This window comes from Giraffa tippelskirchi, chromosome X, assembly GCF_054371585.1.
Source record: "Giraffa tippelskirchi isolate mGirTip1 chromosome X, T2T-mGirTip1v1.2.pri, whole genome shotgun sequence".
NCBI lineage: Eukaryota > Metazoa > Chordata > Mammalia > Artiodactyla > Giraffidae > Giraffa > Giraffa tippelskirchi.
The window spans coordinates 54,468,883-54,757,240 of NC_137289.1; the positions used below are offsets into that span (position 1 = coordinate 54,468,883).

Genomic DNA, 288,358 nt, shown 5'->3' on the forward strand with positions numbered 1-288,358 from the left:
TTATTTTCAATATCTAATTTTATGTAATCCACAATTTTCCAAATGAGGAAATGATATTGCCCCCAAACAAAGTGACTTGTCCAAGATAACCCAGCATGTTAGTAGCAGAGCCATAAAAAGAACTCAAACATCTGTTTTTGGTCTGGGTGCTTTAGTGTGTCGTTGGTTTTATGTCTGTTTATTTTATCTTCTCACGTGGACTCTAAACTTATGGAGGATAAGGAGTGCTTCATATTTAATTTTTTCTTTGTGCTTCATATTTAAATTTCAGAGGAATTACCACTTTGTTAGGCATATAATTGATGCTCATTAAGCTCTTGTTGATTGACTCTACCAGAAAAGTCTTATTGAGTACTCTCTCTGACAGGCACTGTTCTAGTCGCCAGGTTACTAAAGTAAACAAAACAAATACAAGTGCCCGCCCCCATAGCACATACATTTTAAATGGAAGGCCAATAAACTCCCAGAAAAGGAGGATTTGTTGAAACAATCTGACTTGCCCTTTTATAAAACTTCCTTGCATGCATGCTCAGTCATGTCTGACTCTTTACGAGCCCATGTCATATAGCCTGCCAGGCTCCTCTGTCTATGGGATTCTCCAGGCAAGAATATTGGAGTAGGTTGCCACGTCTTCCTCCAGGGGATCTTCCAAACTAAGGGATTGAACTCCGATATCCTGCGTTTCTGGCACCACAGGTGGATTCTTTACCACTGAGCCACTGGGGAAGCCCAATAAAACTTTACACACTGCCAAATGTTGACTTGAACTAAACAACACATATCTTACCATTTGGAACAATTTTGAAAACTGAATTCTTCTCCCTGTATTTTAATGCACCTATTAGAAGGGCCATCTGTCATGCTTGTGTAAATGAAAGTAAGTCCTAGAAGCTTCCAGTTTTGTCCCGTATATCCTTTATATCCAATATAACTAGATCCAAACCAAACTGACCACCACTAAGAAAAGAATGCTTGAATTTAGCTGTCCAAAGTCACATTTGTCCAGTGATTTCTGTTTTTAGATTTTATACCTTTAAATGAAAAGCCCAATCTCTAGGAGTCAGAGATATCATTTTATGTAACTAAAGTTCAGAAATTACTAGTCAGCATGAAAATTGAAGTCAATCAGTAGATATCGAGTGTTATATGCTGAACATTGTGCACATAAAGTTTAAATCATTGTCCCTGCTTTTTTTCATGCTAGACAAGAAATAAAATGTGCCAAGTACGGAATATAAGCACTTCATGTGTAACCCTGCCCCACCTCACCAAGGCAAACATATACATAATGTACAGTATTGGGGAAGGGGATAATTTAAGGGCAGAAATTAGAGATCCAAGGTGACAAAATCTGAAAGTGCCCTAATTCTGATATTGTGCATCAATGGATGAAACTATTTCTGAGAGAGTAGCCTAATAAGTTGAAGAAACTTTTTCTCCCCACTTTTTACTTCCCCCACAGACCAATGCAGACTATGGAATGCAAGTCCACAAACCGCCACATCTCCACTCTTTACCTTGTGAGGAGGCCAAAAATGTTTAGCTATGTCAGTGGGTCCAATAGCCAAACCTCATATTTTTATGCATAAATAATTGGGAGTATGTGTAACACTCTGTCCTCAGGGTTTTCAGGGACTGGGAGGGTGTAAATCATCTTAGAGTGCTGAATAAATGCAGATTGATAAAGAAATGTACACAGGTTTACACATATAAATTCAGATATTAATATGCTGGAACATTTTCCTCAGCAACCTACAAATAACAGCTGGACCTCAAATATTTGAAAAAGATTTATAAGTCCAGTAACAGTTCCTTTGCTGTTTCTCCTTTAGCTACAACTGGTGATTTTTATGTGACTTCTAACAAGTCAGCTAGTAGTCTGTAAGTTCCAGCAGCTTGAACAAGGAGACTCAATCTCTAGGTACAGAATCGCAAAAATGGTTGTTTTACAATCCAGAAAGTTCTGGTCTCATCTCATGAGAACTCCTAAAAGAAAGAGAAAGCTCCTCTTGAGAAGAAACTCCTTTTCGGCCAGAGACACTTATTTTATTCTCTGAAGAAGTCTCTCAAGGCAGATCTGTCTAGCTTTGTGTGCATTGATAGTTCTGAACATATTTTTGACTCATAGACCATGTTGAGAATCTGGTGAAATTTATGGATCGTATTCCTCAAAAAAAAAAAAATGCACGCATATACAAATATACATAATTTTGCTCAGCTCACAAATCTGAGAGGATTGGCATGTTTCCAGAAGCCCATCTATGTGTGCCATTCAGGGCCAGTGGTCTCCCAAATAAGACTGTCTTCATCCAGAAGTTGAAAATTAAACATGGGAAGGCTGAGATGCATAATAAGAGAAAAGATAGGGGATATAGCATAACACTTTCAAATAAAGCAAAAATGCAAAAAATATAAGCAGTCTAGAGTTGGAGCTATGATAGTCCCATCCCAGGAAGAAAACAAAAAAGAATGCAATTTGTTGTCACAAAAATTGAACATTTTTCCTTTACGAAAATAAAAGGAGAATAAGCTTAAAGATATTCTTGCAGAATGTAGAAACTGTGACCCTTGGCTGCTATCATTTTTTTCTATTTTTCTTGCCAAATAACTGTTATGAAAGAATATCTCCAGGCATTTGCTCTACCCTGAGGGTTAAAAGCGTGTACAGGATGGAAACTGGCAGAGTGCTGAGGTTGGCAGACTCATCTGCCTCGCTAAAGCTTCTAGAGACCTTCAAGGGCTCTAGGGATGAGGGAGTTGTCTTTTTTTTTTTAGAGAAAATCAGGTCACAAAAGAAGTGTCCAAGTCTTCAGAACAATTGAGCCATGGCAGCAGATACAAGTAGAAAAAAAATTCTTCAGTGTAGATCCCATGATCTCAGAACGCTGTATTTTACATTAAGAGCATCTACAGGAAATACTCTTGCCAGTACAAATAATCAGGAACCTTTCTGAACTGGAGAAGCTGGGAAGAAAACAGCAGAGACATTATATCTTGGGAGAAGATAGATGATTGAGGCTTTGAGACAGGATTTCTTGAAGCTAAAATTCTCAAAAAATAATTCTGTAGCAGCTGAGATCACTCTCAGATGTTACTAGATTTCCAAGGATCTTTTCATTTTTTTCTTGCCTCCAAGGAAAGCAATATCATACTGTTTTTTGCATAATTAAATGACTTTTAACATATGTTTATGAATTCCTCTTACAGGCCCTGCAATTTACCAGGCAGAAAGAACATAGAGAGCATAATGGATAAGATTCCTGTCCTTAAGGAGCTCAGTCTAGTGGGGAAAGTTAGAAACTCAAGCATGTAATTATAATTACCTGTCCTAAGTAGACTAGTAGAAGTATGTACAACATACTAGTTTTCCCTTCTGCTATTCCACTAAGTCTTCTTGAGGAGGTGATACTTTGACTTAGGTTTCAAAAGAGTAAATGTTTACAGGTAACCAAGGAGAAGAAGAGCATTCCAAAGAAAATGTACAGAAAAAACAAAGAGAAAAGCAAATGAAATAACATTCATATCTGGAGAAGTACAAACAGGAATTGTTACTGGAGAATAATATGCAACAAGTTAATTGATTTCCCATGGCCATGATCTATGACACCCAAAAGATATATAATCAGGAATTAGGTTGACCCAGATGAGTTTAAGAGCCATTTAACTGGACAATGGGACTCTCAACTGGCTAATACTGTTTTTTAAAAAAATATTTATCCTTACCTCAAAGAGGTCTTTTTCTGAATCTTCTGCCCTCTAAAACCTAATTCACTTCAGACTGGAAAATGTGAACCTCACTGCTGTAACACACATTTCCACGAAAGCAACATGAATGTGGCAGCTTACTGTCTTCTAAAGAAGCCAGTAAAGTTCCTTCATTAACCCAATAAGATAAAAATTTTTAAAAACATTTTTGTGGTGAAATTCATGCAACATAAAATTAACCATTTAAAATGTACAATTAAAGCGGCATTTAGTACATTTACAATGTTATATGTGTGACCAATACCTCTATTTAGCTCCAAAACATTTTCGTCACACCAAAAGAAAACTCCATACTCATTAAGCAATCACTATTTCTTCCCTCCTCCCCTCAGCTCTTGACAACTACCAATCTACTTCCTGACTCTGTATTTTCCTATTCTAGATATTTAATATAAATGGAATCATGCAATATGTGATTTTTTGTGTCTGGCATAATTTACTTTGTATTACATATTTGAGGTTCATTAATATTGAACCACATACCAGTACTTCAGTTCATTTGACAGTTGTATAATATTCCGTTATGTAGAATATACTGATATACATTTTGTTTAGCTCCTCATAAGCTGATGGGCATTTGCTTTGGGTTGTTTCCACATTTTGGTTATTGTGAATAGTGCAGCTATGTACATTCAAGTAGTCTTTTATTTTCTTTAATATGCATTTTCAATTCTTTCGGATATAAACCTAGGAATGGAACTGCTGCGATATATATTCTTTCTAAGATTAACTTTTTGATGAACTGCTAAACTGTTTTCCTGAAGCCTCCTCACTTTGTATTCCTAACAGCAATGTGTAAAGGTTCCATTTTCACCATATCCTCACTAACATTTATTATTTTCAGGTTTTTTTCTAAGTTGTGACCATCCAAGCGGGTGTGAATAAGGTAGATTTGCCACAATAAAATCAGGGAGAAAGAAACTGATTTTGAATGCACTCAGGCAGGCTATCACATCAACTAGTGGAAAATCAATTAGGCTTTCGACTAGGGCATTAAAACATGTGGACAGTTAGCATCATTGGTTAAAAAACATGATCATCAATAAGTCACATGTATTATGTTCTTTTAAAAAAAAAAAAAATCTCTGTTACTTCATTCTGGAGATAAAGAGTTTTGCCAAGACAACACACTGGTCATAGCAAACACCCTCTTCCAACAACACAAGAGAAGACTGTACACATGGACATCATCCAATGGTCAATACCGAAATCAGATTAATTATATTCTTTGCAGCCAAAGATGGAGAAGCTCTATACAGTCAGCAAAAACAAGACCAGGAGCTGACTGTGGCTCAGATCATGAACTCCTTATTGCCAAATTCAGACTGAAATTGAAGAAAGTAGGGAAAACCACTAGACCATTCACGTATGACCTAAATAAAATCCCTTATGACTATACAGTGGAAGTGAAAAATAGATTTAAGGGACTAGATCTGATAGACAGAATGCCTGATGAACTATGGATGAGGTTCATGACACTGAACAGGAGACAGGATTCAACACCATCCCCATGAAAAAGAAATGCAAAGAAGCAAAATGGCTGTTTGAGGAGGCCTTAAAAATAGCTTTGAAAAGAAGAGAAGTGAAAAACAAAGGAGAAAAGGAAAGATATACCCATTTGAATGCAGAGTTCCAAAGAATAGCAAAGAGAGATAAGAAAGTCTTCCTCAGTGGTCAGTGCAAAGAAATAGAGGAAAGCAATAGAATGGGAAAGACTAGAAATCTCTTCAAGAAATTAGAGATGCCAAGGGAATATTTCATGCAAAGATGGGCTCAATAAAGGACAGAAATGGTATGGACCTAACAGAAGCAGAAGATATTAAGAAGAGGTGGCAAGAACACACAGAAGAACTGTACAAAAAAGATCTTCACAATCCAGATAATCACGATGGTGTGATCACTCACCTAGAGCCAGACATCCTGGAATGTGATGTCAAGTGGACCTTAGGAAGCATCACTACGAACAAAGCTAGTGGAGGAGATGGAATTCCAGTTGCGCTTTTTCAAATCCTAAAAGATGATGCTGTGAAAGTGCTGCACTCAATATGCCAGCCTATTTGGAAAGCTCAGCAGTGGCCACAGGACTGGAAAAGGTCAGCTTTCATTCCAGTTGCTAAGAAAGGCAATGCCAAAGAATGATCAAACTACCACACAATTGCACTCATCTCACATGCTAGTAAAGTAATGCTCAAAATTCTCCAAGCCAGGCTTCAACAATACGTGAACTGTGAACGTCCAGATGTTCAAGCTGGTTTTAGAAAAGGCAGAGGAACCAGAGATCAAATTGCCAGCATCTGCTAGATCATCAAAAAAGCAAGAGAGTTCCAGAAAAACATCTATTTCTGCTTTTTTGACTATGCCAAAGCCTTTAACTGTGTGGATCACAATAAACTGTGGAAAATTCTGAAAGAGATGGGAATACCAGACCACCTGACCTGCCTCTTGAGAAATCTGTATGCAGGTCAGGAAGCAACAGTTAGAAATGGACATGGAACAACAGACTGGGTGCAAATAGGAAAAGGAGTACCTCAAGGCTGTATATTGTCACTCTGCTTATTTAACTTATATGCAGAGTACATCATGAGAAATGCTGGGCTGGATGAAGCACAAGCTGGAATCAAGATTGCCGGGAGAAATATCAATAACCTCAGATATTCAGATGACATCACCCTTATGGCATAAAGTGAAGAACTAAAGAGCTTCTTGATGAAAGTGAAAAGAGTGAAAAATTTGGCTTAAAACTCAACATTCAGAAAACTAAGATCATGGCATCTGGTCCTATCACTTCATGGCAAATAGATGGGGAAACAGTGGAAACAGTAAGAGGCTTTATTTTTCGGGCTCCAAAATCACTGCAAATGGTGACTGCAGCCCTGAAATTAAGATGCTTGCTCCTTGGAAGAAAAGTTATGACCAACCTAGACAGCATATTTAAAAGCAGAGACATTACTTTGCCAACAAAGGTCCGTCTAGTCAAGGCTATGGTTTTTCCAGTAGTCATGTAAGGATCTGAGAGTTGGACTATAAAGAAAGCTGAGTGCCAAAGAATTGATGCTTTTGAACTGTGGTGTTGGAGAAGACTGTTGAGAGTCCCTTGGACTGCAAGGAGATCCAACCAGTCCATCCTAAAGGAGATCAGTCCTGGGTGTTCATTGGAAGGACTGATGTTGAAGCTGAAACTCCAATACTTTGGCCACCTGATGTGACAAGCTGGCTCATTTGAAAAGACCCTGATGGTAGGAAAGATTGAAGGCGAGAGGAGAAGGGGACAACAGAGGATGAGATGGCATCACCAACTCAATGGACATGAATTTGAGTTAACTCCAGCAGTTGGTGATGGACAGGGAGGCCTGGCATGCAGCAGTCAATAGGGTCACAAAGAGTCGGACATGACTGAGCAACTGAACTGGAGATAAAGCGATACATATATTACATACGTATATAGGTATACACACACATTCTTAACCCAAACACTCAAAAGGAGAATAGATAAATTGTATAAACATGTGTAAATACACAACTAGAAAAAGAAAAATAAACACAAAAATCTCATGATGAAAAATAAACACAAAAATCTCATGATGACAAGTTAGAACATGTTTATCCTCTATGAAGAATATACTTCTTCATTAACTTTAAAGCCTGTAGATGCTATTTGCTCTATCAAAATCTCATTTTTATAAAATATCTGAGCCTGTTAAACTCTGGGGCCAACTCAGGATTTCTTTATCATCAATTGGAGCTACAATAATTTTCCAGTGATTTCAATTCTGAGCACACTCCTGAGGGAAATAAGCTGCTTGGGTGGGGTGGAGAGCAAAGAACTTTGTATAAAAATTTTAGTATTGAGGAGTCTCTGGCAAGCCAAACAGCTGGATGAGCAGCATGGAGAAATTCACAAGGACTTGGGACCAGATTATATGAAAAACTCTTACTTCCAGAAAACCAGGCCAGCAAATACTTGCCAAAATTAATTATCCCACAGATAAGCCCCACAGCCACAAGCACATAAAATCCAGAGAGACCAACATTTGAGCACCATTTTGTCCTTAAACATTGTACAAGTTGTAAATGATACCAAAGGTCAGCTACTGAAGAAACTTCTAGGTATTTAGGTCTTTTCATAAGTCCAGGTATACAAATCCATTTTATTAGTCTGCCTTAGTACCTGAGTATCTCAACATCCAACTCATTCTTTCAGGTTTAGGCACTGTCTCCAGAGGACCCTAGAGCCAATATATTAATTTTAAAAGGCCATGATCAACTCAAAAATTTTGCCCTAGAGAAATGTATTTATAATAACATTTTAAGTAACATACTTGAATTTATATAGTATTTACTTGTGTGGAACACTATGATAAATATTTTAGGTGTGTTTTCTCATTTAATTTATACTATGAGGAGGGTAATATAATTATTTCTCTCCCCAATGGGGAGACTGAGCCTCCAAGATGGTAAGGCACTTGGGTAAGTTAATACATTTTGCCAGTGATAAAATCAAAACTCATTATATATGTAAAGATTCTTATTTAAGTAAGAAGAAACATATAGAAATCTCCATTTTTAAAACCAATGGCTAGAATTAGGGGTGAATATTGCTATGACAAAATTAATTTTTCCCATTACAACAAAGATTCAATATTCTTTAGAGAACCCAGTATATTTAAATGTTAAGAGGTAGAGTGCTGGGAATAGAGTTTAGTTGAGAAAAAAAATCAGCTAAACCAAAAAAATTTAGCTAAACCATTAAAATCTTTTTGAAATTAGACTGTATATTCCTAAAGAACTTCATCACAAGTTATATCATACTCATTCTTCCTTGACACTTGGAGTAGAAAGAAAACTAAAATTTCTTTTCCTAAATTATTGAGGTATAATTGTCATGTAACATTTTATTAGTTTCAGGTGTACATGATTTGATATTTATATATGTTGTGAAATGATCACCAGAAGTCTAATAAACATCTGTCACTATACGTAGTTTCATTATTTTTATTGTGATGAGAACTTTGAGAATCTATTCTCTTAGCAACTTTAAAATACGCAATACCATGTTTTTAACTATAGTCACCCTGTTGTTGTTTAGTCATATCCAGCTCTTTTGTGATCCCATGGACTATAGCCCACCTGGATTTTCTGTCCATAGGATTTCCCAGGCAAGAATACCGGAGTGGGTTACCATCTCCTTCTCCAGGGGATCTTCATGACCCAGGGATCAAACCTGCATCCCCTGCTTGGCAGGTGGATTCTTTATCACTGTGCCACCAGGTATACATTAAATCCACAAGAGTTGCTTATTTTTAACTGGAAATTTGCACCTTTTGACCCTCTTTATCCATTTAACACATGCCAGGCCTCTAGCAACCACCAATCTGTTCTCTGTATCTTTGAAATTTCTTTTCTAAGGTTCCACATATAAGTGAGATTATATGGTATTTGTCTTCCTCCATCTGACTTATTTTGCTTAGCATAACGACCTTAAGATCCATCCATGTTGATACTAATGGCAAGATTTCGTTCTTTTTTGGCTTAATAGTATTTCTTTGTGTATGTGTGTAGGATTTTCTTTATCCATTCTTCTATCCATGGACATTTAAGCTGCTTTTCTGTGTCTTTATCATTGTAAATAATGCTTCAGTGAACATGAGGATGAAAATATCTTTGAGTTAATGTTTTCATTTTCTTCTGATAAATACCCAGATGTGCAATTTCTGGATCATATGGTAGACTACCATATGATACTTTCTGGAATTCACATATGCCACTCACAATTTATCCCTGTCTCAATTACCTATTGCTGCACTTTTGGGGAATGTCCATACTGCTCTCCATAATGGCTCCACAAATTTACATTCCATTCTCCAGTGTACCTAGATGTGAAATTGAGCAAACTTCAGGAAATGGGAGGGACAGGGAAGCCTGGCATGCTGCAGTCCATGGGGTTGTGAAGAGTTGGACAAGAATGGCAAGTAAACAACTTCAGTGCACAAGGGTTCTCCACATTATTGCCAACATGTTATTTGTTGTCTTTTTGTTGATAGCCATTGTGACAGATGTAAGGAAATATCTCATTGTGGTTTCAATTTGCATTTCTCTGATGAGTTATGAAGAGCATCTTTTCATGTACCTGTTAGCCATCTGAAAGTATTCTTTGGTAAAATGTTCATTTGGATCCTCTGCCCATTTTAAAATCAGTTTTGTTTTTTTTTTTTTTTCTGTTGAGTTGTGTGACTTCTTCGTATATTTTGGATATTAACCCCTTATCAGACTTACAGATATTTTCTACTTAGATTGCCTTTCTGTTGATTATTCCTTTGTTGTTCAAAAGCTTTTTAGTTTGATGTCTTACCTATTTATTTTTACTTTTGTTCCCTTTGCTTTTGTTGTCAGTTTCAAAAAATCATCACCAAGACTGATGTCAAGGAGCTTACTGCCTATACTTTCTTCTAGGAGTTTAAAGGTGTAAGGTCTTACATTCAAGTCTTCAGTCCATTTCAAGTTGGTTTTTATATATGGTGCCAGGTAGTGATCTACTTTTATTCTTTTTCCTGTGGCTCTCCAGTTTTCCCATTTATTTAAGAGACTGCCCTTTTCCCACTGTATATTCCTGGATCCTTTATCATAACTTAATCGTATATATGTGGGTTTTTGTTTTCTTATCACTCTGTTCCATGCCACTGATTTATGTCTGTTTTTATGCCCAAACCATATTGTTTTAATTACTATAGCTTGTAGTATAGTTGAAATCAGGGTGTGTGTGCCTCTAGCTCTGTTCTTCTTTCCTAAGAGTGCTTTAGATATCTGGGGCCTTCTGTGGTGCCATACAATTTTTAGAATTTTTTTTTCCATTTCTGTGAAAAAGGCCACTGGGGTTTTGATAGGAATTGCATTGAATCTGTAGATCCCTTTGGGTAGTATAGATATTTTAACAATATTAATTCTTTCAATCCATGGGCATAGAATTTATTTCCATTTATTTTTATCTTCTTAAATTTCCTTCATTAATATCTTATAGTTTAAATTGTACAGGTCTTTTGCCTCATTGGTTATATATTCATAGGTATTTTATTCTTTTTGATCCAAAGAAAAATCTAATACTATTTATTTAATATTTATCAGATGTTAAGAGTAGTATCAGGCACCACTGTTAGGACTAGATTTGTCTTCAAGTGACAGAAGACCGAAGAATAAACTCAAAATAAACAGAAAAATATCAATGTTTATTTTCTGTTGTTTACATTGATATAGATGATCTAGAGTAGTATTTTATATAATAATCTCAGGAATCCAGGTTCCTATTTATTTGTTGCTCTGATCTGTTCTCACTTCATTGTTTAAAATAGCTTCTGTAGTTCCAGTCATCATATACTTCTTCCAAATATCAAGACAAAGAAATAGAAGAAGGGCACAATCTTCCTCTTTAAAGACACTTTCTGGAATTCACATATTCCACTCACAATTTATCCCTGTCTCAATTGCCTATTGCTGCATTATGAACTAAACCAACATCTAGCAACTTAAAATGACTCAGTTCTGTGGATCAAGAATCTGGTTGTGGCTTAGTTGCAACTTCTGTTACACATTCTCTCACAAGGATGCAAATAAGGTGTTGGCTGAGGCTGTGTTTCACGTGAAGTCTTGACTGGGGAAAAATCCGATTCCAAACTTAGTCGAAGTTGGCAGGATTCAATTCTTTGCTGGCAGTTGGCTGGAGGTTGCTCCCTGTTCCTTGCCAGTTCCTTCTTCTCCAACCTGACACCTTTGGTGAGAGCTTAGTCACATGGCCACACCCAGATTCAAAAGAGATTGGAAATGAAGTCTTTATTCGAGGTGTGCATGTGGCAAAATAAAATTACCCATTCTGCTATTAAGAAAAAAGGATAATACAGAATTTGGGGAAACAAGTCATCATTTCTACCATAGACACTTTATGTATTGTACCTCATTGATTCTCATAATTACCCTATAAGGTAAACAATATCACACCCCCCTCCCCTTATACAGCTGAGGACTTTAAGGCTCAGTCTCCGTTAAGTAACTTTTGTAGAGTTACAAAACCACTTAGGTTGGGTGGAAAAAAGAAAAAATTATGGAAAAATCCTGCTCAAAGAGTGTCAATCACCCTAAACTTTCGATCTGTAATGAGGGCCAGTACCTCCTATTTTCTATATATTTCACAATCTCTTAATAAGAATCATGCTTCCACGCAGATGAGTGTCAAATCCCGCTCAAATGTCAGCCATTTTTAAGCATTGTGATCTTGGCATATTATTATGGCTTAACCTAGCCAATAAGAATTGAAATATCAAGGGGATTCCACAAGCTGCTAAACTACTTGGAGAAAACCAGCTGGATTGTAAACTTCTTGAGGATAACATACATTACTCTTTTTTTTTATTTCCAAAAGTACAGGATTGGTAACAACCCCAATTTTTGTTGGGTGCAATGGGGCTTATCCGCTTTAAGCTGATAAAGATGTAATTGACACATTGATAATCTGCATAGATAAGTATAATACAAAAGGAATAAATGTTTAACAGTGAAAAGTATAACCTTTATTATGCAAATGGTTAACAGTGAAAATTCTGACCTTGATTATGCAAATGATGCTTCAATAAACTCAGTTGAGTGGATACCAGAAATGAGAAAATTATTTTAATGGGTGAGTCCAGTCCTATATAAAGTTGGAGTCAATTTTAGAACCAAAACACAAAAGACTTAAATTTGTTTTTCACAAAGAAAATAGAATTCTAGTTCTCATATGAGCTCAGATTCCTAGAACCTTCCTTAAGCTAACCAACCCTTTGTCAACTAGACCCTTAAGACCATTCTAGTCTTTTGGAGTTTCTGGTTCCAACTTTCATTTCCTTTTGCTGCCCAAATCACAGTGCAACAGCCTGATTAGTTTTATCTTGACATTTTCTCCATTTTTGCTTCTTGATTTCACACACGTTTCCGTTACTTTATCTCTCTCTCACTTTTTCCCTCTGTGTGACCCTCCTATGAGAGTGGGGAACACACATATCTGTGTGATAGAAGGAAAGGAAAATGGACAAAACCTACTCATTCCTTTTACCCCCATATCAATTCCAGTCTCAACCTGGAACATGTCCATTGTTGTACCCACTGAGCTGGGGCCCAAATAATTCTTTGGGTTTGGTTAAACTTGACAGGATCCTTTTTAGGGATTAAGAGTTTCTGAATTCCTTGGGATATTTAAGGGGAAATATTCAAAAGACCTCATAATCAATCTTTCTGTATACTTCTGCATGTTAAGTTTACTGCTTCCATATAGTTGCTTTCCAGAAGCCCTTGGATCTATGTTTAAAAGGTGGGTAGAAGCGTAAGTCACTAATGTTTATAGGCATCACAGAAAAATGTTTACAACTGGAGCTGCAACGTAGGAAGGCTCAGCTTTGGCTACAACATCTATGATATGTTCTTTACCCTTTGCCCTACATCAGTAATTAAACCGTGCTTGTAATAAAACTTTGACAGTCTCTTAATTCTGGCAGGGCTTCCACGAGTGTCTTAAAAGACAAAAGAAATCTACAGCATATGGAATACTGGAATATAATGCCTAGTTTGAAAATCAAGAATATAATTGAGAAATGAAAGCATCATTTTTCAATTATAATGACAGATGAGGTTGATATCAGTAAATTTATGTGTCTGTCAAGCATTCTAAAAGCACACTTTGGAAGATAATTAATATATTAAGGATCACATATGGAAACCACCAGGCTCTGTTGTAGCTAAGTCCTACTGTGCTAGGAAATGGCCTATTAATTTTGCCTAAACATATTAAAATATTAAGGACTTATTCAAAAGTAACAGAAATGTCAACACAGAGAGAAAAGGTTATCAGAAGTGCCAATGCATTTATTTGGAGCCTTTTCACAGGAGTGCACAACTATTACTGTAACCTTAACCTTAACATACTCCTCTCTCTCTGAAGGTTAGCTTCTTCCAACGAGTGTGGGTCTCTCATGGAACTCCACAAAGAGGACTGAGCAAAGCTGTAGACTTATTATTCCATATTTCACTTTAAACCTGCCTTGGTAATCATCATCTTATGATTCTTAACAAAACCACAAATACAGAAGAAGGTATTTAGGGGTTCTTGCCATTTTGAAAATGTAGGATTCAACAAGTAATAGAGGTTCTACTTTGACAAAATTTTCTTCATGATTATAATGGTTACCTACAATGGTACCAGTGGGAAGGGACCTATAATGTATTAAGTACTTACTGTGTTCTAAGCACTGTGCATGTACTTTTCATATCATATTTAATACTCTCAATACTTATATTAAGTAGATATTATCTTTGTTTTATAAAATCAAGACCCATAGAAGTTAAATGACTGGTACAATGAAAACATAGCTAAAAAGTGACAGAAAATAGAAGCAAGATAGCCTGATTCTAGGATTAATACTCATTCAGAGATCATCAAAGGAAAGAGAACCATAAAGGATTTTTCTGGCTTCTTTTGAGGTAGGGTGGTGAGAGTGAGGAAGACTGTGAAGATTTTACTACTGGAATTGTGATTATCTAATAACACAAATCTGTGGTTACAAAATGCTTTCAATATGTTATCTTCTTTAATTCCCACAATAACCCCATGAGGCAGGTGATAGTATTCCCAATAATAAACATCCAGTCTAAATGTAAAATCCTTTGGAAGATATTTCTGGAATATCCATCTTTGCCTCTTTCTGTTATACTATCTTCTATTTGTTGTGAAAAGTACCCATCCCAATTAACACTCTGTTTCAATTTGCTTCTCCTTTCTCTTTTGAATACTTATTTTCGTTCCTTAACTATCATTAAAAGTGCTACCCTAAAAGCTCTGGTGGCTGAAAGGTGAAAAATTGGAAACTACAATGTAAGCCTGCATTGTGAATTCTATTGATTGGAGAAAGAAGAGCAAAAGGAGTGGGCAGCTATTATTAGTGGGCAGCTTCCAGGTCAAAGACCAGACCTAATGTCACCAAATACAGGAATAATATTCTTCCTGTTCTACTTTTGTCAACCTATACTCACTACAAACCCTTGAAGGTACAGATCTCCCTATCACTGAAAATATAGCATGAGTTTCTTGTTTAAAAATACAAAAAAGTAAACATGATGTTTCTTCATAATAGGGCAAGATATTGAATTAAGGATGAATCAATCAGGGAGTACTGAGAATTAAGGCAACTCTTTTGCCCAAGAGGAGCAGGGTGTTAAACAGAATGTAGCAAACACATAATAACTATTTGCATAAAGCTATCACCTTTAAATGGGTATTTCCAGTGACATTAAATACAGAGTTAAGCCTCTCATTTTACCTTCTAAGCCCATCTAGCTAAGGACGTGCAGGTACCCACTTGATGGGAATCAGCAGGACTCTTCCTTTCCTCTAAAAATGCAGTCATCACTGCTGACAGACAAATAACCCAATAGTTCGTGTAGAAATTGACACCGGCAGCAAAAAAGTCAAATAAAATGAAGACGTTAAAAGCCTTTCAATTTAAGTTGAAAATAAAAGCAAAATAGAATGACCTTTTTTTTTCCCAACAGAATTTCCGTAAACAGACACCAGGTTGATGTATTCCAAGTATGTTTAGAGAAAAACAAAGACATAATTAGGAAGCGTGTTTCTTTCACTGCAACCTAGTTTATCCTGATCCTATAATATGTACATCCTACGATAATACAAACAATTCTATATCAGAGTGAAACTGCATTAAAACCTGAAAGTACTTTTCTGTCCTTTGGAAATCAATATAGTATTTGTATTGATGACCTTGAGGATTTCTTCTTAACAAAGTAGTTTGTTTTAAAGACAGTTTGAAAAATAAGTAATATTACTTAAAATTTTAGTCTGTAAATTTAAAATATTTAATATTTGAAGAATATTCATCCCAAACAAAAAAGCTTTCATTAGCTGGGCTCCTCATTTACATAGATGAAATTACATTCCAAGCCAAGGGCATAGACCCAAGGAAGCCAAATCCTAGCCCAGTAAGCAAAAATAAATAAATAAATAAATGGAATTTGGTAGCCAGACAGGCCTGTGCAAATACTATTGAAAATTTCCCCAAAGGAAAATTTACTGTGTCAGTGTGTGTTGGTAAAAGTAAACAGAAAGCTTCTAAAAACCAGTTACTTGAGAAATAGTGTCATTATATTATAGGACAGATTTGAGCATAGAAGCCAATATAGTGAAGAAAAAAATAAAACGTAGTTGTGTATATGTGTGTTCTCAGTCATGTGTGACTCTTTTGTGACCTCATGGACTGGAGCCCACCAGGTTCCTCTGGTCCACGGAATTTTCCAGGCAAGAATACTGGGGTGGTTTACCACTTCCTCCTCCAGGGATTCTTCCTAAGCCAGGGATTGAACTGATGTCTCTCACATCTTCTGAATTTGCAGATGGATTCTTTACCACTGAACCACCTGGGAAGCCATATATAAAGTATACAATAACATAATATATAACCATCCTGAGCACCAAAAATTGATGCTTTCAAACTGTGGTGCTGGTGAAGACCCTTGAGAGTCCCTTGGACAGCAAAGAGATCAAACCAGTCAATCCTAAAGGAAATCAACCCCGACTATTCATTGGAAGGACTGCTGCTGATGCTCTAACACTTTGGCTACCTGATGCGAAGAACTGACTCATTGAGGGAAATATTGAGGGTAGAAGGAGAAGGGGTGGCATCATTGACTCAATGGTCATGCGTTTGAACCAACTCTGGGAGATAGTGAAGGACAGGGAAGCCTGGCATGCTGTGGTTCATGGGATCACAAAGAGTCGGGCACAACTTAGCAACTGAAAAAATACATATACATCCATCCTGAGAAACCAGAAACATTACTGAAATGCTACTTTGCACAAATTTAATGGGTGGTATTTTTTTTAAAATAAAGGCCAAGGAGTAGCTTCAAGTGACTAAAGGATGGTGAGACTCTCACAGAGTGAGAAATAGTGATCCTAGAATATATACATCCTACGATAATACAAACAATTCTATATCAGAGTGAAACTGCATTAAAACCTGAAAGTACTTTTCTGTCCTTTGGAAATCAATAGAGTATTTGCTGTGTGAGAGTCAGTGTGACTCTCACAGGAGTGAGACTTGGGGCTCAACTCTGGCTAAGGAGATTAAGGGTACAACATGATTAACATACTAAGGCCTTCCTCCAACTTGCCTCCTTCAATAGGAAATACTTGGGGGAGGGAGAAACAGAACTTTTGAAACTGGGGGACAATAGGGAATCCATTGAAATAAACTCAGGAGTTTGAGAGAAATAAATGTTGTTTAAAATTACCATACACTAAAGTAAGGATATTAAATGACACATATATTAGCAACATTTTTCTGTTAGTAGATGCATAAAGATTAAAAACAACAATTGTCTTTTCGCCTTACTAATAATGCAAGACCAATATAATTTAAGATCTCCAGATTAATGGCTGTACCACCCACTCAGAAGTCAATATATTCTTCTGGGAATTGGGACTATTTGATTTACCAGTAAACAGATCATGGCACAATGGTCAAACTTGGTAGAACCCACAAGTCAAGAAGAATAAACTTTAGCACACTTTTGGATTCTGTCATACCAACTGAGCATTGTTTATTCATTTCAAAGGGTGCTAACAAATCAAAGGTTAGTATCAAGTAGTATACAGATTTAAATCCCTTGGGACATATGCTAACAATTCTCCAGAGAAAAATTTATTTTTTCCAAAAGGGTTTGATTTAGTATTAGAACCAGCAGGCATTGTTCATCCATAGGATCAAAAAATAACATTTTCACCCATTCAGTAATGATATAGACTGAGAGACACTGGGCTTAGAAGAGCTGTTCTTCATCACTATGAGTAATGAATGGAACAGGCAGCCTAATTCATGGCGTGATTATAAGGGTATCATGAAGACACCTTCTATCTCCTTCCCTTTTCCTCATTACCCTACAAATACCTCCCTTATGTATATTGCTGACACCTAAATTTCACTTACTGCTTTATCTTTTTGACTTAAGGCACTTTAGTATTGGTTAAAAACACAGACTTAAGATTCAATCAGACTTCTATTTCAAGCATACCTGTACTAATTATTAGCTGGGTGGCCTTGGGAAAATTATTCAATCCGAGCCCATTTTAGCAAATTTATAAAAGGAGGGTGGTGCTAATAATAACAATACCTACCTTATTGGATTATCATAGATTAAACTTAAATTTATTCAATTTAATATTTAGCACAGTGTCAAGAATAAAGTTTATAATACATGTTAAATTATTAAAATTCAACCACTCTCCTTAGAAAGAGAAAATGTTTAGCTTTATCAATCACTTGCTGATTAATGTATCAGCTCCTTTCCTCAGAGAGGAGGTAAAACTGCTGAGAGGATACCAGGTTATAGAGGAAGCTATATATGATGGGGATGGCATCTTCACTCTAGGTGAGGGAAAGAGATGCATGAAAAGCAAAGCAGAACCTGAGATATACTCTCAAATTCACAAGTTGGGTCCAGTCCCTCTCCCTCCACTTCAGGTATTTTCCAGCAGCTTGGCCAAATCAGGTTTGTGAGCATTTTTTTTTTTAGTAGAACAAAATGCCTGTTCTCATAATGAAAATGTTCAAACATGTAAAATAGTAGTAATGTACTGAAAACTACATTTGAAGGAAGGGATGCTCACAGGTAAGGATTTCACTTCTGGCAGTAGGCTGAATTCATTCTCTTGCTGAACCTTCCTTGTGACTTCTGGCTTTTATAGATTTGCTAATGGAAATGGCATTGTCTTTGGCAAAGGAAAATACCAACAGTATCCCGTTTTATTCCACTGACTTGGCATTTGAAGAGTGACCTTGTTTTATACCTTGCTTTGGTCCCAATCTGGACCTGGGCTGAAGAAATGTGAGGACCCAGCTGAATGATTAGCATTACCTTCAACCCGACTTTAAGACAGATCCCCTCTGGGAACATCAAACCCGGTCCAGTCATATGTCTAAAGCTTGATAAGCAGAGCAACTTCTGAAAAATTATGTGCTGATGGTAGGTATCTGTAGTTGACTAGCTATGTGATTTGAGCAAATTGCTTAAGCCTCCTATGCCTTGCTTGATTTCTTCATATATAGTACGTTAGTAGTTCCTGCAGGAGCTAATTGGGAGTCAAGTGAAACAATGTCCCTAAAGCTGTTAATGCAGTGTGTGTGCATGCTAAGTCCCTTCAGTCGTGTCCGACTCTTTGCAATCCTATGGACTGTAGCCCGCCAGGCTCCTCTGTCCATGGAATTCTCCAGAAAAGGATATTGGAGTGAGTTATCAGGCCCTCCTCCAGGGGATCTTCCAGACCCAGGGATCGAACTCACATCCCTCCTCTCCTACTTTGGTAGGCGGGTTCTTTACCTTTAGCACCACCTGGGAAGTCCCCTTCCCCCAGTTGGTAGCAATTAGTATTATTGGTGAATTAACTCACACTGCTGGGTAGCATGATAGTATAATGACAAGGAACATGGATTTCAGAGGCATAGAAATCTTAATATATGTGAGGAGTCTGGTTCAGGGCAAATGCTCAAAAAATGTGTTAGTTCCCTTCCTTTCTGCACAGAATCTAAAAAGTTGCTCTCTAGTGTCTACAGATTATTTTAGTGGAAAAGTTCTTATTTAGAAAATATTCTCAGCAGTTCCCTGGCAGTCCAGTGGTTAGAACTCCATTGTTTTTACTACCAAGGGCAAAGCTTTGATCCCTGGTCAGGGAACAAAGATCACACCAGCTGCATGGCACAGCAAAAAAAAGAAAATATTCTTCCCAACCCAACAAAACAGTTGGACTTAGGGGAAAATGAGGCATGAAACATAACAGGTAGCATTCTCAGCTAACTGTCATCTCTTCATTGAGGCTTTAATTTTACTACCTTAGATAAGGACCTTCTCCTTATTATTCTTTCTCCTATCCTTTGTATCATTTTCCTAGCAATTGTTAAAAGACAGTTTTGTCTATTTGACACAAAGTACCCCCAAATATTCCTCAGATGAATGAATCCCACTTCTTTCCAATATAGTCAGTGCCTAGAGATATGGCAGATAGTTTCTCTGTTTTTGCACACTAAAATGATAATCTTCCATCACTCCCCACTTACTTTTATTTCCTTTTGGAAATCTTTTCCAGGGTTACAGACACTTCTAATCCACGACCACTAGTAAGTCATAAGCTATGAACTCATTTTAAGGTAGTGGAAGGAGGTTTTGTATTGAGCTATTCACATACAAACTGTGCCCATCTCATGATGAAAGCCAGAAGTTACAGCACAGAATTGACAATCGTTAGTGTTGGGGTCTGCAGTTCTGGAACACAGCAAAAACTAAAAGGCCCATGTGAAAACTACACCCACAATTTTGGTTTTATTAACCACTTTTTCCTCACATTAATTCAGATAACAGAGAATACAAATCTTAAAGCCAAGCCTACAGGCACCAAGAATTAACTTCGCATTTCCCCTTATTTGTATTAGTCACTCAGTTGTGTTCAACTCTCTTGCGACCCCATGGACTGTAGCCCACCAGGCTCCTCTGTCCATGGAATTCTCCAGGCAAGAATACTGGAATGGGTAGCCATTCCCTTCTCCAGGGATCAAATCTGGGTCTTCTGCATCACAGGCAGACTTTACCATCTGAGCCACCAGGAAGTCCTCACAATTCCCCTTGCCAGACAGTAATTCTGCCCTAAATGAAGTTCTTCAAGGTATAGAATAGGGAGCTCCCTGGAGGTTAGGACTCAGTGCTTTCACTGCTGTGGCCCCAGTTTCAACCGTTGGTCAGGAAAACTAAGATCCCACAAGCTGCATGGTGCAGCCAAAGGGAAAAAAAAGATATAGAATATCTTGGGGGATTCTCCATCCCAATCACTAGAAGTTGTGGAAGAGAAGGCAGTACCATTCTAAAGTATTTAGTTTTCTCGCCTACCAAGGAATCCTCTGACCAAAAAAATAAAAAATAAAAAAACCTCAAAAACATCTTCTGTCTGCCAGTATTTGGGGGACCAATAAGCCCATTTGAAGAGACCCAACTACCTTATTCTGTGTCTCATCAAAATCATCAAGGTGCATGATCTGATTGGTGTGGGAATTTTTCAGCTAACCTGGGATGCTTATTGAGTCAGTCATTTAACAAATGAGCACCTACTATGTGACAGGCACTGTGCTTGGCTTTGGTAAGCAAGCCATTTGAAGTCATTATCTCTCAGTATTGAGGGATAAAGTGCAAGACAGTGATGTTTAAAGGAATCAGGAAATAAAAATAGGCATTTCTTGGAATGTACTGCAATGTCTAAGCACTTTTTAGTAAGGCTGCCTTTTGTTGAAATCATTGACAATAGTATAATTCTTCAATCACTCTTAATACTTAAAAGTTACATATTTGTTATTTTTATGAGAGTCATTAATTGTTGTGTAGAAGATGCCCTGAAGGTGTTGGAGGATGAATATGTTATAGAACAAATGTTGGCATGGTGGGCAAACCTTTGGCATGGTACGCAAAATAAAGAAGAGCCAGTTTAAAAAAAATAATCCAATAAATACAGGCTTGTTCAGTGAATGCTAAAAGAGTTGAAAAGATCCTTAGAAGAGGATTACTTTGTACCAGATAAAAATCAGTACATATATGGTACTGAATAGACAAACATCTCCAAAAAAGGCTTAGATGTGGGCATGAATGACTGACTCATATTGAGCTATTAAGAGAAAGTTAATGGCTGATGAAGTCTTTCAATTACATGCTCAATAAACTTTGCAACCTTAGAGATGCCATAGATTAGGGATCAGCAAACATGGTTCCACAAGCCAAATCTGGACTGCCACCTGTTTTTAGATGCCCTATGATCTAAGGATGTTTTTTACAGTTTAAATGGTTGAAAGAAAAAGGAAAAATGACCATTTCATAACACATGAAAATTAGATGACATTCAAACTTCAGTATATGGAAATGATTCAATGTAACACAGCCACATTTATTTATTTATACATTTATATGCTTTTCTATTGCTGCTTTCATGCAACAATGGCAGATTGAATTAATTGCAGAGACTATATTGTCTACAAAGCCAGAAATATTTACTATATGACCACTTATAGAAGAAGTTTGCTGACCCTAGACATAGACAATAGTAGCTTTCAAGTTTCACAAAACTTGGTTCAAGTTCTCACTTTGCCTTGAACAAATAACTTCAATGAGCCTCAATGGTCTTATGCAAAAGTGGAGATATTAATAGCATGTTTATAGAACTCCTATGAGATGACTAATGTAAAACATTAGCACTGTGCTTTTCATGATGTAAGCATTCATTAAATCAAAGGTGTGACATAGTTTTCTCTGGGTATAAGACAAAATGCTGGGTTGTACAGACCATAAAAGAGCCCTAGGTGGTGTTTCTGATGTTTTTACTGAGATATCTGACCAAGGAGCTCTAAGTTGCAATCTGGAAAACCAATATTTGCTATTCTTTTTCTTACCCCAAATTAAGCATCAGAACCTTCTTTTCAGAAAGTTGCTCAGGTTCAGGTCAGTTGCTCAGCCATGTCCGACTCTTTGTGACCCCATGGACTGCAGTATGCCAGGCCTCCCTATTCATCACCAACTCCCAGAGCTTGCTCAAACTCATGTCCATTGAGTCAGTGATGCCATCTAACCATCTCATCCTCTGGTCCCCTTCTCCTCCTGCCTTCACTATTTCCCAGCATGAGAGTCTTTTCCAGTGAGTTGTTTCTTCACATCAGGTGGCCAAAATATTGGGGTTTCAGCTTCAGCATCAGTCCTTCCAATGAATATTCAGGACTGATTTCCTTTAGGATGGACAGGTTGGATCTCCTTGCAGTCCAAGGGACTCTCAAGAGTCTTCTGCAACACCACAGTTCAAAAGCATCAATTCTTTGGCATTCAGCTTTCTTTATAGTCCAACTCTCACATCCATATACGACTACTGGAAAAACCATAGCTTTGACTAGACAGACCTTTGTTGGCAAAGTAATGTCTCTGCTTTTTAATATGCTGTCTAGGTTGGTCATAGCTTTTCTTCAACAGAGCAAGTGCCTTTTAATTTCATGGCTGCAGTCACCACCTGCAGTGATTTTGGAGCCCAAGAAAATAAAGTCTCTGTTTCCATTGTCCCCCCATCTATTTGCCATGAAGTGAAGGAACCAGATGTCGTGATCTTCGTTTTTTGAATGTTGAGTTTTAAGCCAACTTTTTCACTCTCCTCTTTCACTTTCATCAAGAGGCACTTTAGTTCCTCTTCACTTTCTGCCATAAGGAATGGAGTTATCTGCATATCTGAGGTTATTGATATTTCTCCCGACAATCTTGATTCCAGCTTGTGCTTCATCCAGCCAAGCGTTTTGCATGATGTACTCTGCATGTAAGTTAAATAAGCAAGTTTCTTATTGAATTAATAAGAAAGTTGCTAATCTCCTATATAACCTCCATAAAAACGTACTACTACAATGGTAATTCTTCAGTGAAAGGATTTCGAACATAATGCTCTTCTGGCCAGGAGGTGTGCAAAAATATTGACTCTAAATGTTAGTTGGCACATTGGCAGTGTTAGTTGAAAGTCTCCTCATCAGTCTACCAGGTAGGCTAAGGTCATACACCAAAGAACAAGCTGAGAGTTCTACAGAGTCAGATAAAATGAAATAAATGATAGGCCTCAATGTAATAATACTTTGTTATATTAAAACAGTTTTCTCCACCTTTATCACCCACTGCCACAAACTCATACCCTTGAAAGAGAAAGATCAATAGATTCTAGGTTGTTCTATATGCAAGGCATTGGAAATCACCACTGTAAGAAACAAGTAAAAAGTCAAACAGACCTAAAAAAGAAATCAACAGCCATAAGAGTGGGGAGGACACAGGTCAAAACACTGCCCCCAAAATTGGAGAGACAGGGAAATAGAGATTTTTCAGTTTATAGGAAGAGAAACTCATAAGCAGAAACTGCTGTGGGAACCAGTGCCTGGGTAGAAAAACCTGAACTGTAAATGAGGAATGGCTGGAGGGAGGCTCAGTGTGGACAAGTCTGAGAGTTAAAACTCCAGGGGGACCCAGTCAGAGGGGCCTTTGTGATATTGTGAAACTTATCTCTGGAAGTTGAGCAGGTTCTCACAGTAAATACTAGAGAAAAATCCTCTTGTGCTTCCAACAGGGGAAAAGGTAAAGGAACCATTTTGAAAAACATCAGAATACTCTCCTCTTAATGCCCACCCTTAAGGGAAACTTGTTTATCTAATCTTACAGATATAATCAGAACTTAATTGACCCAGGGAAGTGAAATGTCCAATTCCAGCCCACTCTAACCATTTTATCCCAACTAACAGGGAAAGAAAAAAAAAAAACAGGCAAAAAAAGTTATGTGAAGATATTAATAGATACAAAAAACACTGTAATCTAAAAAGCCTTCATAATTCATAAAATCCAACATCTGTTTGTGATAAAACTCAGAAAGTAGGAATAAATGGGAACTTTCTCACCTTGATAAAGAATATCTACAACAAACGTACAGCTAACATCACACTTCATAACGGGAAATTAGAAGCTTTCCCACTAAGATCAGGAACAAGGCAAGGGTGCCTCTCTTACCATTCTGTTGCACTGCAAGCCTTGTAGTTGCCCAGCATTGAGACTGAGGAGAGAACTCGGAGACAGAGACATCAACGGCTTACTGGACGTGGCATCTTACACAGTCAAAACAAAAGCCTTGGAGCTACACTCCACTGCAAATGGCGGGCAGGATATAACAGCCATCTTTGCTACTCAGGGGAGAAGGAAGCTACCATTTATAAGGGGAATTGATATCAGGTTGGCTCATCAGTTACCAGAGAAACCAGCAGCTGGGGCAAGGGGCAGGTACATAGGCATTCCTAATTAAACTCTATGATTAACAGGATTGGATAGTCATGTGAGAGAATCAGGTGCTGGTCGAGTACAAGGATGTACAGAGAGCAAGAGAACAGCTATCTTGAGTGGCCTGATCATACACTCCACCCCTACACACCATGCATGAGCCTTACAGTCTTGGTCCACCCCTCTTTCCACAATATCCCAAGATCAGGTATGTAGAGGTGCACTGCAACTGAATACCACGAGTGCAATAAAGATAGCAGTTAAAGAATATCAAGAGTCCTGGAGGGAGGCAAACTTTGGAGCCAGGCTTTGTTGGCTCACTTTTTCATTGAAGTCCAGAGGAGGACAACAATGGCATCTCACTCTAGACCTAACAATAAAATATTTCACAGTGAGGCCCCCATTTTTGCCCAGTCCATGAACAGATTCCCTCCACTCAGACTAGGGACAAAAGTGAGATGTATAACAGGCACAATACAGAGAATATTGTGACCATTAAGCAAAACACAGGCGGCAGCAACAGCATTCTGAGATAATGCCACCCCTGATTTTGGTTTTTTGTCCTGGCCTGCAGTACCATACTATCAATCCACCCTCAGTCTGCATAGCAAGTGCCAAATACTGAAGAGGCAGTATAACAGACCACAAAGTTAATATAGTGGTGCCTTTCTTCAGTAGATGGCCGGGATTAATTACCTTAAAGTAGTCTTTAGGTGGGGCTGGGTAGAACACAGGTGAAATCTGTAAGTCCCTTTCCTAATCCTATTTCCCATGGGATGCAAACCCAAACCATCTGGACTTACCTACTTGCCCTATGACCATTTGATAATGTGTTCCTCTGGAGGTACATCCTTTTCAGTTCAGTTCAGTCGCTCAGTAGTGTCTGACTCTTTGTGACCCCATGGAATGCAACATGCCAGGCTTCCCTGTCTATCACCAACTCCCAGAGCTTGCTCAAACTCATGTCCATCAAGATGGTGATGCCACCCAACCATCTCTTCCTCTGTCGTCCCCTTCTCCTCCTGTAGCATCCTGTAGCAAGGGCAAAAGTAAGTTATTGTCCTGATTAATAGTTAGCAAATGTCCTTTGGTGGTCAACAGTTGAACTTGGATGATGTTGACTAGTTGCTTCTGGGTTAACATAGCATAAGCACTAGGATGGTTACTCCTGGCATGTTCAGTTATAGTCATAGGGCTTGAGTTAGCCTCTAGTCAACATGTTGAGAGCATGTTTCCAGTCTCAACTGCTGCTCATCTACCTTTCCAGTTAGTGTGCAGCAGAGGTGTTATAGGGCAGGTGGAAACACCAGTGGTATGTCATTTTTATTGGCCCAGTTCTGAACTTCATGGCTGGTAAAGTGGATTTCTTGGTCACTATCAATGTACATGGAGAGCCTCTATGTCATACACAGCTGTTTTAGATCCCCAATAGTAGTATTTTGCATAGCTAGATGACTTGGGTAGATCTTTTGTAATATCTGAACCCCTACAAGAGACTGAGCCAGGCCTGCCTTTGAGTGTTTAAGTGTCTCCTGCAGAGGCACAGGTCAGCAGTGGCCTGCCACGGGGACAGGGTCTCTGACTACAGCAGACCTGGGAGGTGTGGCGTGTGGCATAAGTCCCCTTGGAGGAGGTCACCTTCAGCCCCACTACAGGGCTGCCAAGCAGAAGTTCTTGCTCTTTTGCAAAAGTTCTAGGGCCCACAACAGATTTCCCAACCTGAAGATCCAGCAAAGGGACTGAGAAACCCCAGGGAATTTGATTTTGAAGGCCAGTGGGATTTGATTACGGAACTTCCACCTGACTAGGGAAATAGACTCTTGGAGGGAACAAACAAAACCTCGTGTTCACCCAGGAGAAAGGAGCAGTGACCCCACAAGAGACTGAGCCAGACATGCCTGTGAGTGTACAGGAGTCTCTGGTGAAGGCATAGGTCGACAGTCAGGGGCATGGAATACAACAGTCCTGGGAGCCATGGAATGCTGGCATAAATCCTTTTGAAGAAGGTAGCCATTACCACAGTCTGACCTCAGGCCAAACTACAGGGAGGGAACACAGCCCCACCCATCAGCAGAAAATTGGATTAGATTTACTGAGCATAGCCCCACCCACCAGAGCAAGACCCAGTTTACCCCACAGCCAGTCATTCCCATCAGGAAGTTTCCACAAGCCTCTGATTCTCATCCATTAGAGGGCAGACAGAATGAAAAACACAATCACAGAAAACTAGCCAAATTGATCACATGGATCACAGCCTGTCTAACTCAATGAAACTATGAGCCATGCTGTGTAGGACCACTCAAGATGGATGGATCATGGTGGAGAGTTCTGACAAAACGTGGTCCACTGGAGAAGGGAATGGCAAAAAGATTGAAGGCAGGAGGTGAAGGGGATGACAGAGGACGAGATGGTTGGATGGCATCAACGACTCAATGGACAAGAGTTTGAGCAAGCCTTAGGAGTTGGTGAAGGACATGGAAGCCTGGCATGCTGCAGTATATGGAGTCACAAACAGTTGGACATGACTAAGCAACTGAACAACAACAACAAAATGTCTTAACCAGTTTGATGCATTGTAGACTGCACATAGCTGTTCTGTTCACACTATATCGTTGCTCTGTCTCTTCCATATCTGGGACTAGAAACTAATGGGTACTGTTTTATTATTTTGCCATTGCCATAGGCCCCAACCAAACCCTTCCAGGTAACTGGCTACATCCAATTCACAAGCCTGTCCCTAAGTTAATATTTCCTAAATCCTGTATCTGTATGGTTTATGGGTGGTGGGTCAGGGGTATGCTTGAATTTTATAAATAATCCAGGTCCTTGTGTTTCTCTGTAGTCCCCAGCCATCCACATGTAGTCAGAGGAACTATAAGCAAATGGCTGCTACATTTAAACTGGAAAGTGACTCTGAGGTCAATAGGATATCAATATAATGGAAGAGAAAGACCTCTCTCATGGTAGTCAGCTGCCACAGGGACCAACATGCTAGTTGACAGATACCTCAGGATTTTCCCCAGAACTTTCCATTCCTTGTCCTTAATTCCTGACATCTCAGCACTCACAGGAGATTCCTTGGTCTCCTGGCTTCTATGTCAATTGTTGGGCTACACCTTGTGGACCTGTAAACCTTGTAGTTTGCCAGCCTTGAGACTGAAGAAAGAGCCCAAAGACAGTGACAGAGACATCAAGGATTTATTGGACAGGAGATCTTACCTGTCTGAAACAAAGATACTGGAGCAACACCCTACTGTGAATGGCAGACGGCAAGCAGAACACAGCAGTCATCTTCACTACTCGGGAAAGAAGGAGGCCACCATTGATAGGAGGGATTGACATTAGGTTGGCTCATCAATTACCAGGGAAACCAGCAGCTAGGGCAGGGGGCAAGTTTGTAGGTAGTTACTAATTAAGCCCTATAATTAACAGAATTGGACAGTCATGTGAGATAAGCAGGTACTGGTTTAGTACATGGATGCATGGACGGCAAGAGAACAACCATCTTGAATGGCCTAACCATCCACACTCCTTTTCAACATCATACTGAAAGTCCTAACCAATGCAATAAGACAGAAAAGGAAATAAAAGGTATACAGATTGAGAAAGAAAAATTAAAACTGCATTTGCCTGCAGAAGACATAATTGCCTAAGCAGAAAATCAAAAAGAATCAACAGAGAAAGTCCTAGAGCTAATAAGCAATTACAGCCAGGATGGAGAACACAAAGTTAATACACACAGTCAATCACTTTCCTATATACCAGCAATGAATGGGTGGAATTTGAAATTTAAAACACAGTATCATTTATATTAGGACTCACCAAAATGAAATCTGTTGTTGTTGTTCAGTCACTCAGTCATGTCTGACTCTTTGAGACCCCAAAATTAAATACTTAGGTATAAATCTTAAAAAAATATGCATAAGATCTACATGCAGAAAACTTCATGAATCTGATAAATGAAATCAAAGAATTAAATAAATGGAGAAAGATAGGAAGACAATATTGTCAAGCTGTCAGTTCTTCCCAACTTGATCTACAAATTCCATGCAATGCCAATCAAAACCTCATCAAGTTATTATGTGGACATAAATGAAGATGTTCCAATGTGTGATGTGCTCTGCTTAGCTGCTCAGTTGTGTCCAACTCTTTGCAATCCCATGGACTGTAGCCCACCAGGCTCTTCTGTCCATGGGGATTCTCCAGGCAAAAATACTGGAGTGGGTTGCCATGCTTTCCTCCAGGGGATCTTCCCAACTCAGTGATCAAACCCAGGTCTCCCACATTGCAGGCAGATTCTTTATCATCTAGCCATGAGGGAAGTCCAAGAATATTGGAGTAGGTAGCCTATCCCTTCTCCAGGGGATCTTCCTGATTCAGGAATTGAACTGGGGCCTCCTGCATTACAGGTGGATTCTCTACCAGCTGAGCCCTCCAAAATTTATGTGGAGAGGCAAAAAAAAAAAAAAAAAAACAGAAAAAACTCAGACACCTAATTGTAAAAGACCAAAACTACAAAACTCCTAGAACATAACATAGGAAAATGCCTAGAAAGCCTTGTGTATGTTGATGACTTTATAGATACAACAGCAAAGGCATACCCCATGAAAGAAATAATTGATAAGATAGACTTCATTAAAATTAAGAACTTCTGCTCTATGGAAGACAGTGTCAAGAGAATAAGACACGTCACAGAATGGAAGAAAATGTTTACGAAAGACACATCTGAGAAAAAACTCTTTATATAAATATACAAAAAACTCTTAAAACTCAGCAACAAGGAAACAAATCCAATTTTAAAATGGACCAAAAATGTTAATGGACATATCACCAAAGAAGATATCTGTTGTTGTTGTTTAGTCTCCAAGTCGTGCCCAACTCTTTTGTGACTCCATGGACTGCAGCCTGCCAGGCTCTTCTGTCGATGGGATTTCCCAAGCAAAAATACTGGAGTGGGTTGCCATTGCCTTCTCCAGGGAATCTTTCTGACCCAGGGATCAAACCCATGTCTCCTGCATTGGCAGGCAGATTCTTTACCACTAAGCCACCAGGGAAGCCCAAAGAAGCTATATTGATGGCAAATAAACTTATGAAAAGATGATTATATGTCATCAGGGAAATGCAAATTAAAATAACAATGAGATACCACCACACATTTATTAGAATGGCCAAAATACAGAACGCTGGAAGCACAATGCTGGCAGGGATATGGAGCAACAGAAACTTTCATTCATTACTGCAGAGAATGCAAAATGGTATAAACATTTTGGAAGATAGTTTGGTTTCTTAGAAAACTAAACCTATTCTTAACAAATAATCCAGCAATCACGCTCCTTGGTATTTTGTTGTTGTTCAGTTACTAAGTCATGTCTGATTCTTTGCAACCCCATGGACTGCAGCACTCTAGACTCCTCTGTCCTCCACTCTCTCTCAGAGTTTGCTCAAATTCATGTCACTGAGTCAGTATTTGCCTTATGTCTACACAGAAACCTGCACATACACAGATGTTTTTGTCAACTTTATTCACATCTGCTAAAACATGAAAGCAACTGAGATTTCCTTGAGCAGGTGAATGAGCAAATAAACTGTGGTACATCCAGACAATGGAACAGTATGCAACACTAAAACAATGAGATACCACACTGTGAAAAGACATAGAGGAAACTTAAGTGCATATTACTAAGTGGAAAATGCAATCTCAAAAGACTTTATACTGTATAATTCCAACTATATGTCTTAACCTTTACTAGAGAAGGTAAAATTTTGGAATCCTTGGGGGCTCAGTGGTAAAGAATCCACCTGCACTGCAGGAGACCACCTGCAATGCAGGAGATGCAGGTTCTACCCCTGGGTGGGGAAGATACCCTGGAGAAGGAAATGGCAGCCCACTCCAGTATTCTTGCCTGGGAAGTCCCATGGACAGAGGAACCTGGTGGCCTACAGTTCAGGGGGTTGCAAGAGTCAGACATGACTTAGCAATTAGACAACCAACCATGACACCAACAACCAAGATAAGTGTTTTACAGCAGTTGGGGAGGGAGGAATAAATGGGTGGAGCATAGAGGATTTTCAGGGAAGTGAAAATACTCTGTATGATACCATAATTATACATATATGTTATTATACATTTGTACAAATCCATAGAATTTACAACACCAAGAGTAAACCCTAATAAAAACTATAGACTTTGGCTATTACGATATGTTAGTGTAGGTTCATCAGTTGTAACAAGTATACCAGTATTATGGGATATGTTGATAATGGGGGAGACTATGCATATATGGGGATGGGGTATCTGGAAAAACTCTGTACCTTCCCCTCAGTTTTTCTGTGAACCTAAAACTGCTCAAACATATAAAGTTTTAATTTAAAAAAAAAAATCAAAGGCCCACAAAATAATCTAGGCACAGAGAGTTGAATAGCATATATGTTTTATTTTATATGAAGTATATGTATATGCATTACATTTGTTTAAAAATTAGAAGAATTATTGATATGCATGAACATGTGTAGGCTTATATTTTGTCATGAATGGATAAACCATTGTTATTAATACAAAGAAAAAGAAAAAATGCTGGAATCTTCTATTGGATCATAGCTGTAGAAATATGAGAACCCTTGTAAACTGCTGACAGGAAGGAATGTGTTTGCCATCAAACATTTGGAAAGTAATGTAACAGTATTATTAAAAATTTAAAATTCACATAACCTTTGAGACAGAAATTTCAGTTTTGGAAATCTGTAACAGATAATATAAGCATCAGTACATAAGATATATCTATAAGGATATTTATTGAAGGATTATTTATAAAGGAATAAAATCTGGAAACTACTTGAAAGTCCACCAATAGGTTGAATCAATTGTGATAGATCTAACCTATGGAATATCATGTAACTATTTAAAACAATGGGCTGAGTTTTTGCACATTGACTAGGGAGATGTCCATGGAAATTGTTAAATGAAAAGAACAGGATTCAAGGTAATATACTTAGGAGATCACAATTTTGTTTAAAATGTCTTTTGTTGATCTGGATCAAAATGGGGTAGTAGGAAGATCCTGAGCTCATCTCCTTCTATGGTTGCACCAAGACTACAGCTACTTAGAGAACAACATCTCCAAGAATGACATGAATACCACAGAATAGATTTTCTACAACAAAGGATATAAACAAAAGGCCACATTGAGGTAGGTAGGAGAGGCAGAGATGCATCTCATCTGAATCCACACTTCTGATGCAGCAACCCACAAGCAGGAGGAATATCAAAACTACAAAGTTCTGCTCTAAGTAATAAAGTGTTCTACTCCTATGTCAGACTCCCCAGCTCAGAGGACTACAAGGTAAGTCCTCATGATGTGTGGCTTTGAAAACCAGCCAGGCTTATGTCCAGAAGTGCCAGAGGGCTATGGGAGACAGAAGTTATACTCTTGATGGTTTCATGTATATAGTCATTTACTCCAATGCCCAATAGCAGCTTAAAGAGTCCCTGTGTCATATGAGAAAGAGATAAATTGACCAATTTTAGGGCACATGATAGAGGGGAATCTGGTGAAACTTTCTCTAAGGATGGAATTGCCAATAGATGCCATTAAAACAAAAAATCTTCCACCTAGCTGACTTGACATTTTTGGGTACCATTTCTGTCACTCTCCACCAACCTAACTAACACCACGACCCCACCACTTTGGCCCTTCCAAAGCTTCTCTGCCCTGCCCCACTCAGTGGGCCACTTAGGCCAACACCAGTGCCCCTCCAAAAGTGCTCTCACCCCAGAGGGCCAACATGCCAAAAGCAGTCATAGCCAAGCTTCATAGTCAGCAGGGCCAGGGACAAGCCAAACTCACCAGGTAGGTGTCCATAGCAGTCATGACCAACCCACATAATCAGCAGTGCCAGGAACCAGCCCTATACATCAGCACACCCACGGAAGTATCAGCCAAGTTTCACAGCAGCTAGTCTGGGGACCAACCCTGCCCACCATTGCATCCACAGCAATCACAGCCAACCACAACACATCTAGAACACCTGGCTTTGGTAACTGGAGAGATTGCAGCACTGGACCCCACAGGACATCCCACAAAAAGTGAAATAGCTGACATAGCTAACATACAAACAAACACAGAGAGTTAAGTAAAATAAAGTGACAAAGGAATACCTTTCAAACAAAAGTATAAGACAAAAACCTCACAACGCAGAACTAGAGGAATGGCAGATAAGCAGTTTACCATAAAAAGAGTTCAAAGCAATAGTCATAAACATGCTCACCAAACTTAAGAGAAGAATGGATGAACTCAATGAGAGCTTCAACAAAGAGAATGAAATATAATAAAAGAACCAATGAGAACTGAAGAATAGACTAACTGGAATGAAAAATACAATAAAAGGGACCAACAGCATATTAGACTATGCAGAAGAATGGATCAGTGATATGGAAGACAAAATAGTGAAAATCACCCAACTGGAACAGCAAAGAGAAAAAAAGAAAATGCTTAAAAATGAAGATAGTTTAAGAGGCCCCTGGAATAATATTAAGCATGCTAACATTCACATGGGATTCCATGGTAGTTCAGGGGCAAAGAATCCACCTGCCAATGCAGGAAGTGCTTGTTCAATCCCTGGGTCAGGAAGATCCCCTGGAGGAAGAATGGCAACTCAGACACAACTGAGCACACACACACATACACAACATTCACTACTAGAAAAAGAGAGAAAAGGGCAAAAAACTATTTGAAGAAGTAATGGCTGAAAAATTCCCTAACATGGTGAAGGAAACAGACATCTAAGTCCAGGAATCACAGAGAGTCCCAAACAAGATTAACTCAAAGAGACCCACATCAAGAAAAATTATAATTAAAATGTCAAAAGTTAAATATAATTATAGATCTTAAAAACAGCAAGAGAAAAACAATTGGTTATATACAATGGAAGCAATAGAAGGTTGCCAACTGATTTTTCAGCAGAAACTTTAGAGACAAGAAGGGACTAGCATGGTATATTCAAAGTGCTGAACATATACACAATGGAATATTACTCACCTATTAAAAAGAATGCATTTGAATCAGTTCTAATGAGGTGGATGAAATTGGAGCCTGTTATACAGAGTGAAGTAAGTCAGAAAGAAAAACACCAATACAGTATATTAATGCATATATATGGAATTTAGAAAGATGATAATGATGACCCTACATGTGAGACAGCAAAAGAGACACAGATGTAAAGAACAGACTGTTGGACTCTGAGGGAGAAGGCGAGGGTGGGATGATTTAAGAGAATAGCATTGAAACGTGCATATTATCATACGTGAAATAGATCGCCATTCCAGGTTCGATGCATGAGGCAGAGTGCTCAGGGCTGGTGCACTGGGATGACCCTGAGGGATGGGATGGGGAGGGAGGTGGGAGGGAGGGTCAGGATGGGGAACACGTGTACACCCATGGCTGATTCATGTGAATGTATGGCAAAAACCACCACAATATTGTAAAGTAATTAGCCTCCAATTAAAACAAAAAAAAAAGAAAATGAAAATTTACAATCAAAAATACTCTACTCAGCAAAATTGTTCAGAATTGAAGGAGAGATCAGGGGTTTCCAAGATAAGCAAAAGCTAAAGGAGTTCATCACCACTAAACTGGCCTTACAAAAAAAAAAAAAAAACATTATAGGGACTTCTTTAAACAGAAAAGAAAAGGCCATATCTAGAAATAAGAAATTATGAAAGAAAAACTCTCACTGGTAAAGACAAATATGTAATAAAAGTGGTGTAACAAATACATATAAAGCTAGTATGAAAGTTGAAAGACAAAAATAGTAAAATCATATATATCTAGTATTAAAATATGCAAAGTATAATGTCAAAAACTTAAAACTTGAGGGAGAGAGTAAAAATGTAGTGCTTTTAAAATGTGCTAGAATTTAAGCAACCACAAAATTAAATTATACTGCTATGTACATAGGTTTTTATATATAAACTTCATGGTAACCACAAATCAAAAACCGTGACAGATACACAAACAATAAAAAGAAAGGAATACACATGTAACACTAAGGATAGTCACCAAATCACAGGGGAAAGATGAAAGAAGAAAAAACAGAACAGATTTACAGGCATAGAGAATGAACTTATGGTTGCCATGGGGGAAAATGGGGGAAAGAGATACTTAGGGAGTTCGGCGTGGATATGTACATGCCACTGTGTTTGAAATGGATAGCCAACAAGGATTTTCTGTATAGCGCAGGGAGCTCTGCTCAAGGTTATATGGCAGCCTGGTTGGGAGGGGAGTCTGGGGAGAATTAATACATGTGTATGTATGGCTGAGTCACTTTGCTGTCCATATAAAGCTATCACAACATTACTAATTGGCTATATTCCAATACAAAATAAAAAGTTTTTAAAAATTGCAAAAAAATAAATAAGAGAAGAACTACAAAAAAGAAATATATAAACACATAGGAAATAGTTAACAAAATGGCAATAACTACCTAGCTATCAATGATCACTATAAATGTAAATGGACTAAATGCTCCAATTAAAAGACATAAGGTGGCTTGAATGGATTAAAAAACAACACACACACACACACACACACACACACACACACACACACACACACACACACATATATACATATGCTGCCAACAAGAGGCTCACTTCAGACACCATAGACTGAAAATGAGGGGATGGAGAAAGATATTCCATGCAAATAGAAACAAACAAAGAAGCTGGAGTAGCAATATCAGAAAAAAATAATCTTTGAAACAAAGACTACAACAAGAGACAAAGCCATTACATAATGATAAAGGTATTAATGCAACAAGAGGATATATCACTTGTAAATATCTATAAACTCAATATAGGTACACTGAAATACATAAAGCAAATATTTTAACACCTTACTTAAAAAAAAATCAAGTCATGTCCAACTCTTTGCGACCCCATGAACTGTAGCCCACCGGGCTCCTGTGTCCATGGGGATTCTCCAGGGGTGAATACTGGAGTGGGTTTCCATGCCCATCTCCAGGATATCTTCCCAAACCAGGGATCGAACCCAAGTCTCCCACATTGCAGGTGGATTCTTTACCATTTGAGCCACCAGGACAGCCCAAGCATATTGGAGTGGGTAGCCTATCTCTTCTCCAGGGGATCTTCCCAACCCAAGATTCGAACCAGTGTCTCCTGCATTGCAGGGGGATTTTTGAACAACTGAGCTACCAGGGAAGCCCATAGATTGTCAAGACCAAAAACATCAACAAGAAAACATTGGCCTTAAATGATACATTAGACTGGATAAACTTAATAGATACATATACAATGTTTCACCCCAAAATGGAAGAGTACACATTTTGTTTCATGTGTACATGGAACATTCTCCAGGATAGATCACATGTGAAGCCACAAAACAAGTCTCAACAAGTTTGAGAAGACTGAAATCAAATCAACCATTTTTTTTCTGATCACAACAATGTAAGACTAAAAATCAATTACAAGAAAATACAAAACACTGCAAAAACCCCCCAAACACTTGGAGTCTAAATATAATGCTACTAAATGACCAATGTGTCATTGAAAAGATCAAAGAGAAAACCAATAAATATCTACAGACAAATGAAAATGGAAATGTTCCAAAAGCTATGGGACAGAGCAAAAGCAGTTCTAAGAGGGAAGTTTACAGTGATATAGGCCTACCTCAGGAAAAATCTCAAATAAACAATCTAAGTTTACATTTAAAGGAACTAGAAAAAGAAGAACAAACAATGCCCATAGCTAGTAGAAGGAAAGAAATGACAAAGATCATAGTGTAAATAAAATAGTGTATTAAAAAAAGCAATAGAAAATTTCGGGCTGCTTCTTCAAAAAAGATTAGCAAATTTGATAAACCTTTAGCTGGACTTATTAAGAAAAAAATAGAAACAGCCCAAGTAAATGAAATAAAAAATGAAAAAGGAGAAGTTACTACATATACCACAGAAAAACCAAGTATCATGAGATCACTACAAACAACTATGCACCAACAAATCAACAAAGAATAAATGGATAAAGCCCTATAATCATAAAATCTTCCAAGACTGAATCAGGAAGAAGTAGAACATATGAATAGATGGATTACTCATAATGCAATTGAATCAGTAATCCAAAAACTCCTAACAAGCAAAAGTCCAGAGCCAGATGGCATCACAGGTTAATTCTACCAGATATTTAAGGAGTTAATACCTGTCATCAAATTATTCCAAAAAAAAATAAACAGGAATAAATGTTTCCAAACATATTTCATGAGGCTAGGATTACCCTGAAACAAAAGCCAGATAAAGACATTACAAAGAAGGAAATTACAGGCCAGTATCCCTGATGAACATAAATGCAAAAGTTCTCAACAAATTATTAGCAAACCAAATTCAACAATACGTTAAAAGGATCATATACCAGTGGGATTTATTTTAGGGATACAAGAATGTTTCAACATTCGTAAATCAGTGAACATGATACACTATGTTAACACTGTGTAAAAATCAAATGATTTTCTTCATAGATGTAGAAAAAGCATTTGATAAAATTCGACATCCATTTACGTTAAAAACTTCCAACAAAATGAGTATAGAGGGAACATCCCTCAGCATAATAAAGGCCATATATGGAAAATCCACAGCTCACATAATTCTCAACCATGACACGCTGAAAATTTTTCCTCTAAAATCAGCAACAAGTCAAGGATTCACACTTTTGCCACTTTTATTCAATATTGTATAGGATGCTCTAATCATAGTAATCAGACAAGAAAAAGATATAAGGCCATCCAAATTGGAAATGAAGAAGTAAAACTGTCACTACTTGTACAGACAAATACTATATAAGAAAACTCTAATGACTCCACCAAAAACTATTAGATCCTATAAATAAATACAGTAAAGTTGTAGTTACAGAGTCAATACACAGAAACTTTTTGCATTTCTATACACTAATAGCAAACTATTAGAAAAAAAGTAATAAAATAATCCCATTTACAATTGAATCAAAAAGAATAAAATACTTAGGAATAAATTTAATCTAGGAAGTGAAAGACCTGTACTCAGGAAACTATAAGGTACTGATGAAAGGAATAGAAGATGATACAAATAAATGGAAATATACACCCTGTATGGGGCTCCTTCCCTGGTGGCTCAGACGGTAAAGCATCTGCCTGCAATGAAGGAGACCCGGGTTTGATCCCTGGGTCAGGAAGATCCCCTGGAGAATAAAATAGCAACCGACTCCAGTACTCTTGCCTGGAAAATCCCATGGACGGAGGATCCTGGTAGGCTACAGTCCATGGGGTCACAAAGAGTCAGACACGACTGAACGACTTCACTTTCTTTCTATACCCTGTGCTTATGGATTTTAAGGATTAATATTGTTTAAAATGTTCATACGATGCAAAGCAATCCACAGATTCAATGGAATCTCTATCAAAATCCCAGTGACATTTTTCACAGAACTAGAACAGACAAATCTTAAAATCTGTATGGAGCCACGGGGTGGGGGTGGACAAATAGTGCAATCTTAAGAAGAAGAACAAAGCTGGAGATTTTACATTCCCTTATTTCAAACTTTACTACAAAGGTATAGTTATCAAAACTATATGGTACTGGCACCAAAACAAAATCAAATACGCAAATTGATGGAACAGAATAGAGAGCCCAAAAACAAACCTATGCCTACATGGCCAATTAATTTATTATAAAGTGGCTATGAATATACAGTGGCAAAAAGACAGTCTCTTCAATAAATGATGCTAGGAAAACTGGACAACTACATGCACAAGAATGAAAGTGGACCACTTTTTCAGGGGTGGGGGGACCACTTTCTTATTCCCTAAACAAACAAGCAAGCAAAGGAAAAGCACCCCCAAAATGGATTAAAGATAAATATAAGACCCGAAACTGGACACCTGTACACCCATGGCTGGTTCATGTCAATATATGGCAAAAACAACTACAATATTGTAAAGTAATTAGCCTCAAATTAAAATAAATATTTTTTTAAAAAACTCCATAAATAAAACATAGGCAATATGCTCTTTGACAACTACCTTAGCAATAATTTTTTGAATCTGTCTCCTTAGACAAAGGAACAAAAACAAAAATAAAGAAATGGGGCTATATAAAACTAAAACTGGGGCTATATAAAACTACTTTGCATGGCAAAGTAAACAATCAACAAAATTTAAAGGCAACCTATGGCATGGGAGAAAATATTTGCAAATCATTTATCTGGTAAGGTGATAATATCCCAAACATACAAAGAACTCATACAACTCAATATAAAAAACTCTGATTGAAAATTGGCAGATCTATATTTTTCCAAAGAAGACATACAAATGGCCGCCAGGTACATGAAAAGATGCTGAATATCACAAATTACCAGGAAAACACAAATCAAAACCACCATGAGATATCTATTACCTCACACCTGTCAGAATGGCTATTATCAAAAAGGCTAGAACTAGCAAGTGTTGCTAAGAATGGGGGAATCCATGTGCACTCTTGGTAAGAATGAAAACTGGTGCAACTGCTATGGAAAAGAGCATGAAGTTTCCTCCTAAAATTAAAAATATAACTACCAGCAATTCCACTCCTGGAAAATTATCAGAAGAAAATTAAAAAGATAATTAGAAAAAACATAGATATATACCCCATGTTCATTTCAGCATTAATTACAATAGTCAAGATATGGAAGCAAATTAAATGACAATCAACAGATGAAAGGATAAAGAATATCTGATATATATGTGTACATATGTATACATATATAATATAGTGAAATATTTTCAGCCATAAAAAGGATGAAATTGTGCCATTTACATACAATATGGATTAGAGGGTGTTATGCTAAGTTAAATAAGTCAGTAAGAAAAGGAAAATACTATAATGCTTCACTTATATGTGGAATCTAAAAAACAAATCAAATGAACAAACAAAATAAACCAGAAATAGATCCACAGAAATAGAGGGAAAAATTGATGGTCCTTGAGAGGTTGGGTGAAATAGATGAAAAGATTAATAAGTACAAACTTCCACTTGTAAAATAAATAAGTCTCTGGGATGTAATGTACAGCATAGGAAATACAGTCAATAATATTGTAATTACTTTGTGTGGTGACAGTTATTAGACATTGTGGTGATCATTTTGTCTTGTATATAAATGTCTAATTACTATGTTGTATACATGAAACTGAAATAATATTTAAGTCAATTATTTAAAAAGTTAGGAAAAATAATGTAAAAGAATATCCTTTGTTATGGGTTTGCTTAGGTTTGTAAGAGCATGGTGAATTGTGTCGTAAATATAAATACTTCTAACTCATGGAAAGTGAGACTACAAAGGTGAAGATGGAACTATTATGCTTTACTCTTCAGTTCAGTCACTCAGTCATGTCCTACTCTTTTTGTGACCCCGTGGACTGCAGCACGCCAGGCTTCCCTGTCCATCACCAATCCCCAGAGCTTACTCAAACTCACGTCCATCGAGTCGGTGATGCCATCCAACCATCTCATCCTTTGTAATCCCCTTCTCTTCCTGCCTTCAATCTTTCCCAGCATCAGGGTCTTTTCCAATGAGTCAGTTCTTCACATCAGGTGGCCAAAGCGTTGGAGTTTCAGCTTCAGCATCAGTCCTTCCAATGAATATTCAGGATTGACTTCCTTTAGGATTGACTGGTTGAATCTCCTTGAAGTACAAGAGACTCTCAAGAGTCTTCTCCAACACCACAGTTCAAAAGCATCAATTCTTCTGCATTCAGCTTTCTTTATATTACAACTCTCACATCCATACATGACTACTGGAAAAACCATAGCTTTGAGTAGATGGACCCTTGTCAGCAAAGTAATGTCTCTGCTTTTTAATATGCTCTCCAGGTTGGTCACAGCTTTTCTTCCAAGGAGCAAGCATCTTTTTAAATTTCGTGGCTGCAGTCACCACCTGCAGTGATTTTGGAGCCCAGAAAAATAAATTCTCTCACTGTTTCCATTGTTTCCCCATCTATTTGCCATGAAGTGATGGGACCAGATGCCATGATCTTAGTTTTCTGAATGTTGAGTTTTAAGCCAACTTTTTCACTCTCCTCTTTCACTTTCATCAAGAGGCTCTTTAGTTCTTCTTCACTTTCTGCCATAAGGATGGTGTCATCTGCATATCTGAGGCTATTGATATTTCTCCTGGCAATCTTGATTCCAGCTTGTGTTTCATCCAGCCTGGCATTTCACATGATGTACTCTGCATATAAGTTAAATAATCAGGGTGACAATATACAGCCTTGATGTACTCCTTTCCCAATGTGGAACCAATCTGTTGCTCCATGTCCTGTTCTAACTGTTGCTTCTTGACCTGCATACAGGTTTTTCAAGAGGCAGGTCAGGTGGTCTGGTATTCTCATCTCTTTAAGAATTTTCCAGAGTTTGTTGTGATCCACACAGTCAAAGGCTTTGGCATAATCAATAAAGCAGAAATAGATGTTTTTTCTGGAACTCTCTTGCTTGTTTGATGATCCAATGGATGTTGGCAATGCTTTACTCTATATACCACTATTTCATAGTTTTACCGTTACCCTCTTTTCACAGTAAAGATTTTTAGTTTCATAATTTTAATGAAATATGTTTTTCCTCTAGATTTACATTTTCCTGTCTTCTATAATGTTGAGCAAGTTTTTAAATATTTATTGGTTACTTGTATTTCTTCTTCTGTGAGCTTCCTATTCCTAACTTTTCCCCATTTTTCCATAAGGGAGATTTTTTTCCTCTATCAATTCTCAGTAGCTTCTTGTCTATTAGTGAAGTTAAGAATTTGTTGGTTACATATACTGCAAACATTTTTCCAGGTCCGTTGACTTATTTTAGTTTTTATGTGGTCAAAGCTCTAAGTATTTTCCTGAAGCTCTTGAGATGGTAAGTTAAAACTATAAGCTTTGATGTATATAAATTATTAAGTGAAATAAAGCAAGGTGCTGAGTTATATGTACAGTATAATCTTCCCTTCTCATTTAAAAAATAGAGGAAAATATATTATGTTTGCATATATTTTTATGAGCAAAGATGAAAGCATGAAAATATAAAACCCAGACTGTTAACACTGATTATCTCAGTGGTGTGAGATGGGAGGAGAAGTGATTATTAACTTCTCCTTTACACATCTCTATATGACTTGACTTGTTACAGCAAGTATGCATGGTTATTGAAAAGGAAAAAATACTACAGAATACTGTCATTGTACTTTCAGTATCCTCCTTGGATGAGAATGCGTATCATGCAGGTCATGTACACTCTCACAGATTCCTCTTGGAATCTCTACAAGAGGAATAATTGGTTGGATTTGTTCCCTAAATTATGGTTGGGAAAGTAGCATAGTCGCACATTTCCAGAGGTAACACACTACCCCTCCAAGACACACACACACACACACACATCCTGACCTTAAAGACCATCCTTAATGTTTGAACACCACAAAGAGAAAAACAGAAGAAATGGAAATAGATATTTGCAGATTGTGATGAGAGTGCACTTGGTGTGGTATCCCCTAGGATCAGAAGGATGCTAAAGGGAGAGGGAAGGAGTGGTGGCAATGTTTGCATTGCTTGGCACTTGTTCCACATATAAAAATAGCTAGTTATGTCTTTGCATTCTAACCAAGTGTAGCATTTGTTCTGTGACTTTATATATATAATGTAGTTTCATGGGTGTGACTTAAGGATAGTACGTGTCCCTAAGTTGGAAACAGACTAGCAATGTCTTCTGAGTGAATAGCCAGAGACCACAACATATAGAGGAAAAGAACTGTAGTTGCAGTTTCTCCAAATTGAAAAGGATTTAGAGTTGCTTTAGTTCAATCTATCTTCTAATCCATGAGTTCTTTGTACAAATCCAGGGCAGATGATCATGTAGTCTCCACTTAAAATATTTCCAGTTAGAGAGATTACTTTCCTTTATAAAGCAGCTAAGTCTTTACAGTGATAACTATTAGAATGTTCTTCTTTAAATTGCTATGTGTTTTACCTTTTGGAACATATCCATTGATTCTTCTTTATTATGACTTCCCATTAAAAATATGTAAAGATAGCTACTCCATCCCCCGAGTCTTCTCAAAAGGCTGTACATCACCAGTCCCTCAACCTTTCCAAATGTCATAATTTCTAAATTATTCACCATTATTCACTTTCCATAGCTTGGAGACTATTTAATTTGTTTAACGTGTAATATTCTGAAATAATCAGCCTTCATCAGGTGCATTTACCTGGGTACTATTAAGAAAACTGTCCTTGATTTGGTTATCTTACTGGTCTTTCTGGTATCGCTGCAATCCTAGATTAACATTACCTTTTAAGGTTTAGTTTCACTCCTTCTTCTTATGGAATTGTTTGCTTTTCAAACCAAGATGTAAAAATTCACACTTATATCTGTAAAATGTCATATGGTTGGTTTAGACTAATTCTAGGCTCTTGAACAGTCTGATTCTCTTTAGAATTGATATTATGCTCTAGCCCATGCCCAGAGGGAATGCCATAAGGAAAATCAAGAGAAACAAGGCAGCCAAAAGCCTGTAGGAACTGGCCTTCATTTGAATGTATTCTTCGCTCCACTTTAGTTTACCCCCTGCCTCCCTTTCCTAACCCCCTGCTCATTCATCATTCTAGCTTCCTGGCAGCTCCAGTCTCATCTCTAGTTTTATCTTCTCAGCTTGTCTGCTTCATTGCCTCCCAAACCTATGCCCAATTTATTGCTGTCTTCTCTACCCTATTCTGGCCTTGGAACCCTTTCCTTTGAACTAAACCTAAAGACTACCTTATGTCTCAGCCCAATCACTGCCTTTACTCAACTCCCTCCTTACTCAACCTTGGAGTAGCAAGCCTAAGAAAAATGCTAGCAACGTATAGATTAATAATTCTTCACAGTTTGGGGTCATCAACAAAAGTTACATGCATGTTTTTCATGTTGTCACCTACAGCATTGATAAATAAGTTGAGAACAAAGACAAGGACAGAAAATCTGTATCACGTTCTTTTAGAGTTTCTGCCCTTAAGATTCTATTTATTTTTCCACTAAATTTTAACAAACCTTATTTCTTAAATCATAGAGATCTGCACTGTCCAGTATAGTGGCCTTTAGCAACTGTATAATTTTAACTTATTCGCTGTATAAATTATGCACTGTGTAAACAAATTTAAAGTTACCTTAATTAAAACTAAGTAAAATTAAGAATCCCGTTCCTAAGTTGTAACAGCCACATTTCAAGTAATTGGCCACATGTTTCTAGAGGCTATCATATGTAACAGTGCAAATATAGAACATTTTACCACCACAGAAGTTCTATGGGATAGTGCTGCTCTGGAATGTATATTTAATTATGCTCAGCATAACCTTATATGAGTATCACAAGTTCTCTTCAGTTTGCTATTGATTTATCAGTCAACTGTTTTGTTCATCTAATAATGCCTTTCTGTGCTTTTCCCAGCCCACATTTGTCTATCTTGTGTAAGAGGCTATTATAAGATTCTTTGCTGACATAAAGACACACTGACTATAGGAGCAACCTTGTCTACTTGGTGAGCAACTCATTTGATCAGTTATTTACTGATGTACAACAATTCATCCCCAAATTTAGTGGTGTAAAAATATAACCTTTTCTTATCTCTCATGTTTTCTCTGGGTCATGCATTTAGGAGTGGCTTAGCTCAGGGTCTGTCATGAATTTGCAATCAGATGTTACCCATGAGTGCTATCATCTTAAGGCTTGAATGGGGCTACAAAATTCACTTCCAAAGTGACTCATTACACAGGTGACAGTTCAGTTCAGTTGCTCAGACATGTCCGACTCTTTGCAACCCCATGAACTGCAGCACATCAGGCCTCCATGTCCATCACCAACTCCTGGAGTTCACCCAAACCCATGTCCATTGAGTCGGTGATGCCATCTAACCATCTCATCTTGTCCTCCCCTTCTCCTCCTGCCTTTGATCTTTCCAAATATCAGGGTCTTTTCAAATGAGTCAGCTCTTCGCATCGATGGCCAAAATATTGGAGTTTTCACTTTCAACATCAGTCCTTCCAATGAACACCCAGAACTGATTTCCCTTAGGATGGACTGGTTTGATCTCCTTGCAGTCCAAGGGAATCTCAAGAGTCTTCTCCAACACCACAGTTCAAAAGCATCAATTCTTCTGCGCTCAGCTTTCTTCACAGTCCAACTCTCACATCCATACATGACTACTGGAAAAACCATAGCCTTGACTAGATGGACCTTTGTTGGCAAAGTAATGTCTCTACTTTTTAATATGCTATCTAGGTTGGTCATAACTTTTCTTCCAAGGAGTAAGTATCTTTTAATTTCATGGCTGCAATCACCGTCTGCAGTGATTTTGGAGCCCCCCAAAATAAAGTCGGACACTGTTTCCACTGTTTCCCCATCTATTTCCCATGAAGTGATGGGACCAGATGCCATAATCTTAGTTTTCTGAATGTTGAGCTTTAAGCCAACTTTTTCACTCTCCTCTTTCACTTTCATCAAGAGGCTCTTTAGTTCTTCTTAACTTCCTGCCATAAGGGTGGTGTCATCTGCATATCTGAGGTTATTGATACTTCTGCTGGCAATCTTGATTCCAGCTTGTGCTTCCTCCAGCCCAGCGTTTCTCATGATGTATTCTGCATAGAAGTTAAATGAGCAGGGTGACAATATTCAGCCATGACATACTCCTTTTCCTATTTGGAACCAGTCTGTTGTTCCATGTCCTGTTCCAACTGTTGCTTCCTGACCTGCATACAGGTTTCTCAAGTGGCAAGATGGTATTAAATGTTGTCCCAGTTTTTCTCCTTGTAGGTCTTACCACAGAGCTGCTTCAATGTCTTCAAATCCTGACAAATGGCTTCCACCAGATCAAGCAATCTGAGAGACCTAGATAGAAGCTTCAATGTCTTTTATGACCTAGCTTTATAAAGCATATATTATCACCTCATCCATATTCTATTGGCCACACAGGCCAGCAGCCCTCATCATGTCATGAATGACAAGATGCCTGGTTCACTGAGGAGTACCTAGAAGGTTGATGTCACATCATTCAAAATAGAATATGAACTGGTTTGTCACGGAGCCTTATCAATGTATCCCTGCTCCTGGGGACTACCTCTTAGGAGCCATCTATATAATATTCTGTGAGAATTCCCCTAGAACCAACATCAAGTTATCTTGCCGTGGAAATCCCATGGACAGAAGAGCCTGGCAGGCTACAATCCATGGGGTCACAAAGAGTTGGACAAAACTTAGTGGCTAAACAACAACAACAATAGTCTCTAAAACCTATGTTTTTGTTCTGTTTTGAAAATTGAAATTTTGCCTGTTTTCAAATTTGCAACACTTCTTTTGTATTCCAAAGATCACCACAACCACATATGCAGGGTTTTTAAAATTTTTTTAGTTTTTCATTTTTCTGAGCCTAGAGCCTTGTCCCTAAGTGCAACTGGTCAATGCTCTCCATCAGTTTTCTCTCTTATCCTACACTATTGTATAGTGTATCACAATATTTTTTGTTGAAGTAATATTCTCTCAGAACATTCTTGATTCTGTGTGTATTTTTACATGTATGTGTTGCTCTCTATAAGACAGAACCATGAACAAGAATCCCACTTCTCGAGATGTAAATTAAAAAATAAAGAACAAAAGAATGAGAGAGAATCGTGTGTGCAAGTGTTTTCTTAAAGCTTATCAGTATAGAAAATGGTGTACATCAAACTGTTAACAACTAGAGGGAGGGGATTGTGGTGGTAGAATGTGATGCGACAGAGAAGGAAGACACTGTTATCTTTTTTTGCATTCAACTTTGAGTTGTTTGACATTCCAATGCGTTAATATTTTTTAATACTATAAAACATTAAAAATATGCTCACTATCATTATTATTTCTTTCCCTAGTGGCAGTGCTGTGATCTAGATTCAGGAAAATAGTACCCATTTATTTCCAGTCATTTCTGTAGCATACTCTCATAATGATACCATTTCCGTTTTCTCTTTCCTTTTAGTTCAGTTCAGTTCAGTCGCTCAGTGGTGTCCGACTCTTTGCGACCCCATGAACCGCAGCACACCAGGCCTCCCTGTCCATCACCAACTCCCCGAGTCCACCCAAACCCATGGCCATCGAGTCGATGATGCCATCCAACCATCTCATCCTCCATCATCCCCTTCTCCTCCTGCCCTCAATCTTTCCCAGGATCAGGATCTTTTCCAATGAGTCAGCTCTTCGCATGAGGTGGCCAAAATATTGAAGTTTCAGCTTCAACATCAGTCCTTCCAAAGAACACCCAGGACTGATCTCCTTTAGGATGGACTGGTTGGATCTCCTTGCAGTTCAAGGGACTCTCAAGGGTCTTCTCCAACACCAAAGTTCAAAAGCATCAATTCTTCTGCGCTCAGCTTTCTTTATAGTCCAACTCTCACATCCATATATGACCGCTGGAAAAACCATAGCCTTAACTAGACGGACCTTTGTTGGCAAAGTAATGTCTCTGCTTTTCAATATGTTGTCTAGGTTGGTCATAACTTTCCTTCCAAGGAGTAAGCGTCTTTTAATTTCATGGCTGCAGTCACCATCTGCAGTGATTTTGGAGCCCAGAAAAATAAAGTCAGCCACTGTTTCCACTGTTTCTCCATCTATCTTCCATGAAGAGATGGGATCGGATGCCATGATCTTAGTTTTCTGAATGTTGAGCTTTAAGCCAACTTTTTTCACTCACCTCTTTCACTTTCATCAAGAGGCTCTTTAGTTCTTCTTAACTTCCTGCCATAAGGGTGGTGTCATCTGCATATCTGAGGTTATTGATACTTCTGCTGGCAATCTTGATTCCAGCTTGTGCTCCCTCCAGCCCAGCATTTCTCATGATGTACTCTGCATATAAGTTAAATAAGCAGGGTGACAATAGACAGCCTTGACGTACTCCTTTTCCTATTTGGAACCAGTCTGTTATTCCATATTCAGTTCTAACTGTTGCTTCCTGACCTGCATACAGGTTTTTCAAGAAGCAGGTCAGGTGGTCTGGTATTCCTATCTCTTTCAGAATTTTCCACGGTTTATTGTGATCCACACAGTCAAAGGCTTTGGCATAGTCCATAAAGCAGAAATAGATGTTTTTCTGGAACTCTCTTGCTTTTTCGATGATCCAACAGATGTTGGCAAATTGATCTCTGGTCCCTCTACCTTTTCTAAAACCAGCTTCAACATCTGGAAGTTCACGGTTCACATATTGCTGAAGCCTGGCCTGGAGAATTTTAAGCATTATTTTACTAGCGTGTGAGATGAGTGCAATTGTGTGGTAGTTCGAGCATTCTTTGGCATTGCCTTTCTTTGGGATTGGAATGAAAACTGACCTTTTCCAGTCTTGTGGCCACTGCTGAGTTTTCCAAATTTGCTGGCATATTGAATGCAGCACTTTCACAGCATCATCTTTTAGGATTTGAATTAGCTCTACTGGAATTCCGTCATCTCCACTAGCTTTGTTCGTAGTGATGCTTCCTAAGGCCCACTTGACTTCACATTCCAGGATGTCTGGCTCTAGGTGAGTGATCACACCATCGTGGTTATCTGGGTTGTGAAGATCTTTTTTGTACAATTCTTCTGTGTATTCTTGCCACCTCTTTTTAATATCTTCTGCTTCTGTTAGGTCCCTACCATTTTTGTCCTTTTTGAGCCCATCTTTTCATGAAATGTTCCCTTGGTATCTCTAATTTTCTTTACGAGATCTCTAGTCTTTCCCATTCTATTATTTTCCTCTATTTCTTTGCATCTTCAATCAAAAGGTTATCCATTCTACTCATGTAATGTATTCCTTTTTATATAGATGTTTAAATTCTTAAACTTCAGTGTTATTTCTCTTTTCTTTCATTTTTCTCTCTTTTCAAAATGCACACTCTAGTTGTGGATTGCTAGTTCCAACTCATTTTGTAAGTCTCAGTAATATTATCGAGATTTTCACACACACACACACATACACACACGCATGAATATACTTCAACTTTACTATGCTCTCTATACATTATGCATTCAGGGCCAAATCCAAGTTCTGTTGGATCTGAAGCTCTTATAATTTGGGGCGCCCACTTCAAAACAGAATATAAAATTGCCAGTACAGAATTACTAGTACCACTCCCAGGTCCACAGAAGTGCAAGTGAGGTGTCTTGAAGCATAAGCCTCATTACCATCACAGTAAATGTGTTCCTCTGTGTTTCTGCTGAGTGAGGCAAGCTGGCTAGCCTGAAGCTGCTGGGCTGGGAATTCCAGGACTAGAATGGTATGGCCTTCATGGGCAAAAAGAACGGGGGAAAAGGAAGTCCCATGGCTAACTTCAGAAATTCATATGACTTTTGGTTTTAATTTCCCTGTTTTAGTTCTCTTTATAAAACAATTGTCTTTTTTTAGAGTAGCATTCCAGTTTTCAATAGCGACAAGACCCATGTTCAGCCAGGATCAGATTTCCAGGGCCCCATTTTAGAAACAAGCATAGCTCAAATCATGCCGAGCTTAAGAGCATTCCACGACAAGTAACAGAAGCTTTGCAAACTATGGTCAGAAGGCACATTTCATGACCTTTAGCCTGAGAAACATCAGGTTTTTTTTTTTTTTTTTTTTTTTTTTTGCTTTGTCCTCAGAGGAGTGAGACATAGGAAAAATCCAAAGAATCAGTGGCAAGATTGTTGGGGACTATAGAAGAAATCCTACAGCTTCAAAATTGTCTCCAAAGAAAAGAAAACCTTAAGCAGGTTCTTTAGCCCAATGGTTCCCAAAGGAGGTTCCTCCTTCAGAAAGGAATCCCTCAGACTCTTAAAAGGTAGGCTACCCCAGCCGGCTCACAAGTATACCGGGAAATATTGGACCTTGAGTATTTACAATCACAAATGTACAAAGTATCTTTTCAAGAAGATTGCTGTGTAACCTTATTTGTAGGCAGCAAACTTGTCCTAACAGAAGTTTACAAGATATATGTTTGCATACCCAAGGTGTCAAAGTAGAAGAAAAACAATAAATGGCAGACTGTTTTGGGTGCTTAAATGCTTAATAAATTTCATTTTAAAGTGTCAACTAAGATATATATTGCCAATTATAAATGTATAAATGAAAAAAAGAAGGAAAAGCAGCCTAGACTCTTTTGGATCTGTATTTTTCATAACACACACATGCTCCTCAGTGTAATTTCTCCAGCTTATGGTAGTTAGCAATTTACATGAAAAAAATGAATATGCAATTCTTTGTATACAAAGATGAAAGCAATGATACTGGAGTTTTCTTTTCTTTTTTTTTCTAAAATGGCATCGCTGGCTGCCCCGAGGTGAGGTGCTATCAAGGGCCAAAGAGTAGAGAGATGCACACTGGCCCTCTGGAGGATCAAACCCATACCCTTGGCACCATGTCTGCAGTACTCTTACCAACTGAGCTAACTGGCTGTAACCTTGCCATTTAGCATCTCAGGTCAGCTAAGTACGATTGCTCACAAACACAGCCTCCTACAAGTCTCCACTGAATAAGGTTTGTTCTCGGCCAAAAATCTCTCTGGAAGGAATAAGAATGGATTTTGCAAACATTGAAAATTGCTAGATTTTTTTTTCCTCTGAAAGTTTCTTAAGCTTGAAATCCATGGTTTTTCCCTATGAGGTGATCCACTTGGTAATCCCTGCTCAGGCAGGTCACTTGGGCTATAGCTGGGTTCCATTTCTTTTTATAAAGCCCTTGTTATTTCTGTTAGGAGGGCTTGAAGGCTGAAAAGGGGGAAAGGGGAACTGGATAGCTCAGGGGCCTAACTAATGTCATCTGATCTCACTTACCCTGAAGCTTTTTTGAATTTGGCTCCTCTTCACACAGTCTCAAAATATGCACTGACCCTTCAACAGTCATTGACAAGTGGGTTCTGGAGTCAGACGGCCTGAATTGGAAGCCAGATTCCTCCAATTACTAGCTGTGAGGCTTTAGGAACATTACTCCATCTCTCTGTGCCTCAACTTCCCTGCCTATGAGACAGAGATCATTTAAAAGCTGGAAGAATTTTTAACAAAATTAAATGAGATAACATACACAAAACACTTATTCCAGAACACTTATTACAGAACATTCCAGAATACTTATTCCAAAACACTTATTCCAGTATATAACATACACTCAATAAATTTTGGCTATTAAAAAACAACAACCAAAAGTTACAAAATGCACAGGGCTTTAAGATAACAGAATGGATTGGAGGAGAAAAGGATGGAATATATACGGGAAATAATGTATTGGCAGACAAATTATTTCTGGGTAGAAGACAATCTGACAAGTTTCTAGACTCTGGATTGACTGGGGTTATTTTTATGCAGTTTGAGGTCAGGAAAGAAAGAGAATAAAAAAAAAACACTTTGGAAGGGAGAAGGGGAAGTGATGGTTGTGGGGTGAGGGGAAAAGAAACCCTGAAGGTGGAAAACAAGTGCCCTACTTCAGTGTTTGTCTCAGCCTCGTGCTCAGGGGCCATCTATTTGCCTTCTGGTCAGCTAGCCAGGCTGACCTTCCCCAAGCTGGCCACAAAAATCCCCATAATGCCAGCTTACAAGGCAAAGTTTCCAAGGTCTTCCATGACTCCTTTTTCCTTGAAAATAATAATAACTTTAAAAAATGTGTAGATTCTCTGTCAAGTTCTGGTCAAACACCTAGCTTCCCCTCCCCCCACCACGGGGGTCCCACCAGGCGATGTGGCTAATCCCTATGGAGTCTTGAAGCTGCTAGCCTCCCACGGAGCCCAATGATCTAGCCTGGATTCTTTTGCCTGGTCTGGACTTGTCCCCATAGACAGGCTAAAACAGTCTCTGCCATCGGGGGCTACAGGGCATTTCCCCACACCCTACCGTCAGCAAACCACATTGTTTAAAAAAAAAGTCTCAACACTTCTTCCCTTTAGCAAAGATTCTCTTTAGATATCCTTTAAATGTTATATTTCTTGACTCTGTGTCTTGATTTCTAAAAACTAGGTATGTATTAAAAAGTGTAACTTTCTTAACTAGCTCACTTGCCCAGCTCTAGTTATGAAATTACTAGTTATTTTCAGATTAATATTCAGAGAGATCTAGAAGAGTTTTACCGATCCTACAGGAATTCTTAAACTGTGTTTAAAAAAGCAAGAGTTTGTGCGGTGGAGTTGTAAGATTTGAATACTTGGAAAATATAATTTGCTTGGTTTACATCATATTTGAATTAACACGAAAATTCGATCCAGAACAACCGAATCTCTTTTGGGGGGAAAGCAGTAGTTGGTTTTCCCCGCACCCGTTCACAGAGAATTTTCTTTATTTAGCGAGACCGGGTTCCTCAGATAGACTGGCGATTACAGAACTCACTGAGGCTCGGAGGTTAAGGAATGTAAAGGGGTCAAACTCGGAAATTGAAACAGACACGAAATAAACAAAATCCACCAATATATAAAGAAAATAATAACAAAAGTGAAAGGCGTGGGTCAGAAATAGTGAGCTCCAGGTCTATGGGAAAAATTATTCCTTAAATCCTTCTAGAGGAGGTAGAATTTTTTGTTTCTTTTTTTTGCTTAAAAAAGAAAGAAACCGGAAACAAACCCCCTACATCACGTTCGGAGCGAGGGTGCTCAACGTGGTCGATGAGCTCCAGGGGAAGTAAACAGCTTTGGGACATTTTCTCAAGTGTTCTTCGCAGTGCAAGAGCTTAGAATGCGGTTAGTTTTAGACACCGACTCCCTTTCCCAAAAACTCTTCAAGAGGTGTCTTACTTCTCAAAGTTAAAGCGCCTTTGTCAGATTCTTTTAAACCGTGTATCGGACCTCCTGCGCTTTCTGGGGAAACGGAGGCGAACAGCCTGAGCGCCCGGAAATGTTTTGCAAAGAAGGAGCGAATGAATGAAACCCGGCCAGAGAGCTGAAGACAGGGAAGGACGCAGGAACTTTCTCTGAGCTTTGCGAACGCGGCGAACTGCAAGCTTAAGACCCGGGTTAACCAAAGCTTCAGAGACTCAGACTCTTTTAACTCCCAGCACCTGTGAACAGGTGCGGTTCCGACTGAACAGCCCGGGCCTGGTACCAACTACTCCAGGGCTAGAAGAGATGTAATCCGCCTCGAGGGGACTTCGCAGCGGTCCAGTACACGCTGCCCTGCCTTCGGCTACTGGCCTCGAAGGCCAAGCTGCGGTAGCCCTGCGGCGCACTTGGATGTTCTCTATCGGCCCCGCCCGCACCCGGGACTCGCCTAGGTCGGATCCTTAACCCAGTGGTAAGTTATTTCCTTATCTCGCTTGATGGGTCTTTGCAATAAAATGGAGCAATAGAATCAGACCAGAAAGAGAAGGCAGACAACTAGAAAAGTCACAAGTGTTTCGTGGAGAGTTGAGGGCGCGGGCTGTTTGGACTGTGGTAGGGCTGTGGGGCCCAGACTGGGAGCGGCGCGGAGCGGGACCAGTTTTCCGGGGCTGGCAGCTGCCTCGAAAAAGTTTCCTGTGGAACACCCGCCGGCGGGGGCGGCGGGCGCAGCGGCGGACTTAGGAGGGGGTGGGAGGGGGCTGCAGGGCAGGGGACGGGCGCCAGGGCCGGCTAGCAAACCGTTATAGTCCTTCAGCACCTCCCTCGGTCACTGGCCCCCTCGCCCGCCTCCCCGGCGCTCGGTTGCCCACCTGGCGACGTGACGCTGCACCAATCCCCTTCGAGCTGCTCCCCGCCCCCCCTCTTGCACCGCCCCCCTCCCCACCCTGAAAGAGGCGCACCCTGCCCCGGGCAGACGCTGCGCTCTCGCCCGCGGAGCACCCTTCTCGCTCTGTGGTCTCCGGGACGGACGCTCGGACTCTTCTCTCGCCTTAGCCAGACTCGCTTTCCCGCCTCTCAAACTCCAGCTTCCCTCCACTCCTCGCTCTTTTCCGTCCACTTTCCCCTCCTCTTTCTCCCACGCCGCCAACCCTGATTCCCCGTTCCTTTCCCCGGCCCTCTCCCTTCCCCTCTCCTCGTTGAACTTCTGTACGCTTCCACCTCGGACTCCCGCGAGGGTGCCTGACCTAGTCGCCCGCTCTGGTTCCCCCTCGAAGCCATGGCGGGACCTGGCGGTTGGAGGGACAAGGAAGTCACGGATCTAGGCCACTTGCCGGTGAGTAGAGGACGCCCGTCGACCCCCCTCCCCCCCACCAAGGGCTGTCTTCTGCGAGCTCTGAGCATCCAGGGAGGGGACCGATGTCCTGGAGCCTGGCTTGGCCAGAACTTCCAGGAGACCGCGAGTGCGGGAGAGGACCCCCAAGAACGGGCTTTGGGAAGGGCGCCCCTCTGGGCACCCGAGTCGCTCCAAACTCATGGAAAGTCGAAGGGCCAGGCTTAGAGGGGGGTGGTGGAGAGAGGTGGCAGTGGGATGGTGCGAGCCACAAACAGCGGGACCTTTTCCCAGTGTGGCCTCTTTGGTCTAGTGGTGCTCGGGTACTTGTCCTAGCGGGGGCCCAAGGAGAGCGACGACGCGTGGCTTCCTGAGAGCACTCCTCCGTCACCTCGCTGCCCCGTCGTTTGCTGCTTCTTTTGCCAGAAGGGATGCCCACTCTTGGCTTGACCTTTCCTTCTAGGTGACAGCGGGCCAGAAAATCAAACCGTTGCCATCTCGCTTTCGAATAGTACTTTCCAAAACCTTATTCTGCCAGGGCACTAATTCTGTTTTAGTATTGCGGGAGCTAAAGAACTCGACGGCTTGGGGAAGAAGTGAATTCTTCACACCCCAATTTGTGTTTAAATGGTATTGCGCTCAGTTGCTAACCACTTGCTAACTTTTTCTCGTGGTTTTCGTTTGTGGGTTCTCCTTTTCTCAAGTTGCCCAGCTTTCCCCGGGAGTTGTAGTTGATTGGTGAGCTATTATCACTGTCGTTATTAGTAGACTTATTATTATTATTATTTTTTTTTTAGCAGCGCCGTTTATTTCATTGGCATCTGGTTTCTGGCAGATATTGGATCCCACCCAAATCCGTTTTTCAAGTTCCTTTTTAGTCTGGCATTTCACTCGCACCCTCTCTTGAATGTAAAGGGTCCCTGGACTCTCTGAAAGGGAGTAAGCGTGCACCCATGTCGGAAAAATGGCGAAACAACTGTACAGTTCAGGGCAGTGGCCTGCTTGCTTTGGGAAAAGCTAAATATTAACCTTGAGGTTATAGAACTATTCAAAGTATCGGTGCCTTAATTGTATACATATTTACGTTTAAATATTGTCTTATTGATAATGGCAGACTCCCCTTCCCCTCAAACACTGGGCATTAACCAAGCCTCACCTATACAATTTGACACTAAAACAATGTGGAGAAGGAGATGATGCACATGGGTAACATTTTAGCAAATTGTTCTCAGCCTTTTTTTAAAGGGAGCCTCAATATAAACATGTGGAATTACAGATAATCAGCATTGTGGTTATTGGTGCAGCTTCATAAAATAAACTCACAGAATTTTAAAAAGTATTCTCCCACTTGGTGTATACATGAGATTTCTGGAATATGGAGGCCTCAATTGGTGGTTTCCTTTCTGAACAGCACTTTCATATTCTGACTAGATTTGCTACCAAGTGTAAAACCAACAAATGAAATGTTACCCTCCTCCAACACTATCTGTGTATTGTGGGGGAAAGCGGAAAAAAAAAAAAAGCAAACTAGGGTAAATAAGGAAACCACACATAGATAGGCAAGCTGAAATAAACTCTTTTGAAAAGTGACTAAAGGCAGGAATGGGAAAGACCTCCTGAAAATGACAGAGCAAGGAATCCCAAAAGCAAGGAGGAAAAGGAGAAGGGGTTTGATTGCCGCAAAAAATGGGGGAAAATGGCTCAGACTAACTGACCCAGTCATGGCCTGGGACATAAGAACTTGGTGAGACCCAAGATGATAAAGGGAAAGGCTGCAGTTCAGTGAAATATTAGTTTTCTGGGTGTTGGTGGAGGGGAGAAAGATGAGGGTATTTTTTAATACAGGAGTAGGGAGAAGATACAAAACCTCAGGGCATTGATGTTTGGCTCATTTTACAGACTTTATGCAAGTCTCATAAAGTCCTCAGCTTCTAACAGTTTCTAAATTTCTATTATATAGGAGCCATTTTATATCATGGAGATCTTCACCATGTGAGCAAATTATGCCTAAGTCTCCCTCTGAATATCCATCCAGGTCTAAACCCTAAGAAATCAAGTGGAAGAAGAGCACCCCCTTTAGAATTTCTTTTTTTTTTTGCATCAAATTTTTAGAGATGTGAAAAGTTCACTGTTGCTTTGGTCACTGAGGTATAGATTAGTGATTTCTTTGCATTTGACTTATATCCTAAAGTTGGTGAAGAAATAAGAGTAAATAAAGAGGTCAAGAGATATCTAAGTTACCTGTTTGGAGGTTTGCATTTTGGTGCAAAACAGAGATGATAAAGCAAGCAAAGAAAACTGCGTACACTGAGATCCCTTGTGATAATTATCCTCAATAGGATGTATATGAGATCAAAAAGTTGGCATTTGTCAACACTAAGTATACCAACATGGCAAAAGCCAGATAATGAGGGGGGATTCAGATGTTGGAGTTTCATATTGAGCAAAAAAAGAATCTTGCTGAGTATAGAATATTTAAATACAGGTGTAGTTTAAAATTGATATATTATGTCCGTTTCAGGGGTGGCCAGCTAAATGACCACAAGGCAAGGACCTTTGAGAGAAGTCAGGCTGGCTGTGCCAATTGTGATTTAAAGAAAGCGGTAGAAGGTTATTTGACACTTTTGCTATTAGATATTTTTTAAAACCTAAAATAGTAAGCAACGATGAAAGCTGTGGAAACAGGGAGAGAGGAGGGGAACTGTACATTGTTTTGCATAATTCCATAAAGTTAAAGACATAAAATGAGAGAGTGAACATAATCATCAGAGAACGAGAGGTGGGTAAACTATATCTTCTTTGTTAATTAATGGGTTACTATCATTTTTCCATTTTTGCTGACTAACTATTGAATAAATATTTCCTACAGGTGAAAAACAGAAAAGAAAATACAGAGATTTGTGGTTTGTGCTTCCTTTTTTGAAAAAAGAATTGCAAAAGCCTTATGTTTTCTATATATAAAACATTATATGTAGGTGTGCGTTTGTGTGTGTATATATATATATATATGTATGTAATCTGTGTGTGTTTCATATTGCCTGCCAACAGCAATACCTGGGGATATACATATATATATGTGTGTGTGTGTGTGTGTATACATATATATGTATATATATATACATATACATACATATATATACATATACATGCATATATATATATATATATATGCATGTATATGTATATAAGTTTTTTCCCTAGTATACATGTGTCACTCCATCCTTGGAACTGGAAACTATTTCTTCATCTCCAAATCTGGCATGTCTTTCACTCTGATAGTCCCTTTGCCTTCTGTGCCCAGTATGGTAATGTCATTCCTCACGACTGTAGCCTTGGTATTTGACACTGCCATGTGTAGTCCTAATCTATATTGGGGTCAGGATTAGACAGGCCTGGAGGACAGTAGTGGCAGAGGTGATCTGAAATAGTACATGATCCAAAAAACTATATTTGAATTACATTAGGTTTATATTTAAATATAAACTGCTAGCTCTCCCAGTCTTCCGCCACCCTGGGTGGAAGACCAAGCCAGCCTTCCACACTCAGTCATGAGAACCTTTCACTTTCTCAAATCCCTTAGCCTCCTATTTGGAATCAGTTTTACCTTCTTGTCCACAAGGATTGAAATATTCAGCATATCCTCCATTAGGTATTCTAGAGCACCACCTCAACACAGCGTTGTACTTCAGCCAGTTTTCTCAGTCCCCTGCCCCAATATCTAGAGCAGTAGGTTTTATGTTAGTGCACCAGAACAGTTCTCAAGAATGAGCTTGGAGCACATCCACAGAAACACTGTTTTCATATTTCCATGGATGGGACAAGGAATCTGTATTTTAAACAAGAATCCCCAGATGAGTCTCATGTTGGGCGAGTCTGTGCCGTCCACAATTTGAGAAACACTGGTCTAGAGAAAGAAATTGTCCTTTTTAAATTTCCACATGAATTGTGAAGCCCACTCGTCCAAATATGTCTGAAACTTACTCTAACACTTATTTTGTTATATCTGCCATTTTCAGTTTCTCTATCCATAAACTATTTTCATAAAGTCACTATTTCTAATATTTGAAACAAAAGAACAATGGCCTCTGCTATTCCTTCTAGGTACTTGCAATCTCTTTTCTTTCTTTAGCTAACTACTAGAATATGTTCTGTACTTTCCTGTTACTGCTCTAAATCTGAAATGCATTTGCTACCTATGTTGACCGTTTATCATTTCCCCTTTGTTCTTAATTTCCGCTGTACTTGGTTCTGTAGATCTGTCTCAGCGTCTCTTCCATGACCAGCAAACACTGCCTTCTAGTGGTTCTTTTTCTTCCTGTTACCCTTAACCCCAGCCCTTAATAAAAGTACCCATCAATGTGATCATTTTCTTACCTCTTCTTGAATTCAGAAGACAGAAATATCTCCCTAAAATTCTAGATTTCAGGGGGCAAACAGACTAGGACTTTTAAATTGTAGGAGTTTTTTAGACATGTAGAAAAATATAACAAAGTATAGAGTATTTGCCCAACATTTTACGATTCAAAATGTTTTAAAAATTAGCCTTTCTTCAGTACTATCTTTTGAGGAAAACTTTCACAAATTAAGATTTCTTGTTAACTATTTTTTTAACCAAATGGAACACCGAAGTATGTACTGAACCACCAAATATTCTCCAAATTAATATAACAGTCATAAATATAAAGATCTTTCCTCTTCTGGTTTTCTTTTCTGTAAATAGCAGGGCAGAGGAGAGGATCAAGTAATCATAAAGACCTAGTGAGAATCTTTCAATTTCACAGTCACCAAAAAAAAAAAAAAAGTTGACTTCTCAGTACTTCCTCCCTTGGGAGCCTAGAATAAACTTTCTCTGACTATAATTCAGTGGAAAATTTGATATAAGAAATTATGTAATGTTATCCTAGTAATTAGCATAGACCCCTCCTCTTTTTGCCCAGTTTGACAGTCATTCAGTTTTGAAAGATTAATGTGGAGACAGAAACAAAAAATCTTGTATAAAACTAATGAAAAAAATACTTAGAATAAATGAATACTAGATTTAGCTGCCATGAAGAACAGAAGAAAAAGTTTTTAAGACCTTCTTTAATTAAGTATGAGCATGAGGAGAGTGAATTTAAGATGTTTCAGTCATTTGCGAGCAGGAAGAAATTTCTAAACAATATATAGATAAAATAAGGCTTCCAAGAATTGCACAGGCATTTTATTCTCCCTTTTGTTTCCTTGGTGTCTTTTTTGAGTAAACAGATACTTGAGTTCAAGTATGAGTACAGTACTTACATTATTGAGGGCTAGAAAAGGAATTAAAGAAATTAAAGACTGTGTTCAAAGATTTATAAATAAACATGTTCAGATAATGCAGTAATTCTCTGATATATGGTATCTTTTCTTTTTTTTAAGCTAAAATGCAGCCTCTACTATATAAAGAATGGTTTACCAATAAGAACCAGATAACATAGTTGATTCTTTTGACCAATGACTAGAGGCTATTTCTCCAGAATTAATAATGTCTCATATAAATTCCACAAAGATCGCCTTTAAACAAATAAGTTAAATTGATAAGCTCTTCAAGCCGAACCTTAGGAAATTCTTTGTTGGCTAACTTTTTCCTATAATTTTTTCAGTGAATTATAACAACAATGATATGGTTATTATCAAAACCCACTATAGCTCTCTTTTTACTTTTATTATATTCTCAAAATTATAATTTAAAAAAATTGTATTTTCATTGGGAATATTTCCCAGAACTGTTTTCCTACAACGATATTGTGCATATTGTGGCACTGATTTTAATGAGAATTTTAAGAAAGTAGCCTGCTAGCAATTGTCATATCAGTGCATTGGAAGCATCTGGATTTTTGAATGTCAGAATCTGATTTTTTTTTCCAGAGAATTTTAGAGCTAGGAAATCACTTAACACAGCACCTTTATTTTATATATGTTAATACTGAGTCCCAGAGAGAGTAAGTAACTTACACAAAGTCATATAGCTAATTAAAGGCCGAACTGGCGCTAAACCTTCAGTCTCCTGACTCTGTCCAGGTGAATACCTGTTGATTAAAGTAATCTCAGAGCTGTGTCATTTTCCTATGACAGTTTTGCTAGATTACACAAATATCACACCAGTTTAAAGGAGTCTATAATTTCAGTCATATACATTACATTTGCTCAATAGTTTTTCTGTTTAGCTCATATTTGTCACAGTGGTTAAAAAATATTTTCAAACAAGGTTACATGAAGTTTGTGTATATAAAATGTGCTTTCTATAAGGCATGTGAATTTCCAAGAATTTGCCGATGCTCCTGTTACTTTGTGTATAAACTGGCATCTACTCATACCTCATACATGTTTTGCCAAAATAACATAATAAGCTGCTAGGATAAAAGTTTAAGTAGTGATAAAATTCAAGAAACCATGTTTTGTGGTGAACAGGAAATGAATATCAATATTTTAAGGTAAGAAAATAATGTTTAAGGATGAATGTGGAAACCTCAGGAATCTGTTGATAAACATGTCATATTTTGTCTTCTATGATGTCACATTTAAGGTTAAGACACAGACTGTATCACCAGTGAATTTGTGCCATGAAAACATATTCAGCTGATGTAAAGATTAACTTAAAAACAAACAAAAGCAACTCTGTCTTTTTTTTTAAAATGATACTCTTATTGCCATGATCTTGTTTCATTATTCATATTTAGAAGCAATGTTCTTAAGAATTGTGTGTGTGTGTGTGTTAGTTGCCCAGTTATGTCCATCTCTTTGCAACCCCATGGACTGTAGCCTGCCAGGCTCCTCTGTCCACAGGCAAGAATACTGGAGTGGGTTGCCATTTCCTTCTCCAAGGGATCTTCCCGACCCAGGGATCCAACCCCAGTCTCCCGCATTACAGATAGATTCTTTACTGACTGAGTCACCAGGGAAATTGCTATTATATAAATAAACAATTTAGACTTTATAGCCAATATCTACTTATTGTTATATATCTACTCAATATTACCATTACTGTATGGTAAACTTTCTGCCTTTCTGGTTAGCACTCAAAAGATGGATATGAAAAGAGTTTTGCAAGTAAATGAATTTCTTTCTACTTCTAATAGTATTTCTAATTAAATTATGAATATGCCTCACCTACACATGATTGTACCAATTTCACAGTTTTATGATAATTAATTGTACAACTATTTAATGTTTACACAATTGATTTTTTTAAAAAATAGTACACTCAGTCCAGGGAGATTGTGATAACTGTATTCTTTTTGTAAATAACACTTAGGTTCTTCCCATGGAAATTCTAAGGGAACAAGGCAGACTGAAAATACCATTCTATATAGTTTAATGCTTAGCTGTTTTTCCAAGAAAATTCAGAAGTTTTATTGTACATTTTTGCAGGATCCAACTGGAATATTCTCACTGGATAAAACCATTGGCCTTGGTACTTATGGCAGAATCTATTTGGTAAGTGGAGTTACATTATGTTTTCATTCTGCATTTTCTAATGACAACAATGATTGCAAGTCAAAACCATACACTGCAAATCAAATAATGCTAAAGCATATTTACTTTAAGAGAACAATCAAATTAAGATAGCTCAGTGACAACTGTGAGAATTATTATGAAAGTAATGGATTAGAAAGCTAAAGTGAGCCAACCAACAAAAACTAAGATCTAAACATTATTAGCAGAAAGTTAATAAAATTGCCAGGAAAAGAGAACTAATTAAAATAATATGTAAATTAAATAAAAATAAAAATATCACTTGTTTTATATTGCATATCCATACCATTCTAGTTACTCGCATTCAACTTTTAAGCTGAATGTTGCACAAGTTTCCATAGCATTCTATATCATCCTGTGTACATGAATGTGCACATGTATGTGATAGTTTCCCAAATAATCTAACAAGAAAATCTCTGCATTTGTTCAATGATTTTTATATACCACAAAGTATATGACAGACACTGTGATAGACTTTGGAGATCAACTGGTGAACAAAGCAGATAGTTCCTGCTCTTCTAGAGTTCATGGACTAGAAATGTATAAGTGATTAAATGTGTGTATGTGTGTGCCTGGGGGGTTGGAGGAGGCAAATATATAAAAGTAAACACATAAATAATTATATAATTGCAATTGTAATATACCTCTGTAAGAAAATTCCTAGTGATATAAAAGTAAAGAACAAGGGGGCTTATTTTAGATTGAAGGGTCAGCCTCCCTGGGGAAATCACTGGTAAACTGACAGCAGGAGAACAAATATGAGATAACCAAGCAAAGGTATGATTGTAGAGGATGATGTTGATTCATTCCAGGTAGAGCAGGGGCAGTGTAAAGGGTTCTATTGGAGATGACGGTGCTTTAGTGGCCCTATCATTTATCAGGTGCCCTTCCCCAACTCTCTAATATGGTGAATAGACATTTTCTCAATCCTGTATAATGATATGTACAAATGCAGAATTCCTCTTCCCTAGGCATATCCCTCAAATACCAAATCACTATCCTTGGACTGATCCTTACTGTCAGCTGACCACAGGTCCTCTCCATATGGGTTGTGTAGAAAGTATCCTGAAATGGGTCCAGTGGAAGGGGCTTCCTTCTAATTCAGACAAAGGTGCCCTCTGCTTGCCAAGTCTTGTACCCTTAGGGCTGCATCTGCCCAGGAGTTTCTTTTTAAAATTCATCTACCCAGGTAGGGTGGAGAGATCTTTAAAATTTGTACAAAGGTACCTATAGCACAGACACTGAGTAGTAGAAATAGAATTGTGAAGGAGTCCTAAAAGTAGAAAGAAACTTGGTGAGTATAAGGAACAGAGAATGTCAATATTCATGGTAAAAGTTTTCTTAAGTCATTTTGACCTAACCTATTAACAGAAACAATAAGCTTTAGACAGTGATGTGATACAGATGCAAATGTATTGTTTATGTTATCCCAGTTGCATCCAGACTGAATGATTAGTTAACATTTGTGTGATCTAAGCAAATTTTGCCACCTTGTGCATAGATTCCTATACCTTATGCATGCAAGTTTCTCTTCTTTATGGCACATTTGTCATATTCATGGCTCTACACATATTTTAATTCCTCAGGGGTGTGTATTTAAGTGTGTGTGTATTTGTGTACTTTCTTTCATTTGAAGGTATATAGCTCTCTTCACCATCAGATATTAGGAATAAAACCCTCAGTTTTATAAGGCAAAAAGCAAAGGTAAGGCTAGATAACACGAAAAGATGGTTTTTCATCAGCAGTCATCAGAATTGTGATGCCATAAAAAGAAGAAAAGTCAAGAGGGTAAAAGGTGAGTTGTGCATAATAATAATTCTTTCTTTTAAACTAGGGCTTATTGAGGTATAGTTTACACTTGGAAAATTTATCCTTGTAAGTGTGCAATTTTATGAGTTTGGAAAAATATGTCCAATCATGTAACTACCACCATAATCAAGATTTTTCAATATCCATCTTAAATTACACAGTATACCTTCAAGTAATATTCCACCACTTCACTGTTTGGTATCCCAGCTTGTGTACTATGCTTATGGTTGTTACATATTTTGTCATTATATATAATATAAACCCACCCACACTACCACTACTCTGTTCCCTCTACTCAATACTACTACTTTTTATTCAGTTGTCTTTTAGAGCAATTTAAAAGGAAGAAAAATTTATATTTATACTCATTCGAGCTATTTCTGGTATCATCATTTATTTGGTTAAATACAAGTTTCTGTGTATGATATCCTTAAGCCTGAAGAACTTCCTCTATCATTTCTTATAGTGCAGGGCTTCTGGTAATTAAGTCTCTGCCTTTGTGTGAAAAAATCTCTCCATTTTCAAAAGATATTTACGTTGGATATAGAATTTTGAGGTGACAGTTACTGTTTTTCCTTTCAGCACTTTAATGATAACACTCTATTGTCTTCTGGTTTGCATGGTTTCTGAAGTCTGCTCTCATTCTCATCTTTGTTCCTTTGTGTTTTTCTTCTGGCTGCCTTTAAAATTTTTCTTGTTTTTCAGCAGTTTAACTATGAAATGTATAGGGGTTTTGTTTTTATTTTTGTTTTGTGTGCACGTGCATGTGCCTCTGTGTGTGTGTGTGTATTTTGTGGGAGTATTTACCATTTCAGGGGACTGAGTTTCTGGGATATGAGTTTTAGTTTTTCCTTGTGCTCTGTGCTTCAAAGATACTCACTCAGTGTTCTCGCGCCTCCCCTAGAGGTATGTATATTGCTATCCCTTCTTACTAGGGTCAGGAAGATCCCCTGGAGAAGGGAATGGCAACCCACTCCAATATTCTTGCCTGGAAAATCCCATGGATTGGCAAGCTACAGTCCGTGGGGTTGCAAAAAGTCAGACATAACTGAGCGACTAAGCACCTAGTAGGGCAGGGAAGAGTTCTCTGTTTTCCTGATTCAACCCCTGTCTTAGGCAGATCCTGTGCCTCTAGGTCATGAGAGTGGGACCTTCTTACTTAACCTGCTCTTCTATTGCTAGTAAGACACCTCTAAATGGCTTGGATCCAGGAATGATTCCTGCGCTTCCCCCAGAAGTAGAGGACTGGGTATGTTTTTACATTTCCCCCAGCTATATCAGGTCTTCATCTTTACCCTGGCAGGAACAGCATTTGGTGCCCTTCCCCTAAAGCTTAGGGCTTTTACTGAATGGGCGAGGGGGAGAGAAATTGCATATGGTTTCACATTTTTCCTACTGCAAGGGCTTCTGTCTACCAGGTCAGGACCATAAATATGTGGAGAAAAGCTTTTGACTGTGTTTTAAGAGTACTGCACTCTAATGCTAGCCCATACTTGGCATTTAGCAGTTCATTAAAAATCTTTTTAATCTTTATTTTGTGTTGGAGCACAGTTGATCAACATTTTTGTGTTTCAGATGTACAGCAAAATGATTCAGTTATACATGTATCTATTCTTTTTCAAATTCTTTCCCATTTCAGTTGTTACATAATACTGAGCAGAGTTCCCTGTGCTATACAGTAGGTCCTTGTTGTTTATCCATTTTAAATATAGCCGTGTGTACATGTCAAGCTCAAATTCCCAATCTATCTCCCCCACCCTTTGTTGACCATTTATCATTTCCCCTTTGTAAATTATCTTAACTCAGTTAATATCTCATTGCTCTGAAAAGCGATGTTTATGAAGCTATCTAGCAGCACAGAACTAGGTTTATAATGTTACCTATTGCATATTATTTGTATATTCTGATTACAGTTATGTTAAAAATTTTCACATTAAAAATAGTGAATTAAATTAATAGAGTAGTGAGATAGTGGATGTACTTTTCTGTATTTTAAATTGTATATTTCTAATGATTGCAATGTTATTTGTTCTTTACCTAAATTATATGTATATATGTGCATATGTGTATATATATGTGTGTATACATGTGAGTATATATATATATATATGTATATAAGATGATGTATAAATACCTTGTACAACAAAATGGAAGCATGATACCATTCAAAATTAATGTTGAAGTGACTCATAGAGTCCTTTGCTTTTTCAGCTCTGCCAACCACATCCCCTGCTGGTGTTTGTTTTGGTTAAAGTCTCTCCAATGTCTTCCAGCTTGTTTCCAAGGCCTCGTTCTCTGGCAGGTTTCCAGCTGTCTGCTGAGGTCTGTGCGTGTTGAAATGAAGGCTGAGTTGCACACTCCACATTGTAACCCTTTTCCTTTCCTTCTTTTTCTTCTAATTAAATACCTGTCTTTCTACCCTCTCCCGCCGCCTGCCAGTATAAACCTCACTTAAAATCATGGGTTTTACTTCTCTCTCTCTTTTTGGGAGAAAGTGCAGTTCTTTCTTTTTTTGCTTTGCTAGAGTTATAAAATGTAGTTTCCTTTCACCTTTAGATTCTGGTCTCATAGCTTCAGAATTGTCATTCAAATTGGAAGAATACTTAGAATTTGCCCATGTGAGACCATATTAACAAAAAGAAATTGTTTTAAACTTTTTTAAATGGTACTATTAAAAAATAAACAGTTTCCCAAAGAGCAGTATACCCAGAGAGACTGTAGTTATTCTATGGAATATGGAATATTAAGAGAGAGACCAAGACCTTTTAGGATAGCTCAGTGGGTGGCAACCTGACCCTCCCATTAACTGACACAAAACTTGTAAATTGACTTTTCTGGGCCTATTTCCTCAAGTATAAAATAAATGTATTTGGCTAGATAATCTCCAGCGGGTTTTTTTTTTTTTTCCTTTGGCTCTTCAACAGTACACCTAGCACAGTGCCTGGAACTCAATAAAATGGAAAGTTATTCTTAGTGTTATGAGCATAGTAATAACTATCCTATAGTTCTTTCACCAGCTTGCAAAATAGAAGCTGATTATTGGCTGTTAGGTGGAGAAGTTACTCACTGCACCAAATAAAATGATTATCATCATGTGTTTCCATTCTTTCCTCCACTTTACTACCTGATAGCAAGACCTAATATTTAGCTCAGTAACTACTGTGATACCCAATGCAAAGGTAAAACTGCGTTCAGTCAGTTCAGTCGCTCAGTCATGTCTGACTCTTTGCGACCCCATGGACTGCAGCACGATAGGCTTCCCTGTCCATCACCAACTCCCGAAGTGTACTTAAACTCACGTCCATCGAGTTGGTGATGCCATCCAACCATCTCATCCTCTGTTGTCCCTTTCTCCTCCCGCCTTCAATCTTTCCCAGCATCAGGGTCTTTCCAAATGAGTCAGCTCTTCACATCAGGTGGCCAAAGTATTGGAGTTTCAGCTTCAGCATCAGTCCTTCCAATGAATATTCAGGACTGATTTTCTTTAGGATGGACTGGTTGGATCTCCTTGCAGTCCAAGGGACTCTCAAGAGTCTTCTGCAACACCACAGTTCAAAAGCATCAATTCTTCAGTGCTCAGCTTTCTTTATAGTCCAACTCTCACATCCATACATGACCACTGGAAAAACCATAGCCTTGACTAGACGGACCTTTGTCGGCAAAGTAATGTCTCTGCTTTTTAATGTCTCTGTATAGGTTGGTCATAACTTTTCTTCCAAGGAGCAAGCGTCTTTTAATTTCATGGCTGCAGTCACCATCTGCAATGATTTTGGAGCCCCCCAAAATAAAGCCTGTCACTGTTTCCATTGTTTCCCCGTCTATTTGCCATGAAGTGATGGGACTGGATGCCATGTTCTTCGTTTTTTGAATGTTGAGTTTTAAGCCAGCTTTTTCACTCTCTTCTTTCACTTTCATCAAGAGGCTCTTTAGTTCCGTGTTAACGTTACCTAACAGCATTTTGTTACGCAGACTACTACTGGGGTAAGACAATGAACTGAATCGCCAGAGTGAACCAGTTTGCCTTGATCTTCATGAAGTCTTGACTATACTTCTAACCTTAATCATCTGTTCCCATGTTGCCATTTGCAGGTGATGAAGGCAGGAAAAGGAGTGGGGAAAGGTTCAAGGTAGTTATTTCAGCCAAAGGAATAATTCACCTGAGATAGGGTGAAACTTTACAGTTGGTTCTAGAGCTTAATTTTCACTTGTCCCTGATGCCTAGTTGGAACTCAGTTACTGTTGGTGGAATGAATAGACTGTGTCAAATATCTTATTGTTCTAAAACTTAAAAACATAATGGGCATAAGCAAGTATCCATCCTTGAGAGATCTTACAGCAGTCACCTGTCCCTTGGTACTCAGTTGATTAAGTCAGATACAGAAGGTGTGGGTGGCATTACAATGATGAGCAAATTCCCAAATCACTTGCTCTCTGGAAATGCACTGTTGAATATGGCAATTTCTTTTTAAAACACTGTCCAAGTCATCCCTGTTAAATTTGATTTTTTAAAATCACTGCTTGACACACTGCTTTTACTTGGAAATCTCACCAGACAGGTAATATTTAGGTTTACTAGTTACATTTTCTGGATTTGAAGTCGGGACAGGGAGTGGGAACAGAAAGGCAGGAAAGAAATGTCCTCAAAGTGGATGACATACAATTTATCATATTTTAAATTAAGTTTCAGAAACATGGTGCTGACATTTGGGTTGCCTAGCCACTAGACCTATTGGATAGGGGTTTGAGTATTTTTCCTTTTAGGCTGAAATTATACTGTTTATTTGCCTACCAAATGTCTAGCACTGTGAATGCTTTCTTTTTAGGTAGGAAAGTTTTCTCACATCCTTGCCATTTTACAAATATAGCTCAATTAAGTCAGCCAACAAATATTGCTTGAGCGACTATAAAGTGCATAACACTGTGCATTTCATTATACATTGCAAGACTCACAAGCAGAAACTGAAGCTGAAGCTGAGTTAAGGCCACAGGCTTACTAGACTGTTGTGCCTTCCTGCTGCAGCATCTTGAGTCCAGAGCCTTCTCTTTGTTCCTCCTTTTTCCTATGACATCGCCCCCTGGTGATTATATGCCTCAAAAGTAGGGATTGGTCTTTAAGTAACCCTCAGGCTTCTCTTGCATAGGAAGCATAAATTTATCCATTAAATCAAAACATTGTTTTGAATGTTTAATTTTCCATAATACAATTAAAAATATTTATCGAATGTTCACTGTGTCCCAAGCCCTGTGTTAGGTACTAGGTGCTGGTTAGAATTATCAGAAGACATTTGGTTGGGAGAGATGGTCATTTTTATTGATTTAGTGTTCGTGGACCTAAAGAAGGAGGCTATTTTCCCTATGACTGTAGCTCTATATTAAGGATGGAGTCATGAAATAAAGAAAGGAAAGGGAATGTGAGGGTGAAAGTGGCAAAAGGAGGAAGGAAATAGGGATCTTCTTTTTTTTCTCCCCTGGATGTGGAAAGTCTAATGAACCTTCTAACTCAGACTGCAGGACAAAGGTTTTCCTTAATAAGAGAACTGAGGTTGAATATTTGCAATGAGGGTGAATGAACCAACATACACTAAATAAATTGAGACTCAGGGGACCAAATTAGTGGAAAGTGCTGAGGCCTAAAGGCCTTGGAGAACATGGAGTATTTCTGTGTTGGCCATGACATCTCTCCAACTGTGGAATATAACTCAGTCTCTGAGTTTTAGGCTTGTGTTTTTCCCTTTTGTGTTATACCTAAATGTACTTCTGCCTCCTGATAAAATTTGAGGGAGGAAAAAGCAATAGCATGAAAGGTGATAATAACAGTCATATGTAAAATATGAGCCCTAAAGAGACCACAATTAAAAATTTTCACAACAACTCTTATCTGTTTAATGAGTTCATAGATATGTATGGAGAGAAAATGAAATTCTGTGTTTGGTGTGTTGGGGTAATGCCAAAAAGTATGGTCTCATGTCTTCATATACTTAATTCAGCTGATTTTCTAAATGAGTTCTACAAGCAGAAAAGACAAATGAATGGAGACAAATATAGATTTTTCAACAAAAGCTAAGACTAATAAACTATAGCATAGTGATTTTGTTCAATCAGATAAAAACATCCCAATTATAAAATGTAAATAAAATATAAATCTCTGTGTGCAGGGGGAAAATAGTACAGTTACTTAGAAACTGATGTATAAAATTTCATGACTGGTGGGAGTACTGCTAAAAACATTAATGTACTCTTTGTCAAATATATTGAAAATCAAGTTTATTTTCCATATGTATGCATGTATATTTATATATACTATAAATGTACATATATTTATAGGACTATACATTTAAACATATACATTTGTATATACATACATATATAAAATGCATATATATGACTATATATAGCATATGTTTATATATAATTATACTATACAGGGGCTACCCTTGTGGCTCAACTGGTAGAGAATCTATGCCTGCAATGTGGGAGACCTGGGTTCAATCCCTGGGTTGAGAAGATCCCCTGGAGAAGGTAAAGGCTACCCACTCCAGTATTCTGGCCTAGAGAATTCCATGGACTGTATAGTCCATGGGATTGCAAAGAGTTGGACATGACTGAGTGACTTTCACACACACACATACTATATAGAATATTATATATATATATATATATACATATATATGTGTGTGTGTATATATATATATATATATATATATATATATATATATATGACACTGTGGTCAGATTCTCAGTAAATTCAGTGAAGGTGATTGAAGTATCAACAATTCTTTCTTTTGTCGTTGATCCTCTAACAGTTGACAACTAGAAACTAGTTAATCAGGTCCTCACCACACTTCATGAAACAGATACTTTGGAAGATAGCATTTAGGCAGTTCTAACTCTTGAAAATAACAATGAACCCTAACTTGGTTTTAGGGCTTTTCAACATTCATGCCATATTTGTGTATCTGTAGTTAAGGTAGTTTTGTGGGTGATGCAAAAGTAGCATTTAGAAATTAATGTGCTACTGTAGCTCTCTGGAGATGACACAGCAAAAGTTATTTAGTGACTCAGTTGTGTCCGACTCCTTAGCGACCCTAGGGGGTCTACCGCCAGGGTCCTCTGTGCATGGGATTTCCCAGGAAAAAGTACTGGAATGAGTTGCTATTTCCTTCTCCAGGTGATCTTTCCGACCCAGGGATTGAACCCACATTGCTTGCATTGCAGGAGGATGGTGAGCCACCAGCAAAGCCCTCAAACTAAAAGTAGAAGCTCTTAAACTTTTACATTCCTGGGGCTACATTAAAGGCAGTCTCTTATAAAGAGGCCTGTGAGTAAAATACTACTAAAATATTGAAGAATATCAGAATACTAAGTAGTTATTTAAACTGTACTCTTATTTTCTCTGCTCAGCTACACTCAGGAATTTGTATTCTTCCTCTATCAGAGCATGGAGAAAGAGAGGAACAATGAGGCATAAACTGTGTCTTTTCAATTGGAGAAATAATAACATGGAGGTGGTTTATGTGTAATTCATGCTGAAGAAATAATAAAGCTCCTTTTAGGTATGTCATTTGTAGACAGAGTTGCATTATCACTAGGAAAAGGAGGTTGGATTATTCAGGTTCCCCTAAGGGAAAAGAAGATTGATTATATTCTAAGCACTGCCACTAATGTTTTATATAAATCATTAACTCTGAAGAGAAACAAAACAAAAACACCACCTCAATCAAAAAGGACACATCTGAGAGTCCTCATGGAAGGACAGCTTTTCCTAACCCTGAAAAAAAATAAAATTAAAAAAAATTATTTGGTACACAAATTGAGTGAGTAAAAAAGATGGAGAATAAAATGTTAGTCACTTTAGAGATAGTGAGCTTTGTGTCCTAAAAATTGGTACCATTTTAAAAAAAGGGTTACATTCACTGTGTTACATTATGCCTAGTGTTTAATTTACACTGTATTATTTATATCTCATAAGAGTGTTTTGAAGTAGGTATAATTGTTATCTTTAACCTCCTCCATCTCATAAAGAAGAAATTAAGGATCCAAAATTTGAGTTACTGAACAAAGCTAGTCAGTTGCAATGCCAGGAGTCAACCCAAAATTTGCCTGGCCACTAAATCTGTGTTCTTTACTATATTCTGTTCAGCTCAACAGGTACAAGCCAGAGTAAAAAGCAGCAAAGTAGATTGGCCAATTGAAAAAAAAATATCTGCCCAAATATAAAAGTTTACAGGAAATTGGTGAGCTGAGGTCAGTAATGAAGATTATTTATGATATGTCCCTCCATCATAGCTGTTTGCATCATGATGGGCACTGAGGCATACTCTAGTCTGAGTGAATTAGTAGAATTCCAGAAGTAGACTGGGACAAACAGATGGGCTTTATAGGACACTTGAAGCTCATGACTAAATCCCTACTCAAACCCTTAGAAGCCCTAGGAAGGCAAATAAGTGCTTGCTAATGCTTTACTCTCGTCCAGTGAGCAGGCCAAAGGTATTTTGCTTCAGTTACTGCTCCTACTGGGAGTCCCAGGGAAGAGGGAGGCAGCAAATGATCATTTAAAATTAGTGTCTCCCAAAGATGAAACAGAACCTCAGGATCTCCTCTGTGGATGATTAGTTTCTGATTGGTGGGGATTTTTTAAATAAAATAAATAAAAATTTGTGTATTTTCTAATAGATTAATTTCTAGGAATATTGATGAAATTATATATATGTGTGTATATAAATATGTGTGTGTGTGTATTATATAGATACATATATATATATATATATAGGCTTCCCTGGTGGCTTAGCTATAAAGAATCCACCTGCAATGCAGGAGCTGCAGTAAATAGGAGGGCATGGCAACCCGCTCCAGTATTCTTGCCTGGAGAAACCCATGGACAGAGGAGCTTGGCAGGCTATAGTCCATAGGGTTGCAAAGTCAGACACAACTGAAGCAACTTAGCATCTATATATATATATATATATATATATATATATATATATATATATATATAAAATTTGTTTGCTGCTCAAGAACACAACTTCTCCCAATCTGGCCTGGAATAAATTTCATGTAGTGGCTAAGTGGCTATAGCTTGGAAGGTTAGAGGCTGGCAGAGGAAGACAGTTGAACAGGTAGATGGAGTCAGATTTGGCATTGAGATGAGGTGAATACCAAGTGTACTGCTTAAGTAAGATTCTTATATTATCCCTTCAGATGGAGATGCGGGTTTCAATAGAACTTACAACTTGAGGCTTTCCTGGTGGTTAATTTCTACAAGAATTGTGCAAGCAGCCAGTTCCTCCTTGTTCCTCCAAGTTCCACCTTGTCACAAAATAATGTGTTGCAATGACAGTGGAAAACCAGCTACGAAAGCTTGGAGTGGATGCCTAGGAATTCATTAATCTTTAAAACTAGTTTACAGATTTCTTCAGGGGCAGAGACCGGGACATTCTCATTTTGGCTATACTTCCAGAGCACCTCGTAAAGTACCTTGCAGATATTAGGCACAAAGAGCATCAGGGATATATGCCAAGCAAAAAATTCAATGTAAATGTCTTAGTATGTTTTCTGTTGCCTACATTCATTTTCTCCTTTTATTATCACTGTTGTCATTCTACAAGTAGGTACTATGAGACAATTAGGTGTGTCCAGAAAATCTTTTTGCATCACCTTTATAATCTCTTTGAGACTAGCAGAATACCTTCTATACGTGGGTACTTGCCACGATTTTTTGTGGGACTAAAAAGATGTGTACAAAAGTGACCCGTTACCAAATAACATGTTTTAATGGGGGCTCTCTTCAGATGTGCCTTGATGGAAAGGATTGTCTAATGACACCCTGTTAAGCCAGTGCTGGGGACAGGTTGGCCTTTAAAAATTATGCCACCTAAGTAACTTTCTACTCTTGACTATATATATATATAAAAAAAAGGTGACACTGTGTAGAGATAAATATTTCCAAAGGATGGAAATATTAACCTTACTTATTTTTTATTACTCTAGGCTGAATGAGTCATTTAGGAAGCCTGAAAGAGTATTTTTTTCTTGGGGTACTGTAGTTTGCTGTAGTGTTTTTGGCACAGCCAAGTGTAAGGATGGTTTCAAGAGAGCCTCATACCTTCAGGAAGATGTCTAGAACATGTGCAAATATTTCCTGACTTGGAAGACTGGCAGCCATTAGAAAGAAAAACACATAAATAAGAGCTTACAAATGTCTTTGCTTCTCTCAGCCTTCTACCTATGCTTGCCAGTTGCTGTAATGGGGTTTTAAACTACCTTAAATTCTAGTGAGTTTCAAAAAATTAAATGCCCCCAAAATATTAAACTCTAAAAATGTTAGTGATGTGGATTTTGCAGGCCCTACACTGATATATAGGCTTTCCTGGTGGCTCAGTGGTAAAGAATCTGCCTTCCAATGCAGGAGACGCAAGTTCAATCCCTGGATGGGGAAGATCTCCTGGAGTAGGAAATACAACCCACTCCAGTATTCATGCCTGGGAAATCCCATGAACAGAGGAGCTTGGTGCGCTACAGTCCGTAGGATCACAAAAGAGTTGGACATGACTGAGTGAGCACACACACGCACACTGATATAGGTATATATGTATATATACACACACATACCTTTGTTGTTGGGTTATATTTCTAGTCCCTAGTCCCATGCCTTGGGAAACTCCCATAAGTCAGGGACACCATATGTATATGCTGGATTCATTCCTTTTTAACTTGAGCAGCATATGGTACCGAATCAGAGGTAGTTGTATCCTCCCCTCAGTTGTACTCAGGGCAGAACTAACAAATGGGAATAGAAAGGTGCAAAGTAGTTGCAAAGAAGTGAAAAACAGAGTGGTGATATTTTTAGGGAGCATCCATGTTTACCCCAACCAGCGCAATGTGAAAATTGGTTTGACTGATTTCTTCCCCACCACCACCATTCCCCTCCAAAAATACACTGACAGAATTAGTTGACTGATTATTTAACAGAAATTACCGAAATGTTTGTCGGCATCTAGTATGCATAACCTTACTAAAATTGAAAAGAGATGTTTTACATTGTGTCCAAGATGGTTTTTAGAAGGGACTTCTCGGACAGATCTTGATGCTTGGACATCAAGGGATGTAGATTGGAGAAGCATAACTTACTGTCAACCTACCTCCCTGAGGTCCTTCAGATAAGATGTTCCCATATGAGACCAGAACTTTCCAAATTAACCTCTCCCCATTTACTTTACCTTCTTGGATCTGGCAGTGGCATGAAAGCTGAGTTGGGTTGGGAGAGGGTTTACGTAAATAAATGAGAATATGACCAATTAATTTATAAAGGATAATTCATTTAAAGAAATAAATATCAAAGTAACCATTTACATGATACCATTGAAATTGAATTGTAAAGCCTTCTTACTCTCTACAAATCAAGAGAGTTTGTATTTTTTAAAAAAGGCAAATGATCCACCTTTCAACAATATCGGTAAATATAGTAATGTGCTCTCAACTCCTTTATACTTATTTCTTCTATATTTTCTGGTTTTCTTTATTCAAATGTTATATTCCAGTGCCCTGATGATCAGATGGGGGACTGGGGGAAATGGAGAGTAAAAATTAACATATACACACTACTGTATATAAAATATATAAAATCAACTAAAATATATAATCAACAGGGACCTGCTGTATAGCACAGGGAACTCTACTCAATACTCTGTAATAACCTACATCGGAAAAGAATCTGAAAAAGAATAGATATATGTAGATTTATAACTAAATCACTTTGTTGTACGCCTGAAATAACACAACATAGTAAATCAACTATACCCCAATATAAAATTTTAAAAAGTTATTAAAAATAGAAGGGTAAGACAGAACTTAGAATAAGGTCTGCCAGATTTTATGAGTAAGAATATAGGATGCCCAGTTAAATTTGAATTTTGATAAGGAACAATTTTTTTTTTAGTGTCAATGTATCCCAAACGTATATACTTATGCTAAAAATATTTGTTTATTTGAAGGTCAAATTTTACTGGGCCTAACCTATAGTTTATCTGCCAACCCTATCTAGAACAGCTTTTCCCTGGGTCACAGATTTACCACCCACCAACTCTATGTTAAGAAATAAGAGAGAGATTGTCTCGCCCACCTGCTGTAGTATGGCAGAGAATGCCAGTTCAGCCTACCTAAGAAGCTGCCAAAGGGTGGATAGGAGTGGTCTTCTGGTCCCAAAATAGCTGCTACTCCTCCCTGCTTCTTCTAGCAAATGTTTGGTGCCGCCTTCAAGTTCCATAGCAAAGCTGCTTTGCTGGTTGCTGTAGGGGCCACAGGGCGCAAGTGTGTAATTTTCTCTTTACTGAGGGTCTGAGTAGAGGAAAGAAGAGATTTCTCTTTGATGTGCCAAGGAGAACATTTTGCCTGCTCAGTCCCCTGAGCTAGAAAAGAGAATCAATATAGCTTTTTTTTTTCTTACTCTAAAAGTGGAAGGGTACCAGGCTGGTAACTTGATCAGTCACTCTCGAGTTTTATTGTGCCTAGTATGGACCCAAACACCTAGTGTTATTGCAGCCAATATCGGTCAATGTTTGTTTGTTTTGTTTTTAGGTGAACAATCTTATGTTATTCTGTTTCACAGGCCAGGGTATCACTGGTTCCAATTCAGAGTTGTCTCTTCATAGAAGGACCATTTGTGTTGTTTAGAGCCGCATTGCATGTGGTCTATTTCTTTTTAGAGTTGTGAGTTAAATCATTTTGCCTGTGATAGTGAGAGGTTGACCTGAAAGAAGGATACATAGGGCATGACTGATTGACAGTGCAAAATAGAGACAGATTGCCAGCAGAACTGTTTAAATCCAACCGTCATATCTTGCTGCCCCTAATTCCCTCAGGATGACCCAGAGAATGTTCTCAAGGACAACTGATACTTGCAAAGGAAGAATCTTTCTGTAGATTTTTTAAGATTCCCAAAGGGGAATATATGGAAAGTCTCTAGTTCATGTGGCATTGTTAATGATGCCCTCTCTGGATTTGCTAAGAGGCCACAGTAGACAGAGAAATAGAGCTTGAAGCAATGTCACCGTCTCCCAGCTCTCTCAGTGACTTCATTTGTTGGAACTTCTGCCATCATCAACTTTTTTTTGCTAGTGCTTCAGGAAGATGCAGTTCCTAAATAGTAAGTGGGGAATGCCATGCAGTGTAATGTATAGATATAAAGTAAAATCCGTCTTGAACCCTAGCCCCAAATAGTTCAAGTTACCATTAAGTGCGTAATGTATACCAGACACCATCCTATATTCCTTGTAGGCATTAACTGATTTGAGCCTTAGAGAAATCACATGAAGTAGATTTTATGAATCTTATTTTGTATGTGAAACTGAGGCATAGAGTAATTAAATAACCTATCTGAAGTCATGCAGTAAGTAGACAAGCCAGGTTTGAAACCAGATCACTCTGGCCTGCAAAGCCCTCACTTTTAACTATGCTGTTGAAAACTACAAGAGAATTGGTAAGCACAAAAGTAACATCTTTCTACATGATATAGTTGGATCAATGAGAACTTGGAAGGTGGTTCCACCAAGCCCTGAAGGAGTGTATAAGATGAGGTTCCAGTGACTCTAGTGTATATTGTTCTCCGTTTCAAGCATTATTATTTTCCTCCATTCAATCTCAGAGAGACTTTCTAATGAAGACAGAGCCAATTAGAGAATTACCTTTTCAGTCAATTGACAAAGCCAAATTGCATGGTATATTTTATGGGGAACATTAGAAGCTACATGAGAAATTAATTAGCCATTCATGAAGTGCCTGTTCTGAATAGTAAATATTTAAGAAGGATTCAATTAAATTTTATCACTGAGAACTGGCTTTTATTTTTAAGAATAAATTTTATGTAAAATCTTTCAATAGCAAAGTGGTGCACAATATAAGTTTTGGAACCAACCAGAACAGAGACATGCTATCAGTATTGTGCTATACCATTTCAAGAGGAAAAGCTCTTGGCTCAAAACAAAACCAAAAAAATCTAGACAGCAGACACATACTCCTTAAAAGACTAATCCCTTTGATGAGAGTCCTGGCCAGGAAGGTTTCAGTATAGGTTCATAGAATAGATTCTAAGTAGTCAGCTAAAAATTCATGTAGGGGCTTATTTTGACACAAGCTTGAAGTATGCAGCTTCCATCCTTGGATAATCAAGTCTGTCTACTCCCCTGCCATGCCACAGTGGGAGCATGTGTTTTCGTGTCACACAGATCTGAATTTAACTCCATGAGGTGAGTGACCAGGAGGTGGGTCACTTATCATCTCTAAGCCACAGCAGTTTCACAAAAATAATGGAGATAATAAACCCATTATGCAGTGCATTTGCTATTATCCCCAGGAAAGAATAGGCAAAAAGGCTTTCATCAAGACTGGAAGCATTATAAAAATGTTATCACCTCTGAGAATGCAGGAGTTGATGGAGGAATGCCTTTCTCATATAAAAGTTACTTTAATATTCTCTGGTTAGAAAGCAGAGGCAAACGGGGAAGAATCAAACCTAACTGCAGGGACAGAGCTGGAAGGACTCCCTAGAGATCAGATTATTTACAGATGACAAAACTCAAGCCCTGAGAGGAGATGTGACTTGCTTAAGGTCAAATATCTAAAGGTGTAAAGCCTTGCTTTGTTTTAGAAATACCACGTTCTATCCCTTGCTAACTCGTACTCCGTTGTTCAAGGCTTCTCAAATATTAGCAAATGCTCTAAGTCCCAGATAGTCATCCCCAGAGTATGCTACTTCTTCATAGGGAACTGAGATGAAATGCCTCATTTTCTCTCATAGCAGATTATGACTAATTAAAACTGTGATAATTCCACATTTTTAGTTATAACTCTTGTCCTATTATACCGGTGAAACTACATGTTTTGAAATCAGAATGATGATTCAAATGTTCAAATGTATTCCTTCACACTCTTCTGAGTGACAGCTAGGAGTAAAGGATATTATTCAATTTACATTAAGGAGGCCCTTCGGTATCTATCAAAATGCAAGGATAAAAAAATATTTCATAAATCAGGCTTTAGTTACTCCCAGCCTCTGAAAAATGAATCCTCTACTTTCAGCTCACATAGCCCCACATTACATTTCTTTGTCTTGACAGGTTCTTTTATTTTTTTTATATCCCCTCTTATTTTTTCTTTAGTTACTGACAATTCAAAGTGTGGTAAATGACCTTGACTGCTATAAGTCTCTTTAATTTTTATGGACAGAATCTGGAGGAATGTAAAAGTAACTTATTAGTTGACTTTCCAGAGTCACTTTACACCATGTTTATCTCCATATGGTTTGTATTATTATGTAAAATTTCGAGTAGTTTGTCCCAGATACATTTGATGGCAATGAACACTTGAAAGCAGTGGATTCAAGTGAAGTCCTGGCCTGCCTCATCTTTAAAATGTCTCTGTGTTATCCTTTATGGCCCTGTAGCCAGTCGAATAATCACTGATAATAGATAATAGGGGTGAGAGGCAATGAGGGAAAGAGAATGAATGATTTCATGGATTTGTGTTGCATTATTTCAGGAGCAGTCCATAATTTGACATGAGTTGAGAAATTCTGTTTAAGCAGCATTGTGAGCAAAGACAATATCAGGCCTGGGTTTGATGCCTTCTGTTGGAGCAGAATGCCCTTACTTCTGTATTTCCATGGTTCTTAAGCAGTAGTGCATATTAAAATCCTTGGGAGGAATCACTTAAAAATGTGAATGTTCAAGACCCACGCTAAGAGATTCTGATTGGGAACCACTGCCTAGATGAACTTGCGATTCTACGTGTAAACTAGAAATCTCAAGAGAGGGTTTGTTACTTTTTTCATAAGTGGAAAAAATTAAGCATATGTGCCAGGAGGGCAGAGATTTAACTCAGTATGGTATGAGTTTCAGGAAAGCTATCCCAAACCAAATATATATCCCAAAGACAAACCTACCACATTCTTTGAAATCCCCATTATTAAAAAGTAATTTCTTTGGACATCTTACCAGAAATGACCTGTGTACACGCATATTCTAAATTAAGTAATGCATTAAACTACTAATTAACACTTTAGTGCAGATGAGATTAGCGCTCACCCTAATCCCAAGGGAAGTGAGGCACAAGGCAGGTAAATTATTTCTGATGGCTGTGAGAGAAGGGAGAGGGAAAGTTTTGTAACAAGGGGAGTTGTTCCCAAGGAAAGTGAAGCCAGATGTAGCACCTGGATAAAAGAAAGCCTTAGGGCGGCATGGGAGGAGTCAGTGAATGAGGGGGCTGGGATGTTGGCAAAATACACTTTGCCAGAGGTTATCCATTTGCCCTTAATGGAGGAAGCCTGTTTCTCTCACTCTCACAAGTTCAAGTCTTCTTTGCTTAGAATGACCCTCCACTGACCCTTCTTTAATGCAAAGGGTTCATTTAAATGCAAAGCAAGGAAAGGAGAAAGACTGGAGGGACTTAACCCTACCATTTAGTTACATAGTATTTAACAGCTGACTGATTTGGCCTGTTCAGTGAAGAGAAACACACACACACCCAGGCATGCATGCACACAGGCACACGCAAATGCATATTCAAAGCAACTTTGTCAGTTCAGGGGAATTAGTTAAACTATGTTAGATCAATGGAAAAACAACTTTCTCAATCATTTTGAAATGCCATTTTCTTCTTGCTCATATGAACCTCAGTCAGAGTTGTGGGTCCTACTACATCCTCTGGCAGAGAGGAGAACTGACTTGGGTGAAAGAAACCTTTCAGAAGACGTGTGAGAACCTTTCAGTATGCTGAAAATGCAAGCACAAGGATCCTGGCTGAAGGCTAGATAGGAGGGATAGGGAAAATGGTCATGCAGATTTGACTGTTTTAAGTTAAATGAAAAATAGTGAATTGGTGAAAGTTCTGGCTTGGTTAAAAAGCAATTCAGGGACATTGGTAATCATGAAATCTACTATGATTTTATCTTTCTTTCCAGATACCAGTAAAGCCCACTTGTCCAGATGTCCTGAGCAGCACATAGTTAAAAGACTATGTTCCCTTAAAAATGTGGTTTTGATTCATCTGCTCTTGGATCATCCCGTTGCTCTTTGGTCAGATGACTTGAGACTTGGACTTTTTGTTATTTTTTTTTCTTTTTAATATTTGGCCATGTAAAAGAGGGATTAAAGCACATATCAAATCTAAGCAGCAGGATTTAAACCGAGCCAAACACATGAACTCTCTTTTTTACTTCCCCTGCTCCCAAGTTAGCATCTAGTCCCTAAAGCAGCACCAATGTTTTTAATTAAGGAAGCCAGCTGAAGTGGCATGATTGGGGACCACTTTCTAAAGAGGAGCCCAGAATCTGGTCCTAAAGTCTTGGCAGATCATATAGTGGAATTAAAATCTAGTCAATGTGGATTTACTGGAAATATGCTCAACTGCTCCAAACCCTCAAGACCTTAACAGTCTTAGTAGCAAAAGAAGGTGGGATATAGTGATTAAAATAAATTTTTGAATACCCTGTTATACCCTGATGAACTTCACATCTATCAATTGAGTAATGAAATTGTTTGTTTGTTTTTTTTTTTTTATTTTCCTCCTCTGGTTTACCAGTTTCTTCCTGTAAGGTTCAGTGCAGTGTCTTAGTGGTCCTTGGAGTGACTCTTTAGTTTGTTTTTATTTTTATGACTTTTTAGAGCAGTTGATGCACTGATTCTACTTTCACATGTTAATACCCTTATACAGTGGTTCCTAAAGTTTGTCATCTGGACTGGAAGCATTAGTATCACTCAGGAACTTGTTAGAGGTACAAATTCTTGGTTGCCACAGTCTATGAAGGTGCTCTTTTGTCCCTCTATGGCACATGCTATGATATATATCTATATATCCCCATGTCAGGCACATGCATTTATATAGGTTATCCTTCAGATTAGGTTCTCAGAGGATATAGGCTTGAGAAAGGTAATTAAGACTCTCTTCCACAGTAAAAATAAACTATAAACTATGAAAGCATGTCCTTGGGCATTGATAAAAGGAAATGTCCTGACTCCTCTACTCCCACACCACAAATCCCTAAAAGTTTAGAAATACATGTAGCCCTGGTTTTGATTATAGAATTAGTTACTTTTCCTTGCTTTGCATATGTATCCTGTTAGTGAATTGGAAACTTAAGCAATTTGTTCCTTACATCTTAATACACAGTCGAGTAGCATTTGGGGGCTGTCTTCGCAAAGTTCTTTCTTGGCAAGTCAGGGGTGGCAGCTTAGTGCCATGGTTTGGAGTACTATAACAGCATACTGCAGTAAATTTTCCTGTGATGATGGGCTAGAATTCACTAAATGTTTCTGCAGAACTTTCAGGATCTGGAAACCTGGGCAAGATTCCTCAGAAAGGGCAGAAGTTAAGGATGGTAATGGAGAGAGCTGTATGATCCCCTCTCCTGGTAAGATTTACAGAATGAGATACTTTGAAGATGATTTTAGGACTGTTTTTTGTTTTTCCACCAAACAGATTGTTCTATCCCAGCCTACTTAGTCAATCAATTTAATAATAAAAAAGAAACATTGTCAAACCAGTTGTTTGACTTAATTAATTCCTGATTAACTGTGTGGGTGGCTATTTCATTCAAGACACAATAACCTCAAGACACAGCCTAAGTTCGGTACATTCCCAGAAAGAAACTGAGGAAACACTAACATCTGCAAGCTACATGAATATAATTTTATATTTCATTAATGGGCTTCACATGAAACTTAATCATTTGAGTCACAGGAAGCACCAAACCTTTTATGGTCAAGTACACTTCACCTGTGTTTCTTTTAACCTGCACCCAAGTTTACTAAACCCAGGTTCACTGTGGTCTTATACATAACATCCTAAGTGCAAATGTCAGATGATAAATGTTCTTCTGCTCTCTCTGAGGTTGAGTTTCAGTATGCACAAGGGAATTCTCAGTTGTATCAACTGTCTTTAGTCTTATTTTAAATAAATAAAACCTGGATTGCCTTCGGGAGCTGCTTAAGGTATTGCAGAAAGCATGAACTTTAAAGTCACTCAGACCTGGGTTTTAACCATAACTCTGCCACTTTCTGTGTGATCTTAGGAAAATTCCTTCACCTATCTGAGCCTCCTCATCTGTAAAATTGAGGATTATAATACTTATTTCGTAGGATACAGTACCTGATACTTAAAAAGAGCTCAGTAAAGGTTAGTTACAAACGAGTCTACACTTGAGAAACTAATCTTAATTAAGAGGTATAAACACTGAGATGTCCTAGTGACCTGAAGGGAATATGCTGTTTGTCTTCCTGACAAGCAATCATGAACTGTGCACATTTTAATATATAAGCTGTTGCACAGAGGGGAAAAGAAGAAGAAAGGGATTGAGGTTGGCACCTCTGTGCTTTGATTCAATAACAAGGGTACAAAATGAGTTTTGATTCAGTGAAAGAAGCAATATCAAATGGTAAAATGGAAGCATGGAATTCTCTGGAAAGAAGCAAAACCTAGAATTAGGGGGAAGGAGGAAAGTAATATCTTCATAATTGAATTAGGAGAACATTCAGAAATAATTGTAATACAGTGCTTATTGTAGTAAGTGCTATAATGGGAGCTATGAATGAGTAGGGGTTTGTGGGAGAGAAGGAAAAGACACTGAAAGTATTCTCATTGAGACGATTGAAAGTGGGTCGAGTTTCTGGAAGCTTTCTCCTGAAGCCCTCTCACCTCCTCTAACTGAAAGACAAGTCTGCATTTGCAGCATACATGCATACAGTCTCCTCAGGTGACTGTCTCCTAAATTATGATCTTTATCTTATAAAACAAAAGAAGGAAAGGAAAATTATTGGCAGTAGAGACCTTTAGATATTCATGCCTCACTTTTTATTGAGACAGTAATATTTCTTAATTGTATTCTGATTCTGACAGAAAGATAATATGAAATCCTGCTAAACCATGTTTTTTTATTTTTTTGTGGAAGATAAAATATGTAATTAAGATATTAACTCGGGTCTCACATCTTTCTTCATGCCTCACTTTTTGACACCTCTGTAATGTACCTAACACTAAGGGAACAACAAATTTAATAAATAACCTAAAGCATATTAGTATAAATAGTCATTCTATAACTATTAGTCAATCAGTAATCATTATAGCTTTCCTCTGAGCCATTTGATTCATGAAAATAATTACTATTTTTTTTTTTACCATTTTTCTTCAAGTTTCATGTTTATCAACCACACTCAAAAGGATAATTTGGATTAGTAACTTTTTTGTTGCTTCTACTGATCTATTTCCTGTAATCATTCCACCTTTAAAAAGGACTCTTTGGGGACAGTTTCACAAAGCCTTGAATTTATACCTTATGAAATATAGCTAGTTATTTTATGTTGATACATTAATAGTTGCTTACAAAAATATTGAAAATCAAGAAATTTATGAGGAAACTGCTGAGAAGATAACCTAGGTATCTAACAACTCTCCTAGAATTCTAGTTCTTAAAGGAATTCCAAATTCTGTGACTGTGTTTATTTTCCATTTTTGCCATTTGATCTTCGATGGTATGTAAACAATCTGTAATAAAGTAACACTAATGCTCCTGGAATGCCATGAGAAATCCCATTGTAGTCCACTATGTTACAGGGTTAGTGCTCATGTACATAAGATGCTAAACATCTGGATGTTTGATGATGGCATCACATCAGTATTGCCTATCTGCGTGCTCCTTATTTAAGACTCTTCATGGATGCAACAGCAGTAGAAGACAACATCAGTGCTTATTATGCTTGTAGGCAATTGCAAGTAGAGAAAAATGATGTATCAAACTAAGGATACCACCACCACAGGGTCACTGATTATTTAGGGACAGAAATAGGTACCTCAGGATAAAAGGGCCTGGTTTTCTTAGCTATATGTGTGCATGCTAAGTCGGTTCAGTTGTGTCCAACTCTTTGCAACCCTATGGACTGTAGCCTGCAAGGGTCCTCTGTCCATGAGGATTCTCCAGGCAAGAAGACTGAAGTGAGTTGCCATGCCCTCCTCCAGGGGATCTTCCAGTCATAGGATTGAGCCCAGGTCTCATCTCCTGCATTGGTGGGTGGTTTCTTTACCATTAGCCCTACCTGGGAAGCCCTTCTTAGCTACAGCAGTATCTAAACTATCCCTGTATGTGAAGCTGTTTCAAATAGATGCTGAATCAAATAAGTTTGATCAGTAAGTGGGTTGTTGGGTTCAGTTAAGTAAATTATATGACTCAACAAATAGTGAAAGGCAGTAGTGTATAATCATTCAAAACATAGGATCTGGATTTTTGAATTTGTTTCTTGGCTCTGCCACTTAAGTACCTATGTGATTTGGGGCATGTGACCTCTTAATTTTTCATCTGCACAGTGGGTATAATACTACTACTTATTCCATAAGGTAGTAGTAAATTAACTGAGTTTATATATGTAACAATTGTTAGAACCTGGTACATAGAAAGCCATCTAAAATTTTAATTTTTATCATTGTCATTAGTTATTTGAGTCTAATGGTTCTTTGTCCTGCAGTAGTAGTGAAAAAATAACCAGCATACTGAAGGAATTGAGATTGATTTATTTCCTTTTAAAGCAATCCTTATTTTTTATTGCTCTAATCTACTATTAAGAAAATAGTACTGCTTTGTAATCTTTGATTAGAGTCACACTCCTCATAAAATATGGGCTATCAGTTAAGAAGTGAAAGGTTGGTACTGATTCAGTTTCCTCATTACTCTTTTTAGCCAGTTACCAAGCAACTAGATGTAAATAATTTATAAATTAAACCTTGACTTTTTCAGATAATTTGAGGTAATTTATAATGTTAATATGCATTTGTTAAGATCAAGATGAGAGATCAGAAACCAATTTGGAAAAGAATAAAGATAATTATCCTGGTAATCTAACATAAGATAATACATTCAGATGAATAATAAAGATCTAAATTTCTGGGCATATGAGGCAAAAAAAGGGGGGGAATCCTTATGGGATTTATATCAATTTGTTGGAAAACTATATTTTTTAAAAGAAATAAAACTAATTTTTCTTCAAGTCCTATGTTGATTGGTTAAGCCCAACCTAAGGGAGCATTAATTGGGGTTTTGTTACATAAATAAGGGAGCATTTATTGGGGTTTTGTTACATAAATAACTTGTAGGACAAGGAAGAAAATAACAAAGCAAGCATGAAAAGCTATTTCCAGGCATTTGCTGGCAGGCGAGCACAAATTCCCCAGAGTTTTACAAATCTTCTGTCCATATCAACCTTTAAGACTGACTGCAAAATATATTAAGCAAAATTTCCTTTGCCATCTCACCTTCCTCTTTTGTTGTTCCTTCTTTCCCTCTTCCCTTCCTCCCTCCCATTTGGTAGAATTCCTCCCAGGCTTGTCACCTGAGGAACCCTACTTGATCTAGTAAACTTGTCTATATCTCCTGCCTTTCTCTTTTTACTTAATAAGGCAGCAAATTGACCCTGGCATTTTAGAAAGCTTTTCAGCAAAAGTGGAACCAAACATATTTTTGATTACCTCACAGTAAAGCTAAACATTTAGTCAAACAGAACTTTCCAGTAACTGCTAAATTCATTACCAGCACTGTCAATATATTAATAGTAAGAATAAAGTGCTCCCCATAAGGGAATTTTCCAGGATAATTAGACTATTCTATATCTTGATTGTGATGATAGTTACATGACTGTATTTTTCAAAACACATAGAAATATACTCTAAAACAGGTAAAGTTTACTAATATAAATTATACCTTGATAAATCCGACCTCCCAAAATGTGCTCCACCTCCAATTTTGTTTTGCTTCTTGAAATTTGAAAGGGAGGGATTTAAAAGATATGTGGCTGGATGAATGGATAGATTTCCAAAATGCTATAGAGAGAAAATTATGTAGCTATAGAAGAGCATTGAGACTGAAACCCCAGAGGCATAATTTCAGGCTCAGCCACACCACTGGCTATACCCCTCCTCCAAGTGACACCACTGTTTACTTAAAACTTTCTGAAGGTTGTTTCTGCCTCTTATAAGCTTGAGAGGTTGGACTAGAACCTCATTAAGGTCAGGCAGTTCTCTGTTGAGGTGACCTGATTTGGGGGGAGGGTGGGAGGAGCAGTTAGGGAGATTTAAGTGTCAGAAAGTAAATTATCTGTCACAGAAACAGGTGGAATGGATAATGTCACGTGAAATTTGAGAAACATCTGTTAGCCTATAGCAGTGTCTGGGTCAAGATGGAGCCACCTGGGTTGAAGTGATGTATTAATATCGGGTTGCCAAAATCAGAATCTAGTTGATTCAAGACATTTTGGTCAGTGTGAAAAAAAAGACTATTACAGTTTTATAGTTTTTAGGATTGTTTTCACTTTCATTGGGAATTGTCTTTTTTTTTTTTTTTTTTTTTGAGCTAGTGGCAGAAGAGAGGAAAATGAATTAATCAACAGTTATTTTCAGTGCAAGAGAATTATACTCATCTTAAAGAATAAAGATTGCCTCTAAGAGGAGTGGGTATTATTTTAAGAATGTTTTACTGTCTTGCTTTCCTGTAATTGCTCGCTCAAAAAGATCTCTTTCAGTTAGAGAAATGAGAAAAACCTGTATCATTGATTGTATCAGTATTGAATGTGAAAGAGTAATACATTGAGCAGTATTGATATATGCTTTTAATATAACCTGATTATGTTTAGGAGACATGATTTCTATTTCCAGGCACAAATAGATCCGTTAAAATAATAAACATGACAAGATGATGATTTTGAAAAAGGCCAGGGCAAACTATGTTCTCTGGTTGAACTTGGTTATCTTCAACCTGTAAAGAGCATCTGTAAATGAAACCTGCTGGATAAGATTCCCTAGTGATAAATTAGAGTATTTTTATGTCAGTGACTTGTCAAACAATTATATATAGCCAGCATCAGCATGATTTTAGCTACTCATAACCCAGCAAGGGTGTGGTTAAGATAAAATGTGGCTTGAACCTAGAGAACAGCAGCAACTGAGAAGTCTTTATATATCTCAGAAACACACTGGAATGTGTTCCTCAACAGAGTGCATGGAAGTCAGGCTTCAGTTAATTGTAAAATACTTTAAAATATATAATATAGATATCCCCAGTGAGAAGTAACTGCTTTATAGTGTTCACTTAATAACAACATGCACAAGGAGAATTCTTCACACTAGCTTACTTGATGTTTCCATAATCATATGTGTAATAGTGCAAGGGTGGGAGAGTACAGAAATCTTCTGAGGGGATAAATGGGTAGCTGAGTCGCCCTTGCTACACAGAAAGCTTGGAAAGAATAACAAACCTGGTTTATGGTCATTTTTAATAGCCTAATTGACCCTGAACTTCTTGAAGGTGAAGTCCTTGACTTAATTTGTTTTTAAAGCTCAAGCCCAGCACCTTGCATTGAATGAATTAGTTCTCTTTGGTTTCTTTCTTTTTTTGCGGGGGCTTACTTTGTGTCAGGAACTGTGCTACTTCTTCCATGTATGTTATTTCTTTTGATCTCCAAAACATTCCTGTGAGAAAAATATCGTCATTCCAGCTTTACAGATGAGGAAACAGATTCAGAGAAGTCAAGCAACTTCCCTAATGATTGATCACATAATTATGTTATGGTAAACATCTGAGATTCAAAGGCCAACATACTCTATCATACCAGAGCTTGCTTCACTGTCCAACGAGATTAAACATATATGTGTGTGTACTCTAATAATATATTAGCAATTACTATTATTAGGCTGTTTCTTTTGACAAATTATTCTGTTAAGACTAGAGGAGATTCAGGGGACTTCCCTGGTGGTCCAGTGGCTAAGACTCCATGCTCCCAATGCAGGGGGCCTGGGTTCAATCCCTGGTCAGGGAACTAGATCCCACATGCTACAACTAGGAGTTCACATGCCACAATTAAAAGATCACACATGCTGCAACTAAGACCTAGCACAGCCAAATAAATAAAGAGTAGAGGAGATTCATGCTTAATATGCCCACTGTCGTTATTTAACTTTCATTTTTAAATAACAGCTTTATTGAGGTAAAGTTAACATAATTTTCACCTCTTAAAAGTATGTAATTCAGTGTTTTTTTTTTAGTATATTCACCAATTGGTACAACCATGACTTTTCTGATTTCACAATCTTTTCATCACCCACAAAAGAAACCCTGTACCCACTATGCAATCGTTCATCATTCCCTGTTTTCTCAGCCACTGGCATTCACTAATATACTGTCTCAAAATATTTGTATATTCTATAAATTTTACATAAATAGAATCCTACAATATGTGACCCTTTGTGACCAGATAACTTTCACTTAGCATACTATTTTCAGGGTTCATTATGTTATAGTGTGAATTAGTGCATCGTTCTTTTTAAATAGCTGAATAATATTTTATTGTATGAATATAGCACACTTTATCCATTCTTCACTTCTTATGGAGACTTGGGATGTTTCAGCGTTTTTGACTATTATGATAATGTTGCTATGATGATTCATGTACAAGTTTTTGCATGGTTTTATGCCTTCTATCCTATTGGGTATACACCTTGGAATGAAATTGCTGAATCGTGATAAGAATGTGACTTTTTGAGGAAGCATAAGACTTTTCCACAATGCCTGGACCATTTTACATTCTCACTGAAAGTATATGAAATTTCTGACTTTTTCCATCCTCACCAACACTCTTTTTCATTAAAAAAAATTATAACCATCCTTGTGGCTATAATATGGAGTGGTATATGGAGTGGTAGCTCATTGTGGCTTTGATTTGCATTACCATAATAACTATTGGCGTTGGGTATATTTTAATGTACTTATTGACCACTTGTGCTTCTTCCTTGGCTAAATGTCTAGTCAAATCTTTTGCTAATGTAAGTCCCTAATCAGATATGTGATTTGCAAATATTTTCTCCCATTCTGTGGGTTTTCTTTTCATTCAATTTTCATGAAATCCAATTTATTTGTATTTTCTTCAGTTATTCTATGAAACCATTACCAGATTCATTGTCCCAAAGATTTACTCCCATGTTTTCTTCTAAGGGTTTTTTTAGTTTTGACTCTTATATGTAGGTAACTGATCAATTTCAAGTTAATTTTTGTGTATGGTGTAAGGGAGGGGCACAACTTCATTCTTTTGCAGGTTATCCAAATACCATTTGTTGAAGAAAACTTATTCTCCACAAATGTCTTAACACTCTTGTCAACATCCATTTGATCATAAATATAGATGTGAGTTTGTTTAATTTGTTTTAATATTAAAATGTTATCAATTTTTATGATGTCTGATACGCATTTAATTTAGATATTTGAGCTTCACACAAAAAGAAACAGTCATAAGATACAAACTTACTTGCTTTAAAATAGTTATTAAAAGAATTTTATCATCAAGGAAGAAAAAGTGAATGATTTCTAATTTTGAAAATAATTATATTTGGGTCTTTGTTATAGTAAATTATTCTCTACTGTAGTTTCACCTTAACTGTAAAGTGGATTACCCAAGAGCTAGTTTTGAATACAGTGATATATAAATGTCATTATTGACTGCCGTCTATTAAATACAAGGAGAACATTTACTGGTTAGCCACTAAAATTACAAAGGTGATAAGAAAAAAAAAAAACAGCCAGATAATTATCCTGTACAAATGAAATATAATCACAAGACACTAACTATGTCAGAATAAAAGGAAACTTGTTACACATCTCCAAAATGAAGAAATATATTTTATAGTTTCCGAATTGCTTTCCTTAGAACTTTCTTTGGCTGAGATTATTCATAGATTTATTTCAGAGAATAACAATGGATGACAGAATATTTTGGTAGTGTCATATGGATCATTTGTTGTACAAGCAAACTATACAGAGAAAAAGTTAGTTTTTTTAAAAATGAATGTGTTTCTGGCTATAACTTTCCTAAGTCAGCATTTATGATGGATACAGTTAGTGGCAGATGCTAAAACCAGGGTAGAGGAGCTTGTGCTTTTTGTGCTCTTAATGTATTGCAGCAAATTGATTAAATTTGTTTCCAGTGGCAATACATTTGTGTTAGAGAGGCCTTACATAGTACTAAACAAATTCATGCTTTAACTGTCCTTAAACCTTCTAAATGGTGAGTGACTGATTTGAGAATTGGGAATTTTAATCACTAAAAAATTAGAAAGTAGCAGGACAGTTTATATTGCATTTATCCGATATGATAGACCTGGAAAAAACAAAGGCAATAATATCTAAATGGAGGACAAGGAATAATAGTTAAGCTATGGGATGGTATGATACATGATTTTTATGAAACCTTAGTCCACTCTTGTGTGCTACATTGATGATGTTTCCTGAAAAGCAAGAAGGAAGGTCACTGTGAAAACACTAGGAATGATTCAAAGGATCCTGAAGTCGCAAAAGGTAAGAAAGCAGTGTATTATTGAATACTGTTAATATCAGGGAATAGTAAGTTTTGTTCCAACACCAACACTCTCCGTTTAGACTGGCCAAACTTCAAACTTTCAAGTTAGTTACACACACACAGTTTTTAAAAGGCTCTGTGAGAAGTAACCCATTCCCATTCGTTATCCTTGTAATTGTCAAAGAATTCTTGCTGCTGTTTAGTCAAAATCTTTCCTGCTTTAATTAAAGCCTGTTTCCTTTTTATCACTTTTCTGTAGTCACAGGGTGTGTGTGTGTGTGTGTGTGTGTGTGTGTGTGTGTGTGTGTGTGTGTGTGTGTGTGTGTGTGTGTGTATTTGAAGACAGTCTTCCAGCTTACCACCGAACCTTTTCTCTCAGCTTTACAACCTAATACCTCTAAACTTTCCTGGAAAGATTCAGTTTCCTTCACATTGGTGATTTCTGTTATTCTTTCTAAAAGAGTATCCTCCTTAAAAAATGATAATGCTCAAATTGGCTTAAGTAGAGTCTCTTTGTGGAAGTGGGGGGGTCTATATTTTTTGTACCTTTTCAAATGAAAAAGGGAGCCTAACAATCTCAGAATTCTATTTAGAAGAGTTTCATTTCTCATCTTGACATTTCTCAAACTGTTGTTTCTCACCAAAACATCTCTCAAAAGTTTCTGCTGCCATTGGAGTCAATTTGGTCATTAATGCAGGAGAACAATGTGTTGAAACCAAATTGAGTCATTTTTTTTTTTTTTTGCAAAAGGATGATCTTCTAAGCTTTCCTGTATCTATGGTCATTCAGTGCCATGCATAGCAATATAAAGTGGTAATTTGAATGGAAAGTTTTAAAAAGGGGTTTTGAAAGTTTCTCTCTGTTATTATTACTATATTTAGAATGTATACTGCAAGGACATGCTGAGTTTATATATCTGAAGGTGCAGTGCATAGAGTTATAAATCCCTATAGGAAGGATCTCATAGTTCTCAGCTCTGCTTAATTTCAAAAATCAAATTGGGACACAGACAAAAGACAGATATTTAGTCTGTAATGTTATATAGTACATCTCATTACCTTGTAAGTATAGGGGAGATCCTAAAATATCTATGGGCCACTGCCCAGCTATATCTGGCCAATGTTGCAAATTTATTCACCCTATTTATTAGAAAAACTTCTCCATATTTTTGGGCTGAAGGTTTCTAAAACTTTTAAAGTTAAAAGGAATGAGATAAGTATTAGTTGAAAAACTCTGAAACCATCAAATGTCCCAGGTAGAGGAATATATCTGTCTTTATAGAAAATTATCATTTATTTTAGCTGATGGCAAATGTACCAAACCATCCAAATTTTAATGTATATATATATCTATTAAGTGAAACACATATGCACATGCACCCATATATATGTGTTCTCAATACCTGAATAATCTAATTGATATAATTTGGTAGTTAAACGTGTCAGGGTAGGAAAACTAGTTTCCATTTGACTTTCTATAAGGCAAGACTTGGTTGAAAGTGAATGTTGCTCAGTCTTGTCTGACTCTTTGTGACCCCATGGACTATACAGTCCATGAAATTCTCTAGGCCAAAATACTAGGGTGGGTAGCCTTTTCCTTCTCCAGGGGATCTTCCCAACCTAGGCATCGAACCCAGGTCTCCCGCATTGCAGGCAGATTCTTTACCAGCTGAGCCACAAGGGAAGCCCAAGAATACTGGAGTGGGTAGCCTATCCCTTCTCCAGGGGATCTTCCCAACCCAGGAATCAAGCTGGGGTCTCCTGCATTGCAGGTGGATTCTTTACCAACTGAGCTACCAGGGAAGACTTGGTTAGGGCAGAGTTAATTTGGGAGAATAAACCTAGCTCATTTAGAGTGTCTGAATTTTGTTGTGAGACTAGTAAACTTTACAGACACTAAACAGAAAGGACTAGTAAAATGAGTTGCTTTGGGTGCACACTTTGCCCACTCTCATAGAGTCAGTCTTCTCATCCTCTTCCCTCTTTTCCTTATCTTCCCCTCCTCTTCCTCCTGCTTCAGCTCCTCTTTCTCCTCCTGCACCTCTTTCTCTTCCTTCTTTCATCTTCTTCCTCCCCCTCTTCTTCCCCTTTTCCTCCTCCTCCCGCTGCTGCTTCTCTCTCTCCTTCCTTCCTTCCTTCCCTTCCTTGCTTCTCCCAGTCTCCAACTTCACCCAGTCAAAGTGGATTGGTCTACTCCATTCTACTACACGGCTCTTCTTCAGGGTCATTTTCAGGAATGCTTTTCCCCTTCATGATTGCCTCCGGTGTTTGTTTTAATTTGTGAATGTCCCCTGAACTTCAGTGTTGTTGCACTCCTTAACAGCTGCTGAAGCATATTACAAGGATTCCATTTCAGCCAGACAATTATAAAACACACTCACTATTTTTCTAAGCTTATGCCTAGACTGGTAGGTTGGGGAGGATAGGAGGAGAGGTAGTGGAGGATAGCAATTTATTCCTTGGAGGGAAGGTTCAGTTTTCACAAGTACAGTATCCTCCCTGAGGGGGCCCCTGAGTTCACATTCTTTCAGGTACTACCCCACATAGATAAGGAATTTTCTGACTTCTCATAGTTCACAGTTGAATAAAGGTGTAGTATAGAATAAATAAAAACAATAACTTCTGTATTACCTCTCTGACAGTGACTTATGACCATACCATCAAACACCCTTGAAACCAGAATACTTTGGTTTTGTGAAATCCTAGTTGTGGACTTAGAGAGATAGTGGAATCTTTTGTTAAATAATTGTCTTGTGGAAACCCTGCAATATGTTTTAACCTCTGTTATGAGGTACAGCAAACATTTAAACCCACACAAGTGGTGAAGGCTGTTGAGCTACTAGTTATGTAAATACTGTAATTTGGACCTGAAAGGAATTGGATTTGTGTATTCATAAAATTGGAATAAAGAAAAAAATCTGCCATTGCTCCCTTTCTTTGCACGTACCTAATTCTATTTCTGTATCTGTTAAACACTTGTTTAGGAATAAGGTATTCATCTTACAGCTTTTTAAGCATTACTATGGCAAGATAATCTTTTCTTCTTTTAGATTCTGTCAACAGAGCCATTTGTATGTCAGTTCAGGGGAAACCAGTCAGTCAGTTATGTTGCTTTCAAAGTTTGGCCTAAGGAACACTGCTTAACCTGGGGAGTACTCTAGGTGGCATAGCTCTCAAAAAATGTAAGTCAACTGCTTAAAACAAAGGAAAACAAAAAGTAATAAAAAGAAGTTCATTCATGATAGGTTTTAATATGTGTTACAAACTCTAATAAATTTTTCCTGGCTTATGTGTATTTTTATTAAAAGAAGCTTATTGTATAATTATGAAATTTAAAATATATTGGTAAAATATTAAAGTATCAGAAGTGAAGAAAAACTGATAGAATGACAAGGATAAATTGGTCTCTTCCCAATCACAATGGAAGGTTTTGACACCTGTCTCAGAATTTAAAGACCAAGTTGACAAAAATAAAATTAATGAAAATATAATTAGCAAGTTGCTTTCTTAGAAATGAGTAGAATTCTGCAACCAACTATTAGGGAACAAACATTGTTTCCCAGCACATAAGCGACATTTTGGAAAATTGATTATATGTTTGGCTATGAAGAAAATCTTAAAATATATCTTACAGAACATAGTCTCTGACCAAAATTCAGTACAATTTAGAAAGCAACAACAAAACAGTAACAACAACCTCATGTATTTTAAAATAAAAAACTTACATATATAAATAATTCATAGAGAAATTAGTATTTTAATATGCATTCAAAAATATTTATGTACTCAGATATTTATACAATCCAGCAATAATTTTGATTATATAGGAAAGGGCTATTTTGAACTTGCCAGGCATTTCAAATAATAGTAGTAAACACATAGCATAATAATTCTTAATACTTGGTTGATTGGGGAAGAGTGTTAAGCAAATTATAGATAGTTATAAGATTATTTAATCTATTTAGAATAACAATTTTTTCAAATCCTTTGATAGCACTAGATTTTCACATACTTCCTAAAAAAATGCTTTGGAAACAGGCAGTCTGTTCATTTTTGTTGGATTGTATGCAGTAAAAAAATAGTGAAAAACTATCCTTGCTATAGTCTTTATGAGCTAATTGAAAATCATTGTTACCCAGTCATTAAAGCAGATTCACTAAGGTTGTCTATTTGATAACCTGAATCGATATAATGAAGTTAGATTTTGGAATAATTCAGATGGGCTTTTCTGAAAATTCTTCTAAATTAATGAATCATAATATACATATTTAATCTCTTGAAAAGGCAAAATGACAACCAAAGCTACATCATACAGATGCTCTTTTGCCCAAGACAGGTATGAGTGAAGTGTCTTCTCTGGAATCCATACTCTGATCCTAAGCCAGGTGTGATATATATTTTTGAAAGATCTGATGATTAGCCAAACTGAGCTTGCTGCAGTTATAGATAGACCAGCTAAACATAGTGGCCTAATTCCAGAATTAGGCCACAGTCCCTGACTTACACAAGCCCACCCTGAAAATAAATTTCATCATATATATTTCTATTACTTAATAAGTCTCAGCATTGTCAGAGAAACACTTAGCTGGTTAAAATAATATTTAAACAGCACATTTGTGCCTGCATTTGAATTCACAGAGCTGTTTATGTATGAAACTCTTTCTTCCATTATAAATAAAAATGGAAACATTAAAAGTGAAATAGTCTGTGATATTGGCTGTTTTCCTTATATGCTCTAAATATTAGCAGTTTACCTCATTGGATTTTATAATGACTCCATCCTGAAGCTTATGATTTTAACAGAAATATGCGGCATTGCCATCAGTATGAGACCACATGGAACCTATGGCCTAAGAAAATGTAACTGTTATGTAGGATTGCATTATATTCTAGGAATTTGAAAGAAGTCAGACATATAAGATCTAACAGATTTAGAGGAATGCTGGTCTGGATTTGTAAAATATTTTCAATAGGAAAATCTTATATATAATTCTGATAGTTTCAAGGACTCATTTGCACCCTTATAATAGTTGCCAAAGCCTTTGACTGTGTGGATCACAATAAACTGTGGAAAATTCTGAAAGAGATGGGAATACCAGACCACTTGACCTGTCTCTTGAGAAACCTGTATGCAGGTCAAGAAGCAACAGTTAGAACTGGACATGGAACAACAGACTGGTTCCAAATAGGAAAAGGAGTACGTCAAGGCTGTATATTGTCACCCTGCTTATTTAACTTGTATGCAGAGTACATCATGAGAAATGCTGGGCTGGAAGAAGCACAAGCTGGAGTCAAGATTGCTGGGAGAAATATCAATAACCTCAGATATGCAGATGACAGCACCCTTATGGCAGAAAGTGAAGAGGAACTAAAGAGCCTCTTGATGAAAGTGAAAGAGGAGAGTGAAAAAGTTGGCTTAAAGCTCAACCTTCAGAAAACTAAGATTATGGCATCTGGTCCCATCACTTCATGGGAAATAGATGGGGAAACAGTGGAAACAGTGTCAGACTTTATTTGGGGGGCTCCAAAATCACTGCAGACGGTGATTGCAGCCATGAAATTAAAAGATACTTACTCCTTGGAAGAAAAGTTATGACCAACCTAGATAGCATATTAAAAAGTAGAGACATTACTTTGCCAACAAAGGTCCGTCTAGTCAAGGCTATGGTTTTTCCAGTAGTCATGTATGGATGTGAGAGTTGGACTGTGAAGAAAGCTGAGTGCAGAAGAATTGATGCTTTTGAACTGTGGTGTTGGAGAAGACTCTTGAGAGTCCCTTGGACTGCAAGGAGATCCAACCAGTCCATCCTAACGGAGATCAGTCCTGGGTATTCATTGGAAGGACTGATGTTGAAGCTGAAACTCCAATACTTGGGCCACCTCATGCGAAGAGTTGACTCATTGGAAAAGACCCTAATGCTGGGAAGGATTGGGGGCAGGAGGAGAAGGGGACAACAGAGGATGAGATGGTTGGATGGCATCACCGACTCAATGGACATGAGTTTGGGTAGACTCCGGGAATTGGTGAAGGACAGAGAGGCCTGGCGTGCTGCGATTCATGGGGTCACAAAGAGTCGGACACGACTGAGCAACTGAACTGAACTGAATAGTTGTCACCTTGTCTCCTGCATTTTGGTAGTTTGTGTACCTTTATTACTATATAAAATTCCTTAAAAGTAGAAACTGTAACTAATTTTTATGTCTTTCCTGGTATCCAGGATATAGGTAAGATTTAATAAATATTTCTTAAATATGGAGGTTGTGTGAAGGAGTGAAAGAAACACCAGATTGGGAAAGGAATCTCGGACTTAATTGTGGCTCTGCTGCTAACGTTAGTGGTGGAGAAAATAGCAGGGAAAAAATGGCAAAAGTATTTGAAGGAGACAAGAAAAAAGTCGAAATTGTGAAGAAGGCAAAGTTGATTTCCACGTGCCCCCGTAGTCCTTTGGATTTCTCTTGTTTTTTCCTCCAAATCTGGAAACTGTCACTGATACACACACACATACCATTCCCCACTAATGCTCCTCCCTCATGTATGTGTGTGTGAACACGCACAGAGATTTTATTGAAATAGCAAGGTATTTGATATCAACCTATGTTTTTAGCCTTATTATTGCCTTAGTCTCTTAGTCTTCCATTGCTTCCTTGCTAGATTTGACTTGCCTCAGTGCCTTCCCTCTTTTGATTAGCTGTAACTAAGATCTTCCTGTACTTTTATTTCCCTGTGTACTAGCATCATTCTCCTTTTATCATGTTACAGTTTTCAACTCAGCATTTTTGGGAGGCTATATCCCACTATCATTTCTCCCCACCCACTTCTGTCTGCTACGCAACTGTGAGGGATACACTGAGGGGTTTAACTTTGAGCCTTTTAGTTAATTTCACACTCTTCAGATTTCATTTCTGCAGACTTGATGTAAACAGCATGTTTTTGGCAAATCCAGCACTATAGTTGCCAAGATGTGCTGAAATTCCCTTTGCCTAGATAATTCCTTAGAGTTAAAAAAAAAAAAAAGCCCTCCAATAAGCAGACGACTCTAGGTAAAATGCACGTGTGGTTCCTTGATGAGAAGGAAGGTCACTAGACAAGACTTTCCCAGTACATCAGTAAGAGAAGATTAGTTATTGCTTTGACTTTGAAAAGGCCAGAGCAGGATCATGAAGGAATGCAGTAGCAGAGTGGAGTGTTAAGGGAGTAGACATTTAGGGCATGGAGCATTGCCCACAAAGGTCAATTCAAGGTCAGTTTAAGGGTTTAAGTCATCTTAGTCATTTTTAAGAATGGAGTCTCCCAAAATTTTAAGGTTGGCAGGGACTGGGAGTTAGTGGTAAACTACCAAATTAATATTGGTGGAAAGTGTCCTTTAATTTCTTCACACTTATGCTTTGGAGCATTGATTAGACCCTGAAAGCTGTTGGTGTTTCTTGGCCTCTTCTGTGGAAGCCAGTTTTTTCTCTCTTCATCTCCTTTCTCAATCTTTCATATGTGCTGCCTGTCCTCTCACTTCCCCTACTACTCCTTCTTTTTCCATTTTCCCTTCTCCTTGGCATTTCCCTAAGTATTAGTGTCCATCCCAGTCAAATAGAGGGGCTTCAAAGGTGCCTTTGAGAACTGATAATCACTTCTGTAGATCATGGAGACAATTTAGTTTTTAAGGACTTTTCTCTTTAAGGCATCAACATCCTGTCCACCTTAGCTTCATACTGAAGGTGTTGTGTTTGTACCTCTGTCGACAGACCTGGGAAAGTTGAGGATTCTGTTTTGATTGGGTAGATTTTGAGCCAAAGCTGCTGCATTTGGTTGAGTCTCTTTCCTTACCCATCTGTCTTTTTCTTTCAACTAGTTGTGCTATTTGATAGAAGTGAAAACACTGCAGCTTACATCTGTCTGGGCAGATGGAATGCATTTTGCATGAGTGTTAACTGATTCATGCGTTGCATAAAGAAAGCAGTCTGTGTGTATGCTGAAGACTATTGGCTTATAGAGGGTTTGATTCTTTGCCTTTGCCCATGCTCTCACCAACTACCCCATGGTCAAGCCCAGACAAACCTTAAAGAAAAAGAGAAAAAAGGATACCATCAATGATAATGGAAGAAAGTGGGAACTTTGAGGGAAAAAAGTCTGAACACAAAAGTGTCTTCTGGTAGCTGAGTTCCTTTTATATTTCTCTAGTGTATGAACCTTCACAGGGGAGAAGCTTATTGTGGGGAAGCTTCACACGTGAAGAAGTAATTCGTCATCTCTCATTTAATCATTATTTCACCATATATTATAGACAAAGCTGTTTGGAAATGTTTTCAGAGCATTTGGCATAGTGTGGTCCCTAGTCCCACAGAGTTCCTACACAGTTTCCTTAGCATGAACATAGTTACAGACTGTGACTTTAAACCTGAGTTTGTGATCAGCATCAAAGTTTTTATGACGCCACCTATTTGTAGCACAAACACTCAGTGGCTGTGTACTTTTGTCCCCCGTGGATGCTGACGTGTGTGTCCCATAGCAGTGCGTTGAAATCTCCCCTTAGTTGGCTACTAGTAGCTATCCATGTATTTCCAGCAAATGTTGTGTGTATCCTGAAGCCAAGAACGTTGAACTTTATTGTCCATTTTGTGCAATTTGCTCTTTGAATGCTGTAGCGCGACAGAGAGCAGCTTCATTTGCAGATGATGTTACTACATATTTTGACCTAATTTTCCCTGCAGGAGTAATGACAAGGGTAATAAAACGCAGTTGAAGCTGCTGTATAAGCACACATAACTGCCTCAAATTACAGGACAGTTTCTAAGCTACATAGCCACTGAAACCACGAAGGCCCTCTTCTGACTCTTTTCACAGTTCTAATAAGCATGACCATGACTGTCCCAAATTTCTGGATGAGGAAAAACATTATTCTGTTGGATTATGCTGGTGGTTAGAAGCTTTTTAGCTACAAAATTTGTGTTTCAGTATATATTCTTTGGCTCCATCTAGCCAGGGTTTGGGTAATTTGGGGGTTTGCTAGGGGAAAAAAAAAGAGGTGAGGAACTTGGAGTGCTCATCATCTCATGTACTTGTAGTAGATATAACCACAAGAGGTGTAAACAGCAGATCTTTAATGAAGAAACTTTGGAAGTAGTAGCCATGGTTAAGGAAAGCAAGGCTAACAATTAGGCATTTTCACCTGACAAATCAAACGTACCAACTGGGTAAGAGCCTTGGCACTTCCATTACTTATGCAGGCTCATGCCCTCTGAGTAGCACATATCGTCTCCTGGATGGTCTCTGACTGAAGAGAATTTTGAGGAACTTTGAGTGGCTTCAGAATGGAACCCAAAGATGATTATAGAGTCAAAAAATGAAATTTACCTATGGACAAATAATGATCTTTGAGTTCCTGGAGTACCCTGGTGCAGTGCAGCATTTCAGTCTTTGTCAGAAAGCCCCAGTATATCATAGGCACATTGGACACTGAACTCCCTCCAAATCTTCTCACACATAACTTGGCATAAAAATTATTTTTGTACACCGCCCTTCTACCATTTCTACATACACACCTTTGCCCATGTATGTCCTCCCTTATTTAGAGCTCCATATGGAGATTGACTTGGTTTAGTTTAATGCATACTTGCAGAGTGATGGTGACATGCCAGGCTTTGTGCTAGACTATAAAGAACTTAAAGAACTGCCAGTCTAATAGCAGAGATGGACAAGTAAATAGACTAATTAGGTAAAAGGAATTTATGAAGCCTCAGGAATATAAAGTACCAACTTAAAATATATTTCATTTATGTTGCTGAAATAACATGAATGCCAGTTAAATCTCCTAATATATTTATAAAGATATGGTACTTCTTCATAGGGACCTAAATGTGACAACTGTGTCATTAAAAAATATAAAGTTGAGCAACAATCTCTTTGTTACTGTTCTTGAAGGAAATGTAGCTCCTGTTTCTGCCCAATTACAATTTCTGAAAGTTGTATCAACTTGATTATAGAAGCCTGCGATCCTAAGGTGTCAAGGTTAAAATAGTATTTATTCAACTCCAAGCTCCATCTTCTCAAAGCCAGAAATATCCGCTCCTGATTATTCTGAATTCGCTCCAAAAGGAGAAAGTCACACCCAAAAGGAATTTTCAAACTTTGGTACATTTGGTTGAATCAAGACTTTTGTGATGACGGGATGCTCATGTAAATATCAAATTAGAGACTCTCCTTAGTGCCTCTTCTCAGTTATGGCCCCTCAATAAATTTAATGAACACAATTTTTATGGCCCTGTACTGTACATACTAGACTTTGAGGGAGTTATAAAAATTGTGTCTTAATAATCTTAATGATCAAATAGCACTTATCAAACATGTACCCATCTGTGAGTTCCTTACAGCATTTAAAAGCAAATCTAAAGTCTATGGAATTCCTTTAAGGAGCTCCCCAAACAGGCTGCATCTCTTCCTTTGGCAATTTTTAGAATAAATAAATCTTCCTGATGGATAAGTGGTGGGGTGTAGGGTGATTGACATGTTCCCTTATACATTCCCCAACTCGACCCCTTTCATCATCTGTGCTAGATCCTCTTCAGTCTTGGCCACACCTGTAAACTCTGACTGCTCCAAATTCATCTGTCCCTTTGGTGTTCTTGAGCTTGTTGGTAGTGATGAAGACTAAAAGGGGAAGCAAAGGAAAAGACTTTCGAATAACCAAACCACCATTACTTCCCATCTCAAACACTGATTAAGGAAAGTCCCTGCTTGGAGGCAGGATTATGGGTGTGCTAACCTTTGAAAGTTCTCTTGAACCCCATGCCCTTGTTTTTCTGTATAGAAACAGTGATGATGAAAACTATCCTGTTATCCACGTTATCCACAGCACAGCATGAAGTACGCGGTCGATGCCATTTAGGGCTGCGCTCTTGGTGACCTTGAAGCATCACTTGGTTTGTTTGCTAGGAGAAAGCTAGAATACAAACAAATGACTAGAAGGACAAAACTGTGTGAATGAAAAGCAAGGTTACCAAATGGATATGAGTGCAGTGAGTACCTTGTGGCCTTCCGCCACCACAAAACCAAATGAAAAGAAAGAAAGAATGCCCTGGGGATTATGTGGTTTAGATTTGCCAACAGAAGGCAAAGCAAATAACTAGAAGGACTATGTAGGAGTTGCTGAATAGTTGGCAGTCTTTCCACAGCAGTTTCCTTTAACTGCATTATTAAAAATAAAGTTTTCAGCCTAATCAAAATTACAAGGCCATCAAGGACTGTCTTGTGTTCTTTCTGGGGAAAAAACATGGTAATTAACTGCTGCAGGATGATGGATTTTTCCAACACAGCTGTCACAACTGCTATTTTAAATCATTTGTTATGGTTTAAAATGTGTAATCCCCAAGAAATTGATCATTACTGTGATTCAGTGCTGGTGTTTCAGTGCCTTAACCACTCTGAGCTTTACATTAGACCATTAACTAACAAAAGCCAGTCATGAAGTGCTAACTACTAATGACTGATTTGTCAATGATCACTTCTGTCTTCTTTTAAACAAGGTTTTATTTTTTAAAAAATTTTACACTGAAATTTCTGGCAAGACAAAAACAGATGCACTCTCATATTCTTTTGTTCTTTCTTGTCTGTATGGCCACTGCCACTTTTTTCTTTTCTTCTTCGCTGGCGGTGCCTTCCTAATCAGCATTACTTCATAGCCTTTGTTCATGGTGTGTCACTCACTGGGTCCACCCTGCCCTTCAAAATCTGTTCAAATGCTGTGACATCTTCATGATGCAGTTGATATTGTACCTCTTCCAGGAAGCCTTCCCAGTTACTGTATTCATCATTCCTTCAATTAGTATTCATTAAAAGGGTACCAGCCATTGTGCTAGGCATTAGCGATACCAAAATGCAAGATATATATTCCCAGATTTCAAGAACTTTTTATTTTTTCATCCGAGTTTATTGTAGGAGTGACTAAATCCTTGATATGATTATATGCTTGAGACCTAGACTTTATTGCCTTTATTTTTCCATTGTAATTGTCTGCATGTAATTAATTTACCCATATATCTTGCTTATCATCATCAAGACTCTTTGCGACACCATGGACTGTAGCCCACCAGGCTCCTCTGTCCATGGAATTTTCCAGGTAAGAATAGTGGAGTTGGTAGCCATTCCCTTCTCCATGGGATCTTCCCAACCCAGAGATTGAATCCGGGTTTCCTGCATTGCAGGCAGATGCTATACTGTCTCTGCTACCAGGGAAGCCCCAATGTGGTTCTGTATACTTACAAAGGATTTGAGAATATTGGGCCCTGCCTGGGGACATCACCTGTTCCCTGTTCTACTACTATCCTTCTTCCTACCCTTCCTTCCACTTCTATATTATTATACTAGACTTCCTAACAGTAATCACAATGAATAACTGGAATAGCTATTTATCTCCATCTGAATAGGTCCAAAGGCAGAGGACAGTCTATCAAACAAAAATGGAAATCTTGAGATGCCATGACCAAAAGGAAATATGATGGACAGGCTGAAAAAAAAGCCCAATGGATTGGCTGGTCCACTAGAAATAAGTAAGGCTAAGTTTCAAGTGACCAGGATACTGACAGTTTGTAATTTGTTGTTGTTTAGTGGCTCAGTCATGTCCAACTCTTTGCGACCCCATGTACTATAGCCCACCAGGCTCCTCTCTCCATGGGATTTCCCAGGCAAGAATACTGGAGTGGGTTGCCATTCCCTTCTCCAGGGATCTTCCCAACCCAGGGTTCAAACCTAGGTCTCTTGCATTGCAGATGGATTCTTAACCATCTGAGCCACAAGTGAAGCCACCAATTTTCTTCTGTAATCATTGGCTAATCTATAGTTTGATTCTGGATTACCAATCTGCAAGTTGACCTTGCATTATTACTTCTGATATATTTCCTCAAATTGGAAGTAATCTTAAATATGGTAATTCCACTTTCTGAAAATAAATTTGAAGAGTTTGGTGTTTAATGAAAGCTAGTGTAAGTCCATTTGTAAACCAGAGTTCTTTTATGGTCATCCCTTCATTTATTTTGTTATGTAAGTAAAGATTGTCCTACATTTTTTTTTGAAGAAGAAGACACATATACCTTTTAACAATGGTTTATATGTAACTAGTGTCCTAAATTCAGAGACATATCACATTTTCTGTTCAAAGGACAGATTCACAATGTTTAAATTCAACGTGGAGCCATTGAAGAGCAATAGCACAGTAGTAAACTTTTGTTTTTTCCTATGAAGAAGACTAACACTGCTTATTTGATTATCTGAATTAATTAATAAGAACAGGAATCATTGCTAAATTGAAATCAACACATTGAGGAATTTATGTTCTTTCCTGTATAATTTCAAATGGTCCTGGAAAAAGAACACATTTGTCCTAATTACTATATTTTAGAGTATAATCCTAGCAAATAGTTGTGAGATCATAAATTAGAGAAATTTCTTAGGACTTTATTTAAGACCTTCATGTGGTATCACATGTTTATCCTCTCAAACCCTTTAAACTGTATTTAGACTGTATTTGGGACCCAAGAATTCATGTTATTAAGTAGTCTTTTGTATTTGGTTTCATTCTGTAATTGTTTCAAATATATACATCTTAAACACTGTAAATTCCTCCAGTAAAATTGTGACTTGGCACATTTTGTCTCTTTACCTGTCCACTCCACCCCCTCTTTTTTTTTCTCCCTCCACACTTTTAGAGTCTCTTCTCAGACACCTTTACCTTGCTCCACATTCTAGACACTTGCTACCTTCATTATGGTTGAGGAGCAATCTCTCCTGGAACTCCTCAGACTCTAGCACTTTCCTTCCTCCATCAACACTTAACTATTTATTACCATTCCTGCAGTTATCTAATCTGATCCTCTAACTCATGCTAAAGTGTTAATGACAAATGAAGAATGATAAATTAGTTTTTTCAGTTAACATTTGAATAATAAGAGAGTTTCATTTTTTAATATAATTGAGGCCATAATATTGATTTTTATACTTTGAAGTGAATTGTAGGTTGGAGTGGAAGGGGGATTTTTTGAGTAGTTGACCTTCTTTTGCCCCTAAAATTCGTATCATATGAGCTGCATCTATAAATAATGAAATTTAAGTTAAATGAGCTTGGTGACAAGACAGACAGTTGCCTAAGGTGAAAATATAGATGATTTGACTCCAGATGTTAATAGGTTTGAGCTTAGAGTAGTGAAATTGCTACAAAACATTGTTATTACATATCTTCTATTACTCAAATATGAGAGGGCCTGTGAACGTATGCAAAAGATTTAAGCAGAAGTTTCTTTTCTTATGGTAGGAATGAAAGCTAGGAGAATTTTCTTCTTCTTGCTCTGTGATGCTTGAGAATTAAAAATTCTTAGCTTGCAAACCCTATTTAAGGGAGCATTGTACTGTAATCCAGTTAGTAGCTCCTATATGATAGTATTGAAATTACTGATGGTAGGAAACTCAGACCAAAAAACCCCACATTTATAATTTAAGGTTTTCTTTGTGATTTTCCTGTATAATATTCACAAAGACCAGTGGGAAATGCGAGATTATTTAACGTTCAATCTAGAATTCAAAACCAGACTCCTTTCTTAGCATTCTCTATGTATGTTTTAAACAAATGGTGTTTTAAATTGATTTTTCATAAAGCGTATGTTGTAACTGAAAAAAGGCACATCCTAGAAATAGAATTTGCTGGTCCTGGTTCAACATCTCATTTGATAGGCAATCTGCTTATGACAACATGACCTTCAGCTAAAATCAAGATCATATAACAACTTCTATGTAGTCAATGAGCCACAAGATGGCACCACTAAACAAATAGTTTATCTCAAGATGACGTCTAGGTTCTCTAGATAAATGCTCAAGAATAGTGTTATCCTTCTTCAAAACCAACATCAATCACTTCTGATTGATAGAATGAATAGAATATGAGAGGGGGAAATAGGGAAAAAAGAAACCTAGCAGACATCACTTAAACCAAGTGATCTAGGTTAATATCACCAATGATCAGTTATGGTCATCCCATGTACTTGTGACATGATGTGATGAGAAGGGCATTTCACTCCCATGGTGTTCTTTCCTCAAACCTGTGACCTCAGTCTAGTCATGAGAAAACATCAGACAAACCCAAAGTGAGGGACGTTCTAGAGAATACTTGACCAGTACTTCTGAAAAGTGTCCAGCTCATGAAAAACAGAAAAGACTGAGGATTATCACAGATTACAAGAGCCTTACGAGACATGACAACTAAATAGAAGGCAGGATCCCAATTTGGGTCTGACAAAGGACGTTAGTGGGGGGACTGAGGAAATCCTAATAAAGGTTATAATGTAGTTAAGAGTATTAGACTAATATTAATTTCTTAGTTTTGACAGTTGTGCCATGGTCATTAAAATGTTAACATTTAAAAGAAGCAGTGTAAAGGATATAGAGAAACACTCTGTACTATCTTTAAAACTTTTCTCTAAGTCTGAAATTACTATTTAAAATAAAAATATTTTAAACGTCAAGATACAGAAAGTAGTCTCTGATATACTGAGTTAACAGGCAGCAATTTTCCATTTATTGCCTAGATATTCTAGACTTCTACGAAAACTTGCATAATGGTTAGGCATGTTAACCCCGTGCTTGGTTCCACAATCTGGGGTTTAATTCCTCTATAGACATAGTGAGCATGTTTTGTTAAGGCTCCACATTAGAATACCTTGTCTCATCAGAAAAAAAAAATTGCAGTTTTCAGTTGAGAAAATAAAACCCAGATAATAAAGATGGAGCCAAGTTGATTTTCTCTGTTCTATGGCAATCGGTGGTACCTTTTAAAGACATTATCTCACTAATATATGTCATGAGTATTATGGCTGTGTATTCCATATGTTTAACATTTTTGTGGTTTACTCACTATAGATCTTGCCACATGCCAGGATTCCCTGTCCTTCTCTTTGCTAACATGCCAAATATTTGTGTTGCACAGGATAGTAGTTTGGCTCACAAAAACCTCTTAGAATCAAGGGGTAAACATTTTAACTCCTCTAAAGGCTGTGTGAGAACCAGTTTCCAGCATGTTATATTTGTGCATACAGATGTGAGTAAAATTTGACTAGAAAGTGTTTATGTAAATAATTAGAAAAACAGTAGTTTCTATTTCATGATAAGGGCTACATAGATAAAAGTTTTAATATATATTTTCTCCAAAATCTGTAAATTAATGTGGGAGTTTCCAACATATTTAAATTTCCATATGCAAGAGATTAAAATTGGACCCATATCTTACCCCACTTCAAAAGTTAACACAAAATGGGTTAAAGACTTAACCTGAATTTGTAAAGCTCCTGAGAAGAGAACATAGTGGGAAAAACTTCTTGACATCAGTCTTCAAAAGGATTTTTTGGATATGACACCAAAAGCACAAGCAACAAAAGCAAAAATAATTAGGTGGGACTACATCAAGCAAAAAACTTTCTGCATAGCAAAAGAAACCATCAGCACAGTGAAAAGGCAACCTACAGAATGGGAGAAAATATTTGCAAATCATCTATCTGATAAGGCATTAATATCTAAAATATTAATTACTTTTCTCTGATCAAAAACCTACAACATTTTCCTTTCCTTTAAAACTTCTAGTCTTTGGTAGCTGTCATGCTCCACCCAAAACTACTAACCTGATCCTAGATATTTCCTTATACTTTGATCATTAATTTCTGAACACTATCCCAAGTCCAGCCCCATTCCCTTGCTTAGTTTCCATCAGGATAGCCTTGTGTACTAGTTTTCGAGGTCTGCTATAACAAATTAACCACAAACTGGATGGCTTAAAAGAAAGGGAATTTATTCCCTCGCAATTCGAGAGGCTAGAATTCCAAAATTGAAGTGTCTATAGGGCCATTCTCCCTCTGGAGGGACTAGGAAGGGAAGATTCCTTGCCTCTTCTAGCTTTAGGTGATTGCCAACAATCCTTGTAGACACACCAGTCAAATCTCTGCCTCTGTCATCATATGGCATTCTCCCTGGGTATCTGTGTCCAAAATTTCCCCTTCTTATAAGGTCACTAGTTATTGGTTTTAGGGCCATCCCTGATTCAGTATGATGTTATCTTAAGTTGCTTATATCTGCAAAGGCCCTGTTTCCAAAAAAAGGTCACATTCAGGGGTACCAATAGTTAGAACTTCAGCATTTTTTTTTTTTTTTGGGAACACAGTTGAACAAAAACTGCCTTGACCTGACTCACAGGCCTGACTACATAAACTGAAACCAACAATCCATGCCCCTTCTTATCAGTGCTTCAACCATTTAACCGGTATAGCTGCTTAATGCCTAGTTCAATTCAAAGTCCTGGTGTTTCTAGAGTTACCTTATTTCTTTGAAAGCCTCCTGATCTATTTGTGACATGTGGTTTCATTTGCAAACCTTCATTTACAGACAGTGGCTTGTTCAATAGGACTGAAGTAACCTTGAATGTACAGGATTAAATCCAACCGATCATATCATGGAAAAAAGTTTTGACACTCATGTAACATTGATGGTAATGGTAGAGTGAGCTTCTTTTCTTTCAGGCTTCTTTGATCAGTTGGCTTTATTTTGATGAGAAAACTTGTAGGAGTCATCTAAAGTATATGAAAACTTATACTTTGTTTTCATATACTTCAAAGCACATATTTTTATAAGAGAGGTGTGACAACAGACAAGCAATATGTTTAAGGATAACTGTCCTGAATTTAAGGAATCTTGATCTCTTGCATAGCTACTCACTTGGCACATTACCCAAGATATTAAAAATACTGTCCAGAAACACCACCCCCGCTACTGATCATTCTATATGTTTAAAAATGTGGCTGTATTTCACCTGAGATCTGTGACTATTGACAGTTCTATGTTTTGCCCCCATATTATTTCACTACATTTGCAGTAATAAATTCACAAATTCAGTTCAGTTCAGTCGCTCAGTCGTGTCCGACTCTTTGCGACCCCATGAATTGCAGCACGCCAGGCCTCCCTGTCCATCACCAACTCCCGGAGTCTACCCAAACCCATGTCCATCGAGTCGGTGATGCCATCCAACCATCTCACCCTCTGTCGTCCCCTTCTCCTCCTGCCCCCAATCCTACCCAACATCAGGGTATTTTCCAATGAGAGTTAGGTGCCTTTAAATATCAGAAATTTATTCTCTCATAGTTCTCAAGGCTATAAGTCTGCAGAGCCATTCTCCCTCTAAAGGCTCTAGGGAAGAATACTTCCTTCCCTCTTCCTAGCTTCTAGTGGTTGCCAGCAATCCTTGGTGTCCTTTGGCTTGTAGCTGTATCACTCCACTTTCTTCCTGTCTTCATATGGCCATCCTCTGTTTCTGTGTGTGTCCAAATATCCCTCACCTTTCTCTTATAAACATACCAGTCATTGACCATGGTAATCAAATACAACCTCATTTAACTTGACTACATCTGCAAAGACCCTGTTTTTGAGAAAAGTCACACTCTGAAGTTATGGGTGAACCTCAATTCTGGGGAAATATTGTCTAACCCAGTCCAGCCAAAGAATGCTGTCTCCTAGGGGAAAAAAAAATCTGTTTCAAGCCTTACTCATATCAATATCAGACTGATTTTTCTCTATGAGTACAGCTTGAAATATTTTAAAAGGCATTATTTACAAAGTAAGTCTTATTCCCAACCTCTGTGCTCATTTTTGAAATTATAAATCTATAACTTGTACTTGCATTTTGTATAAATACAAGTTCTTAGAACTCAGAGGGTTTTCAATAAGAAAGAATCTTTTAGAACTTCTGTTCATAAATATCTATGGTTCATATGATTGAGGCACACTAAATGGTTTACAGGCCATTGAATTAATTATGTGTCACGCTTATCTGTGATAATTATGGAAAAAACTTTTTTTAGTGTATGAAAAGGAGTTCGATAGAAATATCTGTCCGCATAGTACCACATAATCAGTTGCAAAATGTTCAGTAAAAACATTTCCTTTTTCCCTTTCTCCAGCATGAAATTTTTACTTTTCATCAGGCTGCTTTGGTTTATATAATGCATTATAGTTCATCTCTCTATAATACTTTATATTTCATAATAGACTACAGTATTTAACCTTATTTAATTTTAATATTTTTTTACTTTGCTTCTTGATTGCTGGATTATATAGCTAGCATTCAGTGTTTATTACTATCTTATGTTTCAGGGACTCCATGAAAAGACTGGTGCATTTACAGCTGTGAAAGTGATGAATGCTCGTAAGGTAATATTACATCCTGTCTGTATTCTGTTGCTTAGTGGACTGTGGTCTTGGGATAAACAGTTCAGAAAATATTGTATTTGTTTTTTGCATCATTGTTATATATAATTATCTTAATTTTCATTTATTACATTTATCATTTAATATTATTTCTCTCACTAGTATATTATTTTTATTATTGACTTATTACATTTACACATAAAAATTGTAATCACAGCAAAAGTCCTATATATTCTCGTATTTTATAAAAATGAAAAAATCCATATTCCTGTCTATTTCTAGTTGATTATCTATTTCCAGGCATAGTAAACAGTAAATTTCCTCTAATATTGTGTTACTCCTCTGGGTTTTATCATATTTCTTTCCCTCCCCAACAATTCCTTTTGAAAACTCAGGTCATTAGGTTTTCAGTGACAGGTAGAAGGAAAAGAACTTGTCTGAGATGCACTTTTTTTTCATGTATTTTTTAACAGATGCACAAGAGAGAGTCTAATTGGCAGTATTCTGACTAACATTCATAAAGCTGTGTCATGGGTCATAATATATTGTCATAGATTATGCTAAGCCCTGATTTCTGTCCTCTTTCTTTAGCATGAGTGCCTCACTTTCTCAGGATAATATTAGCACGAGCATAGCAAAGGTCAAAATATTTTCACTTCACTGTAACCTAAAAGAAAATTCTAAAATATCATATTTGAAAAACTGTACATAGTCGCTGAATTGTTATCAGTGCCATAAACTATTCTTTTCCAATTTGTGCAGGAAGTGAATTGCTGAAGCTGTTTAAAGAGTTGCATGTTTTTTGTTTCATCAGTAAATGTCAAATGAATTTTGAGGTGTTGTGGATTTATTTTACCCTATAAACCATGACTTCCAAATAATCAGCCTGGTACTCTTTGAGTGAGACTCTCTAAAATACGTAGTCCCTTTTTATCAACTTAATAGACTTTGACTCACATTTAATCTATGTTTTAGATACTCTGACTTGAAACAGTTAAAAATTATGTTCAGCCCATAGATAGTGTCAATTACCTTGTTTGTTAGAGGAAATACTACTTTACAATCATCAAATTGTAATATTCCATAAATTGCAGTTAAATCTGTTACTATGAATTTTTTGCCAAATTTCTGTGCATATAAGAATCTGATTTTTTTAATTAAAACTGTTAGTGAAAATTGAGAGAGGAATTATGTTACTCTTTCATTTAGTACTTAAACACAAAGTACTCAAGAATAAATCATTTTCAGAGTGTACCAATGCATATAATAAAGTTTTGTTCTTGGCTTTGCAGACCCCTTTACCTGAAATAGGAAGGCGAGTGAGAGTGAATAAATATCAAAAGTCTGTTGGCTGGAGATACAGTGTGAGTATTGAAAGTCTTCATTAGCGTCCAAGCCATCTTTCCTTTAATTTTCAACTTTAAACTAATCCCTTTGTATTGTATCATTATCTGTAGAAGGCCACCACTAAACTCTTCTTTCCTAAAAGTGGTATTTATGTTTTTAATGTATTGACATAGATTCATTCATCATATTTGAGCACTAGCATCTTTCGGAAAGTAGGGCCTAGAAGAAATGGTACCCTGAACAGGTAAGTGTTGACTGCAGATGAAGGACTAAGTAAGTTCACAGCACATATAGCCCGCTAGCTGAATAATAACAAAAGAGATGATGGGAACAAGAGTGAATTTTGTCTAAAATTGGCCTTATGTGCTTAGTCACTCAATCATGTCTGACTCTTTGTGACCCCATGGACTGTAGCCCGCCAGGTTCCTCTGTCCGTGAGATTATCTAGACAAGAATACTGGAGTGGGTTGCCATGCCATTCTCCAGGGGTTCTTCCTGACCTGGGGATCGAACCCAGGTCTCCCACATTACAGGCAGATTCCCTACTGACTGAGCCACCAGGGAAGTCTAAAATTGGCCTTGGCAAGGTTCTTTCATACCTTTTACGTGATAATTCTGGACTGACTGGCTTTTCCCCCATCAAAATTCTTAGAGACATTGCCATCATGTATGAGCCCAATGAAGAGTACTTTTTTCGTGTATGAGAGAACAGTCATAGACAGAAAACCAACAGGCTGCCTAGCCTGAGTGTTCAGACATCTGGCACAGTACTTGAATACATGAAGGAGTGGGAAGGTGATTTCTACCTGAAGCTTTTTAACTGCCTTACAAAGCAGTCTCTATTACTCTGATAATTTGCTGGCTCTAGAGTAAGCTCTGGCAAAGGAAATTCTTTTTCAGTAGATCTTGATAATCCAGATGTTAGTGATCTATCGAAATATTCTGTGGGCCTAAATATGGAGTTTTGCTCTAACAATATAACTGATATTTTTTTTTCTTGATTTTCTCCCTTGCAGTTAGCTATCTAGTATTCAAATATTTTCAACCTTTTGTATCTTAATAAATATGCTTCCAGACTCATTTAAAAATAAGCTTTTCCATTAATAATCACATCCAGAAGAACTTTCTAGTTATATTAAGAAGGTATTGGTAAACAGTTTCATGATTGGTTTAGAAGTACTGGGCTCCTGTTTTGTTTACAGTGTTTCTTGGGAGACAAAGCATATCTAAATGTAAGAGGTAATGCTTATGTTAATCAAGAAGCTGTGAAAGGTAAGGTATGAAAATTATAATTGTTTCACTAATTCTGGTTTTATCAAATATTTGTGTTAATTCATTTGAAGATCATCTCCAAACTCTCTATGAATTCTTTCTATAGGGAAAAACACTTAGATTTTAGAGTTGGGTGAAATTGCAATGCAAGCTTTGGCATCCTTGAGCTGCCTCTTCTTGACAAAAAGCAGGATATTCAGGCCACTCTGGGATCAACTGGCCTTGAGCCAAGAAATGCTATAGCATCATATTACCGGGATATGTGTGAGAGTTTTAAATTACCCACTTGGACTGATGGATATAATGTACTTATGTGTTTCTCACAAGCTCAACTTCCTGTTAATTGAGAATGGCAAACATACTAATGCTTTCCAAACATATCTGATCTTGGTTTATTGGTTTTGGGGGAGTTTACATTTATGTGGGAGACCCACTCTTAGAAGTTTTTCTAGTTGGGAGCTTTGAGTTCTCTGATTATATATTTTAGTAAGAAAAATAATTGATTGGCCAGTTAGCATCTCTAAATCATCCTGAATCCTTTGGGGTAAGAAGTTTGTGACTTGCACACATATCTCATTAATCAGGGGTTTACGAAAATAGCAGTAGTGTGGAAGTCAAGAAACATGAGTTCCAATGCCAAATCTACTGCTAAATAGCTGAGAAGTACTAGGAAAGATGGTCTTACCTCTCTAGTCGTCAGGTTTCTCATAGGTAAAATGGCACCAGAATATTTAGCCTACCTATAACAAGAATAAAAGTATAGTTAAATACAACTACATAGTTGCCAGGAGCCCAGCTGTTCTCTTCCTGCTTGAGGACATGAGGTTTCTAACTGAGAAAGAAAAGGAAGTTCTTTGATATAAAACTACCAAACAAGTTGAAGGACTCAATCTGGCCTGCGCTTCTCTTTAACCTGTTCTTTGTGTTCTTATCCTCACACTATCATCTCATTCTTATTTATTGCAGTCTTTATGAGTTCATATTTCTCTCAGCAGAACCTTGGTGCTTTGCTAGAAACTGAGAGTACCCCTTTACATTTAGAATTGCTAGTTTCTAAGCTTTATTTCTATATGATGGCAGATATTGTTATCATTTCAAAGAATAACAACATCACAAGGGAAGCAGAAAGTTTAAGGGTCCTATGTGGCAAGAATGAAAGCCACGAGGATCAGCCTTTAGCTAAACAGGTTAAGGAATGTGAAGGCAACTTATCAAGCTTCTTTGGGAGGCTAGGGTGAAACTGGAGCCTGAACTTCTATATAATTCTCATGCTACAGGTGATTGTTTTAATTGTTCATGCTTTTATTACAATAAATGCAAATCCTGTTGTTGGGGTTTCCAACTGGAGAAATAAGGCTCCATCCCCTCTCCCAAAGACATTCATGTGTCTAGATTTGTTTTATAGTTGTTGAATGTTTATGAATAAATCCACTGGAAAATCCTAGGGAAATGCTAAAAAAATGTTCTATAGATGTATTTTCCACTACCTCAAGGTTCTCAAGTCAGGTTAATTGAGGGAGATACTGGGGATAACTAAAGATAGTTAGAGGTTCACCTATTAATTACTTTTAATGCCAGTGGGCCCTGTTCTAATTCATTGCCCAGAATAAGTCAAAGGTATCCTTTTTCACTGGATTTCAGAACAGGAGTTTAACTTTATCTTTAAAAGTCTTCTTTCCTTCACATACTACAAATATATCTCACTCTGTACAGTGAGAGTATTCCTGAAAAGGTTGTATAAATTGAAATTTTATAGATGCTGTAGGAGAGCTTTTTTAATTTACAATGAAATGAAATTTATAGCTACTAGGAATTCAGACCACTGGATAGATAGATAGCTTTTTAACATATTTACCGCCGTAGTGATTAGGAAAATAATTTAAGCATATCTTTTAAAATTGTAATACAAATCAAACTAGAAACTTTAAGATTCAATTAATCAAGGCAACGTGGTACAAGCATAAGGATAGACATATAAATCAGTTCAGTTCAGTCACTCAGTCATGTCCGACACTTTGTGACCCCATGAACTGCAGCACGCCGGGCATCCTTGTCCATCACCAACTCCCGGAGCCTACCCAAACTCATATCCATTGAGACGGTGATGCCATCCAACCATCTCATCCTCTATCATCCCCTTCTCCTCCTGCCCTCAATCTTTCTCAGCGTCAGGGTATTTTCAAATGAGTCAGCTCTTCGCATCAGGTGGCCAAAGTATTGGAGTTTCAGCTTCAACATCAGTCCTTCCAATGAACTCCCAGGACTGATCTCCTTTAGGATGGACTGGTTGGATCTCCTTGCAGTCCAAGGGACTCTCAAGAGTCTTCTCCAACACCACAGTTCAAAAGCATCAATTCTTCTGTGCTCATCTTTCTTTATAGTCAAACTCTCACATCTATACATAACTACTGGAAAAACCGTAGCCTTGACTAGATGGACCTTTGTTGGCAGAGTAATGTCTATGCTGTCTAGGTTGGTCACAACTGTCCTTGCAAGGAGTAAGCATCTTTTAATTTCATGGCTGCAATCACCATCAGAAGTGATTTTGGAGCCTCCAAAAATAAAGTCAGACACTGTTTCCACTGTTTCCCCATCTATTTCCCATGAAGTGATGGGACCAGATGCCATGATCTTAGTTTTCTGAATGTTGAGCTTTAAGCCAACTTTTTCACTCTCCTCTTTCACTTTCATCAAGAGGCTCTTTAGTTCTTCTTCACCTTCTGCCATAAGGGTGGTGTCATCTGCATATCTGGGGTTATTGATATTTCTCCCGGCAATCTTGATTCCGGCTTGTGCTTCTTCCAGCCCAGCGTTTCTGAAGATGTACTCTGCATACAAGTTAAATAAGCAGGGTGACAATATACAGCCTTGACGTACTCCTTTTCCTATTGGGAACCAATCTGTTGTTCCATGTCCAGTTCTAAATGTTGCTTCCTGACCTGCATACAGGTTTCTCAAGAGACAGGTCAAGTGGTCTGGTATTCCCATCTCTTGAAGAATTTTCCACAGTTTATTGTGATCCACACAGTCAAAGGCTTTGGCATAGTCAATAAAGCAGAAATAGATGTTTTTCTGGAACTCTCTTGCTTTTTTGATATAGATCAGTGAAATAGAATTATTTCTATATATCTATGGTCAACTAATTTTCAACATGAATGAAAACATGATTTATAGGGAAAGACTAGACTTTTCAACAAATAATGCTGAGGTAACTATATATCCACAGTAAAAGAATGAAATTGATCCCTTGCTTTTTATGAAAATTAACTCAAAATGGATAAAAAACCTAATTGTAAGAGCTAAAACTATAAAATGTTTGGAAGAAAAGATTGGAGTTCATTTGGTGACCTTAGGTTTGACAAGAGATCCTTAGAAATGACACCAAAAGTACAAACAATAAAACAAGAAATCGATAAATTTGACTTCATCAAAATTTAACATTTTGTGCCTCAAAAGACACTATCATGAAAGTAAAATGACTACCCACAGAATGGGAGAAAATAATTGCAAATCATATATCTTATCAAGTATTTATATATAGAATATATAAATAAATCTTACAATTCAATAATAAAAAGACAAGTGACCCAAGTTAAAAATAAGGGCAAAGATATTTTATTAGACATGCCTCTGATGATCATAAAATGGCTAGTAAGCCCATGAAAAGATTCTTAACTCCATCAGTCTTCAGGGAATTGCAAATCAAAACTACAATGAGATAATCACTTTACACCCACTATGATGCTATAATAATTAAACAAAATAATGAGTGTGAGGTGAGGATATAGAGAAATGAGAACCATCATTCATTTGGGAATGTAAAATGGTATAGCCACTATGGAAAACAGTTTGACATTTCATCAAAATGTTAAATATAGCATTACCATTTGACCCAACAATTTTACTCCTAGGTATATACCAAAGGGAAATGAAAGTATATATCTACACTAAAGTTGAAATGAATGTTCATAGCAGAATTATTCATACTGGATAAAAGGTAGAAATAACTCATTCAGTTGATGAATGCTAAAAAAAAAGAATGAAATACTGATATGTATTACAACATGGATGAACCTTGCGGGGAAAACAAACTAGTCATAAAAGTTTATATACTATATTATTTTCATTTATATAAAATGTTAAGGATAGATAAATGTATAGAGATAGAAACAATATTTGTGGTTGCTTGAAGCTGGGATGTGGTGGCAGAATTTGGGGGTGATAGCTAAAGAATGTGAGATTTCCTTTTAGGGTGATAAACATGTTCTAATGGTTGAATAATTTTATTAATATACTAAAACCATTGAATTTTGCAGTTTAATTGGGTGATTCGATTTAGTGCAGACTTCATACAGTGGTCACTGCTGGTCCAGGGATCATTCTTTAAGAACCATTGAATTAAAAGATACTCAGTTGACCTTTATTTTCTCCCAAATTCCCAGTTAACCCCACATCTCCATTCTGAGAATTCTAGTTGAGATTGTATTATACATTGTTGTGGGGTATAAAGGGTTGCCATAAGATTCTCCTTCTTTGATCTACTATAGCTTAGGATACCATAGTCATTGAGTGGCATAGCTTAGAAATTTTACTATCCTTATTCTATAGGATGAAGAAGAGGATCTCAGGACTGAACTCAACCTTTTGAAGAAGTACTCTTTCCACAAGAACATTGTGTCCTTCTACGGTGCATTTTTCAAGCTGAGTCCCCCTGGCCAGAGGCATCAACTTTGGGTGTGTATTTAGTTACCTTGATCTTATTGCATAAGACTAAGTCTCACTTTAGAACATATACTTTCATAAATTAAGATGTCATTTTTGTGCACCTACAGTAGAACTTAAGCATGCAACTGCTCAAAGTAGTATGAAAAAAAATGTGCTCTAATTCCTGGAAATGGGAGTGATAAAATATGGAAAAATAAATTAAGTGACTGGCAAGGGGTTCGGAGGTAGGATGTGAGAAGACTCAAATGAATACTGGAAATATCTAACATATTTCTTTTCAAATTGAGTTTTGCTGCTTTTAACTTTATGTAGCTAATGCATTTGCTTATAAATTAAAGGTATAGCTAAGAAGATTACCTGATGGATTTGGGCCCAATGACTGAATAATAAATATCTATTCTAAGTCACACTTGGAATGAGTGTATGAGTGCAATTTAAGTGTTTGCTAAGTGCAATTATCTTTAAACATAATTCCTAGAAACTGTTTTTCTAAATGGTTAGTTGACTTATCCTTTTCTTAGGCTTCATGCCTATAGTATCATGAATTACAAATCAATGAGCTATAAATTTTAAAGGCTAACTGAAACCCATGCTACAGTTACCAGAATTGTTGCTGCCCTCTCCTATAGGAGATATAATCAAACCACAAGAGAATGAGCTTCAATCAAGTATATTTTTATTTAAAAAGGAATATTTAGAACATCTTCTGGGGTCATTGTACATTCTCTTGCATTTCTAGTCCAAGTTAAGAGTAGTATTTTTTTAAATAATACCTGAGACTTTTCAGAATTTTTAAGAGTCAAAGAAAGATTCTGTTACATTTTATATGTGAACTTGAGGAAGCAGGATAGTGGGCAATATAGGAAGGTTTCAACAAGGGATTGAATTGAAGCCGCAGTTCTCAAACTTGAGCCTGCAACAGAATTTCATGGAGATCCTAATAAAAACAGGTTGTTGGGCCCCACCCACAGAGTTATTAATTCAGTTAGTCTGGGGTAGGGAGTCCACACATTTGCACTTTTTAATAAGTTTACAAGTGATGTTGATGATACTCCTCTGGGTACCACATTTTGAGAACCCTCAAATTTAAAGATCTTCAGTTTAAACCTATTTTCTTCCAAATGTCCAGTTAACTAAATCCTCTATTCTCTGACAATGCCAGTTCAAATTTTGTTAAATACCACTGTGCGTTTTTCATGGCTACTGTTTTTTTTTTTTCTTTTGGAGGGGCATACAGCATTTGTCTTTAAATGTATTTTTACAAGTTTTTTTTTTTCTCTTGACAGTATGGCAGTCTACTTATTAGATATGTTTCTCAGTGCTCAGTTAATTCAGTCATATAACATCTATTCATTCAAAAGCTATCTGTTTCCAGGCTTTCTCCTAGATGCTGAGGATAAAATCATAAGCTGAATTTACATGGCTCTGGCCCACTGGAGCTTACAGTCTATTTGTGAAGACAAATATCAATCAAATAATCACACAAATAAATGTATAATTGGTCAGAAGGGAAATAACATGCTTTTGTGTGGGCAAATAACAAAGGAATCTAAGTTAGGGAAAGGAAAACTCTTCCTTGAGAAACTTTTTCTTACACTGATAGATGAAGGATAAATAGGCACTGCATGCAAAAGTTATTTGTTGAGGTAAGAGTTTTCCTGGGACCATTCACACTTTCTTTGCTATGTCAATCTGAACACATAGGAAGCAAATAACAAAATAATTACCATTTATAAAGTATAGCCAGGCACTGTGCATACAAATTTGGGAAAATGAGAATGTCTTGCATTCTTTTCATAGTAGAACTCTTCTGACTCAGGTAATACTGGCAAGATTTTCCAGTGTTCACCTTAGTGAATGACTTTAATTCATGTTTGTCATGGTTCAAAATGAGCCCCTTTTCTTCCATTACCACAGTGTATATGTTGTAACCATTCGATATAGTAGACATGAAAATTAACCTTTTTGTGCTTTATCTGTACTATCTAGTTTGTTAGGCTGTTTTTCTTCGTTTATTGGAATAGTGTACTCAGGTAAAAGACTCTATGTTGTATCAGTTGTGAACAAATATAAAATAAGGAAGTAATTTCCTGAAAGGAAAATCTTAGCATTTCGAAAGGAAATAATGTATACCTTTTAAGTATTCATGATTTGGGGCCTGTCCTTTTACTTCCTTTCATTTATGGCAATAATTAACTTACCTACAGTTTTTTTTTTAAAAAGGCATGTCTTGTTCTACTAACAAAGTAGTATTGACATTTGACATTGGCACTAGTGCATAAATCTGTACTTAAAGAAAAGTTTGTGAAATTGATTATAATAGTCAGATTCTCCTTCACATTGGTCAGTCCTCTAGTTAGCTACTATATGAAAGCAAATTTACTAGTTGGGTACCTGATTCATTGGTGGCAAAAACAAATTTCCTGAGAAATTGGATTTGTTAATAAAGTAAAATCTGAATGAGACACTGTCAGAATATCAGCCTTTTAAAATAGACTTTCCTTAGCAGTTTATTCGGAAAAAAATTGCCCTACAGTAATGGAACTGACAGTTTCCCCCTTCAGGTTGTATTTTGCCAGTATCTTGGGGAAAATATTCTAAAACTTGAAAATAAAACAACAATAAAAACAAATCTAGTCAATGTTTAAGTGTAAATTGTTTTGAGATCCCCTCCATATCCTGTTTTTCCACCCGCAAACTATTCCCTCAACTGTCTATTTGTTCTACTCCAGTCATCACGCAGGCTTAGCCCTGTGCAAGCTTCTTTCTTAAGGCATGTGCTCATTCTGGTCTCAATAAGCTGAATGTTCTTCTTTCTCAGCATATCCAAACACAACCTATCCTTCAAGGCTTAGCTCAAATCCCATCTCCTGGTTTATAAATCCCTGGTGTGGTACCTCCTTTCTCTCCCTCCAGAGATCTTTGGATTTTTTTTCAGTTCTTTCTAATTCTACTAGCTTCCTACCAGACAATTGAGCCAGTATTTGCAGTATCTTATGTTTAAACATAACATATACATGTAAGCCATATGAACTAAAACTCTCCAGATATTTTCAGAAAACTACTTTCTAAGTCTTGATACTTTCTTTGCTGGCTTCCCTGCAGATGGTGATGGAGTTATGTGCAGCAGGCTCAGTCACTGATGTAGTGAGAATGACCAGAAATCAGAGTTTGAAGGAAGATTGGATCGCTTATATCTGCCGAGAAATCCTCCAGGTGAGCATTCATATAGTCATTTGCCCCTGACCTTGAAAAAACCTGGGGGTAATATATACAGTGTATCTTATACTTGCTCATATAGGATGGTTTAAAAATTCTAAACTTCTGAATCAGGATACTGAAAAAGACCAAAAGGCTTTAGAGAAAGCAGCTTTCACGTAATGTCATTCCAATCATGGCTTGTAATGGCTCTTTCAGAGTCAGACTACAGTGTTTGGTGGATCGTGGGTATAATAACTTAGAGTGTTAAGCTGTTGTGATTTTTAGAGTTCTTTTTTTTTTTTTTTTTTAAGCATAGCACTATCATTGGAGATTAAGATAGGTTGAGAAGTTCATGTTTTACTCAATGGCTCCAAATCATCTACAACTCTTTTGCAGACAGATATCCTCTCTGAATAATGTCTTAACTTTTAAAACATTCCTTATTTTGAACATCACATTGGATGAAAATGACAGTCTTCTTGATCTACCAAACTCAAATTTTTCTTTGTGTCTTAAGTGCTTAGAGTCACCCAAGAAGGATATTAACAGAACTGAACAGCATCACTGATAAAATATTAGAATGCTGTCTTAACTGGATTCACTCATGGTAATAGTGTACATAGTTAAGAGTGCAAACTCTGGACTGAGTTTAAATTCTGGTTCATCATATGTTAGCTGTGTGTCCCTGAGTCAATTACTTAATTTCTCCAAATCTCATTTTCCTCACCTGTAATTTGGGGTGGAATTAGCAACTTCCTTAAAAGGTTGCTGTAAGGATTTAAGAGTTGACTCCATGTAAAGTGCTTAGCACAGTGCTTGGCAAAGAATAAGAACTCAATTGATATTAGCTGTTTTTACTGTTATTTCTATTATTAATCTCCTGTTAGTATGTAGAGCAATCTCACTGAAGCCAGGGCATGGGTTAGTTTTAGTGGTGAATGGTCTGGAGACAGCATGGTAAACCAATACAAATGGCAAGTACTTTAAAGTGAATTTCCATATTCCTCCAAATTCTCAGCCTACAAGGTTGACTTGAAAATATTTTGGACTAAACAAATGGTTGGATGAGTAGAGTAAAACAATGGCTGAGCTACGATAGTTCGTATATCCAGGTCTTTACTCATGTGGTTAGTTGGAAAAATGGAGACTAGAAAGGAAGGTAAATGGCCCAATATATACAAGTATTAATTTTTGGTGTTCTTTCTCTTTCATGGGTGTCCTGATTTATTTTCCTTTCCTTATAGCCGAAAGTAGTATTTCTGGGAACTGGTTGTAGTAATTCCAGCCTAAAGAAGAATTTTGTCTGAAAAATGCAAATCTGGGCCATTTTTCTTACCAAAAGTCTTTCCAAAAATGCTAAGAACAGTACCAGAAAAAAAGAAAAACTATATATTGATCTTGCTTTTTTATATAAATGTATATATGTATGTATATGCAGGGCTTAGCTCATCTTCATTCACACCGTGTAATTCACCGGGACATCAAAGGTCAAAATGTGCTACTGACTCATAATGCTGAAGTAAAACTAGGTAAGTTTGTTCTTGTAATACTTTAAATGAACCCCAAAATATCTTAATAGAGAAAAATCCTTTAAGATTACTGTTTTCTCTCATGTCACTAATATCCCCCTCTGCTTATTTAGGCTATGTCATCCCTGCCTGCAAAATGAATCAAAATTTGAAAATTTTGGGGGGAAGGGATGTGGGACAAGCAAAAGATGCACCTAACTGTTTCTCAGAAATCATTTTGAGAACAACAACTTTGAAATGGGAGTTTTACATATTGGTCATTGCTTTACCTTCTATTGGGCTTACCAGGTGGCTCAGTGGTAAAGATTCCGCCTGCCAATGCAGGAGATACAGGTGATGCGGGTTTGATCCCTGGGGTCAGGAAAATCCTCTGGAGGAGGGCATGGCAACCCACTCCAGCACCTTAATGGGATCTGCTATTAATTATTTCAACAATTTAATTGAGTGTTTGCCATGTGCACGTTTCTGTGTCACAGACAAGGATTAAACAAAAAGACAATTCTTCCACATCACAGAGCCATATTTTCCAAAGAATATCTAAGAACTTTTAAATTGACTTAAGCACAAATTGCTTCATTGGAATTTTCCCTCAAATATTTAAAGACCTGATATCAGTTAGAAATGATGCTCCAGTAATATCCAAATCAAATTCAGAATTAGAAATCTAAAATCCAGAAAGTTGTTCCAGGGTTCAGAATGGCATAATTTATTGAAAATAATTATTATATTGTCTCACAGGCACACAGGGAACAATATGTTGTGCTTTTTAATGTTTAAAATAAATATTGTTGGTTGATTTCTAAATAATATCATATAAATAATGTCAGTACTATGCAATGGCAGATGACCTCATTGATACAGAACATAAAATCACTGGCATCAAATCCTGTATTTAATCATATCAATTCTTGCCTACCCTATCTGTGTGTGTGTGTGTGTGTGTGTGTGTATTAGTCACTCAGCTGTGTCCGACTCTTTGCAACCCTATGGGGTGCAGCCCACCAGGCTCCTCTGTCCTTGGGATTCTCCAGGCAAGAATACTGGAACAGGTTGCCATTTCCTTCTGCAGGGAATTTGCCTGACCCAGGGATCAAACCCGGGTCTTCTGCATTGCAGGCAGACTCTACCATCTGAGCCACCAGGGGCTTCCCTACCATATCTCTGGCATGATCTTAAGATCATTCCCATTTTTCCTGCCAAATAAATATAACCAGAATAGAGTTTTTGTTCATTCACTAAGAATGCTTTTCACTGAATATTTGTGGAAGAAGCATGTGGTAATAATTGTTCCTGCAGTAAGTTAAAAGTAATTTCAAGAAAATGTATTGTTCTTTTGTGTCTAAAAGCTAGAAACAGAATTTTAAGACACTGTGTTAAAATACACGAGGGTCATTTGGATCTCACAGTGAAATGTGCAGCATGGATATAGTATGTCACACAGCTACACTCTGTGTTCACATGTGGCAGTGCTCCCATATATTTGGGTCAAGTTGCTAGCCAACCCTATCATCTGCATCACAGAAGAGAAATTGTAATTAAGTGAAAAGCCTCTGAAAAATCTGTCACAAAGTCCCCACACTAAAGATCATGTACTTGATTCTGTAGGAGAGACCTTTTAGCACTGGATTAAAATTTATTCAGGCTTCTTATCTATATATAATCCTTATACATTGGTTTTTAGATTTCTTAGATCCCACAATATTTTTAAATGACAAGTTGTAAGGAGAAGGTTGAAGAAGCCAAACCCAAAGGGAGTAACAGAAAGGAGAGAGACTGGACAATGACTATATTGCAGTTGCAACTGATCAATAATCCTCATATTCTGGTCCCTAAATCAGTAAGGAAAAGATAAATGATGCCACTGTTGGGATCTCATCCCTACTTTTAATTTCAGCTTTTCTTTTTTCCTTTTTCTTCCATTTATCACTCGTTTCTTCCAGTCTTTTCTCATTTCCTTTTCTTCTTTGAATGTCATATATAAGTTTATGGCCTTCATAGATATTTCTTGGCCCTTAAAGTTGGCCCTCAGGGATAGTGAGAATGCTGAACTCTGATGTAACCTATTCTCAAAAAAAAAGCATCTAGATAATGAGATTATGCAATACCCAATGATGATTTTCATGTATTATGGACATTGTGTTGATATTGTTCTTATTAGTCCTTCCTTTAACACTGCCTTAAACTCTTAACTTTTTAATTTTTCTTTTCTTTTCCTAAGTTCTTTAAACTACTTTTCAGTCAAGGTTGTTAGCCATCCTCTAGATTCCTGGAAACCATTCTAAATTAGAAAATCTACTTCATTTTTCATCCATGTCTTATTTTTTCTGGACCAAATAACCCCAGTCTACTTTAGCCTTTTTTTCTGTCTGTTTCTGAGGATACCATACTAAATATTTTCATATAATATATCCCACAGATGAATAGAAGACTGAACTTTAATAGTATAAGCTGAGATATGGATACCACACTAAATATTTGCATCTGATTCAGAAGATCTGTAGAAGAACTTAAACTAAATTTTAGCATAAATTTATTTTTCTTTATTAGTGTAGTAGAACTTTCTAATATCATGAGTGAGACTTCCTAATAAAGTACTAATAAGTTTTTGATTTTTTAGATGTTGCTTATAGTGCTGGTCTTCTTCCAGCTTGGTGGCAGGTCCAAACACTACATATGTTATCACTTCAGAGGTTTAGGGTATACTGATGGAACTTTATTTTTAATATTCATGGTAAACATTCAGCCAAACCTACTGTAGATTTATAATAGCACTGCTGAATCTCTTTCCAACATAAATATCAGCAAAAGCCTGTTTCCCAGTGTTACTGGAGTAGACTTCATGGTAAAGTTTGCTGGGCTGGAATGAAAATCTGTTATCCATTGTGGCTTTTGTATTGGCTTTCCAAGTTAAAGCAATAACTTATTGAGCTTTTTGTTACTCATTAATTATTTTGACAAATGAATTTTGCAGTGGATTTTGGAGTGAGTGCCCAGGTGAGCAGAACTAATGGGAGGAGAAATAGCTTCATTGGGACACCATACTGGATGGCACCTGAGGTGATCGACTGTGATGAGGACCCCAGACGCTCCTATGATTACAGAGTAAGTGTAAGGATTCAGATAGTAGGAAACAAAATTTGTATAGGACTTTTGACTTTTTATTTGAAATTATGAAATAAAAGAATAAAAACCACTACTTGAATAGGAAGTACTAGCCACTATTACTATATGTGGTTTGATGATGTGTGTAAAAATAATATTTTCTAAGAATGTAGGCAAAGTACACCATTGGGAGTTATCCATATTTGAGGAAGAATGTCTAGTTCATTTTGCTTACAGCTTCTTGGTAAAGAATATTATATTATGTGGCTTTATATGGAAATTTAACTTCCAGGGACAGAGTGCTTTATAAACTTAAAACTGAATAAATGTAAAGCCAATTATTAATCCCCGCAGTAACTTAGCTCCAAAGAGAAAAAAATAATAATTTGATTACTCAGGGTAATGGAGAAAGTCCTTGGCATGGTTCACCTCCAAACCACAGAAAATCAGTGGAATAGACAAATTAAGTAACAATTTATGCTATTTATTAAAATTTCCACTGAAGCTGCAATTTGGACAATATACATCTATGTACACATTTCAAAAAGCTGATATGGAAAGAAAACATTCCATTAGCTATAGACTGGAAAAACCACACTCACTCTCCACATCATAAGTCATCCAAACAATTCATTGTGGTTTTGTTGTGTGGAACCTAGGACTCAATACTTGAAGTTGATTAATTCAAATTTCATCTCTTTTCCTTTTCCCTTAAATGCCCTCTGCTTGATTTGCAAGCAGGTCTGTTGAGAGCCAATACTATTAGGAGCTATGGTGGAGACAATGAAAGCATAATGTTCTTTTAAGTGACTTGCTGTAACAATAATGCTTTATAGCTGTACAGTTTTTGGCAGTCTTCCAAGGACTTTCACCCATATTAATTCTCTATTTTTAATTTTCAGTCCCACATAACTTAAAGAAAGCTTAAACTTATATCATCACAACAACTCTTTGAAGCTAAGACATCTATAAATAGGTATTTTAAGAATTCAGTTAACTTGTTTAGGAGTCATTAAGCCAAACAGTGCACTTCTAGCTCTGTGCCCTTTCTACATTCTGAAAAACAAAGTGCAGTTAACAGTAGTGAAGGTCATTTCCTAGAGCCTCCTAAAATGTATAATTTCCTAGAATTATAATAATTCTGTCCTCAGTTTCCTGTATTCAAGGGACTCCTGAAAGTGCTTACGTATACAGTATTTCATTTAATATTTATGCTAGTTCTATAACATGGATCCTATTATTATCATCTTTATTTTGAAAGTGAAATAAAGAAAGTGTTAGTCACTCAGTCATGTCTGACTCTTTGCAACCCCATGGACTGTAGCCTGCCAGGCTCCTCTGTCCATGGAATTCTCCAGGTAAGAATACTTGAGTGAGTAGCCGTTCCCTTCTCCAGGGGATCTTCCTGACCCAGGGATCAAACCCATGTCACCTGTGTTTCTTGTATTGCAGGCAGATTCTTTACTGTCTGAGCCACCAGGGAAGTCCTAATTTACATAGGGTAAAATTGAGGTACAGAGTGTTAAATCATTTACCTAAGATCTGACTTCTTTAGTGCTAGTAGTATGTGAATGGACTTCTTCACAACAAATTCCTTTTGGTATTTCAGTTAAGGTAACAATAGCAATTCATCCAAGATGAATTTTCCTTTCACTGAATCCCCACCCATATCAACTTGTTGTGTAGTACAGTACTGGCTGGTCACAAGGTCAGATAACATCTTCCTATAACATCAGTCTATAATGAAGAAAATCCATAAAATGGCTGTGGCATTGGTACCTCCCCTCAGCCAAAGATTGTTTAAAGATTCTAAATACTATCTGTTTCCCACTGTTAAGTGACATTTTTTTTTTGTCATCTTTTCCTTTGCAGAGTGATGTGTGGTCCGTGGGAATCACTGCTATTGAAATGGCCGAAGGGGCTCCACGTGAGTAGTAATATTTGATGTTGGTTAAAAGTTATGGAAACATGCTGTACAAATCTGCCACTTGTACCAGTCAGCTTGTACTGATCACACAGGTGCCACACCACATGCCAAACTATAAATGGTGGTCTTTCCCAAATTATGAAATGCCATAGTCAGAATGGCCAGATATGTCTGTAAGACGAGTTTGTATTTTTCTCTGTTGAGATATCTTATTTTAGGCTGACTGAGTATTGACTCAATTTAGCCTCAATAACATTTGGTCATGACAGTAATAACCAAACAGAATCTAAAGGTGTTCCAGTACATATTCAGTGATGGGATATTTAGGTTCCTGAACACTTACACTCATACACTTCAGACTGAGCCAGTTGAGAAAATCCTCCAGTAGTTCCTTTTAATTGAGCCAATCCTCAACAATATTGAGAAGAAAGCTTTTTGCTTCCCCTTTGGAGTCAGTCCAGCTATGATTTGTGCCTTCCATGCTCCTATCAGCCCCTCCATTGCCCCTCATTGTTCAGTAGGCTCCATTTTCTCTTGTTTCCCCCTCCTTCTCTTCATTGAGGTGACCTGTCAGCAGTCTGTTCTCTCAGGTTACTGCTTTCTGGTAGGAAAGTAAAAGTGGAATGTGAACTTGGGTATAAATGATTAATAACCATCAAATGTATAATCCCATAAACAGAGCATATTTGCTGTTCTCAATACCTAAATCCAAGAATATAAATGATAAACACATTCATAGTATTGATGAGAAGTGAGAGAAATGCCTGAAGTGTTTATGTCAGGGGGCATGGCTTGCAACTGCTTTGTTTTTCCCTCTCCAGCCAGATCCTGTAGGTTCTCATGTTCCTACATGCTTCATCTGTACAGTATCTACTGTTTTAGCACTGTGTTTCATGGCTAATGGGAGTAATTTCAAGGAATAGAAATAATGGTAACATAATTGTTTAGAATCTCTGCTGTCCCTTGGAATATCAAGAATTTCTGGTATCCCTTGGAATACCACATACCACAGAATGGGCATGAATTAAAGCTGGGTCAGATATGGAGATAAGGTCACTGGACCTTCTATTAATTTATATAAAGCTTGACCTTTGAACAATTGCCTTTATATTACTCTAATGAAATTACCCTGGGGACTTTCTTTATACTACTATGAGAGGCCAGTTTGGCACTGGAGTTGGGTTTTTTTTTTTTTTTTTTTTGAGATGTATTTTGGGAGAGGAAGGATTCCTCTAAAGAGTTATTAATATCAAATTGTCCTCACATGAATGACACACTTTTAGTATTAGGTGAAATTTACCCTATGGCTCTCCTTTGGGGAGTTATTGCACTGCCAGTTTTCTTTAATCAAAACACAAGAGGAAATAAGTAAAGTGAGACACATATTTAAACACTTATTGAAAAGCCCAGAATTCCCAAGCCAATGAGGTAATGAATTTATATACCACATATTGGAATAGGCTTTTCTTTGTATGGTTGTGTTTCTGAAAAATAGAATGAAAGTCTAGTAATTTGGCACAGAATTGAGGTGCCAGATACTTAAAATCTTTCTTATAATATCAATAACTAATATTTATTAAGTGCTTACTCCGTGCCAGACACTTTTATAGGTACGTTGCCATTTAATCCTCATAGCAACTCTTTGAAGGAATTCTTGATGTATTTCCTGTTTTTAAGATGAATTAACCAAGGCACAGAGAGGTAAGTAATTTGCCCAAGGTCACAAAGGTAGAATTAGGATTTTAACACAGGTGATCTAATCTAGAGGGTGTGTTCTTAATAGTTGTGCATGCATGCTAAGTTGCTTCAGTCATGTCCGACTCTTTGCAATGCTATGGACTGTAGCCCAACAGGGTCCTCTGTCCATGAGAATTCTCCAGGCAAGAATACTTGAGTGGGTTGCCATGCCCTCATCTAGGAGATGTTCCAGACCCAGGGATCGAACCCATGTCTCTTATGTCTCCTGCATTGGCAGGCGGCTTCTTTACCACTCACTAGTGCCACCTAGGAAGCCCCTTCTTAATAGTTATATTGTATCTACTTCTTTTCCTAGGATGATTAGCTTCCAAAACAGATTATTCTCATCTTTTTAGACTACTAAATCATTATTTGCGTATTACTGTGCATAGTTACTAGTATGGTTGACTTTTCAGCCTATAATTACATATTCCAGTTTTACAACTGTGGAGGATACCAGCAGTACACAAACACAGAAGAGTGCTTGTCTCCACCTGTATTGTTGACTTCTCTAGATATAATCATCAATCACACATTTCAAAAATTTGACCTGGTGTAATTTATTATTTTTTGTCACACTTGGAGATAGTGAAGCTTTAGTATCTTATATAATGGACAGCTTGTATTAAAGTCACCTTTTCCTCTAACTACCTTCTTTCATATCTGTTCTTCAGTGTCTATTCAACATGATATGTAAAAGAACACTAAGAATCCCCTCTGGAATTAGGAGTTTGTTCTGTAGTTACCTTTCTTACTCATTCTAAATTTATCTATTTTCCTTTGCAGCCCTGTGTAACCTTCAACCTTTGGAAGCCTTATTCGTTATTTTGCGAGAATCTGCTCCCAAAGTCAAATCCAGTGGATGGTAAAGATGAATGACTTAATCTCTTAAACACATTAACTTGACATTTTTATATAGCAAAGAAGTTTTAATTTATTTAAGTCCTATTTCAACATCCTTGTTGGACAATATTTCCTAAAAACAGATGCCTTAAAGGGTCTAAATGAGTACTGTTCATTAAAAGCTAGCTATCCAATTAGAAATAATACTCTCCATGGTATATTATGATGACAGTACTGTCCTGGCATTAGTGACAAATTCAGTTTTGTCTCCTGTAATGGGCTGGACCAATAGAAGCCATTTGTGAAGTTTCTCACTGAGCTTACATAGGCAGTCAGTGATTGTGATGTATAGCCTAGTCGTTTGACCCATAAAACTAAACATCCAGAGAACCTAAAGAGGACTTGTTCTCTCAGAGTGCTATAGCCAGACTAAACTTGGGAATCTTTCTTCCTGAAGTTTTTGGAACTAGTAGGTGAAGTTCTTGCTTATTCTCAGTATATATTACTTGCCCTGGTAAAAGTGGTTACTGTGATTCAGTTGCTGACATTCTTCCTTGTGATTAAATTTAACCCTTCCCACAGATTCAGGCTTTCTGGTCACATCTGTTTCCATGGGCCATTTTATAAGATTAATCAGTCCTGGTGCTATTAACACCCTTTTCTGGATCATTACATCGACAGCTTTAGAGCTCAAAGTGCATATAGTCAAGCAAAACACTCAGGCTTCAAAATATGACTACTGTGGGATGACCAGTCTGGTCTCATGGTCTGTATAAATCACATCAACTACTTAATTGCCATCTCACCACTCAACTTTTTTGCAACATACATTCTTCTGAACTCACTGAAGTTTCTACTATTATTTGGGTAGAAAATATCATTGACTCTGGCCTCTTCTGAGGCTTGAATAGCATTGCTGTGTAATGTACATTGTCAAGCTATAGGATATCTGGCTATTGAAAAGACTGTTACAGCTAAGACAACTCTCTCCAAAAATATGACCTTCAGAGTGGCATGTGGATGGAGTTGGGAGGTGTGGCATACGTGAGAATGCTCTTTTACCTCTTTGATTCATTTCTTTTAGGTCCCGCAAGTTCCATGATTTCATGGAAAAGTGCATGATAAAAAATTTCCTATTTCGTCCTACTTCTGCAAACATGCTTCATCACCCATTTGTTCGGAATATAAAAAATGAAGGACATGTTGTTGAGTCATTAAAGAAGCATCTTACTGGAATCATTAAAAAGAGACAGAAAAAAGGTAGGATATGTAAATCTTCATTTTACTGGAATAAATATTCAAATGAGAGAAATTTTTGTTATTTTTTTAGGAAAAATAATATTTAAGAATTAAGTTGAAATTAAAGTCTGAGGCCTTTTGACATTTAGCTTTTCCACAAATACGCCATGTGCATTTAATTCATTATCTCTTACCTGATCATATATATATATATACATACACACATAAGATTATAAATTTTTGCCAGTTCAACTAGCATGTGTTCCTATTTACAAAGGCCTTTGAAGGCCTCAAGAAGAATTTATGATGTGCTAATTTTATTTTAAGAAAACTAACTGAAGAAATAAACAGAAGATAGCAAAATCTATATCTTATTGTTCTTTCTCATCTAATATGTTAACTCTGATTAGATAAATGGATTTATAATTAATCACTTATTGACCACTACTTTTGATGTAGTATCAGTGAACTGTACATAGTTGATTTTATGTATGAATCTCCAATTTTAAGATGTTATTAACAAAGCACATTTATGCAAATAAAATTAAGCTTCTCAATATTAATGCCAAAAATGACAGAATGGTTATTCATCAAATCCAGAGGAAGCTACTTAGGAAGTTCCAACTATATAGGTTATATGCCATATTTTTGCATTTAATTTAGGGCACCATATGCAGAGTTGAGTGATAGTGAAATGGAAAGTGGGGAGCCTGAAAAAGATAGCAGGCATTCTCTGATGCACTATAGGATTGATTGCAGCCAATCTTCTTCCATCTGCATAACTATACATATCTTATTATGGAGTGAGAAGCAGAAGGAATTAATGTATTTAATCATGGTAGAGAATTTATTGGACCAGCATCATCATAAAAGTCGACCAATCTCAAATGCATACAGAAAGGTACCACATCTAGTTGAGAATTCACTAATTCCAGAGTTGCAAAATTTCCAAAATGTAATCTGCAGGAAAAGTCACATTTATATAGAAATTGATGGGAGATGTCAATATAGTTGTCCTAAACTTTTTAATATAGGAAATTCAAAAGAAAACTCTTTGGTTTATAAGTGTCTATATTTCAGTACAGCACAGGTGACAGGAAAGATTTCACATGTTTTCAGTGTGTTAGTTGTAAAAACCAGAATTTAGATTTTTGCCTTCTCATTGAAAGGACCAAAGATCTTGATCCCAATTTTCAAGATCCTTGTTGAGAGGGCCAAAGATAGGTGTGGGCCCAAACCATAAAGTCCTTCCATCCATAGTACACACCTGTAAGCCATGCTCACCAACCATCTAGAGTTTCTCTTTGTCCCTTTACCTTTTTCAATTTTTTCTCTTTAGAATTGCAGCAACCAGATTGCTATTTTTTTTTTCCTATGCAGAGAGAAATTAGTCTCTGTGGAAATAACTGTGCTGCAAAAGGAGGCCTAGGAAGAAGGATGTTTTCTACACCACCAGTAGATGTGATGTGAAGGGTTACAGCCCTCTTGTCCTTGTAAATTCACTCAGCATCCTGAGCAGTAAAGGGTGCAAATTGACTAAGGTGGATTTATTAATCTCTGTTGATTATTATGCATTATTTTTTTTCTATTTCATAAAAGGAATACCTCTGATCTTTGAAAGAGAAGAAGCTATTAAGGAGCAGTATACCATGAGAAGATTCAGGTGCGTTAGATAACTTACATATATAATTTGATGTTAGCAAGTCATGTAAGACAGTTGATTCCATATTGTTGTGTTTAACTCAAAGAAACTTAATCCTTTCTGATCAAATAAAACAGATTTCTATTTTCAAGAGATATTTGAATGGAAATGTTGAGGAAAAAATTTTATTACTACTTAAAGAGTCCTTAATTTCTGACAATAGAATGATCAAGTAGATTATCAGACCATTAATATTGAATATATTGCTAATGTAAAGACTCTCAGACATTACAGGAATGATTTAAGAAAGATGTAGTGCAAGTATCTTTATTGCAGAAAAATGTTCATCTTTTAAAAATAAAAGCATCTCCCCTGAATGACATCACTCTACTGACAACACTAATTGTATGGCAACCATTTGTACATTTATTTCTAGGGGACCTTCTTGTACTCATGAACTTCTGAGACTGCCTACCAGCAGTAGATGCAGACCACTTAGAGTCCTGCATGGAGAACCCTCTCAACCAAGGTGGTTACCTGACCGAGAAGAGCCACAGGTTCAGGCCCTTCAGCATCTCCAGGGAGCCGCCAGGGTGTTCATGCCACTACAGGCTCAGAATGGTACACCTAGGCCTCTACAGGGGCAAGCCCAGGCACCTCAGCAACTACAAGGGGCTGCACAGATGTTCATGCCACTTCAGGCTCAGGTGAAGGCTAAGGCATCTATGCCCCTTCAGATGCAGATGAAGGCACCTCCACGACCACAGAGGACAGCCTGGATGTTTATGCCACTACAGGCTCAGGTGAAGGCCCCTAGGCCTCAACAGGTACAGGCCCAGGTATCCAAAAAGCAGCAGGCTCAGGGCCAACCCCAGGCATCAGGAGAGCCCCAGGATCTGGATCAGGTACCAGAGGAATTTCAGAGGCAAGATCACGTGCCTGAACAACAGCAAAGACATGGCCAGGTCCCTGAACAACAGCAGAGGCAGAACCACATACCTGAACAGCCGCTGCAGCGGAATGGGGCACCCGAGCAGCCAGAGGTACAGGAACAGGCTGCAGAGCCTGCACAGGCAGAGATGGAGGCAGAGGAACCTGAGTCATTACGAGTCCATGCCCAGGTGTTCCTGCCCCTACTGTCACAGAACCACCACGTGCTGTTGCCACTCCATTTGGATACTCAGGTGCTCGTTCCGGTAGAGGGACCAACCGAAGGGTCACCTCAAGCACAAGCCTGGGCACTAGACCCCACACAGGCAGTTGGCTCGGTTCAAGCACTCATAGAGGGACTATCAAGAGACTTACTTCGAGCACCAAATGCACATAACTCAAAGCCGCTTGGTCCACTGCAAACCCTGATGGAAAACCTGTCATCAGATGTGTTTTACTCTCAACCAGAACAAGCACGGAAGAAAAAATCAAAAGTTTCTAGTCTAAGGCAGGCATTGGCAAAAAGACTATCACCAAAGAGGTTCCGGGCAAAGTTGTCACGGAGACCTGAAGTGTTTGAGCTCTCAGATTTAGAAGCCCATAGGCAAAGGCGCCAAAGCAGATGGGAGGATATCTTTAACCAGCATGAGGAAGAACTGAGACAAGTTGCAAATGTAAGAGTTTCTGATATTTTTTCCTAAGTCAAATATGCAGGGAAAATATGCTAGTTCATACCCAGGTGTTCCCTCTGTAAAAGCAAATGAAATAAATGTTCATTGTGTCTCAGAGAAGATTAGATAATTTGGGCTTCAAGTAAATTATCCTGAAATTTCCAAATAATTGTGACTAAATTTGAGAAAGAAAGATTTGTTTAAATGATCCAGTTATTTGCTTAATATATTTGTAGTGATATAGCTTTCATTATTAGTTAATTTTCTACCTATTATTTCCTTAACCAACATCATATACACACTTAAAGTTACTATTTTGGATCTTTAAAAATCACTTTCATAGGTCAAAATTAAAAATATAACTCATTAAAATAAACACAAAAACAAATTTAGTTTTGTTCTTCTAGTCTCTAAGTAAGTTTATTTTGCTCTTTCCTCCCGTAGAATGCTGAACATACTATTTAAGAGAATTGCACTAGTTTTTGTACTTTAGGATGTTAAAGGTTAAACTGAGAAGGGAAAGCATTTTCTAAAACATTTTGTACATGCTTACCATAAGTACGACTTGTCTCACTTATTTTCCATCCATTTTACATCAATGACGTACCTGCATAGAACATGGCACAAGTTACAAATTCAAGTTAATAAAACTTCATTCTTCAAAATTCCCTAATATAAATAGATATATAGATAATTTGGCTGCAGTTGATGGATTCAATATGGCAAATCTGATCTGATACTGAAGGGTTTATGGGCTTCATACGCAAATTAAAGAGGTCAAAAAGACCATGAGAGCAGTCGTTTTCTAATACTTCATAGCATCTGTTTATATAAAAGGAATCATTGTAAAGATCCTAAATTAAACCCTGGTATCAACATCCATTTATCTAATAATAATTAATGTAGTTATTACAAATCAACCTTGTCTGAATGTCTCAATAAGGGAGTGTTTGGTTTGTGTCCATTGAGTTAATTGAGCAAATGCTGTTTCCCAGACATGTTTAACATGAGAAAAGGTAAAAGCAACAAGAGAAGCAAGACCCAAAAGGGGAAATGATTGTCTAGTCCCCCAAATCTGACAGATAAGAAACCAAATAGAGAAGGGATTGCAAGACAGCAAAGTGCTAATATTTGCCAGACATTAAGCGATCTAAAATGCTAACAACTATTCCCAATGAGCCCTAGTAACAATTGGATATAATGGTTTTTGCATTTTTTAAAGACTTTTATGCATTCCTGCAAGACTCTTGGTATTAGTAGCATAACACATTGCTTATTGTCTTCAGTGTTTTAAATATTTATGTAAGAAGCCATTCTAAAATGGAAGAAAAAGTCACTAAATAACAGCTACTAAACCCATGAACCTAGGATCTTGTATAGGCATTCCTGCCTTTATGTGTAACTGTCAAGGGAAATACAAAGAAAAAGAAAATTCTTGATGTTGTAATCAAGTCATAGGTCTTTCAAAATACCTGAAAATTTATTAGAATTTAAAGATGTATGTGTGTATTTCAACTCACTGGAAGGAAAGAAAACACATTTCCATTATTCTCTTTGTGTTGAAGAAATGTCGGTTCGCTTAAATGGGAAAACAGAAACTTTCCTAAACTCCTAGGACTCAAAGAGAAATATTTGCACTGCTGTACTGCAGATCTTCCATTGCTCAGGAGGACCAAACTTTGTAATTATAACCATTCATTAAATGTTAGAGTTTTGGGTTCATGAGTTAAGCTTTAGACCAGAGATTTTTAACCTGGGTCTAATAAGTGAGCTGCACGTAGTCAATGACCCCCCTAAAATATATGCAGAGACATGTGTCTTTCTATATACACTTTTCTACAGAGAATCTGTAGCATTACTCAGATGCTGAAAGGGATGCAGAACCAAAAACTACTGGAAACTACAGACTTAAATCAGTTTGAATATTGAGAAATTGTTTTTTAATTGAACAGTAAGATGATGATAATTGCTCCTATAATTTACAGTTTAACAGCAAGTAAGATATTTATTTTCCTTTTTGTATCAAGGACAAAGAAGATGAATCATCAGATAATGATGAAGCATTTCATTCGATTCAGGCTGAAGTCCAAATAGAACCATTGCAGCCATACATTCCAGATCCTAAAGAAAATGAGGTAAGTCTCTCAATATGAGTTACTGTGACACTAATAAGTGCATGGAACAATGGTTCTTAACTTTTTCATCTCAAAATCTCTTTTACTCTTAAACACTAAAGACCCCAAAAAGCTTTTGTTTACTCAGATCATGCCATTGAATATATAATGTATTATAAATTAAAACCGAAAATTTAAAATACCTATTACTTTATTTAAAAAGTAATAATAAGAAGCAAATTTTAGTGAAATAACAGTTCTCCATCTTGCTTAGTAGAAAACAGCTGGATTCTCATATCTGCTTCTGCATTCAATCTGTTACCATATGTTGTTTGAAAAGAAAATGTGAAAGTGTTAGTCACTCAGTTGTGTTTGACTCTTTGTGACTCCACGGACTGTAGCCTGTTAGGCTACTCTGTCCATGGGATTCTTCAGGCAAGAATGCTGAGGTGGGTAGCCATTCCCTTCTCCAGGGGATCTTCCCAACACAGGGATCAAACCCAGGTCTCCCACACTGAAGGCAGGTTTTTTACACTCTGGGCCACCAGGGAAACCCAAAAGATAGACTAACACCTGAATAGGGACATGAACCCTGGACCATCAGATTAAATGTCTGATGCTCTACTGACTTAGCCATCCAGTCCAACTGCTGAAGTATATGTGTAAAAGCTAGCTTCTCACATATTTGTGATTGAACAGGGAGAATTTCCATAGATTTTTCAGATAATTGTGGATATTCTTTGATAATACACCACAACTAGAGAAGTGGAGTCTAAAACCATATCAGTGAGATTTTGGATATTCAGTAATATTACAATCCATCTAATCAGCTATGAATAGATGTTTTGCTCATACACAATTTTATATCTTCATGCATTGGTCAGTTGGAAAATATTGGTTCACTGTGTATGTGGATCTTTCCAAATATACATTTGATTTCACAACACTAAAAATGGCATTAGTTAATATCATCAATTTCATCATAAAATTATTGAGTATTAATAAGCTGTCAAGTGCACAGTGATAGATGAGTCTAAAATTTTAATTTATTATTGAAAACTCAGTTTTATCATTGTTAAGAAATAACATCAATTGTTTTTCCTTGATTTGACAGGCTTACTTCATTGATTTTTAAATAAACTGCCTGCCAGATATCCAAGTTGAATAATCAGTTTGTCTCCTCAGTCATTCTTTTAAGTAAAAATATTGCCCATTAAAAATTCAGTAGTTTAGCTTATAAGACAATTGCACATACCTTTTCCCTTGATCAACTCTTTCTGAGATGTAGATTATGACAGGGTCTGACTCATTTTAACCTATTGTTTATTTTAGATTTATGGGAATAATCATGTCAGTCCTGGTATCTAGGTTGACTTTTGTCTTCACGAGTTTTTTAATAGCTATTTGCCACATGGTATTGGTGAAGAGTGTGGACAAGGTCCTGTCATTATAGACAGCATTCCTTACAGCTATTAATAGCTATCTAAAACTTTTTTGGTCACCGAGGGCAGATAGGTGGATTGGTGAAGAACTCAGACATTCTTGTTTTATTAATAGTGAGTCATTGCTACTCTTAATCAGGACAAGCACCCAAGATCACTATCTACTTCTTTCAAGATACTTCACAGTAGTCTATTATGATGTATGCCATGGACAGTTATCCTTTTTAAATATGTTCTTTCTGATAATAACAGTCTCTTGAAATGAATAACAGAGCACTGCTTTATCAATACTAGTTAGTGGCAGAAGGAACATATGCTGGATTGTATTATTTAATTACAAGAGACAATATGTCCCTCTCTCTGCCTTATTAAATGATGACTTTACTCATACCCAAGATGTTAATTATTACATAAGCATGATACCTTAAGCCCAAACTATAATGAGCTGTATCTCATTGGTTTGGAATACATCATTTGCCTTAATATATGCTATTCTTACTAATCATTTTCTTCTCCTCAATTTTCAAAAAAAAATATAGTCTATTCATATTAGTCATTAGCCTTTCTTATTATTGACCTTTATCTCTAATTTTGGCCTCTGGTTAACTAGTTTCAATAAACTTTCAAAGATTAGCTTCATGAACCAAGAGGCCTGGACTGAGTCAATACGATGCCAGTTATCTGAATCAAAAGTGGAAACAGTCAGTCAGATGTTTATAGTGCATACTACCAAACATCTGGTTGTATTGGAAAACATTCATTAGCAAAACATGTGAACGAGTGACAACATTTTTCATTTCTAGTCTATCTGTTGGAGTATAAAGAAAACCTCGATAGGTTGCTACATAAAAGGAAAAAATAGCATAGTAAGGTTAATATTGGAGAAGGCAATGGCACCCCACTCCAGTACTCTTGCCTGGAAAATCCCATGGACGGAGGAGCCAGGTAGGCTACAGTCCATGGGGTTGCTAAGAGTCGGGCACGACTGAGCGACTTCACTTTCACTTTTCCCTTTCATGCACTGGAGAAGGAAATGGCAACCCACTCCAGTATTCTTGCCTGGAGAATCCCAGGGACGGCAGAGCCTGGTGGGCTGCCATCTATGGGGTCGCACAGAGTCAGACACGACTGAAGCGACTTAGCAGCAGCAGCAGCAGCAAGGTTAATATGGTTTCTAGAAATTATAGAATGATTTTATCAGCATGAAAATACTAAATTTATTTTTCATTGTAACATTGAATTTTCCTTTCTAAAGAATCTAGTGTGACTGCCTTGCTGAATGTCAGAATGACCTATGGGGGGGTAGTTAAAAACTATTTTGAGTAGAAACCTAGAGATATAAAATTAAATGAGGCAAGGCAACACTTCGTGGCCCTATATACTAATATTGGCAGAAAGTAAATCTGTACCACAGATGGAAGTGGGCTCATTATATGTGCTCTTTCTCAAGTCTTTTGCTGTATTAGATGAATGAATAATTGATAAAATAAAATTAATTTATTTAGAATTGGAAAGTGTTTCAAACACTGATTATGATATGATAAAAGGGCATACTTCCTTAAAAATTAAACACTTTAGACTCTTGAGACATTTGAATAATGTATGTGTGTATGTTACAACTTTTGAAAATTTAGTATTATTTTAGAAGGGTAAGTGGGTGAAAAGTTTGAATTTCAAGTCTGGGCAAGAATTTTGAACTTGATATAAAAAGTAATATGATAATATAAAAGGAACATTAAATTATCAGATGGGAGGCCTACAGTCTGATTAAAGATATCCTTTGACTTGATGTAAATATTTAGAGAAATCATTTTCCATCTCCAGGATATAGATTCCTAAATAATAAAATGAGGGTGTTTGATTATATGATCTCCAGAATTGGTTGTTATACTAAAATTCAAGGCTATATTCAAAGATTTTGGTTAAGCAGTTCTAATGCCATACTATAAGTAATTAGGAAAATATGATTTATTTATGAAAATCAGATTTTATAAGTTGGGTTTTTAAGAAAATATCTCTATGTGAAGAATGACATTTTCCCATAAATTAGTAACTCAAAAAAAATTATGATCAAGAATTCTACTGAAGTTTTGCATTTTATCTCAAGGTTCAAGAGAGATCTGCTTCTATGCCTCACAACCAGGAGCGTGTACATCGTGTCAAATTCTCTTCAAGGTATGTATCTCTGATTTCTATATTCAGATTGCTCTGATTTACTATCATATGGAATATTAATGCTTATTTATTTGACGCTAAGTTCTATGAAAATTCAAAATTAAAATATTAGTGACAACATAGTCATCAATGATATCACTGACCCTTGTTTAAAACCCCAAAACTGCAACAATCCGTTAACTAGATCTTTCATATTTGGACGTACTGCAATCTCAGTGTTATTTAGTTTGATGATTAGCTGGTAAGATTCACAATTTAATAGAAGGAACAACAGTGAGTTCTTGAAAAGCCTTCAATTAGTAATTTACAATAAAAAGATGTGATATTTTAGTATATCAGGTACACTTCAATTACATATTTTATCATGTAGTACATCATGAACATCATGTACTACATGATGAAACACTCATACAATTGATAACCTCAGCAGCTAATGCCACAGAATGGGCAAACCTGAAATGACCTATAAGGAAAATCAAATCTAAAACTCAATATTATATCATTATTTTATACAAATCACTGTAATTTTTAACTCTATACTATTGATAATCATCACTAATTTTCAAAGATCATGTTTCATATTTTAGATGTTGTATGTCATGTGTTATGTTTGACTGCTAAATTTTAATATAGGTATTCCTTGAAAATCATACCCCCTCCAACTCCCAAATCATACTGAAGAGAACTTAGCCTATATTCATTCACTCAGTCATTCAGTGAATACTCACTGTATTCAAGATTCTGCACAGTATAGTCAGATGACGTAGAGCTGGTAGTATTTAGTATGTATATTCCTATCTTATTATTTTTTAAAACACCCATGAATTTATGTCATTTAGATTTAACTGGTAGGCAGAAATCTTGGAAAATTTTAAAGCAAAGTTGAGAACTTTCCCTTACTATGCATTCAGTGAATGAGTTGTCATGATCCTTCTGACAACAAGGAGGAGAAATCAGTTTAGTTTTTGTGTATCTGTTTTGGTATCATGGGTATAATATAAAATCAGTATGACTATTAAATTGTTAAACATGGGGTATATAAAAATTCAGTATTGCTTTTAAACTGAATTTGGTTGTTTTTTATCACAAAAAGGTTTTTGAATTTATGTATAGCAATTATATTTACTTTAGATATGGTTACATTTATGAAACAAATTTGACTGAACCTTGAGTCTTTTCTGAAATTCAGGGTCATAGAAAAGACTCTTGTCTGTTCCAGGCCTAAATCAGTAATCAAAGTACTTCCTATATAGAAATTTCAAAGCAACTGTAAAATTTAGCAGTGCTTGTCCAGAGAAACTTTCTAAATATTGCTTGAATTTGAATCCTGAAGACTAAAGTGTCCTATCTATCTATTTATTCATGTGTCTAATGCAGGATGACATTAAAAATCACAAATGTCAAGCATTTGAAATAAGGATGGTAATAGTAGAATATTTAAAATAACAATAACTTAGCTTTTTATCATGTTAAAATCCTCACATACACTATAAATTTATGATTATTGCTGTTTTACCTAGGTAATAATAATGTCTGAATATTAGTTTAAAGAAACTTTATAGAAATTTTTAGAAATAAACATGATATGTGAAGGAAACATATACTTGTATAGGGACAGTTTTTTTATATTTTAGAAATTGTTTCTCTTTTCTAGATAAAATAATAGATTTGCAGAAATTGGAAAATATTACTTAAGTTCTACTTCTTTCAGTTTGATATATACCCATATACTTAAAACTGTTGGTCTTGATGTTGAGTTATACATTCCCTTTTTGAATGTTAGGACATGGCACATGCTTTTCTGTCTTTTCATTAGTGTTCCTCAGCGGTCTCTTTTGGAACAAGCTCAGAAGCCCATTGACATCAGACAAAGGAGTTCGCAAAATCCTCAAAATTGCCCAGCAGCATCAGGTGATTCAAAGCACAAAGTTTAAACAGTCAAAACGGAGTTAATGTTTAACAGTTTATTTTGCAAAAGTCAAGAAAGAATTTCAAGAAGGAATGAATCAATAGTGTCAGGGAGGCCAAGTAGGATTAAGACCAGGAGGTCATTGGATTTGGCAGTCAGTGATGACCTTTGAAAAATGGAGAGTAATTTTTCTGAAGTTTCTTTTTTCAGTTGGGTAATAGTTAAGAATGTGTCTAGGGAGATGGAGGGTTGGAGTTCAGCTTTAGTTTCTATACCATGTGTGAAAAATATGGGAAGGGAACTTGAGAGAGGCCTCTCCAACAGATTAAAATTTATAGACAATCTTAAGAATATTGACATACTGGATGGACTAGTTGTGGGCATGTGTTTTATTTATCAGTTTGTTTTTTTACCTTCTCAAAGTAAAACATATACAGTATCTCATAAATGTTAAAAATTAATATAGTTACTCAAAAAGAAAAAAATTAACAAAATCATACCAAATAGCTTCACAAATTGTGATATGAATTTCAAATAAGTATTTTATTTTATGATGTACTTTTGAGAGAGTTTAAATGAATTACAGATTTATGAAATATCAGGATAAACAAAGTCAAAATTATGCCTTGGAACATAAAATCTGGCACTATCTACTTTTAAGCAATTCAATTAAGTTAAGCATGGGGAAAATGTCTGACTGAGTCCCCAGGTCACCTGTAAAAATATAGCATATAGATTTTATTAAAATGTTAATACTTAAATGAATATATAGGTGTACTGTATGAAAATCAGATATTCAAAGACCTGAATTTTTAAAGGTCATTCTTCTTCTTAGGAAACTCAGATAGTGATGTACTTCCTTTAAATAAGAGTGTCCCCTCGTACAGAAATATTATATTGTGAGAAATAATACAAGCCTATGTGAAGAGAAACTTCAGCAATTTTTTCCCTCAGAATCTTTCTGGTTTGACCAGGGTTAATTTGCTAATACTAAAGAAGCAACTAAAAATTGAAGATTTATTCATGTTGTTTATTTTGAAATAAGGAAATTCTGGACTAGGCCCCAAAGCAGTTATGAACAGTGTTGGGAGAGAGAAAGGGAGAGTATCTATGTAGATAATAACTAAAGTTCTTTTCAGCTCTAAAATTCTATTATTTTATTGTGTGTGCTATATAGATGATTTGAAGTTCCCATGACATTACATACCTCATGATACAGGAAATCAGAAAACCTTACTACAAATTTGCCTCAAAATTTCAAACATTCACCCAAACTTCTTACTTAGCCTAATGGCACACCAAAACACTTACAAGAAAATAGTTTTCTGCAGAAATGTAATGAACTGCAAAGGTACAACAGTGTCAGAAGGCGTGAACACAAATTGTAAGATGTGTTCAGTATAATATCCTCAAAAGTTAGTAATATTTTCAAATACATGCTTTTTGGAGTTGTAGTGTCAATATTTTGGCTATATAAATATCAAGGCTGCAAATAAAAGAGAGAGAATACTATTTATCTTCAAAATCCAAGCACCCAAAAATAATAAATAGGGACTTGAAGGTCCTCTTAGTGAAGCTTTTTCTAAGTAAACTCACCCAGATCTACTGATCTTTGAACCTAAATATTCTCACCCTGTTTTAACCACAGATGTTATTTACTATACCACAAACCTTAATATAAAAAATCCAGACTTCTAATCTGGACAGATTTGCATTTTAAAAGAGAGAAAATATTTACACTATAAAATTGAACTGTGTGTTGTGATACAGCTAGCAAAATGTGACTGTTAAAATTAAAACTAAAATATAGAAAATGAAGTTAAATTTAAAATTCAGCCCCCCAGACACAAAGGCCATATTTCAAATGCTCAAAAGCTATCTGTGGATAGTGGCTAATGTATTTGACAGTGCAGATACTGAACATTTCTGTTACTGCAGAAAGTTGTATTGCAGAGTGCCTCTATAGAAGGGCTCACAGCTTTATAAAAAGGGCTAAGGTTTGTCACTTTTCAGTTGTTCATGTTTCAACTATATTGCAGTACTTGAGGATATATCATTGAGTGGAAATTGGGAGATTAAGGTTGAAGAGTAAACTCTCCTCTTGAAATTTTTGTCTAAACTATCATCTTCTATACACTGTTGGGCTCTTTTTCTACTGGTTATTAAGGGAAGCCAGGAATACCACCCTGCCCTTACTGTTCTTGATGCATTCTCTTTTTCTCATGGGACTATCTGCATACCAGTCTTACTATGTACCTTTTTACACAAAAATATTCAGCAAGTATATATTTAATATTAAAAATGAAAAAAAGCCACGTAGGTCTAACAGGACAAACTTTGAGTCTCTCTCTACCTGTGAAAACAGAACATAGGATCTTTGCCCCATAAGAATTTATCAAGTGATCTCTCCTGAATGGAAAGAGGCTACAAGAAAAATACCAAGAGATTGAAGTGGTTCACTATAGAAATGAAGATAATGGCTGTGATTACCACTGTTACTAATGTCTTTTTGGCATTCTACAGAATCTTCTTCTGAGGAAGTAAGTCCTGTGACCAGGAGGAGGTCCCAGTCATCACCACCTTATTCTACAATTGATCAGAGTTTGCTGGTTGATATTCATGTAGGTTTCCATCTTAGTTCTTAACATATTTATATTTGTTCTCTTTAATCTTCAATTTCTTTTGACTTACATATTTTCATCTTCATTTGAGGGAAAGGTTAAAGTGTTCAGTTTTTAAATTAATCTTTAAAATATAGATTTCTATTGTTAGGTCAGTATACAGAATATGAAATCTAGAAATGGCATTTGATATGTAAAACATTTAATTGATGATAAAATATTTTATTTTCACATTCTAGTATCAGAATATATTTGAGAGAGGAGAGACAAAAAATTAACAAGTACTGTTTAAATGCTCATTTTTTGTCTAATATCACTTCTTAGAAGATGAGGCAATGGATAAAGATTAAAAAAATAGTGAAAAATAAAATGCCTTCTAATTTCATAAATAAAAAGGCCTTCTAATTATTTTTGCAGTGTGCTTTCAGATCATTCTGTTTTACTTTTGTAATTACCTCTACCCTACTATACATATACCCCTTTCAGATTGCTCAGAGATTGCTTATAGGACATTGTGTGTGTGTGTGTGTGTGTGTGTGTGTGTGTTAGTCGCTCAGCCGTGTCCAACTCTTTGTGACCACGTGGACTGTAGTCCATGGGATTTTATAGGCAAGAATGTTGGAGTGGGTTGCCATTTCCTTCTCCAGGGTATCTTCCCAACCCAGGGATTGAACCTGGGTCTTCTTCATTGCAGGTGGATTTTTTTAAGGTGGATTTATGTTGGTTTGCTTCTTAGAAGTGTTTGCATTACTTTAAGATAATCTATGTTGTATAAAACTAGAGTGGGGAAATTAACACATCAATTTTAAGAGCTATGTGTTAATCCCAATATCAAAGGATAAAACAAAAGGAAAAAAAGTGACACTCTTCTGTAGAGTGTCAAATCATCTGTCTTCTTCTCCAACACCAAAACCAAATGTCTAGTTCTCAGCAGATAAATAGAGCTAATTAAAAACAAAGTGAGTAAATTTTGCCCTGTGTGATCTAGAAATGCCGTTAAGGATCACAGCCTGAGGTTTGGGTTTTGGTGGCTCATCCTTATAAAAATGTTGGCTCTACCTAAGGAGTGAACATCTTCATTTCAGTTGAAAATATATTTTAAAATATTGTCAGCTTGGAAACTTTCCAATCTAGAAGAAAATGAAGGCTACTAGAGACTACATTAACCTTTCTTGTGCACACAGGTTCCAGATGGATTTAAAGTAGGAAAAATATCACCCCCCGTTTACTTGACAAATGAATGGGTAGGCTATAATGCACTATCTGAAATCTTCCGGAATGACTGGTTAACTCCTGCACCTGTTGTTCAGCCACCTGAAGAGGATGGTGATTATGTTGAACTCTATGATGCTGGTGGTGATACTGATGGTGATGATGGTGATGATTCTAATGATGCTTATGAAGATAGTTATGACCATGACAATGGCAGTGATGAGTTGGATAACCAGCTTGATCAGGCTAATGATGTTGGTGAAGACCATGATGATGATGACAATGATGAGGTTATTGATGACAAAGGCAATAATCCTGATGATGCTCCTAGCTGGCCAAGGTTGGTTTTCTTGGATTACTTGCATTGTCCATGTTTTATAATTTCAGAACAATTTGTATCTTTGGTTTACCTTTAAACTTTGTCACCAGGAGGGTGAATGAATTGCTTTTGCGTATTGGTAAATGGTTGATTTTCAATAATAGATTTTTAAATTATTTTATTAAAATTATTTTAATGCAAAACACTTAATTTTGCATTTCTTGTAATATTATATTTTATTAGCATTCAACTCTTTATTAGGTTCTTTACAACTGGGATTGTCTGGGTGTTTCTCTTAAAATTAATGCTACTGAATCATTCTGCCCTGTAAAATACAATGAGTGTGATAAATGTGGTGACAAATTAAGTAGTGTGCTTCTTAATAATTGTAAGTTGAAGCCCTGATGTTTAGGGCTTTAGAGAACAAAACCTCTAAATTTGCTGAGAAAAATGAAGTACAAATATGATACTCACTTGATAGTTTTAAGCTTCAACTTACTAACATCCTTGAGACTCTGAAAACTGCTGTAACTAAATTCAATGCTCATTCAGTTTTATCTTCTTACAGAGTAGCTACTCAAAGTGATAATATTTAGTGAAGTATTATTTTTGCATACCACCAGTTCTTTGCCTATATATAGTTAATTGGTCCTGCTTTATAAACAGCCAGTGTGTTCTTATTTTACATTTGCTTATGGTTTGTATTTAAACTGCTCTTAAAGATGATTGATTAACATAGTATATTTTTGTATTTTTAGAAAAATAACAGTGGGAAAATTGTTTGCTTTATAATATTGAAATTCATGTTTTGTTAATTTTCAACTGTTACTGGGGCTTTATATGACAGAATAGACTACAGATTATTCAACATTTTTTCTTTTTTTACCAACTAAGAAAACTACCAGGAATTCTGATCTCAAATTCATTTGCTTTTAGAATTATCATAGTTATTTATTTATGTTGTCTCTTATGCAAAAGATTATTGAGACATTTTGCTAAGCTTGGTGGTCCTAGTAAGTAATTAAGTGACTATCTTAACTAAATGAGATCTATATTACTGAACTTCCTGGTGATAGTAGTTAGAACAATCAATGAAAATCTGTTGCAGAATGGATGATACACATGTTAGAAGATCGAGGCATGTGTTTAACATAAATTAAATCATAAGAAATATTCAAATATGTTGTGGTTGAGCCAAAAATATGGGCTTGATCATTCGTGTGGTCTGTGAAGTTGCTAATGTACAAAATAGTCTATGATTTAAGGGAAAAAACAACATATTATCGCTGCTAACCTAATACAAGTTCCTAATACAGTATACAAGTCCTTTTCCATCTGTCATGCAAATGTAGCCCGGGAGTTGATGGTGACTATGATGTTAATTCAGTATTAAGATTGACAGGACATAGGGACATTTTTCATATCTATATCATACCAGTAGTGTTCACATAGAGCAAAAACATGCCTGGAGATGATACATAAGTGTTAGCCAACCTAATTTTGTTTCATTTGTTGACATTTATTTCCGTTGGGTGACTTTCTATCATTAATTGAATCTTGTTATCAGGCCAAGCTGTGACAGAGGCAGAAGCTACAAGGAAGATGGTGAAGATGGAAGTGATAGAGGAGAAGGATGTTTCAGCAGCTATGGAAGTCAGAGAGTTAATAGAAGCCATGGAGGAAGTGCAGCCCATGGGGACAGTGCAGACATTGGAGACCATGAAGAATACAGAGCGAATGTAGGCAGTGGAAGAAGAGGCACGGAGCGTAATGGAAATGAGGGAGTCAGTGGAACCAATGAAGAGAGTGAAGGCCAAGAGCTCAATGGAGGAGAAAACTGCTCAGAGACAGATGATCCAGTATTGGAGAGACCAGCATTCCAGGAATTTGAACATCAACTAGAGGTAATACACCATTTGAAAAGGAGAATGAATTCATCTCCTTGTAAATGCATTTTATCATGTGATATGTCATATTTCCAGCCATTACAAATATGTTTTAAACTTCTATTCCAAAGTCTTAAACATTTTAAATTTATCTGTAGATACATCTTTATTTCTTCTAATTTGGATGCTTCCTATTTTCTTCCAAGAACAAAAATATCTTCTTTGTCCACCTCTATTACTCAGATCATATGCTTGGTATCAGTTCAGTTCACTCACTCAGTCATGTCCAACTCTTTGCAACCCCATGGACTGCAGCACACCAGGCTTCCCTGTCCATTACCAACTCTCGGAGCTTACTCAAACTCATATCCATCGAGTTGGTGATGCCATCCAACCATCTCATCCTCTGTTGTCCCCTCCTCCTCTTGCCTTCAATCTTTCCCAGCATCAAGGTCTTTTCAAATGAGTCAGTTCTTCACATCAGGTGGCCAAAGTATTGGAGCTTCAGCTTCAGCATCAGTCCTTCCAATCAATATTCAGGACTGATTGCCTTTAGGATAGACTGGTTGATCTCCTTGCAGTCCAAGGGACTCTCAAGAGTCTTTTCCAACACCCCAGTTCAAAAGCATCAATTCTTCAGTGCTCAGCTTTCTTTGTGCTCCAACTCTCACATCCAAACATGACTACTGGAAAAAACATAGCTTTGACCAGACAGACTTCTGTCGGCAAAGTAATGTCTCTGCTTTTCAACATGCTGTCTAGGTTGGTCATAGTTTTTCTTCCAAGGAGCAAGCATCTTTTAATTTCATGGCTGCAGTCACCATCTGCAGTGATTTTGGAGCCCAAGAAAATAGTCTGTCACTGTTTCCATAGTTCCCCCATCTATTTGCCATGAAGTGATGGGACCAGATGCCATGATCTTAGTTTTTTGAATGTTGAGTTTTAAGCAAGATTTTTCACTCCCCTCCTTCACTTTCATCAAGAGGAAATGGCAAATGGAAAAGGGAATGGAGAAGGAAATGGAGAAGGAAAAATAGAGAACCCCCTGAACAGTATGCTTGGGATAGTGTCTCAATACATATATTTTTTCTGGGAGATTTTTATTGTGATAGAATACACGTAACAGAAAGTTTCACATTTTAACTATTTTTAAGTGTACAGTTCAATGGAGTTAAGTACATTCACAATGTTGTACAACCATTAATACTATTAATTTCAGGAGATTTCTTATCACCTCAAACAATTAACTCCCCATTATCCCCCCAAGTTCCCAATAACCTCCATTCTGCTTTTGTATAGGTACCTTATATGAGCAGAATCATACAATATTTGTCTTTTTCTGTCTGTCTCAGCATAATATTTTCAAGGTTAATCCATTTAGCATCATGTATCAGAATTTCCTTGCTTTTTAAGGCTGAGCAATATTCCATAGTATGAATATATCACATTTTGTTTATCCATTCATCTTTTGATAGACACTTGAGTCATTTTCATCTTTGGCTGCTGTGAACATTGGTGTACACAAGTATCTGTTGTCAGAGCCGCAGTTTTTAGTTCTTTGATCTGTATACCTATGAATGGAATTATTAACTTGTATTTTAACTTTTTGAGGAACTGTTAACACAGACAGTTTAAACAGAAGTAATGTGCTGTGTTTAGACAATGCTTTTGACATTCAAAAAACATTTACTGACTTTATAGATAAGTTTAAAAATACTCAAGTAGCTTCACAGATGGTAGATAAATAGGAATTATCACAGAGAAGACTTCTTGAAACATGTGCTATTTGAAATAGTTCTTGACAAATGTGGAGTACTGGATATCTGAAAACAGAGCTGAGATTCCAGACAGAGGAACTATCATGTCAATTTACTTCCCCAGCCCATTGTCCTATCATACAAACTAACTTAGAAGATGCCTTGCTCTATCATGAATTAATGACCCTATGCCAGCAATTTCTTCTGTCTGTATGGCTTCCCCTTACCTATTCTCTGCTTTTGAACTAGTCATCCTTCATGACCCAACTCATACTATGTTTAATCCATCCTTGACAACTGTTCTTCACCTACTCATCCAGTCCCAGGGTCCACCCTAAGGCTTGGTTTATGGTAGGCATACAGTAATTACGGTAAGAAATCAAGGAAGAATCAACAAAATTAGAAATGAAAATGGAGAAATCACAACAGACAACACAGAAATACAAAGGATAATAAGAGACTACTATCAGCAACTATATGACAATAAAATAGACAACTTGGAAGAAATGGATGAATTCTTAGAAAAGTATAACCTTCCAAAACTGAACCAGGAAAAATAGAAAATATTAACAAACCCATCACAAGCACAGAAATCAAAGCTATAACCAAAAATCTTCCAACAAACAAAAGCCCAGGACTAGATGGCTTTACAGCTGAATTCCACCAAAACTTTAGAGAAGAGCTAACACCTATCCTACTCAAACTCTTCCAGAAAATTGCAGAGGAAGGTAAACTACCAAACTCATTCTATGAGGCCGCCATCACCCTAATACCAAAACCAGACAAAGATGCCAAAAAAAGAAAACTACAGGCCAATATCACTGAAGAACAGAGATGCAAAAATCCTCAACAAAATTCTAGCAGATAGAATCCAACAACATATTAAAAAAAATCATGCATCATGACCAAGTGGGCTTTATCCCAGGGATGCAAGCATTCTTCAATATCTGCAAATCAATTAATGTGATAGACCACATTAACAAATTGAAAGATAAAAACCATATGATTATCTCAATAGATGCAGAGAAAGCCTTTGACAAAATTCAACATCCATTTATGATTTAAAAAAAAAAAAACCTCCAGAAAGCAGGCACAGAAGGAACATACCTCAACATAATAAAATCCATATGTGATAAACCCACAGCAAATATTGTCCTCAATGGTGAAAAATTGAAACCATTTCCCCTAAAGTCCAGAACAAGACAAGGGTGCCCACTCTCACCACTACTATTCAGCATAGTTTTGGAAGTTTTAGCCACAGCAATCAGAGAAGAAAAAGAAATAAAAAGAATCCAGATTAGAAAAGAAGAAGTAAAACTCTCACTGTTTGTAGATGACATGATCCTCTACATAGAAAACCCTAAAGACTCCACCAGAAAATAACTAGAGCTAATCAATGAATATAGAAATGTTGCAGGATAAATATAAAATTAACACACAGAAATCCCTTGCATTCCTATACACTAACAATGAGAAAACAGAAAGAGAAATTAAGGAAACAATTCCATTCACCATTACAACGAAGAGAATAAAATACTTAGGAAGAAATCTACCTGAAGACACAAAAGACCTATATATAGAAAACTATAAAACACTGATGAAAGAAATCAAAGATGATGCAAATAGATGGAGAAATATACCATGTTCATGGATTGGAAAAATGAATATAGTGAAAATGAGTATACTACTCAAAGCAATCTATAGAGTCAATGAAATCCCTATCAAGCTACCAACCGTATTTTTCAGAAAACTAGAGCAAATAATTTCACAATTTGTATGGAAATGCAAAAAAAAATCAAATAGCCAAAGCAATCTTGAGAAAGAAGAATGGAACTGGAGGAATCAACTTGCCTGACTTCAGACTACACTACAAAGCTACAGGCATCAAGACAGTATGGTCCTGGCACAAAGACAGAAATATAGATCAATGGAAGAAAATAAAAAGCCCAGAGATAAATCCACCCACCTATGGACTCCTTATCTTTGACAAAGGAGGCATGAATATACAGTGGAGAAAAGACAATCTCTTTAACAATTGGTGCTGGGAAAACTGGTCAACCACCTGTAAAAGAATGAAACTAGAACACTTTCTAACACCATACACAAAAATAAACTCAAAATAGATTAAAGATCTAAATGTAAGACCAGAAACTATAAAACTCCTAGAGGAAAACAGAGGCAAAACACTCTGTGACATAAATCACAGCAGGATCCTCTATGACCCACCTCCCAGAGTAATGGAAATAAAAGCAAAAATAAATAAGTGGGACCTAATTAAACTTAAAAGCTTTTGCACAACAAAGGAAACTATAAGCAAGGTGAAAAGACAGCCTTCAGAATGGGAGAAAATAATAGCAAATGAAGCAACTGACAAAGAATTAATCTCCAAAATATACAAGCAGCTAAATACCAGAAAAACAAAAAACCCAATCCTAAAGTGGGCCAAAGAACTAAACAGACATTTCTCCAAAGAAGACATACAGATGGCTAACAAACACATGAAAAGATGCTCAGCATCACTCGTTATCAGAGAAATGCAAATAAAAACTACAATGAGGTACCATCTCACGCTGGTCAGAATGGCTGCTATCAAAATGTCTACAAACAATAAATGCTGGAGAGGGTACAGAGAAAAGGGAACCCTCTTACATTGTTGGTGGGAATGCAAACTAGTACAGCCACTATGGAGAACTGTGTGGACAGTCCTTAAAAAACTGGAAATAGAACTGCCATACGACCCAGCAATCCCACTGCTGGGCATACACACCAAGGAAACCATAATTGAAAGAGACACATGTACCACAATGTTCATTGCAGCACTGTTTACAATAACATGGACATGGAAGCAACCTAGATGTCCATCAGCAGACAAACAGATAAGGAAGTTGTGGTACATATAGACAAGGGAATTTTACTCAGCTATTAAAAAGAGTGAATTTGAATCCATTCTAATGAGGTAGATGAAACTGGAGCCTATTCTACAGAGTGAAGTAAGTCCGAAAGAGGAACACCAGTACAGTATATTAATGCATATATATGGAATTTAGAAAGATGGTAACGATGACCCTATATACAAGACAACAAAAGAGACACAGATATGTAGAACAGACTTTTGGACTTGGTGGGAGAAGGCGAGGGTGGGATGATTTGAGAGAATAGCATTGAAACGTGTATATTACTGTTTGTGGAATAGATCTCCAGTCCAAGTTCGATGCATGAAACAGGGCACTCAAAGCTGGTGCACTGAGACAACTCTGAGGGATGGGATGGGGAGGGTGATGGGAGGGGTTTCAGCATGGGGGACACATGTACACCCATGGCTGATTCATGTCAATGTATGGCAAAACCCACCACGATATTGTAAAGTAATTAGCCTCTAATTAAAATAAATAATTAAAAAAAAAGATATCAAGGAAGGAAGGAAACAACAAAACAAACGAACAAAAAAAACAAGGAAGGAAGAAACTCCCTAGATGGTTTCCAATGGGAAAGCAATATCAGTAGAAAGGAATCTATGTCTGCCTGTCTGTCTGTGTATCAGTCTATCTACTTGTCTTTCTATCAACTCATCTGTTCATCCATCCTAGTAGGTAGCTATTACCTACCTCCCTAACTGCCTACCTACTTACCTTAATTAAAGACATTAAAACAAGATATCCCAGCATAGTTTTCATAGCACCCCTGGATACCTCCAGTTATCTTACGAAATGTTTTAAACGTTTGCAGAGAGAATGGATCTTCCCTTCATTTTCATTTTAAAAGGACAGGTTGCCATATAACACTTTTATGGTAAGAAAGGTCATAAAAACAAGGTTTTGATAGGACAGGATAACTGTCCTATCAATGCCAAGAATCACTGTTTAGACATAAAAGAAATGCTTATCGGCAAACAGGCTTACCAAAAAGAATTCGTATGTTTTTCAACCGGTTATGGCATCCCACATAAATTCTGTCACATTTTGTGACTTTATCCTTGAATTTCTTGTCTGTAAGTTAATAGAATCTAGCTAGATCTTCGTTGAAGCATTTTCACACTCTTATAATTGTGTTGGTTGATTTTCTATCATTAGCTTTGTCCTTTGACAAAATGAAATTGAATCCAGCACAATAGTACTTTTTTGTTTTTTCATGCAGCTATTTGACATAATGTAACTGAAAACATAAACTTTGGAATCAGACAGACTTTGGCTTCAAACTTTAATCCCCCTAATTATTTCTATGACCTTGAATAGATTGTTTAACTTCAATAAGCTTTAGTTTCCTTGTAAGTAAAAGGGAGATAATCAAACTTACTTTTGGTGTTGTTGCAAGGATTCACAACAATCTGTAAATAAGATGCCTAACAGGGTATCAGATGCATAGTAAAAATTCCACAAATTTTAAGTCCCAAAAGTATATAGCTGAGGATTTCATGCTCCATGAATTTCTGTTCTGACATCAGTTGTCTCAATATGTTAGTTCTTTTTTTTCTGCTAACATTGTTGAGTTCTACTGTTAAATGTGGGTTTTATAAGGGTAAAGAATTACAGATGTTACAAAATTTGCATTGCCTCTTTCAGGTAACCCCTAGGCTTCTTACATTTCTCTCACTGTTAATTTCCTAATAAAGTCAAAATCAATTTTTGATCATCTTTTAGGAGTCAGGCGGTAGAAGTGAGGCCTCAAATGCCATTGCCCCAGGAGCTGCACCCGCAGTACCTGATGCTGTGAGTGACACTGTGGACGTATCAGAAGTATCAACAGAATCAGGTTTCTCTGCCAGCCATTCATCTCCCTCCAATGATTCTGAAAGGACTGCAAATGCTGACTTTGCCAGTGCCATCTGTAAGTGTATTTAATATAATCTCCAAATGCTGCAGTCTGTTCCATATTAAATACAGTTTTTGACCACTGGTTCATTATCAGAAAAGAATCAAGTCATTCTGATACTTAGTTGACATAAATTCAGATGGATTTTTTTTAAATCTACTCTTCACTAAATCTTTATAGCACCTAAATTCGAACTATAGTTGAGAAATTGGTTCCCTCATCTGGATTTTATTTGATATCTAATCACAGTAACTTGAAGTGCATTCATATACAGAAATACATTCTGTCTTGATTTGTGTCATCTGATGATTTATGAGTTATAGAAATGATAGCTCCATAAAAAATAAAATACAATAAAGGAAAAGGAATTTTCCTAAGCTGTGTCTCATTTGTAAAAATACTCAAGTGCATATGGTGTGCACACTAGTAAGTTCTCTCAATATCTTCTCTTTACAGTATATGCTGGATTAGTGGAAATACCTGAGAAATCATCTAAGCGACGCTCTGATGTTAATGTTAACCCATTATATGTCTCTTATGAATGTAAAAAACCACTAATCCACATGTATGAAAAGGAATTCACTTCTGAGATCTGCTGTGGTTCTTTGTGGGGTAAGTTTGATTTCTTAAAACTGAGTTGTTGTATTTTGAAGAATACATTTTTATCTATATAAAAACTAGTGTAAAAACACAGATATAAAATATGTATTTGCTGTTTTCAGGGCTTCCCTGGTCACTCAGATGGTAAAGAATCTGCCTGCCATGTGGGAGACCTGGGTTCAATCCCTGGGTTGGAAAGATCCCCTGGAGAAGGGAATGTCAACCCATTCCAGTATTCTTGCCTGGATAATCCCCATGGACAGAGGAGCCTAGTGGGCTACAGTTCATGGGGTTGCAAAGAGACGGACACGACTGAGCGACTAAGCACAAAGCACAACTGTTTTCAATTATGCATACATGCTAAGTCACTTCAATCCTATCTGACTCTGTGTGACCCTGTGGACCATAGCCCACCAGGCTTCTCTGTCCAAGTGATTATCCTGGCAAGAATACTAGAGTGGGTTGCCATGCCCTCCTCGTTTCCAAGTATGTGTGTGTGTCTGTGTGTGTGGTATGTATGTGTTTGTATATGTTATTAAAGATACATATACACATGTATCTACACGCAGAGAGAGGAGTTAACTTGCTTATTTATTTTCACTCAGTGCAGTTTGATGTTTGAATTACTCCCTCTCCTGTTCATTCTGTTTTTCTTTATAATCTGAATTAACTTTGCTAAAATATAAAATTGGACTAGGTTATAATTATTTGAAAATTCAAGCTTAATATTTTTAATTTGTGATAGAATGCAATGGAAAATACCTAATGAAATTATTGCAAGAAATTTCTTCAAGTTCTTCTTTTTAAAATATCTTGAAGATTTGTAGAGAAAATTCCTTATATAATATCTTAACTTTGATAGATTTCTTCAATCCTTTATTCCAGAAAAACTTTAACTACTTGGTAATTCTAAGACAATTTTCTACCTCAAGCCAGTCTGAATCATAAATGAAATAGAATAAATGAATGCAAGGAAGTGAAAAATCCAAAATAAATGCCAACCTCCAACCTGCAGTTTCATAGATTTTGCTTAATGTATGATTGAACAGGGGACAGAATTTTAAATCAACAATAGAGCAGTGTAGCAAATATTGTAGTTTTGTGAAAAAAATAAGCCATCCTCAAAGTTCTACTAATATAATGTGTCAGATAACAAGAAAGCAAAGTTTACTTCATTATCATTTCAGTCAGGCAACTACCCAGAGATGAGCTTAATGTCTAGTAACCCATTTTTACAACTTGTGGTTTTATATTTTAAAATATAAAAGATTATAGTATGTGTCACCATGGTAGAACAAGATGCCCCAAGTGGCCGCTGCCAGTGTCTCAGTCCCCAGGAGTGTCCCAGTTGATTCGTGCCTCTCCAAGGGGATTCTCCAAGATCAACAAGTGGGTCTGACCCAGGCACCTTTCAAACCACTGTGTCTGCCTTGAAACTTGAAGCATATGAGATTTTGTGCATGCCCTGTAAGAATGGAATTTCTTTTACTTATGGCCCTCCAGCTCTCCTGAACATAAGCCCCACTTGATTTGCAAAACCAGTTGTTCTAGGAGCTCATCTTCCTAGTGCCAGACCCCCGGGCTGGGGAACCCAATGTGCATCTTGGACGCCAAACTCCTTGGGAAGAACCTCTGCGGTTATGATATTCCTCTTGTTTATGAGTCATCAACTCTTGGATATGGGTCTTTACTAAACTGAATCTCTGTCATTCCTTCCCATCTTGTTGTGGCTCCTTCTTTATGTCATTAGTTGCAGAAAATCTTTCTGCTAGCCTTCAGGTCATTCTCATAGACAGTTGCTCTGTAAATAGTTGTAATTTTTGTGTGCCCATGGAAAGAGGTGTGTTCAGGGTCTTTCTACTCCACTGTCTTGATCCTGACCCCCATTTGAAGTGCATTCTAAATTTAGTTGAATCTGCTATTTTAGTCTTCTCATTCAGTCTTTTTTTTATTTTAAATTAGTTTATTTATCTATTTTTTACCTTTATAATATTGTATTTGTTTTGCCATACATTGACATGAATCCACCATGGGTGTACATGTTTTCCCCTTCCAGAACCCCCCTCCCACCTCCCTCCCCATCCCATCCCTCCGGGTCATCCTGGTGCACAGTGCTTATATTTTAATGAATAGAGCCAGCACACAAATAACAGAGTATAGGAATGTAAATACATGAAAGTATGAACTAATTTTATAGATATTCAGCAATATAAGTTTTTTAATACATGCATGAACACAGAATCACTCAATTTTAAAATAATTTGCATATAATTATTTAAAAGTATTAAATCCCTGTTATAGTTAGGAATGAGAAACCAACAAGAGGGAAGGGATATATGTATCCCTATGGCTGATTCATGTTGAGGTTTGACAGAAAACAACAAAATTCTGAAAAGCAATTATCCTTCAATTAAAAAATAATTAATTCTTTTTTTAAAAAAGACTTGATATATACTAGGCCTCATGAATATTTAATAGTAACTTTTAAAAGAGTTGACTGATTTTTGTAAAGTTTGGGACATTACTAAAAGGTACTGAGATATATATAAAGTTCTATCTGTGTAATGGCATACCAGACACCAGCCAGTAGAATATTACCAGAGGGTGTTATTTTCTATATTTTAATGAAAATAAATTTGTTCTGTTAGTAGAGAGTTCCTTGTTACACAGAATGAAGTCAACAGTAGCTTAAAATGACAAACATCACCTTTACATAGATCAGCACACTGGAGGAGCAAAAATACTAATATAAATGCAATTATAAAAATGTAATCTGAGCTAATATAGCACTTTTCTTTTTATATATGAACAGGAGTGAATTTGCTGTTGGGAACTCGATCGAATCTGTATCTGATGGACAGAAGTGGAAAGGCAGACATTACTAAACTTATAAAGAGAAGACCATTCCGTCAGATTCAAGTTGTAGAGCCACTCAATTTGCTGATTACCATCTCCGGTTTGTTTAAGAACTAAAATTAGCTGAGTCATTATGCAGATTAATTAGGTTGTAAACTGGGCTAAAGACTTTCTCAAGTGAAAGTGTTCCTAAGAAAGCACTGTAAATATAACCTTTAATTGGGACACCAGGCTTTCCTACTTGTATTTTCTTAACTATTTACAATTTAAACTTCTGACTCTCCTTTGGTGTCTGGATATTTGATTGCAATGTACCTCTACTAGGTCAGGGATAAGAAAAACCATGCCATTTGCATCCTATCAGGTCTTCCCTCAGTAACCTTGCACAACTTTGGACAGCTTCAGCCATCCATGCACTCACCACCGCAGTAACCTCCACTATATACCTTTCCTGTGATGTGTTAGAAGCAACGAAGAACAAAGAGGCCAATAACTGGATAAAAATGAGACTCTGATGTACCTGCCACAGCCCTATAATAAGGGTCTACAGATAGGCTTAGTAACAAGAATGGATCCTCTATTCTTCCCACATAGTAGTTGAACTTTTTAGTTTGGGTCAGTCAGAGCCTGAACCTTGGAATATGAGAGATCAAGGATATGAATGTTAATAATTATTGTGATTACTAAACAGTACTATCAGGAAAGCACTAACATTAGTGCTGACTTTAGGCAAAAAATTACTCTTGAAAGATTAGGAAAAAATGTTAAATGTTTTAACTGTAGAATAAAATGATGCTAAACACAGTAATTTTTATGTGCTTATATACTTCCTGTCTGTACCTAATAACGATATTGTACATTAATTAATGATTATATATAGTCCTAAATATGATTAATGTTGCTTTAAGTTTTGGTTAGAGAAAATCCTCTAGAAATATATACCAAAATATCATGATTTTTTAAATCATTTTTCATGGCCATTCATTTATAATTGTTTGAGGCACACAGAAGCAACATTTAGTTTTTGAATACATCTGGATGGCTTGCAGGCTGCACATCTGGATAACAGATTTCTTTTTATCCAGCTTTCTCTAACCCAAATATTCTCTTTTTATTGCTGAAGTTTCTCTTGAATGTGGATTATTTTTGCATCAGATAGTACAGAGAACATCAGTATAGAAAGATAACCCGATAGTTTGGAACTCAACTTTATTATTTGAGAACAGAATGGCAATAGATATAGATACTTGAATTCTAACAGTGCTCAAAAATGTGTAAAAATACGTTTAAGATTACATAAATAAGATCTTATTGTTGGGCCTAGAAATCTTATAGTCATAAATCCTAAAAATGACTATAAAGTCACTATATATGAAAATAAATGTGTGATTTTGATGGCTTTTTTTCCTGAAAGAACTGTAAGAATTTGATGGGATAGACCATTAGAAAAAAATAACATTAAAGATAGATTGGGCTGAGAAAAAATAATAAACTGTTCGATTTCTTTTTAAGTTTACTGGAATGAAAAAGTACAGGCCCATCTTACTGGCTGAGGATGCCTAACAGTCAATACACCAGACATATTTTCTCATATATGCACACTACCAGAGATACCTTCTGGGTCTCTGAGTCCCAAAAAAGTCATGGCTTAGATAAAAAGCTAAGGTACAAATGAATGGATGGTAACTCTCTTGCCCTCACAGTAGCAGTCTTAACCTGTTCCAAAGAAGTATTGTATATTCACTTCTACATCGATAGCTGGTAGACACTTCAGCTATCTCTTGGAAGTGAGAGACTAAAAGAAACTTTGCTATCATATTTCCAAACTCTAAAGGGGAGACTCAATGCAGTATAGTTTTTTTTTAAGTGCTTTTTACTTTAATTAAAAGATTTGATTAAAAAGACAAAATACCTTTACCTTTTTTTGTTCTTCTAATATGTAAAAAAAAAGACTGAATTAAAACATTGTGTCTTTTCTTATCTGTCAGGCCGTAAGAACAGACTTCGAGTGTATCATTTGACCTGGCTGAGAAATAAGATTTTGAATGATGATCCAGAAAGTAAAAGAAGACAAGAGGAAATGCTCAAGACAGAAGAAGCCTGCAAAGCAATTGATAAGTTGACAGGCTGTGAACACTTCAGTGTCCGTAAGTCTCATTTCATGTTTGTTTTTGTTGTTGTTGTTTAGTCATTGCCATGTCCGACTCTTTTGCGGCCCCTTGGACTGTAGCCTGCCAGGCTCCCCAGTCCTTCGGATTTCCCAGGCAAGAATACTGGAGTATGTTGCCATTTACTTCAGCTATATAAACTTTGCCTCCCTTCATTTGGTGAAGTACATTCTTGTGAAAGGCAAAGTAGAGAAAGGAAAACATTTGCACCTTCAAATACAAAAATGAGTAAATTTCTCTGAGACATCTTTCAAGTCATTTATGTCACAATAATCGCTGTTATTGAAAAAATATTGATTGGCTAAAATAGCTGTTGAAGTTAAATTTGGTTTACTTTTTCTCCTTTCTTCCCTTCCCACTCACTCTAATTAGTTCACATTAACTGATGTTCCTTCCCGCTTCTATTTAACTTCAATTGTATAAATGTTAATGTGTCTTCAATAACCTGCAAGGAGATTTATATGACATTGTCTTTCCTTGGAACAGCAATAAAATAGGATCCCATAATGATTCCTTTTTTAAAAACTGGAAAATCCCTCTTAATACTGACCAAGAAACTTTACCATGAGTCAAAAAGAGAATTCATCAATTATCTGCTGGCTCTTATTCCCACTGATGATATTCATGAGTCTAATTGCTAAATATTTCCTGTCTGATTAGTGTGTTTTAATATCCCCTGTGTCTTCACAACCATCCACTGTGGAGTGGAGTAACAAATCCAGGGTCTCAGAGTCCTGCTGTCATCTCTCAACAACTTGGAATTAATGTTATCCCATTCTTTCTATTTCTGAAGCAAATCCCCTCTACTCTTAGCCTTTTTTCCTTCTTTCCTCTTTACTAATTGTCTATCAGTCAGAACTAGTGACATAGATAAGAGATAGTTGGAATCACATAATATGAGTTGTGGCAGGATATTTTTATCCTGACTGACCATTTCTGTTCTGCATACTAAGAAGCTTTCCCAGGATAGGTTTCATATATGTATACATATGTGACCCCATGTACTGTAGCCTACCAGGCTCCTCCATCCATGGAATTTTCCAGGCAAGAGTACTGGAGAAAGTGTGAAAGTGTGAGTCGCTCAGTCGTGTCCGACTCTTTGCGACCCCCTGGACTGTAGCTCACCAGGCTCCTCTGTCCATGAGATTCTCCAGGCAAGAATACTGGAGTGGGTTGCCATTTCCTTCTCCAGGGGATCTTCCCGACCCAGGGATCGAACCCAGGTCTCCCACACCGCAGGCGAATGCTTTGCTGACTGAGCCACCAGGGAAGCCCAAGTGGAGTGGGTGGCTATTTCCTTCTCCAGGGGATCTTCCCAACCCAGGTATCGAACCCGGGTCTCCTGCATTGCAGGCAGACGCTTTACCATCTGAGCCACCAGGGAAACCCGTATACATATGTATATACACACAAATAAAGATGGAAATGAGTGCCCAGACAACTTAAGCATTAAATAAATATACTATTTTCCTCTAGTTTTATGTATCACTACTTTAATATTCCCAGATGTCAACCCAGAAGTTGATATAGCAGAAGTACCTCTTACTAACTTATCAAGTTTTTAGTTCAATAAGAGAGAGTTTACAAAGATAGTCAACCTTGCAAAGATAGTCCTGTGCGTTTGTGAAACAGATGGACTAGTTTAGTTCAGTTTTCCTGGTTGACTGCATTCCAATCCATCCCAGCTCTCATAACAACCAAGAACACTTGTCCTACTGATGAGTGAAACAGTAGCTCCTTCCCAAAGGAGAATAACAACATAACCATACTTGCATGGTATTTTCATAGCCTTCCAAGTTCCACAAAATAGTGGACTGATACCAATCACTGCCATATATTAAAATTATCAGCAGTATTTGCTTAAAAGAGAATTTGTTTGCTTGTTGGGGGATTTATTAATCATAATTCTTTGACCTACTTCTGAACAGTTAAAAAAAGAGAGAAAGAAAGAAAGTGAAGCTAGACTCAGAGAGGCAGAGACACAGAGTGAGAGAGTAGGAGAGAGGAAGGGAGAAGAAAGGAGAGAGAATTCTTATATATTAGTCTTAGATGAAGTCTGACTAGAGAAGACAGCAGCAGTATCTCTGCCAAAGAAGAGGGATTTAGCACAAACATAAATCTAGAAGTAGGACAACATATTTCATAAGAGCCAGAAGGTCTGGCCAAGGGCAAACATATACTTTTTATAAACTTTCTCTTTCTTTAATAAAAAAGCTCTTGAAATAATTTATATACCATAAAATACACCCAATTAAAGCGTGCAATTAAGTGAGTTGCAGTATGTTTATAGAGTTGTGCAACCATCACCATGATCTAATTTTCATCATTCTAACAAGAAACGTCATGGCCATTAGCAATTACTGCACATTTAATTCCTCTTACCTTATTCCCTTCATAATCTGGAGAAGCTACTGATCTACTTTCTCTGCTATAGATTTGTCTTTTCTCCACGATTTACTTAAATGGAATTATAGGTTATATGATCTTTTGTGACAAGCTTCTGTCACATACCATAATGTTTTCAATGTTTACCCATGCTATAACCAGTACAACATGTATCAGTATTCCTTTTTATTGCTGAATAGTATTGCATTGTATAAATATTTCATCTTTTGTTTATCCATTATAAATTCATTGTTTAAAATGTCTTTCTTCTGGTTCTAACCATCCAAGTGGGTATAAAGTGGCATCACATTATAGTTTTGATTTGCATTTCCCTCATGAATAATGTTGTTGAGCATTCAAGTGTTTATTGGCCATTTGTATATCTCCCTTGGGTTATTTATCTTTTTGTTATTGAGTTGTATTTTTTTATATATTCTGAGTACTAGACCCTTGCAGATATAATTTGGAAATATTTATTCCTGTTCCATACTTTGTCTTTTCACTCTCTTGATAGTGTCCTTTGATACACAGAAGAGTGAATTTTAATGAAACCCAATTTAGCTGTTTCTTTCTTTTGTTGTTTATTCTTTTGGTGTCAAATATGAGAATCTATTACCATGAAGGCTTATTTCTATATTTACTTTTAAGAGCTTCATAGTTTTAGCTCTTACATTTAGGTCTTTGATCCATTTTAAGTTAATTATCGTATATATGGATTAAGGTAAGACATCCAGTTCATTTTTTTATATGTGGATATTCAGTTGTCTCAGTACCATTTGATGAAGAAATTGTTGTTTCTCTATTGAATATTCTTGGCACCATGACCATAAATGTACTTTATTTATAGACATTCAGTTCTACTCCATTGATCTATATGCCTATCCTTATGTAAGTACTACACTGTTTTGATTACTATAGCTTATAATAAGTTTAGAAACTGGGAACTGTGAGTCCTCCAACTTTGTTTTTTATTTTCAAGAGCATTTTGACCTCTTCCAATTCCATGTGAATTTTATTTTATTTTATTTTATTTTTTACTTGAAAATAAATTTAATAGAAGTGTAAGATTTGTACACTGATCATTACAAACATTTTAAAAGAAACTTAAAATCTCTAAAAAATGGAAAGGTAAGGCATGTTAATGGATAGAAGAGTTAATATGTGAATTTTAATCAGCATTTCTGTTTATGCATAGGGGGCCATTGGGATTTTAGAGATTGCCTTGAATCCATAAATCACTCTGGATGCTATTGCCTTCTTAATTGTCATTGTTATAACATTTTTAACAACAAATACAAATACTTGAGCATTCTTGTTAACCCTGTGGCATTGTTACTTCTTTGCATTTTATCATTGTAGTCCAACATGAAGAAACAACATATATTGCAATTGCTTTGAAATCATCGATTCACCTGTATGCATGGGCACCAAAGTCCTTTGATGAAAGCACTGCCATTAAAGTGAGTGGTCTCCATTTTCTTTGGGTTTTCTTTTGAAAAGTTGTGAACAGAAGAGTATTTGGAATATAGTAGGAGAAATATAGATGCTATTCTTCTATAGTTAATGTAATTTGAATATACCATGTCAATAATTATCGTTTAACCCTTTTCTAGACAATTCACAGGCACCAAACCAAGGGAGAATGTGAGGGAAATCCCTGACCCCCTCCCCTTACAGGAACTCCCTACCAGCTCCTCACTCCCAATTCCGGTAGTCAACATGAAGACCTTCTCTTCTAAAGCCACAAACACAAGCTTTGGGTGCCACCCCAATGACCTGAAGCTGAGAAAGTCCCTGTTCTCTCTTAGTGGGGGGGTGGAGAGCAGAGGGAAGGTAAGGAAAGATGTGACAGTGGTAGAGTGGGGAACCCCCTGGTAGAGTAATGAAGGAAAAGAAAGCCTTTGCTCTCATGACCAGGACTATAAAAGGTGGGGGTGGGGAGGAAAAGGTGGCTCTATATTCCTTCCAAGCTGGATCTCTAAACACATTTCTCTCTAGAACTATTACAAGGGATGCTGGTTAGGCTTATTTGGATTACGAGTACTATTTCCACTCTTATTTTGGTTTAACTGAACTTCTATGGATCAGCCTCATAAGGTAACCATTTAGTGTCCCAAACAATTAAGTTGCAGATGATTTTTAATCACATTTCATAAACTGGAGACTTTTTTTTTATCTTTATTGTCTTTTTACAGTGCTTCAGAACTCAACATAAATAGAATTATTCTGTATTTATTCTGTAATAATAAAGACTGATTAATGAACTTGTGGTATTACATGGAGTCCAGTAGCCCCTTAGAATCATCTGAAGCATTTGTTAAAAGTTTAGATCTCAGACGCAACTCCAGGCCAAATTAGTAGGTTTGGAGTAGGGCCTGGGGATCTATATTTTTAGCAAACATCCTAGGAGATTTTGAACTGGTTGGTCCGTGGAGTTTTTCAAAACACTGATAAGGACACATCATGATAGACCCCAGCAAGGTATTCATGAAATACAATCATATCTTAGGTTAGGATCTGTTTACATATTATATTTTATAGGCTAAAACATCACATGTGTACAATATAGATGGGTTAATGTTTATGAATGCTCCTCAAATGTCTGAAAGTGAAAGTCGCTCAGTCGTGTCCGACTCTTTGCGACCCCACAGACTATACAGTCCATGGAGTTCTCCAGGCCAGACGACGAGTGGGTAGCCTTTCCCTTCTCCAGGGGATCTTCTAAACCCAGGGATCGAACCCAGGTCTCCCACATTGTGGGCGGATTCTTTACCGGCTGAGCCATTTGTACAATAAATATGTTCTTTTATAAATAGCAGAGACTATTATATAGATAGTCTGGGTCTGTCCTGACACAAATCACATCCCTGATCTGATCTCCCTAAATTGGGCATTGGGTCAGTTGTCAGTATTTGGATATGGGTTTGTTCCTGGGTGTCTGCTGATTGGTCAGAGCTGCCTGGTATGGAGCTGGGAAGCAAAGAAGGTAAGTACCAACAGTCTGTCTGGCCTGATATACAGTTCCCTGTCTAAGTCCTCACTCCAGTTCTTGAATCCCACCACATGACTTCAGTATGGTGAAACCTGTGATGCCCAGTCCTCTACTGTGACCTGAACTTGGCAGTGTATCCTGTTTGGCTTTTTGTTTCCTTGGACTAAGAACCATAAGAGCCTAGAGTACATCCAATCTATGGTAGGTTAACATGTCTGGCCTTTCTCATTCCCTACCAAGTGTGCATTGATCAATCAGCAGACTCCGAAGGAGACTACATGTCCTATGAAGCCTATATACGAATACTGGCAAAAATACAGGCAGCTGATCCAGCAAACCGGTTTAAGAGACCAGATGAGCTCCTTCATTTGCTGAAGCTCAAGGCAAGGAATTTAAAGATAGCACACAGAATACAAGGCCATATAAGACTCTTATGATTTTTGGAGATTTGGCCTTTGGAGGAAAACTCAATATTTAGAACCTGAATATAATTGTTCTTGTTGAGCTAACAGATCTAAGAAAAGTTGTAATACATAGGTCTCTAAATATATTATGTAATTTAAAAAATCATTCTGGGTTCTATACACCTGTTAAACAAACGGGCGGGAGAATTTTCACCTTAGACAGAGTGTCATTTTTGGCCTTTTGGCCATATTTGGTTTTATACCTACAGGTGTTTCCAACACTTGGTCATAAGCCAGTGACAGTTGACCTGGCTATTGGTTCTGAAAAAAGACTGAAGATTTTCTTCAGCTCAGCAGATGGATATCACATCATTGATGCAGAATCTGAGGTTATGTCTGATGTGACCCTGCCAAATAACGTAAGATCCCTAGAAATTGTTGTATAACACAATTTGAGTATTTCCAACTATGAAACTCTTAAAAGGTTTAAAAATACAAGTACCAGTATCTATATTAGAACTGAGACCTAAAAGGTAAGTACTGAGTGCCAGAAGGTAGTAATGGATAAACAAAAATCACTGATGGTTTCTTAGTCCAGAGTGCTAAGTCTGTTCTGCAGATAGACATTGTCTGGCACAGTGATGTTTTGTATTTGTTTTTAAATGAATATATCCATAGTTTACACATAAAATCTGGATTTCTATTGAAAAACTAATGATCCAACATTACTATCTGGCCATAATCAACTGGAACTAATTGGTGCCTGCCCACTTTTAGATGGAACATATGCTGTGCATTCTCTATCCATCCATGTTTATGTATTTATAATAACTGGCCCTCTTAGGCATATGAGTTTACAACCCTTGCTTTTAGTTCTCTGCATCTCATTATGCATTATTATGTATATGCCCTTTCTTTATCCAGATTGTAGTACTTTAACTATGATATATGGCAAGTTATCATAAAGTATTCTCTATAGTATACTTTATACTTAGAATTTCTGATCAAAGGATTCAATATTTTTTTTTTTTTTTTTTAGTTTTTGCCATATATTGACATGAATCAGCCATGGGTTTACATGTGTTCCCCCTCCTGGACCCCCCACCCACCTCCCTCCCCATCCCATCCTTCTGGATCATCCCATTGCCCCGGCCCTGAGCCCTTGTCTCATGCATCGAACATGGAATGGTGTTCTGTTTCACATATGATAATATACATGTTTCAATGCTATTCTCCCAGAACGTCCCACCCTCACCTTCTCCCTCAGAGTCCATAAAATTGTCCCATGCATCTGTGTCTCTTATTCTGTCTCGCATATAGGGTTATCGTTACCATCTTTCAAATTCCATATATATGCATTAGTATACTGTATTGTTGTTTTTCTTTCTGGCTTACTTCACTCTGTATAATGGGCTCCAGTTTCATCCATCTCAGTAGAACCGATTCAAATGTATTTCTTTTAATGGCTGAGTAATATTCCATTGTGTATATGTACCACAGCTTCCTTATCCATTCGTCTGCTGATGGACATCTAGGTTGCTTCCATGTCCTGGCTATTGTAAACAGTGCTGCGATGAACATTGGGGTACACGCGTCTCTTTCAATTCTGGTTTCCTCGGTGTATATGCCCAGCAGTGGGATTGCTGGGTCATATGGCAGTTCTATTCCCAGTTTTTTAAGGAATCTCCACACTGTTCTCCATAGTGGCTGTACTAGTTTGCATTCCCACCAACAGTGTAAGAGGGTTCCCTTTTCTCCACACCCTCTCCAGCATTTATTGCTTGTAGACTTTTGGATAGCAGCCATTCTGACTGGTGTGAAATGATACCTCATTGTGGTTTTGATTTGCATTTCTCTAATAATGAGTGATGTTGAGCATCTTTTCATGTGTTTGTTAGCCATCTGTATGTCTTCTTTGGAGAAATGTCTGTTTAGTTCTTTGGCCCATTTTTTGATTGGGTCGTTTATTTTTCGGGAATTCAGCTGCAGAAGTTGCTTGTATATTTTTGAGATTAATTGTTTGTCTGTTGCTTCATTTGCTATTATTTTCTCCCATTCTGAAGGCTGTCTTTTCACCTTGTTTATAGTTTCCTTTGTTGTGCAAAGGATTCAATATTTTAAAAGCTAATGCACATCAGCTCTCAACTCTTAAATAATTATAAACATGAAAATATGGCACAGCATCTAAAATATGGATAGTTGTAAAAAATACTATATACATCATTTATATAAAGAGCTCAAACATAACATAATACCACACACACTCAAACACACAATATACATTTAATGGTAGAAATGACATTTTTCTTATTGAAAATTATATTAGAAAGGAAGAGATGAATCAACAAATATTTTTAAATTCCCCATTTTGTCAAACACTAAAGTTTAAACAGTTTAGTGTTATACAAAAGTCCAGGAGAAAACTTTTTTGTACTTCTGAGTCACTGTAGTAATGCGATATTTTGCACAGCTTTCAGAGTTATCTCATATATCTCTGACAGATTACACAAAACAATTGTCAGATCATTAATGGAGGCTGTTTTTTCAAGTTTTGGTCAGATTTAACAATCTAATTAGATGAGCATTCTGTTGTCACCTATGATTATATAGAAATCACTGTTTATAATGTCAAAAACACTGAACCAAGCCCCAGCCAAAGCCACTTATATATGAGTTCAGGTTAGTTTTAGTATAAATATTATAGCACTCTTCACTTGGAATGTCTCCCATCACTTCCTGCATCTTATTTTTTTACATCACATCATGCATTATTGAAAACCACAGTATTGGTCCAAGTTTATACTTATTTGAAAAGTCATTCAGGAAGATTGAATTCTGTGTTCCACTTGACTACTAAGCAAGAAGAATTACTTTCTTTTCAAGCAATCTGTTAATTATTATGGAAACAATGAGAGAAGAGTTTTTTTAAATCATTTTCTGGCCTAATTAAGATACCTTAAGTGGATTCAAAAATAGAATTTTTAGCTAAATGCCCTAGTGTCTTGACCCATTAAAAGAGAAAGGACTCTAATATAAAGGAGGAGAGAGTGTCTTCTGAAACAGGATGTACTAAAAATAATTTTTCCAACAATGCTAGATTACAAAAGCTATAAAGCTACAAGGGAGCTATGTGTGCTAAAAGAATATCTGATTACTTCAGGAATCATCTGAGAAGCAAGAGAATTACCTCTGAGGATTTCTGGATTTACAGCAGCTCAGCTCTATTCTAAACAAATTTTTTGAGACAACCTTTTTTCTTGCAATTTCTTTTTCTCTCTTCCTTCATCTCTTTTCTGATTCAGTTGCTCATGCGAGTGCCCAGGGAACGCATTAAAATTGCTTTTCGCCTCTGGATCCCCATTTTAGTTTTAAGAATTGTTGTTGCTGAGACTGAGGCATGGCCACAAGCACTTGGCCTGAGTGCACTGGGTTTGGCAAGTATAGTTTTTGACATTTTTTCCCTTAAATTGCTAAATTGGAGACATGATAAGAGGAATTAATTGTTTATTTTTAAGGGAAATATGATTAACATGACAATATCTATAGTTGGGGCAAGTTTTGTCACGTTTTATGCATCATGGAATTTAGAAATTCTTAGTTATTTCTTAATATTTCATCACCTAATACCTCTCTGAATTGAAGATATTTTAAGATTATGTAAATTGGATAATAAATTCTATAATTTTTTTGAAGGGAGGATGACTGTTACATTTCAAGCAGTGAAAAATATTATTAGGCTGTTCCTTATAAATATTTAAGCTCAAGCTATTTTAAAGTTAATTTTCTATTTCTGATTTGAATGAATTGATTGATAACCAGTGATTTTCTATTTGTTACTTGGTTCATTCCTTGCTAAATTTAGTATTCATTAATGTGCTAAAATGAATCTGAAATCAAACAAGTGATGTTTCTTCTATCATTATACATAGTACTTTGTGAAATTTCAACAGATTTCTCTGTTAGAAATATATTCTGCTTTTTACGTACAAGATTTTTCTCCTATAAACAGTGACAACCTTATGACATAGGGAAAGCTCTTCTCAGTGTTGGATAGCATGCTGTTTAGTACTGAAACAGAAATTTCTCTCCTGTCTATACTTTGAACCCCTCTTTGGTCTTTATTGTTCAGCCAACTGCTTCTATTAAAGTAGTAGTGATAAAATGTTGGACATATAAATCCTTATGAAACATAGTTACAGCCCCTGGAAATCATTATACCACAGAATATCATCATTTTACCTGATTCCTTGGGAATTGGCATGATGCTCACCTTCAACGCTGAAGCCCTTTCCGTGGAAGCAAATGAACAACTCTTCAAGAAGATCCTTGATGTGTGGAAAGACATACCATCCTCCGTAGGTATGTGGAAAATTTTTCTCCTTTCAGCTGATCCCAGAAAAGCTTCTATTTCCTGAAGTGTCACTTTTTCTCAAGGCATCTAGGGTTAATTTGGGGTACTGAATACTTATTCCCTTGTAAGATAATATATATGTTTTTCTTATGCTTAATGATTTCAAAAGGCTACCACAAAGAGATTGATTTTGGCTGTCTTAGTAGTTCATTTTCAATAATCATGTAATTAAAATAGGAAAGTGATTATTTTCCATAATAATCTGTCATTTTATTTTAACTCCTTTTGCTTGCAGATTTTACACAGATGTTGAAAATGCTTCATTCCATAACATTGATTTGGGGGGGGGGGGAGGTTACCTTTATCTTAGGAGAGTGCCAACTAGTATAAGAGAGGAGGAAAATATTTCCATTTTGTACAGTCAATAGTGTTCTGTTTAGCCAGTAATATTCCTGTGAAGAATCAAATACAAACTGCATATGTAACTCCTTGGTTGTCACTAAGATTTCATGATCCTTCATTTACAAAAGAGATAAATATGACTGACTGAAATACTCTTAGGTACTACCCAGATGGCAACACAAAGAAAACTGCCTTTTCATCTTCATTAGACCAGGACATTTTTTTTTTCCTTCCTGACCAGCACAGGACTACTAATCTGGGAAATCTGAATAACTTGAATCTCTCATACGTGTCTCTGAGGCTTGATGACTACAGAGATAATTCTAAATAGGAAACAGAATAATGCATATAAACAGCAAAAATACTAGAGTAGAATTATTTGGTTAAAATGTTCCTGGAAGGAGAATAAGTTTATTGAAGCAAATAAAGGAAAAGGGAGAAGGAGAGGGGGAGAGAGATAGACAGAGGAAGGAAGGAAGGAATGGAGAAAGACAGAAAGATAAGAGAGACAGAGAGAAAAGTAGTTTTATCAATAAAAAGTTAGAAGCTTCTGAAATCTCTATAAAATGGCTAAATATGATCCACAAGTGACTTTAAGGACCAGTTTGAAAGAGCTTTTTTAATGGACATTTTTTCACTATGGATGATGGCACATTGCATTGCATCTGCAGAATCCTTTCTTTTTGCATACATAGTGTTAAGGAGTGTCCTGAAAACCTCCAGTTCCTTCAAAAGGTAAGAACTCACAGAGGGTTTAAAACCATTTTGTGACACAGATGCACAGAACAGTCTTATGGACTCTGAGGGAGAAGGTGAGGGTGGGACGTTCTGGGAGAATAGCACTGAAACATGTATATTATCATATGTGAAACAGAACACCATTCCAGGTTCGATGCATGAGACAAATGCTCAGGGCTGGGGCAATGGGATGACCCAGAGGGGTGGGATGGGGAGGGAGGTGGGAGGGGGGCTCAGGATGGGGAACACATGTACACCCATGGCTGATTCATATCAGTGTATGGCAAAAACCACTACAATATTGTAAAGTAATTAGCCCCCAACTAAAATAAATAAATTAAAAAAAAGCATTTTGTGAAAAGAGGTAATTGCTTACAATATAATTGACAGATCTAAGGCAAAATAAACTGAAAATAATGCCTTGTTCTAACCTTTACAGTGGTGGTGATCAATTTATTAATCAAAAATTAGAATAAGGAAATTTACCTCAAGTGGGAAATGTAACCCCTATATTTGTGTCACTAAACAATGATAGGAATAAAAAAGATCTTAAAAAGTCATCTGATACAGTTCTTGTCCTTAGTCAAGACAACTTCCAACCTAAAACAGAGCTATATTAAGTAAACAAAATTGAAAAGCATCTCTATATTTCATGCAAAGATGCACTCGATAAAGGACAGAAATGGTATGGACCTAACAAAAGCAGAAGATATTAAGAAGAGGTGGCAAGAATACAAAGAAGAACTGTACAAAAAAGACCTTCATGACCCAGATAATCACGATGGTGTGATCACTCACCTAGAGCCAGACATCCTGGAATGTGAAGTCCAGTGGGCCTTAGGAAGCATCACTATGAACAAAGCTAGTGGAGGTGATGGAATTCCAGTTGAGCTATTTCAAATCCTCAAAGGTGATGCTGTGAAAGTGCTGCACTCAATATGCCAGCAAATTTGGAAAACTCAGCAGTGGCTACGGAACTAGAAAAGGTCAGTTTTTATTCCAATCCCTAAGAAAGGCAATGCCAAATAATGCTCAAACTACTGCACAATTGCACTCATCTCACACGCTGGTAAAGTAATGCTCAAAATTCTCCAAACCAGGCTTCAGCAATACATGAACCATGAAATTCCAGATGTTCAAGCTGGTTTTAGAAAAGTCAGAGGAACCAGAGATCAATTTGCCAACATCCACTGGATCATCGAAAAGGCAAGAGAGTTCCACAAAAACATCTATTTCTGCTTTATTGACTATGCCAAAGCCTTTGACTGTGTGGATCACAATAAACTGTGGAAAATTCTGAAAGAGATGGGAATACCAGACCACCTGACCTGCCTCTTGAGAAACCTGTATGCAGGTCAGGAAGCAACAGTTAGAACTGGACATGGAGCAACAGACTGGTTCCAAATAGGAAAAGGAGTACGTCAAGGCTGTATATTGTCACCCTGCTTATTTAACTTATATGCGGAGTACATCAGGAGAAATGCTGGGCTGGAGGAAGCACAAGCTGGAAGCAAGATTGCCAGGAGAAATATCAATAACCTCAGATATTAAGATGACACCACCCTTATGGCAGAAAGTGAAGAGAAACTAAAAAGCCTCTTGATGAAAGTGAGAGAGGAGAGTGAAAAAGTTGGCTTAAAGCTCAACATTCAGAAAACTAAGATCATGGCATCTGGTCCCATCACTTCATGGGAAATCGATGGGAAAACAGTGGAAACAGTGTCAGAATTCATTTTTCTGGGCTCCAAAATCACTGCAGATGGTACTTGCAGCCATGAAATTAAAAGACGCTTACTCCTTGGGAGGAACATTATGACCAACCTAGACAGCATATTAAAAAGCAGAGACATTACTTTGCCAACAAAGGTCCATCTAGTCAAGGCTACGGTTTTTCCAGTGGTCATGTATGGATGTGAGAGTTGGACTATAAAGAAAGCTGAGCGCAGAAGAATTGATGCTTTTGAACTGTGGTGTTGGAGAAGACTCTTGAGAGTCCCTTGGACTGCAAGGAGATCCAACCAGTCCATCCTAAAGGAGATCCAACCAGTCCATCCTAAAGGAGATCAGTCCTGGTGTTCATTGGAAGGACTGATGTTGAAGCTGAAACTCCAATACTTTGGCCACCTGATGCAAAGAGCTGACTCCTTGCAAAAGACCCTGATGCTGGGAAAGATTGAGGGCAGGAGGAGAAGGGGATGACAGAGGATGAGATGGTTGGATGGCATCACCGACTCAATGGACATGAGTTTGGGTAAACTCCAGGAGTTGGTAATGGACAAGGAGGCCTGGCGTGCTGCGATTCATGGGGTCGCAAAGAGTCGAACACGACTAAGTGACTGAACTGAGCTGAACTTAATTGAATTATATTAGAGTTGCTAAAGTCATTATTTTAGCAAGTCATTTTATAACAGTTTTAATTTTGAAGAGTTAGGCTTCCATGTATGTCACTTAAGCACAAGTACAAATCCATACAGGATGTCGTACCCCAACTGTTATAAAATAAAGAATGACTGTGGCTAGATTTGATTTTCTACAAAGAGGTTAATATTAATCTTTATCTTTTTCTGTGGTGTTGGAGAATGTAAATACAAAAATTAACTTAGATCTAGTTATTCACTATGGTGAATAGTTGATCACAATGATGAGAGTACATAGCTAGCTTGAACATACTGTTGAGCAGCATAATGGCCAAACTACCGATTTAGAAGGAGGAAAATAAGAATGTATTAATCCGAAGTGTAATTATGTCCCTCTTAATAATCAAACGTTAGCTGAAGTTATAATTTTCCATCACTGGTGGAAATATTTTGTGTTTTTCTGATTTTTAAATTTTTATTGTAGCTTTTGAGTGTTCACAGAGAACCACAGGGTGGGGCCAAAAGGCCATGGAAGTCCGCTCTTTGCAGTCAAGGGTTCTGGAAAGTGAACTGAAGCGCAGATCAATTAAGAAGCTGAGATTTCTGTGTACCCGCGGTGACAAGGTATAGTTTACATACCCCAGTTAGAGCAAAAGTAAAGTCAGCAATGAAAATTAACTGAGGAAATTTATATTGTTTTCTTTCTGGCTATAAATATATTTATGTTTTATTTCCCAAATTGATATCTTAATAAAATAATTTTGCAATTTGCATCGGAAACATTGATTTGGTTAATGATGAAATTTGGTTTCAAGAGAAATCATTTTCAAAAATGTAAAAATTCTAATTGTCTTCAAAGCAAAACAGCCTCTATTTGTTACAAATTCCATTATTGTCTGTGATGCATAGTTCTTTTCATGTTCATATTAATATGACATTTTGAAAGATAATGCTTGAGTAGATCTGCCTTTTATAGTTTTCAACATAATCCAATAACATAAGAAGGAAAAACTTAATTATGTTTGTTGAACACCTAATTATATAGTAGAGTTTGTGCTAAATACTTTAGAGGCTATCACATTTAATCTTCATAAGTGGACATGATAATGTCCACTTTACAGAAAAGAAAAAGGAAATCAATATTTGGCAATTATTTGTATAATGTGATCAATTTTAACCAATTCAGATAGTTTATATGGAAAAAATGAATTGCATGATATCAGAACAGTCCCTATATGTTGTGAGAAATAATAGCATAAAAAAATAATTCTAATAAGACTAGACAGCATTCACATTTGGAAGAAATTTCAGAGGATTTGAATTATCAGAACCAACAGGGTAAAGCACTGAGCATCAATAAAAGGTACTGGTTTACAATATAAAGACAGAGAATGGCAAGAGCCAATGATTGAGATCAGGTACACCTAGGATGTAGTTCCAGCTCTAACTACGTGTGAGAACCTGGAAGTTTGACTAGTTTTCTGAACCTTAGTTTTTTCATCTCAAAAATGGGAATGTCAATAACTTGGAACAATTCTGAAAATTATCGATAATGTATATATAATTAGCATCTCACAGGTCGACAGCATGGCACATAAAAGGTGTGAAGTCAAGGGTAGCTAGTGTTGTTTTCCTCATTATGTCACACACCTTCCTAAGTATATCCATTGTGGATGTTGAAAACCTTGGTCCTAACAAGGATACTTCTGTTTGCTATTTATATTCTTGTACTGTCCTAATTTCCTTTATGGCACAGACCGTATTTGCACAACATATTCCTCTCTAAGTCAATTGGTTTAGCTGATAATATCAGTTATTGATGTCAGTCTATTACACTGAAATAGAAAATTGTACCAAGTAGAAAATTTCAGTGGCCACTTAAGCACCAGCAACAGTGTGAACTGCATCTAAATAATATGATATCTTCCATGTATTAAAAGTAAAGGGAAAACTAACTTGAGTAAAAGTAGATTTTTTAAAAATAGAAAAGGAAAATTGTTAAATGAAACCAATCAAGAGCTTTAGCAGATAAATGTCACCTACAAAAACTTAATTTTATTTAAACTATATGAAGTACAGTCATATAGAATATGGTAAAAAGTACTGTTTAAATTATAATTTTGGCTCCATACTCATTTGAATTTGTATACTTTAATCTAAGGAAATCTCTTTCTGAAATTGATTGAGAACAGATAAATTGAAATTATAATTGTACCTATCAAATATCAGTTTGCAGTTTATTGAATATTTACTGATGCTGTCTCTTTCTCTCTTTTTAAAGCTATTCTTTACCTCTATCCTGCGCAATCATCACAGCCGGGTTTACTTCATGACCCTTGGAAAACTTGAAGAGCTCCAAAGCAATTATGGTGTTTAAAAGTTTCCAGTGATTTATTATACTGATTACAAGCATCATAAATATGCAACTTGCATTTTTAAATTTCTGAGATTAAATGAGCATTCACTCTTACTGGTAGGGAAAAATTAAATCAGATACTTTACTTTTAATGTAGCACAGAATAGTTTTAATGAGAAATGCAGCTTTATATATAAAATTAACTATAGCAAGCTCTATGTACTCCAATGGTGTACAATATCTTTTGCACAAACTTTGTAACTTTTGTTACTGTGAATTCAAACATTACTCTTTGGACAGTTTGGACAGTATCTATATTCGGATTTTACAACATGGAGTTAAGAAACCTGTAATGAATTAGATTCCAAACAGCTTTCAAAAGAGTTGCCCCTGAATGAGGGTTTTTTCCCCCAGAAAAAAAATCAAAATAGCAACAAACCATATACAGATTTGCCAAGTCCTAGAAAGAACCAAAGGTTAGATTATGAAATGAAAATAATAAGGACTAGGTATAAACCAGACCTAAGGCTGAACAACATGCATGCCTGGAGAAAATACAGTGATAAAGGGGGAAAGGCCACACTTTTTCCTCATTGCTCCATAACAGTTAATCCCACAGTTAGAGACCAGTTGTGTTCTTTTCATCCCACGTTAAGCTGGTTTTCTCCTGATAAGAAGAAAAGAAGAAAGCCTAAAATGGTTGATTTTCCTCAGAAACCCCAAAGATGTGCAATAGCTATTTTTAAGAACCACCAAATAATACACTTGCAAGCCTGATTACAGGACTGAACTCCTATACATATGTACTGTAGAATAAGTTGTATTTTTTAATACTTTAAAGTAGGCGTCAAGTTCTATCCCAAAGACAGATGGGTTGATTTATCAAAATTCTTATCTGGCCAACAATGTGACTATCAGGCAGCTTTAAGTATTTTCCTTATCCCAGATTAAACTATAGAAAAACTTCCCTCCAGTTATTAAGCAAAAATAACAAAATATAACAACAAAAAGTTTTGACCGCTAATACTTGTGTTTTTCATGGTTCTATTTCTATAAAATCAGAAATTAATCTAAAAGTGATAAGTCCACATGTAGGAACTTAATGTAATAGGTTAAAAGCAAAGATTTGGAAAAACAACTTTCATCAAATACCTAGGTCTGCAAATTTATAGCAGTGAAAAAAATCATGCTAGTCCTTCACCCCTATATATTATAGACGCCATAGATAGGTGGCATTTGGTCACCTATGGTAATAGCTACCTGGTAAAAAGCATCATTTCTGCATATCCATCCTCAATACCATGGTTAGTTTTGGGGCAATAAAGAAGCAACAGAACTACCACAAAGTATACCTCACTATAATTCCTCTAGTTCTGCTTCTAAAATCTGAAGATAGTGCTAGTGGGATAATAATTTTCAAACTACCTGGTTAACCAAAATACAAAAGCAGCTGAGTATGTGTGATTTCATAATAGCACACTATTTCTTGGCACCTAGGTGCCAGGAATGATGATTTGGATTTTCCTAATAACTTTTATCAAGAATGTAGTCGCTCAATAAAGAGAATTTAGGAGAACCTGAATCCATGAATTAAACATAAATGTGATTCGCATTTGTTACTGTGACACAATAATGTGATCTTCAAACTGGCTTATCCTTGAGTGTTTACAACTCAAATCACTTTTTAAATGCAGTAGTTGAAGGAGAAAACAAAACTTTTATGTCAAATTATTTCCTTAGAATTAGTCTTCCTTTTTAATTTGTACACCAAAAAGGCCATGGGGAGCTTTGTGCAAGTACCTCATCGCTGAGCAAATGGAGCTTGCTATGTTTGAATTTCAGAAAATTATCTCATTTAAGTAGCGTGTAGAATCAAGTCTTTTAAAAATTCATTTTTTTCTTCATAATATTTACTCAGTTAAGGTTCAAAAATAAGTTTTATCTTAAATCATATTTGTAACACAGTAAGACAGTAAACTATTTTAGGAAGTCAACTCCCATTGTGCTCTGTGGCTGTCATTCTAGCAAATAGACACAGTAGTGAGCTGCATCTACAGAGGTGTCCCGAAGTAAACAAGCAAGAGAGATTGCAAATGTGTAATTGAGCGTCAAATGATAAGGTGCTAATGAGGAAAGGAAGCTAGGCACATACTAAGAAGGGAGATTAGATGTTGGATAGCCAACTTAGGAAGGACTGAAAATATTTAGTCTTTTGTAGGTAATGAATCAGAGAAGGCAATGGCAACCCACTCCAGTACTCTTGCCTGGAAAATCCCATGGACGGAGGAGCCTGGTGGGCTGCCGTAGGTAATGAATCGGAGAAGGAAATGGCAACCCACTCCAGTATTCTTGCCTGGAGAATCCCAGGGACAGCAGAGCCTGGTGGGCTGCCATCTATGGGGTCGCACGGGGTCGGACACGACTGAAGCGACTTAGCAGCAGCAGCAGGTAATGAATATTTGCAATTTAGATGTTTAATCCATCTGGAATTTTTACATCCTTTGCCAGCTGAAACAAGAAAATGAAGGAGCAGTTGCATTTCATAGTCAGTACACAGTAACAGAGAAAATTGTAACTACACCTCACCTTGTAGCAGCAGCACCTGGAAGCCCTGGCCCATCACAGAAGCATTGACAGGGCTTCCTGGAAAGCCAAATTCCCAAGTCCTGTGAGTTGAAGCATGAAAGTTCTGGCAGCTTGTGAGTAGCATTGGATCAGAGTACAGTTTATTTTAGTGTACTTTAGTTTTTACACCAAAGCCCTTGTCCAAAATAGAAGAAATCATTGAAAACTAGAAATGTGATATATGCAAAGAGCTGACAAGAAAAGTTCAGTGTGATTAGGTCTTTTGAAGTATGGTTAAGAGCTTCAGGAAACAGAAAGGATAATCATTAAGATAGTAGATTAGGCAAAGCACAAATCATACATGCATACACACAAGCACACACACAAACTATCTGAATGCATAAATTTTAATATTTTAGTGCTACCAGTTTCTAGGTAATTAATCAATAAGTGTTTTCTGCCAGGACTTACTTAATTGAGACACTATCGATTAAACTAGGAATAATGCCACATGATACAATGGGATCTTTTAAGTACTCTTCAGTTCTTTTCAAAACTGTGCCTGTTTAAATCGATTTGTATTCAATCTGTGCTCTAATTTTAAAATTTATAGAAATAATCTTTGAGACTGCTAATTGTTTCATCAGAAAATCGGCAATGAATCATTGTTCAACCTCTAAAAAATTTCAAATGTATTGATTGATGTCATTGGATCTTTTTAAGTACTCTTCAGTTCTTTTCAAAACTGCATATTTAAAATCAATTTGTATGCAATCTGTGCTCTAATTTTAAAATTTATTGAAATAATCTTTGAGACTGATAATTGTTTATTCAGAAAAACTGCAATGAATCATTGTTCAATCTCTAAAAATAAAAAATTTTTAAATGTATTGATTGATGTCATTATTTGAAGTATACTCATCTAATACTCCAGAATTAAGACTCATTCAAGGATTATTCATTTCCTTAAAGTATATAATAATGCACTGATTAGAAGGTGTTAGGGGTTCTACCTGTTGTTCCATTAGAAATTCTAGCAAAAGAGGGGTATATTAATTGGACTAAAATCTTTCTGGGTTGTGCAGTAGTGGAATTAAAAATAATAATTTTCTTCTAAATGTGTGGAATTTTACACAGACTCATGGGGTATGAGCAAGGGTAAAACCTGTGCAAGTTTTAATGCTGACTTCCTTCCCATCCCAAAGAGTAAAAACTTTATCCAAACAGAGTAGTAAGTATTTATACATCAGGACTTCCCTGGTGGTTCAGTGGTTAAGAATCTGCCTTGCCACAGAGCAACTAAGCCCATGGGCCACAACTACTAAGCCAGCGCTATAGAGCCTGTGAGCCGCATCTATTGAGCCAGGTGGCTAGAGCCCATGCTCTGTAACAAGAGAAGCCACCACATTGAGAAGCCCAAGCACCACAACTACATAAAGCTCACACACAATAACAAAGATCCACCACAGTCAAAAAATAAATAAATAAATATTTTAAAAATATGTATAGTTTATTGATATTCAAGAAAATGTTTAGTGGGGAGTGATGGTAGAAAATGGAAGATAGAGCAAACATGAAAGATTGTCAAGGAAGCTGAGTCCTTCAGCTGGGATCAGAAGAGGAACAGCACTTCTCTCAGCAGATCACAAAAGCATTAGAGGAATGGTTCCATGCAGATCCTATTGTCTCAGAACATTTTGGAGAGATATTCATCAGACTTAACTGTTAGGGCCAGTTGGTATGGTCCTAATTTGTCAAGTATGGTCAGGCATTCTGAAGTTGTGTTACCTGTACACAGCATGCTTGCCGAGGCTTTTATAGGCTAAATTTAAAGTACTTCATTATAATCAAATTGACTCATTCAGTTTGATACCTAGGTCCCACAGACTTCTACTACATTAAGAGACACGGAACAATAATATCAACACAGATTGGAATTAGAATGGTCAGGGTAACACCCTAAGACTGAAAGATGGCATTATCCTGGGAACCCTTTACCAAAGGAGGGGATATGGTAGGTCATGAATAGAAATTGCTGTTAGTAACTTTATCACTCTCAAAGGGAGCAGTGGGTTTACAGACTCCAACACTGCAAGTCTACTAATCTTTTTCCAATATAATAACACTTTTTTCCTTATAGGTCCTTTAACCTTCACCTAAGGATATTCAGGTTGGCTACTTTTTAATAAATAGCTAATAAAGGCCAAAGATGTTTCAAAAAATATTGTAAATATCACATTTTATGTTATTAATAACCATGTCAACTGATATAAAAAGAATAGTTTCTAAGGGAATAAAATGGATTATATATGAATTTATCTTTTCAGAAGCTAGTACACAGCCTACTTTGTAGATAAATATAAAATAAAGTTCACGATTAACTTTTTCTTACATTGCCATCCCATATGTCCAAGTGCCTCATTTGGTACTTATTCAGCAAAGACTCAGTAAAAATATTAATTGAAAAGAAAAATGAGTATTTTTTGCTTTGTATTTAGTGCTATTTAATTTACAACAGCTTAATATTAAGAATGACAAATGCAATTCTTTCATCAAAGTACCATCTGGGTTCTGGTGACCAGAGGGTAATGACCTTTGGGGTAACTTCACATGACTTTACCCTATAAACCTGAAGTGAAACAAAGGGTAGATCAAAATAAAATTAAAATTGTGTCTTTTAAAGTTTTGTTTACCTTTAAAGGCAACACATAAGGAACCACTATGCCCCTTTAGTAATTACCCAAGGATCATGAGAAATGACAAAGTCATTTAATAAAGCAGACAAAAAACAAGTCATCCAACTGTTCTGTACAAACATATGGTTTGAATGTGATTCTTTTTTCACAAGAACAACTTAATGTTGCAGCATCCTGAGACACATTTAAGGATCACCAAAGCATGTCAATATACTTTTGATCCCCAAATTTTAAATTATGTTCCCATAAACTGATACACAAAATTCTAGGCATTCCTCAAAGATACTTTTTTAGATGATGAAAGAATGTGTCTGATTTGCTGATAGACATTAAAATGCATGCCAAATGGAACACTATTTCCACAATTCTGAACGCAAACTTATCTCACAAATCCACAGTGAGAAATGAATACAATGAAGTTCAAAGAAAATTAGACTACACAAAAATAAAAATCTTCTCCCTAAAAGTAAAATTAACATTATATGACAAGCTGGGGAAATAGACATTTCATTTGACAAGTAGAAAGTATGAATTTTACTCCACAAAACTGTATGTGCAAAAACTAATTCAAAACAAGCAAAAATGGTTATTTGAACTCCAACTCCTATTCTACCAGTCTGAGAGGAAATTTAAACTTATTTGGACTATTATTATTTATCCATTAGGGTTCCATGAAAGTCTGAGGTATCAGAAAAAATGGGTATCCCACTGGTCTATAGTCTACATAAGTCAACACTGATACTCTGTGCACTGTTCACTCCTTGAAACAATTTCCTCTCTCGGCCACTGGGATACTACTCTCTCTTGATTTGTCTCCTACATCACTAGTGTAGTTGACTATGGCTCTACAATCAGGTATAGGTAAAACTTTGTTCCTTTCTAGCTCCTTTCAAGATTTTTCCTTTGCCTTTTGTTTTTAGAAGCTTTATTATTCTGGACCTTGGAGTGGATATCTTTGGATTAATATTTTTGGGTACCAGAAAGGTCACTGGTAGGGCTTCCCTGGTAGCTCAGCTGGTAAAAATCCACCTGCAATGCAGAAGACCCTGGTTCAATTCCTGGGTTGGGAAGATCCACCGGAGAAGGGATAGGCTACCCACTCCGGTATTCTTGAGCTTCCCTGGTGGCTCAGCTGATAAAGAATCTGCCTGCAATGTGGGAAACTTGGGTTTGATCCCTGAGTTGGGAAGATTCCCTGGAGAAGGGAATGGATACCCACTCCAGTATTCTGGCCTGGAGAATTCCACGGTCTCCATGGGGTCGCAAAAAGTTGGACATGACTGAGTGACTTTCAGTTTCACTTTCAGCAAGGTCCCAGACAGAGAGAAGAGAAAGAGAGAGTAGTGCAGAATATAATATAAAGAAATAGCGACAGAAAGCATCCCCAATACAGTTAAAGACAAGATTAACAATTCAGTGATTTGATTAAACTCTTAGAACTATTTTTACAGGATCTCATGTTTCAGTATGTTGTTTTTACATTTTCATATTTTAATATATTTTTGATTTCCCTTTTGATTTCTTATTTGATTCATGGGTTGTTCAGGACTGTGTTGTTTAATTTCTATATACTTGTAAAATTTCCAATTTCTTGGTTTTGACTTCAAGTTGCTTACCACTGTGGTTGGAAGTGACACTTGGTATGATTTCAGTCTTCTCAAATTTGCTAAGACTTGTTTTGTGGCCTACTATATTATGTATCCTGGAGAATATTCCATGCATTCTTGATAATAAGGTATATTCTGCTGCTGTTGGTAGAAGGTCCTGTATGTATCTTTTAGGTCTATATGTTCTACAATATGGTTCAAGTCCAATAATTTCTTATTTATATTTTGTCTGGATGATCTATCCATTGCTGGAAGTGGGATATTATAGTTCCATACTATTACTGTACTGTTGTCTATTTCTCCCTTCAGATCTGTTAGTATTTGTTTAATACACTTAGATGCTCTCATGTTGAGTGTGTATATATTTCCAATTGTTATGTCTTCTTGTTTAGTTGACCTCTATATCAATGTTATGATTTTCTTTGTCTCTTGTTACTGTTTTTGGCTTAAAGCCTATTTTATCTGATATAAGTATCACTACCCCTTTCCTCTTTTTGGTTTCCACTTGCATGGAATATCTTTTACCATTCCTTCACTTTGAGCCTAACTGTGTCCTTAAAGCTGAAGCAATTCTCTTGTAATCAGCATGTACTTGGGTCTTTTTTTTTTTTTAACTCCATCCAGCCATTCTGTACCTTTTTGGAGAATTCAGTGCATTTATATTTAGAATAATTGCTGATATGTAAGGACTAATTCCCCTGGAGAAGGAAATGGCAACCCACTCCAGTATTCTTACCCAGAGAATCTGATGGACAGAGGAACCTAGCAGGATACAGTCCATGGGGTCGCAAAGAGTCAGACACGACTGAGCAACTAACACTAGACTAGAAGGACTAATTAATATTACAAATTGATTTCTGGTTGTTTTGTGGTTCCCTTGTTTCTTGCTATCTCTCTTACTGCCTTCCTTTTTAAATTGGTGATTTTCAATTATGGCATGCTCTGATATCCTTATCTTTATTTTTCAGTGAGTCTACTATAGAGTTTTGCTTGTGGATACTATGAGACTTACATAAAATACCTTATAATCGTTTATGTTATGCTGGAAACAACTTCAATCACATAAAAAATCTGTACCATTTTACTCCCCACTTTGTTTTCAATGTCACAGTTTACCACTTTTTATATTATGTATTCATTAACAAATTATACTGGCTATAGCTATTTTGATACTCTTGTCCTGTAACCTTTATATAGTTAACATACCATCATATTTAAGAATTAGAGTCTTATTCTAATTGTGTATTTACCTTTACCACTGAATTTTATATCTCCACATGTTTTTCTACTGAATAATGGCCTTTCATTTCCTTTTAAAGAACTCCTTGCAACATTTCTTGTTAGGCATGTCGTGTGTGCGTACATGCATGCCAAGTCACTTCAGTCATATCCGACTGTTTGCAACCCCATGGAGTGTAGCCCACCAGGCTCCTCTATCCTTCGGATTCTCCAAACAAGAATAGTGGAGTGGATTGCCATGCCCTCTTCCAGGGGGTCTTCCTGACCCAGGGATGAAAACCACATATCTTATATCTCTTGCATTGGCAGGCAAGTTCTTTACCACTAGAGCCATCTGGGAAACCCTAAGGCATGTCTCAGTTCAGTTCAGTCACTCAGTCCTGTCCGACTCTTTGCAACCCCATGAATCGCAGCACGCCAGGCCTCCCTGTCCATCACCAACTCCCGGAGTCCACACAAACTCATGTCCATTGAGTCGGTGATGCCATCCAACCATCTCATCCTCTGTCATCCGCTTCTCCTCCTGCCCCCAATCCTTCCCAGCATCAGGGTCTTTTCCAATGAGTCAACTCTTCACATGAGGTGGCCAAAGTATTGGAGTTTCAGCTTCAACATCAGTCCTTCCAATGAACACCCAGGGCTGATCTCCTTTAGGATGGACTGGGTGGATCTCCTTGCAGTCCAAGGGACTCTCAAGAGTCTTCTCCAACACCACAGTTCAAACGCATCAATTCTTCTGCGCTCAGCTTTCTTTATAGTCCAACTCGCACATCCACACATGACCACTGGAAAAACCATTGCTTTAACTAAATGGACCTCTGTTGACAAAGTAATGTCTCTGCTTTTTAATATGCTATCTAGGTTGATCATAACTTTCCTTCCAAGGAGTAAGCGGCTTTTAATTTCACGGCTGCAATCACCATCTGCAGTGATTTTGGAGCCCCCAAAAATAAATTCTGACACTGTTTCCACTGTTTTCCCATCCATTTCCCATGAAGTGATGGGACCAGATGCCATGATCTTAGTTTTCTGAATGTTGAGCTTTAAGCCAACTTTTTCACTCTCCTCTCTCACTTTCATCAAGAGGCTTTTTAGTTCTTCTTCACTTTCTGCCATAAGGGTGGTGTCATCTTCATATCTGAGGTTACTGATATTTCTCCTGGCAATCTTGATTCCAGCTTGTGCTTCTTCCAGCCCAGCATTTCTCCTGATGTACTCTGCATATAAGTTAAATAAGCAGGGTGACAATATACAGCCTTGACGTACTCCTTTTCCTATTTGGAACCAGTCTGTTGTTCCATGTCCAGTTCTGTTGGTTCTTGACCTGCATACAGGTTTCTCAAGAGGCAGGTCAGGTGGTCTAGTATTCCCGTCTCTTTCAGAATTTTCAGGCATGTCTAGAGGGGATAAATTTGCTGAGTTTTTGTTTGTCTGGGAAAATCTTTATTCTCTTTCATTGTTGAAGAATAAATTTGCCAGATAGAGCATTCTCGGTTAGCATGTTTTTTCCTTTAAGCACTTTGAATTTATCATCCTACTCTCTCTTGGCCTGTAAGGGTTCTGCCGAGAAAGTCTAATGAGTGTTCTTTTGTAGATTACAATCTTCTTTTCACTTGTTGCCTTTAAAATTCTTTGTCTTTCATTTTGGCAATTCTATCATAATGTGTCTTGGAAAAAAATTGTTTTGGCTTGAAACAATGGGATGAACTATTTCATTTATTTGGGTGTCTAAATCTCTCCCCATTTGTGGAAAGTTCTCAGCCACTATTCATTAAATAAGCATTCTGACTCCTCTCTCACTTTGCCTTCTGGAATTTCAATGATTTGTGTTTTGTTTTGTTTTTTTTTTTCCCATGGTCTCCCATAGATCACATAAGGCTTTTTTTCATTCTTTTTGTTGTTGTTGTTCTCTGACTGGGTTATTTCACAGTCCCTATCCTCTATCTCACTTATTCCACTGAATTTTTTTTTATTCTATTTGATCTATTCTGCTGTTTATGTTATTTATTGCATTTTTTCATTTTCATTAATTCTTCAGCTCTGTGTTTGGTTCATTTTTATGATTTCTCCCTCTTTGTTAAATTTTTCATTTTGATTAAGTATTGTTTTCTTGATTTCACTGAATTGTCTGTAGGTTTTTTTGTAGCTGAGTTTCCTTAAAACAGCTATTTTGAATTCTTTATTGTATAAAACATAGAGCTCCATATCTTTGTGTTTGGTTACTGGAAGATTATTGTAATCTTTTAGTGCCATCGTATTTCTTTGATTCTTCACATTCCTTAGAGTTTTGTGTTTCTGTTTTCACAGCTGAAATAACAATTACTACTTCCAACCATTACTAACTGCATTCAGGTTAGAAATATCTTTAATCAGTCCTGCTGTTAATCCTGAGACTCTCTCAGACATTGTATGGATACAACTGCTCCATGCTTCTTGTTCCTTCTTGTGGCAGATTTCTTAAGCCTATACGGCTTCTCATTATCCTACAGTGCATCAGGCCAGTTGCTGGTTGCCATCATTTTGTTTTCTTGAAGGAGACAGTACAGCTCAACTTTATGCTTTCTCCCTTGCCCACAGACCCTGATCTGCTTTCTGTGAATTTTCCCTACTCTTCTTCTAAATCTCACTGTCATGGTCACCACAGGGAGCCAGCTGCAGAGTTGGGGGAGGTATGAATTTGGTATTCACTATACTATGGGTGGTGTCATCCGCATATCTGAGGTTATTGATATTTCTCCTGGCAATCTTGATTCCAGCTTGTGTTTCTTCCAGCCCAGCGTTTCTCATGATGTACTCTGCATATAAGTTAAATAAGCAGGGTGACAATATACAGCCTTGACGTACTCCCTTTCCTATCACTTCATGGGAAATAGATGGGGAAACAGTGGAAACCGTGTCAGAATTTCTTTCTGTGGGCTCCAGAATCACTGCTGATGGTGACTGCAGCCATGAAATTAAAAGACGCTTACTCCTTGGAAGGAAGGTTATGGCCAACCTAGATAGCATATTTAAAAGCAGAGACATTACTTTGCCAAAAAAAGTCCGTCTAGTCAAGGCTATGGTTTTTCCAGTGGTCATGTATGGATGTGAGAGTTGGACGGTGAAGAAAGCTGAGTGCCGAAGAATTAATGCTTTTGAACTGTGGTGTTGGAGAAGACTCTTGAGAGTCCCTTGGACTGCAAGGAGATCCAATCAATCCATCCTAAAAGAGATCAATCCTGGGTGTTCATTGGAAGGTCTGATGTTGAAGCTGAAACTCCAATACTTTGGCCACCTCATGCAAAGGGTTGACTCATTGGAAAAGACCCTAATGCTGGGTAGGATTGGGGGCGGGAGGAGAAGGGGACGACAGAGGATGAGATGGTTGGATGGCATCACCGACTCGATGGACATGGGTTTGGGTGGACTCCGGGATTTGGTGGTGGACAGGGAGGCCTGGCGTGCTGCAATTCATGGGGTCACAAAGAGTCGGACATGACTGAGCGACTGAACTGAACTGAATACTATGGGTGTCTGTGAGCCAGTCCAGGGGATTTGCAGTTGAGATTTTCCTTGCACCTTCTGGGTAGTTTTCCTAATGGAGTCCAGAATGCCATCATTAGAAATCATGTCCCTTTAATACCCTGTAGGAATCTTTTATGCTACTCCCCTGATCTTTCTTCCCCCTAGTCTCGGAACTCAGAAGTTAATATTCTGGATGCTATGAGAGAGAAATGTGTCTTTAGCAGTTTCCCATACACCTGGGAAAGGCAGGTGTTTACCCACCCAGTCTCCCATTCTCCCCTGGGAGATATCACAGATTTATTTCTCTGGCCCTAAGCTTTGTTGCCCTGGGGGAAGGGTGATGCTAGCAAAGCGAAGTTTGTTTTTTTTTTCCTTTTACCCATTCCAATGTGTACAAATTTGTAAATATTTTGCTCCAAGGAAGTAGTAAAATTTTTCTTCTGGAAATCTGAACTTCTAAAAAGACTCACATCATAGCTATCTGCACAAGTCAGTGTTCTCCAGTTACTCTCAGACAATAGCCAAGAGGGACTAGAACTGGTTCACACTCTCCTGCAGATTTCAAAACCAGTACCAAGATCAGTCTACTATTCAATGCACAGGTGGGTGAGACTACCCACAGGTCCTTTGGCATATGGTGCTGGATCTCACAACTCCCACAGAGGCGATTTTGTTCATGGATTGTTAAGTTTTGCTGTTGAAATTGGAGGACAAATACAACGGGTGACTTATGGTACCACAATAATCAATGCCTAAATGACTCCAACATTTGATTCATCTTAATGTTTGGCATCTGTTAATTAACTTTTCTTATTCAAGTTAACATTTATCTGATTCTTGATATGAGTATTTCCTATACATTTTATTTATTATGTTAGGAGACTCACATTTAAATCTTTTATCTAAGTAGGAAACCACCATGCCTGGAGATAACACCAAAGTCCTGGTGTACTTTTGTGGTCTGTGGTTATAATGACAATTTATTTATTTTTAGAGGTTTTGCAGTATTACTTTGTTCTGTTTGGTTTATCTAATGCAGGAGACCCAGGTTCAATCCCTGGGTTGGGAAGATCCCCTGGAGAAGGAAATGGCAACCCACTCCAGTAGTCTTGCCAGGAGAATTACATGGACAGAAGAGCCTGGTGGGCTACAGTCCATTGGGTCACAAAGAGTCAGGCATGACTGAATGCTATAGCTCCCACTGATACCTGCTGCTGGGGTGGAAGATGTTTCCTTTTTCCTGGGTACCTGGTGTCTCTGGGTAGGGTAGAGGAGTCTCAGGCCATGGACAAGAGTCTTTCCTGGCAGTAATGTTGTTATGGCATGGCTTCCTCTGTCTGTGGATGATGGAGTGTATGACTCTAGCTCATCAGTTGTTGTAAGATCTCATCTACTGGTGAATTAATGTCTCTGGGAGGGAAAGGGGAGTCTATGCTAGTGGAGACAAAGAAGCTTTCCAGACTGGGGTGATTTTTGTGGTGGAAGCCCTCTTGCTGTTGTTACCAGTCTACCCACAGTATTTTCCAGTGAGTCTCATGCCCAACTGGGTAAAAGACCGCATCCCTTGACCACTTAATCTTCATGAGGTTCCTGATAAATCTCCTTTTCTAGTAGTGTCAGGTTTTCTTGATGTTGTCAGAGGAACTCTCATTAAACCTGGGGGAGAAATGATTCTATGTGGGGGATTTGGAGTACTTATGACAACTTGCCATTCTGTTGTTTTTCCAGTCTTGGGAGTCTCAAGCCACCATACCTTCCTATTACCACCCTTCAGAATTTTCTCCCTTGGTTGCCAAATGCACTGTAAATTCAGAGTTTATAGTTGTACCTAGTGAGAAGGGACAGGAAGAAATGAGTCTCTTCCATCTTGTCCCTAAAATTTGCAGTGACCTAAATAATGCATCCATGTGTACTTTTATTCTCTTTCCTTCCTCTTTTTCTTACTCTGCCAAATCTTCAACTCCTTCTTTCTGAGATCATCTCTCAAATAAACTATCTGAATTCAAATCCTTGTATGAAGTTCTCCTTTCAGTGGAAGCCAAACCCAATAGACTGAAATAGGCTAAAGACATGAACACGGAGAGAACAAGATGGTGGAGGAGTAGGTGGATGTGGAGTACATCTCTCTCCACAGATACATTAGGAATGCACCTTCATACACAGAAGTGCATGCAGAATACCAATTGAGAGTGGACAGGAGTACCTGACCAGCAGAAAAGAATATATAGAACCATGCAAAACTCGGTCAGACAAAGGAACTAGGGGGAAAAACAGGAGGGTTAGTAGCACTGGATCTGCCTTCAGCGGGTGGGGGAACTGAAGCAGGGGTCTGATCCCCACATCGGGACAACTGTCTGAGTCAGAGGAAAAACATTTAAGGCTGAGGGTGAAACAGCTGATCTGTGCAGCCCAAATGGAATGAGAATCAGACAGTCCTTGCTGCAAACATACATACCCCGGACAGGGATGCAGGTCCCCTGGAAGGCGCAGCAGCTGGGAGCTGGAGTTTAGGGATTGTGGAGCAATCCCCAGGTGAGGGCTGCTGTTGACTGTGGAGACACTGATCAAGGGGATATGAGGGAGGAGACTGTGGTGGGAAACGCCTGTGGAGGAAAGCAGGGCAGCCATGGAAGCTAGGCGATACTGCTGAGTCACGTTTGGGGGTGGAGCCATCACCATAGCCTCTCTCTTCCCACACTGCCAGCATTGGCAGCTGAAAAATAGAGAGGCTGGCCCAGCAAGCACCTGACACACTGAATTACAGAGGAGAACCCCACCCAGGGTGCCCCTTTAAGTGCCTGATGTGCCAGTCTACAGAGTAGGACCCCAGCCAGGGGTGCCCCTATATGTACCTGATGTGCCAAACAACAGAGAAGGTCCCCAGGCAAGGAAGCCCTCTAAGTGCCTGAACGGGTGGAGTTACGGAGAAAGACTGGCCAAAGAGGCCTTCTAATTGCCAGCTACAAGAGGCTTGAAAAAAGACTCTGATAGGGCCATAACTCTTGCGGTGGAGGCAGTCCATGTCCCTGCACACTTGGCGCTGCCACGGTCCCTGCAAGCCAAGCAGCTGTTCCACCTTCACGGTCAACTCTCACTGGGGCAGAGCTGCCACAGGCAAAAACAGTCTTGTGCCTCTGCATGCGGGATCGCTTCAGTAGTGTCCTACTCTTTGCAACCCTGGAGACTGTGGCCTGCCAGGCTTCTCTGTCAGGGAGAGGGGTTCTCCAGGCAAGAATACTGGAGTGTGTTGGCTAATACTGGTTTCCGCGGTTGCGTGGTATGGAGCGGGCCTGAGGAGATACCCCATGTCCAAGGTCAGAGAAGCCCCAGCAAGATGGTAGGGGCTGGAGCGACTTTGAGGAGATACCCCACGTCCAAGGGCAGAGAAGCCCTAGCAAGACAGTAGCAGGGGCAAATTCTCATTTAGAATCAAACCTCATCCCCGCCAGAGATGCTCAGAGGGCTCAAACAAACCTTGTGCACACCAGGACCCAGAGACCCCACAGAGACTGAGACAGAACTGTGTTTGGTGTCTCCTGTGTAGGTATGGGTCAGCACTGGACTGCTGCAGGGGCAGGGGCCCTGGGTGCAGCAGACTTGGGTATGGCGTTACCCCTCTTGGAGGAGGTCGCCATTAACCTGACCATATTGCAGCCAGAACTTACACAGGACTGGGAAATAGACTCTTGAAGGGCACATACAGAACCTTGTGCGCACCAGGACCCAGGAGAAAGGACCAGTGACCCCACGAGAGACTGACCCAGACTTGCCTGGGAGTGTCCAGGAGTCTCCAGTGGAGATGTGGGTCGGTGGTGGCCTGCTGCAGGGTTGGGGGCACTGAGTGTAGCAGTACATGCATGGGGCCTTTTGAAGGAGGTCGCCATTATCTTCATTACCTCCACCATAGTTTGGCCCCAGCTAAATAAGAAGGAGGGAGCACAGCTCCACCCATCAACAGAAAAGTGGATTAAAGATTTACTGAGCATGTCTCCGCCCATCAGAACAAGACCCAGTTCCCCCCTTAGTCAGTCTCTCCCATCAGGAAGCTTCCATAAGCCTCTTTTGCTTCTCCATCAGAGGGCAGACAGACTGAAACCACAATCACAGAAAACTAACCAACCTGATCACATGGACCACAGCCTTCTCCAACCCAGTGAAACTATGAGACATGTCATGTAGGGCCACCCAAGATGGACAGGTCATGGTGGAGAGTTCAGACAAAATGTGGTCCACTGGAGAAGGGAATGGCAAACTACCTCAGTATTCTTGCCTTGAGAACCCCATGAACAGTATGAAAAGACAAAAACATAGGACACTGAAAGATGAACTCCCCAGTGGGTAGGTGTCCCCTGGAGATCAGTGGAGAAATAACTCCAGAAGGAATGAAGAGATGGAGCCAAAGCAAAAACAACATGCAGTTGTGGATGTGACTGGTGATGGAAAGAAAGTCCGATGCTGTAAAGAGCTATATTGCACAGGAACCTGGAATGTTAGGTCCATGAATCAAGGCAAATTGGAAGTGGTCAAATAGGAGATGGCAAGTGTGAACATCAACATTTTAGGAGTCAGCGAACCAAAGTGAACTGGAATGGTTGAATTTAACTCAGATGACCCTTATATCTACTACTGTGGGCAAGAATCCCTTAGAAGAAATGGAGTAGCCATCATAGTCAACAAAAGAGTCTGAAATGCAGTACTTGGATGCAATCTCAAAAACTACAGAATGGTCTCTGTTTGTTTCCAAGGCAACCATTCAATATCAGAGTAATCCAAGTCTATGCCCTGACCAGTAATGCTGAAGAAGCTGAAGCTGAACGGTTCTGTGAAGACCTACAAGACCATCTAGAACTAACACCCCCAAAATACGTCCTTTTCATTATAGGGGACTGGAATGCAATAGTAGGAAGTCAAGAGATACCTGGAGTAACAGGCATATTTGGCCTTGAAGTACAGAATGAAGCAGGGCAAAGGATAATAGTTTTGCAAAGAGACTGCATTGGTCATAGCAACCCTCTTCCAACAACACAAAAGAAGACTCTACACATGGACATCACCAGATGGTCAACACCAAAATCAGATTGATTATATTCTTTGCAGCCAAAGATGGAGAAGCTTTATACAGTCAGCAAAAACAAGACTGGGAGGTGACTGTGGCTCAGATCATGAACTCTTTATTGACAAATTCAGACTTAAATTGAAGAAAGTAGGGAAAACCACTAGACTATTCAGGTATGACCTAAATCAAATCCCTTATGATTATACAGTGGAAGTGAGAAATAGATTGAAGTGATTAGATCTGATAGAGTGCGGAGGTTCGTGACGTTGTACAGGAGACAGTGATCAAGACCATCCCCAAGAAAAATAAATGCAAAAAAGCAAAATGGCTGTCTGAGGAGGCCTTACAAATGTCTGTGTAAAGAAGAGAAGTGAAAAGCAAAGGAGACAAAGAAAGATATACCCATTGGAATGCAGAGTTCCAAAGAATAGCAAGGAGAGTTAAGAAAGCCTTCCTTAGTGATCAGTGTAAAGAAAGAGAGGAAAACAATAGAATGGGAAAGACTAGAGATCTCTTCAAGAAAACTAGAGATACCAAGGGAACATTTCATGCAAAGATGGGCACAGTAAAGGACAAAAATGGTACAGACCTAACAGAAGCAGAAGATACTAAGAAGAGGTGGCAAGAATACACAGAAGCACTATACAAAAAGGATCTTCATGACCTAGATAATCATGATGTCATGATCAATCACCTAGAGCCAGACATCCTGGAAGGTGAAGTCCAGTGGGCCTTAGGAAGCATCACTACTAACAAAGCTAGTGGAGGTGATGGAATTCCAGTTGAGCTATTTCAAATCCTAACAGATGATGCTGTGAAAGTGCTGCACTCAATATGCCAGCAAATTGGGAAAACCCAGCAGTGGCCACAGGACTGGAAAAGGTCACTTTTCATTCCAATCCCAAAGAAAGGCAATGCCAAAGAATGCTCAAACTACTGCACAATTGCACTCATCTCACATGCTAGTAAAGTAATGCTCAAAATTTTCCAAGCCAGGCTTCAACAATACATGAACCGTGAACTTCCAGATGCTCAAGCTGGATTTAGAAAAGGCAGAGGGACCAGGGATCAAATTTCCAACATCCGTTGGATCATCGAGAGAGAAAGAGAGTTCCAGAAAAACATCTCTTTCTGCTTTATTGACTATGCCAAGGCCTTTGGCTGTGTGGATCACAATAAACTGTGGAAAATTCTGAAAGAGATGGGAATACCAGACCACCTGACCTGCCTCTTGAGAAACCTGTATGCAGGTCAGGAAGCAACAGTTAGAACTGGACATGGAACAACAGACTGATTCCAAATAGGAAAAGGAGTACGTCAAGGCTGTATATTGTCACCCTGCTTATTTAACTTATATGCAGAGTACATCATGAGAAACGCTGGGCTGGATGAAGCCCAAGCTGGAATCAAGACTGCCAGGAGAAATATCAAAATCCTCAGATATGCAGATGACACCACCCTTATGGCAGAAAGCAAAGAGGAACTAAAGAGCGTCTTGATGAAAGTGACAGAGGAGAGTGAAAAAGTTGGTTTAAAACTCAACATTCAGAAAACAAAGATCATAGCATCCGGTCCCATCACTTCACGGCAAATAGATGGGGAAATAGCGGGAACAGTGAGAGAGTTTTCTGGTGGTGGTGGTGGTGGTTCCAAAATCACTGTAGATGGTGACTGCAGCCATGAAATTGAAAGATGCTTTTCTTTGGAAGAAAAGCTATGACCAACCTGGACAGCATACTAAAAAGCAGAGACATTACTTTGCCAGCAAAGGTCTGTCTGGTCAAAGCTATGGTTTTTCCAGCAGTCATGTATGGATGTGAGAGTTGGATTATAAAGAAGGCTGAGCACTGAAGAATTGATGCTTTTGAACTGTGGTGTTGCAGAAGAGTCTTGAGAGTCCCTTCGATATCGAGGAGATGCAACCAGTTCATCCTAAAGAAAATCAGTCCTGAATATTCATTGAAAGGACTGATATTGAAGCTGAGACTCCAGTACTTTGGCCACCTGATGCAAAGAACTGACTCATTTGAAAAGACCCTGATTCAGGGAAAGATTGAAGGAAGGAGGAGAAGGGGACGACAGAGGATGAGATGGTTGGATGGCATAACTTACTCAATGGACATGAGTTTGTGTAAACTCTGGGAGTGGGTGATGGACAGGGAGGCCTGGCATGCTGCAATCCATGGGATCGCAGACTCAGACATCGCTCCATGAATGAACTGAACTGAACTGACATCCTTCTAGAGCACTTTACTTCCTTTTACCGTAGCCGCCAACTCCCCTGAGTACCTGGTGCTGCCAGAACCCCTGCAACCCAAGCAAGTGCACCACCTCCACACCTGGCCCTCACAGGGGAAACCCAACTCCCCCAGGGAAGCCTCAGGTGCAAACCCCAGTGGACGAGCCACATGCAGAGGTGGAAATGAAACCACAATAGAAATCCAGGGGCAGTGTGGCTAATAAAGAAGACCCTAAACCTTCCCACCAGCTGTACAAGCTGAAGATTCAATCCACATGATCCACTAGGCAGATTCTGTGTCTATAGAATATATAAAAGTTCATTGAGAGCTCCCACAAAAGAAAACGCACTAGTTCTGATAGCTGTGGACACTGGAGACAAGAACACAGAAGATTAGAACCAGATTAGAATCTGATCTGCCCCCACAGCAGGTCCAGACATCAGCACAGTGTTAGAGGGGTTTCTAGGGAGGTGAGGTGAACTGTGACTCCCAGCGAGGGAAAGGATTCTGACAGCAGTGACTCAAGAAAAACATTGATTATTTTTATGTTTTGACTTGTTCTGTAGATTCTTTCGGATTGTTTTCTCCCCGCCCCCCTTTCCCCGCTCCTGTTGTAGTTGTTGTAAATGTTCTCTCATAAGATTTCTCTAATTTTCCACAAAATACCAAATAATGTTCTTGATAATTGGACTCATATTTCCTAAATATTTACTGCAGTGACCAAGGAGAGCCCTGGATGTATAATAGCCCATCAGAATTCTTCTATATTGGACCAAAAGATACAGACCTTCATCGCCCATTCTTGAAAAGGCACTCTCCACTTCATACCTGTACTACTCAGGGAGTCTCTCTCTAGTATCTTGCCCCAGGACCTCAATTGTTTTTCTTTATCTCATGAGGTTCTGCCAGTTTAAAGAAAGTGTCCTGTTTTTTTCTGTCCTGTAGAGCCTTGTCCCTTTCCTGAAGGGCTCAGGAAAATTTGATTTCGCGGATTATCAGAATTTCATCTCAATGTTTGGCTGAGACTGGTGTACTTACAGATTCTTATATCCTACACAATAGGAAATAATTACAACTGTAGGTGTAAAGAATACTTTGCAACTATTGAAAATGATACACTATCTTCTCCCTCACAGAGAGAAAAAGAAAATACTAAAACGAAATTACTGGACATTCACAGAAATGTGAAAATGACTGTGGTGGGGCCATGTTGTTTCTCATAAGTGGTCACTAGTGTTCTCTTAATAAGATGGAAGAGGCAGGAGATACGCCCACAATTAGTTCAAAATGCATATCTCCTAAGGGTTGATTTTGTGCCTCTAAAATTAATGTATCTGTGCCATAAACACTCATACTCATATGTGATCATATTTGGAGATAGAGTATTTACCAAGTGATCAAGTTAAAATACGTTCATTAGAGTAGGTCTTAATCCAAGTGAGTTATATCCATATAATTAGGGAAAATCAGACATAGATACATACATATAGGGAAGAAAACGTGGGGAGGTATGGGGAGATTTCGGCTATCTACAAGCCAAGGAAAGTGGCCACGAATGGAGGCCCCTTATGCATTCACAGCTTGCGTAAGATCCAACTCAGATGAAACCTTGATTTGGACTTAGAGCCTCCACAAGTATGAGACAATACATGAATGTTGTTTAAGTGACCCAATCACTAGCATTTTGTACAGGAGCTCTAGAATACTTGAAAGTGTTGAAAGTATTAGTCGCTCAGTTGTGTTCGCCTCTTTGTGACTCCATGGACTCGCTCTTCTGTCCATGGAATTTTCTAGTCAAGAACACTGGAGTGGGATTCCATTTCCTACTCCAGGGGATCTTCTGGACCCAGGGATTGAACCTGAGTCTCCTGCATTGCAAGTGGATTCTTTACTATTTGGCCATATTCTAATACTCATATAATATTTAAATGATCTTAACTAGTTTTATAAAATGAACAATAAAGTAGATAAATAATCATACTTGTTACACTACTGTCACCAGATCCGAACACCCTAGGAAGACCATTATTGGTTTAGTCAGGATAACCTCGCTGTAGAGTGGCTCAGTGACTGTGGCTACCAGTTTGACTCCCTCCTTGGCTGACATGGAGTCAACATGAACTTTTTAGCTTCTCTGACTGAATGCCCTCAGCATCCCTATGATGTTAAGCTGAAAATCATGAAGGTTTTTCACTTCAAAAACAAGAGAATAGGGAATGCAAACTAGTACAGCCACTATGGAGAACAGTGTGGAGATTCCTTAAAAAACTGGGAATAGAACTGCCATATGACCCAGCAATCCCACTGCTGGGCATACACACCGAGGAAACCAGAATTGAAAGAGACACGTGTACCCCAATGTTCATCGCAGCACTGTTTATAATAGCCAGGACATGGAAGCAACCTAGATGTCCATCAACAGACGAATGGATAAGGAAGCTGTGGTACATATACACAATGAAATATTACTCAGCCATTAAAAAGAATACATTTGAATCAGTTCTATTGAGATGGATGAAACTGGAGCCCAATATACAGAGTGAAGTAAGCCAGAAAGAAAAACACCAATATAGTATACTAATGCATATATATGGAAGTTGAAAGATGGTAATGATAACCCTATATGTGAGACAGAATAAGAGACATAGATGCATAGAACAGTCTTATGGACTCTGAGGGAGAAGGTGAGGGTGGGACGTTCTGAGAGAATAGCATTGAAACATGTATATTATCATATGTGAAACAGAACACCATTCCAGGTTCGATGCATGAGACAAATGCTCAGGGCTGGGGCAATGGGATGACCCAGAGGGATGGGATGGGGAGGGAGGTGGGAGGGGGGTTCAGGATGGGGAACACATGTAAACCCATGGCTGATTCATGTCAATGTATGGCAAAAACCACTACAATATTGTAAAGTAATTAGCCCCCAACTAAAATAAATAAATTTATTAAAAAAAAAAAAAACAAGAGAATAAGATCTGGAAAAGAATGACATTAGATCATCTGAACGAGTTAGGGTAGAAACTTCTGATTCTAGGCAGTGTGAAATGAGTTTTTTTCCTGAATTTTTTGTTGCACTTAACTTCTATGCTGTGTTGGGGTCCTCTTTTTAAGGGAATCCATAAACAATGGTAATGTTGAAAAGGTTTCTGAATGGGGTATGCCTATCCCATCAACACCATCATCCATGAGCTGAGACTTGCAATTGTTAATTCAGCCATGTAGACATTTCCCTTATTTTGCCTTTACAGTGAACCACAACATTGCAAGGTGATTCCTCACTAGGCTCTCTTATTTCCTCAATCATCAACTGAAGTGGATAATTACTAGTGTTACTCCCCCTTCCAATCTTCAACATCAAAGTGCTTTTCCCTTCTCCATCCTAGATTTCCTGTGTATCAGAGACCTTTGAGGTCCCAGTTATCTCTTCAAAACCCAATTGTTTTGTATTTTTAATTTTTTTTTATAACTGATGTGTTCACTTAATTTCTGAATTTACAAATGTGAAAGAAACACAGGTCATTAAAATATCTAATGGATTCTATTTCTTAAAATGACTTCGTACACAATATATGTATTAGATTTAGGTCTTTAGTCCATTTTGAGTTTATTTTTGTATATGCTGTTAGGGAATGTTCTAATTTTACTTTATTGCATGTAGCTATCCAATTATCCCTGCACCACCTATTGAAGAGACTGTCTTCTCTCCACTGTATATTCTTGTCTTTTTTATCATAGATTAATTGACCATAGCACGTAGGTTTATTTCTGGGCTCTCTCTTCTGTTCCACGTGTCTGTTTTTGTGCCAATACTACACTGACTGGATTAACGTAGTTTTCTGATATAGTTCAAAGTCAGAGAACCTGATTCCTCCAGTTCTGGTCTTCTTCCTTAAGATTGTTTTGGTGATTCAGGGTCTTTCATCTTTCCACCCAAAATTTAAAATGGTCTGTTCTAGTTTTGTGGAAAATGCCCTGGTATTTTCATAGCAATTGCATTGAGTATATGGATTGCCTTGGATAGCATGTTTATTTTAACAATATCAGTTCTTCAATCCATAAACAAGGTAAACCTTTCCCTCTGTATTATCTTCACTTTCTTTGATAGGGTCTTAGTTTTCTATGTACAGGTCTTTCACCACCTTCAGTTCAGTTCAGTTCAGTTCAGTTCAGTCGCTCAGTCGTGTCACCACCTTAGGTACATTTATTCCTAGGTGTTTTATTTCTCTCTTTTTTTATTCGTTTTCTCTAACCCTGGTGGCTTTTCAGCAATAAGAGTGATCATTTTTTGAGAAATAGCTGCTATAAATCATTAATCAATTCCAGTATGTGTGGTATTTGGGGGACCTAAATAATGTTTAAGAAAACAATTTAAAATTTGCAAAATGTTAAATATTTTTAGTGTGTATGTGTAAGTATTTCTATTTCTGTTTGTGTTCTATATTTGGAGAATGGGATTTTGTCAGTCTCTTCAAACTGATCGTCAGTTTTGATAAGTTTTGGAGATAATAGCTGGTCAATTAATTCTTAGGATTTTCAGGAGCACTCTGCTGAGGAAGCCAGGACATTCTCCTCATGCCACTGCAGGTCAATCAGGAGAAGATTCTGTGATGGAGTAAAATGTCCACCAAGTGACCTGAGTCACTCTGATGCTTGAAAGAGCTTGAGTTATGGAGGTCAGTCAGACTCTCTCAGGAAGCTCTAACTGATTATTTCATTTTTCAACTTAGGTGACTTTGGCGACGTCTTTCAAACTTCTCATGCATCAATAGTAGACATAAATCAGCTGAGGTGAATGGATGCCTGTTTCCTACATGGGGCAGAGTTCAAAGATTTTTCTGGTGGAGGTCATGGAAAGTTTGAAGATACCACTGAGTTTGGCTGACTGGGGGTTAAGCGTGGGGGAGGGGCGTGGCAGGAGTTGGGAGGTGGGACATCCAGTGAGAAGTGACATGGGCTGCCATAGTAACAGGCCTCCCTGCTTTGCATTTTATCCAATCAGATATGGACAGTGTCTGTGATGTCAGGGAACGCAGGGCTTATAAACTCGGCCAGCGGCCTTCAATGCCCGCACTGTTCTTCCCTCTAAGCTATGGAGGGTGGTGGCTCCGACATGGCTGAACCATCCTCTGACAACTCTCAGGAAGACCTGAACACCAAAGAAACTGGCACCTCCGAAACGGAGCCCTCGGAAACAGAGCCCTGCAAACCAGAGTCCTGTGATGCCGAGCCAAAGAAGGCAAAGCGGAAGACAGCTAAGGGCCGCCGTCGCCGCCGCTGCCGTCCAGACAACCTCTCGAGCTTCGCCATCTATTTCCGCAGGGTGCTGAGGCAACTCCATCCAGGCCTGAGTCTCTCCCGAGAGGTCGTGAACATCATGGATTCGTTCATGAAGGATATGTTTGAGCGGATCGCCAAAAAGGCCAGGCGCCTGGCCCGCTCCAACAAGTACCGCACCATCACGAGTGACTACATCCAGAAAGCTGTGCGTCTTCCGTTGCCTGGGGAGATCGGCAAGTATGCCATGTTCGAGGCGAACAAGTCGATCATCAGATACAACAGCTGCAGATAAACTGCCTCAGGATCTCCTGAACATCGCAAACCAGACTTTTTTTCTCTCACTTGGAGAGCAAAGACCTGTAGCGATGAAGAGGCACATCCACTCTGGGTTCTCCCCGTATGCCTTACATTCCATCTTTAAAACATTTCTACCCCAACGAAAACATTAAAAACTTCATTAACTTTGCTTCAATATGTGTCGGTTGTGTCATTTGTTCGATGGGAAATCGTGTACTTTTTTCTTAACATATTGCAACTCATCACTTTCCTAGATGGTTATATCTATTCGTGGTTTCTCAGCGATTTTAGGGATCTTTATGGTCAAAATGCTTTCCCTAAAAGTTTCATTGGCCTTTTTCATTTTCATTCTCCCACCTATATTTAGGTATCATCCAGAGATTTTTATGTGGGGTATTAGCAACCGATAAAGAACAGTGTGGTCTTCCCGGGTGGCCATAAAGATCCCCGGGAGGAGGGCATTGCAACCCTCTCCAGTATTCTTTCCTAGAGAATCCCATGGACAGAGGAGCCTGGTGGGCTATAGTCCATAGGGTCCGCAAAGAGTCGGGCACCACTGTCGCGAGGTAGCACACATGCACACAAAGAGCAATGTGTGTGTGTGTGTGTGTGTGCGCGCGCGTGCTCAGTCACTCAGTCATGTCGGACTCTTTCTGACCCCATGGACAGGAGCCCACCAGGCTCCTCTCTCCATGCAATTTTCCAAGCAAGAATACTGAACTGGGTTGCCATTTCCTACTCCAGAGGATCTCTCTGACCATGGGATAGAAACCTTGTCTCTTTCGTCTCCTGCATTGGCAGGCGGATTCTTTACCACTGCACCAACAGTAGCAGATACAAAAATCACACTTACCAACTCTGTATCTTCAATCCCAATTCACTTCCATGTGTAAAATAGGACTCAAACACGGTGTAAAATGAGAAAATTCTAAATTTCTGGAATCAAGCACCATATCTTCTGAAATTACCTTATCCAGATTTCTCTGATCCTATTTTTTTGTTTGCAACCTAGAACATTTTGCTTTAAAAAAAAAAATCCTGACTGAATTGCAAACTTGCAGGGATGATGGGATAGTCCAATGACAGTGAATGTAGCCACAGTCTCCACAGTAGCAGCCAATGAGGGACTGGTAGCCCATGAGCCAAAGCAATTGCCCAAACGTATGGTGGAGTGAGGAGGGCTGAACAAATAACAACCTTCCTGTGACACACAGCCTAGAGATGGAGCAGGAAGGTGGGGTGATAGTTTCCCTGATGTTTTTCCATTCAAGCACCTGCTTTTAACCGTGGCGATTTAAGTACAGGTATCCATTTCTTGGGGCTTCCCAGGTGGCGCTAGTGGTAAAGAAACTGCCTTCTTATGTGGGAAATGTAAGAGCCACGGATTCAATCCCTGGATTGGGAAGATGCCCTGGAGAAGGGCATGGCAACCCACTCCAGTATTCTTGCTGGAAAATCCCATGGACAGAGGAGCCTAGCAGGCTACAATCCATAAGGTCTCAAAGAGTCAGACACGACTGAAGCATACACTTGGGTCTTCCCAAGTGGCGCCGGTAGTAAAGAACCTGCCTGCAATGCAGGAGACCCAGGAGACCCAGGTTCTATCCCTAGGCGGAGAAGGTTCCCTGGAGGAGGGCATGGAGACCCACTCCAGTACTCTTTCCTGGATAATTCCCAGGGACAGAGGGGCCTGGTGGGCCTCAGTTCATAGGGTCACAGAGAGTCGGACACAACTGAAGAGATTTAGCGCACATGCATGCATCCATTTCTTGATGTGGGACATGTCTCTAGCTCCTTGCATCAAAATAAGAAGGAGGAGGATGTTCAGCAATTAAGATAAATAAGATGACTCCTTCTTCTACCTCAAGTATTTGACTGCTAATGCTTACGATGATATTTACTGAATTTAATGTCCATTGTGTTTTCTTCTTGGTGCATTGACATTTTTATTTCTATAAGTCTATTGCTGAAATTCAAAATAGTTGGTGATTTTCCTATTCCTTTTATTTTTGTTTGTTTTGAGATTTTTTATGTTTTTAATTAATTAAATTTTATTGAAGGATTATTGCTTTTCAGAATTTTGCTGTTTTCTGTCAAACCTCAACATGAATCAGCCTAGGGGATACATATATCCCCTCCCTGTTGGAACTCCCTCCCATCTCCCTCCCCATCCCACCCCTCTAGGTTGATACAGAGCCCCTGGTTGAGTTTCCCGAGCCATACAGCAAATTCCCATTGGCTATCTCTTTTACACATGGTAATGTAAGTTTCCATGTTACTCTTTCCATACATCTCACCCTCTCCTCCCCTTTCCCCATGTCCATAATTCTATTCTCCTATTTCTTTTTTAAAAGATTGATTTCAAGCTTACTACATCCTTGGAGAGAGAGAAAGCACTCTGTGATCTCAGTCCTTTGTAATTTACAATGGTTTTCATTAGAAATTAATATTTCATTATATTTTAAACTATTCATTTTGAACTTTGAGCAACAAGGATATGCTATACAGTACAGAAGAATATACCAATTATCTAATAATAAATGTAAACAGAGTATAATATATAAAACAACTGAATCACTTTGTTGTAAACCTGAACAAATATAATATTGCAACTCGAATACATCCACAAAAAAAAATTTTTAAGTTAAAAAGAATTTATCAGTGCCACTGTTATTGGATGTAGAAATCTGTGAAGGATGTGATTCTCAGCAAAACAACGAGAGAAAAGCTAAGAGGATCTACAAAATTCCAACCTCTTGATCCTAGCTGTAGTGTTTTCTCTAGGTCAGTCATGATAGAGTTCTGTAAGTTCTAAATTGTTTTCCGAGCAATTTCATTTCCCAGTTTATTCCCATTCTCCCAAAGTGTACTATGGAATTCTTCAGGAGCAGTTTATGTGTGATATGCAATAGATAAAGTGAAGAAACTGATGTACCCATCCACTACCTCTATTACACTTTTCCCACATATCCCAGTTTATTTACATATTTTCCACATATCCTAGTTAATCAAACATTTAAATATATAAATGGGGACTGATAAATAGCACAGAAATGGCAAAACAAAAATTTCACACACATTTCAATTTTCTAATTCCCTGTTTTTTTAAATTGTTTTAAAAATTCATACAGGAGAACAAGATGGCAGAGGAATAGGTGGACGTGGACTACATCTCTCTCCACAGATACATCAGGACTATATCTTCAGACACAGAAGTGCATGCAGAACACCAGCTGAGAGTGGACAGGAGTCCCTGACTAGTGGAAAATAATATATAGACCCACCCAAACCTTGGTAGGTTGAAGGAACTAGGGGGAAAAACAGGAGTGTTAGTAGGACTGGACCTGCCTTCGGCAGGTGGGGGAACTGAAGCAAGGGTCCGATCCCCACGTCGGGGCAATTGTCTGAGTCAGAGGAGAAACATTTAAGGCTGAGAGTGAAACAGCTGATCTGTCGCAGCCTAAATGGAATGAGAATCAGACAGTCCTTGCAGCCATACATACCCAAGACAGGGACACAGATCCCCTGGAAGGTGCAGCGGCTGGTAGCTGGAGTTTAGGGAGTGTGGAGCAATCCCAAAGCGAGGGCTGCTGTTGACTGTGGAGAGACTGATCAAGGGGATATGAGGGAGGAGACTGTGGTGGGAAATGCCTGTGGAGGAAAGCCGGGCAGCTGTGGAAGCTAGGCCATACTGCTGAGTCATGTGAAGGGAGTGGAGCCATCACCATAGCCTCTCTTTTCCCACACACCAGCATCTGTAGCTGAACAATAGAGAGGCTGGCCCAGCAAATGCCTGACACACTGAACTACAGTGTAGGATCCCACCCAGGGTGCCCCTTTAAATGCTTGGCACACCAATCTACAGAGTAGGACCACATCCAGAGGGGCCCCCTCCATGTGCCTGACACACCAAACAACAGAGAAGGACCTCAGGCAAGGGAGCCCCTTAAGTGCCTGCATGGGTGAAGTTATGGAGAAAGACTGACCAAAGAGGCCTTCTGATCGTCAGCTACAAGAGGCTCGATAAAAGACCCTGATCAGGCCATAATTCCTGCGCAGAGGCAATCCATGTGCTTGCACACTTGGTGCCACCAGGGTCCCCTCAACCCAAGCAACTGTGCCACCTTCACGCTCAAGCCTCACCAGGGAAGAGCTGCCACAGGCAAAAAAGAAGTCTTGCATCTATGCACACAGGGTTGCTTCAGTTGTGTCCAACTCTTTGCGACCCTGTAGGCTGTGGCCTACAGGCTTCTCTGTCAGGAGGGTTCTCCAGGCAAGAATACTGGAGTGTATTGGCCAAGACTGGTTGCCATACCCATCTAGAGCACTATATTTCCTGCTGCCCTAGCTGCCAACCCCCCTGAGTACCTGGTGCTGCCAGAAACCTGCAACCCAAGCAGCTGCACCACCTCCACACCTTGCTCTCATTGGGGCAGACCCAAGTCTTCCAGGGCAGCCTCAGGAGCAAACCCCAGTGGACAACTCACATGCAGAGGTGGAAATAAAACCACAATAGAAACCCAGGGGCAGTGTGACTAAGGAAGAAGACCCAACAACCTCCCACCAGCTGTACAAGCTGCAGATTAATTCCGCATGATCAACTAGGCAGACTCTGTCTATGGAATATATAAAAGGACATTGAAAGCTCCCACAAAAGAAAACGCACTAGTTCTGATAGCTGTGGACCTTGGAGGCAAGAACACACAGGAGTTGGCCCAGATTAAAATCTGAGCTGCCCCCACAGCAGATCCAGAGACCAGCGCAGTGCTGGAGGGCATTCTAGGGCGATGAAGTGGACTGTGACTCCCAGCAAGGGAAAGGACTCTGACAGCAGTGACTCAAGAAAAACACTTACTGTTCTTATGTTTTGACTTGTTCTGTAGATTCTTTTGAATTTTTTTGTTTTTCCTTTTCTCCATCCCCACCCCCCATTGTCGTTGTCAATTTTATTGGCACTATGATATCTAATTAAGATTTTGAAGGTTTTTTTTTCAGTCTCACTTTGCATTGTTGGTATAAACCTCTGCCTCTATGTTGGGCTTTTGCAGTTCTGTGGCGTTTTCTTTTTTTTCTTTCTTTCTTCTTCCTTTATTTTTGTCTTTTCTCTTTTTTTTAATTTTAATTTTTTAAACATATTATTTTTTCTAAATTTATTCCTTTGTTTGCTTTTCCTACTGTTCTTTTCCCCTTGCAGTAAATCTTTAATTTATATAAATCTTCTTTATCTACCTCTATTTACCTTTGCATATATATTTTTCCTTTTATTTCCTCTCAACGTATTTGTCAGTTTTGTTTTCATTACTTTATTCCCCACTTGGCACCTTGCTTTAGTTATGTTTTATAGTTTCCGCTTTAGTTAGTTTTGTTCTTAACTGGTGGATATAATTTTTGGTTTCCTTTGTTCACCAGGTCAATGTATTGTACTTTATTTTTGTTGGACTGCTTTAATTTTGCTTATGGGTGTATATGTATACGTGTATATTCCACTATTTTGATTATTATTTTCATGATTTTGTTACTGCCATTTGTCTGGGCCTGGAAAATCCCACGGAGCAGCCTGGTAGGCTACAGTCCATGAGGTCGTGAAGAGTCGGACACGACTGAGTGACTTCACTTTCACTTTCACTTTCATTCATTGGAGAAGGAAATGGCAACCCACTCCAGTGCTCTTGCCTGGAGAATCCCAGGGACAGCAGAGCCTGGTGGGCTGCCATCTATGGGGTCGCACAGAGTCCGACACGACTGAAGTGACTTAGCAGCAGCAGCAGCAGCATCTTTGATTTCTCATATTGGGGCATTTGTTTTAATCTCACTTAATGCCATAACAAACCACTTGTGGAATCTTTGTTCCTGACCAGAGATCAAGCCCTGACCTTTGCAGTGGGAGCACTGATTCCAGACTATATACTACCAGAGAAATAACCCTAGGGAGTATCAAATAGTGAGAACTCCCACAAAGGAAACCACTTGAATACAAGACCCAGCATTACCCAACCACCAGTAGTGCCGTGTGCAGGACACCTCATCTAAAGAACAAACAAAACAAAAATACAAACCCAATCATCAACAGACAGAATTACCATCTCACTCAGCTTTGCCCATAAGAGGAAAAAAAAAAGACTCAGCGCAAATCTCACACTATACAAAGCTTACAGAAACCACTGGAACAACCTTAGGAGGGCAGAAACCAAGAGAAAGAAAGAATTCAACATTGAAGGCTGGGAAAAGGAAACCTTAAACACAATAAGTTAAAAAAAATAATGAAAAGGCAGAATAAAATACTACACAAATGAAGGCACTAACCAGAAACACAGAGGTCCGAACAAATGAAGAGGAAATAGGCAAACTACCTGAAAAAGAATTCAGAATAATGATAGTAAAGATGATCAAAACCCTTGAAAGCAAAATGGAGAAAATGCAAGAATCAATTAACAAAGACCTAGAAGAATTAAAGAATAAACATACAGAGACAAACAACACAATTACTGAAATTAAAAATACTCAAAAGGAATCAACAGCAGAATATCTGAAGCAGAAGAACGAATCAGTGAGCTGGAAGATAAAATGGTGGAAATAACTTCTGAAGAGCAGAATAAAGTAAAAAGAATGAAAAGAACTGAGGATAGTCTCAGAGACCTCTGGGAAAATATCAAACGCACCAACATTCGAATTATAAGGGTCCCAGAAAAGAAGAGAAAGAAAAAAGGATATGAGAAAATATTTGAAGACAACATAGTTGAAAATATCTCCAACATGGAAATGGAAATAGTCAATCAAGTCCAAGAGGCACAGAGTCCAATACAGGATAAACCCGAGGAGAAACACACCAAGACATGTACTAATCAAACTAACAAAGACTAACACAATGAAAGAACATTAAAAGCAGCAAGGGAAAATCAACAAGTAACATACAAGGGAAACCCCATATGTTTAACAGCTGATCTTTCAGCAGAAACTCTGCAGGCCAGAAGGGAATGGCAGGATATATTTAAAGTACTGAGAGGGAAAAATCTACAGCTAAGATTACTGTACCCAGCAAGGATCTCATTCAAAACTGATGGAGAAATCAAAAGCTTTTCAGACAAGCAAAAGTTAAGAGAATTCAGGACCACCAAACCAGCTTTATAACAAATGGGAAAGGGACTTATATAGTCAGGGAATACAAGAGAAGGAAAAGATCTACAAAATCAACCCCAAACAATTAAGGAAATGGCATTAGGAACATATATATCAATAAATACTTTAACTGCACATGGATTAAATGATTCAACCAAAAGACACAGACTGGCTGAATGCATACAAAAAAAAGACCCATATATATGCTGCCTACAAGAAACCCACCTCATACCTAAATACACATATAAGCTGAAAGTGAGAGGATGAAAAAATATATTCCATGCAAATGGGAAGCAAAAGAAAGCTGGAGTAGCAATCCTCATATCAGACAAAATAGACCTTAAAATAAAAAAGATTACAAGAGATAAGGTAGGGCACTACATAATGATCAAGGGATCAATCCAAGAGGAAGACATAACAATTCTAAATGTCTATGCACCCAACATAGGAGCACCTCAAAACATAAGACAAACACTAACAGGTATAAAAGGAGAAATTGACAGTAACACAATAATAGTAGGAGAGTTTTATACCCCACTCACACCAATGGACAGATCATTGAAACAGAAAATTAATAAGGAAACACAAGTCTTAATGATACATTAGATGAGATGCATCTTATTGATATCTTCAAGACAGTCCATCCAAATGCAGAAGAATAAGCGTTCTTCTCAAGTGCACATGGAGCATTCTCCAGGATAGAGCACATCTTGGGTCACAAATCAAACCTCAGTAAATTTAAGAAAATTGAAATCATATCAAGCATCATTTCCGACCACAGTGCTATGAGAATAGATATCAATTACAAGAAAAAAAAACTGTAAAAGACACAAACAGATGGAGATTAAACAATGTGTTTTTAAATTACCAACAGGTTACTGAAGAAATCAAAAGGAAAATCAAAAAATTTCTATAAACAAATGACAATGAAAATATGACAACTCAAAACCTATGGGATGAAGCAAAAGCAGTTCTAAGAGGGAAGTTTATATTAATACAATCCTACCTCAAGAAACAAGAAAAACATTGACTAGATAACCTAACTTTAAACCTAAAACAATTAGAAAAAGAAGAACCAAAGAACCCCAAAATTAGTAGAAGGAAAGAAATCATAAAGATCTGAGCAAAAATAAATGAAAAATAAATGAAAGAAACAATCGTAAAGATTAATAAAACTAAAAGTTCATTCTTTGAGAAGATAAACAAAACTGACAAACCTTTAGCCAGACTTATCTACGAAAAAAGAGAGAAGAATCAAATCAACAAAATTGGAAATGAAAAAGGAGAGGTTACAACAGACAATGCAGAAATACAAAGATTATGAACAACTATATGGCAATAAAATGGATAACCTGGAAGAAATGGACAGATTCTTAGAAAAGTTCAATTTTCCAGACTGAACTAGGAAGAAATAGAAATTATGAACAACCCGATTACAAGCACTGAAATTGAAGCTGTGATCAAAAATCTCCCCCAATACAAAAGCCCAGGACCAGATGGCTTCACAGAAGAATTCTGTCAAACATTTAGAGAAGAGCTAATGCCTATCCTTCTAAAACTCTTTCAAAATATTGAAGAGGAAGGAATACTTCCAAACTCATTCTATGAGGCCATCATCACCTTGAACCAAAGCCATACAAAGACAACACACAAAAAAGAAAACTATAGGCCAATATCACTGATGAACATAGATGCAAAAATCCTCAACAAAATTTTAGCAAACAGAATTCAGCAACACATCAAAAAGCTCATGCACCATGATTAAGTTGGGTTAAGGATTCTTCAATACAGGCAAATCAATCAAGGTGATTCACCGTATTAACAAATTGAAAGATAAAAACCATATTATAATCTCAATAGATGCAGAAAAAGCCTTTGACAAAATTCAGAACCCATTTATGATTAAAACTTCAAAAAACAGGCATAGAAGGAACCTACCTCAACATAGTAAAGGCCATATATGATAAGCCTACAGCAAACATTATTCTCAATGGTGAAAAACTCAAAGCATTCCCCCTAAGATCAGGAACACGACAAGGGTGTCCACTTTCATCACTATTATTCAACATAGTTTTGGAAGTCCTAGCTATAGCAATCAGAGAAGAAAAATAAATAAAAGGAATCCAGATCAGAAAAGAAGAAGTGAAGCTCTGTTTGCAGATGACATGATACTATACATAGAAAACCCTAAAGATAGTATCAGAAAATTACTAGAGCTAATCAGTGAATTTAGCAAAGTTTCAGGATACAAAAGCAATACACAGAAATCACTTGCATTTCTATATACTAACACTGAAAAATCAGAAACAGAATTTAAGGAATCAATCCCATTCACCACTGCCACAAAAAGAATAAAATATCTAGGAATAAACTTACCTAAGGAGACAAAAGAACTGTACCCAGAAAATTATAAGACATTAATGAAGAAATCAAAGATGACATAAACAGATGGAGAGAATGGGTACGAAGAATCAATGTTGTGAAAATGACTGTACTACTAAACACAATCTACAGATTCAATGCAATCCTTATCAAACTACCAATGGCATTTTTCACAGAACTAGAATAAAAAATTTCACAACTCATACAGAAACACAAAAGACCCTGAATAGCCAAAGCAGTCAAGAAAGAAGAATGGAGCTGGAGAAATCAACCTGCCTGACTTCAGACTATACTACAAAGCTACAGTCATCAAGACAGTATGGTACTGGCATAAAAAAACAGAAATATACACCAATGGACCAAGATAGAAAGTCCAGAAATAAACCCATGCACCTATGGGTACCTTATTTTTGACAAATGAGGCAAGAATATACAATGGAGCAAAGACAGCCTCTTCAATACATGGTGCTGGGAAAACTGGACAGCTACATGTAAAAGAATGAAATTAGAACACTTCATAACACCAAACCCAAAGATAAGCTCAAAATGGATTAAAGATCTAAATCTAAGACCAGAAGCTGTAAAACTCTTAGAGAAAAACGTAGGCAGAACACTCGATGACATAAATCAAAGCAAGATCCTCTATGACACACTTCCTAGAGAAATGGAAATAAAAACAAAAGTAAGCAAGTGGGGCCTGATTAGACTTAAAAGTTTTTGCACAACAAAGGAAACTATAAGCAAGGTGAAAAGATAACCTTCAGAATGGGTGAAAATAATAGCAAATGAAACAACTGACAAAGGATTAATTTCCAAAATATAAAAGCAGCTGATACAACTCAATACCAGAAAAACCAACAACCCAATCAAAAAGTGGGGAAAAGATCTAAACAGACATTTCTCCAAAGAAGACATACAGATGGCTAACAAGCACATGAAAAGATGCTCAACATCACTCATAATTAGAGAAATGCAAATATAAACTACAATGAGATATCACCTCACACCAGTCAGAATGCCATCATCAAAAAGTGTACAAACAATAAATGCTGGAGAGGGTGTGGAGAAGAGGGAAGGCTCTTGCACTGTTGGCAGAATGTAAATTGATACAGACACTATGGAAGAACGTATGGAGATTCTTTAAAAAACTAGGAATAAAACCACTATATGAGCACCAAAGAATTGATGTTTTTGAACTGTGGTGTTGGAGAAGACTCTTGAGAGTCCCTTGGACAGCAAGGAGATCCAACCAGTCCATCCTAAAGGAGATCAGTCCTGGGTGTTCATTGGAAGGACTGATGTTGAAGCTGAAACTCCAATACTTGGGCCACCTGATGTGAAGAGCTGACTCATTTGAAAAGACCCTGATGGTAGGAAAGACTGAAGGCAGGAGGAGAAGGGGACGACAGAGGATGAGATGGCTGGATGGCATCACCGACTTGATGGACATGAGTTTGAGGAAGCTCTGGGAGTTGGTGATGGACAGGGAGGCCTGGCATGCTGCAGTCTATGGGGTTGTAAAGAGTCAGACACGACTGAGCAACTGAACTGACTGGACTGAACTGATGACCCAGAAGCCCCACTCTTAGGCATACACACTGAGTAAACCAAAATTGAAAAAGACACATGTATCCCATTGTTCACTGAAGCATGATTTACAATAGCTAGAACATGGAAACACCTAGAAACACCTATCCATCAACAGATGAATGGATAAAGAAGTTGTGGTAAATATACAAAAGGAATATTACTCAGTCATAAAAAGGAACACATTTGAGTCCATTCTAATGAGGTGGATCAAACTAGAGCCTATTTTACAGAATGAAGTAAGTCAGATAGAAAAAGATAAATATTGTATTCTAACACATATATATGGAATCTAGAAAAAATGATACTGAAGTATTTATTTATAGGGCAGCAATGGAAAAACATACATAGAGAATAGACTTATGAACATAGGGAGAGGGGAAGAGAGTGTGAGATGTATGGAGAGAGTAACATGGAAACTTAGCATATGTGAAATAGATAGCCAACAGGAATTTGCTGTATGTCTCTGGAAACTCAAACAGGGGTTCTGTATCAACCTAGAGGGGGTGGGTTGGGGAGGGAGATGGGAGGGAGGTTCAAAAGGGAGGGGATATATATATATACCTATGGCTGATTCTTGTTGAGGTTTGACAGAGAACAACAAAATTCTGTAAAGCAATTATCCTTCAATTAAAAAATAAAGACATGAACAATGAGGTCATCAAAAGAAATATGAAGTACTTATAAACTTATTTAAATATTTGGCTCACTCATAATGAAAAAACAGGAATGAGAACAAAGATAACCACTTTTTATCTGTCAGATTGGCAAAGGTTAAAGACTTTTGTATTATTCCACTTGTATGTTCTATCGTTACAGTCTCTTTGCAAGGGAATTTGACAATAGCATTCAGCATGCACATTCCCTTTGAACCAGCAATTTTAGTTCTAGAAATATATAGTACAGATATACTCAGACATGTACACAGTTATATGCAAAATAATGTTTGTTGTCTTATTGGTTGTAATAAAGTATTTGACTAGGAGAAAAAAAACTGAATTCTCATCAATAGGTGACTGGTTTAAAAAATATAGTAAACCTATACAGCAGAAAATATGCCATTAACAAAATTGGAACGTATTTAGATAGGCCAATATGGTAGATCTCTCAGATTCATTAAAGGGATTATACAATGTACAAAAAATACATAGCATCATTAAGAATTTTATTTATATTATCTACTGTATTACATAATAACTTTAAGCATCAACATACAATGTCTCTGAGAAAGGAAAAAAATTCTGATTGGGTAAAACATCTATTTTTCTATCCTTTCATACTTGCAGAACTTTTAGTCATGTCTGAATATTACTTTTTCGGTTATAAAAAAATTCACCAAATAATGGATGTTGTGTTCCTCAATTGTAATTGAAATTTATCTTCAGTTTATTTTTATCTATTGGTTTAAGAGAGAAAAACAATTTTTTCTATAGAGCTTGTACATAGAACACACACACACACACACACACACACACACACACACAAATGCACACACACATACCAAACATTTAAAAGTAATTATCTACATAGAGATAAGACTATATATTTTCTTATGTTTTCTTCATAATTTTTGAATTGTTTTTATTACTTCCATAATAAAATAACAATGGCCTCTCCCCTGAAAAAAATACTTTCATAAACTCTGCATGGCATGTCTGGACCATCACCCTCTTGACTGGAAAACTCCTTTATCCTATTACCAGCTATTCATTTCCCCTTGATTCCTCTACCTTGCTCTAATTGCTGTTTTTAGAGAAAAATCAAGCAGTACGAGAGAAAAGCGGTTCCTTCACCTGGACTTGAGCTTAGGCCTCTAATACAACATCTAACAAAGGGGAATATAAATTTTACCAGAAATTAGATGAAACTGCAACTTTTTGACATTTGTATTATAGTTCTGCTGCACTCGATTATTTTAAACAAGCATAACAAAATTAGAAGATAGGAATCACATCTATTTTCTATCTTAGCTTTCCTAAGTCTAATAGGAACTATTAGAAAATATTTTAAAAACTAAAGTTTGCTTTTCCTATTAGCTGTACTAGCCACTAAGTGGCGCTATAGGTTCATGTATGAGAAATGAGGGCCATGAAAAATTATTTTATGAAAAGAGATACAGCGATCTTTTTGGACTCTGCCGAGAAAAAAAGACAAAAATTCAAGCCAGTTTTCCTCCGCAAATTTTACTCTTTTGCCCAAAATGAGTATTTAGAAACTGAGATGTTGAAGGACTGGATGAGTCCACTAGAAAGCCTAGGGGTGGGGTATATAGGTGACACTTGTTTTATTATTCTACTTCATGCCAGATTATTTAAAACAATTGCAGTGTTATAGAATGTACAATTGTAGTATCACATAATTTTGTCTTTTTCATTTAAAAATCCAACTTCCTGCATGCAATTCCATGATGCACCAGTGATTACTGAAAGACTTATAAAAAACTTATATAACTTTACATGCTAGGAGACAACAAAAGAAAAATGCTTTAAGTTCATGTCATATTTAATACAATTTTTATTAAGTGGTTAATAGGTAGCTCAGCTGGTAAAGAATCCACCAGCAATGCAGGAAACCCCGGTTTGATTACTGGGTGTGGAAGATTCCCTGCAGAAGGGATAGGCTACCCACTCCAGAATTCTTGGGCTTTCCTGGTGGCTCAGGTGGTAAAGAATCTGCAATGCATGAGACCTGAGTTCGAGTCCTGAGTTGGGAAGATCCCTGGAGGAGGGAATGGCAATCCACTCCAGTATTCTTGCCTGGATAATCCCCATGGACGGAGGAGCCTGGCAGGCTTCAGTCCATGGGGTCGCAAAGAGTTGGGCATGACTGAGCAACTAACCAAACACACATTCTAAACTGGTAACACTTAGCATTTACTGTTTCAATATCTTATTGCCTAGAATAGTGGCTCTGAGCTGGGTGCAGTTTTTCCCCCAGAGGTCATTTGGCAATGTCTGGAGACAATTTTCATTGTCACAAAAAAGTGAGGTGGGTGCTATTAGCATGCAGTGTGTAGAGACCAAGGATGCCAAGGAGGATGTACTTTATACTTTCCCTAAGGCATTTCTATTATCTTTTCTGATCCTTGATGCTATTAATACAATACAAAGAAGAAAAAAAGAAAGAAGTGAAAGAAAGACAGAAAAGGAAAGAAGGAAAGAAATTTAAAAAAAAAAAATAGTAAATGAATTGCCCAAGGCCGTCTGAGTTAAAACTCAGCTCTTTTGACTTTAGGGCCCTCTCAGAAAGCCACAGTATCTCTTTGAAAATTGACATGCAATGCTACAGTTTTTAAATTATTGTTTGAATGGCTTCTATGTAAATAGTCGTATATATATGAGCTATTTATTGAACTTACTATGTGTAAAATGCTGTTCTTAAGCAATTTATATACGTTATTCATATTAAAATTGCAATAATCCCAGAATTGGTGTTTTGTCTGCTTTGCAGGTGGCAAATTGAGGTTCAGGGAGGTGAAATAACTTGTCAAAGTTCATAGGACTTGTAAGTGGAAGAACTGGGGTTTAGATCTAAAGTCTGCTGTCTCAAGAGCATGTTTGTTGTTCAGTTGCTAAGTTGTGTCTAACTCTTTGCGACCCCATGAACTCTTTGCAATATGCCAGGCTTCCCTGTCCATCACCAACTCCCAGAGCTTGCTCAGACTCATGTCCATCAAGTCAGTGATGCCATCCAACCATTTCATCCTCTGTTGCTCCCTTCACCTTCTGCCTTCAATCTTTCCCAATAGCAGGGTCTTTTCCAGTGAGTTGGCTCTTCGGATCAGATGGCCATAGCATTGGAGCTTCAGCTTCAGCTGAATATTCAGGGTTGACATCCTTTGGGGTTTTCTTTAAATTTTGATATATTTTTAGAGCAGTTTTAAGTTTACAGTCAAACTGAGTGGTATCAAGTCCACATTTTTAACCACTGTCTCATGTCATACCACGTCTTCCATAAAGACTACTCCCACTGCACACATGAGCACCTGCATACACATACATATACTTACTGATGCTAACCGCACTACATATATATGCACTTGAGAAGGGTGGTGACAGAGACTGCCTCTAATATCCATTTTTCTCAAACCAGCTACAGGACTTTAGATTCAATGAGCCAAATAATAGTAATTTCAGTGGGAAATGTAGCTCCCTAGATAAATAATACATTTCTAAGCCTCCCTACATGTGACATGTGATAAGTTCTGGTCAATGAGATGAAAGGAGAAGTATCATATGAACTCTTCCAACAATCTTCCTTATAAAAGTACTGAAAGTTGCATGTTGCACCTTTTTCTTCATCTTTTCCTCTGTCCTGCTACCTGTAATGTGGGTGATGCTTCAGACCTAAGAATAAGGGCCCCACTCAGCAAAGGTGAAGAATGAACTGGAGGAGCTTAAGTCCTCTGAGATTTCAATAGTTAGAGCTACAATGTCACCCCTGTCACATACAACTTCAGATTTCCATGAGAGAAATACATTTCTAAAATATTTAAGCAATGGCAATTTTGAATTTTTCAGTCACTGGCCACAGATTTTAATCCTAACCATCATACTGATAACGTGTTTTTCAAAAGGAGAGATAAGGCCAGGAATGCCATAAGTCCTTAGGCCCTATTGATTATATCAGAGCAATGCTTTCCCAGTCAGGACCACCCTGTCTTCAAATCTATAGTGTCTTTTTCCCAATAATATTGCCCCAGATACAGCTGAAAAACTATACAATCTTCCCGAGATGAAAGCATCTTGACTCCATGAATCTAAATCTGATTTTATTTTATCATATAAACACCCTTTCAAACACATCTGAGGGGCTTCCCAGGTGGCTCTGTGGTAAAGAATCCTCCTGCCAATGCAGGAGACATAGGTTCAACCCATGGGTCAGAAAGATCCCCTGGAGAAGGAAATAGCAAACCACTCCAGTATTCTTGCATGGAAAATCCCCTGGACAGAGAAGCCTGGCAGGCTATAGTCCATGGGGTCACAGAAGAGTTGGACATGACTGAACAACTAAAGAACAAGAACAAACACATCTGACTGATATGTGGAGGAGGTTATGTCTGTGCAGACCAGATCGTAGAAGCGCCATCTTTGATGAAGGCCCTCATTAGATGCAGTTCATCTCCTAGGAAAGAACTTGACTTTGTACACTGAAGTACATGTTTATATGCTCCACATAGAAACACATCTGACAAACTATATTTGGAGGGTATGATAGAAGAGACTACAGGGCCCTGCAAGTGAGCCCAGTTTAGCAATATTAGTCAACCATGTAACAGGGACAGAAGTTAGAGAATAGTAAGTACTGGAAAGTATATGGCGTTCTGACAACATTAAGGCATACTCAGTCCAAGATGATTGAACCCTCCTTGACCCCACTCTCAAGAAGCACCTTTATGTCTTAGAAGAAATCGCTGTGAGCATAAAACTAAACATGTTATAGCATAAGAGTTATTGCATGTGTATTGTCAGACCTTTCTGAACTAGCACAAAGATGTGATAAAAAGGCTTTTCCTTATAGTTCTGAGAAGTTTAAGTCTAGGAGATTATTATAGCAAATGATTATATAAAAAACACATTGTAATGGTGAAGATAATGACTCTGGCACACTCTTAAGTTGTGGTTTGGAGTATTGAAGTTATATAAATGACCAGTGGCATTTGAACAGACAGGAGATCCATGAAGCTGGGCATTGGTCAAGTTTGCCCCAAATGGTGGCAGCAGTAACTAGCACTTATACATGTAGAGGGGGCTTCCCAGGTGGTGCTAGTTATAAAGAACTTGCCTACCAGTGCAGGAGACATAAGAGACACATTTTTGATCCCTGGATCAGGAAGATGTACTGGAGGAGGGCATGACAATCCATTCTGGCATACTTGCCTGAGAAATCTCATAGACAGAGGAACCTGGCAGGCTTCAGCCCATAGGGTCGTAAATAGTTGGACATAACTGAAGCAACTTAGCACACAGCACACATAGGTGTAGAGGGTCAATCAGTAATAGCAATCACCTGCATCTGTGCAGTTGGCAGCAAAATAACAATGGTGATTATAGATTAATTCAGGGTGTGACATATGTCCAGGGAAGAATAGCCTTGAAAGCAGTCCAGGTAGAACTTGATTCAAAATTCACCACCCTTTCTTGAGTATCTAGTATTTTTGAATCTCTCTTCTAGATGCTGGTGATATAACAGCAAACAAGAGACAAAACCCTTCATCTTCATGGAACTTATTTTCTAGAAGAGTGAGACACTAAATAAGCAAAATGAGTAAGTATAGAATATAATGGAAGGTGAAATATTATGGAAAAAACAAAGCATGCTAAAGGGAAGGAGTGCTAGAGTAGTTGACTGCCGTTTGAAAGAGGGTGGTCAGGGTAAGTCTCACTGAGTTCGTATGTGAGCAAAGATTTGAAATTGGTGAGGGAGCAAGTTATGTGTCTATTTCAACAAAGAGCCTTATAGGAAGAGAAAATAGCAAGTATAAAGGCTCTGAGATGGAAACATGCCAAGTAGGTTTAAGGAGCAAGAATGTTATAGAGTTGCTGCAGTCGATGGAGATGATGAATAGTAGAAGTGGAATTCATAAAGTAAAGATCTAGACCATTTAAAGGACTTTGGATTTTATTCTGAGAGAATGTCTTTAGATGATTTTATGCATAATAAACATATGAGCTGACTTAGGTATCAAAAGTCAGGATTAATTTGACTTTTTGAAAATATACTGTAGGAGGGCAAGAGCTAAAACAAGTAAAAAGCTATTAAAAGGAACAAATTGGGAGATGCTGGTGACTTTGACCAGGGTAACAGCATTGGAGGGAATGAGAAGTAGCTTGTTGACAATATTGTATGTCGCTAAGGCCAACAGAATTCCTAGATCAATTTTTTAAGGAGTACGAGAAAGAGAGAAGTCAAGGATAATTCCAAGGTTTTTATTCCATACAAGAAGAAGGGACTGAAATGAACTGAGATGAATAAAAGTAAAAGTGTAGTAGAGTTTTTGATTGTCTGTTATGGTCTGTATCATTTTTTTTTTTTTTTTGGAAAATAGGAATAGAAAACAAGATCTGGGTATTAGGTATGCTCATTGCTACTGATTCTGTGTGAGCATTTCTAGTTTGTGTTTTTCAAGGAGTTGGTATATTTCATATGTTATCAAGTTTGTGGGCACAGAATTGTTCTTAGTATTCTTTTATTATATTTAAATATTCATGGGATCAGTAGTAATGATCCTTTTAGTTTCCGACATCGGCTATTTGTGTATTTTCTTTTTTTAAGGTTAGTCTAGCTAGATAATTATTCATTTTTTCCCTCTTTTCTAGGAGCCAGTTTTTTGGTTTCATTGATTTCTCTATTGTTTTTTTGTTTTCCCTTTTTTTTTTCATTTCTGTTCAAATACTTATAATTTATTTTCTTTTGATTGCTTTAGGCTTAAGTTGCCCTTCTTTTTCAGGTTTCTAAGGATCAGAAGATCCTAGGTTCAACTCCTGGCTGCCTTGAAACTTTTTAGGGTTCCCTGGTGGCTCAGATGGTAAAGAATCTGCCTGCAATACAGGAGAACCACGTTCATTCCTTGGGTTGGGAAGATCCCCTGGAGAATGGAATGGCTATCCACTATAGTATTCTTGCCTGGAGAATCCCATAGACAGAGGAGCCTGATGGGCTATAGTCCATGGGATCCCAAAGAGATGGACACAACTGAGTGACTAATACTTTCACTTTCACAAGGTAAATGCTTAGGATATTAATATTAGATCTTTCTTCTTTTATAATATATACATTTAATGCTATAAGTTCTCCGTTAGCACTGCTTCTGCAGCATGCCAGAATTTTGATAATTTTTATTTTCATTAAATTTAGTTCAAAATATTTTAAAATTTATCTTGAGACTTCTTTGACCCGTGTTACACATAGAACTGTGTTGTTTAATTCCCACATATTTGGGGATTTCATGGTTTCTTTCTGATGTTGATTACTAATTCAATTCCATAGTATTCTGAAAACACACTTTGTATGATTTCTATTATTTTGAATTTATGAAAGTGCGTTTTAGAAAGTGTTCCACAATGGTGAATACTCCACGTGAAGTTGAGAAGATGTGTATTCTACAGTTGTTTGAAGTTCTCCACTAATGTCAATTCAGTGAAGTTGACTATGCTGTTCTGGCCTACTATATTCTTACTGATTTTCTGCATGCTTCATTTATAAATGATTGACAGTGTTTACAATTCTTTAAACATAAGAGTGGATATATATATGTTTTTCTTTTAGTTCTATCAGCTTTTACATCACATATCTTTGATGCTTTGTCATTAAATGCATATATACTAGGGACTGCTATGATTTCTTGGGCAACTGGCCCTCTTATCCTATGTACTCAAACATTTTTTATCATTAATCATCTCCCTTATTCTAAAGTCTGTTTTGTATGAAATTAGCTCAACTTTCTTTTATTATATATTGTTCTCTGTCACTTAACATTTAATCTATCTGAGTCTTTAAAGTGGGTTTCTGATAAGACAATATTTGGCAATATTAGGTCAGGTCATTTTTTCAACCTATAACTATTTGTGTATTTTAACAGGCATATTGGATTCTCACATTCATAGTGATTGTTAGTTTAGATTTCTATCATGCCTGGTAGGCGACAGTCCACAGGGTCACAAAAAATTGGACACAACTGAAGTGACTGAGCACACAACCACAATCTCCTCTGTCCATGGGTTTTCTTAGGCAAGAACACTGGAGTGGGTTGCCATTTCCTTCTGCAGGAGATCTTCCCAATCCAGTGATTGAACCTGGATCTCCTGCATTGATTGGCAAGTGGATTCTTTACCACTGAGACACCAGTGTTAGTAAAAGTGTTAGTTGCTCAGTCGTGTCCAACTCTGTGTGACTCCATGGACTGTAGCCCACGAGGCTCCTCTGTCCATGGAATTCTTGACGCAAGAATAACGGAGTGGGTAGCTGTTCCATTCTCTAGGGGATCTCCCTGATCCAGGGATTGAACCTGGATCTCCTGCATTGCAGGTGGACTCTTTACCACCTGAGCCACAAGGGAAGTCAGTAAAGAGCCACCAGGGAAGCCCTTATTTTTTGGATATTAAATCCTTATCAGACATACCATTTACAAATATCTTCTCTCATTCAGATATTGTCTTTTTGTTTTGTTGATGGTTTCCTTAGCTACACAAAAACTTTTAAGTTTAATTAGATCTCACTTGTTTATTTTTGCTCTTGTTTCCCTTGGTAGGGGAAATAGGTCCAGATAATATTGCTAAGATTTTATGTCAAAGAGTGTACCTTGTGTACTTTATGTTTTATTTCAAGAGTTATATAATTTCTAGTCTTACATTTAGGTCTTAAATCTATTTTGAGTTTATTTTCACGTGTGGTGTGAAAAATGTTCTAATTTCATTCTTTTACATATAGCTGTAGTTTTCTCAGCACTAATTATTGAAGAGACTGTCTTTTCTCCATTGTATGGTTTTGCCCCCTTTGTCATAGAATAACTTACCATATGTGTTGGTTTATTTCTGGGCTCTATTCTGTTCCATTGATCTATGTGTCTGTTTTTGCACCAGTACTGTACTGTTTTGATTACAATAGTTTTGTAGTATAGTCTTAAGTTGAGGTACCTGATACTTCCAACTTCATTACTTTTTCTCAAGATTGCTTTGCCTATTTGGGGTATTTTTGGTTCCATAAAATTTTTAAGATTATTTTTCTAGTTCTGTGAAAATTTTCATAGTGTTTTATAGGCATTGCACTGAATCTTTAGATTGCTTTAGATGGTATGGACATTTGAACTATATTAATCCTTGCAGTTTATGAACACAGGATCTATTTCTACTTATTTTATCATCTTTAATTTCCTTCATCAATATCTTACAGTTTTCAGAGTCTTTTACCTCCTTGATGAAATTTATTACTAGGTATTTTATTCTATTTGATGTTATTGTAATTGTCATTGTTTTCTTGCTTTCTCTTTCTGATAGTTCATTTTTAGTGTATAGATGTTCAACAAATTTCTATATATTAATCTTGCATTTTGTAACTTCACTGAAATAATTTGTTAGTTCTAATAGATTTTTGGTGAAGATTTTATGATTTTCTATCTATAGTATCATGTCATATGCAAATAGTGACAGTTTTACCACTTTCCTTCCATTTCAGATATTTTCTTTCTTTTTCTTGTCTAATTGCTGTGGCTAGAACTTCCAATATTATGTTAAATAGATATATGAGAGTGGGCATCCTTGTCTTGTTCCTCATCCTAGAAGAAAAGCTTTCAGCTTTTTATTATTGAATATGATATTAACTGTTTGTCATTTATGGCTTTTATTATGTGGAGGTACATTTCCTCTATACCCACTTTGTTGAGAGTTTCTATCATAAATTGGTGTTGGATTTTGTGAAATGCTTTTCCTCATCTACTGAGATGATCATGTGATTTTTTCCTTTCATTTTGTTATTGAGATGTGTCACATTGATTGATTTGCAAATATTGATCATGCTTTCCTGTGTCCCTAGAATAAGTCCTACATGATCACGGTGTATGATCCTTTTTACATATTCTTGAATTTAGTTTGTTTATATTTTGTCTAACGTTTTTGAAAATATATTCATCAGGTATATTGGCCTGCAATTTTGTGGTTTTTTTGGTGTATGTGGTGTCTTTGTCTGGTTTTCATTTCAGGGTAATGGTGCCCTTATAGAATGAATTTGAGTGTTACCTCATGTTAGTTTTTTTAAAAATAGTTTGAGAAGAATAGGTATTACCTCTTATTTATATATTTGGTAGAATACCCCTGTGAAGCTATGTCATCCTGGACTTTTGTTTGTTGGAAATTTTTTTGATTACTGATTCAATTTCAATATTATTCATCAACCTGTTCAGATTATCTATGTTAACTGATTAATTTTTGTAAAATTGTATATTTCTATGAATTTATCTATTTCTTCTGTATTTTCCAGTTTTTCATTTATAGCTGTTCATAGTATTACCTTATGATTATTTGTATTTCTGTGATATCAATAGTAACTTCTCTTTCATTCCTTACTTTGTTCATTTAGATCCTCTCTTTTTTTCTAGTGAGCCTGACTAAAGGCTTATCAATTGTCTTTATCTTTAAAAAAAACAGCTCTTTGTTTCAATAATCTTTCAAATTGGGCAGGGGTCTCTACTTTATTTATCTCTTCTCTGATCTTTATTGTTTCTTTCCTTCTTATGACTTTGGGTTTTTTTGTTGTTGTTGTTCTTTTTCTAATTTCTTTAGATGGTAGGTTAGGTTGTTATTTGAGATTTTTTGTGTGTTTTTTCTTTTTTGGTTCCTTGAGGTATGCTTTTATGAACATAAACATCCCTCTTAGAAGCATTTTGTTGAATCAAATAAAATTTGGGAAGTTGTGTTTTTATTTTTTGTCTCAAAGTATTTTCTTATTTCCTTTGATTTCTTCATTGATCTATTGGTTGTTTAATAACACATTGTTTAGTATCTACTTTTCTGTGTTTTTCCAATTTTTTCCTGTAATTAACTTCTAGTTTCATATCCTTGTGGTTGGAAAAGATACCTAGTATACTTTCTGCCCTTATATTTGTTGAAACTTGTTTTTTGGCCTAGTATGTTATCTGTCCTGGAGGGCATTCCATGTGCACGTGAAAAGAATGTGTATTCTGCTGTTTTAGAATGGACTGTCCTGTAGATATCTATTAAGTGCAACTAGTCTAATGTGTCATTTAAGGCCACTCTTTCCCTATTTATTTTCTGTCTGAATGAGTTATTCATTAATGTAAATGGGTGTTAAAGTCCCCTACTATTATTTTATTATTGTCAATTTCTCCTTTTATGTCTATTAATGTTTGCTTTATATAGGTCAGTTCTATATTAGGTGCATGTATGTTTATTAAAGTTATATCCTCTTGTGCTGATCCTTTTATTATTGTATCATGCCCTTCTTTGTGTTTTAAATTTTGCTTTAAATTCTACTTTGTCTTATATGAGTATTGTTACCCTAGATTTCTTTCCAGTTACATTTGCATGGCAATGGCACCCCACTCCAGTACTCTTGCCTGGAAAATCCCATGGACAGAGGAGCCTGGTAGGCTACAGTCCATGAGGTCACTAAGAGTCGGACACAACTGAGCGACTTCACTTCCACTTTTCCCTTTCATGCACTGGAGAAGGAAATTGCAACCCACTCCAGTATTCTTGCCTGGAGAATCCCAGGGATGGCGGAGCCTGGTGGGCTGCTGTCTATAGGGTTGCACAGAGTCAGACACGACTGAAGCGACTTAGCAGCAGCAGCAGCACATTTGCATGGAATATCTGTTTCCATCCCTTAACTTTCAATCTGTATTTTTTTTTAATCCGTTCAGCCACCTATGTCTTTTCATGGGAGCATTTAGTCTATTGATATTTAAAGTGATTATTGAAAAGTAAGTACTTATTGCCATTTTAAAATTTGTTTTCTGGTTGTTTTTTGTAGTTCTTTTCTGTTCTTTTCTTCTTTTAGTCTCTTCCCTCGTGGCTTGATGATTTTCTTTAGTGTTATGTTTTTGTTTATTTCTCTCTAGTTTGTTTATCTATTGTTGGGTTTTGATGTGTGATTACCATGGAGTTCATATGTATTGACCTGTATCTACTTATTTTCAACTATAGTCATTTAAGTTCAAACATATTCTAAAAGCTCTACATTTTTTACTCCCCCTGTCATGTTTTCTGTTTTTATGTCATATTTTACATCTTCATGTTTATCTCTTAACTATTTATTGTAGCTATATTTAATTTTACACTTTTGTCTTTTAATCTTTGTACTAGCTTATTTGATTAGTTGATCTGCACAGCCTTTACTATATATTTGCCTTTATCAGTAGAATTTTTCCCTTCCATAACGTGTTTTTTGTTGTTGTAACCTTATCTTTTTCACTTAAATAAGACCTTGTAACACTTCCCATAAGTTAAGTTTAGTATTGATGAACACTTTAGATCTTTGTTTTTCTGAGAAGCTCCTTGCATTGTGTTCAATTCTGAATGATAACCTTGCTAGGTAGAGTATCCAAGGTTGTAGACTTTCCCTTTCAGCATTTTAAATATCTTATGCCACTCCCCTCCAGCCTGCAAAGTTTCTGCTAAAAATTCAGCTAATAGATTTATGGGGGTTCCTTTATATGTTTGTTTATCTCTTGCTTTCTTCAGAAGCATTTTTTATCTTTAAATTTTACCATTTTAATTATGATATGATTGTTGTGGGTTTCTTTGTCTTAATCTTATTTGAAACTCTCTGTATTTCCTGTACCTGGATATATAAGTTTCCTTCTTCAGGTTTGAAAATTTTCAGCCATAATTCCATCAAATAAATTTTCTACTCCTTTCTTCTCTCTCTTGCACTCCTATAATGTTTATGCTTGATATTGTTCCAGTGGTTCCTTAAACTACTCTCATTTTTAAAATTTGTTTTATTTTTCACTGTTCTGATTGGGTGATTTCCATTATTCTATCTTTCAGATCACCTATGCACGCTTCTGTATCACCTAATATAATGTACCTTCTAGAGTATCTTTCAGTTATTGAATTCTTGAGCTCTGATTTGTCCTTTTTTATGTTCTAGTTATTTGTTAAAATTCCACTATGTTCATCTATTCTTTTCCTGACTTTAGTTAGGATTCTTACTACTATTGTTTTGAACTCTTTATCAGGTAAATTATCTGTTTCATTAGGATTTTTTCAACATTTTTCTTCCTCTGTTCTTTAATTTGAAATATATATGTCTGTCTTTTTATTTTGTTTAACTTCCTCTGTCTTTTTGGAATTTGGTGAAACATTTACCTATTCCAGTCTTGAAGGTGTGTCCTTGTGTGGGAGTGTCTCTATGCAGTCTGCTTGTGCCCAGTAACTTTGTTGACAGAGCTGGACCTGAAGTGAGCACAGGCTGCATCTTTTCCTGGGGTGTGCTGGCAGTCACCGCCTTGGTGGGAGGTAGGGCTGGAGTCAGAGGGTTTAGAAGCAAAGCCAGGTGCAAGTCAGGACTTCTCTTGTGCTCAGTGGCCATCACTGCTTTATCATGGATGGAGTTGGGAGCTAAGGGCTGGTTCAGGAGACCTGAGGCAACTGGCTTCTCTTCCATATCCCAGTTTCCATATTGGTCTGGTATATGGCTGGGGCTTGAGGGCTTGAGGGCTGGGGTTGCAACTTTTAGCTGGTTTCACTTTTCCCCTTGCATACATGCCTTGGTTAGAGGCTGGGTCCTGGTCAAATGGGTTGTGTACTACACCATTGAGCTGCTCCTCCCCTCTGCCAAGTGTGTACAAGGCTGTATGTTTTTGCAGTGGCTGTCTCTGCCCTGGAGTTAGTTTCACATTCTTTGGAGTGTGTACAGGAACATGCAAACTGGTAATGGCTGTGCTGCCCTGGTCAAAGGCAGAGGCGGGTCTGAGCCATGTTTATTCCCTTCAAGTATGTGCATTCTAATTGGCAATAGCATGCTCCATGATAATGAGTAACAACAATGGAGCAAGAGGGGCTGGAGCAGGAGCTTGGTATGGGCAGGGGTGTGGTGCTGGAGCAGTCCTGGCAAACTGGCCAGACTTCCAGGCAATTTTCAGTCTGTTGCCTCTGAGCTGTGACTGTGAGTGTGAAAGTCTGTTCACTCTTCAAGAAGAGTGTCTTGGCTTCTTATAGCTACACACTAAGTAATACTGTTTATAAAACAGCTAAGGGGTCTTGTGTTCCCAGTGTTAGATACCAGAGGGGAGGTGCATCATATATAGCTCAAACTTCATATTAATTGACCTATCAATAGCATTTAACACGATTGATTATACATTATCTTTTTAAAACATATATATTTATTAACATTTATTTATTTGACTATGACCAGTGTGTTCTCCTGGCAAAAGTCTGTAAGCCTTTGACCTGCTTCATTTTGTACTCCAAGGCCAAACTTGCCTGTTATTCCAGGTAACTCTTGGATACCTACTTCCTACTTTTGCATTCCAGTCCTCTATGATGAAAAGGACATATTTGGGGGGTGTTATTTCTATAAGGTCTTGTAGGTCTTAGCAGCAGCAGGTCTTCATAGAGCCATTCAACTTCAGCTTCTTTGGAATTACTGGTTGGGGCATAGACTTGGATTACTATGATACTGAATAGCTTGCCTTGGAAATGAACAGAGATCATTCTGTCATTTTTGAGATTGCACCCAAGTACTGCATTTTGGACTCTTTTGTTAACTATGAGGGCTACTCCATCTCTTCCAAGGGATTCTTGCTCACAGTAGTAGATATAATGGTCATCTTAATTAAATTCGCCCTTGTCAATCCATTTTAGTTCACTGATTCCTAAAATGTTGATTTCAGTCTTGTCATATCCTGTTTGACCATTCTAATTTACCTTGATTCATGGATCTAACATTCCAGGTTCTTATGCAATACTGTTCTTTACAGCACCTTGACTTTACTTCCATCACCAGTCACATTCACAACTGGGTGTTGTTTTTGCTTTGGCTCTGTCTCTTCATTCTTTCTGAAATTATTTCTCCACTCTTCTACAGTAATATATTGGGCACCTATCGACCTGGGAAGTTCATCTTTCAGTGTCATATCTTTTCACTTTTTCATACTGTTCATGGGGTCCTCAAGGCAAGAATACTGAAATGGTTTGCCATGGACAAATTCTCTACACATGGACATCATCAGATGGTCAATAGCAAATTCAGATTGATTGATTATATTCTTTGGAGCCAAAGATGGAGAAGTTCTATAGAGTCAGCAAAAAAAGACCAGAAGCTGACTGTGACTCAGATCATGAACTCCTTATTGCAAAATTCAGACTTAAATTGAAGAAAGTAGGGAAAACCACTAGACCATTCAGGTATGATCTAAATCAAATCCCTTATTATTATTCAGTGGAAGTGACAAATAGATTGAAGGAATTAGATCTGATAGACAGAGTGCCTGAAGAACTATGGACGGAGGTTCATTACATTGTACAGGAGGCAGTGATCAACATCATCCCCAATAAAAGAAATGCAAAAAGGCAAAATGGTTGTCTGAGGAGGCCTTACAAATAGCTGAGAAAAGAAGAGAAGCTAAAGGTAAAGAAGAAAAATAAAGATATACCCATTTCAATACAGAGTTCCAAAGAATAGCAAGGAGAGATACGAAAGTATTCCTCAGTGATCAATGCAAAGAAATAGAGGAAAACAATAGAATGGGAAAGACTAAAGATACCTGCAAGAAAATTAGAGATACCAAGGGAACATTTCATGCAAAGATGGGCACATTAAAGGACAGAAATGGTATAGACCTAACAGCAGCAGAAGATCTTAAGAAGGGGTGGCAAGAATACACAGAAGAACTACACAAAAAAGATCTTCATGACCCAGATAACCATGATGGTGTGATCACTAACCTAGAGCCAGACATCCTGGAATGCAAAATCAAGTGGGTCTTAGGAAGCATCACTACGAACAAAGCTAGTGGAAGTGATGGCATTCCAGCTGAGCTATTTCAAATCCTTAAAGATGATGCTGTGAAAGTGCTTCACTCAATATGCCAGCAAATTGGGAAAACTCAGCAGTGGCCATAGGACTGGAAAAGGTCAATTTTCATTTCAACCCCAAAGAATGGCAATGCCAAAGAACGCTCAAACTACCACAAAATTGCACTCATCTGACACGCTACCAAAGTAATGCTCAAAACTCTCCAATCCAGGCTTCAACTGCACGAGAATGGTAAACTCCCAGATGTTCAAGCTGGGTTTAGAAAAGGCAGAGGAACCAGAGATCAAATTGCCAACATCCATTGGCTCATCAAAAAAGCAAGAGAATACCAGAAAAACATCTACTTCTGCTTTATTGATTATGCAAAAGCTTTTGACTTTGTAGATCACAACAAACTGTGGAAAATTCTTCAAGAGATGGGAATACCAGACCACCAGACCTGCCTCCTGACAAATCTCTATGGAGGTCAAGAAGTAACAGTTAGAACTGAACATGGAACAACAGACTGGTTCCAAATTGCAAAAGGAGTATGTCAAGGCTGTATATTGTCACTGTACTTATTTAACTTCTATGCAGAATACATCATGCAAAATGTCAGGCAGGATGAAACCAAGCTGGAATCAAGATTGCTGGGAGAAATATCAATAACCTCAGATATGCAGATGACACCACCCTTATGGCAGAAAGCAAAGAAGAACTAAAGAGCCTCTTGATGAAAGTGAAAGAGGAGAGTGAAAAAACTGGCTTAAAACTCAACATTTGGAAAACTAAGATCATGGCATCTGGTCCCATCACTTCATGGCAAATAGATGGGGAAACAATGGAAACAGTGAGAGACTTTATTTTGGGGGGCTCCAAAATCACTGAAGATGGTCACTGCAGCCATGAAATGAAAAGATGCTTGCTCCTTGGAAGAAAAGCTATGACCAACCTAGACAGCATATAAAAAGCAGAGACATTACTTTGCCAACAAAGGTCCATCTAGTCAAAGCTATGGTTTTACCAGTAGTCATGTTTGGATGTGAGAGTTGGAATATAAACAAAGCTGAGTGCTGAAGAAATGATGGGTTTGAACCATGGTGTTGGAGAAAACTCTTAAGAGTCCCTTGGACTGCAAGGAGATCCAACCAGTCAATCCTAAAGGAAATCAATCCTGAATATTCATTGGAAGGACTGATGCTGAAGCTGAAATTTCAATTCTTTTGCCACCTGATGCCAAGAGTTGACTCATTGGAAAAGGCCCTGATGCTGGGAAAGATTAAAGACAGGAGGAGAAGGGGACAACAGATGATGAGGTTGTTGGATGGCATCACCGACTTGATAGACATAGGTTTGAGCAAGCTCCGGGAGTCGGTGAAGGACAGGAAAGCCTGGCATGCTTCAGTCCATGGGGTCACAAAGAATTGGACATGACTGAGTGACTTAACTGACTGACTGACATTTATTTGACTTCACCAAATATTCATTGTAGCACGTGGGATCTTTATGTATGGCATGTGAACTCTTAGTTGCTGCATGTGAAATCTAGTTCCCTGATCAGGGGATGGAACCTAGGACCCCTGCATTGGGAACTCAGAGTCTTAGCCACTGAGACCACCAGGGCAGTCTCTACACCTTCTCTTTGATAAACATTTTTCTTTGATCTCCAAAATGGCATTCTCCTGTTTTTTCTCCAACTTCGTTGACAGCTTCTTCTCACTGCCCTTTCTACTTTCCCCTATGCTAGATAACCACTTAACATTGACACTCCCCAGAGTTCAGTCCTTATTTCTCTTCTCTGTCTATACTTACCCCCTTGCTTATATCAGTCTTGTGGCCTGGGGGTACAAATTAAACAAGATATTCTTACCCATAGTAGAAATGTATAATTAATAGGCAGACAGACATCCACCTAAATCCCAGATTGTTACTGTAAAATTATATATAAATATTATAGCGAAATATATTTTTTAAAAAGGAGTGTAAAAAGAGTACCTTTGAACAAACATGTAGTTTGTTTGAATAGTTTCACAGGATACCATGGAAGTAAAACCCTTTAGGTTCAGGATCAGATTGGATGTAGCTAGACCCACTGATAAAGAGAATAGCTAGGAGGGAAGCTTGTGTGGCTGGATGTGGAGCATGCATGGTAAGAGAAGGAGAACTCATAGCTAACCATTTGGGGTTGTGTGAGTCTCAAGTATGTGAAGGCAGCACATGAAACTTCAGACTTTACAAAACAGAGCTAAAGAAGATAGACATAACAGCCTCTGTCTATGGACTATTAAGAACATTTACATTTAAGAACAGATTAAACTAGCCTATAGTTATAGAAGTGGAAACAATAAATGTTTGACATGGAGACTGATTGCAAAGGGACATGAAGAAATTTTATGCAAATATTTTATATCTCCATTTGAGGGTGTATACATTTGTGAAAACTTATTGAATAATAAAATTTCAATATAATTATTTCACTACATGTGAAATATATTAAAGATGAATGTACATGCACACATGTGAAAGAGAGGGGGCAGAGAGAGAATAGAGAATGGGATGAGAGAAATTGTATATATCAAATATTAACAAAAAATTTTGTTATACTCTGCAAGTGATTAAAAGAATTTGTTGCCAGTTAACAGTGAAGTGATATCAGGGAACATTTCTTTTATGATGGAAGAAGTGATAAAAAAAAAAAGTTATGTTTATTGGAATGATCCACTAGAGAGCAAAAAATAAAGATGCTTTTACAGAAGAGCAAAGAAAGAATTGCTGGGGCTTAAGCAAGTGTGATTAAAAGAATATGTGATTTAGTGCCAAAAAGATTGGTTTTAGAGAAAAGGAAGGAAAAGATCATCTTTGTACAAGCAAGAAGTTAGAGTATATAGATATAGATGCTACTAAGTGGTTAGAAGTAATGATAATGTATGTGGAAATTTCCATTTAAATGTTCCAGTTTATCTCCAAAGTGGGAAGCAAAGAAATCTGCTGAATGAGAGGATAGAGCAGGATGGTATTAGAGATTTGAAGAGAGAGAAGAAGCTGTGAACTAGTCACCTTTGTGGATAAGAGATTTAATGTATGTAAAACAAATAATATATCTGGAAGGGTTAAAAAGATACTTTAGGTATGTGGTCATTAATTTATTGTTACGTACTTTTTTTCTCCAGTCATGACCAGCTTTTCAGGTGCAGGCATGAAAGAAAGTTGGATTTAATTAAGGTTCCAGTTTCCCAAGTAAGTGTGCCAGAATGAAACAAGAGCAAGAGAGTCAAGGACATACACGAGAAAGTGATTATCATGATTGAGTACAAATTTGAACTGGATAAAATACCTAGATACAGAGGCTATTATTATTATAGATTTCCTAAGAAAATTATTTTATAAGGAAGGATCGATAGTTTAGAAAAAAATGTATAATTATAAAAGCATCACATGTTCCTTGTTTTTTTAAAAAAAGTAAAATCTATAAAATAAAAAATTTTAATTCCCAACATCCACACCTCCAACCCTCACCAGAGAGCCAACTACTATTAAATGCTTTGTATGTATGCCTGAAAATCAGAAGTCTGGTTGATTTTCAAATCCTCTCCCTACAAATTCAGCGTTTTTGAGGAGTAAAAAGGCTGCAGTCTCAGAAAGAGGAAGATTCATGAATGAATGAACAAATAAATAAACCCAAGCTCCCCCCACAATGAGCAAATTCTGGGAACATAATTTAGGATAAACAATAGGAAAAGATGGTTCCTCTAATAGTTAAAGTCACTTTTATTAAAAGCAGAAATTTTTCTCAAGTGGTTCCGTTCTTGCAACAGGGAAAGAGACATTTGAACCCTGTCTTTAGCAAAACGTGTTGCTGCCAGATGGGAAAGGTAAAGTACTTAATGGGGAGAGTTTAAAGGTCCTCAGTGTTTTCAAAGTAAACACTAGTTAAATAATATTGACAAAGTGCTTAAGGACTGTGATATTATGAACCATAGGGACTCTTCAGGTCAAAAATTTAACTGTATGCATGTTGGTAACGAAGACTTAATTACAGAAAACAATAGGGAAATGAGCACAGATAGAGGAAGTATATATTGACATTGCCTATAAAAAAATTACGTGGTAGAGTGGACAAGATAGAGTGCATCAGCTGAAACTCTCAGGAACCTATCAAGGGAAGAACTCAGAATTCCATAACATCACACACACACCTAATCTATTTTCATTAACCCAAAGTAAAACTTATTGTCTTTGATCAATTACATCACAATGTTATATTCCAAAGACTCCAGTTCAATAACCAAAAATCATTGAAAATCAATTTGAAATAGTCACCTCTTCCTAGGAATGTCTCCTGACCCTTTCCAAGGTAAATTGAGCTGATCTTTTTAGGGCCCTTCAGTTCTGCAGCTCTATTCATTATTCTAATCAGCACAATAAAATATCATGTCAGAGAGCTGCCCGTGCAACAGGGGATTCCTCCTTATAATATGGTAATGAAGGACAAAAGAGTAGCAATACTTGATGTAAGAAAATTTAGTCGGCTATATGATAGTAAAAGCTAACATTTATTGGACACTTATCACAAAATAACTCTATGATGTAGGTGCCATTTTTATCATCTCCTTTCTACAAATAATAAAACTAAGGCCTAGAAAGTTTCAGTAATTTGTGGGACCAGAATTTAAACCCATGTTCTGATGCTAGTACCCATGTACATCATTGGAGTAGAGAGCTGAAATTCTTTGAAATTTTTAAAGTTAGAAAAGTGAATTTGCTATAATGATATTAAAAGCTCAGAGAACGAACAGGAAACTGGATGGCTGGGCTAGGAATAACCAAAAGTGAGGGCATAGCATCATTGGTCTGATAAGGACACTAGCACATGGTTTTCTTAGACCTCAGACATTTTCAGTCTTGTTTCCCAATGATTATGATCCAAAATCTAACCACAGAGCATTAGATTATTCTAACTTAGCTCAAGATATGCCTGCCTCTTGGTTAGAGGAGAAATCTCATGATTTAAGTAGATTTCATATAAAGGGCAAGAATACTTCTTTAAAAAGAAATTGGACATTTCTCCAAAGAAGACATACAGATGGCTGACAAACACATGAAAAGATACTCAACATCACTCATTATCAGAGAAATGTAAATCAAAACCACAATGAGGTATCATCTCATGCCGGTCAGAATGGCTGCTATCAAAATGTCTACAAACAATAAATGCTGGAGAGGGTGCAGAGAAAAGGGAACCCTCCTACACTGTTGGTGGGAATGCAAACTAGTACAGCCACTATGGAGAACAGTGTGGAGATTCCTTAAAAAACTGGGAATAGAACTGCCATATGACCCAGCAATCCCACTGCTGGGCATACACACCGAGGAAACCAGAACTGAAAGAGACACGTGTACCCCAATGTTCATCGCAGCACTGTTTATAATAGCCAGGACATGGAAGCAACCTAGATGTCTATTGGCAGACGAATGGATAAGGAAGCTGTGGTACATATACACAGTGAAATATTACTCAGCCATTAAGAAGAATGCATTTGAATCAGTTCTAATGAGGTCGATGAAACTGGAGCCTATTATACAGAGTGAAGTAAGTCAGAAAGAAAAACACCAATACAGTATATTAATGCATATATACGGAATTTAGAAAGATGGTAATGGTAACCCCACATGCGAGACAGCAAAAGAGACACAGATGTAAAGAACAGACTTTTGGACTCTGTGGGAGAAGGCGAGGGTGGGATGATTTGAGAGAATAGCATTGAAACATGTATATTACCATATGTGAAATAGAGGACCAGTCCAGGTTCAATGCATGAAACAGGGCACTCAAAGCTGGTGCACTGGGCGACTCTGAGGGATGGGATGGGGAGGGAGGTGGGAGGGAGGTTCAGGATGGGGAACACATGTACACCCATGGCTGATTCATGTCAATGTATGGCAAAAACCACCACAATATTGTAAAGTAATTAGGCTCCAATTAAAATAAATATTTTTTTTTAAAAAAGAAAATAAGCTGTAACCAAATCTTTCAGTGGGTTCAAAAGAGAAGATGCACTTACAACTTCTTCTTCCTGCCATGGTTCAGGAGTAGAACTCAGAGGCCTCCTTGCCTGAAACAGTTCTCATGGTGACCTTTAAGCAAAGTCGTCCAGTCTGTGCTTGAAACAAACTCTGCCGAGACCTTGCATCCTAGCCTGAGTATTCAAATATAAATTAATTTGGAAACCACAACTGATTAAACATGAGTAGCATTATCTTGACTGACTAGCAGATATTTGGTGATGAGATACACCTCTATTTCTGGAAATTAAAATCCTCTCAGATATAAAAAAAAATAATTTGGAGCACAATAAGAACTGGAAAAGTTGATACTGAGTTGTCCAGAAGCAATATATGTCTATTAGAATCCATGCTTAGAGCTGCCCAACATCTACATACCCTTCTTCCAATATACTTTCTTCAAAAATTGTTCTTACCTAAAAAGATAGCATTATCTTATGAAATGGGGCGTCCCAGGTGACACTAGTTGTAATGAATCCACCTGCAATGCAGGAGACTCAGGTTCGATCCTTGGGTCAGGAAGATCCCTTGGAGAAATGGCAACCTACTCCAGTGTTCTTGCCTGGAGAATCCCATGGACAGAGGAGCCTAGTGGGCTACATTCCACGGGGTAGCAAAGTGTCAGACACAATTGAAGCAACTTAGCACACTCAGCACATACCTTATGTAATATAATCCAAAATAAATTCTGTCACTTTCCAGTATTTCTTCAGTCACTTCACTGAGCTTCAATTCCAGGATCATGAGTAATGCTCATACTTTCTCTAGATCTATTATGACTATGTTTCAACATTCCTCAACATGTGGACTAAATTTAGCCATTATAAACACATTTACTTATAGTTTTGGAAAAAATGGATTATATTAATTAAAATATAGATATAAATCCATGACCAGGAAGAAAGAACCTATTTGTAAAGACCAAAGCCCTCAGTTCTGTAGCTGGCATTGAGGTCATATTTAGCACTTATGACTTCCTTCCTCCATTCTCCATTTAATATATCCTTTTCTTTTACCAGCACCTTAGCAGTTGGGCTTCATTGTTCAGTGGTACATGCAAACTTTAATGCTTGGCTGATCTGGGATGCACTGCCAGAGAAGAGCTGCACTGATTTACATTCTGGTTCTAACTTTTCAATATAGGTAACAAGTTTACATTGTTTTTCTAGCATATATCTATATTGTGCTATTCAGGCAACCAGTGATTGCAAAAGTCCCCTACCCAGTAAGTGATAGAACCAGGGTTTAAATTCAGGTTCCTCTGATTCCAAAATTCACACCTATAGTTCTAGCCAGGCTGCTTGAATGAATAAGAAGAGACTAAAATAAGAAGTAGGAAATAAGAGGAACAACATCAGCAGTCATAGGCCCATAATCAGCAAAGAACAGGCATTTGGATGGGCAGTAGAGAGATGGAAAATAGACAAGACAGCTGCCATAACAAGATAGAGGAAGGGAGGTGCAGGCTGAGACAACCCCTTGCAAAATCATACCTTGCAAAGTTAATAATTTGCAAGGAAACAAAACAAATAGGTGATAACAAGAGCAAAAATCAACTTAGACCTTGTGAGGGCATTTCATCTCAAATTCTGGGAAGTGTGGTATATTAAACAGAAAGAGTAACCCTTGTTTCTCCAAACTGCAGAAAGGCACCATTATATCCAAATCGTTTTACTTTTCCTTCTTCCTCGCATTATTGTTCTCCATAATACTCATAGCCAAGTAAGATCTAGTATATTTTACTTATCTATCAATAGTTTACTGTTTTTCCACACTTGGAATGTAATCTTCAAGAATATTTTATTTTATTGTTTTGTTGAGACAGATCCTGGCACAAGATAGGCCCTCTCCTTATGTCTGTTGATTGAATGAATGAATGTGTCATCAAAAGGTTTTGTGCCCCCTGCCACCCGCTTTCGAGGATCTCAAAATTTGGAATACCAAATTCCAACATTTCAATTGACTTCTTGCAAATGCATGGCTCTTTCTCAAAAACTGATGAAGCTTTCTGACTGCTTTTGTTTATTGCTTTCTATTTCCTGCTGCAGCAGGAAGTGACTTTGGACAAATACCAGTACTGCTGGCAATGCCCCTATCTCTACTATTTCCCTGGAGACAGGTAATGTCCTAGCCAAGAGCAGAGGCTCCACAGTGAGTATCCTTGTCTCAACAATAAAAAGCCATTTGATTTGAGGAACATTCCTTAAGCCCCTGAGCCTTTATTTCCTCATTTGCTACAGAGGTCCCTAACCGTTTTTGCACCAGGGACCGATTCCATGAAAGACAATTTTTCCACGGATCCGAGGGAGTGGATTTCGGGATGATTCAAGTGCATTACATTTATTGTTCACTTTATTTCTATTGTTATTGCATCATCTCCACCTCAGATCATCAGGCATTAGATCCCAGAGTTTCGGGACGACTGATCTACAGTATACATACATACATATATATATATATATATATATATATATATATATATATATGTATATATATGGTAAGCATTTCTATCAGGTTCACATGTAGATCCTTTTGAGCAAAAAGTTATATCATCAATCTCTCCCACATCCTCAATAGACAATGGTGACATAGGAACAGAATAAGCCGAATAAAAACTCCCATTACAAAAATGGAAGAATGAAAGATATACTGTGATCACTTATTCATTGCAATGATGGAATCTGATCACTGCTCTGAAGACATTCTGCACTTTTAATGAGGGAAGTTCTCTGTTTAGATAGTAAATCTTCTCTGTGTGAGAAACTCCCTTGTCCATCCAAGTTTGTGGTTTGTCGGTGCAATTACCTCAAAACTCAATAACCTTTCAGTTTATTTGCAACCAACACCATATGACAGCAAACTTATCCAAATCTTTTTTCTAGACATAATTAAGTCTACTTTATTTCTTTCCTTCCTCACCCACTGCCAACCTCCTTCCTTAATTGAGGCCATCTAAATCTGTTTGATTGGGTGAGAAGGAAACAACCTTAATCTGATCTTGCTGAGGACATTTGTTTAAGTTCAGTTCAGTTCAGTCAGTAGTGTCTGACTCTTTGTGACCCCATGGACTGGAGCACACCAGGCTTCCCTGTCCATCATCAACTCCCAGAGCTTGCTCAGACACATGTCCATCAAGTCTGTGATACCATCCAGCCATCTCATCCTCTGTTGTTCCCTTCTCCTCCTGCCTTCAATCTTTCCCAGCAACAGGGTCTTTTTCAAGGAGTCAGTTCTTCGCATCAGGTGGCCAAAGTATTAGAGTTTCAGCTTCAGCATAAGTCCTTCCAATGAATATTCAGGACTGATTTCCTTTAGGATTCACTGGTTGGATCTTCTTGCAGTCCAAGGGACTCTCAAGAGTATTCTCCAACACCACAGTTCAAAAGCATTGTTTCTTCGGCACTCAGCTTTCTTTATAGTCCAACTATCACATCCATACATGACTATTGGAAAAACCATAGCTTTGACTAGATGGACCTTTGTCGGCAAAGTAATGTCTCTGCTTTTTAATATGCTGTCTAGGTTGGTCACAGCTTTTCTTCCAAAGAGCAAATGTTTTTTTTAATTTCAAGGCTGCAGTCACCATCTGCAGTGATTTTGGAGCCCCCCAAAATAAAGTCTCTCACTGTTTCCATTGTTTCCCCATCTATTTGTCATGAAGTGATGGGACCAGGTGCTACAATCTTAGTTTTCTGAATGTTGAGTTTTAAGCCAACTTTTTCACTCTCCTCTTTCACTTTCATCAAGAGGCTTTTTAGTTCTTCTTCACTTTCTGCCATAAGGTTGGTGTCATCTGCATATCTGAGGTTATTGATATTTCTCCCGGCAATCTTGATTCCAGCTTGTGCTTCATCCAGCCTGACATTTCACATGATGTACTCTGCGTAGAAGTTAAATAAGCAGAGTGACAATATACAGCCTTGACGTACTCTTATTCTGATTTGGACCCAGTCTGTTGTTCCATGTCCAGTTCTAACTGTTACTTCTTGACCTCCACAGAGATTTGTCAGGAGGCAGGTCTGGTGGCCTGGTATTCCCATCTCTTGAAGAATTTTCCACAGTTTGTTGTGACCCACACAGTCAAAGTCTTTGGTGTAGTCAATAAAGCAGAAGTAGGTGTTTTTCTGGAACTCTTGCTTTTTTGATGATCTAACAGATGTTGGCAATTTGTTCTCTGGTTCCTCTGACTTTTCTAAATCCAGCTTGAACATCTGCAAGTTTACCGTTCTTGTATTGTTGAAGCCTGGATTGGACAATTTTGCACATTACTTTGCTAGCATGTGAGATGAGTGCAATTTTGCAGTAGTTTGAGTATTCTTTGGCATTTCCTTTCTTTGGGGTTGGAATGAAAACTGACCTTTTCCAGTCCTGTGGTCACTGCTGAGTTTTCCCAATCTGCTGGCATATTGAGTGTAGCACTTTCACAACATCATGTTTAGGATTTGAAATAGCTCAGCTGGAATTCCATCACTTCCACTAGCTTTGTTCGTAGTGATGCTTCCTAAGGCCCACTTGGCTTCACGTTCCAGGATGTCTGGCTCTAGGTGAGTGATCATACCATTTTGGTTATCTGGGTCATGAAGATCTTTTTTGTATAGTTCTGTGTATTCTTGCCACCTCTTCTTAAGATCTTCTGTTGCTGTTATGTCCATACCATTTCTGTCCTTTATTGTGCCCATCTTTGCATGAAATGTTCCCTTGGTATCTCTAATTTTCTTGAAGTTATCTCTGGTGTGAAAAGACATCTGTTTAAGGGAAGTCTTAATAAGCCATTTTTTCTTCAAAGACCTTTTTCTTTTTGAGTTAATTTAAACTTCTTCTGTTTGGAGTTAATTTTTGTATATACTGTGAGGTAAGGGTCCAACTTCTTTCTTTCACATCCAAATATCCAGTTGTCACAATATCATGTGTCAAACAGACTATAATTTCTCATTGAATGGTCTTGGGACTCTTGCCAAAAATCAAGTCACCATAAATGTATGGGTTCATTTTTAGACTCAAAGTCTATTCCACTGATCCACATGTCTATCAACACCAGTACCACACTACTTTGATTACTGTAGCTTGGCATAGGTTTATGTGTAATTTCTAAATCTCTGTTCTTTTTCAAGATGTTTTGGCTACTCAGGATCCCTTGTACTTCCTTTTGAATTTTAGGATCAGTTTTTTCATTTCTACAACAAAAGGTGGTTGGGATTCTGATTAGAATTACATTTAATCTGTGGATTCATAATGAATGAGTAATGCCAATTTAACATTGTCTTCTAATCCATGAACCCAGGGTGACTTTCTATTAATTTATGTATTCTTTAATTTCTTTCAACAACATTGTATAGTTTCAATGTACAAGTCTTGCATTTTCTTAGCTAAGTTTATTCCTACATATTTTAATCTTTATGATGCTATTGTAAATGTAATTGTTTTCCTAATTTTCTTTCAGATTGTGTATTTCTAGTATATAGTGTAGATATACACCTGATTTTTGTATGTTGCTTTATATCCTACTATATGGCTGACCTCCCAGGGATTTAACTCCAATGGTATCCTATGGATTCTTCAGGGTTCCATCTGCAAATAGAGATAGTTTATTTCTTCCTTTGAAATTTATGTATTTATTTCCGTTTCTCATCTAATCCCTTTGGATGTAAATACCAGTAAATTATTGAATATAAGTGGTGAGATTAGGCATCCTTGTCTTTCTCCTGATTGGGGAGAAATGCTGCCAGTTTCTCACTATTGACTATGGTATTAGCTCTGGGTTCTTAATAAATGTCTTTTGTTATGTTGAGGAAGTTTCCTTTTATTCCTACCTGGTTGATTGCTTATATGATTAAAACATGTTTAATTTTTCAAACACTTTCAATTATTGAGATGATTTTGTGTTTTTATTCATTCTATTAATATGCAGTATTACACTGATTGAATTTTATATGTTGAACCACCTTTGCTTTTCTGGGTTAAATCTCCCTTGGGTATGGTGTGTAATACTTTCTGTATTTTCTGGATTCAACTTACTAGAGTTTTGTTGAGAATATTTGCATCTATATAAATGATATTGGTATTTGTTTTCTTTTTTGTGATGTCTTTGTCTGGCCTTGGTATCAAGGTAATATTGGCCTAATAGGATAAGTTAGGAAGTGTTCTTTCTTTTATATTATTCCAAGAGTACAAAAATAATTGATCTTAATTATTTTCTAGAAATTGGTAAAATTTTACAGTGAAGTCATCTGGGCCTGCACATTTTGGAGTTTTCTGTATGTACCTATTATGACCATCTATTCTAGTGTTTCATTTAAGGTTAAAGTTTTTATGTTGAATTTATGTCTGGATGTTCTATCCATTGATGTTAGTGAGGTGTAAAAGTCTGCTACTATTATTGTGTTACTGTCAATATCTCCCTTTAGTTGTGCTAATAATTGTCTTATATATTTGATGCTCCAATGCTAGGTGCACATATATTAATAACTTTCCAGAGTTTGGTAAAATTGGTTTTGGCATGATTTTTGAGTTTATTAGTTATTTTTATGGAATAATGGGCTTTTAAGACTCTATTCTACCATTTTCTATCTAAGGAGACTAAATGAGCCTTTTTAAAAATTTGTACTGAAGTATAGCTGATTCAAAGTGTTATGTCAGCTTCTGCTGTATAGCAAAGTGAATCAGTTATACATATACATATATCCACTCTTTTATAGATAGTTTTCCCATATAGGTCATTACAGAGTATTCAGACAACTTCCCTGTGCTATACAGTAGGTCCTTATGAGTTATCTCTTTTATATATAATAGTATATACATATATATATTATGTCAAATAATCACAGTCTCCCAATTTATCCTCCCCTTCCCTACTTCCCCCTAGTAACCATACATAAATTTGTTTTCTACATCTCTGACTCTATTTCTGTCTTTAAAATAAGTTCATTGATACCATTAGATAACACGTATAAGTGAGGTATGGCATTTGTCTTTCTGACTTACTTTGCTTAGTTTGAAAATCTCTAGATCCATCCATGTTGCTGCAAATAACATTATTTCGTTCTTTACTAAGGATGAGTAATATTCCATCTTGTGTGTGTGTGTGTATATATATAAACACTTTCTTTATCTATTCCTCTGTTGGTAGACATTTAGGTTACTTCCATGTTCTGGCTATTGTACATAGTAATGAGCTTTTTTTCTTAAAGACTTTTTCATCCTGAAGTCTTCTTATTTAGAATCCAGAAGTAATTAACACTTTAAATGCCACAAGATCACTGCTATGGACTGAATGTATCCCTCCAAACTTTATATGCTGAAACTCTAATCCACCATGTGACTATATATGGAGATAGAGCTTTTAGATTGTAACTGAGCAAAAAATGAACTATAAAGTTGAGGTCTTAATCACACAGGGTTTGAGTCCTTGCAAGAAGAAGAAGGAGATATCTCTCTCTCTTTCTGCACAAACACACACACACACACACACACACACACACACAGAGGCTGTGTCAGGACAGAGTGAGAAGGTGTCTATCTATAAGCCAGGAGGCTAATATTTACTAGTATTCATTCCTACTGTACTTTAATCTGGGACTTCTGGCCTCTAAAATTACGACAAAATTAATTTCTGTTGTGTAAGACACCCAGTTGATGGCATTTAGCAGACTAAGATATGTTTCATTAGTGAGAAATGGGTCTATAGCAAATACCTTAAAATGTGGAAGTGGCTTTGAAACTGGGTAATGGGTAGAGGCTGGAAGAGTTGTATGATGAAATCTAGAAAGATGGACATTAAGCTGATTCTAGTGAGGCCTCAACAGGAAAAGAGCAACATATATAATGTATATGAGATTCATTGATTGATTTTATGGAACTGGATCACATGATTGTGGAAGCTAGCAAGTCCAAAACTGGGGGACATGCTAGCAGAGTGGAGATCCAGGGAAGAGTTGATGCTGTAGTCTTGTGCCAAAGGCAGTCCAGAGGCAGAAATTTTTCTTCCTGTTCCTACAACTCTGGGCTCTCTAGGGTTGCAGACCATGATCTCCAAACAGAAAGCACTTCTCCCATGAAGACCAACAAGAATCCCACTGCCTGGACACTTCAGGATTCTTTTGTTCAATGTATAACAAGCAAGAAGAGGAATCACTCTCTGTTGTGGCCATCCTGCAGACACAGAATGGACCCCTGCTCAAAATTTGTTTCAGATGTCAAGACTGGCAAACACACACACAAAGTGTGAAAGTCTTGTTGCTTATATGGTAAGGATTTTTCAAAAGAGTCAGATTGTTTTGCTCACCTAAAATCACTTCAGAGATCAGAGAAATAAAACTGGCTTGAGGTTTTTATGGTAGGTAGAGTATGGAGATTCTTTTGTGCACACAGGGACCTATGTAATTTGAACCTCCCATCAGCACCAAAGGAAGGAACGCCTAGGTTTCTTGTAAGCTTGCCCAGATGTGGTACACAAGAGGAATAGGGAGACGTGAGGCTTAAAAGATGTTAGCGGTCAAACATTAAAAAATTGATTCAAGGGACTTCCCTGGTGGTCCAGTGGTTAAGACTCCTCCTTCAAATGCAGGGGTCACAGGTTTGATCTCTGGTCAGGGATTTAAGATCCCATATGCCATACAGGTAGCCAAAAAATAGGTTCAGACTATCACACCATCTAGACAAGGGCAGTTGACCCTCTCTATCAGGAGGAGGAAGAAATGTTACACAGTGGAAGCAAGCTGAATATGCTTGGCCCCAAAGAAACAGTCCACATGATGCCTTTTGATATTCCTTTGACCTATTTTGATGGGGAATGGACATATACAGTAACCTTGGCCAAAGAAGTGCTCAAGACTTGTCAGGGATGAGGGTCTCAGTCATGTTACCAAGTGAGGTACAGAGACCAGCTGAAAAGAGGAGAAATGTAGAATGGATTGTGGAGGACTCTGGAGGATCTCCTTCTTGGACTTAATATAAAAAAGTAGATTTTGGCAGCATTAGAAGTAGATTGTGTTGGACATGGAAGTGTACCATACATATTCCTCTTCAAGAAAGGGCTTCTTTTTTTCAGATTCTAGTTGTCCAGTTAGTAGAAAGCCTTCAGTTTTCAGACCTTTTTAAGATAGTCTTAGTTGTAGAGAGATGTCTGACCCATATCCAATGACTGATTGAGGTGGTTGTGTGAAGGCCCATCCATTTCATTGCATCAGTTGCAAAGGCACTCCCTAATAAACATTGTGTATGTTGAAACTCAACATATAAAAAACTAAGATCATGGCATCTGGTCCCATCACTTCAAGGCAAATAGATGGGGAAAAAATGGAAACAGTGACAGATTTTATTTTCTTGGGCTCCAAAAATCACTGCAGACAGTGACTGCAGCCATGAAATTAAAAGAAGCTTGCTCCTTGGAAGGAAAGCCATGACAAACCTAAACAGTGTATTAAAAAGCAGAGACATCGCTTTGCCAACAAAGGTCTATATAGTCAAAGCTATTGTTTTTCCAGTAGTCATGTACAGAACTGAGAATTGGACCATAAAGAAGGCTGAGCACTGAAGAATTGATGCTTTTGAATTGGGGTGCTAGAGAAGACTCTTGAGAGTCCCTTGGATTGCAAGGGGATCAAACCTGCCAATTCTAAAGGAAATCAACCCTGAATATTCATTGAAATGACTGTTGCTGAAGCTGAAGGTCCAATACCTTGGCCACCTGATGCACAACGCTGACTCATTGGAAAAAACCCTGATGCTGGGAAAGACTGAAGGCAGAAAGAGAAGGGGTCGGCAGAGGATGAGCTGGTTAGATGGCATCACGAACTCAATGGACATGAATTTAAGCAAACTGAGAGATAGTGAAGGACAGGAAAGCCTGGTGTGCTCCAGTCCATGGGGTCTCAAAGAGTCAGACACAATTTAGTGACTGAACAACAACAACAATGATGAACTCTGTCTTCTTCCTGGAGAATATAACCTGCAGCATCCCAACTACCAATTTCTGTATGACTTGGAATAAGGCTAGTGTTATGGATGGGATGTATGTGTTCCCCCCATTCATATGATGAAGGCCTGTCTCGGCAGTGTGGCTATATATGGACTAAGGAAGTAATTAAGGTTAAAAAAGGAGATGCTTACTCCTTGGGAGGAAAGTTATGACCAATCTAGATAGCATATTAAAAAGCAGAGACAATACTTTGCCAACAAAGGTGCGTCTAGTCAAGGCTATGGTTTTTCCAGTGGTCATGAATGGATGTGAGAGTTGGACAATAAAGAAAGCTGAGCGCTGAAGAATTGATGCTTTTGAACTGTGGTGTTGGAGAAGACTCTTGAGAGTCCCTTGGACTGCAAGGGGATTCAACCAGTCCATCCTAAAGGAGATCAGTCCTGGGTGTTCATTGGAAGGACTGATGTTGAAGTTGAAACTCCAATATTTTGGCCACTGGATGCAAAGAATTGACTCATTGGAAAAGACCCTGATGCTGGGAAAGATTGAGGGCAGGAGGAGAAGGGGACAAGAGAGGATGAGATAGCTCGATGGCATCATCGACTCAATGGACATGGGATTGGGTGGACTCAGGGAGTTGCTGATGGACAAGGAAGCCTGGCGTGCTGCCATTCATGGGGTTGCAAAGAGTTGGACACGACTGAGTGACTGAACTTAACTGGAACTGAAGGTGGCCAGAGTGGAGATCTTTTCTGATAAGATTAGTGTTCTTATAAGAAGAGATACCTAAGAGCTCAGTGGTTCTTCCCATACACGAGTATGCAAGAGAGAAAAAAGCATGAGAGCACGTGGCACAAAGGCTTCAACTAGGAAGAAAGATTTCAACAGAAATGTGCTTTGCCAGCACCTTGATCACAGACCTCTAGCCTTCAAAACCGTGAGAAAAAAAAAAGTTTCTCTTGTTTACGCCAATCAGTTTGTGGTGTTGTTTGCAGTCTTGTTATGGCATCTGATCAGACTAATACAGCCCGGCTACTTAGTAAATATTCTCACAATAAAACTAATTCTTAAAGAAGACAGAAATGCATTTCTAGTCACTTAATCATCTGCAATAAGAATTTTAGGTCAGTGGCCACCTCTCTTCCATGTAGCTATTTAGATATCAAGGTCTTTTCCATTCTGTTTTACTGCAAAGGCAGAATTTTTAACCTGGAGTCCAGAAAAACTTCAAGGATGTTTAAGGATAAAATTCTGAGAACCTATACATTTGTTTATGAAAAAATTCATCTATAATTTTACCAGCTTCCAACTAAAATTTAGCATTTTGTTCATTTATAAATGTGGGCCACAAACCACAGTTGTGGCCACTATACCTGTGATTTTAGTCACAAAGTTCACATAATTTCAAAGCACATTATTGTTGTTGGAGATATCCTGAAATATCACATACTTCCCATTACTTTGGAAAGAATGTTTTCTTTATACCACATATAAGATCTAATTAATACATTGTGGTTGAAGCATACATATTACCACATTAGTAATTTCAATTGTGTTATTTTTATAATTATATTTCAATATTACTGTTGGCCTTTGTAATGCTAAATTTTTTGGCATTTAAAATACTACTCTGAAAAGAGCCACACATATTGCACCATGCTAAAGAGCTCTTCATCTTCCTGGTGATCAAACTATTAACAGATCATAAGTAAATCCACAGTCCAGTTCAAATGAGATAGAAAAAGAATGGAAGAGGTACCTGACTTATTGTAATGCCCTGACCAGTAAACGTCACATCACACCTATACTCATATTCCATTGATGAGAACTAGTCTCATGGGCACCTTTAATTGTAAGAAAGGCTAAGAAATGTAATATATGAGGGAAGACTTGTGTCTATGATTCTATTACAATGGAGAAAGGAAAAAAGAGTTAATTAACTTCATACAATCTATGCCACTACTCTTTTGTACCTTGTCCCCCTGCAAGTTTTCTCCCTTTTGTTCTAAGAGTTTAATCATAGATTTTTATTGGGTTTTTCTGTGCAGAGATTTTTTTTTCTCCTTTCTGCTCCATTTTAAATAATGTGTATTTATTTTTCTTGTCTTGCTGTATTCACTGGGACCTCCCGGGTAATGTTTAATAAGAACAATGATAAAGTACTTGCCTTTTTTCCCAATTTAGTAAAAATTCTGCTGTGAACTTTTACTGCTAAATGATATATTGGTATAGGTATTTTATGATTAACCCTTATGAAATTGAGGAATTTATGTTTTAGTCCTGGTTTGCTAGAATAAACTGAGACTTATAAGGTAAATAGTGACCATCCTTCATGATCCAGCTACAAGAATAAGTGATTAAATGAGATTTATTCTCTAATAAGATACATGAACTGCTAGAAAGATAGTGTCTTCATAATTCCCAGCTTACAACTGGAGAAACTGATATTTCTGATTGAACTCATTTGGGGAGGTTTAGAGAGGGAAATGTATGGCATTTACTCAGGTCTCTGGAGGTAGGGCCTGAGCTAGAAAACATATCTGCAAATTAGGAGACCCACACTATAATCTTGGCTCTGGCCCTAAGTTACTGGCTAATATTGACCAACAGGAATAACAATTAATATTTATAAGGCTTTTTATCAAATATCTGAGCTTCCCAGGTGGCACTAGTGGCAAAGAACCCACCTGCCAATGCAGGAGATGTAAGAGGCTCAAGTTCAATTCCTGGGTCAGGAAGATCCCCTGGAGGAGGGCATGGCAACCCACTCCAGTATTCTTGCCTGGAGAGTTCCATGGACAGAGGATCCTGGCAGGCTACAGTCCATGGAGTCGCAAAGAGTTGGACACAACTGAGCAACTAACACTTTCCTTATCAGATGTCTGGCTCTGTGATGAGAACATTACATGTATTATAGCAGGAATGTTCACAAAATCCTGATGACATGGATATCATCAGTGTTCCCATTTTAAAGATGAGGAAAACAAAGTGAAGGGTTTAAATACCTTGTCCAAGATCACAAAACAATATAAGCAGCAAAGCCAAAATCGTAATGTAACATCAGTGAAACCAAACTGCATGTTAGCAATGATTTTTCTGTCTTATAAATCACCTTTCCTGTCTGGACTTCCAACTTATTATCCATAAAACCAAAATGTAAGCTATACCAGGAGTAAGCAAACCTCCATCCAAATTGTCTAATAAAACACTAGAATGCTTGTGGGCTATATACTTTTCTAAACATATATAATTATTTCAACCTGAAAGTTCAATATTTGCAAAAGCATTTATGCACTTGTTATTATTTCCGTGTCATTGAAGAATTGCACCTTAGAGCTAGAATTTCATATAGCAAATCATTGACAGACACTGTACTATTTGTGTGTACTGAATTCTAATACTGGGGCTTTGAATACATATTGTCTGAGATGAAGCCTAGTTTAGTAGATGGGGGTAGAAGAACATGAACAGACAAGGGGAAGTTGCTGAAGCATCTGAGAACAGGAAGGTATCAAACTTCAGTAAAACTAACCAGGAGATTTATACTTGAGCAAGTGGGACAGGGGTACAACTTTTAGAAAGGGGTCTGATTAGAATACAGAAAAGGAAGGGCTATGAGTTATAATATGAATGAATCACTTTCCTTCTCCTCTCCAAGCGTATAAATTAGCAATAAGAAAACTTTTTTTAGGGGCAAGGTGGGTTGTACAGTGAAATTCACCTTTGTCTCTCTTGCTTTTTTGTACCATGCTTGTTAGGTCACAAACGCTACATCCCTACCAGAAGCTCTCAGTCGGTGACTCAGCCCTGTAGTGAAAACATCTTTTTACAGGCTACCAGTGGCAGTTCTGGCAAGAACACAGAGAACAATTTGGATTAGGTGGGGAAAAGGAGGTTGAGAAGTTTATATATAATCCACTGCATTTATGCTGCTTAATATTCGTTGTACTTTTTATCGGAATCATGGGGTATGAGGACCTGACCTTCATTTCAACTATTTGCCAAGAAGGCAGAAGACAGGGCATTTGTCATCCCAGTAAAATTCCTTGGAGCTAACTCATTGGGATGGGGGTGGATGTTCTGACAAAGAAGAACACATTGACATGGAGCCTTCCTGTGCTTTGGATACTGAGCCACTCACTGACTATTTGAACACAAGAGTGGCCTCTTTCATACCCAGTGCAGTTCGCTTAGGGTCCAGCCTCCACCCCTGCACAAAGGAAATCATGTCCAAGCCCATATTGATCGCATCAGGCTATACTATTTATTTATTTCCCATTGCAATAAGCACATGAAATTAGCCAATAGCCTTTTTCCCAACTACACTTCCATTGGGTCCACAATTTTCCCTAGAAAGAGAATACTCCTAGTGTTTTTCTCCAATATCAACAACAGGAAAGATCTATCAAATTGGATGATAGGATGAAGAAGAGTTGTCTCAGGCTGATTCGGGAATCTGACTTCAGGAATGGCTTCAGTTCCCTTTTCACCAATGTAAAACATAGCCTTGTGGGCAACCTGTTGGGGGAGAACAAACACTGCTGATCCCCTGAAAAAACAGGAAATGACTTTGAAACAGTTTAGAAGTAGGGAAGTAGAAGGAAGGATGGGCTACCCCTTTGCTATACTGTGTTGATGGTGCTTGAATATGAAAGACACTAGTCTAAGTGTAGTTAATGAATCTCTGCTGATTTTAGAACTTGCTGTCAAGGGACCACCTTTTATTCATGGCTTTCTGACTGTAGAAGTCGTTTATTAAGCTTTCTCCTGCCCCTGCCACCTCCTCAAGAACTGTATCCCATCAGAGTCAATTCTGATGATTAAGTCCTTCCATCAGAATCATTTTAGAACATGAAAGTCAAGGATGGAAGTAAATGTTACAATGACTTGTTTTGGAGGTAATGAGAATGACCCTGGAATAAATCTGGCCTAGGAAGAGTTATTCTGCCTCTAAAGGCTTCAGAATCATCACTGATAAAATGAGAGATCTGAATTAACTGCTTGTCAATGGCCCTTACATCTCATATATTAAAGGACTTTATCAACTTACATTGGAAACTTTAAGACCATTGTCCTTTGTAAGTCCAGAAAAATCAGCATTGTCAGCAAAAGCATCCTGGATGCCCATCTTCAGAAGGATGTCTCCAAGGTCATATGTGGCAGAAATGGAAAACTTTGGAACAAATAAGTCAATCCACCTGTGGAGAAAAGAAGAGGGAACATATGGCTATTAGAACACCAAGCTCATGATTCCCTCCCTTTCTGTCTCCTTGGTATGGTCTTGGACTCTGTTCCTTCCCTAGGTATTGATAACCACTACTATGCAGGTCAACACATGATACCAAAACCTCAGAAGTTATCCTAGAAGGAATGCTCTCTGGTTCAGCCCATTTGGGACTGCAGCAATGGAAGTTGGAAGATGTGACCCACTTATGATAAAAAACAAACATCTCTAGGGATATTCACAAAAGTAGGGATGTCAATGGCATTAATATCAATTGGTAATAGCAGGGGAATTTCATGGATTTCCATCTAACACTTCTAGCCCAGTATGGAACATCTATCAATATCTTACCCATCCCCCAAGCTCCAGCTGGACTCTGGGAAAGCATCATTTTTACTAGCTGGCTGACTTTGTATAGTTCATTTCATTTTTCTAGTCCCAACTTCTTCATTTGAAAGATTCTTATAATATTATCTCCTTTGCAGGTTTATTGATGAATGTAGATGAAATAATGTATGTAAAGTACCCAGCAAAGGGATTGGCAAAGAGGATCTCTTCACTATACTTTAGTGGTCATCACACAGCTCTTAAGTGGTTCAGAGTGTTTCTCCTGCCTCTGGGTTTCTTCTGAACTTAGTCTTATGCCCACCCTCCACTTTTCACATCATCTAAGATGTTTACCCCTTCCGCAGTAAGCGGTTCCACTTCTTCAATGTTTTAGATGACATGGCCCCTTCCACCCACTCCATCTGACCCTCTTTGGGAAGGACAAAGAGTGCCAGAGCATTCTTGCTGTAGTCCATTTGCAGCACTGTGCAGTTCAGCTCTGTATCCACCAGGTGATAGTATTGTTCCATCTGGTGCATCATGGGCACTTGCACCGTTGTGGTCTTGTCCACTAAGAAGCTGGAACCCTCTTCTGTCTTGGATGGATCAAAAGGATTTGCCCACTGGGCTTAAAATACAAAGAGGAGAGAGTTTGTTTTAAACCTGAATTAGTGCCAATGTGAACCTCTCCATCAGTCATCTAATCTAGTAATGAATACCACCACAGAGGTAGGTAACTTCTGTCAACCAGTTTTACAAATGAGTAACTGAGGATCAGGGAGAGACAGTGACTTTACATGGTCTCCCAGGTAGCTGGTGGCAGAGCTAGGAGTCACACCCAGGGCTATTGGACTCCATGTTCAACAGATGTTCCGTCTGTGTTCAAAATCACTATACTTACACTAAACCCATCAGAGCCACAGTTTCCTCTTCCGTAAAAAGGTATAAGCACATCCAACACACAGGATGAAATGAGACAACAGATCTGTTCTGCCGTTTTATCCGTCTACAAGTGTGTGATTTGTGGCCAAGAATCGTTCACTCTTCCACCAAACATGGCTGACATGTGCTGTAGAACCAGGAGAAATCATTTGGGCACAGCACCTTCAGAAAAGAGTCACATGATTCTTGTTGTTACAAGAACCAGCTTTAGAATCAGACAAACCTGGGTGGGAATACCAGCTCTGAAATCTATTAACTGTGAAGATTAGATGAGACAATGTGTGTCAACCACACATGTAGCACGGAGCTTAGTATATAGTGGGTACATAGTACGTGATAGAAGTCTTTATGTAACATGCCCAAGAATGAACAGCAAGTGAGGGTCACAATAAGATTTAAAACTAATTCTGTTTACCTGCCAAGTGCAAGCTTGTCTCACCTCATCAAATCTTTTGGAAACCATGATCCTTTAGCTAGATGTGAGCAGGGTGTTCAAACCATTATAACTCCTCATCTCTCTGAATGTTCCCTCTCCCTAGAGATTTCCTGGTTTCATCCACAGAGCTATGTGTCCCTCCGGGAATATCCAAAATTACACATGGCTATATCCAGTGGAACAGGTCTCTGCAGTATGAGAGACACCCACCAATGGCAGTGAGAAGACACCATGAGCTCCCTCCAGTGCCCCATCAAATTACTGGAACAATGAACTAGAAATTGACATCTTAGAACCTTACCTTTAAAGCAAAGATAGTTCACCAGGACCGTGATGGTGTTTGGTTTGAGGTCTTGGATGAGGCCCACAATTTTCCCTTTGGTTTGCCTCTCCACATGACTATTGATCTCCTGCTGGGCTGCAGAAACATTGGAGAAGTCGGTAGAAAAGACTTCAGTCTCATAGAGGTTCTTGACATCATCCAAGAACTTTGCCAGTGGTTTCAGCTGCTTCCCAATGAAAAGGGCATTTCCCATCTGTAATTCCAGCTCCTTCTTTGGAAAATTCAGTGAACAGATCAGGTGCTGGAAGCCCTGCTGGATCTCTGCCATTGGGGTATCTGTAAGGTTGAACCCCAAGCTTTCCAGGATTTGAGTTTGGGTGCTGGAGCAGGCCCCAAGGGAGAGCATGGCCAATCCTGCAGAGATGCTCACAGGGGAAAAGAAGATGTTCTGATCTGGAGTCTCCACAGTGAACCTCCGGTACAGGTTGAATGCAAAGTCAGCATTGATAGATGACATCTTATAGAGAGTAGCATTTTGTTGGGGGGAAAGGCAGGAGGTTATTTTGCCTTCACAGCTGTTAGGTGGTGCACAATGAAGCCCAAGTATCAAGAGAACCAGAGAGAAGAACAGTGGCATTTTGGAAGGAAGGTAATCTATAAGAGATGAGGTGAGAAAACCATTGGGGAATCTTAGCTGGATGAAAACTCTAAGCCAGAAACATGTAATAATCACGCATCGTGATTAGTAAAACAGTAGAAAATATTTAATGGTGTGCTCACCAAGGCCTACGGGGAGGCTTTTCTCCCCTGAAAAACTAATGACACATCTAATAGGAGCAGGAAATAGGTTCCTGGGGCCACAGAAATAGTGGCAAGGATTGTCATTCAGATGTAATAGTGACATATGAAAATTCTGGGAGTAAACTGAATTTGTGGAAATTGAATTACTTTTTATTTGAACTAGAGGCAACCTTTTGGAGTGAAAAGAATCTTTAGATAACATTAGCACTCTTCTGCTTACATTATTTTTTATATTAATATATAAGAATTTTAGATTTTTTTTATTTTGGCATTTTTCTTAAGATAAAATCTATGAGAGGTGAGATAAGAGAAAGTTTTTACTTTTCTTTGAATAAAAGACTAAAGAAGGGATTTCCATTGTGGTTCAGTGGTTAGAACACCCTTCCACTGCAAGGGGCACAGATTTGATCGCTGACAAGGGAACTAATATCCTGCATGCCATGCTGTGTGGCCAGAAAAAAAGGGGGGGAAATAATTTTCACAAGAAAAGTATGTTTAGTTGGAATGGAAGGGTGGTAGTTTATGGAGCCATGTACACAATCATGAGCTGAAATTAATACATTCATGCAACATATGGAAAGTATAGGAATATTTCTAAATAACAGGAAAATGAAAGTGCAACTTTTTGCATTTCAGATCTCTGTCATCATCAGTATAATACAGTCATTTCTAAGTTGCAATACATCTAAACACTATTATTCTTATATTCATTCACATTATATTTTTAATTATCAGAGCAGCAATCAGAAAATAAGATGTAAGATTCTCTGAGCCTGAAAGAGTACAAGACAGCAGAGTAAGGGAGTCAGCTGTGGAATCCAATGACCATGGACAGGAGTGATATGAAGAAAGAAATAGTCCTCTATTTTCTTCCTGAGTGATCTTATCCACTTCCAGGAACTAAACTGCCATAGCACAAAACTACATACTGTATTACAGTGTTCTATATTCTCAGTAATTTGTCCAGCTGCCTACTGCATGTGTCCACTAGAATGTTCCACACATACCTCAGTTTCAATTTGGAAATCTGTTTCCTAATGTAAACACATCATCTCCTAGACCCTCAAGGCTGCTCCTTCATCTTCATTCCATATCACTATCTACTGAGGCTCCCATGCCAGAAACCTGGGAGTCATCTTAGGGGCTTCTTCATTCTCATCCCCCACATCTAATGAATTATGATGCCCTATGAGTGGTACCTTCTAAATACCTCTCAAAACTGTTCCTTTCTCTCCCTTTCTACTGCCACTGCCTCAGTTAATGGACTAAACGACCACTGTGCTACCTGGAAAGCCTAAACTATTTCACCATTGATTGACAAGTCGCTCAGTCGTGCCCGACTCTTTGTGACCCTGTGGACTGTAGCCTACCAGGCTCCTCTGTCCATGGGATTTTCCAAGCAGGAGTACTGGAGTGGGTTGCCATTTCCTTCTCCAGGGGATCTTCCTTACCCAGGGATCAAACCCGGGTCTCCCACATTGTAGGCAGACGCTTTACCATCTGAGCCACGAGGGAATCCCTCAAACTCTTTCACCATCTCCTAGCAAGTCACATAGCCTTCAATCTCTCCTAATCCAATACCCCTACTTCTACCACTCTTTCCAATCTCCACGTTGTCACCAAAGTCCTTTTTCTGAAAAAGTCACAGAGGCTAGTAGGGGGTCAATTATCAGATGATCACACTTAGACCTTGGCCTCTAGAATTAACAATCTGAAGCTCATCATTATTTGGAATTCTGACTTGCTGACAGAAATGCTCAAAGTTCCAAAAGAGGAAAAAAGTACTTACAGTACATGCCCAAGAAGCCACTTGCATATCTCAGAAAGCAAAATCTTTCCATTTTTATAATGTGCCCTCCTCTATTGCAAAAGTAGAGTGTTCTTAGTTACTCATTAACGCCAGGCATTAGCCCTGGGGTGATCGTTTCAAAGCTGATGTACAAAACCAAGGCCAAAAAGAACAAAGTGAAAAATGATAAGGATGGAACTTTGAATGATTGCTTTGCTGTCACATCTTTCAGCTATAACAAGAGAGGAAAAGGATGGTCAGAGCTGGTAGGGTCTGTGTTTGTGCTAGGAAATGTGTCTTTTCAGCAGGCAGAATAAGGACCAGAGGCAAAATTGCCAAGAGGCAGCAGGACAGACTGTTTTCCCTATCACGGCTGGGATCAGCAGCCTTTTAAAGGAAAGGTACACACAGGCAGAGACTGGGTGAACCTCTTTAATGGGTGCTGTAGAAATTATTTACACATTGGCTTGGAGGAGACCATGTCAAAAGTAGCTTCCAACTCCAGATTTCCAATGCTGGACACATCTACGTCTGCTCAGGGGAAAATCAGTCCTGTCCTCTGGTCACTAAAATCCCCTGTTCCATCCCTTGAGCCACAGGACCCTAAAAAGGATGCAGAAGGAGCCAAGGAGAGTGGAATCAAAGGTTTCATTGTTCATTGTTCACTATGTACTGAAATATGTGCTACAAAGAAGCAGAGGGAGCTAAGAGCACTGGACTTGCTCAGGAGACCTGAGTTCAACCTTGCCTCTGCCAATTTCTAGGTCTAGTGGTAGAAGTAGTATTAGCAGTAGTCATAGCAGCAGCAGCAGCAACTCCAGAGTATTTAGTATGTGCACGGTGTGATGTGAAGCATCTAATTTCAGACACTGGCTGCTTCAGGACTACATTAAGGATGTGTATATGTTAAGATTGGGGTGATTGTTGGGTGAATGGGAGTTAGTTTCAGATAAGCTTAGATCACAGTCTATGATGGGACTTGAAAGCCAAGTTAAATAGTGCAAACTTTACCTAGAGGGCATTAGAAAGCCACTGGGGGATTTTGACAAGGAAGTGACTAGACAGAGGGTGATAGTACTGTGACATTGTTTCTTCTTAAGCAAACATCCATAGAGCTCCTACTGTATGGAGATGACCACACTTAGCACTGGGATTTCAAAAGAGACTGCCAAGTATCTGTTCTGAACCCAAGGGATCTTTCTAACTACCTGACACCCACTGTGCAAACTGAACAGAAGATGGTACACCTCACACATAGGATGGTCATGGGTGCATTTGTCCTGCCACAAGGCAATGGAAAGCTCAGAGCTCCCAACACTGAAGTCAGTCCATACTCACTCCTGGTATACAACATATAATCTACTCTCACTTACAGGTATTTGCTTCCTATGAAACAGACTGTCTAGAAAGAAAATTTCCAAAGTTGCGCCCTCTAGCGTCCTAATCATGCAATAACACAGCTTAGTTTCTGTATCTGATTCAGCTGAGCTTTGCCAGCAGGCAGGAACTGCAGGATCTGCTGACACATGAGAAGGGCAACCCTCCCCCACCCCCACAGACTCCCCTGTTCTGCCTTCTGGAGTCCTGTGCTCCTGCCATGCCTTTGATATGTAAGAGTTGTGTGATTTGGGGAAAGTAACAACATCCCCTCCGGTACTCTTGCCTGGAGAATCCCATGGACCAAGGAGCCTAGTAGGCTGCAGTCCATGGGGTCGCAGAGTCGGACACGACTGAGCGCCTTCACTTTCACGTTCCACTTTCATGCATTGGAGAAGGAAATGGCAACCCACTCCAGTGTTCTTGCCTGGGCAGAATCCCAGGGACGGGGGAGCCTGGTGGGCTGCCGTCTATGGGGTCGCACAGAGTCGGACACTACTGAAGTGGCTTAGCAGCAGCAGCAGCAACAACAACAACATCCCTCAACCTCAGTTTCCTCTCCTCTATAGTGGAATGATATGTGCTTTCCTGATAGCTCAGTTGGTAAAGAATCCGCCTGCCATGCATGAGACCCCGGTTCGATTCCTGGGTCGGGAAGATCTGCTGGAGAAAGGATAGGCTACCCACTTCAGTATTCTTGGGCTTCCGTTGTGGCTCGGCTGGTAAACAACCTGCCTGCAATGCAGGAGACATAGGTTTGATCCCTGGGCTGGGAAGATCTCCTAGAGAAGGGAAAGGCTACCCACTCCAGTATTCTGGCCTGGAGAATTCCATGGACTGAAGTCCACGGGGTCACAAAGAGTCGGACACGACTAAGTGACTTTCACTACTTTCACTACTACATTTATAGTGGAATGATAATGATCCCCATATCATGTGGTTATCAGGAGTATTAAGTAAAATTTAGAGATGCTGTCTGGAAGCTCCTATATTGTACTTGGTACATAGGAGGGATCCAGAAACTGTTAATTCTCTTCTTCTTCATCTATTATCTTGATTCTATTCCCCGACTCCAAGTCTCCACAGTTCTGTCCTCTACCTCCCTCTCATTCCAGACTATTGTTCAGTTCTGCATTCTGGAAATACATTTTCCCTAAGATGAAATTGATTGATTGACTGTTAATGTGCAAGATCTTCTTTAAAACTTACATTTGAAACAATCGTTTCAGTCTTGTATAAAGCTGCTGGAACTAGCACATTCAATACAGAATCCCTAGGAAGTGCAGCCGTATCAATAAACTCAATTAAATCTAAAAATATGTCTCTCTCTTATAATTCAGAGGACCATTTAATTACTTTGTCATTTATTTTCATATTCCCTTTATAGAATACAAATTGGGTTTTCAACTGCCTTTACTCCACTAGACCAGATAATCAATTTCCGAGTATCATAATTTCATTAAAATTCCAATGGCATTTTTCACAAAACTGGAACAAATAATCTTACATTTGTACAAACCACAAAAGACCCTGAGTAGTCAAAGCAATCTTGAGAAAGAAGAACAATGCTGGAGCTATTACACGCCATGGTTTCAAACTATACTATGAAGTTATAATAATCAAAACTATATGGCACTGGCACAAAAACAGACATATCAATGGAACAGAACAGACAGCTGAGAATTAAGCCTATTTTTATATGGCCAATTAGTTTATGACAGAGGAGCCAAGAACATACAGTGGGGAAAACACAGTGTCTCTAATAAATGGTGTTTTGAAAACTGAACAGCCTCATGCCAACGAATGAGCTCAAAGTTGTTTAAAAACATAAATGTAATACCTGAAACCATAAAACTCCTAGAAAAAAACATAGGCAATATGTACTTTGACATCAATCATAGTGACAATTTTTTTTTTGGATTAGTTTCCTCAGGTGAAGGAAACAAAAGCAAAAGTAACTAAACAGTACTATATCAAAGTAAAAAGTTTTTGCACAGTGAAGGAAACTGATAAATTACAGTGAACGATATCAGATTCATGATCTCTGAAGATTTAACTTTGGGTAAGGGACCAGGCTTAATCACTCAGAGCTTTTTTGTATGGCAGAAGTTTTATTACTGTGAAAAAGGACAGAGAAAGCTTCTGACATAAACATTGGAAGGGGGACAGAGTGTGCCCCCCTCACAAGTCTTAGCAAGGCCTTATATACTTTTGCCAGACTCACTCCCACAACCTACATCTTAAATTAGTAAGATTAGAACTAACAATAGAAAGGTCTAACCAGACCCACTCCCACATAAGATAACAGGATTAGTCAAAAGGTTCTTGTTAAGAAGGAGAAACATGTCCTCAAGCAAGATACATTTGTTGTTATATAATCCTTAGTACAGAGCTTAAGGAAAAAAATACCCTTGAGCCATTAGCTCTGAGCTTAAATAAACAATGTTTTATGTGACTAAAACAAGGGATGAAGAAAAAAATGTTTGTCCTTTTCTCTTCCTTGAGAACCCTGGACCCCTTTCTCCTCCTCGAGAGTCCCAGACTCCTTATCAACCTACCTAAGAGTTAACTCTCTCAAAGCTATCAATAAAATCAAAAGGCAACACACTGAATGGGAGAAGATATTTGCAAATAGTATTTCCATCAAGGAGTTAATATCTAAAATATATAATAAACTCACACAGCTCAATATATAAAAAATAATATGGTTCAGGATGGGGGACACATGTACACCCATGGCTGATTCATGTCAATGTATGACAAAACCCACTACAATATAGTAAAGTAATTAGCCTCCAATTAAAACAAATTAATTAATTTAAAAAATAATATGAATAAAAATTGGGCAGAGAATTTGAATAGACATTTTCCAAAGGAAGACATACAGATAGCCAACAGATACATGAAAAGATGCTCAACACCCCTAATCATCAGGGAACTGCAACTCAAAACTAAAATGAGTTATCACCACATACCTATCAGAATGGCCATTATCAACAAGACCATAAAAACAAGTGTTGGTGAGAATATGGAGAAAAGAGAACCTTAATGAACCATTGGTGGAAATGGAAATTGGTGCAGCAACGATGGAAAACAGTACCGAGATCCCTCAAAAAAACTAAAAATAGAACTACCATACAATCCAGCAATTACACTTTCGCATATTTATTTAAAAGAAAAAACCCCACTAATTTGAAAGATATATGCAAGTCACTGTTCCTTGCAGCATTATTTAAAATAGCTAAGAAATAGAAGCAAACTAAGTATCCATTGATAAATGAATGAGTAAAGATGTTGTATTTATATATACAATAGCATCTTACTTAGCCCTAGACAAGAATGAAATCTTGCCATTTGCAGCAATATAGATGGAACCTGAGGACATTATGTTAAGTGAAATAAGTCAGGCAGAAAAAGATAAAACTCTCTGATCTCACTTATATGTTGAATGTTTTTAAATAAACAAAAGACAAACAAAGTCATAGTGACAGAGAACAAACTGGTGATTGACAGAGTGGAGAGTGGTAGGGGATTAAGTCAAATAGGAGAAGGAGATTCAGAGGTACAAACTTCAGTTATAAATTAAATAAGTCTCAGATGTGTAATACACAGCATAGAGAATATTGTCAATAATACTGCAATAATATTATGATGACAGATGTTTGCTACACTTATTGTGGTTTTTACTTTTCAATGTGTATAAACGTTGACTTACTATGTCATACATTTGAAATTCATATAATTTTGTACATCAACTATATTTCAATTTAAAAGAGAGAGAGGGAGAGAAACAACAGAGGCCATGATACAGAGTTCAAAAAAAAACGAAACCTGTCAGTATTGTCAACCAACAACACAAGAGAAGACTCTACACATGGATAAAACCAGATGGTCAATAACAAAATCAGATTGATTGTATTCTTTGCAGCCGAAGACGGAGAAGCTCTATACAGTCAGCAAAAACAAGACCGTGAGCTGACTGTGGCTCAGATCACGAACTCATTGCAAAATTCAGACTTAAAATGAAGAAAGTAGGTAAAACCACTAGACCATTCAGGTATGATCTAAATAAAATCCCTTACAATTATACAGTGGAAGTGACAAATAGATTCAAGGGATTAGATCTGATAGAAACAGTGCCTGAAGAAGTATGGATGGAGGTTCTGACATTGTACAGGAGGCAGTGATCAAGACGATTCTCAAGAAAAGAAATGCAAAAAGGCAAGATGGTTGTCTGAGGAGGCCTGACAAATAGTTAAGAGGCTCTTTAGTTCTTATTCGCTTTCTGCCAAAAGGGTGGTGTCATCAGCGCATCTGATGCTATTGATATTTCTAAAATATCAAAGAGAAGAAGGGAAGCGAAAGGCAAAGGAGAAAAGGAAAGATATACCCATTTGAATGCTGAGTTCCAAAGAAGAGCAAGGAGGGATTAGAAAGCCTTCCTCAGTGATCAATGCAAAGAAATAGAGGAAAACAATAGAATTGGAAAAGACTAGAGATATCTTCTGGAGAAGGTAATGGCAACCCACTCCAGTACTCTTGCCTGGAAAATCCCATGGATGGAGGAGCCTGGCAGGCTGCAGTCCATGGAGTCGCTAAGATGGATGGAGGAGCCTGGCAGGCTGCAGTCCATGGAGTTGCTAAGAGCCGGACACGATTGAGTGACTTCACTTTCACTTTTCACTTTTATGCATTGGAGAAGAAAATGGCAACCCACTCCACTGTTCTTGCCTGGAGAATCCCAGGGACGGGGGAGCCTGGTGGGCTGCCGTCTGTGGGGTCGCACACAGTCGGACACAACTGAAGCGACTTAGCAGCAGCAGCAGCAGAGATATCTTCAAGAAAATCAGAGATACCAAAGGAATATTTCATGCAACGATGGGCTCAATAAAGGACAGAAGTGGTATGGACCAAACAGCAGCAGAAGATCTTAAGAAGAGGTGGCAAGAATACACAGAAGAACTATACAGAAAAGATCTTCATGACCCAGATAACCACGATGGTGTGATCACTCACCTAGAGCCAGATATCCTGGAATGTGAAGTCAAGTGGGCCTTAGGAAGCATCACTACCAACAAAGCTAGTGGAGGTGATGGAATTCCAGTTGAGCTATTTCAAATCCTAAAAGATGATACTGTGAAAGTGCTGCACTCAATATGCCAGCAAATTGGGAAAACTCAGCAGTGGCCACAGGACTGGAAAAGGTCAGTTTTCATTCCAATCCCAAAGAAAGGCAATGCCAAAGAATGTTCAAACTACGGCACAATTGCACTCATCTCACACGCTAGGAAAGTAATGCTCCAAATTCTCCAAGCCAGGCTTCAACAGTACATGAACCATGAAATTCCAGATGTTCAAGCTGAATTTAGAAAAGTCAGAGGAACCAGAGATCAAATTACCAACATCCGTTTGATTGTCGAAAAAGCAAGAGAGTTCCAGAAAGACACCTGCTTCTGCTTTATTGACTATGTCAAAGCCTTTGACTGTGTGGATCACAATAAACTGTGGAAAATTCTTCAAGAGATGGGATTATCAGACCACCAGATCTGCCTCCTGACAAATCTGTATGCAGGCCAAGAAGCTACAATTAGAACCGGACATGGAACAACAGACCGGTTCCAAATTGGGAAAGGAGTATGTCAAGGCTGTATATTTTCACCCTGCTAATTTAACTTCTATGCAGAATACATCATGTGAAATGCCAGGCTGGATGAAGCACAAGCTGGAACCAAGATTGCCAGGAGAAACATCAATAACTTCAAATACACAGATGACACTACCCTTATGGTAGAAAGCAAAGAAGAGCTAAAGAGTCTCTTTATCAAAGTGAAAGAGGAGCATGAAAAAGCTAGCTTAAAACTCAACATTCAGAAAACTAAGATCATGGCATTTGGTCCCATCACTTAATGGCAAATAGATGGGGAAACAATTGAAACAGTGAGAAACTGTATTTTGGGGGGCTTCAAAATCACTGCAGATGGTGACTGCAGCCATGAAATTAAATGACACTTGATCTTTGGAATTAAAAAACTATGACCAACCTAGACAGCATATTAAAAAGCAGAGACATTACTTTGCCAACAAAGGTCCATCTAGTCAAAGCTATGGTTTTTCCAGTATGGATGTGAGAGTTGGACTATAAAGAAAGCTGAGCCCCGAAGAATTGATGCTTTTAACTGTGGTGTTGTAGAAGACTCTTAAGAGTCCCATGGACTGCAAGGAGATCCAACCAGACCATCCTAAAGGAAATCAGCCTTGAATATTCATTGGAAAGACTGATACTGAAGCTGAAACTCCAATACTTTGGCCACCTGATGAGAAGAACTAACTCCTTGGAAAAGACCCTGATGCTGGGAAAGATTGAAGGCGAGAGGAGAAGGGGACGACAGATGATGAGATGGTTGAATGGCATCACTGACTCGATGGACATGAATTTGAGTAAGTTCTGGGAGTTGGTGATGGACAGGGAAGCCTGGCATGCTGCAGTCCATAGGGTCTCAAAGAGTTGGCCATGACTGAGCGGCTGAACTGAACTGACTGGCTGTCAACCAATAATCCTAAATCAAGCAAAGTGATCTTTCAAGAATGAAGGTGAAATCAACACATTCCAGACAAACAAAAGCTTAAAGAATTTGTTGCTAGCACACCTGCCCTCCAGGAAGTGCTAAAGGAAGTTCTTCAGGCTGATGATGGGTGACCTCAGATTGTAATTTGAATACACACACACACAAAGAGCAACAGTAACTATGTAATTACAAAAGAGTGTATATAATCATATTTATTCTCCTTTCCTTTCTTAACTTTTAAAAAGCAATTATATTAAAAATATGTACATAATATATTGTGGAGCTTATAACATATAGAAACGCAATATATTTAGCAAAAACAGCACAATGGAGGTAGATAGGAGGAAAGCTGTATTAGACGAAGGAAATGACTCTAGATGGTAACTTGAATTCACAAGAAGAAATGAAGTGAACCAGCTACAATAAATAGGAAGGTTAATATAATAAAAGCTACAAACATGTATTTGTTACCCTTCTCTAAGATTCTTCAAGAGACATAAAATTTTATAAAGTAATAGTTAGAGCAATGTATTCCTGAGTTTGTAACATTTATTAGTTAACATATATAGGAATTGCTATTGTTGTTCAGTCACTAAGTAGTCTCCAACTCTCTGCGACTCCATGGACTGTAGCTCACCAGGCTCCTCCATCCATGGGATTCTCCAGGCAAGAATACTTGAGTGGGTTGCCATTTCCTTATCCAGAGGATCTTCCAGACCCAGGGATTAAATTCATGTCTCCTGCATTGATACCACTAAGCCACCAGGGAAGCCCATACATAGCAATAATACCACAAAATAGAGTAAAGGGAATAAAGCTATATGAAAATAATGTTTCTATATCTAACTGAAATTAAGTTACTAATAATATAAAAATCTGAAGCTGATATTGAAAAGTTAAGATGGAAGAGCTTCCCTAGAGGTCCAGTGGTTAAGACTTCACATTCCACTGCAGGGGGTACAGGTTCGATCCCTGATCAAGAAACTAAGATCCTGCATGCCTCGTGGCCAGGAAAAAAGAAAGAAAGAAGGAAGGAAGGAAGAAAAAGTTAAGATGTATATGTTGAGCCCTAGACCAAGCAGTATGAAAATTACCGCTAAAAGTTTATAATGAAAAAGAGGCATCTGGCTCCTGGTTTAAAAACTTAAGTGTGATTTTCAGGCGTCACCATAGGCAATTACAAAGGGTTTAACCTGCACACTTTGAAGGCGAAAACTTCTCTCCCTACCCTAGACGTGTTGTACAGCCAATGGATTTGTTGGGGGAGTGTGTAATTTCCTCAGTTCTGTCTTGTTGCAACAAAAATTTGAAGCGATGGACCAGTGTTGCAGCCCTCGAATGAACCAGTGTTACAGCTCTGTGTTACAGCTCAGTTTTATTTAGAAAGTAAAGGAAAATAAATCCTCAAGGCATGAAGGCATGGCAACCCAAAAGATGCAAAGAGAAGAGAGAGGCCCCCAGCCCAATTTTGGCTCCTCTTTTTATATGTTTTTTTCTCCTCTCCCTGGGCCTGCCCTATGTAAATTGGGCTAGCCAGGAGTGCTGTTTGTTCTACCTGAGATCCTCACTCCAGTCCCCGGACCTTCCTTTGTTCTATTTTTACAGGCTTTTCCCTTCTTTGTCTTTTAGCAACCACCATTCTGGACTCCTTTTTCCTATTCTAACTACCTAACAGATTGAAGTCTCAGGAAGGTGTTGCTGTCAAGCAGTCAGCCTCCCCTAGCTGGCCATGCTCTCACACATAGCTGCATTCCCAGCCTAGGTGCCTCAGACCTTAAAACCACAGGAGCATTTTGTTCAGCACTCCCTCTATGGTGAGACAACCTCCTTATCTATGTTCATCCATCTGATCTCATGCTGGTACTGGTCCATGGGCAAAACAGAAAAGAGTGGGGACAGCACTTTCCCCAGTTTAGCCTTTTGCTTTTCTTATTGCAGTAAGTGATTTAAGTAAGGCTTGAGTGTTACTTTTACTTTGGCATGTTGTCTTAAGCAGCTACTCTGACATCTGGCAGATCAGCTTTCTCTCCAGCTCAGCTGAGCTTCTAACAAACTTAGAAAGCCAAGAAGTCAATTAACCACAATGCTCTCCTGGAAACTCAAAAAGCCTGAAGATCCCACACAGTACCTTTGGGAGTTATTAACGGAGTCTGCAGGGCATATTAGAAGGTTGCTAGTGGATTATTTGCAAGAGTCTGTATGTCCCATGGAGCACTTTGCTAGTCATGCATATGGATCTTTGGGAATGCCAGAGGAAGCCGTGAGGCATTCTTAGGAGGGTGTTAGCATATTTTTTATATAAACTTTTCCATTCTGAGAGCAATTTCTGGTCCTCTTTAGTGCCTGACCACCACAAAATCATCCCCCAGCAGATCTCACCTGGCTGGTCAGATAAGTGACCCAACAGAGAGGGTCAAAGAAAGGTAGGGAAGCAATATCCTAACCACCATTTAGGGCTCTCCAGCAATGAGAGGGGGGTGGGAGTCGTCACACAAGCTGAGTAACTTGAACAATATGCCCCTGGTGCCAATAAACACCCTGGTGTCAGCAAGTTGTTGAAACTTCAAGAGAGAAAAAAAAGTGTAGTACCCTTCAAGATTGCTTTGTCCAACAGCCCCCAAAGAGACCTTAGAAACTTAATTAGATCTCTCCAGAGGTAACCTGACTAAAGTTAATAAAGAGAGTGGCACAATGTAGGGTGCTTTACTACAAACCCTGTCCTTCATAGTGCCTTTATGGCAGCCGTCACCAGGGTAACAGAATGCAAACAGCAGCAGCAACAGCAGCTGTGACCTTCTGGTTGCCCCCCCCCCCGCCCACTTCCAGAAAGACTGGGCTCTGCTTGAACAGGCCCACCCTGCAAGCCCCTAAGAGTCCCAGCCAGGAAGCAGCTGTCCACTCCAGTCAGTTGCCTCACCCACTCTCTGCTCCTTCTCCCTCTCCTACTTCAGAGAACTTGCGGCCAAATCCAGGGAGGTGGCCTTGCTGGGGTCTCTATGTTGTCAGCCCCTGTGCCTGATGCAGGCCCACCCCTCTCTGTGGACTTGGGAATAGAGGGAAAGGCCCAGAAGCTTTTTGTCTAACCTATCAGCTACTTTTTTTTTCCTTTTTCTTATTTAAAACAAATACTTTTTGACTGAATTTATCTATTTTTTAGACTTATTATTTTATATTGGAGTACCACTGATTAACAGTGTGTTAGTTTCAGGTGCATAAAAAGTGAGTCAGCTATACATATATACGTATCTATTCTTTTTCAAATTACGTTCCCATTTAGGCTGCTACATAAAGTTGAGATGAGTTCTCTGTATTACATAGTAGGTCTTTGTTGGTTATCCATTTTAAATACAGTAGTGTGTACATGTCGATCCCAGGCTTCCTAGGTGGTTCAGTCGTAAAGAATCCACCTGCCAGTGCAGGAGACACGGATTCGATCCCTGGGTCAGGAAGATCCCCTGGGGAAGGAAATGACAACCCACTCCAGTATTTTTGCCTGGGAAATCCCATGGACAGAACAGCCTGGCAGGCTGCAGGCCACGGGGTCACAAAAAATTGGACATGACTTAGCGACTAAACAGCAACAACAACATGTCAATCCTAAACTCCCTAACTATTCCTTCTCCCTGCCTCCCACCCCCAGAATCATAAGTTTGTTATCAAAGTCTGTGAGTCTGTTTCCTTTTGTAAATAAGTTCATTTATGTCATTTTTTTAGATTTTTCTAATAAGCGATATCATATTTTCTCTGTCAGACTTACTTCACTCAGTATGTCAGTTGCTAGGTCTGTCCATGATTATTTAATTGTTTTCAGTGGCTGAGTAATATTCCCTTGTATATATATACCACCTCTTCTTTATTCATTCTTCTGTTGCTGGACATTTAGGTTGCTTCCATGTCCTGACTCTTGTAAATAGTGCTGCTATGAACATCAGAATGCATGTATCCTTTCAGACTGTGTTTTTCTCTGGATATGTGCCCAGGAGTGGAATTGCAGGATCATATGATAGCTCTAATTTTAGTTTTTTAAGGAACCTCCATACTGTTGTCTAGAGTGGCTGCACCAGTTTACATTCCTACCAATAGTGTAGGAGGGTTCCCTTCTCTCCACACCCTTTCCAGCATTTAATGTTTGTGGATTTTTTTGATAGCCATTCTGATTGGTGTGAGGTGATATCTCATTGTAAGTTTTGATTTGCATTTCTCTAATAGTTAGCAATGTTGAACATCTTTTCATGTGCCTCTTGGCCATCTGTATGTCTTCTTTGGAAAAATGTCTAGTTAGGTCTTCTGCCCATTTTTTGATTGGGTTATTTATTCAACATAGTTTTGGAAGTTCTAACCATGGCAATCAGAGAAGAAAAAGAAATAAAAAGAATCCAAACCAGAAAACTGTCACTGTTTGCAGATGACATGATACTAAGAAAATCCTAAGGACAATACCAGAAAACCACTACAGCTTGTCAATGAATTTGGTTAAGTTGCAAGCTACAAAATTAATACACAGAAATCTATTGTATTTCTATACACTAACAATGAAAGATCAGAAAGAGAAATTCAGGAATCAATTCCATTTACCCTTTCATTGAAAATAATAACATACCTAGGAATAAACCCACCTAAGGAGATAAAAGACCTGTACTCTAAAAAGGATAAGATGCTGTTGAAAGAAATCAAAACAAAACAAACAGATGGAAAGATATACCATGGTCTTGGATTTGAAGAATCAATATTGTGAAAATAACTGTACTATGCCAGGCAATCTGCACATTTAATTCAATCATCATCAAATTACCAACGGCATTTTTCACAGAACTAAAACAAAACAAAAAAATTACAATTTGTATAGAAACACAAAAGACCCCAAATAGCCAAAACAATCTTGAGAAAGAAAAGCAGAGCTGGAGGAATCAAGCTCCCTGACTTCAAACTATACTACAAAGCTATAGTCTTATGACTATACCAGTATGGTACTAGCACAAAAATAGAAATATAGATCAATGGAACAGGATAGAAAGCCCAGAAATAAACCCACATGTCTATGATCAATTAATCTACGACAAAGGAGGCAAGGCTATACAACAGAGGAAAGACAGTCTCTTCAATAAATGATGCTGGGAAAACTGGACAGCTACATGCAAAAAAAGTGAAATCAGAGCTTTCTTTAACATCATACACAAAAATAACCTCAAATGGATTAAAGACCTAAATATGAGACCAGATACTATAAAACTCATAGAGGAAAACACAGGCAGAACACTCGCTGACATAAATCATAGCAGTATCTTTTTCAGTCTGTCTCCCAGGATAATGGAACTTAAAAACAAAAATAAACAAATGGGGCCCAATTAAACTCAAAAGCCTTTGCATAGCAAAGGAAACCATAAACAAAACAAAAGACAACCCATAGAATGAAAGAAAATAATTGCAAATGATGTGACCAACAAGGGATTAGTCTCCACAATTTACAAACAGCTCATGCAGCTTAATATCATCAAAAGAAATAGTTTTTTTTAATTGAGGTCTAAGTGATATATAACATTATATTAGTTTCCCATGTAAAATATAATGATTTGGTGTTTATATACCTTGTAAAATGACCACCACAATGTCTAGTTAACCTCTATCACCTTACATAGTTATAATTTTTTTCCTTGTGATAGCATTTACTTTCTTAGCAACTTTAAAATATGAAATAGAGTATTAACTACAGTCACCATGCTGTACATTATGTCCCCATGACTCACTTATTTTAAAACTGAAGTTTATATTTTTGATCCCTTTTACCCATTGTTGGTTATCTATTTCATATATAGTAGTGTGTATATGTTAATCTCAAACTCCTAACTTATCTTTCCTCCCCACCTTTCCTCTTTGGTAACCATAAATTTGCTTTCTAAGTCTGTGAGTCTGTTTCTGCTTTGTAAATAAGTTCATTTGCATGAATTTTTTCTTATTCCACATACAAGTGATATCATATGATATTCGTTTTCTCTAACTGACTTCACTGAGTATGATAATCTCTAGGTCCACCATATTGCTGCAAATGGTATTATTTCGTTCTTTTTATAACTGAATAATATTTCATTGTATACTGTATCACATGTTCTTTATCCACCTCTCTGTCGATGGACATTTAGGTTGCTTCCCTGACTTGCCTACTATAAACAGTGCTGCAATTAACATTAGGATGCATGTATCTTTTCGAACTATGGTCTTCTTCAGATATATGCCCAGGAGTGGGATTGCTGGGTCATGTGGTATTTTTAGTTTTTTAAGGAAGCTCCATACTGCTATATATAGTGATTATACCAATTTACATTCCCACCAACCGTGTAGGAGGGTACCCTTTTCTCCATACCCTCTCCAGCATTTATTGTTTGTAGAGTTTTTGATGGTGGTCATTCTGTTTGTATTTTTCTATCTGACTTTTTTCACTTAGCTTAATGCCCTCAAGGATCATCTGTTTTCATAAAATGCAAGATTTCATTCTTTCCTATGGCTGAATTATAATACGTATACCATATTTTTTGTCCATTCATTCATTAATGAACATGTAGATTTTTCCATACATGGGCTAATGTATATTGTGAATAATGCTGCTATGAACATGGCCACATGTATCTCTTTGAATTAGTGTTTTTGTTTTCTTCAAATAAATATCCAGAAGTGGAATTGCTAGATCACATGGTAGTTTCATTTTTAATTTTGAGGAAACTTTATACTACTTTACATAGTGGCTACACCAATTTTATTCCCAGCAACAAGTCACAGGCATTCCCATTTCTTTATGTATTCACCAACACATTGTTTGTTTTCTTTTTGATAATAGTCTTTCTACTAAGTGTGAGGTGGCATCTCATTATGGTTTCGATTTGTATTTCTCTGATGATTAGTGATGCTGAGCACTTTTTCATGTACCTGTTGACTACCTGTATGTCTTCTTCAGAAAAATATGTATTCAGACCTTCTGCCCATTTTTTTAATCACAATGTTTTGCTCTTGAGTTGCAAGAGTTATTTATATATCAATATTTTAGATATTAACCCCTTGAATATATGATTTGCAAATATTTTCTCTCATTCATTAAGTTGCCTTTTCATTTTGTGAATGGCTTCCTTTGCTGTGTAGAAGCTTTTTAGTTTTACATAGTCTTACTTGGTTTTGTTTGTTTGCTTTTTCTTTTTATGTTGGATTCAAAACCTTATTACCAAGATCTATATGAAGTAGCTTGCCATCTATCTTTCTTCAAGTTTATGGTTGCCAGTCTTAAATTTAAGACTTTAATATGGCTTGAGTTAATATTTTTGTATGGTGTAAGATAATCATCTGGTTTCATTCTTTTGGCATGTAACCATACAGTTTTCCCAATACTATTCATTGAAGGGATTGTCTTTTCCCCATTGTGTAGTCTTTGCTCCTTTGTTGTAGATTAATTGACCATTTATGTGTGGGTTTATTTCTGAGTGCTGTATACTACCCCACTGATCGATGTGTCTGTTTTTGTGTCAGTACCATGCAGTTTTAATTTATACAGCCTTATAATATACTTTGAAATCTGGGAGCATGATGCCATCACCTTGGTTCTTCTTTCTCAAGATTACTTTGGCTGTTTGAAGTCTTTTGCACTTCTTTACAAATTTTAGGATTGTTTGCTCTATTTCTATGGAAAATGGCATTGGAATTTTGGTAGATTCTTTTGGGTAGTATGGACATATTAACAATATTAATTTTTCTAATCCATGTGCATGGTATAGTTTTTCATTTATTTGTGTCTTCTACAGTTTATTTGACCAATATCTTGTAGTTTTCATTATACAGGTCTTTCATCTTTTTGGTTAAATTTATTCCTAGGTATTTTTTTTTTGGTGCAAGTGTAAATGGATTTTCTCTTAATTTCTCTTTCCAATAACTAGTTATTAGTAAATAGAAGCACAGCATATTTTTGTACATTGATTCAGTATCCTTCAAATTTACTAAATTCTTGTATTAGTTCTAACAGTTTCTTAATGGAGTTTTTTGTTTTCTTATATATATATAACATATTGTCATATGCAAATATTGAGGATTTTCCTTCCTCCTTTCCAATTTGGATGTCTTTTATTTCTTTTTCTTGCTTAACTGCTCTAGCTAGGACTTATAATACTATGTTGAACAAAAGTGGTGAAAGTGAGTATCCTTGTCTTATACCTGCTCTTGGAGAAAAAGTTTTCAGCTCTTTATCATTGAGTATGATATTAGCTGTGGGATTGTCATATGCTGCCCTTTATTATGTTGAGGTACATTCCCTCTATACTCTATTTGTTGAGATTTTTTTTTGCTATAAATGGTGTTAATTTTGTCAAATGATTTCTGCATCTACTGAGATGATCATCTATTGAGGTGATTTTTATCATTCATTTTATTGCATTGATTGATTTTCAGATGTTGAACCATCCTTGCATCCCTGGAATAAATCCCACTTTATAATGGTATCTTATCTTTTTAATGTCTTTATTGTTGAATTTTGTTTGCTAATATTTTATTGAGGACTTTTACCTCTATATTCATCAGAGATTTCTGCCTATAATTTTCTTTACTTGTAATGTCCTTGTGTAGTTATATCAGAGTAATGCTGACCTTCTGAAATGAGTTTGGAAGAATTCCCTCCTCTTCTGTAGGAGTTTGAGAAGAATTGTTATTAATTGTTTTTTTTTTAATGTTTGAAAGAATTTATCAGTGCAAGCTGGAGTTTTATTTGTTGAAAAGTGTTTTATTATTATTATTATTACTGATTCAATCCCCTTACTAGCAATATGTCCAGATTTTCTATTTCAATCATCAGTAAGTTGTATGTTTCTAGGAGTTTATCCATATCTTCTAGGCTGTCAGATTTGTTGATGTATAGTAAGCCTGTATGATCTTTTGTATTTCTGTAGTAGCAATTGTAATATCCCCTCTTTCCTTTCTGATTTTATTTACCTGAGCTTTTTTCTTTTTTTTTTTTCTTGGTGAGTCTAGCTAAAGGCTTGTCAACTTGGTTTATTTTTCCAAAGAACCAACTCTTAGTTTCATTGATCTTCTCTAATTTCTTTTTAGTCTCTATTTCATTTATTTCTGCTTGATTTTTGTTATTCTTCTCAGTCTACTAACTTTGGGCATATTTGTTCTTTATTTGTAGTTCCTTTAAGTTTAATGTTAGGTTGTTAGCCAGAACATGGAAACAACCTAAATGTCCATCAATAGTATAACTTATCCACTTTGCTGTACAGCAGAAACTAACACAACATTGTAAAGCAACTATCCTCCAATTAAAAAATTAAATTATGTTGTTTATTTGACATTTTATTGTTTCTTGAAGTAGGCATTTATTGCTTCTCTCTTAGGACTGGTTTTGCTGCATCCCCTAAATTCCATTTCAATTCATTGTATTTCCAATATTGTTTGTGCCAAGGTATTAGTAAATTTTTTCTTTGATTTCTTCTTCTATTTTGTAGTTCTTATGTTCCCATCTCTTTGTTGAAGTTCACACTCTGCTCATCCATTCTCCTGAGTTTGATAAACATCTTTACTTTTACTGTACCACTACTTTCAACTCTTTATCAGGTTTAAATTACTTATATTCATTTCATTAAGATTTTTTTCTGAGATTTTATCTTTTTTTAAAAAATTACAAACATATTCTTCTGTTTCTTCATTTTGCTTGATCCTCTGTGTTGACTTCTATTCATTAGATGAACCAGGTACCTCTCTCAGCCTTGAAGTAGTGGCCTTAGGTAGGGGATGAAACTTGTTATTCAACCCTTCCCTAGATCTTGGTTCTCTCTCAAACATTTGTGATTGTCCAAGCAAGCTGTTATAATTTTAATAGCTCCAAGTAGTTGAGGCTGTGCTGAGACCTGTCAGTGTCCCAATAGGTAGGATCTCATTTGGGACCTAGATTCAGACTGATTGGAATCCAGACCTTCAGGCAGCAAAATTTAAAGTATGCAAATAAACAGTCTTCTGGCCACTAAAGCCAGGCAATTTGGAGGGGTCCCCTGGGCAGCAGTCTCAGAAATTGGGTCTCCAGATAAGTATTAGCTCTTTTATGGGAGATACTGGCAAGCTTTAGCAAGGCAGAGGGAGAACACAAAGATGGCATCCACTGTCCTACATCCCCTGAGAGCAGCTCCATAAACTCCTAGGTATGAGTCAAAACTGAAGCTTACATCTCAGGCCAATGCTCCATAACAAGCAAGGAAGCTTCTTTCACAGAAACACTGGAGGTGCATTTCAGTCCATTGTTTCTGCAGTCTTCTGGGGGGCTAGCTTATAAAGAAATGTCTCTCTGATTGCCACTCTCCCATGGAACCCAGGAACACAATTTTCCCTGGCCACAAAAACCAAGGCCCCAGGCATGCATAAGAGTGCCCCTCTGGGAGATAGTGTTGCTCCTGAGCATAGCAGAGGGAGAGTATAAAGATAGCACCCATTCTTTGAGGTCTATGGATAGGATTACAGTCATGCCTCAGATGTGTACTTAGTTAGAAGCTTGCCCCTCAGTCCGCATCTATGATGATTAGCTAATAGGCCTCTTTCACAGAGACTGAGCTCCTGGCTCTGCTGCCTTTTGTTGTGCCCTGGGGATGCTATTTAAGGACTATTTTTCTGTTGGTTAAAATCCTGTGGGACCCAGAGCCAGGCTGTGTTCAGGCGTTCCCTGGTGGCAGTTGCAAGAATCTGGGCACCAGGCAATGATATAAGATCCTTCCTGGGAGATACCAATGAGCTGTAACAAGGCAGAGGGAGAGGGCAAAGATTATTTCCACTGGCCTCTATTCCCTGAAATTACTTTTTAGGGCACTAAATGTGTGTTAAACCAGAAGTTTTACCCTGAGACCAAAGTTCCTGGATAAGCAAATAAGCCTCTTTCAAATACCAGGGTATGTTTCAGCTACTGTCTGTGCAATGCCTTATGGGTGATAGACTGCTAAAAACTAAAAACTGTCTCTCTGATTGATACAGTTCCATGGTACCCATGAACATAATTTTTTTTGGCCTCAAGAACCAGGAAATAAAGGGGCATACTCTAGCCGCAAAAATCAGGACAGCAAATTTGTGTAAAACTCCATCCCTGAGTTACTGGTGCTCTGGAACACGGCAGAGGGAGAGTGTGAAACTGTTGCCCACCAGTTGTAATGAGGCAGAGAGGAAGCATAAAGATGGTTCCCACCAGAAATAGAAAGAAAAAATTAAAAGATGATTACCTGCTGGCTAGGGTAAGGCAGAAAGGGAAAGTATTAGTCACTCAGTCATGTCCAATTCTTTGTGACTCCGTGAACTGTAGCCCATCAGGCTCCTCTGTAAGGCAGAGGGAGAGTACAAAGATGGCTCCCTACAGTCCTTGTTTCCAGAGAGTATTCCAGCAGACTCTTAGATATGTGAGTTAAATAAGACACCTGACCCCCAGGCCAATACTCTAGTACACACAAACCTCTTTTACTTAGCCTCTGAATGCAACTGCCTACCTCTGAGCTAAGCTCTAGGGTAGTGAGCACAAGCACTTAAGCCCTTTTAGATCCATTTCTCACATTGCTACAGTCTTGTAGGTCTCATGGATATGAGTCTCTAGGTCCATCACATCTCTGTTGGTTTTTAAAGCTAGATGTTTTGAGGTCCACCTCTTAGGTGCAAGTCTTAAAAGTTTGGGTGCCCAATGTGATGTTCAAATCCTTTGCTACTCAGGGAGAAGCTGGTTTTGAGTTCCATGCCAATTATGCATCACCATGTTAGCACACATGTGAGGGGTGGCTTTTATGGCAAAATTATATCCCAGTCTCTTCTACCCACTTTTATGTGGTTTCTTTCTTGCTTGCTTGATGTATAGTCATTACTCAGCCAGCCTTTAGGTTTTTTCCCAGAGGAAATTGTTCCATATGTAGCTACAGACTCATTGTGTCCATGTGAGAGGATAAGTTCAGAATCTTCCTATATAGCTATCTTGAACCAGAATCTGACCTCTTAGCTTTCAAATACAAATAACACTCGGGTCAAGCCAATGGCCCTCTGTTACCAGGGGGATCAGAATTCCTACGCAAAAGTTTAAATTTAGTAGAGAGGTGAAAAATTAAACTCTTTGGCTTTCTAAGTATCATTTCATAGATGACTGTTCTCCACACAATTACTGGCACCAAGGTGAGGGAAAAGTAGATAATAACCTCTGATTTGGAGTCTAAAGCCACCACCATTAAGACTCTTGCTTAAGTTTGACAATGGCGGGATCCCTTAAAGCTTCTACAAATCTGTTTTTATGACCCCCATAAATGAATGTGTTATTGGTATTGACATATTGTCTATGTGCATCTCTGCTACCTTTTGCCCTCAAGCCCTGATGGGAATTGCTACAGTTAGGGCCATTTTAGTGGGACATATGGAAAACCATAAATTTATGTGACTCAGGTTATAGCTAATGGTGTGGAAATTTGATCAGACCACTATCAAGCCTCAGAATGGTATATAAAATAAGGCTTCTTGTGGGGGTAGAAACATTTAAATAAAAATCAGTTCTGCTCCTAATAAACTTTGTATTACCCATACAGATGCTCACTAGAAAGGCCTCTAATAAATGGTGCTGCTAAGTCGCTTCAGTCGTGTCCAACTCTGTGCGATCCCATAGACGGCAGCCTACCAGGCTCCCCCGTCCCTGGGATTCTCCAGGCAAGAATACTGGAGTGGGTTGCCATTTCCTTGTCCAATGCATGAAAGTGAAAAGTGAAAGTGAAGTTGCTCAGTCGTATCTGACTCCTAGCGACCCCATGGACTGCAGCCTACGAGGCTCCTCCGTCCATGGGATTTTCCAGGCAAGAGTACTGGAGTGGGGTGCCATTGCCTTCTCCAACTAATAATGGTGAGAGAAAGCATAATCAACTAGCAGACTATGCTTGTCAGCTGAGAATGAAGTGTCTTCTACCCTAAAGCAGGTAGATTTACAATAGCTTGCCTCCTGGATGCCACTGCCATTTGAAAATGCTGAAACAATACAGAAAAGCTGTTGCACCTGCCAAAGCCTAGCCAACACTAAAAGCATTGCCTAAGGACAGATTCTCCAGGCCATGGGCCAGGACATTCTTAGCAGGTTAATCACATTGAGCCTCTGGTCACATCTGGAGAGGTTCACTGGATCCTGACTGCTGCAGAGACTTTCTTTGGGGTTTGGCCTAGCCATTTATAGATATTTCACTGACTTGGCCACATTATCCTAGACCTACAAAACCACATTAGTTTCCTGTTCAGGTTTCCTGAACACTATCCATCTAATAATGGCTTCAGATTTGTGACCCAAAGTACACATCAGTGGACTCAATCATGGGGTATATAAAACAATCTCATGCTTCATATGACCCGCAAACCACAGATATAATTAGAAAATTTAAAGGATAGGCTTAAGCAGCTGACAAGACGGAACAAAATAATACCAGCTTGAACTACATATCTCAAGTGAGTAGGCTATCAACACACCAATTCTTCCCACCCACCCCCAAAGGCCCTTATGCCATATGTTTGATCATGCTTTCTACCTCCTTCCTTCAGTTATGTATCCTTCTTTTATAGTATTGACACTTTAATCTATGTAGTAGACATTGCAAGGGCCTTCCATATCATCTTACATTTTTCTGAAGACCCAAATAGGTGGGAAATCAAAATAGCATTTAAACATTTACTGGTTTACTATAAATGATGCAACTCAGGAATAGTGAAATAGAAGAAATGTGTAAACTAAGATATGGGATAGTTTCACAGAGCTTCCATGCCCTTCCCAGTATTTTGATGCTGGGAAACCTAGAGGCTTCCCATATCCTGTTGTTTACGGATTTTTCATGGAGACATAAGAGAAGTGGATTTGATCCCTGGGTCAAGAAGATCCCCTGGAGGAGGGCATGGCAACCTACTCCAGTATTCTTGCCTGGAGAATCCCATGGACAGAGGAACCTGGCAGGTTACAGTCCATAGCGTCGCAAAGAGTAGGACATGACTGAGGTGACTTTGCACGCATGCACACACAGAGATTTAATTATGTGGACACCATTGATAAAGTCATTGGCCATTGGTGATTAAAATCCATCTCCAACCCCTCTCCCCTCCCTAGAGATTAGTACATGAGGCTGAAAGTTCCAAACCTCTGATAATGGCTTGGTCTTTCTGGTGACCAGCCCCAATCCTGAAGCTATCTAGGGTCTAGCCAAGAGTCATCTCATTAGCATAAACTCAGGTATGGTTTAAAGGGGCTTGCTATAAATAACAAAAGAAGTTTCTATCACCCCTATGACTCAGAAAATTCCTAGGGTTTTAGGAGTTCTGTGTCAGGAACTGGGGATATGCTTCCCATTTTTACCACATTTATGTAAATTGCTTGCCCCTTCAGGACTTGCTCAAGGGAAATCTTCCACTTCCCAGCTATACCACTATCATTTGTTGATGAAATACTATTGTTCACCTCCAACTTTATGGTTTAATGGGTTAAGCAACACTCAATTCATCAGGGTTGTTTCTGATTACATGAGTGTTTGGTGACCCATGGTCAAGCATCAATTTGTTCTAGAGTTCAAGATCAGAAAAGAAATTGCTGCTAAAAGGATAGTGATGAAGGGAAATCTCAGTAGCCAAGACTTCAAGCACTGTACCCAATTGCTTACTTTCCCTGAAATGAAACATGAAAAGAAAGATGCATCTACCCTAATTAATGGACAATGGTTAATGTTTCGCCTGAATGATTAGGAACATGGTAAGGACCTGAATGCAAAACAGGTAATAAGGAGGTCTGAGGAAGGGGTATGTATGTAACTCTCTGCAAATGATCATGGAGCATGAAGATATTTCTGTCCCATATGAATCCTTACCAAAGAGCAATATCAGCAGAATATAAATTTAATAATTAGGAGGATAAGATGATGCCAACTGTGGATGTCAATCAGTCACTTTTCCCAGATATTCCTGTCCTTGCCACATAAGATCATGAAGAAAGTGGCTATGTCAAATAAGATAAAGTTTATGCATGGGCTCAGAAACATGGACCTCTATTCAAGTACAATGTGACCACAAGTACAGCAGATACCAACACTGAGATTCAAATAAGGCATTGTACCTCAGGTTAACTAACACGTTATTTGGGTTTACCTTGTTTACATTGGACCACATACATTATAAAAGGGTATTGTTTTGTCCCCACAGGAATAGACATTGACTCTAAATGTGGCTTTGTCTTCCTTGTCCGCAGTGCTTTTGCCAGAACTATCATCTGTGTACTTAGACTGCTATATCTACCATCATGATATCCTACATAGCATCAGTTCAGTTCAGTCATGTCTGATTCTTTGCTTCTGATCAAAAAACTAATTTCAAACCAAACTAAATGTGGTGTGGGCTGATACTCATGAAACTCAGTGGTCTGACCATATTTCCCATCACTTTGAAATAGCTAGTCTAATAGCAAGTGAAAGGGCCTTTTGATGACTCAGTTTCAGAACCAACTAGATGGCAACAATTGTAGAGTAGGACAATGTCCTTTGTGATGTGGTATATGCTCTAAATCAGCATCCAAAATGTGATGCAGTTTCTTCGGTAGCTTGGATTCACAGGATGGGGAATCAAGGAGTGAAAAAGAGTGTGAATCTTCTCATTACTCCCCTACTAATCCACTGGCATAATTCTTGCTTCCTGTCCCTATGAACTAGGCTCTCCTGGTTCAAATGAACGAACACTTCCACTGAGGGGATGCAACAATGGTTCCACTGAACTTCTAGTTGAAATTCCATCTGGCTACCTTGGTGGCACTGAATGAATAAGAAAAAAGAGGGGTTAGAGTACTGGTTGAGGTGGTAGATCCTGACCATCAAGAGGAAATGGCATTGCTACACAAAATGGGGATTTGTAATGCAGGAGTTTCCCGGGGATGCCTCTCAGTACTGCTATACCTGAGCGAGACCCTATGGGGCCTTTCTAGGGAGACATCCCCAGGTCCTTTACTAGTCTCTTATCTGTGGAGAAGGCCCCTCTTATGCCTTCCCTGATTTCCAGGCAAGTAAGACAAAATAATAGTACTTCAACCATTAAACAAATTGAAGGACATTTAGTTCCTCTTCAAGGGCTACAGATAATATTCTGAGCCAAGTCCTTTGAGCTGTTTTACAGATACTGAAACCCCATCACCACCAGGTGGAAGAAGTTAACTGCATGCTGCCCACAAGCACATAGACCTCAGAATGGTTGGAATCAAAAGATTGATGATGTGGACTCCCAATTACCTCACCAGAAATCAATCAGAAGAATGTCTACGAGCTGATCACATACCCCACAACCCACCACCCCACTCCCCCACCCTGTCTTTAAAAACCTTTCCTTGAAAGCCATTAGGGAGTTTGTACCTTTTGAGCACTAGCTACCCGGACTCTTTACTTGGTGCCCAGCAATAAATGTTGCACTGTCCTTCACCGCAACCTGGTGTCAGTAGATTGGCTTTATTGCATACAGGCAAGCAGATCCAAGTTTGGTTCAGTAACATTCCTATATCCTGTGAACAAAATCAATGGAAAACTATAACAGCTCATACAAACAGAACTGCTAATAGTCCAGACCCTCTAGAAAGGAAAAATTAGGTCCTTCCACCAGGCAAGGAAGTTAACCCAGCTAAGGGACTTGCTTACAGCAATGAGAATATGAAATGGGTAGTAGAAAAAGATTGGTGAAAAAACTAGTTATGACCACCAGGGTTTTCCAGTTGAAAAACTCCAGGGCTGTAATAGTCATGAGTATTTTTGCCTATTTTGATATCAATATATCTGTCTTTTATTAGCTATTTTTCTTCTACCTTCCTTTCCTCTTATTCTTTCCTATTTATTAATATATAGCATGTGCTAATAATGGTTAATTTTTATTTCAGTGTACAAGTTACCAGATGTCAAAGTGGTCTGAGAAGAAAAATGAACATATCACTCAAGATGGATGAAGGGAATTGTACCTTCTTTTATGAAGGGAGTTAGCATGTTCTGATTTTTACATGGGAGAGTTGCATCATGATAGGCTGAAGCATGGCTTTGCTCTTTTCTTTAGTTGAAGTGTGTATGGATGCCAAGTTGACAAGGGCTGGATTGTGAAAGCACTAAAATGTGTCAACTTGGCTAGCCAAACTACATTTCCCATAATGGTTTACTTTGCATGGTGCAAGTTAGGGTTGATCACCATCAATTGTTGCCTAAAGTCTGGAAATCTGAGATGAAACAGTAGCCATGTTTTACTCTTGGAAGAATGATGTAGTCAGGCACCATGTTGTAGATCACACACTGCTGCTTCCCCTTGTTGACAATGGCTGTGGCCAGGCTCACAACTCGAGCATTCAGGGTCATATTCCTCTAGCTTCTCTAATTTCTGGGCCAAGTTCAAGAGGGACTTTGTAACAAGAGTTTCATTTCTCGAGGAAATTTTTAGGGTTGATGATAGACAAATTCTGACATAGGGTCCAATGAAAGAAAGGAAGATGCAGGTTCCATCTTTCTGCATGTTTCAATTTTCCCCTACATTTCTTGAGTTCATATTCATTCTTCCTTCCTGGCCTTGTGTCCTGTGAGTTGAGAATCAGCACCGGATGTGACAATAATGGCTAAATCAAAATTGTTTTACCAGTCTTTACAATAGTGTAAGTCAAATTCCATTGTATTTCTCTTCTTCCTGAGAGAAAAAGTCAAGGACACTCTGAGAGGACAAGAGCATTTTGAAGAGGCAAAGTGAAAACTGTCCTACCATGTCAGGTGTCTGATGCCTTTCTTTTGGTGTACACCTTACGCCCTTCGTCTTCCTTTCTTGAGAAAAGCCCACCCAATGTGTCCTCTCTCAATGCTTTCAGCTACATATCTTGTTCAGTTCAGTTCAGTTCAGTTCAGTCACTCAGTCGTGTCCGACTCTTTGCGACCCCATGAATTGCAGCACGCCAGGCCTCCCTGTCCATCACCAACTCCCGGAGTTTACCCAAATCCATGTCCATCGAGTCAGTGATGCCATCCAACCATCTCATCCTCTGTCATCCCCTTCTCCTCCTGCCCCCAATCCTTCCCAGCAGTAGGGTCTTTTCCAATGAGTCAACTCTTCGCATGAGGAGGCCAAAGTATTGGAGTTTCAGCTTCAACATCAGTCCTTCTAGTGAACACCCAGGGCTGATCTCCTTTAGGATGCATTGATTGGATCTCCTTGCAGTCCAAGGGACTCTCAAGAGTGTTCTCCAACACCACAGTTCAAAAGCATCAATTCTTCGGCGCTCAGCTTTCTTCACCATCCAACTCTCACATCCATATATGACCAAAGGAAAAACCACAGCCTTGACTAGACGGACTTTTGTTGGCAAAGTAATGTCTCTGCTTTTAAATATGCTATCTAGGTTGGCCATAACCTTCCTTCCAAGGAGTAAGCGTCTTTTAATTTCATGGCTGCAATCACCATCAGCAGTGATTTTGGAGCCCCCCAAAATAAATTCTGACACTGTTTCCACTGTTTCCCCACCTATTTCCCATGAAGTGATGGGACCAGATGCCATGATCTTAGTTTTCTGAACGTTTAGCTTTAAGCCAACTTTTTCACTCTCATCTTTCACTTTCATCAAGAGGCTCTTTAGTTCAGTTCAGTTCAGTTCAGTCGCTCAGTCATGTCCAACTCTTTGCAACCCCATGGACTGCAGCACCGCAGGCTTCCCTGTCCATCACCAACTCCCTGAGCTTACTCTAACTCACGTCCATCAAGTCAGTGATGCCACCCAACCATCTCATCCTCCCGCCTTCAATCTTTCCAGCATCAGGGTCTTTTTCAATGAGTCAGTTCTTCACATCAGGTGGCCATATAATTGGAGTTTCAGCTTCAGCATCAGTCCTTCCAATGAAAATTCAGGGCTGATTTCCTTTAGAATGGACTGGTTAGATCTCCTTGCTGTCCAAGGGACTCTCAAGAGTCTTCTCCAGCACCACAGTTCAAAAGCATCGATTCTTTGGCGCTAAGCTTTCTTTATGGTCCAACTCTCACATCCATACATGACTACTGGAAAAACCATAGCTTTGACTAGATCGACCTTTGTCAGCAAAGTAATGTCTCTGCTTTTTAATATGCTGTCTAGGTTGGTCATAGCTTTTCTTCCAAGGATCAAGCATCTTAATTTCATGGCTTCAGTCACCATCTGCAGTGATTTTGGATCCCCCAAAATAGTCCCTCACTGTTTCCATTGTTTCCCCATCTATTTGCCATGTAGTTATGGGATCAGATGCTATGATCTTCATTTTTTGAATGTTGAGTTTTAAACCAGCTTTTCCACTCTCCTCTTTTACTTTCATCAGAGGCTCTTTAGTTCTTCTTCACTTTCTGCCATAAGGGTGGTGTCATCTGTGTGTCTGATGTTATTGATATCTCTCCCGGCAATCTTAATTCCAGCTTGTCCTTCATCCAGCCTGGCATTTTGCATGATGTATTCTGCATAGAAGTTAAATAAACAGGGTGACATTATACAGCCTTGTCATACTCCTTTCCCAATTTGGAACCAGTCCTCTGTTCCATGTCTGGTTCTAACTGTTCCTTCTTGACCTGCATACATATTTGTCAGGAGGCAAATGGTATTCCCATCTCTTGAAGAATTTTTCCACAGTTTGCTGTGATCCACACAGTCAAAGGCTTTGGCATAGTCAATAAAGCAGAAGTAGGTGTCTTTCTGGAATTCTCTTGCTTTTTCGATGATCCAACAGATGTTGGCAACTTGATCTCCAGTTCCTCTGACTTTTCTAAATTCAGCTTGAACATCTGGAAGTTCACGGTTCATGTACCGTTGAAGCCTGGCTTGGAGAATTTGGAGCATTACTTTGCTAGCGTGTGAGATGAGTGCAATTGTGCAGTACTTTGAGCATTCTTTGGCATTGCCTTTCTTTGGGATTGGAATGAAAACTGACCTTTTCCAGTCCTGTGGCCACTGCTGAATTTCCCCAATTTGCTGGCATATTGAGTGCAGCACTTTCACAGCATCATCTTTTAGGATTTGAAATAGCTCAACTGAATTTCATCACCTCCTCTAGCTTTGTTCATAGTGATACTTCATAAGACCCACTTGACTTCACATTCCAGGATGTCTGGCTCTAGGTGAGTGACCACACCATCATGGTTATCTGGGTCATGAAGATCTTTTTTTGTATAGTTCTATGTATTCTTGTCACTTCTTCTTAAGATCTTTTGCTGCTGTTAGGTCCATACCGTTTCTGTCCTTTATTGTGCCCATCTTTGCATGAAATGTTCCCTTGGTATCTCTACTTTTCTTGAAGAGATCTCTAGTCTTTCCCATTCTATTGTTTTCCTCTATTTCTTTGCATTGATCACTGAGGAAGGCTTTCTTATCTCTTTTTGCTATTTTTTGGAACTCAGCATTCAAATGGGTACATCTTTCCTTTTGTTTAGCTTCTCTTCTTTTCTCAGCTATTTGTTAGGCCCCCTCAGACAACCATTTTGCCTTTTTGCATTTCTTTTTCTTGGGGATGGTGTTGATCACTGCCTCCTGTACAATGTCACAAACCTCCATCCATATTTCTTCAGGCACTCTGTCTATCAGATCTAATTCCTGAATCTATTTGTCACTTCCACGGTATACTTATTAGGGATTTGATTTAGGTCATACCTGAGTGTCCTAGTGGTTTCCCCTACTTTCTTCAATTTAAGTCTGAATTTTGCAATAAGGAGTTCATGATCTGAGCCAGTCAGCTGCCAGTTTTGTTTTGTTTTGTTTTGTTTTCTGACTGTATCGAGCTTCTCGGTCTTTGGTAGCAAAGAATATAATCAGTCTGATTTCGGTAGTGACCATCTGGTGATGTCCATGTGTAGAGACTTCTTTTGTGTTGTTGGAAGAGGGTGTTTGCTATCACCAGTGTGTTCTCTTGGCAAAGCTCTGTTAGCCTTTGCCCTGCTTCATTTTGTACTCCAAGGCCAAATTTGCCTGTTACTCCAGGTATCTCTTGACTTTCCACTTTTGCATTCCAGTCCCCTATGATGAAAAGGACATCTTTTTTGGGCAAGTTACTACATAGATGGTAGTAAATGTATTATATGTAAGACAGTTTAGTTGTAGATCCACTTCACATTTGGTCTTTTCTCCCAACCAGACTTTGAGCTTCTCATTTTGGGGGATTGTGGCACTTATTTCTCAGTCCATGTAAATGCTTCTGGTCAAAGGTGGAGGAAAAGTGGTGGAGACAGCTTAGTCTGGTCTTTCTGATTCCCTTAATTGGGGCCATTAACTTTCTCTGTGGCTAATTAATCTTCAGATGTCATGTTGCCTCCCAGACTGGATAGAAAAAAAGTAATCTTGTTTAAATGCCGATTAGACATCAGGAAACCTTGGGTGGAGACTTGACTCTGCCATTAATTTTCATGACCTTTGGCAAGCCAACTATGTGCTCTGGGAAAAATCAACTGTTTTTTGACAATGCCATGCTCCCTTCTTGAGGTAAGACCAGAGACAAAATTAACTACCATATGATCCAGCTATCCCTCTTCTGCATATTCATCCAAAAAAATATGAAAACACTAATTTGAAAAGATATATGTAGCCCTTTGTTCATGGCAGCATTATTTATAATAACAAAGATATGGAAACAACCTTAGTGGTGACAATCAATAGATGAATGGATAAAGAAGATGCAGTGTATATACATATGAATGGATAAAGAAGAGTAGCCATTAAAAAGAGAAAGACATGTATCATATAGTTTCACTCATTACTGGATTGTAAAAACCAAACAAACATAATAAATAAAGAAACAAACCAAAAGCAAACACCTAGATACAGAGAGCAGAGTAGTGGTCACCAGAGGGTAACCACTGAGGGGGAGGAGAAAATGGTTAAAGAGGATCAACCACACTGTTACCAAAATTCAGGTTTGCTGCTCACTTCTCGAAAGCCAATCCTTAAGAGGCAAGGTTGGTGGAAAGGAAAGTTTGCTTTATTCCAGTCTGCAGCTGCGGGAGAAGACAGACTCGTGTCCAAAGGCCAATTCCCCCCTGACAATCTGTAGGCAGTAGCTTTTAAGAGGGAGTTTCAGGGTGTATAGTCAGAGGGAGGGGGACACATGTAGAAATAGCCCAGTCGGCTCTGACAGTCATCTTGAAATTGGTCATGCAGTAATCTATCAATATCATCTTGATTGTTCTAAGTATAGTTAATCTTCAGTTCCAGAGTTTGTTTGTCCCATTTTCTTGAGACCAGTTCTCAGAATTGTGGCAGCTTATGTCATGGCTACAGTCTGGACATCATGCAGTTAACTCCTTTCACCTGGTGGGGGATTCAGTATCTACAAAACAGTTCAAAGGATACATCTCAGGATATTATCTATAGATTTTGAAGAGGAATAAAAGTCCTTGACTTTGTTTATTGACTGTTATTATTCGGTCTGGCTTGACTGTTTCCCTTTACTTCCGCTTTTTCTCACTTCTCTGATGAAATTTATTCTTTGACTAAAGTTTTTCTATTGACAAAAAGCAGGCAGAGGACATGGTGTGTGTGTGTGTGTGTGTGTGCATCTGTGTGTGTGTGTATGTGTGCATCTGTGTGTGTGTGTGTGTGTGTGTGTGTGTGTGGTGGGGGTGTGGGGGGAGGCTGTGGGGAGTTCTGTCCTGGGAAGGCCCAATAGGCTCCTGCTCTGTTTCAATATGGTGATGAATGGAAATAAATTTTTGGTGCTGAGCATGTTACTGTGTATTCAGAAGTAGAAATTCCATGTCATACACATGAAACTTATATAATGTTATGAACTAATGTTACTTCAATAAAAAATACATTAGTTGTTTTTTAAATTCATTGAAATGTGGTTGAAATGATGAAAGGGATTTATCAGTGTTATTCTTCTGGTATATGATATTTCATAATTCATTTCCTATGGTTCTCTAAAATATTTTTCAGTTACAAAATGCTTTAATTTTCAAAATAAATACAAAAAAGTGACCTATCTTTTTAAAAATTTGCTTTTTTACACTTGTTTTCTTGGTTTAGTTGGTCTGAATGCAGCAGAAAGCCTTAGTTTACTCAGATCATCCTAGGAAGGCTGCCCTTTTAAAGTCTTTTATGGTTGCCTTAAATAAGCATTCTCTTTTCTGTATTCATTCTTTAGACACTTGGTGTGTTTTTGGCAGCATTTATTAAATTTCCAGCTCCTGTTTCTAACATTTCTTCAACACTTTGTTCTGACTGATGCCATTTTTATGTTGGCATAACATAAAACTTTATATGTTCTTTATTATTAAAGAATTTTAATAATGTTAGGAAGTCTAAAATCTTTTCTTTCTCTCTTCTTGGAAGTTATTGCCACTGCTGAGATCTGAGCTATACAATTTTTAATGACTCTGTCCCTACTGACATGAGCTGGCCTTTGATGAAATGGGGAGAGGGGATTACAGTTCTTGTGCTACAGGGTGCAGTCATATTGGAATACCACAGTTTTGCTGACAATTCTGAAATTAACAGGACTTGTGGACTTGTGTGGGCCTAAAGGCTGAACAAAGACTTTAACGTCTCAAAGATAAAGGAGATTCCGAGTAACCCAGAACCTAGGGGCTTTGATCACTCACTGGACACCAGGTACGTCAATCCTCACTTCTCAGCAAATGAGCTTAGGGCTCGCTGATGACGAAAGTGCTCCTTTGTTGACCCTTCAAGGTTCAGCTTCCATCACCCGCCCCTCTGATTCTTTCATAACTTGACCACCGCCACCTTGGTACCAGTCTCTGTGAGCTCTACCTGTCGCGGGGCCCCCTCAGGCACCTTTTTAGACTTCTGTTACCTGCTCAACTGACTTCTCTGCCACCACACCACCTCCCTGTAGCCCCTGCTGCCAACAGCGTCCAGTCAGCGGCAGTCACTTCGGCGGCCGCCATCTTCACCACAGTCCTTTCTGCACTTGATCACAACTTGGGCCTAAGCAGGGACAAGTGGGTTCTTCCCGACATGTCAACCACTCAGGAGCAAGACCCAGCTCATAGTAGCCAGAATGTAGTTGATGGTGGGGAGGACCGTGATCCTGGACTCGCTGGCGTCCCTGTGATTCCCCTTGCCGAAGAGTCAGATAGGGTCACAGGGATTGCTGCCTTTCTGGCTTCACAGGCAGTCGCCAGAGCTCTTCTGGAGGAGGGTGCTAGGCAGCAGGCCGCCCAGCCCACAATTGAGGAGAACAGGGACATCCCCTCAGCAGAGCAAGAGGAGGACCTGGAGGAGGGTGAAGAGGAGGAGGAGGAAGAGGAGCTGGACTATGATGGCATGGAGAAGGATGAATACAAGATGGAAGAGCATGATGACGAGGTACAGGAGGAGGGCACAGAAGGCGTTGTAGGGGCCCATGAGTTGCCCATGGCAGGGTTTTGATCCCTGTTCCAGGATCTGGTCCATTCCCTTCTATGTAGTATCATTATAATAACCACGTCTTGGTTCACTCTCATTCAGGCCACATAATGGTCAAGTGTGGCTCTCAAGAGCTCGAAGATCCGGGAGAGGGACCCATACCTCGGGAGGGCAAGGGTCTGGCAGAGGGAGCAGAGAACTAGGGTGGGAGGGGTAAGTACCTGATAGAGGGAACTGCCCCCTAAATGCCCAAGGAACTTGCAGATGGGACAGCATGCTAGAAGGTAGAGGAACCCGAGAATCCCAAGGTCCAGGAGTGCAATTCCCTGACTGATGCAGATGTATTTTGTGCACTGGAGGAGCCTATGCAACTGAGGAGACTGAAACCCGCAGGAGGCAGCCAATTCCTGAGGCCCTTGTGGCCCCTGTTGGGGCATCCGGCTCAAAGGCAGGCCACACTCAGCTCTGGCCTCTAGCAGTTAAGCAGAGGGTCAGAGCTCGCAAAAACCTCCAGGCACAATTTGCACAAGTGGAATCCCAATTCTATGAAGACCTTTATGGTCTCGACCAAAAGTATGCTGTCTTCTACCAACCTCTGTTTGATAAGAGAGCTGACATCATCAATGCAATTCATAAGCCCACAGAAGGTGAATGTCAGTGGCAAGTACCTTTTCCAGAAGGAGCTTGGGAGGAGATGGAGAAAGCCTGAAGGGAAGGGGCACTTTTGGTTGATTGACTTTAAAGATTCTCTGTAGCATGACCCAGGGAAATGATGACCTTGTACCATAGCACCTGAAAGGTGTAAAAATAAAATTCTCAGGGGTCCGGGAACCAATGAGCTTCACCCTAAGAATTCCTCTTTAAGTCAAACAAATACTTTTTCAACAAAGTTCTGATGAACACATACCAAATGAGGTCAGATCCAGATGATTCTGATCCCTTCTCCAAAGGACCAGAAATAATCAGCAGCACAGGGTGTGAGATCTACTGGAAAGATGGTAAAGACCTCACCGTGAAAACCCTGAAGCTGAAGAAATGTGAGGGCCCTGGAGGTGTCGCACCAACCACTAGGAAGGTGCCTAGTTAGTCTTTCTTCACCTACTTCTCTCCTCCTGAGGGTAGAATACTGGATGTGATTGTATCACTACTGATTGTAAATTGGGTTATTTTTTCCATGAAGTCTGGTCCCAAAGTCCATATTATTCTTCATGAAAGAAGCTAGTAAATATCAATATGAAAATTTTAATGAAGAGGTCCAAGAACTTGAAGGCAAAGAGGGAAAGAAGATGAAAATGAAGAACCAGAAAAAGAACCTGGAAAGGATCCAAATCCAATAGAGTGCAGCCTGGGAGAGTCCAGGTTGAGTGTGATCCAACCATTTCTGCCATACACATGTTATATTCCTAAGTTTTCTTGATAAACAGTAATAAATTGTTTAAAAATTATTTTCATAACTCAGTTTTAGGGTTAATAATTTGCATATTCACTAGATAGTATAGAATGCAGCATATTCTGAATTGTACATCTTTCATAGGTACACATTCTTTGAGCTGTAATGATAAGACTTAACATAGGTGAGAAATTTATCAGATCTGGTAACTGAGACCATATTTGTTCAGAACACAGTTGCCAGAACTAAGTAGAAAAAGTGACTGGAACATGCATTAGAGATGGGACTTTGTCATTTGGTGGCCACTGGGTACCCTCTCTTATACTAACAAGGACACAATGCCTTTGATAATTGCAAAAAGATAAGAATTTCAAGTAAGATCTCATTTAATGACTTATACCTAAGTGTTTATTTAAACTTTTGTATTTCATGTGTCAGGCAAAATAAAATTAGTTATATTAAGATTTTGGTTATCATTGAATTATTAATTTAACTTACATCTCTTCTATCCTTTTTCTTTCTTCTTCTTTTTTTTCTTTCTCCTTTTACAGATATGGACTCTGAGGATCTGGGGATTAAGATATTATAGTTTATGGAAAGAGCACAGTATCTTAAGGTGGAAAGACATATTTATATCCCTGACTGGTGTCCTCCTTTCCCCCACCTCACCAGCCAAAATAAATAAATAAATAACAAGCATTTCTGGCATTTGACATGTCAAAGATGAGATTGGTGTGATCAGTTGATTGAACACATGTTGAATTGATGGACAAACAGCCTGATACCCAAGGGTCTGGTTTACAAGAGGAAAATTGTGTTTTCTCTTGTTGAGACAACAAATATATACAGGCTTGACTATTATTAGATTTAGAAAGTCACTGGTGTATTTTAATTGTGTTCAATTGTTATTTTATTTCTTCCTACAGTTTGAAGGCATAGAGAGACTTGGATGAAAGAGAAACAGTGGATTTATTCATCACAGATTTGAGATTTTCTGATTTTTAGTAGTCTGTGGGAAATTTATCAAGGCTGATTTGTTCCAAAATTCTTCACCAAAAAGTAACACTGCTGATATCTAATTTTTCTGTTTTCTATGATATGTCTGACAGAATTTGTTCAAGTTGAAAATAAAAGGCTTTTTAAAAATGAATAAGCTT

General features: G+C 37.9%; 3 protein-coding genes across 8 annotated transcripts; 2 read left to right on the top strand and 1 right to left on the bottom strand.

The window, feature by feature from the left end:
- Window positions 1–52,239: 52,239 nt before the first annotated feature.
- On the top strand, window positions 52,240–179,139 carry NRK (Nik related kinase). Of its 6 annotated transcripts, none has more exons than XR_014075739.1 (29): window positions 52,980–53,776; window positions 61,163–61,228; window positions 109,613–109,669; window positions 110,959–111,030; window positions 116,894–117,019; window positions 120,116–120,226; window positions 121,650–121,740; window positions 124,712–124,842; window positions 126,715–126,769; window positions 129,293–129,371; window positions 130,434–130,609; window positions 132,188–132,251; window positions 132,667–133,834; window positions 135,859–135,966; window positions 139,495–139,562; window positions 141,379–141,473; window positions 143,995–144,092; window positions 145,277–145,644; window positions 147,191–147,527; window positions 153,904–154,090; window positions 154,532–154,687; window positions 157,488–157,631; window positions 159,520–159,678; window positions 163,444–163,544; window positions 165,317–165,459; window positions 165,750–165,899; window positions 169,704–169,839; window positions 173,813–173,952; window positions 175,610–179,139. XR_014075739.1 is itself a non-coding variant. In XM_081565342.1 (29 exons), the coding sequence occupies exons 1-29, from the start codon at window positions 53,720–53,722 to the stop codon at window positions 175,703–175,705; spliced, it is 4,767 nt and encodes a 1,588-aa protein (XP_081421468.1). In that variant the 5' UTR covers window positions 52,980–53,719; the 3' UTR covers window positions 175,706–179,139. The 6 variants fall into 6 exon arrangements, 5 of the variants coding, with proteins under 5 accessions (XP_081421472.1, XP_081421468.1, XP_081421469.1 ...); XM_081565342.1 differs by having other exon boundaries at window positions 163,444–163,548; window positions 169,680–169,839; XM_081565343.1 differs by having other exon boundaries at window positions 163,444–163,548.
- Window positions 179,140–247,955: 68,816 nt separating this feature from the next.
- On the bottom strand, window positions 247,956–253,599 carry SERPINA7 (serpin family A member 7). The gene is made up of 5 exons (XM_081565347.1): window positions 253,517–253,599; window positions 250,945–251,580; window positions 249,620–249,893; window positions 248,765–248,912; window positions 247,956–248,232 (listed from the first exon to the last, which is right to left on the bottom strand). The coding sequence occupies exons 1-5, from the start codon at window positions 253,566–253,568 to the stop codon at window positions 248,035–248,037; spliced, it is 1,308 nt and encodes a 435-aa protein (XP_081421473.1). The 5' UTR covers window positions 253,569–253,599; the 3' UTR covers window positions 247,956–248,034.
- A 31,523-nt stretch (window positions 253,600–285,122) lies between these two features.
- LOC145536290 (uncharacterized) lies at window positions 285,123–288,347 on the top strand. Its single transcript, XM_081565349.1, has 2 exons — window positions 285,123–285,772; window positions 288,128–288,347. The coding sequence occupies exons 1-2, from the start codon at window positions 285,422–285,424 to the stop codon at window positions 288,152–288,154; spliced, it is 378 nt and encodes a 125-aa protein (XP_081421475.1). The 5' UTR covers window positions 285,123–285,421; the 3' UTR covers window positions 288,155–288,347.
- The last annotated feature ends 11 nt before the right edge of the window (window positions 288,348–288,358 follow it).

What these genes read in the sequence shown, in the direction of transcription:
- NRK (XM_081565342.1), top strand. Translation starts at nt 53,720, where the DNA reads ATGGCGGGACCTGGCGGTTGGAGGGACAAGGAAGTCACGGATCTAGGC. An exon ending in AATGGCCGAAGGGGCTCCAC is followed by an intron (nt 126,770 to 129,292) that starts GTGAGTAGTAAT and finishes TTTCCTTTGCAG; the next exon opens with CCCTGTGTAACCTTCAACCT. An exon ending in ATGTGACCCTGCCAAATAAC is followed by an intron (nt 165,900 to 169,679) that starts GTAAGATCCCTA and finishes ACATAGTTACAG; the next exon opens with CCCCTGGAAATCATTATACC.
- LOC145536290 (XM_081565349.1), top strand. Translation starts at nt 285,422, where the DNA reads ATGTCAACCACTCAGGAGCAAGACCCAGCTCATAGTAGCCAGAATGTA. An exon ending in TGGAAGAGCATGATGACGAG is followed by an intron (nt 285,773 to 288,127) that starts GTACAGGAGGAG and finishes TTCTTCCTACAG; the next exon opens with TTTGAAGGCATAGAGAGACT.
- SERPINA7 (XM_081565347.1), bottom strand. Translation starts at nt 253,568, where the DNA reads ATGGAAAGATTTTGCTTTCTGAGATATGCAAGTGGCTTCTTGGGCATG. An exon ending in AACCGCTTACTGCGGAAGGG is followed by an intron (nt 248,913 to 249,619) that starts GTAAACATCTTA and finishes TTTTCTCCACAG; the next exon opens with GTGGATTGACTTATTTGTTC. An exon ending in ATGGTCTTAAAGTTTCCAAT is followed by an intron (nt 248,233 to 248,764) that starts GTAAGTTGATAA and finishes CTCCCCCAACAG; the next exon opens with GTTGCCCACAAGGCTATGTT.